Here is a 258445-nt window from a genome sequence, read left to right as displayed (position 1 = left end):
GTGAACAAAGTGGATAAGAGAAAAATCAGCTCATTTGAAATGTGGTGTTGGAGAAGAGCTTTGCGCATATCGTGGACTCTGAAAAAGACAAATAACTGGGTGTCAGAACAAATTAAACCAGAACTATCACTAGAAGCTAAAATGATGAAACAGGTTATCATACTTTGGACATTTAATGAGAAGACATGATTCACTAGAAAAGACGATAATGCTGGGGAAAACAGAAAGGAGCAGAAAAAGAGGAAGGCCAAACAAGAGATGGATTGATTCCATAAAGGAAGCCACAGACCTGACCTTACAAGATCTGAGCAGAGTGGTTCATGACAGATCCTATTGGAGATCACTGATTCATAGGGTCGCCATAAATCATAATCAACTTGAAGGCACATAACAACAATCACTGTCTGGCAATCCTGCCTTCCCACGAACCTTTTGTTTTGCATGGCTTTATACAGGGTAGCAAACTCTGCAACACCCTCTAATGCTTGTGGGGTGAAAAGCTGTTCATCCTCCAACTAGGAGAAGGGCTTTATTAGGGGTCAGATGGAATAAGAAAAAAATAGCATTTAGCTGTCTAAGGCCCGATTCAGGTGGTCAAACTTGCGCGCTTTAGCTAAGGGCATCCATGCAGGTCGCACAGAGCCAGGCTGCTGTTCTCCCTGTGCCTAGCTGAGAGGAGGAGGCTGCCCTTCACCACAGAGGCTGGTTAGCAGGGTAAGGTAGGGCAGCGCCCTCCCAGCATTTTCACTGCTGCATGGCTTATGTGTCATAGAATCATAGAGTTGGAAGGGGCCTTGTAGGCCATCGAGTCCAACCCCCTGCTCACAGCAGGAAATCCACAGCTAGAGCATCTCCCGCAGATAGCTGTCCAGCCTCTGCTTGAAGACATCCAGCGAAGGGGATCCCATCACCTCCCTAGGCAGTCGGTTCCATTGCCGAACTGCCCTTACTGTCAAGAAGTTCCTTCTAATGTCCAATCTGAATCTACGCTCCTGCAACTTAAAACCATTAGACCTAGTCCTACCCTCTGGGGCAGCAGAGAACAAATCTGTACCCTCCTCTATGTGACAGCCCTTCAGGTACTTAAAGAGTGCAATCATGTCACCCCTCAGCCTTCTCTTCACCAGACTGAACATGCCAAGTTCCTTCAACCTTTCCTCATAAGACTTGTTCTCCATACCGGCTATCATCCTCGTCGCCCTCTTCTGAACCCGCTCTAACTTGTCTATATCTTTCTTAAAATGAGGCACCCAGAACTGAATGCAGTATTCCAGATGAGGCCTGACTAATGCAGAATATAGTGGGACTATTACTTCCTTCGACCTGGAAACTATAGCTCTGTTTATGCATCCCAAAACCGCGTTTGCCTTTTTTGCCGCAGCATCACACTGCTGGGTCATGTTCAACTTGCGATCCACTACAATTCCAAGGTCCTTCTCACATGCACTACTGCTAAGCCGGGTATTTCCTATCCTGTACCCATGCATTTTGTTTTTGTGGCCTAAATGCAGAATCCTGCATTTGTCTTTATTGAATGTCATTTTATTAATTTCAGCCCAATTTTCTAGTCTATCCAGGTCCCTTTGGATTTTATTCCTGTCTTCCATTGTGTTAGCTATCCCTCCCAGTTTCGTATCATCCGCAAACTTCATAAGGCTTCCCTCCACTCCATCGTCTAAGTCATTGATAAAAATGTTGAAGAGTATCGGCCTCAGGACAGAACCCTGTGGCACTCCACTCGAGACCTCCTTCCAGTCCGAAGCAGAGCCACCGACGACCACTCTTTGAGTACGGTTTTCCAACCAGTTGTGAATCCACCTGACAGTATTTCCATGTAGTCCACATTTGACGAGTTTGCTAATCAAAAGGTCGTGGGGGACTTTCTCAAACGCTTTGCTGAAATCTAGATAGATGACATCTCCAGCATTTCCACCATCTACTAGGCTAGTGACCCGATCAAAAAAAGAGATGAGATTAGTTTGACAGGATTTTTTCTTGACAAACCCATGCTGGCTCCTACCAATCACAGCATTGTCATCTAGATAGTTGCCAATGGACTCTTTTATTATCCGTTCTAATATCTTTCCCGGTATTGAAGTCAGACTGACCGGCCTGTAATTCCCCGGATCTTCTTTTTTACCCTTTTTAAAGAGCGGGATGACGTTTGCCCGTCTCCAATCCTCCGGCACCTCTCCCGTTCTCCAGGATTTCTCAAAGATGATGGCAAGAGGTTCCGAGAGTACATCCACAAGTTCCTTCAATACTCTGGGATGCAGTTCATCAGGCCCTGGAGATTTGGACTCATTTAGGTTAACTAGGTATTTCCTGACTATCTCCTTATCGATCTCGAACTGCAGTCCCGACCCCTTACTGAGATTGCTACCGATGCAAGGTTGCACACTGTTCCCTTTTTGGGAGAAAACGGAGGCAAAATAGGCGTTGAGCAGTTCTGCCTTTTCCTCGTTATCTCTCAACATTTTGCCATCCTCATTGAGCAGCAGTCCCACTGTTTCCTTGGTCTTTCTCTTGCTTCGAACATATCTGAAAAACCCCTTTTTCTTGTTCCTCGCTTCCCTCGCCAGCCTCAGCTCATTCTGGGTTTTAGCTTTCCTTACGCTATTCCTGCAAGCCGGAGCCGCTCGTCGGTACTCTTCCTTGGCGATGCGTCCTTCCTTCCATTCTTTATACATGCTCTTTTTTACTTTTACCTCTTCCACCAGTCTTCCGTGTAGCCACATTGGCTTTTTCCGATGTCTTCCATTTTTCTTCCTCTTTGGAATTGTTTGCGATTGCGCTTTTTGTAATACGTTCTTCATGAACTCCCACGCTTCTTGGGCTCCTTTTTTCTTTAGTCTATCTAGCCACGGGATCGTACCCATCATTTCCCTGAGCTTGCTAAAATCGGCGTTCCTGAAATCCAAGGTCCATGTTTGACTATATTCTTCTTTGGCTTTCCCCAGAATCCCGGATTCCAGCATTACGTGGTCACTTTCCCCCAAGATACCGACCGCTTTAATTCCCGTGACCAATTCGTCCCTGTTAGTTAAGATCAGGTCCAGGATTGCCGATCCCCTTGATCCTTCTTCTACTTTTTGAAAGAGGAAATTATCAGCAAGGCCCATCAGGAATTTGTTGGAGGCTTTGTGCTTCGCAGAGTTTGTCTTCCAGCAGATATCCGGGTAGTTGAAGTCCCCCATCACTACTACTTCTTGCCTCCTTGAGATTTCAGAGATTTGTTTGAGAAAGGCCTCGTCTACCACCTCTTCTTGGCCAGGGGGTCTGTAGTAGACACCTACTACCATGTCGGTTTTATTTGTTTCTCCATTTATTTTTACCCAAATGGTCTCTACCGGACCCCTTTGTTCGCTCTCTTGGATTTCCATAGAGGTGTATTTGTCTTTGACGTATAACGCTACTCCCCCTCCTTTTCTGTTGCTTCTGTTCTTTCTGTAGAGTTTATATCCTTGAATGGCTATATTCCAATCATGGGAGTCATCCCACCAAGTCCCTCTGAAGTCATATTTGCCTTGATGCACTAAGACTTCAAGCTCCCCTTGCTTGTTTCCCAAGCTCCACGCGTTGGTATATAGACACCAGAAGTCTCTTTTGTCCCGATTGGATTCCTCCGTTAATATACCGTGAGCTTTGCCGTGCATCCCTTTCTCCCTCCCAGTGTCTGCTGTACCCTTTAAATCCTTGCGTTTACAACCCGCTGTCTTTGGATCAGTATTTAAGCTATCATCTCCATCCCCCAAGAGGCTTTAGTTTAAAGCCCTCTTGATGAGTTTTGCCATACTTCTGCCAAAGAGTTTCTTCCCAGTCCTCGTGAGGTGCAGCCCATCTCCTGCCAACAGTCCCCCCTCCAAGAAGCTTAGACCGTGGTCCCAGAATCCAAACCTTTCCCGTCGACACCATCTGCGTAACCAGTCGTTGACCTGCAGTATCTTCCTTTCCCTTTGTAGTCCTCTATCCTTCACGGGAAGAATTGACGAGAAGACCACCTGCGCCCCCAAATGCTTGACCTTCCTACTCGACGGTGTCTTTGCAAGGGAGGAGGATGGGGAGAAAACCAGAACAAATTGGCTCTGCCTCTGGTGACCCCCTTGGATGCCCCACCAGGGCTAGTGATTGCCAGCCGCTACTGGCCTTCACCAACCTGGTGCCCTCCATTTGTTTTGGACAACCTTCTGCCCTAGCCAGTACAGACGTAGAGTGATGGGAGCACAGCCATGCTGGCTGGGGTGGTTGGGAGTTGTAGTCCAAAACAGCTGGGTGGCACTGAACTGGCGAAGACTTGGGGTGCCCTGAGGATTTTCTTCCCTCTTCCTCAACAGGGGCAGCTGATAAGAGACAGGTGTCTGAATGCACCCTTTTTAAATTTTAAAAAAGTACATTTATATCACACCTTTCCTCAAGGACCTCAAGTGGCGTACAAACGTGTCTCTTCTGCTCCCAATTTTATCCTCACAACAACCCTGTGAGGTAGGGTAGGCTGAGAGACAGTGACTTGCCCAAGGTCACCCAGTGAGTTTCATGGCTGCGTGGGGATTTGAATCCTGGTCCCCCAGGTCCCAGTCTGACATGGTAACCACTACTGGAGTATTGCCCCACCCATGTAACAAAAGGAAAAGAAATGCTCTAGGGAGAGGAAGTAAGTGGCATCCTTAACGCCTGGGCTTGCCTTTGCCCGAGGAAGACAAACCCCCACGCTGGCGGGGGGTACAGAGTGCTTGCCAATGGTCAGTAGGGCAAGCTGGGGGCTAGGATGGCATTCATGAACTCTTAATCGTGGCTAATAATGTTGAAATTGCCGTCCTACTTTTGGCTGGTTCACTGCAGGTTAGCCGCTATTCAATCCTTTTGTGTTTGCTGCCTTGCGTTGTTTACTGTTCTTACAGTTCTTTTATTGTATTAAAAATGCTGTTCACCATTTCCGGGGGGCCTTGGATGACATAAAAAGCCCTAACAATGCTACGAAAAGGGAAACTGGCGCATAGGTAGCATTCCAACTGATACCTGGTGGTGGGCTGGGTATGTAGTTTCCTTCTCAAGTTCATGGGGACAGTCAAGTGCCCCCTTTGCTCCTGAGTCCCTGGTGGAGCAGGGTGACCTGTGAGCTCACAAGGGGCTAACGACAGCATTTGTGATGCAACGGTCACCCAAATATGGTGCTCACCACTGGTGCTCAGCAGGGTCAAAGGCCACATCTCACCCGGCAGGGTGCCTCTGGACTCCTGGCCAGCTTGTCGCAGCTGGGGTGGCTCTGCAGGCCGGCTCTGAGCGAAACAGCTGGGGATTGGGGAGGGGGGGTACGAGGTGGTGGTGGTAGCAGCGGCCCCGTTTGTTGTCCTCGCTCCAAGCGGCCATGGCGCGCCCTTTGAACATGGACACCTTGCAGCAGAACTTCTGGAAAGAAGAGTACCTCAAAGAGATCATGCTCCGCTTTGGCTGGCACCAGAAGTATGGGGTCCTCGTGAAGGCCAAGCAGGAGGCCCAACGGGAGCGGCGCAAGAAGGGCATGGACAACACCCTCCGGCTCCCTTCCGTGAAGGCTCCTCCGCTTGTCCTCCCCAGCTCTCGCCCTCCCCAGCCCCCAGCCGCTGTGGGGCCACCACGGGAGCGCGACCTGACTGGGCTCGATGCAATGATCCTGGAGGCCGAGATGAGGCCGGCGCCCCGGGAGGTGCGCTCTCTCTTGTACCAGGGCATCTCCCATGAGGACGAAGGGCGCCACCGCTACCTGAAGACCCGCCTCCTCCTGAACCCGGAGGACAAGTATACGTTTCCTGTCACCACCAACTTCAACTATGGCTGGCAGATGGGTGAGTGGCCCAAAGAGTTGCAGGCGTTGCTGAGGGCCACTTGCAGACTGGTCCCAGGGGTGTGGAAGGATGCCCTGGGCCCTGTGGAAAGAGGCCATGGCTAGTGCTGCAACATCAAGTGAGGTTGCAGCGCTCCATTCTGGTTTCTCCACCCTGATCCCCTTGTGTCTCCCCAGGGAAGCTGGCCACCGCCCACGTGGCCCCCACCCAGAAGTGCCGCATCGAGAGCTTCTTCCGCAAGAATGGAGCCTTCTCCCTGTTGAACCCACGGGATGTGGCCCTTTGAGCGAGACACAGCCCTCTTGTGGTTTCGTGGCTACAAACAAAACTCAGCCTTTGATATTGCTTGGGTCTCCCGCTCTGGTGCCTTCCCTTGCCTCCCTCCTAAGGGGGCCAGCGTGGGACTTTAAAAACACCTGGTGAAGGGGTGGAGTCAGGGGCCATTCTTGACTTGATTGGGCTGGTCAGGGGTGGGGTCTGGCAGGGTTTGGGTGAGTCAGGGGGTGGAGCCTGGTGGGTTTTAGTGGCTGTGGGGGTGGAGCCTATAAGGGGGAGCAGCCTAGTGCAGTTTGGGTGTCCTTGGATCATTCTTCACCTCACCCTGAGCTCAAAACACCAAAATGGCAGTTAGATTATCCAGCAGTTTGCAGTCCTAACACCAGAGATGCCCGTGAGATGGGTGGTTGGGGAATGGTCACAAGGCACTGGGGTTTGTTGCTAAACCCTTGATAGCACTTTGTTCTTGCTTCAGCTCCAGCTGGGGTTTGCCTTCACTCTCGGCAGCCCCAAGATGAGCCTTCAGGGTTGGAAGCTGGAACAGTGTGACAGTGATAGGAAAAGCTGCATCGGGCAGAATTTTCCTATTCACTTTTCTTTTAAGCGCTGTTGTCTTCTTGGTCTCCATCTGGGAGGCCTTCCCTTTGGAAAGCCAGGGATCCTCTCCACTTGAATGACAATAATTGCAAAGCACAATTGAATGGTGTTAGTTATTTACTGCATAGGTAGGCTTGGGTGAGGTGAGAAAAAAGCATTGCACTAAAACATAAGAAAGTAGAATCAAATTAACCCTCCAGCCCTTTTACAGCCTTAATGGTGAGCGAGCTCCAAAAAGCCTTAGAATAAGTTGAGCAACACTTCAAAAATACACTCAGGCTCAGAGTTTGGTGGGTTTCCAAGTGGGAAATGAGTTCCGTATGTGTCCAGTGAAGCTTCTGCAGTGCCAAGACCATTGAGAGTGTGTTGCTGATTAAGCTGACAGAGCAAAGGGGACGAGGGGCTCTACAATACTGGCTAGGGCCCTTGAGAGCCGGGGTGTGGAACCTGTGGCCATCCAGACGTTACCAAACGACAACTCCCATCAGCCTTGCCCATTGCCCACGCTGGCTGTGGCGCACGGGACTTGCGAATCCAGCAACAACTAAAGGGCCACAGGTCCCTTGTCCCTGTTCTAGAGGCTAGAGCAGGGTAGGGAAAAATTTCCAGGCCAACAGCCACCTTCTGTTCTGGGCAACCTCCTGTAGACCTGAGACAAAAGTGGGTGGAGCGATGGATGCAAATTTTACCTTTGTAGAGTAGGCTCGTTTCTCCGTGCACTCACCCACCCCTCGCTGTCTTCCCTCTAGGCACGCAAGAGGCATGATGGGAGGGCAAGGGCCCATTCCTGCCAGGCAAAAACATCTGAAGTGTGAAGGAGGGCCAGTGAGGGTTGTGGCCTGGGAAGAGTTCCAAGGGCCTGATAGAGAGCTCTGGAGGGCCGCATTTGGCCCCTGGCCCTGAGATAGATCAAACGCCTTGCCTGGAAGGTAATAAAGAGCCCACTTGGGTCCCATCCACACCACCCATTTAAAACACAGTTAAGGCAACGTTAAAGCACGTGGTTTTGCCCCAAAGAATCCTGGGAGCTGTAGTTTACCCTCCACAGAGCTACCATTCCCAGTACCCTTAAACTACAGTTCCCAGGAGTCTTTGGGATAAATGTGCTTTAAATGTATGCTGTGGGCATGGCCTCAGATGCTGGTGCACTGATGAAACATGAGGTGGGCAGCCGCAGCCTGCATTGGCGTAAGTTCCAAACACCCCTGGTGCCAAATAAATACTACTCATTTGTATCCCACCTCACGCTAAGAAACTCAAGGCAGTATCTGTTGGATTCACAGCCTGGGCCAAACCCAGATAGGCTTGGTTTCAACTCCCATTCCCTGGATTGTTGCTAGAAACGTAGCTAGATTCGAGTGCTGAGAGCAATCGCCTCCAAAGAGCAGGTGCGCAGTCCTGCATTTTGGGTTTTGTGTCCTGTGAGCTGCACGTTGGAGAAGATCAGGGGCTTGCCCCCCCCCCCCATCGCTGCACCTGCCACTGTTGGTCCTTCCTATCCTGCTTGGTCTTCCTCCTGCTGGGAGGAAGGGCGGGATATAAATGAAATAATAAATAAATAAAAGAGGTGCAGGCAGCTTCAGACAGGATGCTGCTTCTCTTTCTCCTCAGCCCTGCAATTCCAGGAGGATGGAGCACCTCTGTGTTCCAAAAACCCACAGAGATCAGCAGTTGCGGGAAAGAAGGACAAAAGTGAAATGGGAGAAAATGGTAGAGTTGGAAGGGGCCTTAGAGGTCATCTGGTCTACCCCCACCCTCAATGCAGGACGGAACTACAGTATCCCTGACTGGCGGCCATCCGTCCTCTGCTTAAATACCTCCAGTGTAGGAGAGCTGATCACCTCCCACGGCAGCCGGCTCCACTGTCAAACAGCATATACCGTTAGGGAGTTTCTCCTGACATCCAGCTGAGATCTGCTTCTCTGCAATATCCACCCCTTGGTTGTAGTCCTACCCGTTTGAAGAACAGAGGGCAAGGCTGCTCCGTTAGCTGAGGGGCAGCCTTTCAGGCAATGGCACCTGGTGGCTGCGTGTCAGTGGGGCAGTGGAATCTGCTCTGGGTTTCAGTCCAAACTTTCAAGGCACCTTGGACAGCTCCTTGGATGTTTGGACTAAAACCCAGAGTGGATTCCACTGCCCGACTGACATGGAGTCAGTAACCACCACTGCTTTCATGCATTTAAAGACAGGTGTCACGTCTCCCCTTAAACATATCGAGCTCTTTCAATCATTGCTCATGGGACTTTCTTTTTCACTTGCTGAATTTTGCTGCTCATAATTTTTCATTTTGTTCGATGGTGTTTTGTCTTTGCTTGACTTTAAAACTGTTGTGAACTGCCCAAAGGAGTTGGCTGGTGAGCAGTAAATACGTGCCAACAGTAAGAAATTGTTTCTGGATGGCTGAGGATGATTGCCCTCTCTAGACATGCTCTGGGTTGTCACTGTCCTGCTTAGCATCCAGAACGGGGCAGAGTCCTCCAGATGCACCCCGACCAGTGCAGGAGAGAGTAGCACTACTACTTTCTGGTGATCTAGACACTCTGCTTCCAAGCGGGGCCCTTGAGCAGCGGTCCAGGTGAAGCAGAAGGGCTCTCAAATGCAGCGGGGCAGCTGCAGAATGCATTTGGAAGTCGGGGTGCTTCCAGGCTGTTGCTATTACCAAGTGGGATTCAGCCGCATCCTGGTAGCTTCAGGCTGCTCAGTTATAGTTGACGGGGAGGTCTTGCACAAAACAACAGCTTCCCCAAAAGAGCGGACTTTTGTGATAAGGGAAGTGGTGGAAAAATGCCCTGGAAAGTCTGGGATAGCACAAAGGGTGGATGCATCTGCCAAACTCGGTTTCTCATTTCCCCCCAATCTCGAATTCAGTCCTCCGCATTGCTGCAGCAACTTGCTATTAATAAAAAAAAAAAAGCCCTCATGAAAATGCACCAGCATTTTAGTGTGAATTTATCCTAATGAACCCATTTTTGTCGGCAGTTTGGAATGATTTTTGCAAGCAGTTTTCCTAATGAAAAGCATTTTTTGTACAGGTTGTTTGGTTGGCGAAGTACATCGCCAAATTCAGAGAAGTGCAGATTTTGAAGGATGGCTGCGTTTGGATTCATGTATTGGTTTGAGAAGTGTGAATTAGAAAGTTTCTCGTTAAAATGCAAACAAAATCCAGTTTCTCCCCCTTCCCTATACAGCCCTTGCTTTGACAGAGCGCCCTCCAAACTCCCTGCAAACAAATAAGGATGAATGCTTAATAAACAGAGACCAGTCAGGGGCATCGGCTGGGAGCAGACTCCAGGCAGAGCCCAGGATGGCAGGCAGGGTGGAGGGGGTTGGATGGGGTGGTTTCTCCTTCTCCTTTCACATATCTTCTGGCTGTCCTGGCTCAGGACTCTCCTCCCCATGGGCCACCAGGGGGTTCAGCAGCTCCTTGAACCTCAGCGTGTTCCTGTGGAATGGAGAAAGAGTGGTAGGCAACGGGTCCCAGGGGCATTCAGCTTCAAAAAAGACGTGTAAGTGAGCCTGAAAGTGTCCCCAACTGGGAAGGTTCCCATGCCCCACAAGTGGTTCCTGGGTAGGCAGCAGGGGGGCACTTTGCACATCCTCAGAATCATCCATTGTTATGTCACGTTTTCAGGGTGGAGCTCTGGCTGAAGCATTTGTTTCATCGATGCTTTCCTCAACCAGGTGCCAGTGGCGACTGGTGGTTCCGACGTCAGCGGGGCAGTGAATCCGCTCCGGGTTTTTGTCTGAACTTTAAAGGAGTGTTGCCCGAGGTACTGATTATAAATTGGTGTGCATGTGTGTATAGGTTTCCACACCTTGAAAGTTCAGAGTAAAACCCAGAGTGGATTCACTGCCCCAGTGACCTTGGAGCCCCCAGTCTCTACTATCTGGTGCCCTCCAGATGGTTTGGACTACAGCTCCCAGAAGTTAGTACGCCTGTGCTGGCTGGGTCTGCTGGGAGTTGTAGTCCAAACCATCTGGAGGGCGTCAGGTTAGGCAAGGCTGCTTTGTTGCCACTGCAGGAAATTCAGTGCTGGACTCAGTGGATCCTTGGTCTGATCCAGCCGGGCTCCTCCTCTGTTCTTTGCCCGGTAGCTGCTGCTTTCTGCCCACAAGCCTACCCCCCCATCCGCCCTCTTTCTCACCTCTCCCTCTTGGACTGCATGACATACGTCCGCTCTCGCTTCACCTTCTCCAGGTGACGCTTCACCGCTGTTTTCTGCCCTGCATGGCCTTGCTGGAAGGGAAAGGGCGGAAGTTAAAACTGGCCACTTGCGTGCTGTGCAAGGGAGAGGTGGGTGTTATCTTCGGGCCCATGCAGGATGATAGCAAGACTCACTCAAGGAGCCGGGCCAATAGCCCATAAGAACTGAATAATGTCCCAGAACCTTCAGTTGGCAAGCCCAGAGCAGGGGCCCATGCAGAGATGCGACGGGCAGACTCTTCCCAGTGTGAGCAGTTCTGTTGCATGTCTGCATTGCAAATAGCTGAATAGCCCAATCACCTCTGCTGCCGAATTGGAGAAGTAGAAGCTGATTGGAAGGAGGCAAAGGCACAGCCTCTGTGTCATGCAGAGATGCAACAGGCAGCCTCCTCTGTGGGTGGGTATTTTTGGACTTGCAAGAAGCCATCCTTTGATTTCTTGCATGCAAGCAGTTCTGACACTATACAGAACTCCAGCTCCAGCAATCGGCAGAATGGTTGTCTTAAAGTTTCTCAGGAAGGCCCAGAGGACACCTGCCTTCAACCCTCCTGTTCCTGATGCAAGTTCAGAAAACGGCAATCAAGATAATTAAAGGGTTGGAGCAACTCCCCAACAGGAAAGGTTTGGGGCTTTTTAGCTCAGAGAAAAGATGAGTAAGGGGGGGGGCTGTCATGATCCGGCAGAGAAAGTGGAGAGAGAAAAGTTTTTCACCTCTCCTGTAACGCTAGAACCTGTGGACATCCAATGAAGCTGAATGTTGGAAGATTCAGGACAGTGCATAGTTCAACTGGAATTTACTCCCAACCTGGATAGTTTTAAAAGCTCAAATTCACTGAGCAGAAGGAGGCCATCAGTGGCTACTAGCCATGAGGGCTATGTTTAGGGCTGGCGCCAGGTATGCAGTGGTCCTTGGGCACCACCCTGCCCTGGGCCCTGCACACACATGCGGACGCATGCACACACACGCACCACCTACCTGTCTCTCCTGTCTTTTGTGGCTGTATGCGCAGGGCTGCCATTAACCAAGACGGTGGCCACGGTTTCCCTAAGGGGCTGACGTGCTTGGTGCTATGCACACGCATCCCTGCCATCAACCAAGATGGTGGCAGGGGCATCAGCACCTTAGGGAAACCTCGGCCGCCATCTTGGTTAATGGCAGCCCTGCACGCGCAGCCACAAAAGACAGGAAAGACAGGTAGGTGAAGCCAGCGAACGGGCGGGCAGCTTGCAAGCTCCCTCCCTGCGATCCGCAGCAGCTACCCGCGGATTGCAGAAGGGGAGCACTACTCCTTTCCCACTCTATCCAGGGGCCCCTGTGACCCGAGGGGCCCTCGGCCAGGGCCCAACCTGGCCATGCTTTGGTGCTACCCCGGCTATGTTCTACCTCTGCTATCCAGAGACAGTGTGCCTCTGAATGCCAGTTGCTCAGCAGTACAAGTTGGGGAGAGTGCCTTGCGCAAGCCTTCCACGGGCATTGAGTCGGCCACTGTGAGCACTGGCTGTGGACTAGCCGGGCCTTTAGCCTGATCCACCAGCTGGGCTCTTTGGATGTTCTTCAGGAACCTTGGCACTCCCAGGCCACCATTTGGAGCAAAGCGGGCCTTTACCTGGCCTTCACATTCTGCCGGGAACGGGCTGCCTCCCAAAAGATCGTCCTCAGCTTTGCGATGCTTGGCAATAGACAACCTCTCCTGGAACTGAAGAGCAAAAGACAGTGGAATCCGCATCACTCTGGCAACTTTTCCTGACGGAATGCCTCTCTGCTTGGGCCAGCTGCCTGCTGTAACCCTTTCCTCCCATCGCTAGTAATATAGATGAGAGTTATGGGATGACCGGCTCATGGGATCGCTATGGATTTGTTAGTGAGAGGCCTCCTCTGTATCACCACCCCCCCCATGGGGCACATGGCAAGTCAGTCAGACCCTCCCCCTCACTTTTCAACTATTTAGATAGGAACACAGGACACTGCCTTCTACCGAGTCAGACGCATGGTCCATCTAGCTCAATATTGTCTACACTGACTGGCAGCAGCTCACCAGGGTTTCAGGCAGGAGACGTTCCCTGCCCTACCTGGAGATGCTGCATGGGATTGAACTTGGGGCCTTCTGCATGCCAGGCGGATGCTCTGCTGCTGAGCTACCTGATCTGTGCAGAGTTAGGACACAGAATGGATCATGCTTTTCTTTGTCTGGATGCCACTCAGGTAAAGCAAAGTTTGTTTTACAGAAAAGTCTACTCCAAATCGTGTTAAAGCAGCCTCCCCCAACCTCCAGATGTTCTTGGGCTACAACTCCCATCAGCATGCTGGCTGGGGCTGATGGGAGTTGCAGTCCAAGAACATCTGGAAGGTGCCACGTTGGGGGAGGCTGAATTAAAGAGCGCCGCCCCCCTTCTGCACATGGCAAAGCGTGAGTGTTGTTTGTGCGGGTGTGCAGCGGGTGAGAATTTGGAGCTGTCCATGGTTTGGGGGCAAAACTACAGTGCCCCCCAGAGCTAGGATGGGGGTCACCACTCATGGGGGGAGGATATAAAGGCAACTGCCCCTGCATGAAGGGTCCAGGGTTCAGAGCCAGAGGACGTCACCGGCTGCATTCCCATGATGCTCCTGGCCCCAACAGGGCTCACCCGCAAATCCTGCCGCTCCTTGTCTTGCTGATGCCGGCGTTCTCCCTCCGCCTGCAGTTCTGCCAGCTGCCGCAGAGCCGCCTCCTTTTCCTGGCGGGAGAGCCAGATGAAGGCCTTCTCCCGGCATGGTGGGCGAGGGCGGGGAGGCTGGGAGGGGGTGCAAGGCAAGGACAGGTCAGGAAAGCCTTTGGCATGGCTGGAAAGAGCGCACAGCACCCTGGGCCCTTCTTGCCTGCCTTCCACCAAGGGATGCCTCTGTGTCAGGTGAGGGCAGCCAACATAGTGCCCTAAAGAAGTTGCTGGACTCCAGCTGCCGTCTTGCCTAACCACTGGAGTTGCTGGCTGGGACTGATGGGCGTTGTAGTCCAACCACTTCTGGAGGGCACCACGTTGGCTGCCGCTGTTTTGCTAGGTCAGCCTTCCTCAACCTGATGTTGTGGACTACAAGTCCCATCAGTCCAAGCCTGTAAGGCCTTTGAAGGCTGCTGTGGTGCAGAATCCTCACATAATGCTCTCTCCTGGCCTGATTGGTGCTCTGCTTCCAGAGCAACCTGGCGGTATAAATCTGTGCTGCTGCAATGGTCATGCTTGTATTCCCCACCCCCCACTTCCCCTAAGGAGTCTATGGCCATTACCCCATGTTATTCTCACAACAACCCTGTATGGTAGGATAGGCTATGAGAGCAACCCTTCCTTCAAGGCATCCACTCAATGTCATACTTGCGCAGGGATTTGATGACCTCCCGTTGCTCCCTCAGTAGTAACGGAAAGGCACTCTGCACATTCTCAGGAGAGCTTTTTTTCCACCTTTTAATGCTTTACATGTTCCAAGGCTAAACCCACAGCTGTGAAAGTTGCCCCAATTGCACCCTGCCTCAAACGGTGCCCTCCTCACTGTTTGCAACGGCTGTACGAACAAAAGTTTTGCAAGGCCTTTCATTATTCTAGCCACGCACACGTCAACTTTATCAGGTCTTCTTTTGTCACTCTGTGATCTAACTATGTACGTCTGCCTGCTCACATCTATTTGCAACTGGGCCACCCTCAAACTCCCCCTTGTTTCCACCCAGATGTGACCAAGGGGGTCGTTCAGTAGCGGCTAACTGGTGGCCTTCCAGATGCTGTTGGACTCCGAGCTCCAGTCAACCAGCAGGGCCACTGGTCAGGGATGACGGGAGTTTGAGTTCAGCTGCACCTGGAGTGATGCCAGTTCCTCACCTCTGTCTGGTGTAGCTTGATACATTGCCCAGTAGGACAGCACCCTCTGCTGGCCAAAACTGTGATTCCACAAAACAGCCTTTGCCAACCTGGTGCCCTCCATGGGGTTCCCTAATGGGAGTTGTGGTCCAAAACAAATGGTCCAAAGCACCAGGTTGGGGAAGGCGAACCATAAGGCCTGGGTATTGGCCATGGGTTTCTCCAGATGGACCTTACCTGCCAGCCATTGGCTTGCTCACCCTCCAGCACTGTGGGATCTGTGGGCCCTTCCCGGTCTGCTCGCATAGCCTCCTGCAGGGGGTGCTGTGGCTACAGAAGCAAATGCACAGGATGGTTTCAGCTGGAGCCAAATCACTCCGATTTGTTGGAAATGCTGGAAGCTTCTTTTTATTTCATCATAGAATAATTCAGTTTGTAGAGTGCCCATCATCACACCAATGTGCCCCCAGGATAGGTTCATTCCTTTCCCCTTTCCTCCCCCCACAGACTCCTGCAAAGATGCACAACATAGTTTAAATCAGGGAGGAGGAACTTACGGACATCAAGAGGGCCACGGGCTCCCATCCCTGGGGGAAAGAACACCATTGCCCTACTGCAGCAAGGGTCATCCTTGCACCAAAAACTGCCTTCCACATGTGATCCAACATGCAAAAATGGGCCCTGTGAGGAGATGTCAAAGACCACCAGGTGTGAAAAATGGGGGTGGGGGCCATTCTAGGCGCCCACCTGCTCCTCCCTTCCAACTGCCGATTAAACTGAGACGGAGCAAGGTGGAACCACTGACCCACATTTGGCGGTGCTTAGACAGTTGCTTTCCTGGCTCGAGATGGTTTGTGAAGTTCCATAAAAGCCTGGAACTTTGCTTGGGTGAATTTCATTCCACTCTGCATTTCACCACAACATGGATCAGGTGACACACCCATTCTCCTCTGGGTCACATCCACATCATACATTTAAAGCACATGGCTTTCCCCAAAGGATCCTGGGAAGTGTAGTTTACCCCTCCCAGGGCTACAATTCCCAGCACCCTTAACAAACCCCAGGATTTCCTGGGGAAAGCCATGTGCTTTAAATGAACGGTGAGGTTGGTAAAGCAATGGAGGCTGGTCCATTAGGGTGAATTGGGCACTGCCCCACTAGGCTCAGTCTACCTCCAGCCAGCCTCCATCTGCCTGAGGTCTTACTTACACCCTGTCGAGGTAGTGGCCCTGGCTGTCCGTTTCTTCCTCTTCTTTTAGTATCATCTACATGGTGGTTTATTGTGTGTTTGGTGCTACTCACATCTCATTTAAATTTGCATGGTTCACATGGCCGACAAACAGAAGCTATCATACAGTTTCCCTCCTGTAAATCTGTACTAACCCAATCCACTGATAATACAAAAAGGGAAGGAAACAAGTCTTCACTCTGCATCTGTAGTGCTTGCAGACTCTGCTCCAATGCTTTTAGGTGAGTGTGTCAATCGTTCCCCTCTCCACGCCCACTCCCTCCTCCTCCCTTCTCTCATTTTGTTTTCCGTGGGCTGAGAAGCAACTTCCAGCTGCTCTCTCCTGTTCTGCTGGCCTTTTTTATGTTGCTGCAAACGGTGCCGTCATTTTTCTTTCCCCCCTAACTTGTATGCAAAAGCACAACACTGCTCAAACAAAGATTTGTATTTCAGCTGTATCCTACCAGTGATTTAAAAAACTGAACCTACTGCAGCTGCTAGAACCAACTGAGCATGCTCGGTTGCCAAGCAACCAGAGGGAGTGGAAATGTTAAATGAGAGGGCGTGGTCATTAGGAAACTGTGTGATTGATTCTTCCCCCTCACTGTGAATAGAAAACACCGTGTTTGCAGCTGGCATTTAGTCCTTACTGTGGACAGTGCAAATAGAAAATGGAGGTAAAATAGCGTCTTTAGTACCAAGTAATGCTCCCGTGTGGATAAGCCTTTAGTGTTGCTCTTGCAGAACTCAGCGGGGCTGGGGAGTGGGTAGGATGGCAAAAGAACTAGAACTTGTGGGGTCCAACTTTCATTGGCTCTGGCTCTGCCTACTGTTGGGCTTCCTGCATTGCACCCGCCACCACTACTCTAAACAGTTTGCTTCCTCCTCCCCCCTCCCCTAACACAGCTGTCGCACCTCTGTGCCCTCAACCAGACTGACCCCGGCTAGCTCACATACCTCCTTACCTCAGGCAGTCCAGAGGGCGTCCCAGGTTGGGTGACACAGACGGAGGCCTCTCTGGAAGTTCCCACGCTGAGAGCTGCTGGCGCCCACATCAGCTCCTCATTGTCACTTCCAGGGCTGGGGGGAGAAAAGGCAGTCACGGCTGTGGACTTCCAGGTTTCAGTGGCCTCCAGCTCCCCTGGGGGTGATGTCACCAGCCTCCTGCTTGCTGTTCCAGGCTCGTGATCTCCCAGGTTCAACAGGCACAACCTAGGAACAGGGAGCATCCCGAGTTGAGGTTCTTCACTCGACAACGCTTCTGTCTCTCTGTGTTCTTGATCCTGAAAAGGTCGTGGTTCTTCCAGCCACTGAGGCTTAGGGGTCCCCACCTCTCCTTGAAGCTCCGGTTCCCTCCACACCTGACACAGTTTTACATCCCTTAATTCTGGGAGACGATGAGCCCTCTGCTGTCCCACCTGGAGATGCTCCACTACATGCTGGGCACTCAGTTTTCCCAGTTTCTGGGGAAGCAGGATGTTTGTGTCCTTAATTTCCCATTCAGTGGGAGTCTCCTGGTTCTCTGGGAAAGTTCTCTGAGGCTGAAGATCTTGTGGTGGACTGTGCAGTGCCTCTCGGGATGAGGGTATCTGTTGACTGCCCACTTCTCTTTCCTGGGAATGTAGGCCTTCTTCTGCCCTCCTCAGTCCCTGGGCACACTGGAGGTCTTGTGTCCTTGTCAACTCCTGAGGTTCAGGAGATGTGGACCTCCCCAACAGAGCTTCCCTCAGCTCCAAGGGATGCTGCTTATGGGGCTTTGAGGGCCCTGGTTCCAGCTGCACCACTCTCCCCTCAGCTATAAGGGTTTCTTGCCCAACCTGTGGGCCTTGTTGAAGGCAAAAGCTTTCTGGCTCCATGCGTTCCTGGACGTGGGGAACAATCACCCCTGGCACTACAGGAGATGTCTCTGGTGAGTATTCTTGCCCTTGGAGCATCTGTGGTGCCTTCAGTTGTGATGACCCCATGTGTCTATCTGGCTCCATTTCCAAAATTCCTGGGGGCTGACAAGGCCCTTGAACTCCTTGTTGGTTCTGGGGAGGCTGAAGGCTCTGTTGTTTCCCCTGCTGTGTCTCATGCGCTGTAGTGACCTTCTGAACCATTGATGGTGGCTGGTGGGATTCTGTGTCTCTCTGCTCCTGGTACTGATGGACCTGAGGGCCTACAGTTCCCTGGAGTTCAGCTGCCTCTTGCTCCTCTGGTTTACTGAAGTCTCCCTTTCCTTGTGGATCTAGGGCCTCCTCGTTCCTCAATTCTTGGGGCCTAAGAGCTTCTAGTTCATTGTGCAACCTTCCCAGTTCCTGAAGGAGGTTAATCCCAAACTGCGGGACCTTGTGAGGGGGAAGGGCCTGTGACAAGCTGACCTGTGGAGCTACAAATGGCACATCTCTTTGCTCCTGAAGGAAGTCCTGGTTCACTGGACACTTCTGGGCTTTGATAGTCTCAGCCTCCATTCTGCGATCTCTGTAAGAGTCAAGATTCCCTGGGGATCCCTGAGTCCCTTCAACAACGTCCAGCATCCCGCGATACTGAACAGCGTCCAGTTGACTTAGCCCCTGGATGTTATGTGACTCTTGCCCCACAAGTTCCTGAAGTGGCTCTTTCACCAGTTTCAAAGTAAGTTGGTCATCAGGGCTTTCTGGCCTTTGGACATCCTGGATCTGGAAACTATATCTGCTTTTCAGGTCTTTGTGTCCAAGAGTCTTGGACTTCCTCAGCAGATTTCTCAGAAGAGGAGGGCTTTGTAGATTCCTCTTTTCTTGTGGATCAAGAGACTGTGGCTCCATCAGTCCTTGAAGCTCTGGTTCTCTTTGTACACACTCTTGGATGTGGAGAGTCTCCTCACTTTGAGAAGACTTCTCAAATGGAAGCAGCCCTAATTCCTTGGAGCAGATAATCTGGGCACCCTCCAGTTCTTGGGAACAAAGGGCTCCTCCCCTGTTTCTCAGAGATTCCTGCACTTGGAGAGGCTCCAACTCCATTTGTTGAGTCCTCTGGTTGTTGCACCCATGTTCTTGCCAGAATTGGAGGCGCTCTGGATCTTTTTGGAGAAGTCCCTGAAGGCTTTCTGAATGGAGGACTGTTGAGCTCCTGACATTCAGAGGTTCTTGCCCATCTTGCAGTTTACTCTGTGAGTGACGCATCTTGGGTCTACCCATTGCCTGCAGATTAGAGGAATCTCCTAGTGCCTTTGACTGGATGGCCTGAAGCTCCCTCAGGTCAAGAGACTTTGATTTCCCCAGAACCCACCAGGGTGGGAGATCTGTTGTCTCCACAGATGCTAAGGTCGGCTGAGCTGGGGATGTCTCATTCTCCATGAGCTCAAGAGTTTCTGGCATCTTCTCCTCAAGCTGAAGACAACATGAAGGCTTTGGTTTTGGAGGCCCACAGTTCTCCAGATCCCTTTGCAAAATTTCCTGGGACTCCAGAGGAGGGTGCTCCATCTGTGGAGCTCCTGGTGGTTGAAGGACATCTTTCCCTTTCTGCCCTTGGAGATGTTGGGCCTTTACGTGGTTGTTTTTCTGAGAATCAGAGACACCTGGATCACCCTCTCCAGGTTTCTCCTGAGGCTGTGAGGTCTCTGGGTCTCTCAGCTCCTTTTGCACTGAAGATCCAGCCTTGTTCTTTCGAACGCCCATGTTCTGCTGAAGGCTCCTCACCAGCCTTGCAGTTTCCCAAGGTGGGAAGTTTTCTAGCCCTTCCAACAGTTGGTTCTCAAGGACCTCAGCATATTCCCCTGCATATCTCAGAACCTGGGGAGTTTCTAGTTTCCTCAACCCCTGGAGCTGAAAAGCATAAGATTTTGACCATTCCTGGGGCTCGAGATATTTTCTTAGGAGAGCTGCCTGAGACTGAAAGGTTTCTTGTACAATGAAAGTTTGGGAATGTCTTTGTGGAATACATTTTATCTCAGAGTGCTTGTCTTTCATCTTGAACTCATTGCTCTGTGCTTCACAGTGTTCCTCGGGGCAAAGGGTCTTGGGACTCTTGGTTGCCTGGGGTCTGAGGTTCTCAGGATCCATTTGTGGTGAGCCCTCAGGATGAACCACAATAACCTCCCTCAGCTCCTGGCTCTGCAAGGCACATGGCTCCATCAGATGAGGAGGGCTTTCTGCACCTGGCCCCCGAGGCTGAAGTAAAGTGCTCTGGGCCTGTGAGGCCTCCAGGCCACTCTTTTCCTGGGATTTAAAGGCTTGAGGATCACTCTCTTTCTGTGCTTTCATCTGGAGATCTTCCTGGACCCGAAAAGCTTTTGGCCTTTGCCCTTGTTGTCCCCGAACTTGAGGGGATTCCTGCCCCCACAGTTCCTGTGGCTTTGGGGCCTGGAGCTCCCTTAGGTCAAGAGACTTTGATTTCCCTACTAATCTTCCTGGGGGCAGGAGACCTTTTGTCCTACTGTGTCTCTCTAGAGATCCAAGAGCTGGGCAACCATCTAGCTTCGACTGCTCTAGAGTCCCAACCTTTGCCAGCATCATTTCCGCTAGGAGAGGGGCCTGTGCCTCATCTGAGGGACCGCAATCTTTTGAATCTCTCTGCAGGATCCCCTGGGCCTGGTGGGACGCAAATGGGGGATGTGTGGTGTCTGCTTCCCCCTGGGGTGCCTGGGACTGATGGACATGGGAATGACTAACTCTGGACAAATGACACATTTCAGGCACTTTTCCTTGTAACAGAGAGGTCCCCAGATCCTTAGGTACAAGGGTCTTTTGCTTCCTTGGGGACTTCTCTGTCTCCTGGGGGTCGCTTGCCATCTGTGGAGATTCCTGAATAGGAACAGGCCCTGTCTCCTTCAGCATCCGGACCTCAAGGGCCTGAGGACTTTTCTTGGGATGTTGAGACACTTCTGTCCCGTGCAGGCCCTCAGACCCCAAGCCTTGAGACTTGGAGTTTACCTCAGTAAGAGTTTCCTGAGGCTGTGGAGATGTTGGGCCCTTCCTTTCCTGGGATAAAATAAGAACATTTCTTGGCATTTCCTGGACATCTTGGAAGAGCTCCTGCAGTTGGGGAATTTCTGGTCCCTTCATTCCTTGGGGGCAAAGGATATTTTGGTCCACATGCTCCTTCAGCGTTGGGGCCTCTGCCACCATCGGCAGTCCTCCTTGTAATTGGCTTGCTGGTGGCTTCTTGGTCTCTTGTGACTGAGGAAAAACCAGCAGCTCCCTGTGGAGAATCCCTTGCTGAGCCAGCTCTAAGGCCCACCACAGGAGAGGAGGAGTTTCTGGACTACTTCGTTTCTGGTGCTGAAGAAACCCAGGGTCCATCTCGACATCCAAATCCTTCCCTCCATTTGGTTGGGAGGTGTGTGGTTCCCCTCGTTTTTGCAGGATTTGGGGACTCTGGGAGGTTATTTGGCTTCTCGGTGGACCTGTCTGCGTTCCAGGGGCTTCTGGTCCTCTTACTTCCTGAAGCTGAAGGGCTGGTAGCATCTTTGAATCTTCCAGCAGGCCATGTTGAGTCTGAGGGGTTTGTGGACCCTTCTCTTCTTGGGAACCTGAAGATCGAAAAGCCTTTGGGGCTGTGAGCATAATTCCCTGCTGGGCATAAGAAGCCTCCTTGTCTGTCAGGATCCGAGGTGCTTCCTCTTCCTTCAGCTCTGGTGAGGAAAGGACCTTTGGGCCTCCACATTCCTGTGATTCATGGGGCTCTTGTTCCATGTCTCCCTGTGGCAGGACTATTTGCAGCCTTTCCATCCCCTGGATCTGAGGAGGCTTCCGCTCCTTCTGGGACGTGCTTTGGGCCAAGAGAGATGGCTCTAGGTACCTCACAGTCTGGGTGTGAAAAGTGTGTGGCCTCCTCAGCTCAAATGATTTTGCCTTCAGCCTTAGAGCCCTCCATAGAAGAGGTGGCGTTTCTGGACTTCTGCATTCCTGGGGCTGAAGCATCTTTTCTGGTGATACCTGGGCCTGCAGGATTTCTAGACACTTGCTTTCACAAGGCTGAGGGGCCCGTGGAGCCCCCAAGCCTTGAACCACAGTCCCTGGATCCTCAGACAGTTCCAACACTTTTCGCTTTTGAGCTTCCTGCTTCTCAATAGCTTTGGCCTTCATCTGTGGGCTTCCCTGATCTTGAGGTACTTCTTGACCTAGAAGACTCTCTTTTAGAATTGGAGCATCTAACCTCTCAGGTGAAGATGTTGGAGATGGAGGGATTTCTGGACCTTCCCATTCCTGGGGTTGAGGTGTTCGGGAATCTGTCGGTTGCATTCTCTGAACAGGCAATGTTTCATTTTCTGCCTGGATCTGAGAGGCCTCCGCTTCCCTCAATTCCTGAGGAGAAAGAGTATTTGAATCCTTCCATCCCGGTGGTCTGTGAGCCTCTGGTTGCATTGGTGGTCTTCTCTGTGACTGAGTCACCTGTGACCTCCTCAGCTCCTGGCCTTCCGATTTCCTCAGCTCTAAAGACTTTGACTTCAGTCCCAGGGCTCCCCACAGAAGAGGAGGAGATTCTTCTCCACTTCTCTGCGGAGATTTCTCGATTGAAAGGATTTCCTGTTCCCTCATTTCTTGAGGCATTTCTTGTCTCTTTCCTTGAATGTCCGATTGTGCCACCAGAGTTTCCTGAGGAATTTCTGATGTTTGCTTCACCTGGTGCTGGAGATTGGCTGGCATCCATTTCTCCACTTGGAGGCCACTTTCTGCCTGGGGCTGAGGGACCTTTGGGTCCTTCGGTTTCTGAGGAAGAAGGATGTTTGGCACCCTGAGCTCCCTTGGGGCCTCTGGCTGCATTGGGGATTCTTCCTCTGGCTGAACCATGGACGATCCCTTCATCTCCCAAGGACCCTGAGGAAGACGCAGTTCCTTCCGTGGCATTCCTTGGATCAAAGCTGGTTCCAGCCCTGAGCTTGGAAATACATCTGGTTTCCCCAACTCAAACGATTTTGCTTTCTGCCACAAAACTCTCCACAGAAGAGGTGGGGATTCTGGGCCTCTGCGCTCCTGGGACTGAGGAGCCTGTGCCTGCCCTTGTGGAGTCGTTCCCTGGTCACGTAAGGTTTCTGGGTCTTTCCTTTCATAGAGTGGAAGCACTGGCAGCTCTCTCAGGTCAAGGGCCTTTGGCTTTTCCAGCTGTCCTTCCTGCATCTGGTGGATTTCTGCACCCTTTCCTTCCTCAGATGAAAAGTCCCTCGTTTCCTTCACATGTTGAGGCCCAGAAATCCTTGCTCCTTTCTGTGCCACTCGTTGCCCTTGAAACAGCTCTTGCTCTTTCAGTGGAGGTTCTTCTGGTTGACGGCTCTGTGGCTTCTGTCTTGGTTTCTTGGATGGAAAGTCCTCCAATTGCCTGCGTTCCTGGCCTGGTAGAGCTTCTGCACCCATCTGTGGGTGCAGGGACTGTGTGCAAGGAACTTGCAGCTCCCCCAGTTCCTGGGGCTGAAAAGCTGGTGGCCTCCTCAGCTCAAGAGACTTTGACTTTCTCCACAGAACTCTGTGATGAGGAAGGCTTTGAGGCGGAGAAAGCTCTGGCCCTCTCTGGTCTTCTATGTTTTCGAGACTCTTACTTTCTAGAAGATGAAGGTCTTGAGGACTCCTCATTTCTTTAAAAGCAAGAGCTTCTTGATCCCTTGGCAGAGTTTCGGAGCCACAGGGCTGAATTGCCTCTGGCCCCATCTGATCGTCTGCTTGACGGGCCCAGCGTCCCCCATAACCCTGGCGTTCAAGGGCCTCCAGCTCTCTCCCAGATGTTCTGAGATGCCTACAGGCCTGTGGGGCTTCCAGATGCTCTGCCTTCTCCAATCGCATCCCTTCAGCTTGGGTCAGTTCCAGTTCCTTCTGCAGGTGATCCTGGGGCACTTCTGGGATGCGAAGGACTGCCGGCTGCCCCATGCCCTGCAATATTGCCATCTCTTCAGACTCAAGAGACTTTGCCTTCCTCGCCAAATAAATCTCAGGTGGAAAGACCACTGCTTCCTTCTGGGTGTCTGGCCTAGTGGCTTGTACTCTTTGCAGGTTTCTCTTTAGCTTCTCCTGAGCATGAAAGGGGCCTGTGTCTGTCAGGACCTGAGAGGCCTCTGTCTTCCTCTGTGCTTGAGGACTGGACACTTGTACCTCCCTTGATGGAGCTTCTAGGGCCTGGAGAGCCTGCTTCTCTTTCATTATAGATGCTTCTGGCTCTTTTTGCAATGGTACTGGGATCTGAACAAGCATTTGCTGGCTTCCTGGGAATTTCTGGTGCTGGAGATCCACTCTCAGATCATGGCACTTCAGAACTTCCTGCTCTGCCTGTGACATTTCCTCGACTTTGGCCTTTTCCCGTTCCTGGGGCTGAGGGTCTTTGAAGTACCTACAGTCCTGGGGTCTACATATCTCCTGCAGAACCTGTGGTGACCCCCAAGGCTCACTGGGCTTTGCCTTGGATAAAAGTTGGGGCTCAAGAGATTTTGATTTCTTCAGCAGAGCCCTCTGAAGTTGGAGGGGCTCAGGAACTCTCAGCTCCTGGTGACATGGAGCTTTGGCAGATCTCCCTTCCGGAGCCTGAAGGACCAGGGACTCTTTGTGGACATCTTTGCAGGTCTGAAAGATCTCTTGTTCCATCTGTGGCTGAGCTGCCCCTGGTTCTCCACATTCTTGAGATTCAGGCATCTGTGTGCCCTGGCTGTGCAAGGCTTTTTCACTCCTCTCATCCTGAGGCAGAAAGACCTGTCTGTGTACCGGTTTCTCAGACACAAGGGATGCCTCCTTTCCTTTGAGAGGAACCCGACATTCCAGAGCTACCGTTGTCCTTATTTCCTCTGCTTGGATGGCTTCTGTTCCCCTCTGTGGACTATACTGGGGGTCACGATGGATTTGGGGATCTAGGACCCCCATCTCCCGACCCTGAACCCCTGAGAGATGGGGCGTCTCTTGTCCTCTATGTGGTATTTGCCAAGGGATTTGTGCATCCCTCGATCCTTGGGGCAGCAGAGCCTGGCATGTCACAAACTCCAAGGAACCCAAAGATTTTGACTTCCTCGGCAGCGATACCTGTGGCTGTAAATTACCTGGACTCAGTTTCTGGTGCTGGAGGCCCAGGGACTGAATCTCTTCATCCTGAGGGCGATTTGGGTCATCTTCAGAAGCTACGGAGACCTGATAGGCCTCTGAATCTCTCCCTCCTTGATGCTCGTCTTGTTTCTGGTGTTGAGAAGTCTCTAGTTTCCTCAGCGAAGGCCCCTGGGATTCAGGAGGGGCCTGTAGACCCCCAAACTCTTCCACACTGATTGCTTTGGGTTCCTTCTTCTCAGAGGACCCAGGAGCTCCTTGAGGATGGGACGACTCCTGCTCTTGGAGGTCAAGGATTTCGGCCTCTCCCTGACCCTCTCTTTGGCCCTGGGAGAACTTCATCCCAGTCTCTCCTTCCCTTTGAGATTCATGGGGTACTAGAACAGCCAGACCTCCTTGGGTAGCATCTTCCTGTGGGGTCTCCAGAGTTCCTTGTCCCTGGAGATCAAGGGTCTGAAGAGCACTCACATCTTGGGGATCAACAACTCCTTGGAATCCCTGCAGTAGACCCAGGAGTGGTTTTGGAGATCTCTGGGGCTGAAGTGATTTCTGCTCCTGTGGTTCCAGAGCCTGAGGCATGTCCGCTCTGCTCTGCCTGAGGACTTCGACACCACTGTGCATTATCTGCTGGGAATCAGGTCCCTCTGGTCCTCTCGGTGGGTGGGGTCCCAGGTCTTCCTGTTCTGGTGGCAGCTTTCCCTGGACTGGATAGGCCTCGGAGGCCACCCTGCAGAGCCTTGGGGACTCTCTCTCCCTCTGCTTGTCTTGAGCATCAGAGATCTCTTCTCTCCGAAGTACCTGCTTCACAGCAAATGCTTCTCCCTCGTATGGGGAGAGTTCCTGGGCAGGACACGCCTCCAGGTCCCTCTGCAAGGTTTCCTAGGAAACAAATGAAAGTTAAAAGCTCACTGAAGTCCCAAAGCCAGATATGAGCACCTCCTCCTACCTGAAACCAGAAACCAGGAGTTCTGGATCTGTTATCTCTATGACAGGGATAGCCTCTGTGGGGCCCTCCGGGTGTTGTTGGACTCCAACTCCCAGCAGCCCCAGCAGCTAGCATGGGGTGATGGGAGCTGTAGTCCAGCAGCATCCGGAGGGCCACAGATTTCCTCACCCTCGATCGAAGAAGTAGCACCCCCCACGGCATGCAAGAGATGGAAGAAGGCTTCTCCTGAGCGAGGGGAATGCCTGTTCTCAGGTCAGGGAGGCCCTCTGGATGTTGCTGGACTCCACCTCCCATTAGCCCCAGTGGCCAGCATGGCCACTGGTCAGGGATGGCAGGAGCTGGAGCCTGGCAGCATCTGAAGGGCTACAGACTCCCTGCCACCAGCATACAGTGAACTTCCAAATGAGCAAATAGCCGTCTTGCTCAAGTGAAACAAAGGCTAAGCACGTGGAACTGCATTTGCTCCCGGTCATCCTCTGTTGACGCTTCCTTTCCTCCCCTTCAGTGGCAGGCGGTGGCTCCATGCCAGTGGGGCAGTGGAATCCGCTCTGGATTCTGGGAGCTCCTTGAAAGTTGGATTAATACCCGGAGCAGATTCCACTGCCCCACTGACATGGAGCCACCAGGGCCACTGCTCCCCATACTGCATTCTCTCTTTCTGACCGGATGAGAAGATCCATTTCCCCCTTAGCTCAGGGACAGAGCCTTTGGGGGGCTGCATGCTGGTGGTGCGCAGGGCCCAGGCAAAAAGTGGGTTGAAAAAGAGCTCCTCTGTCCAGGCAAGCAAGAACCATTATCAGTTCTAGTCAGGCAACAGCACTTGAGGAGGGCGTGGAACAGGGCCAAGGAGGAGGTGTGATCTGGGGAGAGAGGGTGTGGCTTAGGGAGAACCTGCCCCTGGAGATTGATTGATTGATTGATTGATTGCATTTATATCCCACTTTTTCTCCAAGGAGGTCCAAGTGGCTCAAAGTACATGGTTCCTAATTTAATCCCTACAACAACCCTGTAAGGTAGGTTAGGCCGAGAGGCAGTGCCTGGCCCAAGGCCACCCTTGTCTGCTTCATGACTGAATGGGGATTTGAACCCAGCTCTCCCAGGTCCTAGTCCAACACTCTAACTGCTACACCACACTGGCTCTTCACCACCTCTGTCGCAGAGCCTCCACCTTCCTTCACCTCCTGCCATGCCCCGTCTTGTGCTCCAGTGGGCAAGGGGTGGGTGAGCGTCCAAACATACCCGTCGCTGTTGCTGCTGCTCCTGGGGAGGGACGGGGTGCAAGTGCCGGACCAGCGACGTCAGCGGCGGCTCTTGAAGCGGGGCAAGGAGCCTGTCATAGAGGGTGGGGCAGGGGTCTCCCTCCTGGGGGCAGAATGACAATCAGTGAGTCTGAGCAATGGAGCCACCTCCGAGGCCACAGCCTGCCATCATGGGCCACGCTTCTGAATACCAATAGCTGGGGGGGTCATGAGTGGGAGAGGGCGATGGCGCTCATGTCCTGATTATGGGCTTCTGTGACGCCACAGGGTTGCTATGCCTGGGCTGCGAGTCACATTTGATACTGACAAGGCAATTAAAGACATCAGACTGTGGTTCCGAAGGACTCAAGGGCCCAGTCACAGATGTCCTAGCAGTGGCCACAGGATGTAAATATCTGCTGTTTCTTAACCCTGCCTTTTAATAAATACTTTAGAATCATACAATCGTAGAGTTGGAAGGGGCCTATAAGGCCATCAGTTCTGTGCCCCCACTCAATGCAGGAATCCAGCTTAAAGCATACCTGACAGGTGGCTGTCCAGCTGCCTCTTAATCCCTCCAGTGTTGGAGAGCCCGCCTCCTCCCTAGGTCATTGGTCTCATGCCGCTGTAACAGTTGGGAAGTTTTTCCTTATGTCCAACTGAAATCAGGCTTCCTGTAATTTTAGCCCATTATTCTGTGTCCTGCACTCTGGGACGATCAAGGAGAGATCCCGGCCCTCCTCTATGTGACAACCTTTCAAGGACTTGAAGAGTGCTGTCATATCTCCCTTCAGTCTTCTCTTCCCAGGGCTAAACATGTCTAGTTCTTTCAGTCCTCAGTTTATTCACTCCTGAATGCCCTAGAATCATAGAATAGTAGAGTTGGAAGGGGCCTATGAGGCCATCCAGTCCGACCCCCTGCTCAATGCAGGAATCTAAATTAAAGCATTCCCGACAGATGGCTGTCCAGCCGCCTCTTGAATGCCTCCAGAGTTGGAGAGTTTGTTAGAACTTATCAAAACCGATGTCTCTAATTGCCTTGCCAGTATCAAATGCAGCTCGCAGCCTAGGCATAGCAAACCTGTGGAGACATACCTTCGCACTGGGGCATCTGACTGGCCACTGTGATGTAGTGGCTACAGAGTCAGAGCAGAGCCTGGGAGACCAGGATTCAAATCTCCACTAATCCAGCACCCCTGTGCTCACAGTGGCCAGCCAGATGCCCCCATGGGAAGCCCACAAGCAGGACTTGAGTGCAACAGCGTTCTCCCCGGAACTGACATTAAGGGACACATTGCCTCCGATCGTAGAGGCAGAACATAGCCCTTGTGGCTAGTAGCCATTGATAGCCATATGGTGGATAGCTTATGATAGTCACAGATACAAGAAAAGCTGGGCTTCAGAAGCCATGCTCTTCCCTTGGATGTTTGTATCTTCTGCCAATGCTGTTATCTCCCTGTCTGCCCTTTTGTCTTCCCCCAACATCTACACTGACACTGGAATCTCCTTGGGGCAGAGACCAGTCCTCTGCCTATGTTTCTTTGTAAAAAAAACATACCCCAAAACCTCATGTGCTCACTGATGGTGCTATAGAAACATCCACCTCTGCCTGGGAAATGTAAAGCGTTCCTCATGTTCCGTACCTGGTGTCGCTGGACCCAGAATGGCCCCCAGTCAAAGGTCAGAACCTCTTTGAGTACTTGCGAACCTTTGAGCAATGGCTCAGTCTGGCATTCGCAGCTAACGCTAGGAAAGTACCCTGAGCTTTCGCTAGAGTAGATGGGCTGAAGACTCGGCTCATGTTCCCACCAGGCATCCTTTATGGTGTGTGTTTTATGGTCAGGATGCTCTCGGGGCTTTGATATGCATCCCCACCTGCAAAACTGTTTGTGCCTGAAAAGGTTCTGGGGCGGACACACTGCTTTGTTCCCAATTAGCCCCTCGACTTCCTGCTGAAATTCTGTTAACTTTTTATACCACAAATGTTCCAGGGTTTATTTTTGTTCCGCTTTTGTTGCGCTATAGCACAAGCGTGCTCCTGCAGACAACAATAATGTGGTAGTGTTGGAGAAGTGTAACAGAACAACCAGCAGAGTGGAATGATGTGTGGACTTCCCAGTATAAATCCACCACAAAGGCACTCTTACTGCATCAGTGATGTGTTGCAGAATAGATCTGCAAAAAACTCACACGTCTGGTGGGACCCTTAGTATGAGGCAAATGGCTGTGCTTCCCCCGCCCCTGTTCCCCTTCTTCTCTCATGCCACCCACTCCTCACCCTGTCGCTTGTGACCCCCGCCAGGCCCTCAATGGCACGGCACAGCTCCTCTTGCTGTTCCTGCTGCAGATCCACCAGCACAGCGACGGCACAGTCCTGCCACGGCACCTCCACCTTCCTGGCCCCTTCCAGCCGCTTCTGTGCCAGCTTCAGCGCCTGGGCGATGGCGTCCCGCAAGGCAGGCGGCGTGTCCTCCCAGCTGCATCCTGTGGGGTGTGCCAGGCAAAAGGGGTCATGGCAGGGAGAGATAGCACAAGCCTGGGGCTGAAAAAGGGTCTGCAGGCTGGTGGGTGGCTCACAGCTGTCTCCTGTGATGACCTGTCCATCGTTCAAGACCTTGAGGGTGGGATTTCCAAAACTGGCATTACAGAGCCCGGAGTTGGGATCCTACTGTGTGGGCAGTGGAAGAGGGAGGCAAAGACACAGGCCTTTCTTCTTCTCCTTCCTTCTGCTGCCCCCCCATGAGGCAACAGTTGTGGTCCCTGCTGCAGGGACTAGCTCCTTGCAAGGAAAAATTAGCTCAGGGTTCCATCACCACTTGTCACCATTCAAGGTGACCAAGAGACAGAAGAGCCAAAGGGAAGCATCTAAAGGAATTCTGAGGAAGCCTCCAAACGTTTATCCCCACTCCACACATCAGGGAACATCTCACTTTATTCCTTTGTCAAAACAAGGCTGGGCTCCTGCTGGGAGGAAGGGCGGGATATAAATCAAAGAATAAATGAATTCCTGAGCCTCCTTCTCCCAGCCCCCTCTCATGACCTGCAGTTGATGAGAGCATCATCCTTGCCCTACCTACAGCAAAGAGGGCATTTCTGCTAGGAGAGCAATCCGTTGATGAAGCTCTGCATCAACATAGCATGCCCCTTCATCTTGCAAAGATATAAACCTGCGGCGTTGGGAAGTTCCTTCAAAACTCTGTTCAGTCTTGCTGGCATTTATTAACAGAGAAAATGCTACATACCTATAATATGATATATAGAGACTGCCATCAGTTGATAATGAAGAGCCAGATAGGACCATGCATCAGTATAGCTGCTGGTACCAATATACTTAGCAGGCTGGGCAGGGGTGAGAGGGAGGTTTTGTTCCTGGTTCAGCCTTGCTGGCATTTTTAACAGTCAGAAGGCCACGTAGCTATACTTTCTGGTTTGACCAGGCTAAAATTTAGACCGTGTTTCCTTCCTATGATGCTGTACCTGCTCCCAGGATTCGCTGCTTCCTGCTACGGCCTGTTTTGTGGACAGCCTCTGGCTCGGAAATAGTCAACAATATCTCGACCAGGCACGCTCTGTCTCTCTCTTGCTGGAGCAGCAGCCGGTCCAGCAGAAACTGCTGTGGGGCAAAAAGCAGAGCACACCTGACCTCAGTGACCCAGAATTCACTGCCCAAGACCAGGTGGTGAAAGTGGGACACCAGATTTCCACACAGAGGGGAAGACGCAGCAAGGTCCAAAGAGCTTGGATACATGCTGGGTTGCATTTGCAAAACAGCCATGTGTTTGAATAGCGCTTCTGACCATCGCTTGCCCTTTTCATCTACCCGTAATTATGGCAGCATTATTAACACAGGGCAACCCATCCCTTTTGAAAAACAACCTCCTTCCTTATTTGCCAAAGGGATTTGCACTTTGCACATGCCTGCCGTTGTTGTTGTTATGTGCCTTCAAGTCTATTAAAAAAATAAAAATAAAAATAAATAAATAAATAAATAAATTACGACTCATGGCGACCCTATGAATCAGCGACCTCCAAGAGCATCTGTCATGAACCACCCTGTTCAGATCTTGTAAGTTCAGGTCTGTGGCTTCCTTTATGGAATCAATCCATCTCTTGTTTGGCCTTCCTTTTTTTCTGCTCCCTTCTGTTTTTCCCAGCATTATTGTCTTTTCTAGTGAATCATCTCTTCTCATGATGTGTCCAAAGTATGATAACCTCAGTTTCATCATTTTAGCTTCTAGTGACAGTTCTGGTTTAATTTGTTCTAACAACCAATTATTTGTGCCTAGTGCGTGCCTAGCGCTTATTTTTAAATTGCTTATAATAGTAATTCCCAACTTGATTGATGGGCTGCAAATATGCTATGGCAAATACATGACTAAAAGGTTCCTGCCAACCCAGCCCACCCACCCACCCGCAGAGGAGTTTGACTGCTGTTTCTCTGAATGATATACTATTCTCCAGTTGGTCTCAGCTGGGGACAGGGTGGGCAATTCTGTTGGGTCACCACATTGGGCATGATTGGCACATTCAGCTACTCCCTGTGCAGTTTTATAGCAGAGTTACCTGCCCTGAAAGGAACGTGACCATTTTTTCCTCTGTACAAGTCACTGCTCTGAGCTTGCCTTCTTCTGGGCATACTCAGATCAGTGACTCAGGAAACAACAGAGAGCGGGCTCTCTTCCAAAGGCAGGTCATTGTCAGCCATGAGTAGGCCCTTTGTTTGCTGTTATTTGTTCTTCCTAATCTTTTCTCAGTAAGCACCAAGATCCCAATGGGTTGGTCTTCCTGGGTTTACCATCATTGATCTTCCTGGCACAGCCTTGGCGTCATGCCATGCTGACTCTCTTCCATGCCCTGCCTCAAGCCGCAGCTGAGCCAACTCCTGGTGGCAAGCCTCAGGCACAGTGGGCTGCGAGTCCCAAAACCTGCCAAAGAAAGAGTCACGCAGAGTTAGCTAGGAATGTAAGGTGCCTGCTTTAATCGGAATGCAAGTCTGACTTGCGAAGTTCATGCAGGTGAGTGTATGTTTCTCTGTGTGGCAGGGGGACAGGAGATGACCTCCCCCACTACCACTGCAAGCCATGCACATTGCACCTAAGTAGGAGGCGTCGCTCCAGGTTCCAGATCAGCCTGAGCAAAACTGTTGGGCCATGAAGGGCCCCTCCAGGCTGGTGTTCTTGAAAACATGCTGGTGCTTAGTGATGGGCTTATTCTGCTGCAGCTTATTTTGAGATGGTTCCCCAATGCCACCACATTACCGTTGTCTGGTGGGGCACTCTTGCAACAAGGGGGATGAAAAATAAATCAGAACATTTGTGGTTAAAAGTTACAGGATTCCAGCAGAATGTTACAGGATACGCGCTGGCTGGAATTGAAGCATTATGTCTGCCCTGAAACTTTTGCAGGTGCAAACGGTATTGGAAGCAGGATTGCGTGTGACCTCTCCCAATAGCATCGTGAGCACAAATAATCAAGAATGCACACTAAGGGCCCCTCCAGACGTCTGTATTATTGGACATGTTCATTGTTATACCCATTGCTGTGACTATGAAAAAAAAGCTCATCTAATCAGAGGCCAACCATCATCTCTTGCCACGATTTTCCATTAAACTCTCCTCCTAGAAACAGCTGAATCAAAATCCTTCTAGGCAGAGTATATCTGATGGCGTCTCTGGGCAACTTTATCTTTCCCCCCAACAAAGGCTAGCTTTCTTTGGCCATCTTCCACCCTCACTTGAATGCTGGATGGGAAGCCTTCTCCTCCCCCACTCCCCACCAAGGCCACCCACTCCCCATTCACAGACTCACCCCTTTCCTAGCAATAACTCTATAACCAGCAGAGCAGCCTGGAATGAGGCCTCGCGCCGGGCAAGTTCCGTTTGTGCATGCAGGCATAACAGTTGACGTGAGGTTTCTGGGTGGCTGCAGAGAGAGAAAGAGACAGAACAGAGACTCATCTAGGATTCTGCATTTAGGCCACAAAAACAAAATGCATGGATACAGGATGGAAAATACCTGGCTTAGCAGTAGTGCGTGTGAGAAGGACCTTGAAATTGTAGTGGATCGTAAGTTGAACATGACCCAGCAGTGTGATGCTGCGGCAAAAAAGGCAAACGCGGTTTTGGGCTGCATAAACAGAGCTATAGTTTCCAGGTCGAGGGAAGTAATAGTCCCACTATATTCTGCATTAGTCAGGCCTCATCTGGAATACTGCGTTCAGTTCTGGGTGCCTCATTTTAAGAAAGATATAGACAAGTTAGAGCGGGTTCAGAAGAGGGCGACGAGGATGATAGCCAGTATGGAGAACAAGTCTTATGAGGAAAGGTTGAAGGAACTTGGCATGTTCAGTCTGGTGAAGAGAAGGCTGAGGGGCGACATGATTGCACTCTTTAAGTACCTGAAGGGCTGTCACATAGAGGAGGGTACAGATTTGTTCTCTGCTGCCCCAGAGGGTAGGACTCGGTCTAATGGTTTTAAGTTGCAGGAGCGTAGATTCAGATTGGACATTAGAAGGAACTGCTTGACAGTAAGGGCAGTTCGGCAATGGAACCGACTGCCTAGGGAGGTGGTGGGATCCCCTTCGCTGGATGTCTTCAAGCAGAGGCTGGACAGCTATCTGCGGGAGATGCTCTAGCTGTGGATTTCGTGCTGTGAGCAGGGGGTTGGACTCGATGGCCTACAAGGCCCCTTCCAACTCTATGATTCTATGAGTGTTGTCTGTAGAGGGTTTCAGGCAGGGCTTCCCCCCCACCTGTACTTGGGGGTGCCGGCATTGAGCCTGGGACCTTCTGCACACAAATCAGGTGCTCAGCCACTGAACCATGACTCTTCCTAAATAGCAATACAGGAAGCTGTAGGCGGTTAGGTTGGCAGTGTGCAGCTTTGGGGGTGTTTTAACCTTTAATTTTTAATGCTCTCTGTTTATGTTTTTATATGAACTGTATTTGTGTTTTGCTGTATGTCGCCCAGAGTGGCAGACTAACCTCTGCCAGATGGGCGTCTAATCAAATCTAATAAACAAATAAGCTGCAGAATATTGAGTCAGGGCATTGGTCAGTCTAGCTCAGCACTGCCTACTCTGATGGGCAGCAGCTCACAGGGGGTTCAGACTGGGGTCTTTCTTAGCGCTACCTAGAGATGCTGGGGGACAAGCCTGAGACCTTCTACATGCAAAGCAGGTACTAGATAGCAACAGCGCCTCAGTTCAATTGTTCCTGTAAAATGAGCCCAGGGAAATATTTCCAGTTCCATGCCTTGAAGGGATGGAAAGATCCGTCTGTTTCGGTTCTCTGTTTCTCAATTTTCCAATGTTAAATTCAGTTCTTTACATTTCTACAGGAGAGCCAGTGTGGCTTAGTGGTTAAGGTGTTGGACTATGACCTGGGAGGCCAGGGTTCGAATCCTCACACAGCCATGAAGCTCACTGGGTGACCTTGGGCCAGTCACTGCCTCTCAGCCTCAGAGGGAGGCAATGGTAAACCGCCTCTGAATACCGATTACCATGAAAACCCTATTCATAGGGTCACCCATAAGTCGGGATCGACTTGAAGGCAATCCATTTCCATTTCTACAGCGATCTGTGAATTCTTTTTAAAAAAATATCCTCAAGAAAATTCTCCACCATTTCAGTGCGAATTTCTCCAAATAAACACATTTTTGTAGGCAGTTTTGACAAAGGTACACATTTTTGCAAGCCATTGCTCATCATTTCATGCCTATTCCCGTTATTTTCACTTGTGCATTCATTTTTATTTCCCCTAATATATGCATTTTTGTAAGTGTTGTTTAGTTGGCGAACTGCATCCCATTTATTCTAATAAATGCGAATTTCAAGGGATGGCTGTGTTTCGGTTCTCATATTATTTCAGAAATTGCGAATTTGATCAATTCTGCTTGAAATGCAAACTGCATCGAAATTCTCACCCATCCCTAGAAGGGAGAGACTATAGCAGAAGAGCATACACTTTGCATACTGAAGTTTGCTAGTTCAGTCCCCAGCATCCCCTAGGAGACCTTGGAAAGGCTCCTCCCCGTATAATGAAGATGGACCAACAACCTGAGAGTTTCTCTTCTGGGTGGTTTTGCATAGAGACGCATCCCTCTGTGAAGTCTCACCTGTGAACCAGCAGCTCTTGGTGGGTCAGCAGTGCGGAAGTCTCTGCCTGCCTCCTGTGCCGCAGCTGCTGGAGGGCACGAGCTGCTGTGCCCTCTGTGGCCAAGGGGTCGCGGTGTTCCACGTTGGCGTCACTTGCTTTGGGTGCTTCAGCCCCAGATCTGGTGAGCAAAAAAGTCCCACGTTTCCCACAGCTGCTAGAGGTATCAAAAATTGCTTGAAAGCAAACAAAAGAGAAAGGAGGCCTTCCCCATGAATCGCTGGTTTTCTGTGTGCAGAGATTCTTACGTTTTGCTTTGCTGTTTGCTGACCTGGGCTCCTTTGGGAGGGTGGGATAGAAATTTATGGCCCCTCCAGTCTGGTGTTTTGTCGCGGGGGTATTCTGCAACATGTTCTTGACACAATAAATGTGTACTAGTGATGGATTTAGTTCTGCTTTATTCGTAGTTCTGTGATGCTTCCCCAATGTGACCATGTTATTGCTGTCTATAGGAGCTATGGTGCAACAAAAGTGGGACAATTTCCCCCCTCCCCCCAAAAAGTGAGGTATGAAAAGTTATGGTATTTCAGCAGGAAGCTGCTGGATACGTGCTGACTGGAAATGAAGCATTATGACCGCCCCCACCATTTTTGCAGGTAGAAACAGTGTTGGAAGTGGGATCATGTCTGACCACCCCAATATCACCATGAGAAGAAATTATCATAGATGTGTCTGGAGGGGCCTTAGACAGACAGACAGACAGACGGCATGGCATGGCATGGCATAGACAGAAACAAGAAAATGGTGGGACATTATTTATTCTTTTATTATTGCATTTATATCCCACTTTTCTCCAAACCGCCTTAGGTGTCATACATGGTTCTCCCCCTTCTAATTTAATCCTCACAAACACGGCTGGTATAGCCCAGTGGGGAGGAGAGCCTGGCTGGGAGTCCGGAGTCTGTGAGTTCCAATGCCCGCTCGTGTCTCCCGGGCGTCAAGGGCCAGCTAAAGATCACCCCCACAGGGAGTGGCTCAGGGGTGACGTGCCCTGCCACCTGTGCAGCCGTGGGCAAGCTGCAGAGTCCCAAGGCGCCCACTTGCCCCCCAGGTGGCAGTTGCGGACAAGGAAGGGGCTGGCTTGTGCAGCTGTGGCAAGCTGAGCAGGCCCTAGCTGGCTGGGGAGGACTAGCCTCAGAGGGAGGCAATGGGAAACCCCCTCTGAACACCGCTTACCATGAAATCCCTATTCATAAGGTTGCCATAAGTCAGGATCGACTTGAAGGCAGTCCATCTGTCCATTAATCCCCACAACAACCCTGTGAGGTAGGTTAGGCTGAGAGGCAGTGACTGGCCCAATGTCACCCAGTGAGCTTCATGGCTGAATGAGGACTTGAACCCTGGTCTCCCAGGTCTTAGTCCAACATGTCATGAACCTGGATATGTTCATGAGTTATTAAACCTATAGGTAACATCATGGCTCAGTGCTAAGAACTCTGGGAAGCCTTCTTGTTCAAGAAACAGGCCTCTGAGTTAAGTTTCGGTTTCCAGCTGAAGATGGTTAAGGGAAGCCTAAACAGAAGCACCTGGCTATCTGTGCTGATTAGCAACAGCCTGGCACTCAAGGCCATCCTAGCCTGTGAAGTTTGAAACACCGTTGGGAGGGGGGCCTGGAAGGCGTGCAAAAGTGGAGGAACATCGAGAAAGGGGTGACATCAGAAGATTCCTGATTGGTTAATTAACTTTGGACCGTTGGGATTCTTTTCCTTAAGTATAGGGCTTGAGACCCATAGCTTTTGTTCCCTGAGGAAGGTTCTGAAAGGTTCCTTCTGACTGGTTGCCTATGGGAGGTAACCTATGCTGGGTTCCATTGCTTTGCAACTGATGCCATTCTCTCTTAGGAGAGACGCCACTTCAACCAACTACCTCCTGTGTAAGTAGCTAGGTTAGCTAGGTTGTTATTTTCTTATTGTGTGAATGAACTCTCTTATCTGTACCTAACCCCCTGTTTGGGTGGATGGTTTTGAGGAACTCTTTGCTGCTATAGTTTAATGTGCACTTATATTTTTTGAATAAAGCTACTTCTATTTAACCTGGTGTGTTCATTGAGGGTAAGGGTGGTTCTGAATCCAGCACCTTGACCATTCCGCTACAACTACCGGAGAGGGAAAAAGGAGTTAAAGCTTAATTCTGATTTGTAGGGTTTTTACCAGAGGTTTCCTGACAAGGAGTGTAACTTGGCTCTTGTCTCATAGGACCTTGGTTTACCTATTTTCTGGGCTCAGAGTTCCCCTAGCTCTGAGTGGAGCCAGTAACAAGGGTGGTGGCAGCCTACTTTCTACCTTGCAGGGTTGGTGTGTTGGCACGGTCCTGGCAAGGGTGAAAATTAGTATTTTTGGTTCCAGAACAATTGCCCTAAGGGTGGGAAGTGGGTCTGAACCTTGAACCCCGTGCCTTAACGGTGGGGATTCATGACACAACACTCTAACCACTACACCATATTACCCCCCAGCTTCAACCATGTTGTCCCAACAGCCTGGGCTGGGGGTGGGTGGGGGTGATTGCGACTCGCTCCAAAAACCATTTCCCCCACTAGCCCCTGGGATACTACTGCCCCAACCAACTGGCTTTTCTTCTCCCCCCACTCCCGGCCCCTTCCCAGCAAGGCCGTTGATGTTACCGGTGGCTAGACTTGACATGGTGCTGGGCACCCGGGAGGCTGGATAGGGACAGGATGCTCCCCTCACACAGGCTAAAGTCCACCAGCGCCTCCAGCTCGGAGAGCTTGTCCTCTTTCGTACTCCGCGGCAGGGAGGCCCAAGCCAGGTGCTCTGCAGGAAGACAAAAGAAGAGACCAGGCTGATCCTCCAGGGGTTGGGAGAGACCTCCCACTTCATCTGCATGGGGTGGCAAAGCATTATCATTATTGTTATTCGTATTAGTATTAATAGTATTCTTATTTGAATGTATATCCAACCATTCCTCCTGAAAGAGCCCAGGGCAGCAAACATGAACAAAGCAATTTAACAAGAAAAAGAAAAGCATACTAAACAATTAAAAACATTCCAAACCACAGTTTAAAATATTCTGAAACACAGCTAGAAACATTCTTTCATCTGTGATCTTCAGGTTGCGAGGAACAGTCCCCTTCAGCCATCAAATGCTTGGGTAAACAGTAACGTTTTAAAATTCCTCCTGAAAGTCAGTAGGGATGGGGACAGACACACCTCATCAAGGAGGGTATTCCCCAAATGAGGAGCCATCGTGTAAAGGCCCTGTTACCGTTAGTGCCCGGGTTAGGGCATTATTGGTGGTGGCACCATCAACAAGGCCTTGCCTGCCAATTGTAGGGTCCCCAGATGCAAGGTTACATCTAAGAGTCCTCAGGAAGTGGTGAAACATATGTTGTAAAAACATACACTGACCAGCCCCTCCCTCCCTCTTCCTCTCTCTTGGCTGAACTTACCTCACAGGGTTGTTGTGAGGATGAATGCATGCTCCCCCAAGCCACCCTTTAGATAGCTGAGTCAAGGGCAAAAGATGTCAGTCTTGGGAAGGATGGAGCCCCGGCACCGCCCTTTGCAATGATCATTTTCAAACTACACCCGTGGCCGTGCACAAGTTCAGAAACTACAAATGCACTATTTAGGATGGATCCTAAATTTATTCTAGTTTTTAGAGACTTGCACAGAAGAGAAAAGCTCTGCTGGATCAGATTGAAAGGGCCATCCCGTTTCCACCCAGTGTTACAATTCTACATAGAAGTGGGCTTCTTGCAGTGAGCAAGGGGCTAGCAGCCACAATGGCTACATTCTCTTTCCACTATTGGGGGCAGTCAGCCTCTGAGTATCAGTTGCTGGGACTTACAGGTGGGCAGAGTGCTTCCCATTCAGGCATCTGGTTGGCCACAGTGAGAACAGGATGCTGGACTAGATGGGCCCCCTTTGGCCGGATCCAGCTTCAGCGCTCTTCTTATGTCCAAGATGGTGTTTGAGGTACCTTCCAGCTCCAGCAGTCCTGCCTTCTGCTTCCTGCTAACCTAGTGCCAGAGATTGTGGTCTTTTCTCCTAAGTGGAGGAATCTAACTTTTTCAGGTCCTGATGGCCTGCCTGCCTGCTTACTCAGTCCTCGCCTGGGTCATCTCCACCTGCCCGAGTGCAACTCTTGTGCCCAACTAACCAGCTTCTCACCGTAATGAGCCTGCAACATGTCTACGCAGAGTTTCTGCTGAAGCACCCGGTACTTCCGTTCCAGCGCTGTCAGCACTCCTGAAGGCTGTTCCCTAAGCAGGGTGGTCAGGCAACCAGAGTCCCACCTGCAGCAGAGAAGGCACCTCAGTAGCTGTTCTGTAAATGTCTGTCTTACTTGACAGTTGTGGTCAGTAATGCCCTCTGGCTGGAGACTGGCAATAGCGTGAAGTTCATTATCGAAAGACATTTTGCATTGCCACATTCTCGTAAGAGGAAAGCCCCATCTGTACTATGCATTTAAAGCAGTCTTGGCTTCCCCCAAAGAATCCTGGGAAGTGTAGTTTGTGAAGGGTGCTGAGGGGAGATCCCCGTTCCCCTCACAGAGCTACAATTCCCAGAGTGGTTTAACAACCAATCCCTCTTCCCAAGGGAGGCAGGTAGACCTACCGTTCTAGAAGTTCTTCAGCCCCTCTCTTTACTCCCCACGGATGTAGGGGGGTGCTTCCCCTTGAACCTGTGCCCTTCAAGAGATCAGAGAAACTCAGTTAGCGTGGCTTAACAGAAGGAGTTGGATATCATTTTGACTTTCATACTGTGTTTATGTATATGTTTATGGATATGGATGTTGTTTATGTATTTTGCTTTGTAAATTAATTTGATTTTTTAAAATTGTACCTTGTGTATTCTATTGTAAACCGCTTTGAGATCTTTTAGATAGTAAGCGGTCTATAAATGGAAATACTACTACTACTACTACTACTACTAATAATAATAATGCTGGGGGACCTGGGTTCAAATCCTTCCTCTGTCACAGACTCATTGTGTGGCCTTACTTGCCTTCAGTTCCCTGTCTGTACCTTGCAGGGCTGTTGTTTTTGGAGCAAACCCAATCAATACCATAATGTGCTGCTCAGTTTTCATAACTGATGATGAGACACTATTCAGTTACACTTTTTCTTCATGAAGTGAGTTGTCCTTAGACAAAAGCTGCCCAGTTGTAACCCACAGGAGATCACCCTGGGGCAGCTAAGGCACCCTCCCCCAACCTGGTGTCCTCCACATGTCTTAGACTACAATATGGACATATCTGCCGCAGATCGCAGGGAGGGAGCATTCAGGCTGCCTGCCCGTTCGCTCGCTCCACCTACCTCTCTCTCCTGTCTTCTGAGCCTGTGCACGCTGTGCTCACCGGGTTGCCATCGATCAAGATGGCGGCGGGGACATCAGCCCCTTAGAGAAGCCTCCACTGCCATCTTGGTTGATGGTAGCCCTGTCAACAAGAGACAAGAGAGAGGTAAGTGGAACAGGCAGGAGCTGTGCAGGCCCCCCTCTCAATCTGTGAGGCCCATTCCTGGTTCAGACAGCTCTGAAGGACAAGGCAGGGGGAAAAAGCTTCCTTCCCACAGGAATTTTCCAAGTTGCACTGGCCCATTCCTACCTGCTCACTGGAGCAGCTCCCTCTTGGTCCAGTGGGGGGTCTTTCCACAGACAACCGGTGAGTTCTGAAGAGCCAGTCCTTGGGGCAGAGAAGCAAAGATGAGGAAACTGAATCCTGGGACTGTGGAGCTTTGGCATCCAAGCAAGTGGCTGTCAGCCTGTCAAAATCCTGACTTCTCTGCCTCCAACTAGAGTAACCAGAATTCTTACCTCCTCCAGCCGCTGACCAGCTGCAACCATATGCCCCCACAGCCCAATCTATGGGACCCTCCAGCCATGCTTTTAATTGTGCATTCATGAGGATTTGTGCTCGTCATGATATTAGGGCTATTACATGCAATGACGGCTGGTGGTGCCCACTGGGACTAGGAGGGCGGAAGGCGGAGAGGCCAGCAGTTGGTGCTAAAGCCAGTGATTGGTGCTGCCAGTTCATTCTAGTTTTCTCAGCCATCCTCTTCGCTGCTAAGTTCTACAAAACTGAGCCTAGGAGGAAGAAGCTGGTAGGCGGCGCCATCTCTAGGACTGGTTGTAAGCAAGAAGATAAGCAGGTGGGGGCTGGTTGAGGACAGAATGGCGTTGGTAGGGCAGGGCCCCCTTTGCCTAAGGGACCAGCCTCCTTTCAAGACTGTTTGCACCTGCAAAAGTTTCAGGGTGGAGATAGTGCTTTGTTTCCAATCAGTGCATGTCCTGTAACTTCATGCAGAAACTGTAACTTTTTATGCCACAAATGTCTGTTGTTGTTGTTTTGTCCCTGTAATGGGCCAGCCCAGTTATTGGCTTGAAATATGCATAAAAGAGTCCACCCACTTTTGCCTCTAGGCCCCGCCCACCACTGGCCCCCGGCCCCCGGAAGGTTGTCAGTCTGTTACCTCTATATCTCTCCAGGCTAAGCCGCGCCCACGGCTCCTGAGGAAGTCTTGCCAGGCCTCCCCCATGGCGTGTGCCCGAGGAACCTGTGCCAGGAGCAGCTCAGCATCCCGGAGAGACAGGTAGCCATCGTGGTCGGAGTCCAGAAGCTGGAAGTCCCAGTAAAGCTAGTGGGACAGCAAGAAAAAGCGCCTTCAGCCCTTTCTTCTGCTATTGGGGGTGTCGGGGTGCTATTGAGAATGGGCCACCAGCCATTCAACCCTGTCAAAGGAGAGAGATCTGGGAGCCCGAACTGAAACCTCATATGAGCAAATATGTGCAACATGCCAAGATTTCCCCCTTTCGGTTATGTGTAAAGGTTTCCATTCTTGCCATTCGAACTCGGAGTCTGGAATTTCAACTTGCCAATGGGATTGTTTGCCTTAAAGTTTGCCATCTTTGGATTGGGTTGATTTTGGCAGGAGTCCCAAGTGCAAAATCACACATACTCTTTTTAACTGTCTGATAAGTGATACTTCTGCATGAGAGCGGCCAAGGATTGTCAGGCACGACGTGCCGTTGCACGTCAGGTACAAAATAAGTAAAATATATATGAAATGCTTTTTCGTGTCATTTATCAAATACTGCCAAATATATTCAGCTAATTCAGGAATATCCAGTGAATATTAGATACCCAAATTCTCAGATGTTTTGATTTTCTCAGCATGAGAATTTGGCAACTAAACCGGCCACATCAAAGGTGCACTTCAGGGGTAGAGCAGTGCTTTGCATGCAGAAGACCCCAAGCTCAGTTGCCAGTATCTCAAGGTCGGGCTGGAAGAGGTTCCAATCTGAAACCCTGGCGAGCCGCTGCCAGTCAATGTAGACAATACTGAGCTAGATGGACCTAATGGTTTGACTCAGTATAAGGCAGGGAAGGGCTGAAGTTCAGTGTCAGAGCATCTGCTTTGCATGCAGAAGGTCCCAGGCTCAATCCCCGCTGGCATCTCCAGGTAGGGCTGGGAGAGACCCCACCCTAAAGTCCTGCAGAACTGCTGCCAGTCAGTGTAGACAATACTGAGCTAGGTGGACCAACGGTGTGACACAAGGCGGCTTCTTACGGTCCTCTTTGGGAAGGGCCATTGCGCAGTGGGAGGGCTGCTATCTGCAGCCCTGTCTGCCTGTGTAAGGCCCAAGGTTCAATCCCTGGCAGTTCTTGGCATAGCAGGAAGCAGTGTCCTATGTTCGTATGTGTCTCCATGGTCCCAGCCCCAGAAAACAAGGAGATAGTGAGCAATCGCTGGGTCCACCCCCCCCCACATTCCCTTTGGCCCCCAACTCACTTGCTGCTTCAGGTAGCACCGCTGTCCTGCGTCCAGGAGTGCCTCCAAGAGCTTGTCAGAACAGCAGCCTCCCCAGGGGTGGCGCCCGAAGACCTGTGCAACGGCAAGGACTGTGACGAGTCGTGTTGGGGGTCTCTCTCTCTTAGACCCAATTGCAAGGGAGCTGTTCTTGTTATGTTTTTGTTTTACATTTATATCCCACCTTTCCTCCAAGGAGCCCTCTCCATATTATCCCACAACAACCCTGTAAGGTAGGCTAGGCTAAGAGTTGGGACTGGCTCAAGGTCACCCCATGGGTTTCATGGCTGAGTATTTGGACCCAGGTCCTAGTCCAACACTCTGACCGCTGCATGGCCCTGAGAAGCACCATCTGGCTAAAACTGGAGAGGTGTTTGTGGCTTTCATTAAGGGCCCCATTCCCTTTCCTCTATGTGACAAACTGCTATACTCTGAACAGACCAACGCTGCCTCTTTGAGTGCCTGCAAATGTGAAGCTCCTGAAGAGCAAGCTATCAAAGGCTGTAAGCAATAACAGCGAAATATGGAGCCTCCAGGGTCAGAAGCAGTGCATCTTTGACTACAAGGTGCTGGGAAAGCACAAGGGAAGGACATCACTCTCATGCTTTGGATGGGAGTATCCAGAGGCCTCTGCCCACTATTGGAGACAGAAGACGGGGTGTTGGACTGGTCCGATTCAGCAAGTCAATTCTTGCTGTTATTACCTGTTAGTTGCAATGCTTTGATCAAACACAAAGGCATCTTGGCTTTGGTCTCTCACCTGGTGCACAGCAGTCCGCAGCTGGGCCCTGTCTGTCGGTGCCTGGAATGGGCCATGCTGGAGGCGGTACAGATCCCTCAAACGCCAGCCCTCCAGGCCAGACCCTCTTGCATCCATTAAGGGAGCCAGAAGGCAGTCAGACTGCTCCTGCCAAGGGATCAGACGATACCAACCTTAATCCCAGGCTTTGAGGTATCCTCAGAGGTGCAAGTCATGGGGAGATCTCTCAGCCTGGGGCACTGCACAAAAAGGAGCTGAGAATCCCAGCAAATCATCCCAAAGACAGACACGGCATCCAGAAACATGGAGGCAGCCTTATTGCACAGCCGGCTGTTGTCATAAACCCTCACACTCACTTCAGAGGCCTGCAATGGCCTCTGGGAAAACTGGGGTTCGAGCTTTCTGTAGTGCTCTAGAAAGCCCAGACTGGTCCTCAGGTGACAGCCACCCATGCCAAAACAAGCCAGTGCCCATTTTGGTGTGACTAGCTCTTTCTCATGGACATCTGTTGGACAGAGCGCACGGCCAAGAGATACACTGGTTTAACTCGCTTATCCCAGATGAGCCGGGGCTCAGCCAAAACCGGCATAAGTTAAGCCAGGGTAAGTCCCCAGAAATGGGCATTCCAGAAGAGTGGCAGAGTAGGACTGAAGGAGGTGGGTGGGAGTTCCACAGGATCCTGACACTGTTCAGCTCAGTCATGTGACCTGGCAACCCAGCTGAACTTACACTGGCAGAAAGGGTGATGCAAGTCAAACTCTATTTGACAGACTTCTTTTTGCCCTGGCAGGCTTGGGCCAGCTCAGCCGGCAGTAGCCTCGCTCCTGAACTGGGTTCGGATCTGGTGTACTTTAAGGCGGCTTAATTCAAGCTCTGCAGACAACTCAGAATGAAAGCTCAGTAGACAGCTGACATTGTCTAACCTCCCTGCAAACGTTGTGCAAACAAATCAAGACGAATGCGCAACAACCAGTTTGTCTGAAAGTGGCTGTAGGTTTGGTATCACTCACCATTTTAAAATCCTTTCTTTTTTTTAGTATGTGTCAACAACCCTTCAAATAAAGAAAACCGACGGAACCAGGCTCCTGCGCTGTTCAGTGCTCCCTATGCAATGATCTTTCTGTCTTCAATTTTAGCAGGGGGAGCGGCGATTTTAATTAGGTTTTTTAATTGACTTCTACCCCCTGTCTCTCACCATTACCTTTATCATCCATGCCGCTCTTTTCAGGAATAGGCCACTGCAGAGGGGATGTGGCCTGTGTGCAAACCGCAAGAAGTGTGGCATGGAGAACATGGCAAGTATCACTAGGCATCAGTACAATTTGCATTTAGAGGCAAACCTACCCAATCTGCACTTTTTGAAACAATACGGGAACCAGCCAACCTTTGAAATTTGCACTTCCCTGAAACTTGCAGCGCAATTCTCCAGTCAAGTAATATGTGAAAATGCATTTACTAGGGTAAAGGGTGCATAAAAATGCAGACATTATATGGTTGTTATTATTACCAGCACTTTACCCAAAGCTCCCAGGACAGGTTACAACAATTTTAAAACACATAATTAAAAACAGTTGTTATGTGCCTTCAAGTCGATTACGACTCATGGTGACCCTGTGAATCAACGACCTCCAAGAGCATCTGTCATGAACCACCCTGTTCACTCAGATCTTGTCAGTTCAGGTCTGTGGCTTCCTTTACGGAATCAATCCATCTCTTGTCTGGCCTTCCTCTTTTTGAGGAAGAATTGTAGCTCTGTGATTGTTGAAAGTGGAACAACAGTGGAAGACCTGTATGGTACAAAAGTGGCCTGGATCAAGGGGGGGGGGGACGGACACAGGCTGCCATTTTGATGCCAACAATGTTGTCTGGATACACTGTAGAAATAATGATTGGCATTAGGACCCCATCCTACAAACAACAGCTGTCTGGAAGCAGCCTGAGGGACCTGGCATAGTCTCCAGGTTAGGATGTAGCGCCCCCTCCCTGTTTTCCACCACCCCTTGAGTAAAGGCACCTGGAGAAGGTGGTGATTATGTAGTGCCAGGAAACGGATGCCCTAATGGCTGCGTTAGCCTTTAGGAACCGCACAGGAGCATAGAAAGCCGTCCAATACCAAGTCAGGCCGTTGGTCCCTCTAGCTCAGTATTGCCTGCACTGACTGGCAGCGGCTCTCCAGGATTTCAGAGTCAAGGACTCTCTGCCAGCCCTACCTGGAGATGCCAGCGGGGTTGAACCTGGGCCCTTCTGCATGCAAGACAGGTGGCCTACTGCAGAGCTATGGACCTTCTGCAAGACGCTTCTGCTTGTGACTACGGATACAAGAGTGTGTGTGTGTGATCTTGGCCAGGGCAACAACAGGGGAGGGGGCTTGGGGGGGTTCTTGGGAAGAGTGATGGCTCTGCCCCTCCCACCTGACAGCAGGTCCTGGGGAGTTCGGACGTCAGGGGCATTTAAAGGGGCAGTCCAGCCCAGAGAAGAACAGCCTTAACCAGAGCCCAGGTCCATACCTGTCCTGTTCTTGATGCTCCAAGCTGCCAGAAGAGAGAGAGTGTGTGTCTCAAGATCCCCACAGAGCAACCCTAGGCAGCTTTTTGCCAGCAGTGCCAGAGTGAGGCAGATCACAAGCTCTCCGTCGTCCTGCAGGCCGCCAGGGCCTCAATTATTCATGGGGTGCCCAGGTGCCCTTGTGTGTGGATATTTGAGACCCTCTGAACTCATTGCAACGTGTAGCAGCACAAGCAGCAAGTAAGGGCACATTAACCCCTCCAGTCCCAGAGCTGCCCAGGACGGTGCAAATTACTCCACGCTGGGACTGAAAATGACAGAGGAGCAACAATGATATTAGAGTGAGCAACTCCTCATCCAGAGTTTATGCCTATACCAGCATTTTTCAGCCACATTCTCTCATGAGCAACCTTTCATAGAATCATAGTTAGAAGGGGCCTATAAGGCCATCCAGTCCAACCCCCTGCTCAATGCAGGAATCCAAGTTAAAGCATCCCCGAGAGGTGGCTGCCCAGCTGCCTCTTGAAGGTCTCCAGTGTTGGAGAGGCCATCACCTCCCTAGGTAATTGGTCCCATTGTCATACTCCTCTAACAGGAAGTTTTTCCTGAGGTTCAGTCAAAATCTGGCTTCCTGCAACTTGAGCCCATTATTCCGTGTCCTGCACTCCGAGAAGAGAGCCCGGCCCTCCTCTGTGTGGCAACCTTTCATGTACTTGAAGAGTGCTATCCTATCTCCCCTCAGTCTTCTCTTGTCAAGGCTATACATTTTATTTATTTATTTGGGTTTATATGCCCCCTTTCCACAGTGACCTGTGCCCAAAGTGGCTTACAAGCAGCACTCAAAATAAAAGGACTGGGGTTGCGGAGAGAAGTGTTACGAGGCAGGGCCCTGGAGCCTGCTAAACTACAATTCCCACCCCACACCCCTTCTTACGTGACTCATCATGCAATCCAGAGGTATTGTACGAAGGAAGAACAGCTGTCGAGACACAAAAGTCACCAACTGCACAAACGTTCTCCATAAATGTCCTCTCCTCCTTTGGCAGACTTCCCTCACCCACAGTGAATCCCATTGTTCATTAGGAGCCTTAGCTTTTTTCAGGGTCAGAGATACGCACACACCTACACAAGATCACCAGATTTTCATACTCTCCTTGGCTGGAGGGGGAGAGAGGAAAAGGTCTTTTAAAACCGAGGCTTGACTCTAGGGGGAAGAAGAAGGGAGGCCCAAGGAACATCAGAGCTACACACGTGTACTATGCTCTCAAGGAACGCAGGGAGGGACTGCAGGGACAGAACTGGGGAGACTCTGGGGCTCGGTGCAAAACCTTGAGACCAAGAGATTCCTTCCTGGTTTTGGATCAGAGCTCTTCCACATAGCTTCAGCTGTATTCAACCGCCCACTCTGGGCATAGGATAGGTAATCATTCCTACCTGTCACTCTTTATAGTAATAGGGTCCTTGGATCTCTTTAGTTTAAAGTTATGAATGGGTTAGGATATCAATGATTAATGCTGCCACGCACCCAAGTAATTCTGTAGTGCTTATCTACTCTTTCTCTCAATAAAAGAAAGCTCTGCTTTATTTTGGTTTGGACCTGCATTTCTTGGGTTAAATATATATACACCATTTAGGCACATTTCAGGGCATTTAGGCACATTTCAAGCACTTGTTCTTATCCCTAGCAAAAGATCCCCTCCTCTCAAGGAGGTGTGTTTCATGGGACATGAGGGTGGCAAAGTCAGACACTCAGGTTCCCAAGAGCACTTGTTGTAACAGAAGTCAGTTTACAAAACATAGCAATACATTCAAACAAGACAAAAATAAACAATTTAGCAAACATAAAATAAATTCAATATTACAAAAGAAATAATCTAACTTAAATAAAGTACAATGCATCTCTTTGGCCCAGTTACATGCCCAGTTCTTTCAGTCTCTCCTCATGGGGCTCTGTTTCCAGTCCCAATCATCCTTGTTGCCCTCCTCTGAACCTGTTGTATTGATTGATTGATTACATTTATATCCCACCTTTCCTCCAAGGAGCTCAAGGCAATGTACATTGTTCTCCCTACTATTTTATCCTTACAACAACCCTGTGAGGTAGGTTAGGCTGGGAGACGGTAACTGGCCCAAGATCACCCAATGAGGTTCACGGCTGAGCGGGGATTTGAACCCTGGTCTCCTAGGTCCCAGTCCAGCACTCCAACCACTACACCACACTGGCTCTCAATCAGTTTAACACAGGAACAGAGGAAATTGCCTTGAACTGAGCCAGGCCATTGAAACATCTAGCTCAGTATTGTCTACACTGAGTGGGAGTGGCTCTCCCAGGTTGCAAGTGGGGAGTCTTCCCAAGCCCTACCCAAGGCACGAGGGATTGAACCCGGGACATTCTGCACACAAAGTAGATGCTCTACCACTGAGCCATAGCTCAAGCCGTTCCAGTCTGTTTGCATCCTCCTTCAAGTGTGGTGTCCAGAACTGGATGCAGTACACAAGATGAGGCCTAACCAGTGCCAAATAGAGAACCAATACTTCACGTGATTTGGAAACTATGCTTCTGTTGTTGTTGTTATGTGCCTTCAAGTCGATTACGACTTATGGCAACCCAATGAATCAGTGACCTCCAAGAGCATCTGTCATGAACCACCCTGTTCAGATCTTGTTCAGGTCTGTGGCTTCCTTTATGGAATCAATCCATCTCTTGTTTGGCCTTCCTCTTTTTCTACTCCCTTCTGTTTTTCCCAGCATCATTGTCTTTTCTAGTGAATCATGTCTTCTCATTATGTGTCCAAAGTATGATAACCTCAGTTTCATCATTTTAGCTTCTAGTGACAGTTCTGGTTTAATTTGTTCTAACACCCAATTATTGGTCTTTTTCGCAGTCCACGGTATGCGCAAAGCTCTCCTCCAGCACCACATTTCAAATGAGTTGATTTTTCTCTTATCTGCTTTTTTCACTGTCCAACTCTCACATCCATACATAGAGATCGGGAATACCATGGTCTGAATGATCCTGACTTTGGTGTTCAGTGATACCTCTTTGCATTTGAGGATCTTTTCTAGTTCTCTCACAGCTGCCCTCCCCAGCTGTTAATGCAGCCTAAAATAGCATTTGCCTTTTGGGCAGCCGCATCGCACCATTTGCTCATATTCATCTTGTGATCAACAACAATCCCAAGATCCTTCTTATGTGTAGTATTCTTCTTCTCCCAGGCATTTTAGCATGTGTTTTTTAAATTGTTTTTAAAAATGTTTTTAAATTTGTATATTTGTTTTTAATGTTTTTAATTTTTGTAAACCGCCCAGAGAGCTTCAGTTATGGGATGGTGTACAAATGAAACAAATAAATAAATAAATATTGAAGAGCACTGGGCCCAGGACTGAGCTCTTCGGTACCCAGCCCATTACCTCCCCCCAGTTTGAGAAGGAACCATTGATAAGCACTCTTTGACTATGATTCTGGATCCACCTGATAGTTGTTCCATCCATCCCACATTTAGCTAGCTTGCTAATCAGAATATCATGGGGCACTTTGTCAAAAGCTTTGCTGAAGTCGAGATTTATTATGTCCACAGCATTCCCACAGTCTACCTGCGAGGTTACTTGATCAAAAAACGAGGCAAGATTAATCTGGCAGGATTTGTTCTTGATAAATCCATGTTGGCTTCCAGTAATCACTGCATTGTTTTCAAGGTGCTTACAGATTGGCGGCTTTCAGGGGCCAGCTCCTAGTGATAGACAGGACCAGAGGCAAAAGTGATTGTGCGTGTGTTGATGTGACAGCAGGCTGTGTTCCACTCCCGATTCCTGGGGAACAAGCTGACGGAATCATTGCAATCCAGCTTCTGTGAGGGAAAGAAGGGAAAGCTGTCAGTTTGTCCCATCAGGTAGGCTGAGGGCTGGGAAGAAATCCCAGGAGGGAGGTAAGCTGAGGGACAGGGAATATACAGGCTGGAGGTGGAGAGTAGGCAACAGAAAAGGGATTGGAGAGAAGGGTTGGGGAGGAGGAGGCCTGGTCCTGGGGAAAAGGGGAGAGGAGAGAGGGAACTGAGGCACAAAGGACCTAATGGGGAGTGAGAGGGCTGCAAAGAAGCTTCATAGCACCTCAGCAGGGGCTGCATGCTATGGGGAGAGAGTTTGCAAGAGAGCCTGCTGAAGAAGCAGGTGGTGGGGGAGCAAATGGCAAATGCAATTCAATATAAACAAGTGTAAAATTATGCATATTGGAGCAAAAAATCTTAATTTCACATATACGCTCATGGGGTCTGAACTGGCGGTGACCGACCAGGAGAGAGACCTCGGGGTTGTAGTGGACAGCACGATGAAAATGTCGACCCAGTATGCGGCAGCTGTGAAAAAGGCAAATTCCATGCTAGCAATAATTAGGAAAGGTATTGAAAATAAAACAGCCGATATCATAATGCCGTTGTATAAATCTATGGTGCGGCCGCATTTGGAATACTGTGTACAGTTCTGGTCGCCTCATCTCAAAAAGGATATTATAGAGTTGGAAAAGGTTCAGAAGAGGGCAACCAGAATGATCAAGGGGATGGAGCGACTCCCTTACGAGGAAAGGTTGCAGCATTTGGGGCTTTTTAGTTTAGAGAAAAGGCGGGTCAGAGGAGACATGATAGAAGTGTATAAAATTATGCATGGCATTGAGAAAGTGGATAGAGAAAAGTTCTTCTCCCTCTCTCATAATACTAGAACTCGTGGACATTCAAAGAAGCTGAATGTTGGAAGATTCAGGACAGACAAAAGGAAGTACTTCTTTACTCAGCGCATAGTTAAACTATGGAATTTGCTCCCACAAGATGCAGTAATGGCCACCAGCTTGGATGGCTTTAAAAGAAGATTAGACAAATTCATGGAGGACAGGGCTATCAATGGCTACTAGCCGTGATGGCTGTGCTCTGCCACCCTAGTCAGAGGCAGCATGCTTCTGAAAACCAGTTGCCGGAAGCCTCAGGAGGGGAGAGTGTTCTTGCACTCGGGTCCTGCTTGCGGGCTTCCCCCAGGCACCTGGTTGGCCACTGTGAGAACAGGATGCTGGACTAGATGGGCCACTGGCCTGATCCAGCAGGCTCTTCTTATGTTCTTATGTTCTTATATGCAGTGGGGAGAGAAGAAGGCATCCTTTCCCATTCCACCCTACGTCTCCGTTGCATGCAGCACTGTTTCCGTTCCGCTGCAGTCCATCTCCCGCCAAAAACGACACTATTTGTGTTATGAATTACATTAATTATGTTGCCATTACATTACCCCCACCCCGCTCATTTCAGTGCAAGTGAAACACAACGCAAACGGGGGAAGGAAGGTAACCAATTTGTGGACTGAAAGCAACGACAGCAGCAGCAAATACCGGTTGTATTCGCGGGAATAATTTCCGTCCTGGACATGGGACAAATAAATGAACACGGGCAATTTCCACCTCCATTTCTGTTTTCTGGTGTAGTGCTTAAAGAGTGCTGGGCCATGACCTGGGAGGCCAGGGTTCAAATCCCCACTCAGCCATGAAGCTCAGCGGGTGACCTTGGCCAAATCACCAACTCTCTGCTTAACCTGCCTCACTGGGTTGTTGTGAGGATAATATGGGAGCAGGAGAACCAGGTGGGAAATAAATGGAATAATAAATAAGGAAGAAATAAAATTCCATACCATCCCTGACGACTAGCCACACTGGCTACTAAGACTCCAATAACATCTGGACCGCCACAAGTCCTCCCCCCACCCCACTTTGGAGGGCACAGAATAAGGTGTAACTGTGTGTTGTTGCTTTTAACAAACTTTTATTATAAGAAACAAATAACATTCCAAAACAACATATAGAGCTAAACAGTATAGCTGTATGTAACAATGCATAACATCAAATCCCAGGTGCAGGTAAGGGAAAGACTTTCTATATTATGTCTGGTTTCTCTGGTAGTTAGGTTACCTCGGGACTATCCTCAAAAGTAGATCTCCTGAAGGGTGTAGCTGATTCAGTACAGGTAACGTTATTGACAGGTGCCAGACTCTTGGATATTCTTCAAATCAGGCTGCCACACTTGTGTGTAAAGTAAGAATCCTGACAAAGAGGAGATCCTCTCAGCCTTGACTACTGGCTGCAGGGGCTGATGGGAACTAGACTCCGACAACACCTGAACTGCGGATGCTGATTTGAACACTATCCAGCCAGTCTTTTGTATGCAGGGTGGCATCTAGTTTATTGAACCTGAAGCAGAACGACACACGTCAGGGGCAGGGCCGGATTAAGCTGAGGAGGGCCCCTAGGCTGATTGGTGTTTGGGGGCCCCTTCTCCTCTTAGGCAATATTTTTCTCATGGCCGGCTCCAGGCATGACGGGGCCCTTGGGCACCAGCATGCCCTGGGCCCCTCCGTGATCCGCGGAAGGAGCCGCAGCAGGAGCGATCGCAGGACAGGAGCTTCTGAGCTGCCCGCCGTCCCGTCCCACCCCCCCCGCTTCACCTACCTTTCTGCTTTTTTTGCAGCTGCATGCATGTTTGCCATCAATCAAGATGGCAGCCAAGGTTTCCCTAAGGGGCTGAAGCCTCTGCTGCCATCTTGGTTGATGGCAAACCTGCACGCACGTCACGCATGTGTGCCATCAACCAAGATGGCGGCAGAGGCTTCAGCCCCTTAGGGAAACCTCAGCCGCCATCTTGATTGATGGCAAACCACAAAAAACAGCAGAGAAAAAGGTAAGTATCATTTTTTTTAGCTTATGCATGGGCCCCCAAGAGCTCTGGGCCCCTCGGCTTCAGCCTACTAAGCCTAATGGATAATCTGGCCCTGGTCAGGGGACACCAGAAGGTGTCTGAAAATGAGAACAGAGAGGTTTTACTTCAAACAAACGAATGGAAGGGAAAATAGCAGAATATCCACGTAACATTTAAATAAAGGCCAACCTTGCAACTTCTGCAGACAACTTGCTCTTTCTTGGGGAAAATCGGAAGCTTTTTTTTTAGTGGTTGTACTGGGGAAATGCAAAGAAACGTCACAGAAATCAGCCTTTCCCAGGAAAAGCTACAGGGGAAACCCCAGCAGAGAACTTCTTCCCACGCTGGTAGCAAGCAGAATCACAATGACCCATCCCCCTCCTATTATCACCTCAGCTTTTTCGGGACTGCAGAAGTCCCCGTGGTGGAAGGGGGAATCATTTATCGCTGGGCCCTGCCACTCTCATGCCATGCACCCCTTCCCCTCCTGCGACGTGGATCCTGAATTCCCATTTCTTCAAGGAAGCTGTAGATAGAGTGAACTTGGTCCATCTCAGAGTCTTGCAGGAACATCCTAGCCAGGTGCTCCAGACGTTCCACCCCATCCTTCCTCTCCAAAGCATGGCCCCCTGGGATTCTGAAGCTTGCCTGGTACATCTCCAGGGCCTGGTGCTTCAGCCCCTTCTTGTGGAGGAGGAAGTCCCCCCAGTGGAGGTAGATGGCCTGCTGGCATCGCTTGCTGGCTCCTGGCAGCCCCTCCATCAGGGTCAGGTACATCTCTTCCTCGTAAGCAGGGGCCTTTTCTCCGTAGAGTTTAGCCAACTTCAACCTGGAAAAGATTGATGAGGAATCAATTTCCAGAGACCGTTTGAAGCTCTCAATAGCAGCTGCAACTATGTTTTCTCTGTCATCTTGTGATGCCCTCTCCAACAACTTCATATAGGAGAGGCCAAGGTCATTGTGGAGGAGATGGTAGCCGCAATCCAGGACTATGGCCTGATTCAAAATGGAAATTGCTCGGGGAAGGCGTTGTGGCACATACACTTTGCTGGCTTTTCTTAGGACTTCGGGGTTGAAGCTGTTCTGGACAGCATCCTCTGCAAGGCAGGACGATCTCTCCATGTCTACCGTTTGAAGCAGTTTAGCCAAATACACTTTGGCTTCGTAATTCTGGGGCTGGTGATCAACTACCTCTTCCAGCAATCTTTGGGCTTCTTCCAGATGGTCAGGTGCCCAAGTGTGACAATAGCATGCATACACAGAGGTTGCCAGTCCTGCGTTGAATTCCTCGTTGGACTCATCTCCTTGCAGTGCCATTCGGAAGCACTCCTGGGCCTCCTCCCTGTTCCGGAAGCCAACAGCCAGGAGCGACCAGCCTTTCTGGGCATGGATTTCAGGGGTCAGAACAGAGTAAGTCTCAGAGCTGGCCAGGGACCGGCAGGTCTCCCGAATCCGGCCCAGGTAGAGCTCCACCATGTCGAAATTGGCCAAGTGGTAATAAACCCAGGCATAGTTCCCGTAAGTCACCAGGGCCTGGCGGGAGAAGTTGGCCAGATGGTCTCGTTTCAGGACTTCCTCTGCTTCTCGGAGGCTGCCCAGGGCCTCTCTGTAGTCCCCTTGCAAGTGCTGCAGGTAGGCCTTCATGGCGATGAAGGTGGCGTGGTTCCGGTGTGGCGTGTGTTCCGCCTGGAGAGCCAACGTCTTCAGGATGTGTGTCACCTGCATCCTGTCCCTGATCTCAAACTGCCAGGTGAAATGGCACTGCAAGCCCTGGAGCTTCTCTCATAGTGGTCTGCCACTGGGAAGAGAGAGACAGGAGAAGAGTAAGCGCTGCAGGCAAGGGCCTTCTGCTAGGTACCGAAAAGGTCATGGGCCCAGGCTCATCATTCTCGACACACACATTTGCCCCTGGGCAAATAACAGACCATGGGTCTCACCAGCACTAGGCTTTGCAGCCCAGCCCAGCTACCCTGGAAGCAAGGTAAAAATAAACGAGGATGAAATGTCTAGACAGAAGCCGTATGAAGTTGCCTTATACTGGATCAGAACTTTGGTCCATCTAGCCAGTATGGCATATTGCACCTTTCCCCAACCTGGTGCCCTCCAGATATCTTGGACAACAACTCCCACACAACTGTGGTGGCTGGTACAGATGGGAGTTGAGGGCCCAGACCATCTGGATAGCACCAGGTTGGCAAAGACTGGAATCTACTCCAGTGGCTCTACAAGTGGCCTTAGACAGGCGTGTGACCTGCACTCCTGTTGACAGTAGAGGGCGCTCTATCCCTGAGCGACGGCCCCACCCCAGCTGCCTCCTAGACCTCCTTCGAAGCCCCCGCAGGAGAGGTCATTTCGCAGCCGGAGTTCCCCCTGCCCTGTCCAGTGAGTGGGAAGCTGCACCTGCCCACCCCCTCTTCTCCGTAGCTCTTCAAGGCCCTTGGTGGCATCCTGAGGGCGACCGAGATGCCTCCCTTCCCCTCTCTTGTGTGTGTGTGTGGTGGTGGGGTGAGCCGCTTTGCCTGTCCCTCCCCCTCCCCTTTTCAACCCCTAGGACAAACTAGACCATTGGCTTTGCTGTTCCGGGTTCAATCCCTGGCATCTCTGGGCACGGCTGGAAAAAGACTCCTGCATGAAACCTAGGGAAACTGCTGCCAGTCAGCGTTGGCAATACTGAACTAGGTAGGCCAAGGATCTGACCTGGTATAAGGCAGCATGCAAACATGTAAAAATGGCCTGCCTTCAAGTTGATTCCAACTTCTGGTGACCCTATGAATAGGGTGTTCATGGTAAGCTTCCAACGTGGAAGGTTTAGCCCTGCAAGCAGGGGTGGGGGACAGAATGCGGCCCTCCAGGCCCCCCTGTCTGGCCCTCGAGACTCTCCCCTGCTAACATCCCACGCCAGCCAAGCTCTGCACCCTCCCTGAGTGCTTTTGCCTAGTGGGAATATGTCCTGGAACAGTGATGTTGTCTGGGTGGAGCACAGAGAGGTGGCGCCGTGTGTGTGTGTGTGTTAGGAAAAACTTACTTTTGTGTCGCTGGAATGTTCCCTATTGTAGAAAAGTGAGCAGGGGGTTGGACTTGATGGCCTTACAGGCCCCTTCCAACTCTACTATTCTGATTCCATGAAAAGTGAGAGCCACATACATTGCCCTGCCCCCTTTTACCTCTCACTCTGCCCAATCCGGACTTGCGTCCCCCAGATGTTTGCCCATGAGGAAATGCGGCCCCCAGGGCTCACAAAGGTCTCCCCACCCCTGTGTTAAAGGAAAAGGAAAGTAAGTGAAAGTTAACCATAGGCAGGTGGCAGTGGCGGCTCCATGTCTGTGGAATCCTCTCCGGGTTTCAGTTCAAACTTGGTGCTGAGCACCTTGGACAGCTCCTTGAAAGTCTGGACTAAAACCCGGAGCAGATTCCACTGCCCTACTGACATGGAGCTACCAGTCGCTACTGGCAGATAGGCAGTGAGCCCAAGATCCTCGCCAACTTTCTCTGCCTCTGTAACAGTCCAGTTCTGACTTGTTACACATTGTTCCCTTATAGGTGATGAGCGTAACATGTATTGTTGTTATACGCCTTCAAGGCGATTACAACTTATGGCGACCCTATGCATCTTTTTTGGATGTATTCATAGGGTTTTCATGGTATGAGGTGTTCAGAGGTGGTTCACCATTGCTTTCCTATTAGCCTGCGACACCCGGTATTCCCAGGCGGTCTCCCATCCAAGTCCTAACCAGGTGTGTTCAGGGTAGTATGGTTGTAGGCGACCCTATGAAGAGGGTGTTCATGGTAAGCAGTAGTCAGGGGGTTTCCCATTGCCTTCCTCTGAGGCTGAGAGGCAGTGACTGGCCCAACGTCACCCAGTGAGCTTCGTGGCTGTGTGAGGATTCGAACCCTGGTCTCCCAGGGTGTAGTCCAACACTCTAACCCAGCCTTTCCCAACCAGTGTGCCTCCAGATGTTGTTGGACCACAACTCCCATCTTCCTGACCATTGGCAATGCTGGCTGAGGCTGATGGGAGTTCTGGTGCAACAACATCTGGAGGCACACTGGTTGGGAAAGGCTGCTCTAACCACTATGCCACACCTGGTTCTGGTGTAACGTGTAACCATGCCTTAATTTCTGAGCATGTTAAGAGAACTTTCAACAGGCCCCCATTGCAGCTGCTTGAAATCCTTCCACCTGCAGACTCAGGCTAGAAACATTCTTTGTGGGCTAGGAAATGCTTTGTGTTTTTACATAACCAGATCCCAAAACATCCACTGTAAAGTGCAGAGCTGCCAACATTTCATTCTGGCAGGGCTCCTATGCTTTGTACAGCCATCTTCAGGAGGAAATATCTTGGTGGCAACACCAGAGGCGGCAGAAGCCGGCTTACAAAGAAAAGAAAAGGGAGGGGGGCTTCAGCCATCTGATGCCCTGCTCTTAACAGTTGCCACTACTGTGTAAGACACCCCCCCCGTTTTTGCACAAACTTACCAGCAATTTGGTACATGGGACAGTGTTTATTAGCTGCCGCTGTGCAGAGGTGGCACGGCTGGACCCCGCCTGCCCTGAGGGTGTGCTGCATAATTACTATGTATTGCTTACTGTTATTGCCATGACAATTTAGAAGGTTGTTAAGCAAGTGTTTCTGAGTTCAGTACTGTACATTTTGTAAGGTTTTGTTCTGAAATGAGCTTATGGGAAGCATCAGAATGGCATGGGGGTTATTTTCAATGTAACATTGTGGAATGTGAAAAATCCATGCAGGCTATACAGCCACTCTCGTGTATTACTTACCATTATGCAGTGCATTGATGCAACCATATTTATTGTCTTTTTAATGCATGGATATTATGTTATACAGTGACCTGTATTATAGATTATATTCTGAGTAGTAAACTGCCCTGAGGTATTTTAACAAAAGATGGTATTTGCTGTTGTTATGTGCCTTCAAGTCGATTATGACTTATGGCAACCCTATGAATCAGTGACCTCCAAGAGCATCTGTCATGAACCACCCTGTTCACATCTTGTAAGTTCAGGTCTGTGGCTTCCTTTATGAAATCAATCCATCTCTTGTTTGGCCTTCCTCTTTTTCTACTCCCTTCTGTTTTTCCTAGCATTATTATCTTTTGTAATGAATCATGTCTTCTCATGATGTGTCCAAAGTATGATAACCTCAGTTTCATCATTTTAGCTTCTAATGATAGTTCTGGTTTAACTTGTTCTAACACCCAATTATTTGTCTTTTTCGCAGTCCATGGTATGCGCAAAGCTCTCCTCCAACACATTTCAAAGGAGTTGATTTTTCTCTTATCCGCTTTTTTCACTGTCCAGCTTTCACATCCATACATAGAGATCGGGAATACCATGGTCTGAATGATCCTGACTTTGATGTTCAGTGATACATCTTTGCATTTGAGGACCTTTTCTAGTTCTCTCATAGCTGACCTCCCCAGTCCTAGCCTTCTTCTGATTTCTGGACTATTGTCTCCATTTTGGTTAAAAATAAAAATAAAAGAAATAAAGAGCCCAGTGGTGATGAAGAGTTGCATGGGGGAGGGGAATCAGAGAGAGGAGGAGGGCAGGGAGTCCCTCTGTCAGCCAAAGGTTCCCCCCAATACCAGCTCCAATGCCCTCTTCTCCACTCCATTTGATATAGGAGAAGCCCTGGGGTTCTCTTCCACCTGTGGCTGCCAAATTTTGGCACCCTGTACCCCAGGGATGAGTTCATCTACAGCCCCCCCCCCCGTGTTGCAGGGATACAGCTCCCACTGTCCCTGACCACTGGTCACGCTGGCTGCTTGGAGCTGGGGTCCAACAACATCCCCACCGCTGCTGTGCATGATCTAGAACTGGGAATGGATCTCCCTCCCTCCCAGCTGGCAGCAGAAGTCTGATCTGTTGGTGATGATCTCAGCGTATTTACCTCATGGTGCTTTCTTCCAGGGCCCGAGTTCTCCGCTATCCGTGGCCAGAAAGGAGGGTGAGTTTCCCAGGCAGCAAACCTCGTCCTATTTGCAGTCCAACAGCCTTTGCGCAGTTGCTTGCATCCTCCTCTTTTTAAACCTGTCTTTCAGTGAAGCCAGCTGGCTCTGGGAAAATGGAAACTGAAACTAAGAGTGTGATTTGGCTTTCTCCCCTCCCCAAGGAGCTGGAAGGAAGTTCCTCCGCAGAGGATCAGGAGAGCCTGGCTGCAGCTGGGGCAGGCCAAAGGGGACCCATCGAGTCAGGATCCTGTTCCCCCAGTGGGCAACCAGATGCCCTGTTGGGACACCCACGGGCGCCAGAGCCCTCCTCACCCTTCCAATGTCTCCACGAGCAGATCAGTTCGGAGCAGGGATCCTCACCCCCAACTCACGGGAGAGCGCGGAACCGAACGGAACAGGCCGGAATGGGCCCTTTATAAAAGAAATTTATGCCAAAAACACTGGGATGTGTTAGAGACACTTGGGAACAACATTTAGGAACAAAAACCATTCCGATAGGATTTTTTATTAACCCTTTAACAACCAAAATGCCCACCAGAATGGAATGAAAGCCCGGAATGGCGACTTCCCAGCGAGCCAGACCCAATAATCCAGTCCAACACGACTACATGGGATGCATGCAATAAGACACAAAACTTCCACGCAAACCACGTTCCGATAGCCATTCCAGGCTATAATACGCTTTTACGTAAAACAGCCCAGAACAGCGACTTCCCAGCGAGCCACACCCACCAAATTCACCAGTCCAACACGACTACATGGGATGCATGCAATAAGACACAAAACTTCCACATAAACCACGTTCCGATACCCGTTCCGGGCTATAATACACTTTTACGTAAAACAGCCTGGAATGGTGACTTCCCAGTGAGCCAGACCCACCAAATTCACCAGTCCAACATGACTACATGGGATGCATGCAATAAGACACAAAACTTCCACACAAACCACGTTCCGATACCCGTTCCGGGCTATAATACGCTTTTACGTAAAACAGCCCAGAACGGTGACTTCCCAGCGAGCCAGACCCACCAAATTCACCAGTCCAACATGACTACATGGGATGCATGCAATAAGACACAAAACATCCACATAAACCACGTTCCAATACCCGTTCCGGGCTATAATACACTTTTACGTAAAACAGCCTGGAATGGTGACTTCCCAGCGAGCCAGACCCACCAAATTCACCAGTCCAACAAGACTACATGGGATGCATGCAATAAGACACAAAACATCCACGTAAGCCACGTTCCGATACCTGTTCCAGGCTATAATACGCTTTTCCGTAAAACAGCCCGCACGTTCCGATACCCGTTCTGGGCTATAATACGCTTTTACGTAAAACAGCCCGGAACGGCGACTTCCCAGCGAACTTCTGGGGTGATCAGCAATACCTTTTCTTGCTGTTTGTAGGTCCACTAAGCAGCACTATTGGTGCTGCTATCAGGTTGCGAATGGCTGGTGAACTGGGGAGAGAGAGAAAGAGAGAGATTGGTGGGGCAAGTCGGCTGGCAGAAGGGGGAGAGAAATTGAATTTGCCTTCTGTGAAATAGATGTGCTATCACAGGAAAAAACCGGGTCCCAAGAAGTGCTCTTGTGTGCTTGGGCTCAGACTCCACCTCTGCCTTGTATTCAAGTTCTGGGCCAAACCTCACCAGTTTGCTTTCTGTGAAATGAGTTTCTGACACAACTACTTTCAAAATCAACGTTAGTAAAGTCTGGAACCTGTGGGAGGGACTCCCACTCATTGGGCAGAGCGCATGAGGTGGAGGCATAAGAAGAACTTTCCAGTCAAAAGGCTCTCAGGCAAGAAGGCTGGAGAACAGGACCTTGGACAGCCACTGCCAGTCTGAGGGCCAAACTAGATGAGGTACCAATCATGCAATAAACAATTGCACGATGAGCTTTGCAACACTAAATTGAAGGTGCAGGGCAGCTGATCCCCTAGTGGGGTCCTGACATGGGGGCTTTAGTCCCTGCACCTGCTATTTACATCGGGGAACATTATTATTATTATTATTATTATTATTATTATTGTACCACCTCCTTTGCTGAAAATGCCACACCACTGTACCAGTGTATATCAACAAAATCACAAAAGAAAGCAATCGGATGTCAGGGTTGAGGTCAGTCCCTCTGACATTATCTGGCCTACAAAGTGGTGGGGCAAGCATCCATTCCTCCACCCAGAAAAGGTTTAGCACACCTGTTCTATGTACGGCTACGATGACACAATTAAATAAATAAAACTATAAAGAGTAGTTCTGAAATACTGTAATGATTTTTCATTCTTCTAAAGATATTTTAACATATAGCATCATTAGCTATATCCTTTGGAAAAATATGAATCCAGTAAAAAATAAACACACATAGCAAGAACTAAAACAATGTATACAAATATGTGTAAATATATATATATTCTAAAACAACATTAGGATATAAATGTAATATAAATAGCAGCAACTGAACCAATATTTTTGTAAACATTTTGCAAAATAAATAGAACGCTAATGTACTCTTTTGTGCAGGTAGGCATGCAAGATCATTTCAAGTAGAGAACAGTATTTATCAGCACTGAAAATAATCATATAAGATTAGACAAGACCATGTTATAGAGGAAAACATTTTTGCCTGTGGCATGGATTCATCATTTGTCACAACACTTTGGACATTATATGCCCTGAGGAGCTTGATTTCTCTCAAGGCAGGACAGATGGTACCAGTCCTGACAGACTTCCTGGCAGAGAATCATTGTGTCCTCCTTGGGTTTCTTGCACAGATTACCCATTAAACACAATGACCAAGATGAAGTATAATACTGTTGTACTGCTGAAGATAAGAATGCAATTGTAGACAATGGTTCTTTAGGCACATTTCTTGAGACAGGAGTGTTGAAATTATTCATGACTTTCTGATTTGTTTCCTTGTTCTCTGCTGCTGTCTCTGAGTTGCACTTGGTTATGGAAGTAATGCATTCTTGCCACAACTGGCACTCAGATAAGGAACGGAGAGATGGCGAAGGCTGATTTATGCTGTAAGAAATGTGTTTACCCGATTGTGGGGCAGCAAACCTGTTTCCTTTTTTGAGGGATTTATATCTCATGGCCTGAGTTGCTCAATCTTCTTCCGTCCTCTACGTTTCAGTTTCCATTCCCACAGAATGAGCTCACACAGTTTTCTTTTCAAGAGAAACTGTGAGCATTTTGCACTCTCTTCAGGAGCTGCTAGATCCTGGGCAAGGCCAGGCTGACTTCAAGGAAAGGAATCGTCCCCTCTTGACCAAGAAGGCACTGCGAAAAGCAGGATGAAGTAAGCAGGCACCCACTTTTCTGTTTGCGGGGGTCACCTCAATTCTCTGGGGGACAATCTCGTAATTCCAGATTATTTGTTACAGGGGACTTTTTTTTAGAATGCAAAGTGCTCCTCCCCTGGACAGAGCTGTGCAGGAGGGAGGATTTCAGAAAGTGCACCCCCCCACACTCCTGCTCCAATTCCCCCCCACCCCTCGAGCCCTGCGGTTCCTCCAGTGCAAGCCTACAAGATCCGTAGCCCCTCCTCCTGTCGAATGTTTGCTTCTCCTGCATCTGTAGAAGGCACTGGAGCCCTGCCAGAAATGAAGATGTTGCCAGCCTCCTCCCCCTGCCCGCCCGCCCCTCTCAGCGTCCCTCTTGGCAGCTCTGGGAGTTTATTTCAGCCTTGGGTTTACCAACTGAGCAAGAAAGTTACTTGCTAGCTTGAATTTGGGGATGGGGAGTTTTTTAAAAGTCAAGACCCCCCCCCCCGGCAGGCTACAGTTCTCCCATCTGACCCCCTGAAAGCCCTCTCAAGGGCATGTTTTTCTTGTGGTTGTTATGTGCCTTCAAGTCGATTACGACTTATGGCGACCCTATGAATCAGCGACCTCCAACAGCATCTGTCGTGAACCACCCTGTTCAGACTTTGTACGTTCAGGTCTGTGGCTTCCTTTATGGAATCAATCCATCTCTTGTTTGGCCTTCCTCTTTCTCTACCCCCTTCTGTTTTTCCCAGCATTATTGTCTTTTTTAGTGAATCATGTCTTCATATTATGTGTCCAAAGTATGATAACCTCAGTTTCATAATTTTGGCTTCTAGTGACAGTTCTAATGAACTGACTCCCCCCTCGCCCCACATAAGAGCGCACAGGATTGCAGTCTTGGTTGTTCCCCCCGCCCCAGTCCATCCAAAGCTGGCACCATTTATTTTAGAGGAAAGGATCCCAGATCCCTAGCAGATGATCTGCAGGACCCCCCCCCTTAATTTAGGGCATTTCTATCTTGCAAATCCGTTTGGGATCCAATAGCACCACAAAGACTAGAGGGCACTCTTCCGTTAGAGTGGGAGCCTGTGGCCCTCCAGATGTTGCTGGACTCCACCTCCCATCCTCCCTCACCATTGGCTGCGCTGGCTGGGGACGATGGGAGTTGGAGTCCAGCAACATCTGGAGGGCACCACCTTGGGGAAGGCTGCTTGGACTTTTATATATAGTTTCATCTAGGGGCATCCTCCTCCGAGATCAGCTGTCAGTTCCGGGTGCAACTCCAGCTGGGGCCACTGTTCTTTCCTTTGCTGCAGAGACGTTATCAGGGTCTTTGGGGCTACCTTCAGGCCAAATTTCAGCTTCCTAAAGGGTGTGGCAAGTGCAGCACTGTATATTTATTTATTAATTTTATTATTTGATTTATATCCCGCCCTTCCTCCCAGCAGACTTTAAAATACATTAAAACAAAGCATGTTTAAAAACATTTTTTTAAAAAGCTTTGAAGACATCTTGGACATATATTTGCACAACAGAGTATTTTTATGGGACGTACAAGGCCAAACAAGAGATGAATTGATTCCATAAAGGAAGCCATAGACCTGAACTTACAAGATCTGAACAGGGTGGTCCACAACAGATGCTCTTGGAGGTCGCTGATTCATAGGGTCGCCATAAGTCGTAGTCGACTTGGAGGCACATAACAGCAACAAACATCAGCAGGTCCCCATTACTGATGGGATCTCTTGTCCATGTTTTACTTTTCCCCCTGAAGAACAGCTTTGGCCTCCCGCACTGGGCCACGGCCATCAGTTTCCTAGCATCAGCTAAGATTCTCTCCTTCTTCCCTTGCAAAAAAGGCTATCTTAGGTTTATTCACTTATATGTATACAGGCCACTTTTATAACATCCACACACTGGTTCAAAATGAAGGCAGCAGCTCCTCTCTGCTTGGAAATGAAATTCAGAGCTGGATGTCATTCACATGACCCATAAAACATTCATCCCTGCGTTGGACTCAATGGCCTTATAGGCCCCTTCCAACTCTGTGATTCTATGATTCCCAAACCTTTGAATGATCAAATTGATGATAAACAACATCAGTGACAACAACGAGCTGTGTCCAGCCCATAAACCAGTTCCCACAGGGCCAAACTCAAATCCCAATGCGTCATCCATCCCCTCATGGTTCCTGCAATGATTCATAGGTCCATTATGGGGAAGAGACAGTAGTCACATGAGGGAGCATCAAAATGGCCTTTCAACGATTTTATCGATGTATTATGTTGATTTATCTCGCTGTTCCTCCAGGGAGCATGGGATAATATTTGTGGTTTCCACTACATTTTATTTCACAACAGCCCTGTCAGGTAGGCTGGGTTAGTAACTGGCTTAAGATCATCCAGTGAGCTTTGTGGATGGTTGCAGATATGTATCTCTGAGTCTAAGCCTGACACTCCCTTCACTACACCCCAACAGAACTGAAACTCTTTTGTTACAGTACATCTGTTTGTGCTTCCATGTGAGGTTTTTACACTGGGATTGTCAGTCTTTGTGGATCTGCTTTTTACCTGCCTCTCTCTTCCCTTTGCAGACCCTTATGGGAGAAGCTCCAGAGCCTGCAATGCCATTTCACCTGGCAGTTTGAGAAAGAGGGCCAGGTGAATGCAGCACACATCCTGAAGATGTTGGCTCTCCAGGCGGAACACACGCCACACCGGAACCACGCCACCTTCATCGCCATGAAGGCCTACCTGCAGCACTTGCAAGGGGACTACAGAGAGGCCCTGGGCAGCCTCCGAGAAGCAGAGGAAGTCCTGAAACGAGACCATCTGGCCAACTTCTCCCGCCAGGCCCTGGTGACTTACGGGAACTATGCCTGGGTTTATTACCACTTGGCCAATTTCGACATGGTGGAGCTCTACCTGGGCCGGATTCGGGAGACCTGCCGGTCCCTGGCCAGCTCTGAGACTTACTCTGTTCTGACCCCTGAAATCCATGCCCAGAAAGGCTGGTCCCTCCTGGCTGTTGGCTTCCGGAACAGGGAGGAGGCCCAGGAGTGCTTCCGAATGGCACTGCAAGGAGATGAGTCCAACGAGGAATTCAACGCAGGACTGGCAACCTCTGTGTATGCATGCTGGACTCACTCTTTCAGATATGATCTTTGTAAGGAGGCCCAAAGATTGCTGGAAGAGGTTGTCCTTAGCCAGCCCCAAAATTATGAAGCCAAAGCATATTTGGTCAATGTGCTCCTGACAACAAGTACAGGCTGGAGAGCAAACAGCCTGATGGAAGACGTTGTCCAGAACAGCCTCAACCCTGAAGTCCTCAGAAATGTTGCCAGGCTGAAAAAGCCAAACTCATTCCCCAAGCAAATCCCCCGAGCAATTTCCATCTTGAAGCAGGCCGTAGCCCTGGATCCTGGCTACCATCTCCTCCACTACGACCTTGGGCAATGTTACAAGAACGAGATGGAAAGAGCCTCACCAGAAAAAAGAGAAGAAATGCTGGCAGCTGCTACCGAGAGCTTCCAACAGGCTGTGGAAACGGATCCTCCGTTTATATTCCCCAGGTTGGAACTGGCTAAACTCTACAGAGAAAAGTCCCCTGCTTACGAGGAAGAGATGTACCTGACCCTGATGGAGGGGCTGCCAGGAGTCAGCAAGCGATGCCAGCAGGCCATCTACCTCCACTGGGGAGACTTCCTCCTCCACAAGAAGGGGCTGAAGCACCAGGCCCTGGAGATGTACCAGGCGGGCTTCGGAATTGTAGATGGCCACATTAATGAGAAGCGGCAGCTGAAGGCCCGGCTGGTGGACCTGGCAAAGATGTTTCAGGAAGACTCTGAAATGCACCAGGCTGAGTCTATCTACCACATTGTTGGCTTCCCTTACGCACAAAGGTCTGGCTGTAAATTTAGCAAGTAAATTAAATTCTGCAAGGGAAGGGAAGTCAGGAGCTGAAGATGCGGATACTTTTCTATGCATTTGAAACAAGCCTTCCTGTTCAGCAGATGTTTGCTGCCCAAAGATCTTCTGACTTCCGCTAACCTTAGTAGAAAGTTTGCTCTTGTTTGGCTTTTTCTGCGACATTCCTCTCTGCCGTTCCGTGGCACGCTTAAGCGGGCTCCTTCTGCTTCCTGAATCCCTCTTGGCTCTCTTGAGGCAACGAGACGCAATGCTTCATTTTGTTGCAAATGGAGGAATGGAAAGCACCTGGCCCTTGCCATTTTGGGGACCTGCCATCCCTCCTCTCTGGTGATCAATGCTCACAGGACTTCACAACATCTACCTAGATCAAACAGAGCTTGGAAAAGTTACTTTTTTGAACTACAACTCCCATCAGCCCAATCCAGTGGCCATGTGGGCTGGGGATGATGGGAGTTGTAGCTTAAAAAAGTAACTTTTCCAAGCTCTGAGATCAAATGTAGATAAACTGTGCATAATAGTATCACGAGTGTCCATTTCTTATGGACTGGGGAGTGTCAGTGCCCTCCTGAATCTTGAAAACAAAGAGTCAGGAGAAAGTTCCACAAAGCAGCAAGCATGTGAACTGGAAATGCTTTCATTCCACCTCAGGGACATTGAAGGGGTTCTATATTTTTCTGCATGTAGCAGATTAATACTTGATGCAATAACTGGTTCTGTTTCTCTGTTTGTTTGCATTTCTACCAGCTTGATGTTCTAGCCACAATAAAAGATGTTGTAGAGTTTCCTGTGCTGTGTTTTGTTTGGGCAGTGCCTTTGCCCATGCAGGGAAGGCCACAAGTTGCAGCGGCTTGAAAGGGGGACTAGACAAGATCATGGAGGAGATGGCTAACAACGGCCGTGAATCGGGTGGGCTACATAAACACCTCCAGTCTCAGGGGCACCATGCCTCTCAGTTAGGGTGGCCAGGACCGGCCTCCAAGAGGTCTTCTGTATCTTTAAAAGTTGTGCAGGGTGAAGGGAGAATTCCACCTTGTGTTTTTTCCCATTACAGGGTTGCAAGAACACCTGCACTTGGCTGACTTTCTCTTCTCCTAAAGATACAGGATCAGTCTCAGGCCAGGAACCTGGCAACCCTACTCTCAATACCGTTTGCTGGGGCCAACCGTGGAAAAGGGTTATTGCACTCATGTCATATTTGCAGGCTTCCCATATAGGCATTTGGTTGGCTGCTGTGGACATAGGATCCCGGGCTCTTCTTATGCTCTTACTGTTTTTTTAATCCAATGATGCCTCCATGATTAGAGGCAGTGTACCTCTCAGTGCTGGGGTCAAACAAGAGGGCATTGCTGCTACATCATGCTTTGCTTTCTGCTCTCATGGCATCTGACTGAGCACTTCTGGTCTGGCTCGGCAATGGAATTCTTACGTCCTTATGCCTATTACCCTGACAGGCCGGCAGAACCTCTATGTGCACAGGCAAGTATACCTTGGAAGATGCTGGGAGGGGAAACAGCGCGAGCCAGAAATAAGATTTAGCACTCGGAAGGAGGGGGAGCCATCTGCCGGCATCATTGGAGTCATTTCAGCACCAGGTCAAACTCTGTGGACTTTCTTCCCAAGGGATAGTGTAGGGGCAGAGTTTTACCAGGGGCAGGACCCAGAAGTAGGGTCTATTTGAGGACAATTGCAAGATCTGGCAGTGCCCGAATACACTGGTCCTTCTGTGCACAGGAGTGGGCTGCATACGTAGATCTACGTGCTTGCTTGAGAAAATAGTGCTGCCAATAGTTTGGAGGACTCAGAAGGGAGGGTACATTTAGAAGTGGGCTGGAGTTCAAAAAGATGTGTGAAACACTGTGAGCCGCCTTCAACAGAATATTGGAATCTGCCTTACACTGAGTGAGGTTGCTGGTCCATCTAGTTCAATATGGCCTATGCTGACTGGCTCTCCAGGATTACAGACAGGAAACTTTCTTAGTCCTACCTGAAGATGTTGGGGATTTAATTTTTTACTTATTTTGTTTATTTGTTATTTGATTTATATCCCACCTTTCCTCCCAGCAGGAGCCCAGGGTGGCAAACAAAAGCACTAATACTTTAAAACATCATAAAAACAGACTTTAGATTACATTAGAACAAGGCATCTTTAGAAATATTCTGTAAAAAAGCTTTCAAAACATCTTAAAAAAAGAGGTTAAAAACATTTAAAAAAAGATTTAAAAATATTATGAAGCAATTCCAACACAGATGCAGACTGGGATAAGGTCTTTACTTAAAAGGCTTGTTGAAAGAGGAAGGTCTTCAATAGGCACAGAAGAGATAACAGAGATGGCGCCTGCCTAATATTTCAGGGGAGGGAACTTGGGACCTTCTGCATGCAAACCAGATGCTCTCTCTTCCCAACCTGGTGCCTTCCAGAGGTTTTGGACTACATCTCCCATGAGCCCCAGCAAGCATGGCCATACTTTAGTGCTAGAGCACTGAGTTGTGCATGCAGAAGGTACCAAGTTCAATCCCTGGAATCTCCAAGGAGGGCTGGGGAAGGTCTTTGGCTGAGTGCTTGGAGAGCCAATGCCAGTCTGTGCCATACATACTGGGTTAGGGTCTAACAAAGTGGTGGTTTTTTTAGGAAGGACCACAGTTCCCTGACAGAGCAGATGCTTGGCATGCCAATGGTTTAGTCCTTGGCATCTCCAGGCAGGGCTGGGGAAAAGCCCATAATGGAAAGCTGGAGAGCAGCTGCCAGCCAGAGTAGGCAGTACTAGGTTAGATGGACCAGTGGTCTGACTTTGCATAAGGCAGCTTCATATGTTCATAGAACTTCTCTGCCAAAACGCCAGGATGTGGTTGACTATGAAGTGGTGCTGCTGTGGAGGCATGCCGTGTCAAAAGCGTATTTATTCAGGCTTCCAAATTACAGTGAAGGAGAATGCAGGATAGCAGAGTGTGTTTTGTTGTTGTTATATGCCTTCAAGTCGATTACGACTTAAGGCAACACTATGAATCAGTGACCTCCAAGAGCATCTGTCATGGACCACCCTGTTCAGATCTTGGAAGTTCAGGTCTGTGGCTTCCTTTATGGAATCAATCCATCTCTTGTTTGGCCTTCCTCTTTTTCTACTCCCTTCTGCTTTTCCCAGCATTGTTGTCTTTTCTAGTGAATCATGTCTTCTCATGATGTGTCCAAACCTCAGTTTCATCATTTTAGCTTCCAGTGATAGTTCTGCCTTCCAGGAGCTTCAATTTCCAGAAGAGTAGCCCCCTCCCCAAAGTAAAATCAACATAATTGACAGTCTTTCTGAACTTGAGATGGTTTGGACTATAGTTCCCATCTGCTTCAGCCAGCACAGCTATATGATGCTGGGACTGATGGGGGTTGTAGTCCAAAACGCCCGGAAGGCACCAGGTTGGTAAAGGGTGATACAGAGCGATGCTTTTCAAGTGGGAAGGAATGCTCTCTGTCTCTCCCTGGGACTCGGCGTAGGAGATGAAAAAGAAGCAGCTGTTAAAAAAAAGATGTATGTGTGCGATGCCTCCTCTGTCCAAAACATCTCTCTAGGTACAACTGTCAAAACATGCTAATCATGGACCAAGATCCCATAGCAGAAAATGCTAAATATACTCTGTGTTACTGGCTATAACCAAATGCTGCCTTCAAACCTAATTTCATCATGGGGTGGGAATCCTGTTGGTGCCAGAGAAGGTCTCTGTGGGCACATGTGCACTGTGGGTACCACATTGGCGAGCCCTGTTCTAAGTGAATGTCTTTCCTTTTGGGGAGGGGGGTTGCCTAAGAACATAAGAACATCAGAAGAGCCTGCTGGATCAGGCCAGTGGCCCATCTAGTCCAGCATCCTGTTCTCACAGTGGCCAACCAGGTGCCTGGGGGAAGCCCGCAAGCAGGACCCGAGTGCAAGAACACTCTCCCCTCCTGAGGCTTCCGGCAACTGGTTTTCAGAAGCATGCTGCCTCTGACTAGGGTGGCAGAGCACAGCCATCACTGCTAGTAGCCATTGATAGCCCTGTCCTCCATGAATTGGTCTAATCTTCTTTTAAAGCCATCCAAGCTGGTGGCCATTACTGCATCTTGTGGGAGCAAATTCCATAGTTTAACTATGCGCTGAGTAAAGAAGTACTTCCTTTTGTCTGTCCTGAATCTTCCAACATTCAGCTTCTTTGAATGTCCACGAGTTCTAGTATTATGAGAGAGGGAGAAGAACTTTTCTCTATCCACTTTCTCAATGCCATGCATAATTTTATACACTTCTATCATGTCTCCTCTGACCCGCCTTTTCTCTAAACTAAAAAGCCCCAAATGCTGCAACCTTTCCTCGTAAGGGAGTCGCTCCATCCCCTTGATCATTCTGGTTGCCCTCTTGTGAACCTTTTCCAACTCTATAATATCTTTTTTGAGATGAGGCGACCAGAACTGTACACAGTATTCCAAATGCAGCCGCACCATAGATTTATACAACGGCATTATGATATCGGCTGTTTTATTTTCAATACCTTTCCTAATTATCACTAGCATGGAATTTGCCTTGTGGAGTGTTTTGTGTATTTAATAGTAAGGGAGGCAGGGTGGAGGGCTTCCAGTAGCAGGAATGTGTATCTATACTTGCAAAATAAAAAAATGACTTGCATTTCCCACGAAATTAACAATGCACTAGCCGTATCTCAAATTGGTAAAAATGCAAAGCACAACTAGTTATTACATCAACTACTTAACTGCTGCAGAAAAATATAGAATGCCTTGAATATCCCTCAGATAGAATGAAGGTGCTGGGAATTGTAGTTCTATGAGGGGTACACAACAGTCCCCAGGATTCTTGAGGGAGGGGATGTGCTTTAAATGTACTTTGAATGTATGGTGTGTTCACAGCCTTAGGAGGGCACTGACACTCCCCAGTCCATGAGAAATGGACACTCGTGATACTATTATGCACAGATTATCTACATTTGATCTAGGTAGATGTTGTGAAGTCCTGTGAGCATTGATCACCAGAGAGGAGGGATGGCAGGTCCCCAAAATGGCAAGGGCCAGGTGCTTTCCATTCCTCCATTTGCAACAAAATGAAGCATTGCGTCTCGTTGCCTCAAGAGAGCCAAGAGGGATTCAGGAAGCAGAAGGAGCCCGCTTAAGCGTGCCACGGAACGGCAGAGAGGAATGTCGCAGAAAAAGCCAAACAAGAGCAAACTTTCTACTAAGGTTAGCGGAAGTCAGAAGATCTTTGGGCAGCAAACATCTGCTGAACAGGAAGGCTTGTTTCAAATGCATAGAAAAGTATCCGCATCTTCAGCTCCTGACTTCCCTTCCCTTGCAGAATTTAATTTACTTGCTAAATTTACAGCCAGACCTTTGTGCGTAAGGGAAGCCAACAATGTGGTAGATAGACTCAGCCTGGTGCATTTCAGAGTCTTCCTGAAACATCTTTGCCAGGTCCACCAGCCGGGCCTTCAGCTGCCGCTTCTCATTAATGTGGCCATCTACAATTCCGAAGCCCGCCTGGTACATCTCCAGGGCCTGGTGCTTCAGCCCCTTCTTGTGGAGGAGGAAGTCTCCCCAGTGGAGGTAGATGGCCTGCTGGCATCGCTTGCTGACTCCTGGCAGCCCCTCCATCAGGGTCAGGTACATCTCTTCCTCGTAAGCAGGGGACTTTTCTCTGTAGAGTTTAGCCAGTTCCAACCTGGGGAATATAAACGGAGGATCCGTTTCCACAGCCTGTTGGAAGCTCTCGGTAGCAGCTGCCAGCATTTCTTCTCTTTTTTCTGGTGAGGCTCTTTCCATCTCGTTCTTGTAACAGTGCCCAAGGTCGTAGTGGAGGAGATGGTAGCCAGGATCCAGGGCTACGGCCTGCTTCAAGATGGAAATTGCTCGGGGGATTTGCTTGGGGAATGAGTTTGGCTTTTTCAGCCTGGCAACATTTCTGAGGACTTCAGGGTTGAGGCTGTTCTGGACAACGTCTTCCATCAGGCTGTTTGCTCTCCAGCCTGTACTTGTTGTCAGGAGCACATTGACCAAATATGCTTTGGCTTCATAATTTTGGGGCTGGCTAAGGACAACCTCTTCCAGCAATCTTTGGGCCTCCTTACAAAGATCATAACTGAAAGAGTGAGTCCAGCATGCATACACAGAGGTTGCCAGTCCTGCTTTGAATTCCTCGTTGGACTCATCTCCTTGCAGTGCCATTCGGAAGCACTCCTGGGCCTCCTCCCCGTTCCGGAAGCCAACAGCCAGGAGCGACCAGCCTTTCTGGGCATGGATTTCAGGGGTCAGAACAGAGTAAGTCTCAGAGCTGGCCAGGGACCGGCAGGTCTCCCGAATCCGGCCCAGGTAGAGCTCCACCATGTCGAAATTGGCCAAGTGGTAATAAACCCAGGCATAGTTCCCGTAAGTCACCAGGGCCTGGCGGGAGAAGTTGGCCAGATGGTCTCGTTTCAGGACTTCCTCTGCTTCTCGGAGGCTGCCCAGGGCCTCTCTGTAGTCCCCTTGCAAGTGCTGCAGGTAGGCCTTCATGGCGATGAAGGTGGCGTGGTTCCGGTGTGGCGTGTGTTCCGCCTGGAGAGCCAACATCTTCAGGATGTGTGCTGCATTCACCTGGCCCTCTTTCTCAAACTGCCAGGTGAAATGGCATTGCAGGCTCTGGAGCTTCTCCCATAAGGGTCTGCAAAGGGAAGAGAGAGGCAGGTAAAAAGCAGATCCACAAAGACTGACAATCTCAGTGTAAAAACCTCACATGGAAGCACAAACAGATGTACTGTAACAAAAGAGTTTCAGTTCTGTTGGGGTGTAGTGAAGGGAGTGTCAGGCTTAGACTCAGAGATACATATCTGCAACCATCCACAAAACTCACTGGATGATTTTAAGCCAGTTACTAACCCAGCCTACCTGACATCTCTAAAGTTACACATGGGGGTCAACAAAAATGGGGAACAGAAATATGGACAGCCCAAAGGATAATAGATTGGGTTGGCCCTGCAACTTCGGAGTCCAATGTTGGTGGCAGAACTGCCCATTATTTGACCAATCGTGTTATTCGACTGCAAGCAGTAGTGGAAATAGTTGCCAACGAAACTGTGGTGGCTTTCCGACTGCTGGCTGAGGACATTAAAGCCCTGAAGCAAAGTATTCTCCAAATTAAACTTGGAATGGATTTCTTATTGGCATCCCAGGGTGGCCTCTGCGGATATTTGAATGTCTCTGATTGTTGTGTATTTGCAGATGAAAATGGGGAATTATTGGAGAAACATCTTAGGAGGATTGAGGAAGTGGCATATGTAGAACCCCAAAAATGGGATGGTTGGAATTGGAATTGGCTAACCAATTGGCTTCCTAATTTTAGTTGGCTTAGAAGTGGATTTATGATATTGTGTGTAATCTTGCTGATTTTATTAATTTTGCCTTGCTTTATTCCATGTATTCGTTTGATCATACGCATGGTTGAAAGTGTAACGCATAAACAAATGCTTATGATGTATCATGGCCTTCCACGTGAGGAAGATAATAGAGTTTCAATCCCCTAAATAGCTTTTTGAGGGGGGAATTGTAGTGCAACCAGATATAGTATGGGAATTGTAGTGCATGAAGTGTTAATTTGATACAGTATAGAATGCGTTAACCTGATATAACATAGAACCATAAAAACAAAATTCCTAAGGTGCCTGTGGTTGCTAAATGTTCATTTCATGCTTGATGCTTAAATGTCAGCTTTCCCATGTAACGGGATATTATTCAAGTAGATAGTGGTTGGAATGCATTGCGCCAACTGGAGAAAGCAGAGACAGAACGGATGAGCGAAAAACACTGATAACCAAAGCCAGGGCGTTGCTTCCCCACCTCATCAAGCTTCCGTTCCTTTTATTATAAGTTTGAACTCATTCTTTGGAAAAGAAACTGAAAACTCAGCAGTCACCTCCTCTGTCTAGCAGACTTTTTAGAGTCCATTCTCTGAGCTACTTCAGCTGCTTTTCCTGCAGGGGTTTGGGACTCGATGGCCTTTTGGGCCCTGTCCAACTCTGCTATTCTATGCTGTTTTGAAGCTTTTGCCCTGGATGGAGTAGCTGTTTCTGTGGCAGCCTTTTTTTCTCTTTTGGATGCCCATGTTATAAGTATACTAAGGTTTTAGTTAACATATTGCTGTGTGCCTCCCCAATCTCTGAGCGGTGAGATTTCCAGGGTCCCTGCGCTCATCCAGGGTTTGGTTTCCTTTGGGAAGAAGGTCAGCAGAGACTGCGGTATCTTTATGAAATATGGTTTATTTATTTACACACATTCCAACCTGAGCTTAAGATAGAGGGGTTCAAGGCATCAGCAGTACAATATCCAGCTTTTTCATCTGGGTTGCAGGAGGCATCCTAAAGCCATGGTGCAGAGGGTTAGCCTCTCTGCCTGCCTGCAGCCCCAGCCATTCTCTAGACAATCCCCTACACACATTCCAAGCACAAACTTCTGCTAGCTGCCATGAGGGGAGGGGAGGGGAGGCTGTCCTGAAGAGTTTCAATGACAAAAGGATCTTCCTGGCCCATTTCACCAGTTGCTGGGCAACTGATAGACCCATTATCCTACCTGGCCACTCTATTTGTTTAACAAAATTAATTCATCTGGCCGGCAGAGCCAGCCCCAAGGCACAGGATTCCAAATCAGAGGCTGGAAAGGGGACCCACAGGAATCATCCATTCCAACCCCCATGCTTATAACAATATGTACAGGCTGAGGATAAGATGGGGTTCACTGCATTATAATTCCAACAGATATTGCTCCCCATTAGATTTCTAGGGGAACCCCCCAGTGCCATACCATTAGATTGCCATGCTTTGGATTTCTATGGCAGTTGTGATCCCTACTTGTGATTCCCAGCAACCGGCATTCAGGTGAACACGGCCTCCAACAGTGGAGGTAGGAGATAACTATCATGGCTAGTATCCATTTAATAGCCTTTGTTGTTGTTATGTGGCTTCAAGTTGGTTACAACTTATGGCGACCCAATGAATCAGTGACCTCCAATAGCATCTGTCATGAACCACCCTGTTCAGATCTTGTAATTGATAGCCTTCTCCTCCATGAATTTGCCTAATCCTCTTTTAAAGCCATCCAAGCTGGCGGCCTCTTGTGGGAGCGAATCCCACAGTTTAAGTATGTGCTGCGTGAAGAAGTAATTTCTCTTGTCTGTCCTGAATCTTCCAACGTTCAGCTTCATTGGATGTCCACAAGTTCTTGTGTTATGAGAAAAACTTTTATCTACTTTTTCTATGCCATGCATAATTTTATACACTTCTATCATGTTCCCTCTGACTCGCCTTTCCTGTAAACTAAAAAGCCCCAAATGCTGCAACGTTTCCTCGTAGGGGAGTCACTCCATCCCCTTGATCATCTTGATTGCCCTTTTCTGAACCTTTTCCAGCTCCACTATACCCTTTTTGAGGTGAGGCAACCAGAACTGTACACAGTGTTCCAAAGGTGGCCGCACCATAGATTTATATAATGGCATTATAATATCAGCAGTTTTATTTTCAATAACAAATTAAACCAGAACTATCACTAGAAGCTAAAATGATGAGACTGAGGTTATCATACTTTGTACACATCATGAGAAGACATGATTCATTAGAAAAGACAATAATGCTGGGAAAAACAGCAGGGAGTAGAGAAAGAGGAAGGCCAAACTAGAGAGGAATTGATTCCATAAAGGAAGCCACAGACCTGAACTTACAAGATCTGAACAGGGTGGTTCATGAGAGATGCTCTTGGAGGTTGCTGATTCATAGGGTTGCCATAAGTCGTAATCGACTTGAAGGTACATAACTAGAAGAACTAGAGAATTTAAGAATGCCTGGTGGATAAAGAAAGCTCAAGAAATCCAGCATTTTGCAGATGCTCACGATGCAAGGGGCTTTTTTAATGCCACAAAGGCCATCTACGGACCAACAAATTATGGTACAAATCCCTTACGTTCAATAGATGGTACCAAACTTCTAAAGGACAAAGAGTCTATTGCACTGCACTGGAAAGAACATTACCACGACCTCCTTAATCATAACTCTTATGTGGCTGGTGAGGTCTTCTCGCAAATCTCACAACAACAAATGAGAGATGAGCTTGCAGTATCCCCTAATTTGGATGAAGTCAGTAAAGCCATTAATCAAATGAAGAATAACAAAGCTAGTGGACCTGATGGGATTCCTGCTGAAGTCTTTAAAGAAGGTGGGCTTGAATTTACACAACGAGTTCATAAACTCATCGAAAAAATCTGGATGAGAGAGGAGATCCCGGAAGACTTTAGGGATGCCATAATTATCACTCTTTTCAAGAAGGGTGATAGAACAGATTGTGGGAACTACCGAGGCATCTCTCTTCTTGCTACCACAGGTAAAATCCTTGCAAGGATCCTCACAAATCGCCTCCTACCTATCTCAGAAGACATCCTCCCTGAATCCCAAAATGGTTTCCGCCCTTCCAGGGGGACAGTGGACATGATCTTCACCGCAAGACAGCTTCAAGAAAAATGCAGGGAGCAAAATTGACCTCTGTATATGGCGTTTATTGATCTGACTAAGGCCTTTGATACTGTAAATCAAACTGCTCTCTGGACCATCCTTCTGAAAACTGGATTCCCTGGTAAATTTGTGAATGTTTTGCGACTCCTCCATGACAGCAACAATTTTGGATAACAATGGCTCTCAAAGTGATCCATTCAAAGTGGGAGCAGGCATCAAACAGGGATGTGTCATTGCTCCGACCTTATTTGCTATTTTTATCGCCACGATTCTACACCTTGTTGAGGGGAAACTTCACACTGGCGTGGAAATCACATATTGAACAGATGGAAAGCTTTTTAATCTCAGTAGGCTGAAAGCAAAAAGTAAGGTAATTACAACCTCTGTCATAGAACAATATGCCGATGATAATGTAGTCAGAGGAAGATCTTCCAACTATCCTAAATGTCTTTGCAAAAGCATATGAAAAGCTTGGCCTCTCGCTTAACATCAAAAAAACCAAAGTGCTTCATCAGCAAGTGCGAACCAATCCCTCTGTAGCACCATCAATCAAGCTTAATGGTGCGATGCTGGAGAATGTCGATCACTTTTCTTATCTTGGCAGCCATGTCTCTGTAAAAGCTGACATCGACGCTGAAATTCAGCATTGTCTGAGCTCTGCGAGTGCCGCATTCTCCCGAATGAAGAGTAGAGCGTTCGAGGATCGGGATATTCGCAGGGAGACCAAAATGCTTATTTACAAAGCCATTGTACTACCGACCTTACCGTACGCCTGTGAAACATGGACAATCTATAAACGCCACTCCCAACTTCTTGAAAGATTCCACCAACGCTGCCTCTGGAACATTCTGCAAATTACTTGGGAAGATAGGATGACTAATGTTAGTGTATTGGAAGAAGCAAAGACCACCAGTGTTGAAAAAATGATCCTCCAACATCAACTTCGCTTGACCGGTCATGTTGTTTGAATGCCTGATCACCGTCTTCCAAAGCAGCTACTTTACTCCCAACTTAAGGATGGAAAACGGAATATCGGTGGACAGTAAAAGAGGTTTAAAGATGTTCTCAAAGCTAATCTAAAAATATGTAACATGAGCATCAAGAACTGGGAAGCCTTGGCCCATAAGCGTCCCAATTGGAGGTCGGCCATTATCAAAGGTGTTATGGACTTTGAAGAAGCACAGGTACAGGGCAAAAGGGACAAACAAGCTAAGCAGAAGGCACGTCAAGCAAATCCTCATTGTGACCATCTTCCATCTGGAAACCTATGTCCTCGCTGTGGGAGGCTGTGTGGATCTCGAATTGGCCTCCACAGTCACTTTTGGGCCCACCGTTAAAGACCTTATCTTGGAAGACAATCTTACTCAGCCACGAGTGATCGCCGGTGATGACATAACAACAACAACAACCTTTCCTAATGATCCCTAGCATGGAATTTGCCCTTTTCACCACTGCTGCACACTGTGTCGACATCTTATGAACCTGAGTCAGCAATATAGCATTGCGTTCAAAGGAGGGGACAAAAGGGGCCAGCTCCCATTTCCCCTGCACATGCGGAAGGGTCCCACAGGTCTAAAATGGAATGTAAGATGGCACGTGCGTCTCCAGTCGTATGGCTCCACAGTCACTTCAGGAACCTGTGCAGATTAGGGACGGGGGAAGAATTAGATTCAGTTCGCATTTGAAGCCGAATTGATCCAATTTGCACTTTCCAAAACAATATGAGAGCCAGAACACAGCCATCCTTCAAAGTTCACACTTATCTGAATTTTGTGATGTTGTTCTCCAACCGAGCAATGTTTACAAAAATGCATATATTAGGGAAAGGGTGCACAAAATGAATATTCTGATGAAAACCATATACAAAGATGCATTCCATTAGGATAAATTGCTTACAAAAATGTATACATTTGTCAAAACGGCCCACAAAAATCTATTTATTAGGAGGTCACGCTTGAAGACTTTTCATGAGGATTTAAAAAATAAATAAATTGCAAATTGCTGCAGAAATGTGGAGAACCAAATTTAAGATTAGAAAAATGAGAAACGGAGAGAGCCAAAATCAGCAGATCTTTCCATCCCTCTTGTAGATACATAGGACAGTTGAGAGCGTTTTCAGCCATGGTGAAAGCCAACCACTAAAGCATCTTTCATTTGGTGGGTGTTGCTTCTGGCTCATAGAATCATAGAATAGTAGAGTTGGAAGGGCCCTATAAGGCCATCTAGTCCAACCACCTGCGCAATGCAGGAATCCAAATCACAGGGCTTGTTGTTTCCTAGCTGTTTCTGGGCAGGACTGCAGCGAACCAAGGCACTGATTTCATCTGTTGTCCTGCGGAGGTTTGGCTGCCTGTCGCACAGTTGTTTTCCCACTTTGTGAAGAAAAGTCACTGCCATGGGCTAGCCCTGCTGGGATGAAGCTGATAGAAATGCAACTAACTCAATTCAAAAGCAGACTGCATGAGTTGCAGTTCAGGATCAACTTTCAAAAGCCTGGATTTCACAACTGAGAAATGAAACAGTGGCGTTTGGTATTTCAGCAGGGAGTACCTAGGATGTGTGTATAGGAGGGAGGGAGGGAGGGAGGGAGAGAGAGAGAGAGAGAGAGAGAGAGAGAAAAGCAACCTTAGCAGCAGCAACCAGAAATGAAAGTAAGTGTATTATCCTCAGCAGAGCACCAGAAATGTGGAAGGGTGAATTTCTGAGTGACATTGTTTAATATTTCTTCAGCACTTGAAGAAGGAACAGAAGTTAATACCTGGTTTCTGGCAAAACCGAAACTTAAATCCAAAAGTGACTGCTATTTTTGTACATGTGCAATTTTAATTAACATGTTTTTTGGAATGTTTTGGAGCTTTGCTTTAATACAGAGTTGCTGAAGCTGCAATGTGAGATTTAAGCACCAAAACCATCTCCCTTCCTTCGGGACCAAGTCCAGAGGACTTGAACTAGGTCATGTCAGCTTCAGCAAGCAACCAGGGCTGCATGGCGGTGACACTAGGAAGCTGGACCCTGAAACTAGCCAGCATGAGCTTTCAGGGTGATGGACTGCAGAGGTTACAGGCAGTGAAAGTGTAACTATAATAAACTATGGATTCAAGGCTGCTTCGCAGCTATGACTATAGGACAAAAGAGCAGCCTGGCTGCTCGATCAGACAAGGACCCCATCCAGTCTCACAGGGGCCAACCAGATGCCCATGGGAAGTCTGCAAGCACATTAGCACTCCCAGCAACCAATATTCAGAAGCACACCACCTCTGCTCTGATACTAGCCATCATTCCTAGTAGCCACTGAGAGTCTCTTCCTCCAGACACTTGTCTAATAACCTTTTCAAGCCATCCAAGTTGGTGGCTGTCACTGCCTCTTGTGGGAACGAATGCCAGTTTTAACTATGTGCTGTGTGAAGACGTCCTTCTGTTTCTCTGTCCTGAATCTTCCCATGTCCAAGCAATGACCCTTTTCTCCACCCCATGCATAATTTTATACACCTCTATGTCACCTAGAGCCAGTGTGGTGTAGTGGTTAGAGTGCCGGATTATGGCCTGGGAGACCAGGGTTCGAATGCCCACACAGCCATGAAGCTCACTGGGTGACCTTGGGCCAGTCACTGCCTCTCAGCCTCAGAGGGAGGCAATGGGAAACCCCCTCTGAATACCGCTTACCATGAAAACCCTATTCGTAGGGTTGCCCATAAGACAGAATCGACTCGAACATAGTCCATTTCATACATAATGTCGCCTCTTGCTCTTTGCTCTAAACTAAAAGGTCCCAGAAGTTGCAACCTTTCCTCCTAGGGGAGTTGCTCCATCCCCCTTGGTCATTTTGGATGCTCTTTCCCAGCTCTATATCCTTCTTGTGAGGTGACCGGAACAATAGACAGAATTCCAAGTGTGGTCATGCCTTGGCTCTGTACAAGAGGACCAGAGCACAACAGTACTCTCCTCGCTTGGGATTCCTGTGTGATTTAAGGAGTGCTGCACCAAGGGGTTATGCAGAAGGAATAAACAATATTTCATCAAGATCAGAGTACAGGAGAGGGCTGGTCTTGCTGCTAGTCCACTAGAGTGTGACGTGGCCATGGTAGCAATTGGAGCGCTGGATATAAATGCAATTGAACACCCACCTTAACTCTAGGGAGCTCAAGGCACCAACCTTTAGATCACCTAAGAAGGAGCCATGGATTAATCAGACAGCCATTCTGTTTTGTTTTGAAACCACTGTGGAGTCAAGGCTGTTCTTTTTTTCTAAGGTCGGCATGTGCTGTTTGTATGATTTCCACCATCAATATCTAATGAAGGTTAACTATTTAATTTTTGCAAATTGTATTGTTTTGATTGTTTCATTGATGTATTATTGACGTTTCATTGACGTATCTCTATATTTGTGTTCTTTTGTAAGCCGCCTTGAGAGCCTTTTGGCTGAAAGGCGGAGTAGAAATATTAAAATCAAATCAAATCAAAATCAATAGAGGGGGGTTGCAGGAGCATTGCAGGTACTGACCACACACCAACTTGTTTAGCTTCACCCTTCAAACCAGCCTTCCCCAAGCTACAGGGGATGATGAGAGTTGTAGTCCAAAACATCTGGAGGGCACCAGCTTGGGGAAGGATGTTTCTGATCCTGCTCTTGCATTTATTCTTCCGTTCATGAAGCTCGTCGGGGAACAGCTGATTCTGGGGTTACACTCCTTCCCCCTATTCTTGAACCCAACAAACTGCTCTCAGCCCCTTTCTGCAGGCTAATACTTTTGACCTGAGTTGCCAAACTTTGCTATCTCTCTCCATTGCACCTGGGCACAAGCAGAAAATACCCGTTCTAGGTATAATCTTTTAAAAATTAATCTGATAGAGCAATGCCAGATACCTGAGAGCAATGCCAGATACCTGCCCCCCCCAATAAATACAAATTGGGCCCCCTATGGGAAGAGTTGGTTCCAGCATTGAGATCTCCTCCAAAGCCCATTGGCCAATGGCAACGTCAGTCAGAAACAGGATGTAGAAATGTGTGATGAGAAAGGGGAACTATGCATGGCTTGTGCGGGTCAGTGCACAAGGACACCACTAGGGGGTGCCACTGCTTAGGGCAGAGTGGATCCTTCCAGATGTTCCCTGCCACAGTCTGATTTGGTCAAATCTGGGGCTTAGATCAAAACAGATTCTTAAGAGCAAGGGACATTTTTTGTCCACTCAATGGGAGGAGGTTTGGAGGAGATTCCAGGGATTAAGGGGTTGCTGAACCCTGATATCCTAGGAGGGAGGAGGCTTGGGAAGATCACCATTCTGCGACCAGGTAGAATACATTACGCAACTTAGACATTTTCTTGCCTTTGCATAATTTATTCTGGTTTCACAATTCAAGCTTTCAGTTAGGTTTGGGAACACCTTTTTGTGGGGTGGGGGGAGAGGCACAGAAGGAAGTCATTCCCAGCCTTTTCCTCCTCAATCACGAGGGCTAGAGTCACATGTTTAAAATGAAAGCCGACATTCTCGTGGCAGAGAGAAGATTTTGCCCTGGCTCAGCACACTGTCCGAAGGGCTACTGATGTCCTCTGAAGGGTACAGAAGTTCACTCTGGCTGCCAAAAGTTCTTCCTCCACAACAGCTGGGAAGCACCCCCCACTCCTCCAAAGTTCCCTAGAGATGACCCAGTTCACCCTGGCTCAGAGAGTTCCATAGATGATGCGAGGACAGGCCTCGGGCAGGATGCAGTGCGCCTCGTGTTCCACCAGCCCTGCGGGGCACTGGCACCCTGGCACGCATGGCTTAAAGCAGTGGGATTCCAGGACGCCCAGCGGCATGGCGTGGTTGAAGCAAGTCTTGGGGCAGGGGGGCCCACACTCATCAAAGACGTAGCCTCGGTCCTGGGGGCAGCCCACGGCTGTAGGGAGACAAGGGAGTCATCAAGGGAGGAGGGGTGGATCCGGCCCATGGGGACTGAGGCCTCTGCTGGGAGGCACTGCTTCAGACCGCCATCGGCGGCTCACCTGATTGTCTGTGCTCTTTCATACAAAAATAAAAATCCCTCCACTTAGATAGGAGCACTGACATAGCCTTTGCCAACCTGGTGCCCTCCATGTTTTGGACCACAACACCTATCAGCTGATGGAGTTGTAGTCCAAAACGTCTGGAGGGCACCAGATTGGCAAAGTCAGCACCGTGTCAGGGAAAAGCATTCCAGCCCAGCATTCACCTTGAAACCCTAGTCTTCTACATGCAGAGCCCTTTTCTTCTGTACAAAGAAGCCCTTTTCTCTGAGAAATTCAGCTTCTTCTGGAGAGTTGTAGGCAGGCTCTTTTCAGAAAGGATTTTGCTCAAACTCTTTTAGTTTAGTGCTGTGCATCTATTTTTTCTGTATAGCTGATGATACTAAAGACAGGTGGCTGGGTGGGGTTCCCAAACCTTTTGGGCCCAGGAAACACATTTGGGAATCTCAGAAACTCTTGTGGGCACCCCAAAGTTACCCATTTCACTGAAGACAAAACTGGTGATCAGGGCTGGCGCCAGGCATAACTAGGCCCTTGGACCCCAGCCTGCCCCGGGCCCGCAGCACCATAGCCCAACACCTCCCCTGATACAGGCGATGCAGGGCTAATAAGCCCACCCGCACGCCTCACCTACCTCTCATGCCGTGTGAGTGATGCACACACGTAGCGCGCATGCCTCCCATCAACCAAGATGGCTGTGGGGGTGTCAGCCCCTTAAGGAAGCCCCTGCCACCATGTTGGGTGATGGCAGGCATGTTCACACTGATGGGAGAGGTAGGTGGGGCATATGGTGGTATTACTGAAGTCTGTGCTGTCTGTATTGGGGGGGTGCATGGGAGCTCCCTCTCTGCGATCTGTAGCAAGGTCAGATTGTAGGACCCAATGCTGCCGCAGATCGTGGAACAGGAGTGCCACCTTCCCACCCTAAGGAGGGGCCCTTGGCCAGGGCCCAACCTGCCCACCCTCTGGAGCCAGCCCTGCTGGTGATGCTCCTCACCCATCTCCCAAGACAGGCAAAACACCTCCGTCAAAACAAATGAAACACAGACGCCCCCCCAAAAGCAGGCAATCCCTGTTCAGTTAAACAACAAAAGCCCCAAAAATGCATTTAAAAATTGGGAGGGGCAGGTGGCCTTGATAGGGCTTGAGGGGGTGCCCGAGAGTGCTGTGGTGTCACAGGCCTCGTGTTCGCAACCCCATCATCATCATTTGTTACCTGCCCTAAGGTCCTAGGGCAGGTTGCAACTATTTAAAACACAACATTAAAAACCGTTTAAAACAAATTAGAATCATAAAAGTAGGCTGGGTCCAGAAGCTGCAGCTTGTACAAAATGCGGCGGCCAGACTGATAACAGGGACTAGGCGTTCCGATCATATAACACCGATTCTGGCCCGCCTGCACTGGCTGCCTGGCTGCCTATATGTTTCCGGGCCAGGTTCAAAGTGCTGGTTTTAACCTATAAAGCCTTACACGGCACGGGTCCACAATACCTGGTGGAACGCCTCCCCCGATATGAACCTACCCGTACACTACGCTCTACATCGAAGACCCTCCTCCAGGTACCTACCTATAGGGAAGCTTGGAGGGTGGCAACAAGAAAAAGGGCCTTCTCAGTGGTGGCCACTGAACTATGGAACAATCTCCCTGATGAGGTACGCCTGGCGCCAACATTGCTATCTTTTCGGTGCCAGGTTAAAACTTTCCTCTTCTCCCAGGCATTTTAACATTTAACATTTTTAACATTTACTATGTGTTGATAATTGTCTTGATTTTGATAATTTTAAAGTTTAATGTAAGTTTAAAGAAAGTTTTACATTGTTTATATGTAGCTTTGTATTTGATGTTTGATTGTTGTGCACCGCCCAGAGAGCTTCGGCTATGGGGCGGTATAGAAATTTAATAAATAAATAAATAAATAAATAAATAAATAAATAAATTATACATTTCAGATGCAGCATGTACGACTATCTGCCTGTTGGACAGAAGTCGTGGGTATGCTCTCAGTGCAATGAGCTCCTGGCTCTCCGGGAACGACTTCATTTCCTTGAGGCCAAGGTGGCGGACCTGGAAAAGCTGAGAGAGGCAGAGAGGTGTGTGGAGGAGGCCTTCAGGGACGTTATAGCTGTGTCCCACTCCAACGACGATTGCTCTCCTGCTATCATGGACAACGATAGTCTCGGGGAAGGAGAGCATCCAGCTGAGGAAGAGGGAAACGATCCCTTAGAAGGGACCCATTCCTTGGGGGATGAGCAGCTATCCTCTCGTGCCGAGGATATATCTCCAGGGGCTGGAGGGATCCTTGTAGTGGGTGATTCGATCATTAGGAACATAGACAGTGGGGTGTGTGATGGGCGTGTAGACCGCAAGGTGTTTTGCCTGCCTGGTGCGAAGGTTGCGGATATCGCCCGTCGTTTAGATAGTTTGGTAGACAGTGCTGGGAAGGAGTCAGTGGTCGTGGTGCACGTTGGCACCAACGACAAGGGGAAATGCAGCCGTGAGGTCCTGGAAGCAAAATTTAGGTTGCTAGGTAGGATGCTGAAAGCCAGGACCTCCAAGGTGGCTTTCTCTGAAATGCTACCGGTTCCACGCGCAGGACCAGCCAGACAGGCCCAGCTTCGCAGTGGATGAGACGATGGTGTCGGGTGGAAGGGTTTGGATTTGTTAGGCACTGGGGAACATTTTGGGACAAGCCGGGCCTGTACAAAAGGGACGGGCTCCACTTGAACCAGAATGGAACCAGACTGCTGGCACTTAAAATTAAAAAGGTGGCAGAGCAGCTTTTAAACTGACTGAGGGGGGAAACCCGACAGGAGCTGAGAAAGGTCCGGTTCGGAATAAACCTCCCCCCCTGGGATAAAAACCAAAGAAATGATGAAATTTTAAAAGGGGTAGGCCTAGAAGTAGGCATTGTGAGAGCAGGGGCACAGGATATAAATTCAGAAGAGCAAAATTACCACAGGCCTAACCACAAGTGCCAAAGACACTTGAAGAGAGACACTGCTTACAAGTGCCTGTACGCTAATGCTAGGAGCCTGCGAACCAAGATGGGAGAACTGGAGTGCTTGGTCTTAGAGGAGAGCATTGATATAGTGAGCATAACGGAGACCTGGTGGAATGGAAAAACCAGTGGGATATGGTTATCCCTGGATATAAACTATATCGGAAGGACAGGGAAGGACGTATTGGTGGCGGAGTCGCTCTATACGTGAAAGAAGGCATTGAATCCAGCAAGCTCGAAACCCCAAAAGAGGCAGACTCCTCCACAGAATCGTTGTGGGTGGTGATACCGTGCCCCAGGAGGGACTTAATACTGGGAACGATCTATCGTCCCCCTGATCAAAATGCTCAGGGAGACCTGGAGATGAGATATGAAATTGAGGAAGCATCCAAACTAGGAAATGGGGTAGTAATGGGTGACTTCAACTACCCGGACATAGACTGGCTGCATATGTGTTCCAGTCATGACAAAGAAGCAAAGTTTCTAGATATTCTAAATGACTATTCCCTAGACCAGTTGGTCATGGAACCGACCAGAGGGACGGCAACCCTGGGCTTAATCCTCAGTGGGGACCGGGACCTGGTGCAAGATGTAAGTGTTGTTGAACCGATTGGGAGCAGTGACCACAGTGCTATTAAATTAAACATACATGTAACTGGCCAATTGCCAAGAAAATCCAACACGGTCACATTTGACTTCAAAAGAGGAAACTTCACAAAAATGAGGGGATTGGTAAAAAGAAAGCTGAAAAACAAAGTCCAGAGGGTCACATCACTCGAAAATGCTTGGAAGTTGTTTAAAAACACTATATTAGAAGCTCAACTGGAGTGCATACCGCAGATCAGAAAAGGTACCGCCAGGGCCAAGAAGATGCCAGCATGGTTAACGAGCAAAGTCAAGGAAGCTCTTAGAGGCAAAAAGTCTTCCTTCAAAAAATGGAAGTCTTGTCCAAATGAAGAAAATAAAAAAGAACACAAACTCTGGCAAAAGAAATGCAAGAAGACAATAAGGGATGCTAAAAAAGAATTTGAGGAGCACATTGCTAAGAACATAAAAACCAACAACAAAAAATTCTATAAATACATTCAAAGCAGGAGACCATCTACGGAGACAATTGGACCCTTGGATGATAAAGGAGTCAAAGGTGTACTAAAGAACGATAAGGAGATTGCAGAGAAGCTAAATGAATTCTTTGCATCTGTCTTCACAGTGGAAGATATAGGGCAGATCCCTGAACCTGAACTAACATTTGCAGGAAGGGATTCTGAGGAACTGAGACAAATAGTGGTAATGAGAGAGGAAGTTCTATGCTTAATGGACAATATAAAAACTGACAAATCACCGGGCCCGGATGGCATCCACCCGAGAGTTCTCAAAGAACTCAAAGGTGAAATTGCTGATCTGCTAACTAAAATATGTAACTTGTCCCTTGGGTCCTCCTCCGTGCCTGAGGACTGGAAAGTGGCAAATGTAATGCCAATCTTCAAAAAGGGATCCAGGGGGGATCCCGGAAATTACAGGCCAGTTAGCTTAACTTCTGTCCCTGGAAAACTGGTAGAAAGTATGATTAAAGCTAGATTAACTAAGCACATAGAAGAACAAGCCTTGCTGAAGCAGAGCCAGCATGGCTTCTGCAAGGGAAAGTCCTGTCTCAGTAACCTATTAGAATTCTTTGAGAGTGTCAACAAGCATATAGATAGAGGTGATCCAGTGGACATAGTGTACTTAGACTTTGAAAAAGCGTTTGACAAGGTACCTCACCAAAGGCTTCTGAGGAAGCTTAGCAGTCATGGAATAAGAGGAGAGGTCCTCTTGTGGATAAGGAATTGGTTAAGAAGCAGAAAGCAGAGAGTAGGAATAAACGGACAGTTCTCCCAATAGAGGGCTGTAGAAAGTGGAGTCCCTCAAGGATCGGTATTGGGACCTGTACTTTTCAACTTGTTCATTAATGACCTAGAATTAGGAGTGAGCAGTGAAGTGGCCAAGTTTGCTGACGACACTAAATTGTTCAGGGTTGTTAAAACAAAAAGGGATTGTGAAGAGCTCCAAAAAGACCTCTCCAAACTGAGTGAATGGGCAGAAAAATGGCAAATGCAATTCAATATAAACAAGTGTAAAATTATGCATATTGGAGCAAAAAGTCTTAATTTCACATATACGCTCATGGGGTCTGAACCGGCGGTGACCGACCAGGAGAGAGACCTCGGGGCTGTAGTGGACAGCACGATGAAAATGTCGACCCAGTGTGCGGCAGCTGTGAAAAAGGCAAATTCCATGCTAGCAATAATTAGGAAAGGTATTGAAAATAAAACAGCCGATATCATAATGCCGTTGTATAAATCTATGGTGCGGCCGCATTTGGAATACTGTGTACAGTTCTGGTCGCCTCATCTCAAAAAGGATATTCTAGAGTTGGAAAAGGTTCAGAAGAGGGCAACCAGAATGATCAAGGGGATGGAGCGACTCCCTTACAAGGAAAGGTTGCAGCATTTGGGGCTTTTTAGTTTAGAGAAAAGGCGGGTCAGAGGAGACATGATAGAAGTGTATAAAATTATGCATGGCATTGAGAAAGTGGATAGAGAAAAGTTCTTCTCCCTCTCTCATAATACTAGAACTCGTGGACATTCAAAGAAGCTGAATGTTGGAAGATTCAGGACAGACAAAAGGAAGTACTTCTTTACTCAGCGCATAGTTAAACTATGGAATTTGCTCCCACAAGACGCAGTAATGGCCACCAGCTTGGATGGCTTTAAAAGAAGATTAGACAAATTCATGGAGGACAGGGCTATCAATGGCTACTAGCCGTGATGGCTGTGCTGTGCCACCCTAGTCAGAGGCAGCATGCTTCTGAAAACCAGTTGCCGGAAGCCTCAGGAGGGGAGAGTGTTCTTGCACTCGGGTCCTGCTTGCGGGCTTCCCCCAGGCACCTGGTTGGCCACTGTGAGAACAGGATGCTGGACTAGATGGGCCACTGGCCTGATCCAGCAGGCTCTTCTGATGTTCTGAAGGCCTAAATGAACAGGTGCATCTTCAGTATTCGCTGAAAACTGTACAGTGAAGGTGCCAGACACACCTCTGTGGGGAGGGAGTTCCACAACTTAGGGGCTGCCACAGAGAAGGCCCCTCCTGGGCTGCCAAGCTCTGTGTTTCTCAGGGTGGTGGAACGACCAAGAAGGCCAATATCTGTTATATTTTCGGTGCCTACTGAAGACCTTCCTCTTTCAACAAGCCTTTTAAGTTGAGACCTTATCCCAGTCTGCGTCTGTGTTGGAATTGCTTTTTAAGATTTTTTTTAACCTTTAAAAAAACAACAGTATGTTTTTAACTTTTTTCTTTTTTCAGATTCTTCAAAGCTTTAAAAAATTTTTTCTTTTAAAGAAGTTTTGTTTTAATGTTTTGCAAAGTCTGTTTTTATGATGTTTTAAAGTGTTTTTTTAGTGCTTTTGTTTGCTCCCCTGGGCTCCTGCTGGAAGGGATATAAATCAAATAATCAATCAATCAATAAGGCCCCAATGCCCATCTTAACATTTGAGAAGGTCTGTAGGGAAGGAGACACTCTCTCAGATATCTGGGGCCTGTGCATATAATTAATTACCTGCCCTTCACTCAGAGGTCCCAGGGCAGGTTACAACCATTTTAAAACACATCATAAAAAGAGTTAAGAACAACTGAAGCAACATCACAGAAGATAGGGTGGGTCCTACAGATACACATCTCAGGTGCGGAAGGCCAGGATAAAGAGGTGCATCTTCAGCACTCGCCGAAAGTTGTACAACGAAGTTGCCACACGCACCTCTGTGGGGAGGGAGTTCCACAGCTTAGGGGCTGCCATGGGGAATGCCTTCTCCTGGGACGCCACCCCCCGAACGCCTGAGGGTGGTGGGACTACCAAAAGGGCCCCCTCTGCTGTTCTCACCACCCGGGAGGCTCTGTGGGGAAGGGGGCGGTCTTTCAGATATTTGGGGCCTAAGTCGTTTAGGGCTTTCAACACTAACGTGAGCACCTTGAACTGGGCCTGGAAACGAACCGGCAACCAATGTGGCTGTTGTTCAATGGGGGTTATATGAGTTGTAAAGGGATCCCCCGCCAGGAATCTGGCTGCTGCGTTTTGGAGCAGTTGAAGTTTCTGAGTCATCTTCAAGGGCAGCCCCACATAAAGCACATTGCAATAATCCAGTCTAGAAGTTACAGCTGGTACAAAATGTGGCAGTGAGACTGCTCACTGGGGCAGGGTATTGCCAACATATCATCCCACTGCTGAAAGAATTGCATTGGCTGCCTATTTGCTACCAGGCCAAGTTCAAGGTTCTAGTTCTGGTGTACAAAGCCCTATACAGCTCGGGACCAGGATACCTGAAAGACCGTCTTTCCCCTTATACGCCCAGCTGATCACTGCGCTCTGCAGGTGAGGGCCTCCTGCAGGTACCAACTGGTCAGGAGCTCCATTCTTCACAACATAGAAAGCGGACCTTTAGTGTGGTGGCACCGACCCTGTGGAATTCCCTCCCTTTGAATATCAGACAGGCACCCATCTCTGCTATCTTTTTGGTGCCTATTGAAGACCTTCCTCTTTCAACAAAGCTTTTAAGTTGAGACCTTATCCCAGTCTGCGTCAGTGTTGGAATTGCTTCTTAATATGTTTTTAAAATGTTTCTTTCTTTTTTTAAAAAATATGGTTTTAAAGCTTTTTTAAAAACAATGTTTTTAAAGATGTTTTGTTTTAATATCTGTTAAAGTCTGTTTTTATGATGCTTTAAAGTGTTTTTAGTGCTTTGGTTGCTGCCCTGGGCTCCTGCTGGGAGGAAGGGTGGGATATAAATCTAATAATCAATCAATAAATAAGAAATAAGTTACCAGAGCATGGAGTACCGTGGTCAAGTCTTCTCTGTCCAAAAGGGGCTGAAACTGGTGAACCAGGCAGAGCTAGAAAAAGGCACCCCCTAGCCACTGCGGCCACCTGAACCTCCGGTGACAGTGCTGGATCAAGGAGTATCCACAGGCTGTGGACCTGCTCTTGCAAGGAGCTCTAAAGGCTAAAGTGAGCCCCTTGCTTTTGGCCTGGAGACAAAATTGTCAGCCAGTATCGTCGTAGCTGAGAGCAGCCACGCAGGGAGCGGGAAACGATTTTGCAGGGAAGGATTGGCATCGCTTCTCACTCCATCTTCCTCCAAACAAAATCCAAGGGTACCTCCAGTCACGGTCAGCATTTTGCAGGAGGGATTCAAGCACTGACTAGGAAATTTAGGTTTGGGCGATCCAAGGGACAACAAACCCACTTTTAAAAAGCATCAGATGGAGAAAAACACTGAAAACTGTGGGATGAACAAATGACTAATGCTCATTGTTGTACAACTTTTTTTAAAAAAAATATGCCAGCAGGCACTTTAACTGAATTCTGATTTTACAGTTTTAACTCATTTTTTTCATTGCATCGAGTTTCATGAACACTGCTTAGAGACTATGGTTATCTACCACTTAATTACCAATTATTAAGTGTTGAAATAAATAAATTAACCTGGGGGGCCCAAGCAGCCTTCTCTCCCCTCGGTCTCTCCCTCCCCCCTCACCTCAGCCCCATTGCAACTCCCCATCTCCCCACTGAATCCCCCCCTTGCCCTCAGCTGGTTCAAACTCCTTCCTTGGGCCTGGGAACTGAAAGGAGACCCTAAAATTGGTGTGGGGAGGATGGTGTACCTGTGAGCCCCCTCTCCCTCCCTCCCCCCAACCCACCGTCACCAGGACTGCCCACATCCTCACCGCAGAGCGTAGGTGAGCGCCACTGGAGCACCAGCCCGGCCCGGTGGCACTGGGCTGCGTAGGCCTCTAAGGCCTCACAGAGGCAGTCGTCGCTCCCAGCAGCCCCACAGGCACAGAGGTCGTAGACGCAGGAGGCAAAGAAGGGCTCTGGGGGGACGGCGGCGTGGCAGCGGTCAAAGGGGGGCGACTTGAGCACTTTGCAGCGAGCGTTGGCCTCTTTGCGGGAACGATAGCCCGACTCCTTGCAGGGGTCCACGTCCGTCCCATCGGCACAGCGGCCTTGTCCTGTGGCGTTGGCATCGACCACCTGGAACAAAGTATCGCAAGTCCTGCTCACACACAGACCCGTGGGAACCGCCTAGCGGACTGGGGAAGCACAGCCATTGCCACTCAGTGTGGACGGTGCTGAGCTGGGCAAAGCAACGCTCTGACTCTGTCCAAGGGCGCTCCCTGGGTCCCTATTTGGGAAGGGCCGCAGCTCAGTGGCAGAGCGTCTGCGGTCCGTGCAGATGGCCCCAGGCTCAACCTGCCGTTACCTTCCAGCTGTTGCCAAAAGCGGCCTCTGATAAAGTCAGGTGCCCCAACCGAAGCCGCAGGTCGTCCTGGGGGTAGTTGTTGAAGTTGCCGCACAGCCCACAAGTGTGGCCTTTGTAGGTGCCGGGCACGCTGACCTCCAAGTGGGAGCGGCCGTTCCAGAGCACCTGGTGTGGGGGGGAGGACAGGGGAGAGAGAAGGACTGAAGGGTGCGAGAAGATCCCGGCTGGGGGATCAGGGAAGCCTGCAAGCAGGACCTGAGGGCCACAGCCCGCTCCCCCCATCCCCTTGCAGTTCTCAGCCACTGTTGTACAGAGGCATACTGGACAGAGGACAGAGAGGAGTCCCCAACGCCCAGCTGCTTTGCTCTCCCCCAAGAGGCCCTCCTCCAGATGTGATCTGATCAAGGCAAGGCAGGTGGCACCGGCAGTGACATCTGGCTGGGAGACGCACAGAGGGGCACAATCCGTTCCACTGGGACAGGAGCACCCCTTCTTCTTCTTCTTGAGTGGCTAGCACGGGAGACCTTCTGAATGGATCGTGCTCCATATGGATTCGCACGTAGGGTGCCATCCAAATGATGTATCAGAGCCACAAAAAATCATCTCGAGGTAGCTTGGCACTTTCCACTTTGCCACAAAGCAGAAGGACACGGGGCCTGGCCGGCTTTCCCTTCTGGGTGCTGCGAAAGCTCTGTGGACAGCCCTGCTCTTCCGCAACACAACCCGTTCATTGCAGCGGGGCTCCCACGGCAGGACTCTCCCATGGATCGTGCCTGCTGTTGGCTCCCATGGTTTCCCTTGGGAGATGTCGCCTCCCCAAAAGCCCAGAGAAGTGGCATCTTCTCCTCTTCCCTGAGATGCCCCCTGCCACCCTGCCCCGCACCTTGACGCCGATGTTGGTGTTCAGCAGGAGGGTGCTGGCCTTGAGCTCGATGTAGAGGTGTGGCTCTTTCAGGAAGGGGAGGGTCACAGTCTGGGAGTCCACCTGGTAGAGAGGAGGGAGATTTGCTCAGGCCACAGACGTCACTGATGGGTGAGGGCGCTTGGAGTGGTGCAGGGCAGCATAATGGAAAGGGGCTTCCCAGGGGCAGCAGCGAAGACCTTCTGTGCGCTGGGACTGCATCCCAAGCTCCAGTGAATGGGGAGGAGGTTTCCCAGGGGGAGGCACAGGCAATCACAGCCCTCTTGCTCTGGCGCGCTCTTTCCCTCTCCTTACCATGACGACCCGCTCCTGGAGCAGCTGCACGGTGCTGTCGCCAATCAACACGGTCACTTCCTTGGTCCAGGAGACACCCGTCCGCCCCCGGTCCTCGTTGGTCACGTGAATGCTACGGGGGAGGGGCAGGGGGAGAGTACACAAGGCCATCAGAAGAGGCCCCAACTAGTCCAGTGTCCTGTTCTCATCAGTAGCCGACCAGATGCCTGCCGTGGAGAGCTCACAAGCAGGGCCTGAGCGTAACTCTCCCCCTTTGTGATTCAGAGGCACAGTGGTATTATTCGGAGGCACTCCCTCTGACTGCAGATGGAGAACATAACCTTGTGGCTAGCAGCCACTGATAACAGTTCCATTGGCTGCCTATATTTCCGAGCTCAATGCAAGGTGCTGGTTTTAACCTATAAAGCCTTGCACGGCTTGGGACCACAATATCTGATGGAACGCCTCTCCTGACACTAACCCACCCATACACTACGTTCAAGATCAAAGGCCCTCCTCCGGGTGCCTATTCCGAAGGAAGCTCGGAGGACGGCAACAAGGGAGAGGGCCTTCTCAGTGGTGGCCCCCAAATTATGGAATGATTTTCCTGACGAGGTGTGCCAGGCGCCAGTACTGCTATCTTTTTGGTGCCAGGTGAAGACTTTCCTCTTCTCCCAGGCATTTTAGCATGTGTTTTTAAATTTTTTTTAAAATGTGTTTTTAAATTTGTATACTTGTTTTTAATGTTTTAATTGTTGTAAACTGCCCAGAGAGCTTTGGCTATGGGGCGGTATACAAATGTAACAAAGAAAGGAAGAATGAAAGAAAGAAAGAAAGAAACCCAAGGAATCCTGGCCCTCAGTCTCATCATTCTGACCCACTAAACTCCAACACCCCCAAATTTTCTGTTTAACATACCACCCCGCACCCCCACAAATTCAGGCCCTCTCCGATTCCTCCTTGGGTAGACAGGAGCGGTCTCACCTGAAGTCTCCCCTGTCACAGTCCTGGGCTAGGATGTAGGTGCAGCTGCCCTGGAAGTGGACCATCTTGCCGTCAAAAGTGCGGTAGTGTGGGTCGCCAAAGGCCACGCAGGTGGCAGGACGCGGGACACAGTGTGGGCAGCACATGCCAGGGATCAAGGCGGGGGTCTCATCCTGCCAGGCACCGGAAGGGGGAAGGGGAGCCTCAGGGCGGCATCAACACACACACACACACAACCTGCTACAAACCTATCCTCCCCTATCACCACCCAGGAGCATCTGAACCTGGCTTGCAGTGTGCCAGATGATGCGTCTATCCAGCGAGGTCATGTACCTTCCAACTGCACTGGATCTTTCCCAGTCCCGCTACATGACAAGAAGGAGGCCCTTCTCAGCCTGGAGCCTCAGGGGTAAGGATGTGCTAGAATATCACCCACGGCGGAATATCTTCCGCGGCTGCTTTCGAAAACAGATGTTTTAATTTAAAAAATTCGCTTCTAAAATATTAATATTAAGAACAACTTTACTGACATTCCCTTTAAGATTATCTGTATTAATTATATCGGTAAAAGCAGTGGCTAGTGGACATAAAACAAACCCAAATCGATACCAGCCTGTTAGGTTGGTGCAATGCTGTCAAACCAGCACTGGCCAATGGAGCCCATCCCTCCTTGGGGAAGCTGCTGCCAGTTAGGACAGACAGGCAGCAGTTACCTCTGGAACTGAGCAGACCCTCTACCCCTGACAGCGTGGAAGCTGGGAGGGGTAGGACCTTCTCCTTATTGTGCATTTTGGGAATGCACATCTTATTTTTAACGGATTGTATCAGTCTGCATTTTATCTTGTTAAGTCGGTGGAGACTCCTGCGTATAAAGTGGTGATCCTCAGATAGAGGGTACTAAAGGCAATACGCCCACCCACAAGGCCTTTCAGTGGCTAGACAGAGCTGAGCCCTCCCTTCCCAGCCCCCCTCCCCTTCAACTCACAGCAGCGCAGGCAGTGGGGGGACAGCGCTCATTCCGGCAGTGCACCTCTCCAGACACGCAGGTGCAGGTCGTGCATTCGTCCACCTGCCAGTGCTCATTGGACTGGAACGTCTGGTCTTGGTGGGAGCAGGTCTTGCCCGGGTCTGGGGAAACAGACGGGACGGGTGCTTGGCTCGTTGCTGCTCGAGAACGCTCCTTTTTCTTAAAGCACAGACGGGCTCTTTCACCACAGTACTTACCTTCTCCACAGTGCTTTCATGCATTCACAGCACATCACATTTCTTATTTATTTAAAATATTTCCATCCTGCCCTTCTACCCTACAATAGGGTACTCAGGGTGGCTATAATAAAATTGCGCACATATATAATAAAATTCACAATGAAAACACAAACATTACAATAAATTAAAATGCATAAAATACAATTAAAATACATAAAACGCATTATGCGTACACATACACACACATACAAACACGCATATATGTACATATACATATGAGGGAGTGAGAATAAAAGAACTTAAAAGATAACAATACAAGATAAAAAACTTAAAACAGTGTCAGGCTTGACCCGTCAGTCCCAACCAAAGACTCTGGAACAAAATAGTTTCTACAAGTTTCCAGAAGACCATCAGGGAGGGAGCAAAGAGGGTTTCTTCGGGCAGGGAATTCCAAAGTCTGGGAGCCACAACTGAAAAGGCTCTCTCGCGCGTGCCTGTCAGTCTAACTTCTTTCATTCCAGGCATGCAGAGGAGACCAGGGGCAGATGACCAGGGGCAGCACTTCTCCAGTCTTACAGCCAGTGGCAGCCGGCGGCTCCACGTCAGTGGGGCAGTGGAACCTGCTCTGGGTTTTAGTCCAAACTTTCGAGGTGCTGGCCAAGGTGCTAAAAGCCCTCTGCAAGTGATCTAGCAATCTGTACCTCCCCCCCCCCCAAAAAAACCCACTGCTGGGTCCCCACAAGAAAGAGAGAAAAGGGGGTGAAAGAAAAAGAGACAAGGAAGTGGCCACCCCCCCTTTTGTTTCTGGTCCTGCCCAGCAATGGCCCACATGCAGCCCTTGACAGAAAATGCTGTCCACCTCTGCCTTGCAGGAGTTGCCGTTTTATAGGCAGTCGACCTGTGTACCAATTGCTGGCCATGAAGCACCCAATGCCTTTAAGCAATACATCCCTAACATTTAAGTAAAAACCAGCCTTTGCCAAGCTGGTACCCTCTGGCTGTTTTGGCCTACAACTCCCATCAGCCCCAGCAGAGAAATCAGGAGAAGCAACAGGACAGACAAAAGGAAGTACTTCTTTACTCAGCGCATAGTTAAACTATGGAATTTGCTCCCACAAGATGCAGTAATGGCCACCAGCTTGGACGGCTTTAAAAGAAGATTAGACAAATTCATGGAGGACAGGGCTATCAATGGCTACTAGCCATGATGGCTGTGCTGTGCCACCCTAGTCAGAGGCAGCATGCTTCTGAAAACCAGTTGCTGGAAGCCTCAGGAGGGGAGAGTGTTCTTGCACTCGGGTCCTGCTTGCGGGCTTCCCCCAGGCACCTGGTTGGCCACTGTGAGAACAGGATGCTGGACTAGATGGGCCACTGGCCTGATCCAGCAGGCTCTTCTTATGTTCTTACGTTCTTAACATAAGCAAAGAGAGATAAGAGAGGAACAATTGCATTAAGAGAGATCAAGCGTGATGGCACGAGTGTGTCAGAACAAAACGTATTTGTCACTCATCAGAAAAATATTATAGGTTGGAGAAAACCTACATCTATGGGGCCACAGCAGAGAAGTCTCTGCCTCTTGCCGTATGGATTTCATTACAATGACACACTGACCAGCTCAGCTGCTGGGCTTCCCATCCCTACCTTGGCACTCAGCGCAGCAGTGTCTGGGCAGTTGCACCTTCATCAGCCCATCTTGGCACACCACGGGCATGCATTCCTGGATGTGGCACTCAACGTGGCCCAGCTGAACATTGAACGAAGAGACAAATGTTTGAACTGGGCTACACATCAGAGAAAGGGAGGGCTGAGCTGAACCAGAAGCTACTCCTTCCCTCTCGAAGGGCATCTGAAATTCTGGGCAGCTGCTGCCAGCCAGTGTAGACCAGGGGTAGCCAACACGTCGCCCTCCACATGTTCTTGAACTACAACTCCCACCACCTCTGACCATTGGCTGTGTTTGCTGGGTCAAAGGGAACTGAAGTCCAACAACATCTTAGTGTCGCGGCACCTACCCTGTGGAATCCCCTCCCCTTAAATATTAGGCAGGCGCCATCTCTGTTATCTTTTCGGCGCCTGCTGAACACCTTCCTCTTTCAACAAGCCTTTTAAGTAGAGACCTTATCCCAGTCTGTGTCTGTGTTAGAATTGCTTGTTAATGTTTTTTTAATAATGTTTTTAACCCTTTTTAAAAAGATGTTTTTAAAGCTTTTTAAAAAAAATGTTTTTAATGTGGTTTTGTTTTAATGTATTTAAGGTCTGTTTTTATGACATTTTAAAGTATTTGTAGCATTTTTGTTTGCCGCCCTGGGCTCCTGCTGGAAGGGCAGGATAGAAATCCAAGAATAAATAAATAAATAAACATCTGGAGGGCCCCAGAGCAGACAATCCGGAGCTAAGAGCTCCCCATGTTCCCGCTGGGAGGGGCCGCAGCTCGGGGCGGAGCATCTGCCTTGCATGCAGAAGGTCCCAGGTTCAATCTCCGGCATTTCCAGGTGGAGCTGGGAATGCCTGAAACCCCTGAGGGCCGCTGCCAGTCCGTGTAGACAAGAGTGGGCTGGATGGGGCAAGGGTCTGACTCGGCCTGAAGCAGGCTATCCCTCAACCAGCACACAGTCAAGCAAGGGCGACGTTCCCTCTCCCGCGCTGGCAGCAAGAATCTTCGGTGCAACCTACGGGCACGGATTTCATCATTACACGGAGCGACATGTTTTACGCCAGCGGGCTTTTCTAATCTGAGAGCCGCGAATCACAGCGACGGTCCTCTCCTCTCCCAGCATCTTAGCATGTGTTTTTAAATTGCTTTTTAAAATGTCTTTTTAAATTTGTATATTTGTTTTTAATGTTTTCAATTGTTGTAAACTGCTCAGAGAGCTTCGGCTATGGGGCTGTATATAAATGCAATAAATAATAATAATAATGATAATGATGATGATAATAATAATAATAATAATAATGATAATAATAATGATAATAATTTTGCTGTCTTCCCACCTGCACAGCTGTGGGTCGCCTCAACAATGAAGAGCAGATTTGCAAAGATGACAGCTTTTAAAGTTCTGCAACTATGCGAGGCTACATCAATGGGGAACCTCAGGCCTGAGGGCCAAATGCGGCCCTTCACACCTCTTTATCAGGCCCTCAGGACTCTTCCAGACTACTCCCAGCACCAGCTCTGCTCTGCGCCCTCCTAGAGTGCCTTTTTCTGACAAAAACGTGTCCTTCAACTGTGATAACCCTTCTTTGCCTGGATGTAGAGAGATGTGTAGGGCATGTGTGTGCAGAAACTGTTGCATTTTGCCCAGCTGGAGCTCAGCTGCACAAATATTGCTGTGCCCAGTTTTGCCTCTTGCCCGCTGGCATGTGGCCCCCTGGAAAGTCTCCCAGGAGGGTCTGTGGCCCTCAGGGTCAAAAAGGTTCTCCACCCCTGCAACGGCCACTGGATCTGGTTCTTCATCTTTGCAATGCCATGGCAGAAAAGTGCTGCAACTTACCACCTCTTGGGCTCAGCCTCCCCTTCTGTGAAATGGGGGCAGTAAGAATGTACCAACCATCTTTCATGCTTCAAATATGGGCCAGAACCCTCCTGAACACAGAGCTCCTGCTAAGCAGTGGAGACTGGTGGCTCCAAAGTCAGTAGGGTGGCAGAATCCACTCCAAGTTTTAGTTCGAACTTTCAAGGAGCACCTTGGACAGCTTCTTGCAAGTTTGGACTAAAACCTGGAGCGGATTCACTGCACCACTGACACTGGGCCACCAGTTTCCACTGACACTAACGCCCTTAGCTATGCTATTTGTCGCCTTCTCCCAACTGCCTAACAAGTAGTAAGGCACCACCTGCCCCAGTACGGGTTGGGGTGGTGGGTCCTGACACATATCCCCACCAGGCCTCACGTTGCATGAGCAGGTAACGCAACTGTCAGTGCTGTCCCTCCAGGTCTCCCCATCAGACACGCGCCGCCCTTCTGCTTCAATCACACACTCTGCAAAAGGGAGGGCGGAAAGAGCGGGTGTTACAGAAGGGACACGCTTAAGACCCCCCTGTGTTCAAGCCAGGAGGCCACGCCTGAGGAATGGTGGGGGGGGGGCTTGTAAAAGAAAGAGGGGAGGGGGAAGGGAGGTACCTCACCATCACAGACTGGGCAGCAGGCCCCGTGAGGACTGAAGCGCTCCGCCGGGGGGCAACTCAGCAGTGGACATCCTTGGTGCACACAAACCCAGGTCAGGTCCTGCATGGAAACGGACAACAGTGGGGCTGAAATATCAACGGCAGGCTTCAGAGGGGGTTCTGGCCGCAGGTAGGGCTCAGTCAGGAGGGTAGACAAGAAGCATAGGTCACATCCACACCATACATTTTCAGCAGATTTAAAGTACACAGCATTCCCAAAGAATCCTGGGAAGTGTAGTTTGTTAAAGGTGCTAGGGACTATAGCTCTGTGAGGGGTAAACTACAGTTCCTAGGATTCTTTGGCGGGAGGGATGTGCTTTAAATGCTCCTTAAAGGTATGGTGTCAACTCTCTCCAACAAAAACAAAACTGGCACAGGAAGCTACCCAGATACAACTAAGCCCAGCGTCACCTAGTGACTAAATTATATAATTGCACTATCCATAAAACAGGCACTGCCTCCAAGCCCCCAGTCTCCACCTCTCGAGTGCTGGGTCTGAACTTCAAGAGTCCTGGCAACCCTAACTGCAGATCAATGGGATTTCCACAGTTGCATTTATTCTGAATACTTCAATATGCACCATTAATTTTTAACTGAAAATTTATTATTGCTCATTATTATTATTGTTATTATTAGGCAATTTTATCCTGCTCGTCATCTGAAAAAGTCTCTCAAAACAGCTTACAAGTATCAGACAGTCCTTGCCTTCAGTCTCACAATCTAAGAGACACGACACAAAGGGAAAAGGGACTTGGAGGGAGGAGGAAAAAAGCAAGCTCAGGTACTAATTCTTATAAGAGATCTTGTAGCGAGCAGCAGGAATGGAACAAAACCAGAGCGGAGCCAAAAGTTGCTTGTCTTCCAGCAAAGCAAATTTAGAAGGGAAGGGAAGAGGAAATTAGAATTCAAAATACTTTTGAAGTTGCATAGTGGCAAGCGGGTTGGATCATGGGGGTGACAGGTACAAACTCGGCCTGTAAACCTTGGCGCCACTTTGCCAAGGGAGTTTGCCATGTTTTCAAGCATCTCCATAGCCAGCTCAAGACAATTTGGCTGCCATGGTCAGCTCCGAATACCCTTGGTATCCTTAGCAGGGTCTCAGGAGATGCACCTCTTAGACTGATTGATTGTTCCCCTTCCAAGCAATCATGTGGCTGGTTCGACCTTTGCACCCACGAGGGACGGAAACAAAATGTTGCCCCAGATGCTAATTCTACAATTGGCCCTCAGAACTCTCCCAGGGCCATGCCCCTCACTTGCCCTACTATGTGTGAGTGGGTGTTAAAACTAGCCTACTGCACAAAGGTTAAGGGACACATCCACTACTCTGCCCACTTTCATGTGGCCCCCAGAAGGTTGCTCAGAAGAAAATGCGGCCCTTGGGCTGGAAACGTTGCCTCACCCCTACTGCATGTATCTTCCTATGTGTGATGGACACTTCGGAAAGGGCTTCACTCTCTTTTTTCAGGGCCGACAGGAGGAGGCAGAAATGAGCCATGAGCCACCCCCTGCACAGACAGCCCCTTGCAATTGCTTGGTACAGATTACCTGGCGGCCTCACCTTGCACTGGCAGGTATAGCAGGGCTCGTCAGTGGCATGGACCTCATTGCCCACCAGGCCGGACGTGCAGTTACTGAGAGCTTCTGGAAAAGCAAGAGCGCAATCGGCAGAAATGAACGAGCAAACCTGCAACAGGCATTTAGGAAAGCATTTTGCCCAAATGCTCAGAGCACTTTACATATGTGACCCCTCAGTGATCCTCCTAACAACCCCATAACTTGGCAAGCTGCTGTTATCATCCTCAACCTGTAGGGTGGGGGTCCCCAAACTGTGGCCCACAGACCACCAGCGGCCCCTGGCCTTTGTTCAGGTGGTCTGCAATGTGTCTGCGAACAACAGCAAGAGCATCAGCTGTGAGCAGCCGGCACATTGAATAGCCATCTTGATTTTTAATCATATTTTTCTTGCTTCTTTTCTATCTCATATTGTATTTTGTTCTTTATTACAGGGTTTTGTATAGCATTCTTTGGCATTCAAATGGTAATACAATAAAATACTGTATATGAGATAAAAGCAGGGCTAAAAATAAAAAGCAAGCATCATCTGGCATCTGGCACAGCGCTTTACAACGGCTACAACAGGCAGAAAAATCACCAAGTGGCCCACCAAGACTCTCAGCTATTTCCAAGTGCATTGTGGGAAATGTGTTTTTGGGAAACGCTGGCCTAAAGCAGCCTTCGTCAACTTGGGCCCCTCCAGACGCTTTGGACTGTAACTCCCGCCAGCTCCAGCCAACACAGTTGTTGCAGTCCAACACATCTGGAACGGCCCAGGTTGACGAAGGCTGCTTTTATGCACTCATGTAACAAAACCAAGATGGCAAAACACAGATGGAAAACTCTTTGGCATTCTTCTGTGGATAAAGTTTGTTCACTGCAGCAAAAGGTGAGCAAGTCCTGACAGGGCTCCTCTGAACCCCCCCTCCCCTGGCCTTTGCTCAGGATTGGAGGGGTGGGTGGGACTCACGCGCACAGGTTGGGCAGCAGTGCTGGGGGCCAGGAGGCTGGATCTGTTCCCGGGGGCAGTCCAAGAGGCTCGGGCACTGTTTGCGGTAGCAGTGTAGATGTCGCTCGCCATCGGACATCAGCTGGGAAAGAAAGCAGAAGGTGATTGTCTCAAGGTCTCTTCCGGGATGCCTCCAAAATGCAGGCCTCGAGTCCGCACCTGGAGGTGGGGGGATGCACTCTTAAGCCATTCAGTCGGGTGGCACGGGGCAGCAGGAGGGGCCCTTTGGATGGATCACAGCCTGCAATCCCCAATAAGCTAGAATAAGATGAGTCTGGCTGCAGGATCAAGCCACAGGGAGCCCATCTAAGGCCACATCCACACCAGACATGGCTTTCCCGAAAAAATCCTGGGAAGTGTAGTTTGTGAAGGGTGATGAAAGCTGTCAGAAGACTCCTGTTCCCCTCACAGAGCTACAATTCTCAGTGTTTTCTGGGAAGAGGAAATGACTGTTAAACCACTCTGACAAGCTGTAACTCTATGAGGGGAATAAGGATCTCCTAACAACTCTCAGCACCCTTCACAAACTACCCTTCCCATGATTCCCTGGGGGAAGCTATGACTATTTAAAATGGAATAGAAGTGGAATAAATGTCTGGTGTGAATGTGGCCTAAGTCTAGCATCCTGTTCTCCTTACAGTGGCCAACCAGATGCCCCATCAGGGAACCCACAAGCAGGACCTGCGCGCAACAGCAACTTTTCCCAGCATACTGCCTCCGACAGTGAAGGGAGACAGTAGCCGCCATGGCTAGTAGCCACAGATAGCCTCCTTCTCCTCCTCTATAAATCTGTCCAATGCTCTTTTAAAGCCATCCCAGTTGGGGTCCATCACTGCTTCCTGTGGGAGGGAATTCCATAGTGTAACTCTGTGCTGCGGTGTGAAAAAATCCTTCCTTTTGTCTGTCCTGAGCCTCTCAACATCCAACTTTGTCGGCTGGCTCCGAATTCTAGCATTATTATGATCATTACTGCATGAGGACAGCCAGTGTGGCATAGTGGTTAAGGTGCTGGACTACGCCCTGGGAGACCAGGGTTCGAATCTTCACACAGCCATGAAGCTCACTGGGTGACCGTGGGCCAGTCACTGCCTCTCAGCCTCGTGAACACCCTATTCAGAGGGTTGCCCATAAGTCAGGATCGACTTGAAGGCAGTACACTACCCTCTCACCTTTCTCCACATCACATGTTATGTGCACAGCCTCCAGGAATGACAAGTTAAACACTGGCCTCTAATGGCCAAAGCCAATAATGACAGCATCTGTCCCAAATTTATGCTACTTCCCAAATCACCAAGAGACATCAGTGGATGAACAGATTGATCAGTCAGCACTAATCACAATGACCTTTGTGGGCATGACTTTATCTTTTTTTGGGGGGGTAGGAAATGGCAGGGGTGAGGAGGTATGGAAATGGGGTGAGAGTCTAGCCCTCTAGGGCTGGTTGTGGATATAAATATTCCAGGGTAATAGGGGTCGGATAAGATGACCTTGAGGTATGTCCAGCTCTGCAATTCTTTGGGACTCCTTGCCCATTGACATTTGGTGGCCACCTTTGCTGTACTATTTTTGCCACCTGCTGAAAACTTTGTTTTTTTGCTTAGGCAAACCTACCCAGATAAAGGTGACATGTATTTTAATACATAGTTTTATTTTATGATGTATATATATATATATACATATTTTAAAATGTTTTTAATGCTGTTTTGTTTTAATGTATTTTAAGATCTGTTTTCATGATTTTAAAGTGTTTTGGTGCTTTGTTTGCCACCCTGGGCTCCTGCTGGGAGGAAGGGAGGGGTACAACTTAAATAAATAAATAATAAATAAATTTTTAAATGCTGATTTTACTTCTATTTTGAATTTTTTTCAGGCCAACATCTGACTTTTATAGATACTTTTAATGTATATTTTATATTTGTTGTAAACTGCTTAGAGGTTTTCATGATTAAGCGGAATACAGATTCTGTTAAATAAGTAGATAAACACATTCCTCAAGAAACCGGGTCCTCACCTCACAGGTGCAGATTTCACAGGGGTCCTGTCCTGGCTGGAAACTCTCACCCGGTCCATACACACGGCCCTCGTAACTGCAGTCTGAGAAGACCAGAGAGGCCATGATTAGGGCTTGGGAAGGGGAACCCTGTAACGTGGAGCTCCAGTTAGTTCCAGCAGTACCCCTGCTACGAGGGAGAGGGAAGAAAGCAGAGAAGCTGAGGCAGAATGAGGTAAAGAGATGTTAGGGATTGGGGTGGGAAATTCTACCATCTGTCAGGAATGCTTTGATTTGGATTCCTGCATTGAGCAGGGGGCTGGACTTGATGGCCTTATAGGCCCCTTCCAACTCTACTATTCTATGATTCTACTCTATTCGCATTTAAAGTCGAATGTATCAAAATTGCACTCTCTGAAACGATGAGAACCAAAACACAGTCATCCTTTGAAGTTTGCACTTTTCCGAATTTTCTGTGTTTACAAAAATGCATACATTAGTGAACATCACACACACAAAAAGCATTATTATATCAGGAGCAACTGTATGCAAAAATGTGCACATTAGTTAAACTGCATACAAAAATATGTTTATTAGGAGACACACAAATGCTGGAGAATTTCCATGAGGATTCTTAAAAAATGAACTGCAAATGATTGCAGAAATGCAGAGACCTGAATTTAAGAAAAATGAGATGCGGGGAGAACTGAAATGGACAGACCCTTCTGCTCCTAAGAGGTGCAAGGAAGAAGGAACAGGAGGAGGAAGGAAGGGGGAGAGCTGTGGGTTCCCCTTCCGCCCCGGCCCCCGGCCCTTCCCATCTAAAACAGTCAGTGCAATCAAAGATGCCCGATTTCCAGAAACTCAAGGGCGGTGGGCAGGTTCCTCCTGTTGTGTGAATCAGAAATGCTGTGAGGGGAAAATTCAAAATCTCTAGGCTAGAGACAGACAACAGTTGGAAGCAATCAGAAAGAGGAGTCGCTTCCCATGGCTCACACACGTCTGTCTTTGGCCCCACTGTTGCTTCTGGTCAAAGGGGTTTTGCAGGTTTTCAAAACACAAACCTGCAGAAGCCGTTGACCGAAGGCAACAGTAGGATCAGCTCTTCAAGCCATCTTCAAGTCTCTGAAAAAGCAGTTGCGCCTTGACCATCAGTTACCAAACACAGGTGCATCTTTCTGGGCAAGAATGGATATAAAAAACAAACTTTCCCTGACATTCTCACGTCCACAGAAGGGAAAGTGGCGTTTGTTGGGAGAGAAACACATGCAAGTCTTTACTCAGAGCTCACTGGAGGAAGAAGTGTTCTGGCCAGACTGCACCAAAAAAAACAGATCCCCCTAAATACCCTGATCCTAAACTCTTGTGTCATCGCATCAGGCCTGCAGAATGAGCAGAACTAAGCCTGGGGATCCCCCATATGGGGTCCTCAGTCACCCCCTTGGTGTTTGCCAAGGCCCTGGCCATTGCAAATTGTTTTATTTTTTATTTTTAATGTAAAATTAAGGACTTTGGGAAGCTTTTTCGTTGCTGTCGCTTGGCTGGCGGAATTGAGAGGGGCACTTTTTAGTCTGTGTTTTCTCGCTTTGGGTATGCAGGCTTTGTTGCCTGTTGTTTGGGGAGGGAGGTTCTGGACATCTCCCATTTTTCTTCTATGAAATGAGGATTCAGCGGTGCCCATGACAGTCCCTTAGATTTCCAAACATGCCCTTGAGCACTATGCCAAATGCATCCCGACAGCTATGCCCATCGGGCTTGTCGGGCGCTCAAACTCTTCATCTGGCTGCTGGCCTCTGCCCTCAAACCTGGGGATTAATGAAGCCAACCTACTGGGCTCAGTGGTCTGCAGTCAGTTTGGTGGGTCATAAACTATGCAGTCCTTCAGCAGATGGAACTCAGGAATTCTGGCCCCCGATCCTCTCGCCTCTTTGTATGCCACCTTGGAAGGGCAGTTAAGAGTTATTTTAAATCTGGGATGAGGAACCTCCAGCCCGGGGCCCAAATGTGCCTCTCTGGGCTTGTCTACCTGGCCTTTGGGATTCTCCCCTCTTTCCAGGCCATCCCTCCCTGCCACCGGCCTTGCTTCGCGTCCTTCTTGAAAGTTTTCATCTGTGAACTCTGAGAGCTTGCCTAGATGGAGGATAGCAAGGGGTGTCTGTAGAAAGTGCCTAACTGTACAAAGGTAAAATTCACTCGTTCCTCCGCCCATTTTGTCTCTGGCCCCGCCCACATCTGGTCCCCAAAAGGTTGCCCAGGAGCAGGGATGGGGGCAAAAACTGATTCAGGTTGCATTTAAAGGTGAACCTACTGAATTTGCACTTTCCGAAACAATACACGAACCAAAGTGCAGCCATCTTTAAAAATTCACATTGATCTGAATTTTGCAATGCATTTCTCCAGTCAAGTAATGTGTACACAAATGCATACACTGGAGTAAGGTGTGTACAGTATTGTGTATATTAGTGAGAATAACATACAGAAATGCATTACGTTAGGGAAAATTGCACTCCAAAAATGTGAGTATTAGGGGAAATTATATATAAAAATGTATATACAGTAGGAGAATTGCATGCAAAATCGCTGATGAGAACTTCGTAAGAACTCTTCTGGTAAAAACGTATTGGCAAAATGAAGTCGAAATTTGTAGAAATGAATTTAAGATTGGAAAAATGAGAATCTGAAGCTGACAGATGCGCCCTTCCCTAACCAGAAGGGAATGCAGCCCCTGAGCTAATAGAGGTTCACCACTAGGCCCCACACCCTCCCTTTTCACCCTCTCCCCCAAGTCCTCCTGCACCCCTCCCTGCCACGCCATACCTGCACAGAGCGGACAGCACTCCCCAGGTACTTCAATCTGATTGACACAGGAACTAACGCAGGCGATCTCCGCGCAGGTGGCAACGCCCTCCACACACATGCACGCCATGCAGGGCACGGAGGGGGAGAGCCAGCTGGTGCCATCAGCATGCTCCCGGCCCTCATGTACGCAGCCTGTGGGACAGGAAGGGGACAGACATCAGGCCATCGTCACCCCTTCCCACTTCCCAGCCACCACTTTTGCCTCCTTTTCTACAGACCCTCCTGGGTGTTAAGAGTGGCAGAGGGGGCCCTCTTGATTGTTTCAAGAGGTGAAAAGCAGTGCCCTTGGGGGATGGAGGGCTGGCACTGGAGGTTTCCTGGGGAGGGGCATTCTCTGCAGCAGCCCCTAAGAGGCAGAATCCCCCTTTGCACAGAGGTGGGCCTGGCGGCTTCATTGCACAGCTCTCATTTTATGCTGAAGATACACCTCCTTATCCCAGCCTTTAACACTTGATATATATGTGTGTTGTGTGTGTGTAAGGTTGGGTAATACTAGATTTATGTAACTTTAAAGTTGACAAGGAGGACATTGAACTTGTCAAGGATTATCAATACCTCGGCACAGTCATTAACCAAAATGGAGACAATAGTCAAGAAATCAGAAGAAGGCTAGGGCTGGGGAGGGCAGCTGTGAGAGAACTAGAAAAGGTCCTCAGATGCAAAGATGTATCACTGAACACCAAAGTCAGGATCATTCAGACCATGATATTCCCGATCTCTATGTATGGATGTGAAAGTTGGACAGTGAAAAAAGCAGATAAGAGAAAAATCAACTCATTTGAAATGTGGTGTTGGAGGAGAGCTTTGCACTTTGCGAAAAAGACAAATAATTGGATGTCAGAACAAATTCAACCAGAACTATCACTAGAAGCTAAAATGATGAAACTGAGGTTATCATACTTTGGACACATCACGAGAAGACAGGATTCACTAGAAAAGACAATCATGCTGGGAAAAACAGAAGGGAGTAGACAAATGGGAAGGCCAAACAAGAGATGGATTGATTCCATAAAGGAAGCCACAGACCTGAACTTACAAGACCTGAACAGGGTGGTTCATGAGAGATGCTCTTGGAGGTCGCTGATTCATAGAGTTGCCATAAGTCGTAATTGACTTGAAGGCACAGAACAACAATTTACATGCCCATAGTCCTTGCTCTTCTGCAGCCTAGCTTAGGACAGCCTTCGCCAACCTGTTGCCCTCCAGAAGTTTTGGACTACAACTCCCATCAGCCCCAGCCGGCATGGGAGTTGTAGTCTAAATCATCTGGGGGGTACCAGGTTGGCTTAAGAACACTAGATCCAGTTTATTTATTTTTTTAGACTTTACTAGAGTCTTTCTAGGCTGAATGCTTGCTGCTGTCCGACAGAGTATGAACCACTCTGGGCACAGTTTACCAACAGCTGTCTCTCCTTGCTCTCCCGGGTGCCAATTTAGAAGCCTCCCACGGTTGTGGGGCGGAAGCACCCTATCAGCCCCCCCCCCAGCTTCCCTAGCGTCTTCCTGGGCCAGTTTCAGGCAGAGGGCTGGGTTGGGAACAGTGTCTTCCTTGAGCATGCACAAAGTCCCTCTGAGGTGAAGCCCACAGTCACCTTTGCAGCGGGGACAACAGACCCCAGGCTCTGTCACCGGGTGGGAGCAGGTTGTTGGGGGGCATGGGATCATCTCACAGCGGACATTCCCCTCCTGCAAAAGGGGAAAGGCAAGAAAGTCAGCCCAGCCCCTTGGCCCCTAGCAGACACTTCTGCCCCCTCCACGCTGCCCCACCCAATGCAGGCCCCACGTACAACTGTGCAGGTCTTTTGCACTGCAATGGCTGGGCTACAGCTGACCATCCAAATGCAAGGGGGCGGCCTTCTCACTTGAGCAGGATGGAGCCCTCTGGCAAATGTTAGCAATGCGGGGGGTGGGTTGAGTGGCCCCCTCTCCTCGACCCTGTTGATCTTCCAGATGAGTTAGATGGAACAGAATGGGGAACACTCCTGCTCTTGCAAGTGGGCAGGGCTGGCCTCCAGGGGTCAGCATGGTTGGGCACTTCCTGACGGCCACAGCCCAGCAGGGGCCCAGCTCGCTTTGGACCTGCTCCTCCCCTTTATCATTGCACCCTGCTTGTTCACCCGCCTATCGCTCTGGGATCCCCAGAGGGGATGAGCGAGCAACCAACAGTGGTGGTGAGGAAGAGGAGTTGGTGCCACTGCCTGAGTCTCCTACATAGAAACATATATACTTCATATCAGATCAGACCATTACTCCACTTAGCTCAGTACAGTAGGGCCCCACTCACATGGCAGGTTACGTTCCAGATCCCCGCCGAAAAGCAAAAATTGCTGAAAAGTGGAACACCGACAATAAAATGGCGCCCGACGCCCTTCTCAGAGCACATCATTCCAAAAAACGCTGAAAAAGCGGAACAAGCGCCGTATGAGTGGGGCCCTACTGTAATTGAAAACCACCATATTAGCGGAACGCCAAAAGGCAGGGCCCTACTGTACTGCCTGAAATGACTGGCCAGCTCATTGGAGATGCTGAGGACCGAACCTAGAGCCTTCCGCATTCGAGGCAGATGCTCTGCCATGGAGCTATGTGGCCCTTCTCCAAGGCCCCCCCTCCCTTGGGTGGCGATGAGGACCCCGTCCCATTGTGCCTGCCTCCTGTCCTGTCACTGGGGACAGTCCAGGGACAGGCTTGCCTTCTTGGAGTTGGGAGATGACAGATTAGGCAGACCTGGGTCCCCGCTCTCTTGCATGCCACACAACTAGAGGTCACGCCATCCCCACCAGGGGGAGCTTCCGCTGGACAGGTTGAAGGTCAGAGGAAGATCACCTGCTCTGCATGCAGAACTTGCTCCTGCAAGTTCAATCCCCACGGGCATCTCCTGGCAGGGCTGGGAGAGACTCCCTGTCTGAAATGATGGATGGCCGCTGCCAGTCAGTGCAGACAATATTGAGCTAGATGAATCAATGATCCAATATTCTTAGGACATCACCTGCAGGAGGCGAGAAGGAGGGGAGGCTGAAACTCACCTGGCAGGTGCACTGGAGACAAGACTCTGGCTTAAAGGCATCCCCGTGGGCGTAGCGCACCCCTTCAAAGAGGCAGTCACGGCAGAGAGGGCAACACTGCCCGGGTCCCAGAGCCGGGTGGGAGCAAAGGGTGTCTTCGCAGGGCACCGACGTGCACGAGGCTTCCCCGTGCTGCAAAGAGATGAGGAAGGTATGATGGTCCACTGTGTGGGCAGAGGAGCCGGCCAGCGGGCACAGTGGACCTAGGGTGTTTTGCCGAGCTCTGTCCTGAGGAGCTCCGGCTGCTGCGCCATCCACCTTCTTTACAAGCAGGGAGAGTGGCCAGACGCGCGAGGGGAGCGGGGACCCCCTGCCTTCAAGTGGTGTGAAGGAAAGGGAGCATTTTCAGAAATGTTTCGCATCCTGCGTGGGACGCTGTGCCTTCTGTGCCGCCAGGAAAGGTCCAGGAGGCCTGCTGGTCTTTATTTATTTAAAACATTTCTATCCCGCCCTTCTACCCTATAATAGGGCACTCAGGGCAGCTTACAAAAATAAAACCAAACATGTACATAATAAAATTGTAAGCAGTAAAATCACAGAAACATTAAAATAAATAAAATACAGTATATACACACACACACACATATACACATCTATATAGGGATTGGTACTAAAGGCGTCTTCTTGGCATCTCTCGTCATGCTACGGCCTGGGGTGGGGCGAGGGTCATCGATGGATCCGCTTAGTCCTGCCTGGGAAGCCCCCGTGATGCTTTCCTGTATGTGTACAATCTGGCGTAGAAAGGAACTGCCCCTGGGATGGGACCCCAAGGCCTGCCTTCCACCCAGGAGCAGATAGCTTATCCCACTCCTGTTCAGGCCAGTTAGATTGCTAGCCACTTGCTACCTTGCTCCAGCCACTTCCTGCTCTGTGGCCCATCTTCCCTCTTCAGGAATCATCCGATTGCTGCCTTCCGCCCCCCACACCGGGGTCTCAGTGAAAACCTCCCCCTTCCATGCCAAGCGCTGGAGGGTCGAGACAGAAGGAAAGAACCGCACGGCAGAGCAGAGGATGGGAGGACGTGTCCCCTGCAAGGAAAGTGGCTGGCCCAGGGCAAGGATGGGGAACTTGAGGCCCCTGGGGGCCAAATGCAGCTCCTCAGGCCTCTATTTGGCCCCGGAGACTCTCCCCAGGCCACATCTCTCACCGGCCCTGCTTTGGACCCCAAACTTTTTTGCCTGGCTGGCATGTGTCTGTGAATGCCAACGATGCCTCTCGCTTGCCGGGATGGAAGCTGGAGAGAGGCGTGCGAGATTGTGCACAAACGAGCCTGCGGTGCAACAGGTAAAGTTCACGTCTGTTGCTCTCCCGCTTTCCCCCTCTGGCCCCGCCCACCACTGGCATGTGGCCCCCAGAAGGGAGTGTGGCTCTTGGGCTGAAAAAGGCTGCCATACAGAGGACGGAGGGTCTTACCACACAGGAGCACTGCTGACAAGGGTCCAAAGGGGAGAGCCACTGTGAGCCTTCAGGGTACTCACGGCCTCCGTGCTGGCACACTTTTGGGGAGAGAGAGAGAAAGAGAGAGAGGGAGGGAGGGAGGGATTAGGGCACCCCCAAGCACCATTCCCCCACCCTAACCTTGACCTTGACCCCATGCCTTCAGACCCCAGTGCCTGGTGGACAGAAGCCACTTACTGCAGACTACAGTCCTGCCACAAGATGCTGGGCAAGCAGAAAAGGCATAGAAATGATGGAAAAGTTATGTAAATAGTGCTTGAGTTTGGTTTTTTCCTCCTCCCTGCCAAACCATTTTCCTTGTGAGTTGTGCCTTTTAGACTGAGGGCAGGGACTATGTCATTACCAACATTTGCAAGCCATTCTGGGAGTCTTTTTTTAAAAAAAACAACAGCTGAAGAGTGGGGATAGATATGTTTAAACTAAAACCCACCCTGCAGGAAGAGCCATGGTAGATCAGTCCACGTGCTCCAATGCATGCTTACTCAGAGGTTTTCATGGTAAGCGGTATTCAGAGGGGGTTTCCCATTGCCTCCCTCTGAGGCTAGTCCTCCCCAGCTGGCCAGGGCCTGCTCAGCTTGCCACAGCCGCACAAGCCAGCCCCTTCCTTGTCCACAAGTGCCAGCTGGGGGGCAACTGGGCTCCTTGGGACTCTGCGGCTTGCCCACGGCTGCACAGGTGGCAGGGCACGTAACCCCTGAGCCACTCACTGTGGAGTGATCTTTAGCTGGCCCTTGACACCCAGGAGACACGAGCGGGGTTTTGAACTCACAGACTCTGGACTCCCAGCCAGGCTCTCCTCCCCACTGTGCTTCCACTTAATTCAGGGGGACTCCCTTGCCAGCGTGGCCCCTGCAATCCCAGCTTGCAGCTTACCTGGGCACTGTGGGCAGCACTGGCCAGGCCTGTGGACGGGGCTGGGGCAGGACGCCTGGGGACAAAGAACCGGGGTGCAGGCCACGTTGCCATGGAGGCAGCTGCAGTGCTGGCAGGGGTCGGAGGGCGGGGTGAAGGCCTCCTGGTTGGCAAGCTTCTGGCCCTCATAGAGGCAGCCGTCACAGGTCGGGCAGCAGGCGGGAGCGGTTGGGGGCAGAGGGTGGCTGCATTGGGCTTGGCAAGGCTTTGGCTGGCAAGTCACCACTTCATTCTGTGGAAGGAGGGAGAATGCTCAGTCGACAGAGCACCCGCCTTGCATGCGGAAGGTCCCGGGTTCAACCCCAGCAGCCTCTCCAGTTAGAGCTGGAAATGGTCCCTGCCTGAAATCCTGGACAGCCCCTGCCAGTCAGTGTAGGCTGAACTGAGCTAGATGGGCCACTGGTCTGACTCTCTACAAGGCAGCTCTCAATGTTCCTGTTTGGGAAAGGGCATCGCTCATTGGTACCACATCTTCTCTACACACGGGTGGTCCCAAGTTCAATTCCCAGCCCCTCCAGGTGTGAAATCCTGGAGAGCTTCTGCCAGTCAGTGTGGACAACACTGAGCATCAGAATGCATCAGCGTCAGTCAGCTTCCTGTCTTTCTGCGCTTGGATCCAGCTGGAGATCCACCTGTTCTCCAGGCGGCGTTTGCACCTGCCCAGCCCTGACATTCCTGGGGCATGGAGGACAGGAGCCAAAGCTGCATCTGGCACACCGAGGGAAGCTGGGAGCACCAAGATGCCAAATGTACGACTGCCCCTCCAGCTGCCAGCCCCTCTTCCCTCACTCACCAGGCAAGCACAGGTGTGGCAAGCGTCCTGTGGCGAACCGAAGGCCTCTCCGCTCCTGTAGAGCCGACCATGGTAGCGGCAGGCGCCCGTACACTTTGGGCAGCATTGCCCAGGCAGGATGACGGGGTTCTGGCAGGAGGTGGCGGGGCACGTAGTGGGCACGCATGTCACAGTGCCACCCTGTGGGGCAGGGAGGGACAAGGGGCCTGTTAGTTACTCACTGAGCATTTATGGAGCACATTTCCGGGATCTTCAGAGCCCTCCACACATACTGTCTGCAGGAATCATTTAAGTAAATAAGTCGAGAATTATCAATACCTCGGCACAGACATTAACCAAAATGGAGACAATAGTCCAGAAATCAGAAGAAGGCTAGGACTGGGGAGGGCAGCTGTGAGAGAACTAGAAAAGGTCCTCAAATGTAAAGATGAATCACTGAACACCAAAGTCAGGATCATTCAGACCATGGTATTCCCCATCGCTATGTATTCCCCATCGCTATGTATGGATGTGAAAGTTGGACAGTGAAAAAGGCGGATAAGAGAAAAATCAACGCATTTGAAATGTGGTGTTGGAGAAGAGCTTTGCGGATACCATGGACTGCGAAAAAGACCAATCATTGGGAGTTAGAACAAATTAAAGCAGAACTGTCACTAGAAGCTAAAATGATGAAACTGCGGTTATCATACTTTGGACACATCATGAGAAGACATGATTCATTAGAAAAGATAATAATGCTTGGAAAAACAGAAGGGAGTAGAAAAAGAGGAAGGCCAAACAAGAGATGGATTGACTCCATAAAGGAAACCACAGACCTGAACTTACAAGATCTGAACAGGGTAGTTCACGACAGATGCTCTTGGAGGTCGCTGATTCATAGGGTCGCCATAAGTCGTGGTCGACTTGGAGGCACGTAACAAGAACAAAACGGAACCACTTATGCCCGCCGTCTGCACAGGAGGTGGCCGCCTCCTATAAATCCAGTACTCTGCCCGCTATGGGCACTTCCAGACACCATGTTCACTAAGCATTCATCCTGACTTGTTCGCAGGGAGCTTGGATGACATCGAGTCAAAGGAAGTGTTGCCCCACACTTTCTAGTGCATTTTCCCTGTCACTTTGCAGAGTGCAAAAAGTCCTGAACTTTTGGGGGAGCACATTTGTTACGCAAAACCTCCAGAGCAGCTTTAATTGTGCAACCCGGATTTGCCTGTATGTGACTGAATCCTACCGGAAAACAGCAACAGTCCTGATGCGTTCCTGTGCCATACTGCCTTTCAGTTCAAGAGATAGGATGGTACCAGTTAAAGCCTAGCGTGTGGAAGTGGGGGAATGCTCACTGTTGTAATAGTAATAGTAATAATAATGTTAATACTATACTTTCAAGGTGCACAAAGCTTTAAGTAAAGACAGGTCTCTGCTGCAAGGAGCTCACAATCTACATTTTGACAGGGGGCACAAGAGAGTGAGCAGAGGGAGGGAGCAGAAGCAAGGGATGCTTGCAAGCAAATGTAGGTACATCCATTAAGGGTCTGTTGCCAGGGAGGAGTGGTTGCTAGGGAGGTTGTGGCGATTACGGCCACCTTCACCAGCCCTGGTGCTCTGCAGCTGTTCTGGACTACAACTCCCATCAGTCCGTGCTGGCTGGGGGCTGATGGGAGATGTAGTCCAGAACAGATGGAGGACGATGGGGCTGGTGAAGACCAGGCTTAAGGTGTCAGGGAAAGTTAGGCTTTGAGGAGGAATCTGAAGAGCCCCAAGGCCCTGCGCCTGTGGACAGAGGAGGGGGCAGGAGGAGGCCCCGGCAGAGTAGGGCGGAAGAGACTTTTGTTGCAGGGAGGGCTGGCAATGCGGTGACAACCGTCCCCCCCACCTCTTCCTCCCTCCCCTCACCCGGCACTCAATCCTTACCAGACACTTGCACTGGTTGCAGTCGTCCCCGGGATCAGGAAAGCACTCGCCATCCTGACAGTCTCGCCCCTGGAAGCTGCAGGCGTCACATGTGGGGCAGCCGCATGGGTCATGGGACGGGTGAGAGCAGTGGGGTGCGGGGCACTGGCGGGGTCCGCAGGAGACGTCCCCTCTCTGGGAAGAAAAGGGAGAGGGCCACATGTGGGTGTGTGTGTATGTGCGTAAGGAATGTTACTATGGCAACTGTCCGTTTGGTGGTGGCTGAGGGCCCTTCATGCACTGGGGGCTGGTCCCTCACACCTTCTGCTTCCCCCTACCAGTTTATTATTATTATTATTATTATTATTTGATGATTACATTTATATCCCACCTTTCCTCCAAGGAGGTTTTTCTCACAACAACCCTGTGAGGTGGGCCAGGCTGAGAGCTGGTGGCTGGCCCAAGGTCACCCAATGAGCTTTACAACTGAATGGGGATTTGAACCCTGGTCTCCCAGGGCCTAGTCTGACGCTCCGACCACTACGCCACCCTGGCTGCCTCATCTCCTGATCAGACTGGGTGGAACTGAAGGCCTGTTGCTTCTCCAGGCAGGCACCCAAACGGCCCATGAAGGAGATGGCCCATGGCTCTCTGTGGCATGCAGAAGGCCCTGAATTCAGTCCTGGGCATCTCCGAGTAGGGCTGGGAAAGACTCCTGCCTGCATCCCTGGAGAGAAGCTGCCCGTCAGCTAGATGGACCATAGTTCAACATGGCATAAGTAAACTTCACAGGTGTGTCCATTGTCCACCTTTTGTGTCCTCAGGAGATCTCAAGAGATCTCAGTGTAAGGGTGGCTTCCCCTAGAGGAGCCTTCCTCTACAGGATGGACGCCACCTCCCATCAACCCAGATCACTGGCCAAACTGGCTCCTGCCGGGGCTGATGGGAGATGCGGTCCAGAAACTCTCACCCGGTGCCCTCCCAGTGATGTTGCTGGACCGCAGCTCCCAGCAACCCGCATGGCCAACAGTCGGGATCGTGGGTTCGGAGTCCGACAAGATCTGGAGCGCCACAGGTTAGCCACCCCCTGGCCTTTTGTTTCAGGACTCAAAGGCAGGACTGGGAGGGAGGAGGAGATGGCGATGGTGGCCCTGGGCCAGCGTTTGGCCTCACAGCCTCAGGTGTGGGTCCTTGTCCCTTCCAGTGGGGCTGGCCACCGCTCCAATAAACACCTCCCAATCCCAGCCCTGCCCAATACACAGATCCCAGCCCCACACACAGGATGCCCAGCAAAACCCTCCTCTGCCCCAAAGCCTACCAGGCAGCGGCACTCCTCACAAGGCTTGCTGGGGGCAGGGAAGGTCTCTCCATCCCCGTATCCGCGTCCCTGGAAACTGCAGCCTGGAGAGGAGGAAAGAGGCCTCTCAGAGCCAAAGGGAAGGAACCCTCTGCCCCATACACTGAGGCGCCTGAGTGACGGCCTCCTTGTCACCCATCCCTTTGTCCTCTCTTACAGCCCAAGAAAAGGTTCAGCAACAGCACATGGAACAGCTCTGCACGGACTGTACCATTTCAGTGTGCGGGTGGAAGATGGTGCACATTAATATTCTCCCAACCCATCCCCACAAAAAACCCTGCAAATGGAAAGTTAGTACGTCCAGGATTTTAGCAGGGTCAGCTCCAGTTGTGAGAGGGCCCTGGGTTGGCTTCTGCCCCCTTCCTCTTTCAGGACTCCTGCCCAGCAAGCCTGGCCATGCTGGGAGCACCCCAAGCAGCCTTCAGCAACTGGGGCGAGCCCCCTTTTTCATTTCCCAGAGTCAATCACAGGCAGAGCCAACTAATTCTAGTTTTGTTTCTTTCTTTATAAAGGGACTCTCACAAAACATCAGGGTGGTGTACAGCAACAGAAAAACTATTAAAAAGAGTCCAGAACAATAATTTAAATGACTGGCTACTCAAGAACATTTTAGACAACTGCATAGGCTTGTCGACATAAAAAGATCTGCAAGAGACGCCTGAAAGTCAAAAAGTGAGGGTGCCTGTCGAATCTCTGCCGGAAGAGCGTTCCACAGCAAGGGACCAAATGTCCGACTTCTAATTTATTTTTTATTATTTGATTAATATCCCGCCCTTCCTCCCAGCAGGAGCCCACGACGGTAGTTGAGGCCAGTTAGGACTGTGTAACATGGGGAACAACTGCTTAGTTGTGCTTCTTTGGATGATCTCGGTGATCAGGCTAGGACATAAGGACTCAGGTGGAATTGAGGTATCCTGGACCCAAGTGGTTTGGGGATTCTGTCCCCAACCTCCCCATTGCTGAGTTCTACAAGGGCAATATTGAGACTGAGGAAGAGGAGGGAGCTGAAATGCAGCGTCACCCCCTGGACTGGTTGTAAGTAAGAAGGCAGGTGGGTGGGGGCTGGCTGGACGCAGGCTGAGGCTGGTGCCGCAGAGCCCCTCTGGCCCCAATGGGCCAGTCTCCACTAGCCCAGAGCAATGCTCTGTCAGGGCAATGTAAAAAGTGGGTAGATTCAGCTGCCGGGTGCCGCTCAAAGTGCCAGGACAGAAGACAATATTACAAGGCATTAGATTAAAATATTAATATAAAAATGTTAAGAGGCAGGGGAGGCATTAGCAGTTGCACCTGACTAAGGATGCCAGGCGATGATGCAGTCTCTGGCTTTTAGCCTACTCCTCTCCCTGAACTGCTAACTTTCCACATGCAGGGAGGCTGCTGTTCATTTTAAACCAGGGTGTGTGTTTCTGGCATTCGAAGGTGGGATCCTCACCTGCATACTGAAGGGCTACAGCCCAGGACACTCTGTGAGGCACAATATTCCTGCTCTTAGAGCTGACCCTCTCGCCTACTCTGCCCTGCAGGGAACCCCTTTTTCCTCGGAGGCTCCCCAAAGCCTTGTTTGAGAGCATCAGAAGACCCTCCCCTCCTTGGCTTAGGACTTGGAGGCCACGGTGAAACTTTGGGACGGTGGCTTCAGCGAACCTCGTATATCTTTTGAGTACTTTAGGTTTTGATGTTTCAATCTGTCCTAAGCCCTAGCAGAGCCTTCACCAACCTGGTGCCCTCAGGTCTTTTGGACTACAACTCCCATCAGCCCCAGCCAGGTTGGCGAAAGCTATCTGAGAAATGCAATTGGTTATTTGATACCCCCTTATCACCATCGCTGAGACCCCCATATATAATTCGTTCTTCTCTTTTGTCCACCACCCAGAAAGCTCTCATCATCTTCTTAGGTCAGAGAGGAGCCAGGTCAAGGCCGCCCTTGTGATGAGCCCGGCACTCCATTCTGCTCTTCCCCAGTGAGTAGGGCACCATTCCCCAAGGCCCACTCACCTTGGCACAGTGGGCAAGCGCATGGACCAGGCACAGGATAGGCACAGGGGGCTGGAGCACAGAGCTTCTTCAGGCACTGAACCGAACCAGCCTGCGGTAAGCGGAGGGAATGTTTTGCTTTGGCTACAAGACCCTGCAGAGAGTTCCACTCATGCAAGTCTCAGGGCCCTTGTTCCCATGCCCTGCCATAGGGGTGGTTATCCTTTAGCCCTCCAGATGTTACTGGCCTCCAACTCCCAACAGTCCACATGGCCACTAGTCGGGGTTGATGGGAGACAGTGTCCAGCAACATTTGGAGGGCTGTAGGTTTCCCACTGTTGTATTCAAAGAAGACAGAGTTGCAATGGACAGTAAAGGCAACTGATGGTCTAGTTCAAGGATGGGGAACTTGCAGCCCTCTAGATGTTACTGGCCTCCAGCTCCCAACAGTCCACATGGCCACTGGTCAGGGGTGATGGGAGACAGAGTCCAGCAACATCTGGAAGGCTGCAGGTTCCCCACTGTTGTATTCAAAGAAGACAGAGTTGCGATGGACAGTAAAGGCAACTGACGGTCTAGTTCAAGGATCAAGAACTTGCAACCCTCCAGATGTTGCTGGACTCCAACTCTCAGCCGCCCCAGTGCCCTGCATGGCCAGTGATTAGGGATGATGGGAGACAGTGTCCAGCAACATCTGGAGGGCTGCAGGTTCCCCACTGTTGTATTCAAAGAAGACAGAGCTGCAATGGACAGTAAAGGCAACCGACGGTCTAGTTCAAGGATGGGGAACTTGCAGCCCTCTAGATGTTGCTGGACTCCAACTCTCAGCAGCCCCGGCGGCCAGTATGGCCAATGGTCAGGTACTATGGGAGCTGGAGCTCAGCAACATCTGGAGGGCCGCAGGTGCCTCAGCCCCGCCCTCCTGTAGCTCAGCCTGTTACTAAACCAAGCACATGTTGTGGAAAAGGCCTGAGAGATGTTGTACAGAAAGGAGCTGCCACTCCACAATATTTCCGCTGCAGAGGAAGGACCAGACTGCCCCCCTGAATGGACTGAATGTGCCCTCCCTCCGTTTCCGGCCCCCCTATTCTGAGCCTTCCCCAACCAACCCACGGCCTGCTGCACTCACCCGGCAGGTGCACTGGGAGCAGAGAGAGTCCCCGGGGTCGGCGAAGCTCTGTCCATTGCCAACGGTGATGCCGTTATAGGAGCACCCTGTTTCACGGCAGGAGGAGAAGGCGAGAGGTTACTGCAGGCCCTGCTGTTGCTGTGGCAAGAGAGTCCTCCACTGTCAGTGGGGATCCTGGTATAATACAGCTATGGCTTTTTCCTCTCTGGATCACCCAGGGAACATAGGATCATATACTGAGTCAGGCTATTGGTTCACCTAGTTCAGTATTGCCTGCACTGACTGGCAGTAACTCTTCCGGATTTGGGGCAGGAGTCTCTCTCTGGCCTACCCAGAGATGCAGCTTGGGATTGAAGTTGGCACCTTTCGCACGCAAGGCAGATGCTCCCCCACTGTGCTCCGGTGCTTCCCTCATGGGAAGCGGCCCTTGGGCTATGGCAGGGCCAGCTGAAGACATTTTGCAGCTTGAGGCAAAAGACAAGATGGCGCCCTCCCATTCCACATACGGGGTCCGACTAGACTGGCAGAGGGGATAGCGGTACACAGGCGAGCATAGGGGGAGAAAGGGCAAGGCGTGTCTTGCACAAGCCTGTCCTTCAGCACCTCACCGCCACTCCCTGCAAGCATTTGCCACCTGAGGTGGCTGCCTCACTCTGCCTAATAGTAGGGCCAGCCAAAAACGACATGGGGAAGAATGAAGAAGCTAGAAACTCTCTGGGTCTTTTCAGATGGAATTCACAGATTATGTATCTGTATAGGGAGCTGGGGGTTGTGCAGATATCACCTGGGCTACACAGCTACAATTCCCAGAGTGGTTTAACAATTCATCCCTTTTCCCAGGAAACTCTGGGAATTGTATCTCTGTGAGGGGAATAAGGGACTCCTAAGAATTCTCAGCACCCTTAATAAACCACAGTTCCCACAATTCTTAGGGAGAAACCATGGCCGTTTCACATGATATGACACTGGTTTAAATGTATTAAATGGAATGCATCAAGTGCCGGCACTCAAAACATCCACATCCGCCTATAAAAGAGGCATTCTGCACATGCTCAAGAGATATTCTGCACATGCACACTGTCTTCTTTATAAGCCCATCTTGAGTCAAAATATATAAAGAAAACAATGTTCTTGGACATGTTCAGAAAGCCTTTTAGAGGCAGATGTGAATGTTTATTTTCCTCGTTCCTGATTTCTGCCCATGTTATATGCAGCCCGCTCTCCTCTCCCCACCCCAAATCTCGCAAGCCCAGTGCCCCAGCATTCTGAGCCCACCATGGCAGAGGGGGCAGCACTGCCCAGGCGCCTGGACAGGATGGCTGCAGCTCGCTTGGTAACAAGGCTTTTTGGCGCAGGTGACAAATCCGTCAAGGCAGGTGCAGAGGCCACAGGGGTCCTGGGGGTCCTGGAATTCTTGGCCATTCAGGTAGTGCTCGGAGAGATAGCTGCAACCTGGGGACGGAGGGAGAGACATGACTGCAGGGGAGAATGTCATATACACATGAGCTGCAAGAATCCACCTTTATTCACCCAGACTGTGTGAACCCAAAAGACTGGTTCAAGGAGTATTCACTGGCAAGTACACTGCATTTTATGTATTTTAATAGTATTTTATGCATTTTAATCTACTGTAATGTTTTGTGTTTTTATTGTGTATTTTATTATGTATGTATTTTATTGTAGCCGCCCTGAGTGCCCTATTGTAGGGTAGAAGGGCGGGATAGAAATATTTTAAACAAAATAATAAATATTTCACATTTAGTGTTCTTGCATACCTGCCTTTGGCTCGAGAAATATAGTTTTTTTAAAAAATAGTTAGGAGTTAAATGTCTCTTTATTCATTTTCCTTTTCTATAAGAATCAACTGTATTCAATTGTTATCTTTGTTTTGGGTGATGATGTCGGCAGAGAAGAGGTGGGTGACCTCTGGCCTGTGGGCCTAATCAGGCCTGGCAGGGGTCCTAATTTGGTCCATGAGGCTGTTATCCCAAGCTGTGCTGCAAGGGGAAAAAAGGGCCCATCAGGAGGCCGAGAGGTGGGATTGTTCAGGATCCAGTCCCCCAGGCTGCAGAGGATCCCCACCCCTGCAACAAGAACAACGATGGGCTCTGCTCCACCTCCAGCAACAGAGGCATCAGTTGCTGGAAGATCACAAGTGGCAGAGGCCAACTGCGCTCCTGTCCTGCTTGCAAACCTCCCAGAGGTATCTGGTTAGATATGCTGGGCTAGATCCGGAGCTTGGAAAAGTTACTTTTTTGAACTACAACTCCCATCTGCCCCAGCCAGCATGGCCACTGGATTGGGCTGATGGGAGTTGTAGTTCAAAAAAAGTAACTTTTCCAAGCTCTGGCTAGATCAAGGCCTTTGCTTTGACCAGCAGCCATGCTCTTCTTACACTCTAGTAAGAAGACCATTTGGGAAAGGGTTTGCTGCTAAAACAAGTTTTCCTATTGCTTCAAAAGCCAAGACTCCTTCTTGGCTAATAACCTGTTTCTATTTAATACTGGCCAGGAAAAGGTAGCAGCCCTCCCTCAGCACCTGAGGTTTGGAGGTATACTGCCTCTGGACTTGGAAGTTCTATACAAGTACACTGGCAAATAGCTATCAGCTGAGGCGAGCCTAGCCTAGCCGCCTGGCCTGGTGAGAGATGAAAGGCATCTGAGCCACGTGGATTGGAAGTACTGGGAAAATGGCTTGGCCATGGCTAAAGTGGCAAGATGGAGCAGAAACAGGAGATGTGCAGGAGCCACATGAAGGTCCTGTGCACTGGATGGACCATTTGCCCTGTTGTTGCTCCAGCACCAGACGGATCCGAGCAAATAATGGCTAAATAATTTTTTCTCCAGAGTGTTCTGGGGCCCCACGGGACAACCTTCCTGCCTCTTGGATCTTTCTCCCATTGTGTTGCTGGACATACTGGGGGGACGGGATTATGTACAGCCCTGATGTTGACCCCAGTTTTGTCAGGATCTTGCAGAAGGGATTCAAGCGCATCCTGCAAAATTTAGGTTTGCACAATTCACGTGGTCTACAGCGCTTGTTTGCCCTGATGCAACAAACCCACTTTAAAACAACAGCAACAATTGACTTGTAGTTGGGAAAGTGTTGGTGAAATGCATTGAAAAGTGTGGAATGAACGGACTTCCCAGGAGGATCCCTACGCCTGTGCAGCCTCTGAGACGGGCTCCCGTCTTGGATGAAACTTTTCCAGTTTAAATTCAGTCAGAAGGCTCTTTTCTGACTGGGAATAATTTCTTCCGGTTAAAGAAGAAACGTGAGATTTCCTACATAGCTTTGTTTTGATTGTTGGAGTCTGGAATTCGTCAGAATTGTCTGTCTTCCAGCAGCTCAGACAGAGCGAGGATTTTTATGCTAGCTCAGCTGGATAAGTGACCCATTTTTTTTTATACGGATTAACAGGCAAACATCCTCCTGTCTACATTCATCATTTTCTTATCTATACAGCTAAAGAGATTTGTCAAAGTAACAGCAATTGAGATATTATCGGTTCAAAAAAATTCTTGGACTGGAAGGATCTGATGGAACTTGAAATGGAGAAAGTTAACAGAATTAATCCCTGTCTTGTGTCAATGGAAAAACCTTCAAGAGATGTACTAGTGTATCACGTGGAAAAGAGGAACAGAGATGCGGCTTTGCAACAATACTTCAGTGATACGTTTGGATTTGATGGCAAGAAAATATCTGTGATGGAGGAAATTCCTATCAGACTTTTATTATATGACTATGACAGCAAGATTTTTGGGTGCGTAAAGATGGAAGATGGACCCAATATGGATAATGACAGAAGAGTGATTTAAAATCACTGGACTTAGTAGATTTGATGAGTTGGATTAATTGGCATGTTTATTTAGAAAAAAAAATGATTGACATATATCTCAAGGATTGGAAACTTCTCTTTGACTTTTTGTGGAAAATTAAAATGATATGATGTTAATGAGATTTGAAACCAACTAAGATAACTGTTGGAGGAAGGTGATTTTATAATCTATTAAGAGATAGGTCTGTTACATATTATAGATTTATAGTTGAATTATAGTGTTTTGAAATTACTGGATTTAGTAGATTTGATGAGTTGGATTAATTGGCATGTTTATTTAGAAAAAAAATTGATTGATATATATCTCAAGGATTGGAAACTTCTCTTTGACTTTTTGTGGAAGATTAAAATGATATGATGTTAATGAGATTTGAAACCAACTAAGATAACCGTTGGAGGAAGGTGATTTTATAATCTATTAAGAGATAGGTTTGTTATATATTATAGATTTATAGCTGAACTATGACAAATCGGAAGTCAATATTTTTATATATATGTATTTTTTTTTGTATTGTATTAGTTATTGATTTGTGTTGTTTTCTTTTTGTATTATTTTGGTTTTGAAAATTAGAATAAAAATTAATTGAAAAAAAAAAGAAAAGAAAAGTGTGGAATGAACAAATGATTACTGGGAAAGCGCATAAACTCCCCACAAGCAATCCAGGATGAATGGAACGGCTGTAGCTCACTGGCAAAGCACGCAGAAGGACTCAAGTTCAGTCCCTGCTGACATCTCCAAGCAGCGCTGGGAGAAACAAATCAGGATGAATGCTCAATAAAAAAAGCCAGGCGGTGGAGAAAATCATTCCTTTCAGACGTGTTTTACTTACACACACCCTACACTCACCTTCACAGACCTTGCAGCAAGGTCGAGAGACAGGAAAGGGGCAGTCCAGTGGGGGGCAGGCCTTTGGCTTACAGGTGACGGTCCCCTCCCAGCAGGAACAGACACTGCAGGGGTCCTTGGGATCTGCAAACTGCTCTCCGTTGGGGAGCTCCCTTGCATGGTAAAGGCAACCTGGTGGCAGCAGGGGGAGAGCACAGAGAAGGGCTAGTCAGCATAAAAAGAGGGCCTTGGGGCTCTGAAAGGGAAGTCAGTGAGGTGGGTGAAGAGAGCTAATAGGTTAGGACACAGGGGTGTACATGAGTCTGGCAGAACATGGGACGTCCACAGGGTTAAGTGATGACCTGGGCACTGGCCAATAGGTACCTGCAGCTGCTGATCATGCAATTATTGTAACAGCCAGATCACAGCCTCAGCCCCCCCAAATTGTAACATGGGAATATTATTGGCCACCCTCACTTGGCTGCTGTGAACATGGGCAACCGCTGAGAGCCTGGCATGCCTGTATTTAATTGCTACCCAAACGAGGAGGCTCGGCTGGTGGGCAACATGTGGAGCACCCGAGACAGAGGCACAACCAACTGGCTGAAGGCCAACAAGGTTAGTGCAGAGCTTGGAAAAGTTACTGTTTTGAACTACAACTCCCATCAGCCCAATCCAGTGGCCATGCTGGCTGGGGCTGATGGGAGCTGTAGTTCAAAAAAAAGTAACTTTTCCAAGCTCTGGAAATGGGGCAAGAGCAATTCCTGTTTGTGTTCCAGAAGGAAGATACAGTTCAGGTCCTCCAGCTGGCTAGGCTTGTCTACCTTTACCTGTGCAGTGCTCTGACTAACTTCCTTCCTTGTAAACTGATATGCTCAGGGAAGCTGACCTGCCCCTCCTCCTTCTGCCCTTTTCTTCTTCTCTTCATAGAATCATAGAAGAGTTGGAAGGGGCCTATAAGGCCATCAAGTCCAACCCCCTGCAAATGCAAGAATCCAAATCAAAGCATTCCTCAACTGTCTCGAGGAGAGAGGAGACATCTTTGTCTTTGCTCTCTCCTGAGCCATGAGGGCAATTCCCAAATCTGGGCATTGTGTCTCCAACTCAGAACTAGGTATGCCTTTCCTATCTACTACGTATTTCTATAAATATAGTAGCTTTTCTTATTTTACTAAGTCTTGAGTTTCAGTGATCTAAATGCAAGGTTCAAGCCTGCTCCTTAAGTAAATACACACACTGGCACACACGCAGCTCAGACCGCTGAGTTACTCTGCATACGCATCACAAGTGCAGGGATGGAGAACCGCAGGCCCGGGGCTCAAATGCAGTCTCTGGGCCTGTCTATGTGGCCCCTGGGACGCTCCCCAGCCCCCCCCTCACTGGCCCTGCTTCACACCCTGCACAAGTGATTTTGCTTGGTTGGGATGTGCCCTTCAACTCTGATAATGCTGGGTTAAGGGAGTGCGTGGGAGTTGTGGGTAGAAACGAACCTTCAGTACAAAGGTAAAAAAATCACATCTGTTGCTCTGCCCCCTTTTGCTCCTGGCCCAGCCCACCACTGGCTTGTGGCCCTCAGGAGGTTGTCCAGAAGGGAATGTGGTCCTTGGGTTCCCCATTCCAGGTTCCGCAACAGCCAAGACGGGCGAAACTCATGGGTTTAAACCACAGCCCTGAGGTTTGAGCATCAGGCTGGGAGCCAGGACACCCAGGTTCTAGTCACAACCCTGGGAGCTTGCAAGAGGAGGCGCTGCCTGTTACCGTCGCACGAGCGGCAGCAATCTTGTTGCAGCGGGTGGGAGCACTGGACCGGTGCGCAGGGCTGGCGTTGGCAGGTGATGGTCCCGTTGCTGCAGATGCAGTCCCGGCACTTGTCTGACGGGTCGTAGAACCGCTCCATGTGCTGATAGGAGATGCCCAGATAAAAACAACCAGCTGGGGGGGCTGCAGAAGGGAGGGGGGAGGGCTGTTAGATGCTGGGGTGGGGGGATGGGGAGCTGGGACAGAATGGGCTCACTCCCATCTGGGAGACCAATTTCCACCTGTTAGATTTTCCCCACACTGCCAGGCTGCTTCTCCTTCTTTGGCCCCCTCCAGCTCCCTCTCCCCAAGGGCGCTCGGGTGCAGGAACGGATTAGATGAACAAAGTAATTGGCGGCTGATAACTCCATGTCAGTGGGGCTATGCAATCCACTCCGGGCTTTCCTTTGAACTTTCAAGGAGCCACCAGAGGCGCTTTCAGCAGATTCCATTGCCCCGCTGACATGGAGGCACGAGCCGCCACTGGAACAAAGCGAGACTCAGTCCAGACAAGGGGGACATACTGTTGGCGTGTGGCTTGCCCACATGGGTCAGTGGCGTTCAAGCCGCTCCGGAAGGCATTGCACTCCCGGTAATGCAGCGATGGCGAACCTGCCAGGCTGTTTCAGTCAAGCCACGCCCACCTGCCCAACACCTGACGTTATTTATGGCATGAGGTCCGGGGCAGGTAAAGGCGCGACTCCCTGCTGAAAGCAGGCTTTGCAGGCACCGCCAATCTCCTGCAAAGCCCCTGCGCCTTTGCAAGCGGCAGTTCTCATAAAGCGATTTCAAACCCTGCAGGCAAAGGAAAATGCCTCACCTGACATCACAGTGACATGACCCGGGGACCGACAGGGCTGGCCTTGCCAACCTATCAAAATGGCCCATGGGGGGTTAGGGGACTGAAGCATCTCACCTGGAAATGGACCAGTCCAGGAACGCTTTGTGATCCAACCCTGTCATTAGAGGCTCCAGAGGCCTCAACGCATCTTTAGGAAGCTTAAGCTGATACGGCCACACCTGGATAGAGATAGCCTGGCTATAGTTAGCTATGCTACGGCAACCTCTTGTGTAGCCTTGTGTGTGTGGGCCTGCCTTTAAAATTGCAGTGAGTCCAAAACAGGGCCTCAAGATTGCTAGCTGGGACTGGACGTTTTGATCATATTACCGCTTGTCCTTTATCAGCTGAACTGGTCCCCAGTCTGTTTCTGGAGCCAATTTAAAGTGCTAGCCTTAACCTTTAGGCCACGGAACCTGTGACCCTCCAGATGTGGTTGGATGCCAGCAGCCCTCAGCCCCAGCCAGCATCTCCAACAGTTAGAGGAGTTGGACTCTAGCAATCTTTAGAGGCCAACTGGTCACCCATCCCTGCTGGAAGCCATGACTGCCTTGGGACCAGGTTACCTGAAAGACTGCCCTTCTCCCTTGTATAGCCACCTCAGCCCTAAGAGCCTGCTCTGTGTGCCTCTCTTAGGTGAGGCGAGTCGGGTGGCTAGGGTCCTTCTCGGTGGTAGCACCCCAGCTGTGGGATTGCCTTGAGAGGCTCTTGTGGAACATCCTTTATGGTCTTTTTGACGCCAGGTGAGCCAAAACATGCCTGAGGGCTTTGAAGCAACTTGCATGTTTTATGTTGCATTTTACGGTTTTGGTTGCATTTTCATGATTGTATTTGAATGTCTGTCCTGCGAGACACTGTTGATGTCAGTAACAACCCATTCAGGCATCAGACCCCATGATGGGGAAACAAGCAGGCCTAAGAGGACTCTGTCCTCCCTGCTTCAAAGAACAGCACACCTGGGGACAGATCCAAAGAGTGCAGTTCCGTACCTGGACACCGGGGGCAGCATTCTCCGGGCATCAAGAATGGCTCAGAGCAAAGCAGGGGTGGGCAGCGGCGAGAGAGGCACTGCACATTGCCATTCTGCAACGGGAGGAGACAGAGAAGCCGGCTGAGCGTGGCCAGGGAACAGGCATCCCCCCCTTACAGGCTGGGAAGTGGTGGCTTGGTTTGTTAAAATAATCAGGATAAGAGGGTCCCCACTCAGCCGCAAGGGCCATTTCGTCTAAGCCTAGCTCAGTGGCACAGCAGCTGTTTGACATGCAAAAGGTGCCAGGTACAGTCCTTAGAATCTCCGGGCAGGGCTGGGAATGCCCTCAACACTGCGCAAGTCAGACCAATGATCTGAATCGGTATAAGAGAGGCAGTGTGGCAAAATGGTTAGTATTCGACTAGGACCCAGGGAGCCATGGTTCAAATCCCCACTCGGCCATGAAGCTCACGGAGTGACCTTGGGCCAGCCGCTGCCTCTCGGCCTAACCTACCTCACAGGGTTGTTGTGAGGATAAAATGGAGAGTGGGGGAGGGGAGGAAAGAAATATGTACACCACCTTGAGCTCATTGGAGGAAAAGCAAGATGTAAATGCAATAATAGATAAATAAATCGATTGCAGCTTCCTCTGTTCCCATTTAACCCTTTCCTTCCCCGCCCCAACAGAAGCCTGTCCACCCCTTCCTGGAAGCCCCCGGGCGGGGAAGACTGCACAGCCTTTCCCGGGAGATTCTTCCACCGCTGCTCCGGCACTCACGATGCAATGGCACTGGCGGCATTTGTCTGTGGGGTGGGAGAACTCGGCTCCATTGGGATACTCCTTCCCAGCGTAGTTGCAGCCTGCGCAGAAAGGGAAGGGTTAATCTTCTTGGCCGTGTCGGTCTGCATGGGGAAAGTGGAAAAGGGGAGGAGAGCTGACTGGGAACACGACTGGGAGGTGCGGATGCTCTGCACCCGGCCTGCTCCCCTCACTGGGCTCACGGACACGTGGACATCCATACTCTTGAGGACTCCCAGGTGTGGCCTACGCAGGCAGCAGAATGAGGGGGGGGCAGGACACACTGTGCCGCCATTGGGACTGGCAGGGCAGAAAGCAGGGAGGCTGACAGTAGGCGGAGCCAGAGCCAATCACAGGCAGAGCCAGAGCCATTGAAAGGTGGAGCCAGAGCCAATGACAGGCGGAGCTGGAGCCACAGCCAATGATAGGCGGAGCCAGAACCAACGACAGGCACAGCCAGAGCCAATGACCAGGCAGAGCCAGAGCCAATGATAGGTGGAGTCAGAGCCAATGACAGGTGGAGCCAGAGCCAATGATAGGTGGAGCCAGAGTCAATGATAGGCAGAACCAGAGGCAATGACAGGCGGAGCCAGAGCCTATGATGCGTGGAGCCAGAGGCAATGATAGGCTGAGCCAGAGGCAATGATGGGTGGAGCCAGAGGCAATGATGGGCAAAGCCAGAGGCAATGATGGGTGGAGCCAGAGCCCATGACTAGGCGGAGCCAGAGGCAATGACAGGCGGAGCCAATGACTAGGCTCCAGCACCAGCTAATTCTGGCTTTGTTCTTGTCTCCTCCCTGCTGAGTTCCACAAGGGCAACCCCGAGACTGAGGAGAGGAAAGCTGACAGCCAGGGCCACCCCCTGGACTGGCTGTAAGTAACGAGTGAGGTAGGTGGGGGATGGCTGATGAGGACAGACTGAGTGCCCTGTTGGCCCAAATGGATCACCCTCCAATGACTATATAATTTCAGGCTTGCAGGGGAAGGATGGCAAGTTTAAATGCTCCTCACACATAACCCCCCCACCAAAAACCTCCCTGCAAGTAAAAAATGAGCACATATCAGGGAAGAACATTCTAAGCTAGCCCTGTTACGCTTGTTTTCTACTTGCGGGGATTTATTTTAGTTTTTACATAGGGGAGCATTACAAACCAGAATCCTGAAGTGGTGCAGTCTGTCCTCATGACTCTATCACCTCATTCTGCTGCAGGTATAGAGTAGGCCTCAGCTGAATGTGTAAACCGTCCTCAGCAAAAGGCATTGTGTTTGAGCTGACATGGGAGGGGGGGAGACAGGTGTTCTGCCTGAGATGGACTCATCTATGATGCGCTGTGCACACACGAGAGGCACCCCTGGATTCTGCTGAATAACTAACCTACGTTGAGCGAACTGCCCTGTGGCAGGAAAACAGCATTCTGCATTTTTGAAAACTCAGTGGGTTAAAAGTTCAAGCTTTGTTTTCCTAAATTTAAAGATAACGGGGGTTGAAAGGGGGTGTGCGTGTGTACATGCACATACTTCTAAGGAGAGGTACAATAATTCTAACCAAGGAATGGTCTAAGTTGGAAAACTTGCGAGAAAGATTGATAAATGTTGCAAGCATCAGTCCTATGTGACGGGGGGGGGGGGCAGGGTCATTCTGACCGGGCCTGGAAGCATCTTACCATTGCAGTTGTTCTGGCAGCAGGAGCCAGGTAAGGGGTAGGCACAGAGGGCCCCTGGGCACTGCCGGTCAGTGCAGCGCAGCTCCCCAGCAGTGCACACGCAAGCTTGGCAGGGATTCAGCGAGTTGGACCATTCCTCTCCATCTGGGACAATGCGGTTCTCGTGAATGCAGTCTCAACCAGGTGGGGAGGTAAACATGCCGGTTAATATCAGCAATACTTTCTCTCACACACAGATAAACACCCCCCCACATCCAGCGGTTTTCTGGAGACTGAGTAAACAAAAGATGCAAATGGAACTCGATACACTTGGAGGGGAACTCCACTTCCCATTTCTTCCCCATAGTTCCTGGCCCCTTTCCCCCTACCCCAGCTTTTGCCCAATTATTCCAGAAATCAAGCCCATAGTCAGAAATCAGGGTCTTTTCCAGCTTCCAGATGGGTGTTCTATTGTGGGATGGGTACTTCACGTGCACGCACGGTTTTTGCAGCATCCACACCATGCTGTCTGGCATCAACTTCAGATGAAGCAGATTATTTCGAACTAGCTCAATCTGGCTTCAGGCATGGCTTTGGGTCAGAGACTGTGTTGGTCGCCCTGAGAGATGACTACATCAGGAACTCAACAGGGGGAAACTCATCATCCTGGTTAGCTGTGCTGGACCTCTCAGTGGTTTTTGATACCACAGGAACATCCGAAGGTGTCTTATACCAAGTTAGACCTTTGGTCCCTGTAGCTTACTGTTGTCTACACGGACTGACAGTGGTTCTCCAGGGTCTCAGACAGGGAGACTTTTCCAGCCCTACCTGGAGATGACAGGGCTGACCCAGAGGCCTCCTGCATGCAAGGCAGGCGCTCTGCCCCTGAGTCAAGGCTCTTCCCTGAAGGCATCCTCCTGGGTCACCTGACAGAGATGGATCCAGGGGAGTTGTTTTATGATGGTCCCAGTCCAGGTGTGATTAAGGGGACTTCCCCTGACACCTTGGCCTTTGGCCTCCTTTTGGACTTCCAAAAAGACATCTGATTGGCCACTACGGAAACAGGATGCTGGACTAGAGAGGCAGGCAGGCTCTTCTGATATAGCCTTAAGCTGACTCTGATTCTTAAATATCTGCTGCGCTATTTCTGCACTTCTTAAAAAAGCTTTTAATGGTTTTAATTGTTGATATCTTTTTAAAAAAAATAAAGTTAGCCACCTTGAATGGAAAGGTAGTATCTAAATTATTCAAATAAATAAAGATGAATGCATGAACTGTCTTGTTGCACTTTTACATCTTTTTCTATGTAGAAACTGGAACTTTAAAGGAAAAGAGATGGCTGGGGCCTCACCAATTCAGTGACTCACCGGGACACTTTGGACAGCAGAATCCAGGCTGCCTCTCTGGACGGGGGCAAGTCAGTGGTGGGCAGACAGCAGGGGAGCAGTGCACCGTGCCATCCTGCGGGGAGGAAATGCAAGCGGTTCTGCACATAAACTGGTGCCTGTGCAGACACACATTCCATGCCTCAGCTATAATTCCCCAGCCTTGTAAGTCTCAGACACAGTGCCCCCCCCAAGACATCCTTTTTATTGAGCATTCATGATTATTTGTGCTCATGGTGGTGTCGGGGTGGTTAAACGTGATCCTACTTTCAATACTGTCTGTATACTGCAAAAGGTCCGGTGCGGACAGACTGTTTCATTTCCAATCATCACATGCCCTGTAACTTCCTGTAACTTTTTATACCACAAACATTCCAGGGTTTATTTTTTGTTCTGCTCTTGTTGCGCTATGGCCCAAGAGTGCCCCTCTAGACAGCAATAATGCAGTAACAATGGGGAAGAAGTAAGAACCACTAATAAAACAGAAAGATGTGTGGACAGTCCAGGATAAATCAACCACGAATGCACTACTAACGTGTCAATGGTATGTTGCAGAATACAACTGCCAACCCCCCCCCCCCCACCACCAGTGTGGACGGGGCCCATACTGCTTTGTTTCCATTTACTGCATGCCCCACAATTTCTCGCTGAACTTTTGTAACTCTGTATTCCACAAATGTTCTGGGTTATTTGTCCTGTTTTTGTTGCGCTATGGCCCAAGAGTGCCCCTGCAGACAGCAATAATGTGGTAACTTTGGGGAAGCATTCAGAAAAACTAATAAAACAGAATGATATGTGGATGGCCCAGTATAAATCCACCACTAAGGGCCCCTCCAGACTAGCGTTTTTGTGAGGGTATATTTGCAACAACTCATATAACTTGGGGCTGTAGTCCCCTGCCGGGCAATTGCATTCCTCTGATGGGGCATTGTTAAGACTTCAGTTTGCCCCAGAGGTAAGCCTGGCATCAGCTAGCAACTGGGCCTTTAAAGTTGCAGCTCCATCTCTCCAGAGTCACCCCTTGATCAAACTTAAGACAATTGCCTGGCATTCTTGCTTTTAAGCTGCTGCTGAAAACTCATATTTTTAAACATAGCATCTCCTGAAATGTGACTCGGCCATTTTATATTATATACTATGCAGAATTTTGTGTAATTTGATGCTTTTAAGATCTTTTTCTTATTGTTATGCATATATCTATTTTAGCTGTATATGCTGGCTTTTTATATTTCTGTTGTACACTGATTTGGAAACATTTGTTGGGGAGTGGTTTATAAATCTGTTAATAAACAAAGCTAGCTGTACCAGAGCGCAGCTTGCAAGGCCCAGAGCAAACGCTGTGTAGGAAACTCAGTTTCTTAAAATGATTAAACCTAATTACAGCAAGCCTTGTACAACATCAGCAGTTGGGAGACCAAATCAAAGACCGGTTTAAAAATAACCTTTGCTAAACTTGAGCAGCCCTGAAACGTCACTAGACCTTAGCAACTGAACTGACTTGGTAAGAACTTGCAACGTTTGATTAATGATTTGACTTGTGAAGCAGCTACTGTTGGCATGTAAAGGGTTCCTGACTGTATTTTTCATAGAAGAGCAACAAGGCCAAGCAGCTCACATGTCTGGAGAGTCCGTGCAGTTTTCAAGGACGCGTTTCCAAGACAACCAGCTGGCCTTATCTATAAGACTGGGCTGGTGCAGGCAGTCGAGTGTGGGGGAAAATAGTTTGTCGGCAGAGAGAGCTTGAAATCGTGTTCTGAAACTTTCTTGTCAGTAAAGTGACTCTTAAAACTTAATGCTTATCTGGCTGATTGCTTTCAACGGGATCTAGCCTGTCACTATTCTATTCTGCATACTGGGTCATCAACTGCGCACGATCCAAACATCCAACAGCTACTAGTTTGGCAAAACAACTTCTGGGCAAAGCAGGGCAAAGCACAGGCAACAGAAGTTCAGGGCTCATTCACACGGGAGCTGAAAGACGAAGTAAAGATGCAGCTTTTGCCATCGCAATAGATTTGCAAGGTTCACACTTCCTACCTTCAAATCAGCTGTTTTCCATTCACACTAGTCAGTGTTTCTCTGTTAAGGATTGGTGTCGCTGTTTTGTGCCCTTGCCCCCAAATTTACATGTTTACTCCCTCCAGTGTATCGCTATTGCTAATGGAGAAGGGGAAGGTTGTTTTTTTATCAGTGTTTCTTGTCAATTGCACGCCTCTCCCAGCTGAGGCCCCACAGCTTTGGGGTGCAATTGAAAGAATACTGATTGAGGGGGAATGGTTTTCTTTCATTGCTTCTTCTTGTCAATTGCATGCCTCTCAGGGTACAATTGACATATACTGATTGGGGGGGAGATGGTTTTATTTGTCAGTTTCATTGCTTCTTCTTGTCAATTGCATGCATCTCCCACTGAAGCCCAGAGCATAGGGGTGCAATTGACTGGATACTGATTGGGGAGAGGGGAAGGAAGGCTATAGTAAACTCGAATGCAGGAGAGGGAAGCGGAAGTGGCTGGTTAAGCCACGGGAAATAAAATGGAATTCATGGAGAGTTTAGTGGGCGGAGAAAGGGGAGTATCTGAAAGAAAGGATCCACCCGCCCAGCAAAAGACATTGAAGCAAAGCACCTACATGCAGGAACGCTGAGAAGCGGAGACTGATTTTCCTTCACTGTTCGCATTATCCCTGGATTGGTTTAATGCAGATTTAAAAGGAAAAACTGTGTCCTATCTTCTCTTTGCCTGCAACATCATGTGAACCATGTGAATTAAATGGAGATGCAAGTAGCATCAATCTCACAGTAAGTCGCCATATGAACGGGCCCTCAGTCCCTGCTGGCTCTCACCATGCACTGGCAACTCTGGCAGGGATTGCCTGGGTCAACAAACTCTTGCCCGTTACTGTAGAGCCGCTGGTTGTAGGAGCAGCTCTGGCACGCCGGGCAACAGGACCCTGGGGAGAAGGCAGAGGGCTAAAGTCACAACTGCACACATTACCAGAACTTCACACTAGCAGCAGCACGCAAGACCTTCCTCTCTCTCTCTCTGTTTCCACAACTTCTCTCTCACTGGCTGGCAGTGATGCAGGTGGGAAATTTTAGACCCTGGGCTTGATGGTCTTACAGCTCCACTCCCTGCACCACAACCTTAGAATGGCTAAGGGGAAAACTTCAGTTGTGCAGCACACAATTAACATTTCACTTCTCTCTCCTCCCACAATTCCATGCTTTACAACTGCTTCCACGTTCCTGATGAGTTAGGACAGGGGTGGAGAACCTCCAGCCAATGGGCGAACCCTGGCCTGCCTGGTGGTCCAAGTTGGCCTGTGAGGCATTTTCCCGAAACCACGCCCATCTGCCCATCAGCTGGCACCACTCATGATGTCATCTGACGGGGAGAAGAGAGAGGGGTTAAACTGTGCATTGGCTGTGCACATTGTCAGCAGGGATTACAAGGGGTGCACAGCCAAATCAGCAGAGCTTGGAAAAGTTACTTTTTTGAACTACAACTCCCATCAGCCCCAGCCAGCATGGCCACTGGATTGGGCTGATGGGAGCTGTAGTTCAAAAAAGTAACTTTTCCAAGCTCTGCAAAGCAGCAGGATTTAACCCCTTGCACATTAGCTGATGAATCCGGGGTTAAATCCTGCTCATTTTGGCAGGATTCCATGCAAAGCCCTTCCTAGTTCAGGAAACCCCTGCTGAAATTAATTTTCCCACCACCACCCCTCTGTTTTAGCAGGGCTTTTTGAGACAAACCCTGTTAAAATGCGTCTTCGCCATAGGGGAGAGTCCACGCTGTTGAGCCCTGGTGATAGTACCTTGGAGGCTGGTGGGTCAGAGTTCCTACCTTGCAGCTGTGCTGGATGCTGGCAGGGAAGTGGGGGGCACTGAGTGGCACTGCACACCGGCTCCCCCTGGAGGCAGATGCAGGTGCTGCAGGGGTCCCTTTCCATTTCCCATTCAGTGCCATCTTCAAACTCCACGCTGTCAAGGACACACACTGATGGGGAGGGAGAGAGAGAGGGTGGGGGAGAGGGCAAAGTGAAAGGCCAGCCACAGATCAAATTAAGCCCTGCATTTGACTCTCTGCTGGGAGGGCATCTTGGCTCCAGGCAAAGGGACTGTCATTCCTGTCCCCCCCCCCAACTGAAATCTCTCCCCACTTCTCTCTTGGACAGGAGGGATTAGAACCACCACCATTGCACACTGGAGTGTTTGCATGTGTGTGCATTTCAGTGACTGCAGATGAGGCTTCAATTGAGCTATTATTTATTTATTTATTTATTTGATTCATATCCCGCCCTTCCTCCCAGCAGGAGCCCAGGGCGGCAAACAACAGCACTAAAAACACTTTGTTGTTGTTGTTGTGTGCCTTCAAGTCGATTACGACTTATGGCGACCCTATGAATCAGTGACCTCCAAGAGCATCTGTCATGAACCACCCTGTTCAGATAAAAATACTTTAATACATCATAACATTAAAACAAAGCAACTTTAAAAACATTTTTTAAAAAAGCTTTGAAGAGATCTTAAAAAAAGGTTAAAAAACGTTGTTGTTTTTTAAAAGGTTTAAAAACATATTAAAAAGCAATTCCAACACAGACTTCTGTGTCACATCCAAAGTGTTTATACTATCGAAACAAAAGATTTAGAGTCGCAGGAGCCAGAATGGCTACACACATCGGAAGTCACACAGTCCAGGGAGAGACAATCCCTTTTATTCGGTATTGTCTACACGGACTGATAGCGGCTCTCCAGGGCTTCAGTCTTTACCAGGCCCTGTACCAATGGGGACTGAACCTAGGTCTTTCTGCATGTGAAGCAGAATGCTTTACCACTGAGCTAACATCTGCAACATCATCTGGTCCAATAAAGGTCACAACGATTGCCAACACCACTCGGGTCCACACTGCAATACAATTCATTATTATTTTTCATTTAATTAGAAGATTTTAACCCCTTCACCTGAAGATCTCAGGGCAGTTTACAATAATTAAAAGAGTAAAATAATTCAAATAGTGCTCACAATTAGAAACCGAAACAGGGGTAGAAACAGCTGTTCTGGACTACAGCTCCCATCAGCCCATGGGGCCAATGGGGGAGCAGCCATGCTGGCTGGGGGCGATGGGAATCGTGGTCCAATGCACATAGAAGGTACCAGGTTGGCGAAGGCTGAATTAGTGTCTCACTTCAAAGTTAATCCATAAAGCTAGAACAATATTTAGCTCCTCCTAACTGAAGTACCCAAATGTTAGCTCTCCCCCACACAAAAAACCAGAACAAACAAACTTAAGGCATCACAACTGTTGGGAGGTTGAGGACAAAGTGAATTTCCTCTTATGAGGATCTAGTCAGTTTGTGACTCAGAGGGTGGCCCTCTTTGCGGTTGAAGTGGACAATTTAAGGGGGAAAGTCTGGTTAATGACCCATGTATTGGCATTTAAGCCATGAGGGGTTTTAATGGGTTCAGAAAAGTTTAATTTTAGATACTTTAATTTTAGATTTTAGCCATATGTTTTAAGATTCATGCGCTCACCATCTGTTTTTAAATATGTGTGTGTGTTATTGTATTTTATATGGTCTGAAGGCCTACAGGAAGTAATACAATTTGATTGAACTACCCTGCCTCTCCAACAATGGCTGATGCCCACAAGTGAGACCTTTTTCGGTGCTACAGAACAATCCCTCAAGATGACTCAGGCAAGTGAGCCAAGGTGAATGCTGCTGAGGAAACAGGAGAATCCCCCATTGGGGAGTCACTGGCCAATCTGACCTGGTGGAGGTTGCACCCAAGTTGGATCCAGCTCTTCACCTGCGAGCAGAGAAGGGCGACAGGCTTGGCCATTGCTAAGAACAAACCAGGCTCTGCCTGCCCCAAGAATGGCCCCGGGTTCAAGACTCACCTTTGCAGAGTGGGCAGCAGTGCTCTGGGTCTCGAACAGGCTGGGAGCATGGCATGGGCGGGCACACCTCCTCCTGGCACCGGACATGCCCATCCTGCAGGAGGCGCAAAGAAGACAGAAAACAAAGATCCCTTTAGCATTGCACATGGAGAGTACCATAGTGCCTTGTTGATGTTTATGGATGTTTTTAACAGTTGTCCTGAGCATTAAATGTTCTGAATGAGTAAGAAAATAAGAAGACCCTAATGTGGCATTATTGTGGCGTGTTTGATTTAAACTGGTTTTAATATTGTAATTTTAAACAGCTGTACCCAGCCCTGGGACCTTATGGTGAAGGGCGTGTAAGAAATTGAAATATTATTACTCCAACTGCTGGCTTTTAATCATAATTGTTCTGAGCATTCAGGAAACCAGAATATTTAGTGCTATTTCATAACACTGTAAGAAAAGTCCTGCTGGATAAGACCAAAAGCCCATCTATAACTATATTGGTTTTATTGACTTTATTTTTGTTTTTAATGATGATGGCTTAAAGATATCTATATACAGGGGTAGTGAACCTTTGGCACTCCAGATGTTGCTGAACCACAACTCCCATCATCCTTGCCCATGAGCCATGCTTGCTGGGGATGATGGGAATTGTAGTTCAGTAACATCTGGAGTGCCAAAGGTTCGCTACCCCTGTACTAGGGGTTTCGTCCCTGCACGCTTTGCACACCCCCATATATATACAGTATATATTGTTTGTTGTGTGCCTTCAAGCCGATTTCGACTTATGGCGACCCTATGAATCAGGGACCTCCAACAGCATCTGTCGTGAACCACCCGGTTCAGATTTTATTTGTTTATTACATTTGTATACTGCCCCATAGCCGAAGCTCTCTGGGCGGTTTACAATAATTAAAACTTGTAAGTTCAGGTCTGTGGCTTCCTTTATGGAATCAATCCATCTCTTGTTTGGCCTTCCTCTTTTTCTACTCCCTTCTGTTTTTCCCAGCATTATTGTCTTTTCTAGCGAATCGTGTCTTCTCATTATGTGTCCAAAGTATGATAACCTCAGTTTCATCATTTTAGCTTCTAGTGATGGTGCTGGTTTAATTTGTTCTAACACCCAATTATGTATACATACATGCACAGACACATTTATTTATTTATTTACACACACACAGGCTCCCAAACAGGCCTCCCCCGCCCATGGACTCCCAAGCAGGTTGCCAGGCTTCCTCTTCCCCTCCACTGTAGACCTTCTGTGAGGAGGAAGGAAGGGGTCGGCTGAGGCAAGCAACACAGGGACAATGGGGAGCCTCTGGCGCAGCACCTCAGCAGCCTTCCTGGTCTCCTGCCACTTCCCTCCTCTGTGCCGTCTGCCACTGAAGCCATCGGGAGGTGGGAGGTCAGCAACAGCAGAGCAGGACAGCTGATGAGAAGCTGCTTCAGGCTGTCCTGACGGTGCCTCTGTGGCTCACCCAGGCCACCTCACTCTCCCACCTTGGTTGCCCGGCCGCCCTCCTAGCTTGCCTCATGCCCTCGCCACACTTGCCTCACCCCCGGCGCAACCCCCATGGAATGCTGCTATCATACTGTGTGACAGCTTACAAAAATATTGTATGTGTAGACGTATGTGTGTCTTTGTGTATTTGTTTTTAATGAGTTTATGGATTTTAGCTGTCTTTCATCTATAATCTTTTATTATTATTAAGCAGTTTATACATTTTCTAAATCAATGAATCAAGTCTAGTCTCCTGTTTCCCACAGGGGCCAACCAAATGCCCCCTGTGCCATACGGATGCCCACAAGGAGGGTATGAGCTCAGCAGGACTCTCTGAGTGGGTAAGTCCCGGCAACTAGTATTCAGAGGTGTACACAGTTAACTTATGGAACTCACTGCCATTTTGCGTGCAGCTCAGGTGCTTTTAAAAAAGGATCAAACAAAGTTATGGAATATAGGCTTCTATTAATAGCCACCAGGCACAAGAGCTAAGAGGTGCCTCCAGGTTCAGGAGCAGTATACCTCAGAGTGCCACAGGGGATGACTGCTGTCTCCTCATCCTGTCTGTGAGCTACCTGGAGGCATGAAGCCGGAAATTGACAAGCTGAACTAGATGGGCCCTTGGTCTGGTCCAACAGGGCTATTTGTACATTCTTAAAGCATAAGTAGTTTATTCCAGGAAATGGAACACTTATGGAACACTGCAGAAATATTGCCATCATGAGCATTAATACTGTAAAACTGAAGTGTGTGTGTCTGTGTGTGACTGACGTGAGGCGCTTCCAGACTATCACTATATTCAGGGTGGGATTCAATCACATACCAGCAAGTTCAGGTTGCACAATTCAAGTTGGTTTCAGGTAGTGGTTAGAGTGCTGGACTAGGGCCTGGACGACCAGGGTTCAAATCCCCACTCGGCCATGAAACTCACTGGGTGACCTAGGGGCAGTCACACTCTCTCAGCCTAACCTACCACACAGGGTTGTTGTGAGGATAAAATTGGAGGAGGGGAGAGATCTGTGTATACCACCTTGAACTCCTTGGAGGAAAAATAAACCTGCTTCCCCCCCCCCCCCAAGAAATAGGGTTTCTTGATCCACTAGAAAAGACAATGGTTCACTAGAACGGACAATAATGCTGGGAAAAACAGAAGGGAGTAGAAAAAGAGGAAGGCCAAACAAGAGATGGATTGATTCCATCAAGGAAGCCACAGACCTGAACTTATAAGAGCTGAACGGGGTGGTTCACGACAGATGCTCTTGGAGGTCACTGATTCATAGGGTCGCCATAAGTCGTAATCGACTTGAAGGCACATAACAACCCCCCCCCCAAGAAATAGGGTTTTTTTTGCAATAAGGAAAGTGGTTTGGAAATGCTCTGGTAAATGTAGAACAACATTTGCTTGACGCCAGCATATCATCTGACCTCCCTGCAAACAAATCAAGGTGAATGCTCAAGAAACTTCTTGTCCAGAGCCCTGATGGAGAGAAATGCATGGTGAAGGGCCCCCCAATCCATCTCCCCCACTGGCCTTTGAGTGGCACACACTCCCGATCTCTGAGTACAGCCCCCCCCACTTGCCACCCCTGCCACACTCACTGAGCATGTGCACGCCAGGCAGGGGCTGCCCCCAGCAGGTCTAAAGGACTCTCCGTTCTGGTAAAGGTGCCCTTCAAATTCACACGCTGGCAAGCAGGATTGGAGAAAGGGAAGACAGGAACAGGAAGTCATCAGTGTGTCGAATGAGTCGTCGGACAAGGATTCTGCCCAGTCCTGCCCTCCTCCCCTTTAAGCCCCCTCCCTGAGCCCCACAAGCCAATTTATGCTCTTGCAAGGGAAGGGAAGATAGGAAAACAGGAAGCTGTAAGAACGCTGGTCCCTCAAGCTCAATGTTGTCTACACTGACTGGCAGCAGCTCCCCAGGGTTTCAGGCAGGAGACATTCCCAGCCCTACCTGGAGATGCTGCCAGGGACTGAACTTGGGACCTTCTGCATGCACGGTGGATGCTCTGCTATTGAGCTAGGGCCCTTCCCCTTGGGATGTGGGGGCTGAGATGTGTGCGGGAGGGCTTGTGCGACATCCATGCACATCAGGCGATTCTGGGAGCCGTGCATAAGCGCACATGCCCTTCACTCCTCTCTGTCCTTCCCACAGACTGACACGGCCCCTCTTTTCAGCACTGAAGTGGTTGTGGCAGCAGCGACTGCTGGGTGGCCCAGTCAAGGTGTACCCCGGGAAGAACGGACTGGAGACCTCCCTAAGGGATTTCTTGCACCGTATAAGCCAGCCTTCTCCAACCTGGTGCCCTCCAGATGTTTTGGACCACAGCTCCCATTAACTCCAGCATCCTATGGCTGTACTGCAGGCTGGGGTTGATGGGAGTTGCAATCCAAAACATCTGGAGGGCACCAGGTTGGGGAAGGCTAGGTTATGAGTGAAAGTTGTCCCACCCTTGGAGAATCAGTGGACTCAAGGTAACTCCTGGAACCAAAACCGCTCCCCCCCTCACACTGACACACAGAAGGTTCCCCCTTCTGAATTGAGCAGGGGGTTGGACTTGATGGCCTTATAGGCCCCTTCCAACTCTACTATTCTATGATTCTATGAATGTTGTGGGTCTCTCTCCTAGAGCGCTGCCCTCTTTCTCACGCCTATATTTGCAAGAAGCTTGTTGTGTTTGGACACCAGCTTGAGGAACCTGCGAGGAGCTGGGAGGGAGCGTGGGGGACAACTCACCGTCACAGGATGGGCAGCACTGCCCCAGGAGTTTGCCTGGGTGGCTGCAGGGGGCTGCAGGGCATTTTGCTCGTTCACATGTCACCTCCCCAGCCTGTCCGAGCAAGCAGAACAACAGTCACAGTTGTTCCCATGCAATTCCCCACCACGCCAGCCTCCCTAAGGAGTTTCTGTAACCCAAACTGGAGTGGCGTGGGACAGCAGTCCAGCTGCTCCGCCGGTCCTGAAATGCAGGGAATAGACTCAGCTCCCGCTGATGCGAGACTCACCGTGCAGGTGCAGCGCTTGCAGGGGTCCCCGCTTGGCACCGTATCTCCGCTGTGGTACTCTCGCCCTTCCGACAGGCAACCTGGAGGCACCAGGACAAGAGGGGCTTGTCAGAGAAGTCCCTGCTACAGACGGTTCGGAAGGCACCCTTCACAGGCGCCAGCCCTGAGTCGCTGCATCTTTATATCAAACACGTTCCCCGACATGCTCCTTTGCTGCAAGCCATCTCACTGGGCCCACCAAGCCCAGGACAGTCCTGCTTTGAGGAGCAGTGACAATGCACAGCCTCAGCCAGAGAGGAGAGCTTCCCTTCAATTCCTGCCCCAGCCTTCCCCAACCTGGTGCCCTCCAGATGTTTCAGACTACAATGCCCATTAGCTCCGACCAGCACAGATTGAGCGCACCAGGTTGAGGAAGGCTGGCCTATCTGATCTTTTTAGGGACATTTCACATGGAAAGGAAGCAGTTGACTGCTGCGCACGACAGAGAAACGAAATGTTGGAGATGGTGGGTTTTTTTTGGATGGGTGGGGGAAGGAAAGGTAAAGCATCTCTCTTGCTGTCACCCCAAAAGGAGACCAGCAGGGTCAGATCCACACCATACATTCAAAGCAGTATCATACCACTGTAAGCAGTCATGGCTTCCCCCAAAGAATTCTGGGAAGTGTAGTTTGCGAAGCGTGCTGAGAGGAGAGATCTTGTTCTCCTTCCAGAGCTACAGTGAGACTTCATGGGCATTTGCTTGGGTGGTGGGGTGGGGAAGAACTTGCTCCCACAAGAGGCAGGGTTGGCCACCAACTTGGATGGCTTTGAAAGAGGTTTAGACCAATTCATAGAGGAGAAGGCTACTGATAGCTACTTGCCTCTGATGGCTATGCTGCGCTCTGCACACCGTCAGAGGCAGTATGTCCCTAAAAACTCATGGCTGCTCTCCACGCCCCCCGCCCCCTCTCATTTTTCATGGGACTCACCATCACAGACAGGGCAGCAGGTGCCCGGGCGAGGCCGGGCTGGGTGGCGGCAGAGGCTGGCACACTGCCTCCTTTTGCAGAGGGCGCTGCCTTCCTAGGGGGAAGGAAGAGGAGACGAAGGGAGGGGGCCCATGAAATTGGCACCTTCCAAGAGAAAGGGAATGCCTTGCAGCTCCTGGCTCACAGACTGTCCCCCCAGCCAACAAAAGCCCCTCCCTCCTATTTTCACTTCATCCTGCCCACCTGGCCCCTGCCACAACCCCTTCTAGCAAGCTGGCTTGTGACCTTGTTTTAGCAACAGCAAAACACAAGCAATATCGACTCCATCGGCTGGTAGTACTGACTATAGGATGGGGGGGGGAGCCTGTGGCCCTCCCAAAATTGTTAGGACTACAACTCCCAAGTGGGTTCTCGGACACTGGAGGCCTTCAAGAGGCAGCTGGACAGCCATCTGTCGGGAATGCTTTGATTTGGATGCCTGCATTGAGCAGGGGGTTGGACTTGATGGCCTTATAGGCCCCTTCCAACTCTACTATTCTATGACTCCCATCATCCCTAAGCATTGGCCGTGCTTGGCTGGCACTAATGGGACTTGCAATCCAGCAACATCTGACCAGCATCTGGTGGGCGGGTGGGATGCGTCTTGGGAATGTGCGGGGCAATGCACATTTTACAAGGTGTAGATGTGGCCGGTGTCAAGAATAGCTAACTTTGGTCAAGCTGAAATGGGTCAACCAGAGAGAATTCAGGGACTCTGTGGATCCCTGAGACGCCCTACTGGGGGAGATCCGCAGCTGCATCAGACAGACAATTTGCCACTTTGCAAGAAGATGCAACTGATCCTTAGCTGTTACCCCTTATCGGCTTCCTGAGATCAAAAGTCAGGAAGAGGGGATGTTGTAGATCAGGACCTCTGGATGCGGCTGTCTAGCCCCCTTATCTTCAAAGGCTTCAAAGGAGTGGATCACGGCAAGGGCGGAATATGGCTATTTGCCTCCCTCCTCCCTGTTGACTGGTATAATCCATAAAAATGGAAGATATCCCTTCAGTTATTGTTCCCTAGTTCCATCTACCTCAACTCGCCTGAAGTTTGGAACCGAGCTATTCTACTGTAAGTATAGGACCTTAGCTTAGATAGATCTTTGTTATATTCTTTGGTCTGTATTGAACCTCTCACCTTTGTTATGCCAATGTACCCCGTGTAGCCCGGCTGAGGGTGATTGGCTTTAAGGAAACAATTGCTGCTCTCTTTTGTATATACCATTCTATTTCTTTTAAATAAACTACTCAGGGAGGATCCAGGAGGGGTAGAAGCCACCAAAAGGAGGTGTGTGTCTAGGTGGGAGTACTCCCAACGGCTCCTCCATCAGTCCCAAGCCATAGGGCTGCCTCGCACATCCATCCAGGCACTTGAGGACTGCTGGCTGACAGTAGTGCCGTCAGGGAGGATTTCGGGGCAGATGTCCAGGGTTCCACTCAGCAGAACGTGCAGGAGGGGCCCAAAATCACAGCAGGGCTGGCTTGCCACTTTTTGAAAGTACACCAAGTCATATCCCTTACCATCTAAAGAGGGGAGGGGGTGCTCTGAGTCTAAAATGATCTCCCTGCACCACTGGTGGCTGAAGTGGATTGCCCCAGTAAGGTGCAACGGCAATCGGATTTTTTTTTACAAATACAGGTAAAAAAAACATTTTGCATCTACGCATAGTGACAGAGTTGTGTGTCCCTTCTGAGGCAAAACAAGAACCTCTGCTTAACTCCCCAAAGGAGCTCCAGAGCTGGAGCCTGCACACCTGTCACACCTTCTAGCCTGAAACCATTCTATGGTATGGGAGAGGCACTCTGCACATGCTCAGAGGCCGCACTTTCCTTAGTGTTTCGTAAGACATGTCAGGCCTCACTCTTAGGCAAAGCCCTGGGAACCTCTGATCTTATTAAGCGCTGAAAGAAATCCCATTGGTGTGTGAGAAAAGGAGTATCTCGTGGGTTGGTGAAAGGAGGCGGGGATGGGAAACCACCAAACCACTTCCAGCCTTACCAGACATTTGCACTTCAGGCATGGGTCCGAGAGAGGCGTCCACTCCTCACTGTGCTCATGTCGGGTGGTTCCGTCAATGCAGCCTGTCGTGCCCAAGGAATACAGAAACATATGAAACCATTGGTTCATCTTGCTCAGTAGTGACTGCACAGAATGGAAGTGCTGCTCCAGGACTTTGCATGCAGAAAACCCCAAGATCAATTACTGGTCTTTCACAGCCCTACCTAGAGATGTCAGGAATTGACCCTGGGACCTTGGCTGTGGCCAGCCTCGTCGCTTCAAAAGCAGCCAGAATGTTTTGAAGCGACTCTGCCCTTGGCTGGCCACACCTCCCTTCCCCACGACTGACTTCAGACCTTTAAGGACCGCCCGCAGCAAAGCATTGGGCCAATCACTGTCTCTGCCTGAGCCTGCAGCAAGCACTCCCGTTGGCCACACTTGGAGGTGCAATGGGTTGATCTACCAATCAGCTGCAAAATCTGCCGGTGTATCTAGAATAACTGAGGGCCACAGCGGACGAATGGCTGGAAGGTCATTTTAGGGGCAACCTCTTTCCACCTCGTAAGAAGCACCTCCCTCTTCCATCGGTAAACTTGAAACATCTTGCCAACTCCCACAGCTTGCTGTTTTTTTTTTTACAAAATATTTATTGAAAAGGCAAAATCCAGTGAGAAATATTCTTGCACAGCTCCCGTTCTGTTTAGAGCCAAAACAAATATCCAAAATAGGCTGTGTTTTCCAGTTGTATTGCTCTAAATTGGAACCAAGTTTGCATTTTGAATGTGAAATCGCATCTCAAGATTAAAAAAATCTGAGACCTTTTGATTCACTAACATCTCTGCAGTTTTGCAGCAGGCAGCAAATGTGAAATATTACATGTTGTCATGTGTCAAATACTAATACCATTGCATGTCAGCTATCGCCTGCACCTGGACTGCCTTCAAGTCGATCTGGACTTATGGCGACCCTATGAATAGGGTTTTCATGGGGGTTTCCCATTGCCTTCCTCGGAGGCTGAGAGGCAGTGACTGGCCCAAGGCACCCAGTGAGCTTCATGGCTGTGTGAGGATTTGAACCCTGGCCTCCCAGGGCGTAGTCCAGCACCTTAACCACTACACCACACTGCCTCTCGTCAGCTATCAAGTGACGTCAAATACTAACACCACTGCATGCCAGCTATCAAATATGGTCAAATGCTAAGTGCCATCACATGCCAACTACAAATATTAAATATTCAGCAAATATGGAGACTACTTGACATCTGAACTGACGGATAGGGGTGGGCAACACCATATAGTTTAGGTCTAATCCATATGGGAAATCCCACTACCGTAATCTGACAGCAGATAACGCTATGATGGGGTTGGAGCCTGTGCTGTTGGACTATGTCCTGGAAGACGCAGGTTCAAATCCCCACATGGCCACTGAAGCTCACTGAGAGATCTTGGCTAGTTATTGTTTCTCAGCCTAAGCTACTTCACAGGGTTGTTGTAAGGATAAAATGGAGAGGGAGGAGAACCCCACAGACCACCTGGAGCTCCTCGGTGGAAAGGTGGGATCTAAATGTAAGAAACACATATCAGAAAGGAGGAAACCCTTCTCACCCTGGCAGCGGGGGCAACACTGTCCGGGGATTTCCTCTGTTGTGGCGCAGTCCAGCTTCAGGCAGGTGATTTGAGAGCACAGAATGTTCCCATCCTGAAGAGGTAAAAGGAAACACAGAACAGATCAGAGACCCATCGCTCACATCTCAAATCAGTTTGTTGGGTTTTTTGCCACCACCCCATCTACACCCTCCCGCATATTCTCCCAAGGTTGCCTACAGAGCAAATTACTCCAGATGTCTTGAGAAACTGAGCCAAATATTTTGCAGGAAAGGATGACTCCTCCTTTCCCAGGTTAGGCAATCTGACCGTTTCAATATTCTTTCTTGACCAGAGGTGTAGTCGAGGGAGGTCATAGACCCCTTACTTTTATGGGAGCAGGGTCCCAGTCAGGTCCCTATGTATGAGCCAATCAGCATGAAAGGGGAGCATGCTGGCCACTGAGAAGAGTCTTCTAACATGCCTCCTTGTCCTTTCCTGCTGATTGGAGCCGATCAGAGTGAAAGGAGGTGAGCCAGCCAGTGAGAAGACTCGGGTGAGTGTCGAAACCAGCCTATGGTACAAAGGTAAAATTTGCATGCATTGCTCCACTCACTTTGCCTCTGTCCCCATCACTACCTGCATGTGGCCCTTGGAAGGTTGTCCAGATAGGAATGTGGCCCTCGGGCTAAAAATGGTTCTCCACTCCTGCGGGAGTCAGTCAGACTTTTGGCACAAACCAAATTCCATCTCTGATTCTTCTGTGTTCACTCCCCTTTGACAGCGAAACCGAGGTGTCCCAGCCCCCATTCCTGAAACCACCCACCTTACAGGCACAGCGTTCACAAATGTCGTTGCCTGTGATCTCTCCGCTGTTGGGAATCAGCTGCCCGTGGAAAAGGCAGTGGGTGCAATCTGGACAGCAGGAGCCAGCCGCAGGCGGCAGTCCGTGGGTACAAGATGTGGGGCACAGCTGGGCAGGGATGCAGACCAGCTCCCCTTCCTAGAGAAAGAGACTCAGTCACAGAACGGGCGTCCTCTCCTCTTCGCTCTGACAATGTGGCGGGGAGGACTGTTTCCTGACAAACTAAATCACATTAAGTGGACAAACCATCACGTCACTGGGAGAGGCAACGCATTCCCCTAAGCCAGCCGGGCGTCCTCCAGATGTTTAAACTACAGCTCCCATCAGCCCCAGCCAAGGGATGCTGGAAAGGATGAGAGCACGACCATGCAAGCTGGGAATTGCAGTCCAAAATATCTGGAGGGCACCAGTTGGGGAAGGCTAACTTAAGAGTTTTTAACACGCTCTAGGGAAAGGGCTGTGGCTCAGGGCAGCCCCTGGCCTCCTCAGTGAAAGCAGAGACAGCTGGACTCTGTCTCCCACCAGCTCCACACAACATGGCCCATGGCCAACAATGAGCTGGAGCGGGAGTCCAGCAACAGCTGCAGGGCCTGCAGGTTCCCCATGATAGGATCATGGGCAGTTGCTTTACATTGGCATTCCATAAAGGAAGCCACAGACCTGAACTTACAAGACCTGAACAGGGTGGTTCATGACAGATGGAGGTCCCTGATTCATAGGGTCGCCATAAGTCGTAATCGACTTGAAGGCACGTAACAACAAGGATTTCTACTTGAGCAGCAGAACTTCCTTGCCCCTCTTCTCCACTTGTGGCCTGCACCCCTGATCTACTACAGAGGGTTGTGGGAAACCCCCCAAAAGATTTAGGGGGCAGATTAGGGGGGAGGAGAAAGAGGGAAAGTCCTGTTGCCCAAGTGGAAATCCTTGCATGGGTGTAAAGTGTTGGACATCGCCCACCAAGCCTGGCCACTGCTCTATCCAGTTCAGTATTGTTCAAACAGGGCTTCATTCAAGTGGTCCGCGGCGTGTCTGCATTAAATATTCATACTGATTGTAATGGTGTTTTTATTGCAGAGCTTGGAAAAGTTATTTTTTGAACTACAACTCCCATCAGCCCAATCCAGTGGCCACGCTTGCTGGGGCTGATGGGAGTTGTAGTTCAAAAAAGTAACTTTTCCAAGCTCTGTTTTATTGCTACTTTTATTTCTTACATTGCATTTACAGTTTGAATTCTATGGAATTCAAATTGTAATGCAGTAACAATACAATGGAAGAAATGAAAGAAGCAATTAAAAATGCAACTAAAAAAACCATACAGCATCTAGCACAGTGCATTGCGATTGCTAAAACAGGCAGAAAAATCATGACGTGGTCGGCCAAGGCCACCAGCAATTTTGGCAGAAAAGGTCTGGGAACCACAGGGCCCCTGCCCAGAGATGCCTGCAGGGACTGAACCTGGGACCTTCTGCGTGCCAGGCAGATGCTCTGCCACTGAGTGACTGCCCTTCCCCTCGAGTTAAGGCAGCTCAACGCCAACCCAGAGGCGACGTGTTGCCGTGTGATTTGGTCTTAGGAGATGCATTTAAAGCAAATAGCCAGCATGGAGGAGAGTGCCAAATTGGATTGGGACTATGCAGAGCTTAACCTTTTGCCGCAGATCCATTCAAAATTGCCCCCCCGCCCACGGTGTCTTGGGAGCACTGCAAATAGCAGAAAAGGGATCTTTGGGTTTATTTATTTATTATTTTATTTATACCCTGTCCTTCCTTCCAGCAGGAGCCCAGGGTGGCAAACACCAAAAGCACTCTAAAACATCATAAAAATACCTGGTGTAGCTGATAGATCAACCAAAAAATCTGCTCACTGTGGAGCCAAACAAAGATCAAATCCCCCTTCCAGGAATACATGGATCTCCTGATCAGTGGCAGCTAGAAGCACGTATGTGCACAGAGGACCATTCTGGTTGCTGCCCCCCACTGGTCTGTGGGAGAAATTGCGCCACACCCTGCTCGCCTGCCCCTCCATGACTCACAGAACAGGAGCAGTTGCGACACCCATCAGCGGAGGTGGCCTTCTTCCCAGGATCAAGAAGGTGCCCATCCAGCTCACACGCTGAGGAGAGAGACAGGATTAGAGACAGCAAGGCCAGACTGCATGAGCTGAATGCCTCAAGGAGCAACCCAAGGAGCAACTGGCCCCAGGGACTAGCCTCTCTAGCGCCACCTTCTGGCAGGGGCAAGGCATTGCTGGGGTGGCAGTTGCTGCCTCTGGGCTGCCACCTCGTGCCTTTTGCATCATGCCTCTGGTCTAACGGGCCTTGCAGGTTTTTGAAGGGCTTCAAAACCCTGCAAAACTGATTTGACCAGAGACGATCATGGGACGAACTTGGACCCTGCAGGCTACAACGGCTCTATCAGACCACCGCCAGTTCTCATAAGAAAACAACAAGTGCCCCTTCTCTCTTTGGCCTTGTAGCCTCTGCCTGTGCAGTACATGCACACTGAACTTTAGACGACTTAGCAATTGTCATGGCTTCCCTTGCATGAATCCTGGGAAATTTAATTTGGGAAGTTGCTGAGAAGTCTTCATTAGACATTGCACCCATGCCTTGCCCTAGCCTGGGCTCCCTGGGAGGAAGGGATGGCTGTTAAACCAGCTTTCAATATGCTGTGTGTGGACGTATTTGGTAAAGGTTGAGCCACAGTGATAAGCAGAGCCAACATGCCCTTTGTGCCATCTGAGCCTGCGTTTTTTGGGAGGGAAGGACTTGCGAGGGGGTGTTGTTATGTCGTAGGAGACAAATAATTTATTGCACCACATGCAGGGGTGCAGTCGTCCAGGGTCTTAGACCCCTTACTTTTTCAGGGGCAGGGTCCCAGCATGGTCCCTTTGTCTCCAGGTCCTACAAGCCAGTCAGCATGAAAAGAACCTTCCAACATGCTTCCTTGTTCTTTCCTGTTGACTGGAGCCAATCAGAGTGACAGGAGGCGAGTCTGGCACTGAGAAGACTCTTCTCAGTAGCCAACACACTCCCCTTTCACGCTGATCAGCTCCTACGGATGTTGTGGTAAAAAGCATGCATGGAAAGGACTGAGGAGATGATGACGGAGAGCCAGCAAGCGAGTGGGAGGGGGGTGGCTATAAGGGGCGTGGCATGACTATCATGAAGGGACCCTGCATTTCTGGGTTTGCCACTACGCTCCTGCACGGCACACAAGATGCACCTGCAGGACTCTCTTCTGCTGCTCCTGGGGCTGAGGGATACCCATCGCTGACAACAGCTTCTTGGCTCAAATCACTCCCATCCCCCTTGACTCTTTGCAGGCTCCGGGATAAAAAGCTCGAGTCCGAACATTTCGTGACGAGTGACTCACCTGGGCAGACGGAGCAACACTGGCCAGGCTGGGGGATGGGCGTGGCACAGCGGCTTGGTGGGCACTGGATGGGGTGGCAACGGACCAGGCTTCTCTGGAGGGGGAAACGGGACAGAGTGGATAGGGGGTGCTCCTCCCTTCTCCCTCCCAGCGGGGCTTATTCTTGGCTCCCTGAGTGGCACCCTTCAATGCCACGTCATTACCAATTTATTCCATACCCGTTTGATCTGGAAGCCCTGCTCTGACAGGTATGCGAGAGCCAGTTGCAGCTATCAAATAACGAAGAAAGACTCTGCACATGCTCAGATGAGTCCTCACCTTTATAATCTCACACAAAGCATCATTTGCTGAAGTAATTTCACTGCAATGGCCATGACCTTCAGCAGCTTATATTAAAAAGACAGTTCATGGAGGGCAGGGGGATGTGCCAACGGCCATCAAGTATGATGACTAAGTTGAACCTCCAAGTCCAGAGGCAGTATACCACTGAATATCAGATGTTGGGAGGTCAACAATGTGGGATGGACCTCACCCTTCCGCTTTATTTAGGGGCTTCCCAGAGACATCTGGCTGGCTGCTTTCAGAAAGCAGATGGGCCTCTGGTCACATTTTCCAGGGCTCAGTTTTGCAATGAAAACAGGTCCTGGGGCTTTCTTCTATGCCCCTGGATTCCCCCTTGCAGCCAGCCCAGCTCTACTAATCCTCGGCCTTGCATGAATGCTGGACCCTTTGCCAAAACCAGGGTCTCTCTCCTCTCTACATTCACTCACCAGGCACGAGCAATTCAGGCAGGGGTTAGATGAGGCCACGAAAACATCCCCTTCGTGGTATCGCTGTCCTTCGTACTCACAACCTGTTAAAACCAGGGGGTGGGGGTCATCCTGGGCACCACAAGCAGCAGTGTCGCCTCCCCCCTAAGCCACTTTCCGTCGTCATTTTAAACTGAGCACGACTACTGATTGCACCCTCAATGCTCCTGCCTCTTTGCAGAGTAACATCAACAAAGGGCAAGGTCCCTGGTGCAAGGAGATTACGATCTAAAATTTGATGGCAAGGAAGGAAACAGGGTGGCAACGAAGAGAAGAACATGCATAAATAGCTAGGGATGCAGGGCTGGATTAAGCTGAGGAGGGCCCCAGGCTGATTCTGAGCCGCCCACTGTCCCATCCCATCCCCCCCACTTCACCTACCTTTCCGCTTTTTTTGCGGCTGCATGCACAGGTGTGCCATCAGTCAAGATGGCAGCCAAGGTTTCCCTAAGGGGCTGAAGCCTCTGCTGCCATCTTGGTTGATGGCAGCAATGAGCGCATGTACCATGCATGCATGCCATCAACCAAGATGGCGGCAGAGGCTTCAGCCCCTTAGGGAAACCTCGGTTGCCATCTTGATTGATGGCAAACCGCAAAAAACAGCGGGAAAAAGATAAATGAAGCGGGGGGATGGCAGGCAGTTTGGAACCTCTTGTCCTGCGATCCACGGCTCCTGTCCTGCTTCCGCGGATTGCGGGCCCCCAAGAGCTCCGGGCCCCTAGGCTTCAGCCTACTAAGCCTAATGGATAATCCGGCCCTGTAGCGATGTGATTCCTCCCCTCTTCTCCCCTCTCCTCACGCCCCAGTCCCCGTGTTCATTGCACTATCCCAGAGTCAAGAAGTTTAGGGTCACAATTAGCACAATATCACCACACTGGGCAGGGATTCAGTTACTACTGCTGTTTGCTTGGGAGGCTCTGATGAAGCTAGAATCCCCTCCACTCTGTCACTATTTTGCAGGAGGGACTCAATCACATGCCGGAAAATTTAGGTTTAGAATCACAGAATAGTAGAGTTGGAAGGGGCCTATCAGGCCATCCAGTCCAACCTCCTGCTCAATGCAGGAGTCCAAATCAAAGCATTCCCAACAGATGGCTGTCCAGCTGCCTCTTGAATGCCTCCAGTGTTGGAGAGCCCATGACCTCAGTCTAGGGAATTGGTTCCATTGTCATATGGCTTTAACAGTTAGGAAGTTTTTCCTCATGTTCAGTCGAAATCTGGCTTCCTGCAACTTGAGCCCATTATTCCGTGTCCTGCACGCTGGGACGATTGAGAAGAGATCCCGGCCCTCCTCTATGTGACAACCTTTCATGTACAGGTGGGCCCCGCTTGTAAGGCAGGTTCCATTCCGGACTCCTGCCGTAAAGCGGAAATTGCCGTAAAGCGGAACCCCATTGACTATAATGGGGTGCGTCACGCAAAAATGACACCAAAATGCCGCAAAAGCGGCAAAATTGGCTTTAAAAAGGGGAATGAAAGCCGCCACATTAGCGGAACGCCAGGAAGCGAAGCGCCAGGGAGCGGGGCCCTACTGTACTTGAAGAGTGCTATCCTATCTCCCCTCAGTCTCCTCTTCTCCAGGCTAAACAGGCCCAGTTCTTTCAGTCTCTCCTCACAGGGCTTTGTTGCCAGTCCCCTGATCATCTTTGTTGCCCTCCTCTGAACCCGTTCCAGTTTGTCTGCATCCTTCTTCAAGTGCGGAGACCAGAACTGGACACAGTACTCAAGAGGAGGCCCAACAAGTGCTGAATAGAGGGGAACTAGTACATGCTAATGTTTTTGTGATTTTTATTGTGTACAATTTTATTATGTACGTGCTCGATTTTATTGTAAGCCACCCTGAATACCCTATTATAGGGTGGAAGGGCGAGATAGAAATATTTTAAATAAATAAATAGTAGAGTTGGAAGGGGCCTATAAGGCCATCGAGTCCAACCCCCTGCGCAATGCAGGAATCCAAATCAAAGCATAACCAACAGATGGCTGTCCAACTGCCTCTTGAATGCCTCCATTGTCAGTGTCCAGCCCACTACCTCTCTGGGTAATTGGTTCCATTGTCGTATGGCTCTAACAGTTAGGAAGTTTTTCCTGGAGTCCAGTTGAAATCTGGCTTCCTGCAGCTTGAGCCCATTATTCCGTGTCCTGCACTCTGGGACGATTGAGAAGAGATCCCGGCCCTCCTCTGTGTGACAACCTTTCATTGTATTTGAAGAGTGCTATCCTATCTCCCCTCAGTCTTCTCTTCTCCAGGCTAAACATGCCCAGTTCTTTCAGTCTCTCCTCATAGGGCTTTGTTTCCAGTCCCCTGATCATCCTTGTTGCCCTTCTCTGAACCCGTTCCAGTTTGTCTGCATCCTTTTTAAATTGTGGGGTCCAGAACAGTTTCTGTCCAGTCCAGAATTGCAGTTTGTGCAATTAAAGTGCGCAAAAGTGCTCTTGTGCAACAAACCCACATTTTTTTTAAAAAAAAGCAAGACGTTTTGCAATAAGTGACATAAAATGCACCAGAAAACATGGGATAACAACTGACTGATGGGAAGTAGAATAACTTCCATGCAACCAAATCAGGATGAAGGCTCAAGAAAGAGCAGGAATTGTATAACCTCCATGCAAACAAATCAGGTTCAGCCCATCTAGAGGTGTCCTAGATGTTTACGGCTTTGGCTCTTACCTGGACGGCAAACAGGACAGCACTCCCCGGGTGGTGTGTAACGCTCCTGGCATGACAGCTCTGGGCAGTCAGCCACTTGGCATCGCACGGTGCCCGCCTAGGATAGTTATGGAGAAGGGAGAAAATTGTCTGACGGTGCTAAAATGGTCACGAAATGCTGCAAAATGGTGCGAGCACGGCAGGAAGAGTGTGTGCATTGTTCAGCATTAATGATCAGGTCACAGGCGCTGTCCAATAGGGGCCAGCTGCAGATCTGTGCTTTAGACATCATTGGCACTGACAATGAACATTGTCAGCTGTCTGAGTGAAGAAGCTGCCGTCTCCTCCTTGATACTGTCATCAGCTCAACCCCTGGATCTGATCCAGAGGAAGTGCAAGGCAGCCTGAACCGCTATCTTTATTATTGATTGATTGATTGATATCCTGCTCTTCCTCCCAGCAGGAGCCCAGGGTGGCAAAGAAAAGCACTAAAAACTTTAAAACATCATAAAAACAAACTTTAAAACACATTAAAACAAAACATATTTAAAAAAGTTTCTTAAAAAAAGCTTTAAAAACATCATCTAAGATTAAAAACATTTTTAAAAAAAGAAACTTTAAGAACATATTAAAAAGCACATTAATATTATTATTATTATTATTATTATTAGTAGTAGTAGTAGTAGTAGTAAACTGTCCATGGTCGAATGTGATCTCGTAAGCCCACTCTTTCCAGTGGGCATCGCTTGCCATTGATCCATCAGCACCCACCCTCCTCCCATGCTTTCCTTTCCGCCAGGCTCCCCGCGCAGACACACTCAGTGCAGGGCTCTGCCCATCGTTCAGGAGGTGAGCCTCGTAGAAGCAGCCACCACACTCCGGACTACATCCCTCCCGAGGGATGACAGGGTGCTGGCATGGAGGTGGGGAGCAGTCCTCCATCTTGCAGAACACCTTGCCATCCTACGCAGAGAAGGGACACATTCACTGGGCAGAAAGGGAAAGGATGTCATGAAAGCCAAGTTGTTTCCTATTTCCTAGGGCCCCTCCAGGCTGGTGGTGTTTTGAGGGTGTTTTTCCACGGGTGTATTCTTCAACATGTCACTGACGCGATAACAGGGCATCAGTGGTGGATTTATACTGGGCCATCCGCACATTATTCTGCTTTATTCATTGTTCTGCGATGCTTTCTTAAAGCTATTGGATTGTTGCCCTCTGGAGAGGCACTCTTGTGTTATAGCACAACAAAAGCAGAGAAAAAATGAACCCTGGAACATTTGTGGCATAAAAAATTACAGAACTTCAGTAAAAGTTACAAGGCGTGCACTGATGAGAAATGAACCAATCGGTCTGCCCCAAAACATTTGCAGGCACGGTGTTACTATTTTTTAAAATTAAATTTATGTCCTGGGTGGCAAGCAAAAATACTAAAAACACTATAAAACATCATAAAAACAGACATTAAAATATATTAAAACAAAACATCTATAAAAACATCTTTTTTAAAAAAGAAGCTTTAAAAACATCTTAAAAAGCAACTCCAGCACAGATGCAGACTGGGATAAGGTCTCAACTTAAAAGGCTTGTTGAAAGAGGAAGGTCTTCAGTAGGTGCCGAAAAGATAACAGAGATGGTGCCTGCCTAATATTCAAGGGGAGGGAATTCCACACGGTAGGTGCTGCCACACTAAAGGTCCATTTCCTATATTGTGCTGAACGGACCTCCTGATAAGATGGTATCTGCAGGAGGCCCTCACCTGCAGAGCGCAGTGATCGACTGGGGATATAAGGGATAAGACATCCAGGGGAAGTCTCTTTATATTGGGGAGTGTTCCCAACTATTCACCTTTTCTGGAAATGCAAGTTTTACTTTGGGTCATCATTGCTTTTGGCAGCAAGGATATTTTGTTTTATCCTGCTGTACACTGATTCCAATAAGCATTGCCTAATTCTACCATCATTCAAATGGATTTCCTGCTTTTTCCAGTCACCCCCAATATTATATTTTTGTTATTATAAGCAATGTACATAGCAATTTACAGAGTAACGAGGGGGGGGAAGAGGGAGGGGGGTCTCTGTCCCAGGGAGCTTATTATTTATTTATTTATATCCCGCCCTTCCTCCCAGCAGGAGCCCAGTGCAGGAAACAAAAGCATTAAAAACACTTTAAAACATCATAAAACAGACCTTAAAATACATTAAAACAAAACATCTATAAAAACATTTTTTTAAAAAAAGGTTTAGAAACATACTAAAAAGCAATTCCAACACAGACACAGACTGGGATAAGGTCAACTTAAAAGGCTTGTTGAAAGAGGAAGGTCTTCAGTAGGTGCCGAAAAGATAACAGAGATGGCGCATGTCTAATATTCAAAGGGAGGGAATTCCTAAGGATTGGTGCCACCACACCAAAGGTCCGTTCCCTATGTTGTGCAGAACAAACCTCCTGATAAGATGGTATCTGCAGGAGGACCTCGCCTGCAGAGCGCAGTGATCGACTGGGTATGTAAGGGATAAGACAGTTTTTCAGGTATCCTGGTCCCAAGCTGTTCAGGACTTTGTAGACCAAAACCAGAATCTTGAACTTGGCCCGGTGCTGAAAACAGGGTCACATATAACCTCCCCGATACCATCAAGTGCACAAGGCATCATGATCCACACACAAAACAGGGCAACTCTGGAGGGGCCCCAAGGGGTTTTTCAGGGGAGGGTTCTGGTCCCTTGTGTGGGTGTATTATTAGGTCAAAAGAATCAAGGGGTGCTGCCTCCAACAGGCACCCAGGACCAGACCCACATGCGGTGGTGCAGCCTGGCAAGGCCCCCCCCCCTCACCTCGCATCGACAAGTCTGACACAGCTCAGGATTCCAGCTCTCCCCTTCCTTTCTCCCATCGGCACAGCCTACAAGGAAGAAGGACAAAAGGTTAGTGCTGGAGGTAAACTGCACCTGTTGGATTTTCCCTGTGGCAAAGCTGTTGCTATTACCGCTACTCATTTATTTCATTTGTTTGTCATGCCTAAGCAAAACAAAGACGTCGAGAAGAGACTTATGAGCAGTAAAAGACATACTAGTAGCAGACACAGGCACGGCATTTAAAGCAACACGATGGGCAGGAACAGAGTTCATGCACAGTGATCAGACTGAAAACAAAACTCCCTTCCCAACAAAGCAGCAGGATGAAAACTGAAAGGGGCAAAGAAACACACAACACTAAATGCCTGGGAGGACAGATGAAAACGTTGTCACCAAGAAAGTTGTGGTTTAGGGGTCTAGTGACCTGGTCTTCTGGACTGAACATATGGATTTGGGGGTGGTGTGGGGCACACAAATGGAGTGCTTCTTCCCCCCCCCCGACTTCCCTGTGTCACCAGGAAGATGGTGGAGATACTTCCCAGATGGTCCTGTGGGACTTATCATAGAAACATCGGAAGGTGCCCTCAACTGAGTCAGGCTGTTGGTCCATCTAGCTTGGTATTGTCTACATGCTGGCTGGCAGCAGCTGTCCAGGGCTTCAGGCAGGGGGCATGCTACCTGGAGATGCCATTGGGGACCAAACCTGGGGCATTCTGCATGCAAAGCAGACGCTCTAACACTGGGCACAGCCCTTCCCACGGTCAGCCTGCACTTCACGGCTTGTTCCAGTTACCTGCAAGTACAAACCGGCTGCAGGAGAGGAGAGCACTGCTGTTGCACTCAGGTCCTGCTTGTGGCTTGTTTTCCTAAACATTCTCCGTCATGGAGAAGTTTTGCCCTGCATGCAAAAATTAAAGAGTGGCTGCCTCCACTCCCAGCCCACTCCCCCTTGGGCCCAATCCACCTTCTCTTGCATGAGACCTAGAGGAATGAACACGAAACAATGAAGAAAGCTACTGCGGATTGTACCCCTTGTGCTTACTCACCCAGGCAGCGTGGCCAGTCATGTTGCAATGAACACTCCGCTTTGCCTTGGACACACGTGCAGGTAGTACACAGGTCTTTCCCCCAGGAGGCACCATCCTCATAGCGCCGCCCTTCCCAAAAGCATGTCAGTCGCCGGCACTCACAGTCCTCCAGGGACTTCACCCGGCCCAGCAGGTCAGAATTCTGGGGAGGGAGGGGGCACTGTGGGTGAGTGGGGGTTACTTGAGAAGCTGACAAGCCCTGCCTATTTCCTGCATTTGATATTTAGTGCAGGAAACTGTATTATGGGAATGCAGCTTTTTAACACAAAACAAGTTTCTAGTCCTTACTGTCGAAAATTAAAAAAGTTGCCTGCACCTAGTAAAATTTCAAGAAGCCAAAGAGGAACTGAGGGAGGCTTCTAGTAGCCAAGCACTTGATTTCAGAGAACATGGCTACTAAGCTGAGGCACCTCTCCCTACACATTATTTCTTCTCCCACAGTTCCTAACTATATTTCACTCTATTCCTCCAGACTTAGCCAAGCCTGGCTGCATTACTGCTTTGTTCTATCTGATGCTTAATAAACGTTTAAGAAATAGGAGCAGCAGCAAGGGGAGCAAGCCCCCAATTCTACTCCCACCCACACACCACACAAATGAGAAAAAATAAATAAGACGAAGACACTGTGGACAGTGAAAAAAGCAGATATGGAAAAAAATCAATTCATTTGATATGCAGTGTTGGAGAAGAGCTTGCAGATACCATGGAAGGCAAAAAGACAAATAATTGGGTGTTGGAACAAATTAAACCAGAACTGTCACTAGAAGCTAACATGATGAAACTGAGATTATCATACTTTGGAAACGTAATGAGAAGACATGATTCACTAGAAAAGTAATGCTGGGAAAAACAGCAGGGAGTAGAAAAAGAGGAAGGCCAAACAAGAGATGGACTGATTCCATAAAGGAAGCCACAGACCTGAACTTACAAGATCTGAACAGGGTGGTTCATGACAGACGCTGTTGGAGATCGTTGATTCATGGGGTTGCCATAAGTCGAAATCGACTTGAAGGCACATAACAACAAGACGACTCTAAACGCAATGCTACAAGAAGTTAAAAATGTGCTCCTGTGGGGAGTGACTGATGAAATCTGGGGTTGGGGAGGGCTATGGATCTTTACAGGCACTGCTGCTGAAATTCCGAGTTGCCGCTATTCAGATAGACTGCACCTGCTCAGAATCTGTTGTGCCCAAACAGGCAGACATCCAAACCCGGCTGGCCCTCCAGTCTCGCGTTTCTTGCATTTTCTCCTCCCTCATCAGAAATATTCAATGCTTGAATGTGCTTTACTGTCTTAGGCATGCAGGCACACGGCCAGCAGAGAAATGTTGGACTGCCTCGTTGCCTGCCTGGCCTGCTGCTCTCACTGAGCCTCAGAGCAACACGGTACCTTGCTTTTCATCCACTCTCATCCACATTACATTAATAATGGACAACATATATCGTGATCTTTGATGCACATTTTGTGTTGCTATCCACGCTGTGCCCAAGGGAGGAATCCTTGGTCTTCAACCGCATGGCCAGATGGGGTGCTGGGACAGGGTCTCAGGCCAGGACCCCTGTTCTCTGGAACAGCATTTCTGTAGAGGAACAGCAGGTGCCCACTATCTGTGTGTGGTGTAATGGTTAGTGTGGTGCAGTAGGACCCGGGAGATCCGGGTTCCACCCTCCAGTCAGCATGAAACTCACTGGGTGACCTAGAGCCAGTCACACTGTCTCTCAGCCCAACCTACCTCACAAGGTTGTTGTGAGGAGAATATGGAGAGACAGACAGTCATGCGTGCTCCTTGGAGGAAAGGTGGGATATAAATGTAAGAAATAAATAAGAAACAAATTAAGGAATCAATAAAACATCTGCACTTTTTTGAAACAATTGAAGACATTTTTGCTTCAACACGCTTTCCCAGCTGGATGAATGGATCTCTGCCATGCGTATCCATTTTGCACGTGGAAGGTTGTTTATTATTATTATTTCTCCTCCCAGAACAGGGGGAGTGGGCCAACAGAGCTGGGGACCGGGGCCTAGCAACCAGGCCACCTGTGGTGGAAACCATCCAGAGCTAGATAATTGATCCATTGCAAAAAAGACAAATATTTGGGTGTTAAAACAAATTAAACCAGAACTATCACTAGAAGTTAAAATGATGAAACTGAGGTTATCATACTTTGGACACATCATGAGAAGACAATAATGCTGCGAAAAACAGAAGGGAATAGAAAAAGAGGAAGGCCAAACAAGAGATGGATTGATTCCATAAAGGAAGCCACAGACCTGAATTTACAAGATCTGAACAGGGTGGTTCACGACAGATGCTCTTGGTGGTCGCTCATTCATAGGGTCGCCGTAAGTTGAAATCAGCATGAAGGCACATAACACACACAGGGCTGGTAAAGAGTCCTGTGCTCCTATTTGGGAAGGACCATAGCTCATTTGTAGGGCATATGCTTTGCATGGAGAAGGTCCCAGACTCAGTCCTCAGCATCTCCAGGAAGGCCTATGAGAGTCACTTCTAGTGAGTGTGGACAATACTAACCTAGGTGGACCAAAGGTCTGACTAAACATAAGGTAGATTTCGGTGTTCTCTAGAGGTATTCAAGCAGGGAACGGACTGCTGCAATTGCACAATTCCGGCATTGAGCAGGTAATCCCCAAGATCCCTTCGAATTCTATTATTATAACCAGCGTGGTTTTGGGGGGCAGGATCTGAGCTTCTGGAGACGACCCTCACCTGCTCTTTCACCATGTCCAACATGGTGCCAAGTCCATCCACCAGCTCCTCCAGTCGCCGTATCCTCTCTTCTGTGCTGGCCACGCTGGACCGCGCTCTTCCCGGCGGTGGGAAATCAGACTCGCTGGGCTCTCGCTGGTAGTGGCGGATGTCAGTCAGGGCCGGTGGCTCCGGGGGATGCTCCTCCGGTAGGTCTACATAGCGCTCCTCGGACATGGCGTAGGGCAACGGTAGCAGTTCCGGCTCTGTGGGTCAATGAGACAGTGAGATTCTCAGGATCTTTTAGGTTGGGGGTGGAAGAGCATCCCTCCCCTCCCTGGAAATTGAGAGGTAGGTCCTTGAGTGGGCCAACGAGAGCTGTTCAAGATTGGAGCAGACTGACTCAGGAGATGGCGGGGGGGGGGTCTCCTTCACTGGAGGTATTTAAGAAGAGGCTGAGTGGCCACTTGTTAGGGATGCTGTCATTGCATCATGCATGGTGACCCCCAAGGCCCTTCCAACTCTATGCTTCTATGGTTTACTGGGGGAAGTTTTGATCCAAGCGCTGAGGACTCATCCCCACAGAGGTCACCACCCATCTGCTATATATTTTGGAAAGTTGCTGATCACCATGCATTTTGTATGATGGTTCCTGAAATCAAGCAGCAGGATTATCGTCTATGTTTTGATACAGCTGAATCAAGATGGCGGATTTAACCTTTCAAAATTGCACTGATTTTAATCAGATTTTGCGTGATAGCTCGTGAGAGCAAGGAGCAGGTTTTCATCTGTGTCGTTAAATAGCCAACATTGTTTAACTTCCCTGGAAACAAAGCAGGATGAATGCTCGATAAAAGAGATAGTCTGGAAGCGCCCTAAAGTAAAAAGCGTATTTCTAGTCCTCATGGTTGCAAAGGCAGTCTTTGGAATGTTGCGACTGGGAGTGTGGAAGCCAGATGAGGGGCAGGCTGAGGCTAAGCTGGACTTCCAGGTGCCAGGGGCTGCCGTGCCCCACTCTTCCCAACTCTGTGCCCCCTCTTCCCCTGCTACTTACTCATGCATAAATTATGTAAAGCCCGACAAAAATAACCACTCTTTGTGCAAATGGGATTAAACACACATGAGTGATTCCCGGGTGTTTTGTTTTGTTGAAATTCAGAGTGAAGAGAGCTGTGGATCCTATCCAGGGGTGATGCCAAGGGTTAGTGAGAGATACGTAACCACGCTGGTTGACTGCCTTCTCCAGATGCGGGCAGCTGAGCAGAGCAGCAGAGCTCTGCCTGGCTCCTGAAGCTGCTTGCTTGGCCTGACTGCTCCACCTCCAGAAGGAACTGCCCCCTGCAGCCTGACCACCATCTGGTGCCAGGATCACCTGACCCACCAGCCGCTCCTTGGAGCAGGGGGCACCGGCCTGGGTTGGGGCCTCGACCCCTGTTTGGGGCCCAGCAGGTTGCATGTGGGTCTGTGTGACTGGCGGGCCTGATGTTGAGCAATTCTGCCAGCGCTGACCGCTCCAGGAGGACTCCAGACAAGACGCACCTAATTAGCCAAGGGGGAAACCTGGGGGCAGCACAGCAGAGTCCCTCATTCACAGCAGGAAGGGCTCAGGACAGACCTTGCCTTGGTGGGGGGAGAGAGGAAAAGGGGGCCCCTGTGGGGCAGGAATTGTGGTAAGCAGAGGAAAACGAGAGAGGGAGGAAGGGGTCAGGCCGGTGACATGGGCAACGTGTAGGGCAGGAATTGCCAGAGTGGAGCCCTCTAGATGCTGTGGACAGCTTAATAACAGATGATATAATTAGATTATTCACCGAATACCTACCTGGAAAATTAGAAGACTGAGATCTGACAGATAACTTCCTCCCTGGGGAACAGCCAGGCTTCAGATCAGGCTTTTCCAACTACAGATATTTACTCTGACACAGTTGGTTAATAAATACTCCAGGAGATGAAGAGGCTATTTGTGTACTGTTTGTTTGTTTTTTAATCTCAAGGCGCCCTTCAATTCGACAGGCAAGAAGTTATGGGAAAAATTACAAAATGCAAACGTTGGTCGACAACTGCTGTTTTAGGCTAAAACTCTATATACACATGTCTTGGGATATCCCTGCCACAAAGACGGGGTGGGGGCTATTTGCTTTAAACTGTTCTAATGCTGTGTTTTAAATTGTTGTGACCTGGCCTGGGACCTTAGGGTGAAGGGCAAATTAATAATCATAATCATAATCATCATCATAATGATGATGATGATGATGATTAATAACAATAGTAATAATAATAATGATTAATAATAATGATAATAATGGTAGCAGTAGTAATAAAAATAGGTACACACTTTCCCCCCTCCAATTTTACATTACAATGGCATTTCGAGATAACTCTTGGAAACAGATGACACGCGATTTTGTCTCACGTGCAAACAGGTTTGCAGCATCTCTTTTACAAACCTCATCAACTCTGAATCAGTTATGGCTCTAGAAAGGTCAAAGGCTACCAATGGCTACCAACCAGCTTCGGAGGCAGTATGCCAATTGCTGAGAATCTCAGTGGGGAGAGCGCTCTTGCACTCAGGCCCCACTTGCAGGCTCCTCAAGGTTGCCCACTTTGAGAACAGGATGCTGGACCAGTTGGGTCCTGCTTTGGCCTGATCCAGCGGCCAGGCTCTTCTTAGGTTCTGATGCTCGCTTGAAGCAAAGTTGAAGCAAAGTTCAAGGGAAAGGAGGCATGCGGAGTAGACTATGGATAGCTAAGAATTGCAGGGGGTGGGGAGAGAGAAAGCATGCACTGAGGAGACTGAATCCTGGCCAGGATCCGGTGATTAAAAAAGCCTGATGGACCTGCCAAAGCAACCCTTGCAAGGGAAAGCACTCTGCACAATGCACTTACTGGAGAATGAAATTGACTACGAAGATTAGGAAGTGGGAGGGTCGAGCAGGACATGAGCCTCACTGGGCCACATGAAGCCAGGGCGCCGTCTTCCCTGCAACATTAGTGCTACTCTAAGGGAGCACAACAGGAAGTGGCTAGCATGTGAAACCGGGGGAATAGGAGGAAGGAAAATAAGTATTTATTTGTAATCCAAGCCCATTTTACAAAATAAATACTTATTTTTCTAGCCTTATGCTTTTCTTTCCTCCTACTCTAAGGGACAACGGCTTTATCCTTTGCAACAGCCGTAACATTTGGTGTGCAATAAAAGGATAATCTGGGAAACCCCAGAGAGAAGCCTCTCCAAGACGCTGTTTGGCTCAGAATCAGACAGAAACGTCAAGGGCTCCGTGGCACCTCCCCTCAGAAAGCTCTCCCCCACCCCTCCTGCTCCTTTCCTGGTGCTCTCTGCTCGGCCCCAGATGCCAGCTGGCGCCTCCCCCTTCCGCCATCCAGCCGGATCCCATCCAAGGCCCACGGATCTTACCGCTCACGACAGGGAGCATCTGCCTCAGCCACGTTTGCCCTTCACATGGATGCCAAAGACTTGACAAGGTGAAGAGGTTCCCAAAGTCTGGGGACTGCTTTGATGTCTATTATTTGTTTGTTTGTTTATGGCCCTTCCCACCAACTCCATTCTGAGTAGATAAGCCTGCTCTCCTTCTCATGGACCTAAGTCTAAGGGTCGAACATGGTCTTCGGGTCATCTTAGTCCAGCTTCCACCAAGATGGCACCTTCCAGATGTTCTGAACTACAACTCCCATCAGCCCCAGCATCGTTTAGCCATGCTGGTTGGGGCCAATGGGAACTGTAATCCAAAACATTTGGAGGGCTCCAGGTTGGGGGATGCACACATCTTCCAAAAGATGTTGCCACCACCCCCCCCACTTCCCTAATTCTTACCCGGCAGGTTCTCACAGTGCCAGGGGCGGTGTGGGAAACCATTGGGTGAGATCTCTGCTGTCTGCCAGTAGCCCTACAAAAAATAAAACAAAGGAAAATCAGATAGTCACCCTAAAAATGAGTTGGGGGAGGGATATGAACTGAGAAAGGTGAGAGGTTGATAACATCAAGCACTGGAGTAGATATGAAGTCCTAAATGTTGGAAGTGCAGCAGATCATCCAGTTTGTAACATAAGGGTTAATTCTATTAGCATTAAAGGCAACTATGCAAGAGGGGGTGGAGGCGTTGCTTAGCAACCAGGCAGAGTGGTATGATCTTCACTGAAGAAGCACACGCTCTGAACTGGCTGGGTAGTTCGGAGGGAGTTCTTGGTATGTTTTTGGTTGAATGACTCCATGCCCCATGCAAAGCCTGAATTTAAAAAAGACAAGACCTCTCTGTTCCTTTCTCCTCAAATCATGCACTGTTTTTGCTCAGTTTGCTCAGCAAAGTGTTATCAGTGCTTTTCTCTCTGGACCCCATCTGGGTTATTTAAGTGACTCTGCTAACATTAAATGGTGAGGGCCCAAAACCAGGTCTCAGGCAGTGAATCTTCCCACCATCTAACCTTTGACCCTTTAAACTGGAGAGGTCACCGTCTAAACCTGGGACATTCTGCATGCAAAGCATGCGCTTTACCATTGAGCTATGGTTTCTCCCTGCCCCCAAACCTTCCACAGAAAATGAAATAAAAGCATAGTTTGCAGCAAGGATGGGGAACCTGGTTCCTTCCAGGCAGGGCCGGCTCCAGGCATGCAGGGGCCCTTGGGCACCAGCCTGCCCCAGGCCCCTCTGCTCCCCTTCCACGATCCGTGGCAGGAGCCATGGGTCGCAGGACAGGAGCTTCCAAGCCACCAGTGAGCCGCCCACCATCTCCCCGCTATACCCCCGTTTCACCTACCTTTCTCTGCTGTTTTTTGCAGCTGCACAAACTGCACACGCAGGGTTGCCATCAATAAAGATGGTGGCCAAGGTTTCTGTAAGGGGCTGAAGCCTCTGTCGCCATCTTGGTTGATGGCACGCATGAGCGCATTGCTGCCATCAACCAAGATGGTGGCAGAGGCTTCAGCCCCTTACAGAAACCTCGGCCACCATCTTTATTGATGGCAACCCTGCGTGCACTGCAAAAAACAGCAGCGAGAAAGGTAGGTGAAGCGGGGAGATGGGGGGCCACTCAGAAGCTTCTCCTGTCCTGCAATCCGCAGCTCCTGCCACGGATCGCGGAAGGGGAGCGGTGGGTCCCCCAGGGGCCACTGTAGCTCCAGGGGCCCTTGGGCCAGTGCCCCACCTGGCCACCCTTTGGAACCGGCCCTGCTTCCAGGGATCACTGGACTACAGCTCCTGTTATCCCTGACCATCAGCTGGAGTGGCTAGGGGTCATGGGAGTTGGGAGTCTAACAGCATCTGGAAGGACACAGGCTCCACATCCCTGGTTTATGGAGAGATGTGGGCCTTGTCAGAATAGGCTGATGATGGTGCACGATCGCTGGAAGATGCGGGTGTGCGCAGGAGTCGGGAAACCTCTCTGTCCCTGGGGTTTGTATGGAATGGAGTTCTGGATGCCTAGGGAAGGAAACGAGCCCTAAAACCAGGTAGATTCCTTAATAAGCTATTCTCATAAAGATTGGGAAGGAGGTTTTTTGTCACTCTTAGGCCGGAATGTCATTGCTGCTGGAAAAAAACCCAAAACACCAGAACTAGTATGGCCACAGAACGCATTTCCCCAAAAGGGCAAGTGTGTCTCCAAAAAGAGAGGGCAAAATAGATTTGCACAAAAATTTGCACATTCCAATTTATATGTATACATGCAAATATAGATGTAATTAATTCCATATAATTTAAACAGAAATTCAAAACATCTCAGCACAGCAGGGAAAGGCTGTGGCCGGCTGAGTTTTGTGCTTTTTCTCGGCAGTAAGGGCTGATAGGCAACGTCATGGCCCCTGCAAGTCTTCCTGCTGCCTGGACTTGGACCGGACAGTCCTTCAGAGAGAGATGGTCTTTTGTAAAGGAAGACAGAGGGACACCCAAAACAGCACTTGGTGGCCAACACCATCCAGTGTGGCTAGTCATCAGCTGGAGCATCTGACCAGCCAGCAGCCAAACACTCACAGGCTGGAGCTGGGCCACGTGGGGTGTGGCCGGAGAGGCCTCCCTCCCACAAGTATTGCTCAGCCACATTTTGTGAGACTTCACGGATGCCTCATCCACACTATGCATTTAAAGCATTATTATACTACTTTAAACAGTCATGGCTTCCCCCAAAGAAACCTGGGAACTATTGTGTGTGAACACCGAGAGTTCTTTTGTTGTTGTTACGCGTCTTCAAGTCGATTACGACTTATGGCGACCCTATGAATCAGCGACCTCCAACAGCATCTGTCATGAGCCACCCTGTTCATAGCTTGTAAGTTCAGCTCTGTCGCTTCCTTTGTGGAATCAACCCATCTCTTGTTTGGCCTTCCTCTTTTTCTGCTCCCTTCTGTTTTTCCCAGCATTATGGTCTTTTCAGTGAATCATGTCTTCTCATGATGTGTCCGAAGTATGACAACCTCAGTTTCATCAAAAGAGTTCTTAGGAGAACTGTATTCCCCTCACAGAGCTAGTTTCCAGAGTTCCCCTGGGAATGAGGGATTGGTTGTTAAACCACCCTGGGAACTGCAGTTCACTAAGAAGAATACAGGTCTCCTCTCAGCACCCTTAACAAACTATGCTTCCCAGGATTCTTCGGAGGAAGCCACAGCTCAGGCGGCCAGACATATGCTAAGTGTTAAGGAACAGGGTGCCTCTGGGAAGGGGCGCAGCTCAGTGGAACAGCATCTGCTTTCCACAGAGAAGGTCCCAGGTTCAATCCCAGCATCTCCGGGGATGGCTGGGAAATGCCCCCTTTCTGATACCCTGGAAAGCCACTGCCAGCCAGTGCAGACAGTATTGAGCTAGATGGCCTAGCTCCGTAAAAGACAGCTTCCCACTGTAGGGCCCTGTGTCCTGGTTATAGACACCCCAGAGGTGTTGGCCACTGTGGGAAAGAGGGTGCCGGCGCAGGGCTCCTCTTAGATGCAAATAAACCGTCAAAGCCGCCGGCAGGCCTCTTCCCATCTTGGGGGCTGGGAATCCCTTTCCAGCCTGCAGCCAAGGGGCCGCCTCTGCTCTGGAGTGTGTTTGCGTCTCACCAGGAATTTGCTGGTCTTCTCTCCGGGTAAACTGGCAAAGGTGATTTGCAGGTCTAGGGGAAGGCTGAGGGTCAAGATCTCCTCCCCGCTGCCATTCTCAGAGACGACGGGCTCCTGGCAGTCCACAAAGAGGGAGATGCGCTGGGGCTCCAGGTTGAGTGCCAGCCGTACCCAGTGGCCGTGGGCAAAGGGGTTGCTTCCAGGAAAGACCAAGGAGGCCGGCTCCAAGTTGTGCACTGCCCGGTACTCCAGTCGCAGCCGGCCCGCCTGGGTGCTGGACACCAGCCGCAAGAGCGGCCGCCCGTCCCGCTTGGTGGCCGCTGGCGACACCAGGGAGATGAAAGTCGCTTCCGAGGCTGGGCTCTGGCGGGCTACAAAGTGGAAGCCAAGGGCGCCCTGCACCGTGGACAGCAAGTAGACAGAGTAATCCCAGGGGAGGGTCAGGTGGGGCACCCGCTGGCGGAACTTCCAGGCTGGCACTCCAGGATTGGGGCCCTTGGCCTTGGTGACCCCCATGACTGAGCGGGTGATGTTGAGCGCCTCCAACAGGTCAATGACTACAAAGGAAGAGGAGAGGGCGTTAGCAACAGCAGAAGTGCATCTCACAGAACATTCCAGAACAGTGGTGGAAGAGGATGCACTTGATGGGCAGGGGACCCGGTGAGATCCCCTCAGGCTCAGCAGGCTGCGCATATGAAGCGCAAATGTTGTAGGCAAGATTGTGGTCCCTTCCATCTCCCTCCCGGTTTTGGTAATGAAACTGCTGAGGAATCATGTGGCTTGCAAACAGCCTTACAGTGCAACGGGGGAAAGAGGTGCTGAAGTGTTGGCCAAGGGCGGGTGTGTGTGTGGCTCCTGTCTTTTTCAATCCGCCCAAACACAACTCCAGGCCGAGAGCTGACCACATCTTCCACAGGCCACTCAAACAGAAGAGTTGTACAGTACACCCTAGCCCTCCCCCCACATTCCACCTCTCACCCCCCCAGCCGCCCATCCTGTTGGAGCAGCACCAGCTGGACTTAATTAAACTGGAATCGGGAGGGACTTTCCGGGAAAGCTGCCCAGACAGCCCTTGAACAGCCACTGAACTCCGGCTAAGCTTTCCTAGGTCAAAGGGAGCGTCACATCTGCATACGGACGTACGTTGCAGGGACAGATTCATGGTGACAGCCCAGCCTGTTGGAGTTGCGGATTTATGAATCAAAACAGAGCCGGACCTATGAATATTCACGGCTGTGCAGCAAAAACAGCCAGCTGTTGGGAGTCCGTTTCGCTTTGGCACACGGGGCGACTCCATCACACTGTACATGGCCAGCACGTTTGCCACATGTATGCGGCTGTGGCACCACATGCAACACAGAGGAAGCGTGTGAGACATGCATGCACCTCAGATCACCCTTGCACAGGAGCCTGGGGCCTCGGGTCTGAGGTGTGCAAGTGGGATTTAAAAGGTGCATGTGTCTGCCCTATTAAGAGTGGAGTGACCCTGTGCAGTCCCAGTTCTTCATCTGCAACACTGACAGAAACTCCCCAGATGTTGTAGAGGTAAATTTGGAAGTGCAGGAGCTCACTGGGACAGGCTCCATTGCCATTGCCCCCAGGAGAGTCCAAAATGCAGGCAAATATACGCTCATATATTATCTATAGATATAGATCAGGGGTGGAGAACCTTAGGCCCAAGGACCAAATGCAGCCCCCACCCCACCCCCTGCATTTGTCTGGCCCATGGGACTCTCCAGGCCACCCCCCCTTCCTAGCCTTGCTTTTTTCTCCCCTGCCTGGCTAGAATATGTCTTTGAACCCTGATCATGCCTCTTGCATGTCTGGATGGAGGCTAGAAAGGGGTGAGCGAGCGTGTGTAGAAAGCAGCCGAGAGCACAAAGGTAAAATTCGCCTCTGGCCCTGCGAACCACTGGTATATGGCTCCCGGGAGGTTGTCCAAGCTGAGAAAGGTTCCCTACCCTGATATATACACACACACTCTGGGATAGTGAGGTGTGCGCGCGCGTGTGTGTTATAGGTTTTGTGCATGCCTGAGAAGACCTCAAGGGCACCATTACACACACACACACACACCAGCAGCACCATAATACCCAATTTATTAGCATCCGCACGGCTGCAATCCTTCGCAGTCCTATCCTGGGAGTAAACTTCATTGAACTTAAGTGTTGCTTCTTCCTGACCATCAGCCAGCTGAAATGCAACCTGTGCCTTTTAAGTGCAAATGTAAGCAATCTTCCCAAGAAGTGTTACCATTTAGACTGCAGGGTGAAATAGGAACTCCACCAAAGAAAAGGAAAGATGTCCCCAGCCTCTGCTTGAATCTTTTCCTCATTCTCTAACTTTCTCCACGCTAATGTCACATGCAAACTTGAAAGTCTTATTATCACTTCATTCACTTGCCAGTGCAAGGAGAGTCAATCAGTTATCCTGGCGCTCCTGCAAATGATGCTCTGAAAAACATCCTGGAGCTGTGCTCTCCCCCACCCCACATTCCCCCTCCCCCAGACTGCTGCCGTAGTCCTTACCCTAACCTGGAAGAGTGTTTCTTCATATGGTCTCAGCACACAGGCAGGGGGATGTGGGTCCAAACCTTCCTTCAGATTCCCAGGTCCTTCCCCAAAAACGTGGGGTTTTAATGGAAAGCGGCAACCCTTTGGATTGTGCACTGAAGCCAGTGACACTCTTCAAGCGCCATCATATTGGCCCAAGCATTAAACTGGGGACCCACCATGGGCGCTGCTGTTCCAGTGGCCGGCGGTGGTGCAGGTTGCTTGCTCCTCCTGAGCCCACCCAAAGGACCAAATTAACCCCAGGGTAGCTAGGTTGTGTGCGAGTGGGTCTGGGTTCGCTCCAAACATTTTCCTGCCTGATGGTGCGCATTCCATGTACAAAAGACTACGAAGCTGCCAACTGAATCTTACACGGCTTGGGACCACAATACCTGATGGAACACCTCTCCTGACACAAACCCACCTGTACACCACGTTCAACATCCAAGGCCCTCCTCCGGGTGCTTCCTCCGAGGGAAGCTGGGAGTCTGGCAACAAGGGAGAGGGCCTTCTCAGTGGTGGCCCCCAAATTATAGAATGATCTAATTGATGAGGTGTGCCTGGCGCCAACACTTATCTTTCTGGGGGCAGGTCAAGACTTTCCTCTTCTCCCAGGCATTTTAGCATGTTTTTAAATTGTTTTACATTTTTAAATTGTTTTTAAAAGATGTGTTTTAAATTTGTATATTTGTTTTAATGTTTTTAGTTACTGTAAACCGCCCAGAGAGCTTTGGCTACGGGGCAGTATATAAATACAATAAATAAATAAATAAATAAATAAATATTTTGATACTGACAATGGGGCAGCCACCTCCTCTGCACCTGAGGACACCAGGCTAACTTAGGGGACACAGGGAAGGCCACGTGGCACAGGCGACACCTCCCAGCCCCAAAGCTCAGCATCTCCTGTAGCTCAGTGACCAGGCATCGACGAAGCTCAGTGGCAGAGCCTCTGCTGAGATGGCAGAAGCTCTCAGGTTAAATCTCCGGCACCTGCAGGTAGGGTTGTTGAAAGACTCCTGGCTGAAAGCCCTGAAGAGCCTCTGCCGGTCAGTGCAGACGTTACTGAGCTAGATGGACCAAGCTTCTGCTTCAGCATACGACAGCTTGCTATGGCTCAACGTTCCTGGTGCCTGCGGCAGCGGCCTCTCTCCGCCTCATGGTGGGGCCGGTCCACGGATGGGAGATAAAACGTGTGCAGTATGATGACTGCCCAAATGTCTTTGTGGTTTACTCTGGGGCAAACTCCCCCCCCCCCGAACAACGCAGTTAAAAAGAATGCACAGGGCAGGAATCGGAGGGTGTCACGTTTGGGGACTGTTATCGAGGGAGCGGGATTAGAGCGTCTTCCATATGAGGAAAGGCAAAAGCATTTCGCGCTTTTTGGCCACAAAATTACACATGCGGTGTGTAGATGGGATGTTTCCGCCCCCCCAATACTCAACCCCCCCCCCCATGAAATTCTTTGGCAGTAGAGTCAGGACCGGCTGCAGAAAGGACTTCTTCACCAAACATAAAATGAACACATGGAACTCATGGCCACAAGGAGTTACCTTTTCCATGGAAAATCCGGTAAGTGTAAAAACACCTCCAGAAACGTTGCTAACCACCCGTTTGCAGTATCTGAACAACCCATTTACACACCCCTGTCTGGAATCACCGCTCCCCCCCATCTTGGCACATGTATCCTCCCAACCATATAAATGCAGAAATTGGGGGAAATCAAGGTGTGGGTGTGTGTGTGAGTGGGGGGGGGGAGAAAGTTGGATGGTGCTCTTTCCCCAGGGAGGGAGCACAGACTGTGGAAGGGGGTTCGAAAGAGAACACAACCACAGTCCCCTTTGCTTGCAGGAGGTTCACCCCCCAACGGCACCTCCAGGTCCGGCTGGGAATGTCCGCCACTGGAAACGTGTGTGTGGGGGGGGCTGCTTCCAGTCAGTGTAGACAACACTGGAAAAGATAGACCAATGGTCTGGCTCGGCTTACTGCAGCGTACCCTGCTCAAAAGGGGCACATTTTGGCCCCAATAAAATTGAGTGCCATAAAGGAAACCGGTCAATTTCCCTCTGTAGGTCTACCTTTCAGTTCCCAGGAGGCTGCCTTATTCCGAATCAGGCCAACTGGGCCACCGTCTGCACGGACTGGCAGCGGCTGTGGCTCTCCTGGGTTTCAACCCCTCCCCCCATCCCAAGTTTGCTGTGAAACTTTTCTCCCCCGGGGGATTTGGCACCCGTTGGCAACATTTACGGACTGTGACCCACATCACTCCCAGCAGCAGCACCGGATCGGGTCCAGCCCAGCTCTGCTCGGAGCAGACCCACGGGCGTCAATGGCTCCCAGGCGGCCGCCAGGGTGAAGAATTCCAGCCGGTCTCCTCCGAGGAAAACGCGCCGGCCGCTCCCCGACCCGCAGGGGGAGGCTTCGCCTCGAGGCCTCCTCGGAGGAGGAGCCCCGCGAAGGGCCGCCCCCCGAGCAGCGAAAGGGAAGCCCAGGCGCACTCACCGTTCTCCCCGTAGGCGCGGGCCGGCGGCTCGGGGCGGGCGGCCCGCGGGGGGTTCTGCCAAGCGCCCTGGAGGGCCAGCGCCGCCCACTGGACCACGTAGAGCTGCCAGCACCCCGGCATGGCTCCTGCGCCCCAGATGCATGGGGGGGCAAGGCGCCGGGCCGTCGGGCGTCGAGCAGCCGGAGGGGGGGCCGGACGCGGCAGAAGCAGCCACGGGCGGGCGGGAGCAGAGCCCAGCCAGGCGGCGGTGGGCTGCGTGGGAAGGGTCTGCCTGGCGCGTTGCTGGGGAATGGGCGCCGTCCGCCTAGGCGAGCCCGCCTGCTCCTCCTGCACACCCCCCCGCCGCCGCCCCGCTCTTTTGAGGCAGCCCTGAGCCCACCCCTGCATGCACACGCCCACTCCTGAGGGCTGGGGGGGGAGTGAGGCTCGGGCCGGACCCCCTTTGGGAGGGGTCGGCGCGAAAACCCGAGGCGGAGCCCGGCTTGGGATGCGATGCTGCAGCCAAGCGGCCGAGAATAGGCAGGAGAGGCATTTGGGATCTGGAGGGGAGCGGGCAAGATAGCGCCCGGTGCCAAGAGGCGGGAGGGGGCTGGACCGGGGGAAAGCACGGGGGGAAGGAATTACCCTCCTCTCCTGCTTGCGAGCTCCCCAGAAGCTTCCATCGGACCACTCTCGGAGACAGGATCTACCTGCAGGGTCCTTTTTATGCTCTCCTGCAAGCGCCAAGGGCAGCCTCGCTCCTCTGTCTCGCGGGTGTTCTATGGGCTCTTTTTTTCCCTCCTAGATTTTGCCCCCAAATCTCCTTCCAAAAATCAATTTCCTCCTCCCAAATTATTGTCCCTTAAAAACGGGATAGGGAACCTGTGGCCTTCCAGATGTTGCTGGATTCCAACTCTTATCAAACCTCTGGAGGGCCACAGCCCCCCACCGTCTCGGTTTTAAAAGGTTTGCCTCCCAATTCCCACACATTATTTTCTGTCTGTCCCCTCTCCCCCAGCAGGGGAATGGGAATCCCTCTGGTAAGAGGAGGACCCAAGTAACCTCAGTACATATCGGGCCAAATTCTAGGCCATGCACTAGCGCTCACTGAATCAAGGTTCAGATTTGCTCCGCGAAAGTTCAGGGAAAAGCAATAAAGCCTAACCCGAAAAACCTGGACTTGAGATGGTGACTGGTGCAAACCAATCATTTCAGTGCTGCCGCAAAAAAATGGTGGGCTTGCACCATCTCTGCAAGCCTCAAAATGTGTGTGTGTGTGTTTTAACATTTATTTATTTATGTCCTGTGCACGCGTGGGAATGAAACTGGAGTTATTTGCTTAGGTTGATTTGTACCAAACCTTTTGCCATTGATACAAAAGATGCTGGTGCAAAGCTGAATGCAAAGCTACTGGTGCCTAAAACATATGGCTACCCCAAGTGGCTACTGGAGGGCTAACAGCAGCATCACACACAGGGCCGAACCCCAAAACACACTTTGCAGCGCATATATCAATCCTAGGTGAAAGGTGCTTGGAGTGGTGCTGCCCTCTAGTGTACAGATGAGGCACTGGCCAGATGTGTTTGGTGTGTTTATATTTAGCTACTTTCCCAACTTTTAGGAACAAATCTTTAACACTGGGTATATCACTCCCCCCCCCATTAGGGCAGGAAGCCCTCCTTGGAGCTGACAGGAGTTGCAGTCCAAAACATTCTGGAGGGCTCTTCACCTCTGCCTCCTCCTTTTTAAAAATAGCATTTCAAGTCCCATTTATTCCAGTTAGACTAATTTAAATGAATGCTGAGTAACTGAAGGGCTGCTCCAGATGACCTGATTTTGGAGCATTCATCCTGATTTGCTAGCACAAAGCTTATGTGGCAGTTACTTTATTGAGTATTTTTTCTAATTTCTTTGCAGGGAGGTTGTACGACAATGAGCATTCGTCCTGTACTCATTCTGATTTGCCTGTGGGGTGTTTACATGGGTTCCCGTTAATCATTTGTTCATCCTACATTTTTCAATGCGTTTCTCCATCCCTTTTCTAACTGCAAAAAGTCGGGGGGGGGGTTGTGTGTGGATTTATTGTGCTAAAGCGACAGATTGCTTTAATCCACTTCAAATATGCAAATCTAAAGTGTTCACTTGCATTCCTCCTGCAAAATACTGACAGTCCGGAGCCACCTGTAGCCTTACAAAAAGATGGCCTGCCTACAAGTCGATCCCGACTTATGGCTACCCTATGAATTCCATAGGGATTTCATGGTAAGCGGTATTCAGAGGGGGTTTGCCATTGCCGAGGCAAAGCAGAGGGGCCTCTTTGCAAGAACAGCTCTCTTGCATTTGGCTTCAGGGCCTGTTTGTTCCTCACACAAACTCTCCCCCAACCACAACCCCGCAGACCCCAGGAACAGCTGGTCTCATTTAAAGCCCCCTGGGCTCACCCGGCCCCCAGCTTAACTGAAATCAGCTGCTGCTGGAGTATTAGTCTAACAATGTTCTCAGGCAGAAGCGGAACCTCATCTCTTGCTTTGCCGTCTGGTTGGCCAAGGGTGGGCGGATGTCGTGCTTCTCTCATCTCCTTTGCTCTTTGTTTGTTTTTTACTGTAGGATCTATCGACCAGAGCCGGGTGCAAAAGCCATACAGTTAGAATTCAAGAACTCGTTGCCTCTGAGTGTATTCTCAGCCTCTGAATTCTTTTTTTTCAGTACCAGAACTGAACGGAGTTGATTGTCCTATTACACGGAAAGTCAATTCCTGGTGAACGTTCTTCATTTCAGCTAAATTCAGGTGGGGAAAAAGTTGTTTTGTTGTTCAACCATTTGGGAGTCAGAAACCCTTGCTGAACTACTGCAAATGCCCCAGAGATGTACCAGTAGATCCCAATCTAGTTTTTGCCCACCCCGATTTAGGACATCATTGCACTATCCTCAGAACTATAACCATCTGAGGCCACACTTTGTAGTAGTAGTAGTGAAAATAATAACAATAATTTTATATCTTATTGTTCCTCCAAGGAGCTTAAGGTGGAGTAAGCTATTTGCCACCTCTCCATTTCATCTTCACAGCAACCCGGTCAGGTAGGTCAGGCTGAGGCCCTCTGACTAGCCCAAGGTCACTCCAATGAGATTTGGGATTTGAACTCTGGTCCTCCAGGCCCTAGTCTGACACTCTAACCACTCCACCACCCTGGCTCTCACGCAAACCATGTATTTGAACCTCCCCAGGGGAGGCCTCTTTGTAAGGAAAAACAGCTTTGCCGATCTTCCACACAGAAGGAGCCAAGGGGAGACGGGTGCTTAAACTCCCCCCTCCTACTGCTATTGGACCACTCCAGACATCCTTCTTCCTGTGCATTCATCATGACTTGTGCTCATGAGGCTATCAAGGCAGTTATACGCAATCCTGACTGTAATACCGCTTGTGTTGGCAAAGGTTTTGGTGCCGAAAAGAAAAGGCAAGTCAGAGCTGGCAGGACAGAAGTGCATAAAATGGTGCATGGCGTGGTGAGAGTGAGGAAAGTTTTTTTCCCCTTTCTCATAACACCAGAGCTCAGGGACATCCATTGCAGCTGAATGTTGGAAGATTCAAGACAAAGGAAAGTCCTTCACGCAGCTCATCGTTAAACGAGAGGCAGTGATATCCACAACGTGGATGGTTTACAAGAGGATAAGACAAGGTCATGGAGGAGCACTCAGTGGCTATATTGGGTACTAGCCACAATGGCTATGTTCTGCCTCCGCTGTCAGAGGTGTTGCGCTTCTATGTATCAGTTGCTGCAAATCACAAGTAGGGAGAGTTGCTCTTGTGCACAGGCCCTCCCCTCGCTGGATCGTTGCCTTGCAGTGGTGAGTGGGCTAGCGTGTTCCAATGAACCCTGTGAGCGATGCCATCGGGAGTCATGTACTCCCAGCAGGGTCACCCATGGTGGTAAGGTCAAGGGATAGGAACCAGACAAAGAACGATCCAAGAATGTCCTCAACGGCAGAACAGGCGGAGGATAACAATGTGTACGTTACAACGGCTGTGAAGGCGGATGAAGGCTGCAGCAGATAAAAGACTTCCAATCGTCGTCGTACCCATGCCGTTGGATCAAAGCTTTTTTCTGTCAAGATTGTGTGTTGATCGTCGTGCGCTGATCTCCCCACATAAAACAAATTCACGCACAGGCGTCTTCCAAGCAAAGACCTTAACTTGGAAGACAGTTTTACTCGGCCACGAGTGATTGCCAGTGATGACGACAGGTCCTGCTTGCAGGCTTCTCACTGGGGCATTTGGCCACTGTGAAAACAGGGTGCTGGACTAGCTGGGCCTTCTTTGGCCTGATCCAGTAGCCAGGCTCTTCTTAGGTTCTTACAGATGACAGAGAAAAATGGGTACACTTCTTTTATGCTATAGGAACAAGGAATTCTTAGGATCAGTGAGGAAGACAACTCCATGAGGTCTAGCATCATGCCCAAATAAATGTTGAATCATTAGCTTCTAAATTGATGACTCGGCAGCACAAAAAGACTATCTCCACATTAGACCCATATCTGACACTTCTGTAGTTAGATTTTCCTCTGGGAATGATCCAGGTCCAGCGGGGGGGGGGAGCTGATCAGAATGTTACAGGCCCAGACAGAATTGTATCCTTTGAGACAGAAGGATGCAAAATGTGAACCCTGCCCCCCTGTTTTCAGTTCTTTTGAGACCCTTCTTCCAGGTACCACCCTTCTTGACCTTCAGGTAGTAGGTGGGTGTGGAATGGTGCAGTGGCCTTTTCTGTTGACCCATTTATGAAATAACATTCCTAGAAATATTTGAGCGGCTTGGACTTACTTAATACTCCACCAAGTGCCAAATTAAAATGTGCACTATGGGCTGGATAATTTTTCCTGCTGTTGCTTTCCCAATTATTTCTGTTTTATAAACTGGATTTTATATTACCTTTCCATCCTGTTAATGTGGATTTTATTAATTATTTTCCATTGCAAAACCTGTTCTCTCTCAGGTTGAACCTGAGGAGAAACTTCTGGATAGTAAGAGGTGCTCAACAGCAGAGCCAGGTACCCACATTTCCAGAGACTGTTGCTGTTCTGTTGGTGGGATTGAATCACATACCCTGACAAATTTGGGTTGCACAAATAAAGTGGATTTGGTGCTCTTGTGCAACAACCACCCCCTAAAACAGGATTTTTTGAGGTAAAGAAAGGTCTAGTAAAATGTACTGGAAAGCGTGGGATAACAATTGCTTGATGTGATGTCATACAACCTCCCTGCAAGCTGTGCAAACGAATCAGGATGGATGCTCAAGAAACAGGCCTATCAGGAGTGAGGGGGAGGGGTGGGGTGAGGTCTCCCTCTCTGCCGGAGGTCTACAAGCAGAGGTTGGACAGCCCCTTGTTGGCAATGCTGTAGCTCTCTGGATTTCCTGCTTTGAGCAGGGGGTGGACTAGAGAGCCTCCAAGGCTCCTACCTCCTCTGTGATTCTATGACTTGAGGGCTGATAGTTCGGGGCCATAACTCATTGGCAGAGCAACTTCTTTGCATGCAGAAGGTCCCAGGTTCAGTCTCCATTAGCATGTCCCGGTAGGGGCAGCAGGAATGACCTATTGCAACCCCTGGAGAGCTGCTGCCAGTCAGTGTAGACAATAATGGGGTAGAGGGACCAATGGTTGGACTCAGGAGAAGGCAGTTTCCTGTTTGAGAAGGGCTGTAGCTCACTGGCAGAACATCTGCGCTGTGTTGACCCAGGCTCAACCCACAGTATCTCCAGGTAGGTCTGAGAATGTCCCCCATCTCAAATCCTGGAGAGCTGCTGCCAGTCAGTGTAGACATTACTGAGCTAGATGGACCAATTAGTCTGACTCGGTATAAGGCAGCTTCCTATGTACAAATATTGAAAAAGAAATCAACAAAACCAGAGGAGGGTCCCAGTCACGCAGTTCTGCTGTTTGTGTGTCTGCGTGTGAGCCGCCATTGTGCCCATCGAAAGGTACCAGATCTCAGATTCCTCTAGACAATCTATTGACAAGGGGTGGGGGCATTAGAACATCAGAAGACCCCTGCTGGATAAGGCAGGGGGGCACCTATCCAGCATCCTGCTGTCACAGTGGCCAACCAGATGCCTTTTATGGGAAGCCCACAAGCGGGGCCTGAGTGCAACAGCAGTCTCCCCTCCTGTGGTTTCCGGCAACTGGTATTCAGAAGCACACTGACTCTGACTAGGGTGGCAGAGCACAGCTGTGGTGGCTAGTAGCCATTGATGGCCTTATCCTCCACGAATTTGTCTTCATTAATTTGTCTTCACACACTCAGAAGCACTTTTGCTCGCAATTGTGTGTTTTTAGGAAAAAACACATTTCATTCCTGCTAGTGGGGAAAAGCATCTCTCCACGCAATGGTCCACGGCACTCAGCCCAAGAAGTCAGGATCCAGAGGATAAACATTTGCAAGTAAGCTCCAGACCTGGATAGACCGGGAGTCCACTGGAGCGACCTGTGCACATCTGAGAAACCTGAAGTTGGGGGCAGTTGGGAGGGGGCTGCACGGTTATACCAGGCACAGTTTCTTTCCCACATCTGGGGTCCAGCCCCCAAGACTGTCCTTGTCCACACCCAAACTCCCTCACTGGGAGGCCACGGCCTGGTTGCGGCTCTCCCAGCGAAGACCGCTGGGTGCCACTAGTGGCTGCCTTGCTTGGCCAGCCTGCTGGCCTAATGCAGGTCAGTCCTCCATATGCAGCCCAGCTGAATCCAATCACCAGGCTGGCGGGAGGGCATTAGCTTGACGCCCACCTGACCAGGCCCTACAGGGTAACACTGAACCTCTTCCTCCTCGGCCACAGCTGTTGCTGGCTTGCTCCAGGATGCCTGCAGAGTGACACCGCCAGGTCTGCCTGCAGCCCCCTTTTTTGCGGTGGTGCTCCAGGTTGGCAGGCAGGTGAAGATGGTGCCTCACCACAGGAGTCAGGGAGGGTCATCTTGAGGCCCTGCGTTTGGGGAGAGGAGTGGGCTGCCTGCAAGGGGAGACTCTGGACTGGTGGCAACGCGTGGGGGTCACCCAGACGCCACCCTGGTAAGACATTTGCAGAGCAGAGCCCAGGAATCCTGGGGCGGTAAGACCTGGTTTTTCTCCCCTTCTTGTGACACAGGTGCCCAGACTCCCTTTTTCTCGTTTTACACTTTGAATTCTGGATTCTCTCTGAGTCTTTATGTATCACAATGAAAACTTAGAGGATTGTTAAGCAAGCATTTCTGAGTTAAGGACTGTTACGTTTTGAAAGATTTTGTTTTGAAATGAGCTTATAAGAAGCAGCAGAATGATAGTACATGGCCACTCTCATGGCTGTATGATGAAACAGCATTTTTATTTTTACCTCACTAACTACTGCTGTGAGCCAGCGTGGTGTAGTGGTTCAGGTGCTGGACTGTGACCTGGGAGACCCGGGTTCGGATCCCCACATAGCCATGAAGCTCACTGGGTGACCTTGGGCCAGCCACTGCCTCTCAGCCTCATGAAAATCCATAGGGTCACCGTAAGTCGGAATTGACTCAAAGGCAGTACATTTACATGTTTAACTACTGCTGTTGGCAATCTGTCCCCTATGTGACAGGATATATATATTTAAAAAAATCTTTCTTGAAAAAAGGAAATTTTAAAGGTGGCTAGCATGAAAACCCTTGGGGCTATTCACCTACATTTTGGCAGCATTAATCCCCTACATATCAGCTACAATGTTTGCAAATTTCATGTTCCTAGGTAAAAAAACAAGAAGGTTATGGCTGTTTTGGCTTTGCAATGTAAATCAATGGGATTTCCAGAGATTTGTAATATCCAGATGGTGATCCGGATTTGGATCGGGTTGGAATCTGTCTAAACCAGTTTGGACCTCATCTGTATTTACAAATCAGATGGGGGGTGTCCATGCACCATCCTATTTAATATGGACTAAGTCCTATGCAAGTTGAATTGCTTTTGGGGAAAGCAGAGCTGCACTTAACACAAAAGTTTTATTTTAGAACATCTCTTGTCTTTGTTCACACTCTGAAGATTTGAACAGTTTTGAGTTCAGATTCCACAGTCCCCCTTACATACCTGTAACACGTGAAAAGAGGTTAAGCTGTAAAGAACCCCAAAAAACAACCAGGGTTGGCATGGAACGCGTGTTCTGGTCCAGACTGCCTGTTGCTCCACAACAGATCTGGGAAGGATGTGCGTGTGTGTCTCCGGGGGAGCCTTTCTCCTTCCCTTGCTACAAAAAGCGTTGGCAACTCTCTGCCTGGCCTTGTTGGCCCCCCAAGCCTCCAGCAATGTGAAGTGCTCCAGAAGGGACTGGGTAGGAGATGGGCAAGGGAGCAGAATTGCCCCACAAATCCCACCCTGGGTTAAAAAATGCAACATACACAGATAAACTCTCCGGCAGCCAGATTCTACAGGGGGAAATCCCCTCTCCCAATTGATGAGGCTCAGGTTGCTTCCAGGCTCTGGAATACGAGGAGTATATTAGCAGCCTGAGTAAGAGAGACTGACGTTGACATGCCCTTGTAGCCCTAAATAACCTCATGCCCTGCGTCTCTATGACTGGGAGGCTGTCCCCTTCAGGGTACACCAGCCTTTCCTGTAGCCGCCAGTCCCTGTCAGGCCTCTCCACTTGGCCAGTGTGGCTGTTTTGGCCAAGCCAACTCCACCTGTGCGTACACCTGTCATCATATATGCCATGGGGGTCAGGCTGGTAGAGAGGCAGCTGGGGCAAAAAGGGTTTGCAGAACCCTGTGTACAGCACTTTGCAAGTGCCGGCAATCAGCTGATTGTGTAGTCCAAAGGGTGGATTTTTGCATAACACAATTTATAGTCTGATGTCCCCAAGCCACGGTTATGGGGACTTATGAAACAGCATATCCCAAAGCTCATTTTGGGGTGCAGAGGGATATATAAATGTCACTTCCTTGCTCAAGCTGCTTATAGAACTCTGTGTTCAATAAAGAACTGGAGACCAACTTGATCCTTCTGAAATGGACCCTGTTTCAGGAGATTCCAGATGTATCAAGCAACAACGGCTCCTCTAGAACAGGAAGGGGGAGCCTGTGGCCCTCCAGATGTTGCCAGACCCCAACTCCTTGGCTATGCTGGATGAGGCAGAGGGTGACATCCGGAGGGCCACACAAGTTCCCCATCCCTATTCTAGAAGAAGACGGGAATTGCTTCTGCAAATCAATCCTCCTGGAAGAACCTTCTAGAAGCACTTGTACATGCTAGTATCAAACTCTGTGCTGCCACCTTCAGGCCGTGCTGTGCAGTGCAATGTGAGCACGCTTGCCTGGCCTGTTTCTGTTTGAAACACAATGTATCAACCCCCACCCACGTATACAAACCCCTCTCTCAATGACACTTTCCCAATCGTAACCGCAGCACACCCTGCGCATACATGTGCAGATAACACGAGAACTCCCTGGGCTTGATATATGCGTGGGGATGACGCAATGTGTCCTCGTAGTAGTGGCCAGGGATAAGCTTGTTGGCCAGGTCATGCAGGAAGGGCCAGAATCCGTAGAGGGTGATGCGCTGGCAGAGCTCCAGAGCCACACTGAGAAACATGAAGTTGGACGAGAGGCAGTCAGGCAGCAAGCCCTCGTTCTTCCAGTAGTTATCCAGGGCACTCCGGTATTGTGGGTTCAGGAAGAAAGCCTGCTGCAACAAGGCAAAGTCCTCCATGGCGTACAGAGTGCGGTACCCAACGCTGCGGTGGGATGCAGAGGCAAAAAAGGGGATGAGGAACAGGGTGCCCCTATAGGGGCGCAGAGCATCTGCAAAAGGCTTCCGCCGGGCCAGCAAACCCTTGAATCTGCAGGATAGAAAGGAAAAAGCTGTATTCAGAAACTAGGTAACAAGGTGGGCTTCCTATTTCGATCAGAGGGGAGGTGGGCAGACTTTAAGAACATAGGAAAAACCCTGCTGGATCAGACCAATAGAGGACCATCTGGTCCAGCACCCTGCTCCCACATTGGCCATCCGGATGCCTCTTGGAAACACACAAACAGGATCACTCTCCCCACGTGTGATTCCCGGCAACCGGTAAAACCACCTCCAACCACGGAAGCCACGCCAAGCCATCATGAGTGACTCTTAGGCCATTGATAGCCTTTAACCTCCATGAATCTGTCCAATTCCTCTTCTAAAGCATCCCAAGTGGCCATCACTGCCTCCTGTGGGAATGAGTTCCATTTTTTAACTGTGCACTACGTGAAGGACTTTCTTTTGTCTGTCCCAACATTCAGCTTCATTGGATGTCTACAAGTTTTAGCGTTAGGAGAGAGGGAGGAAAACTTTGGGCTCACAGGTTCTATTTTGATTTTTACTAAAACCCTCAGGGCTGCTAAAGAGAGCCGAGGGCCAAATGGTGGCTTGGAGGGCAGAGCCACATTCAAAACAGGAGTGTGGGGGCAGAGCCAATGACCTGCTCTACACCATGAGCCGTAAAATGGGGTGAATTCCAGATACACAAGCACAGAGCAGCATCTGAATCACTCTGCATCAAGGATTCTATCAGCCTAACTGAGGAGGGAAAAGCCTTTTGCCCCTGCTAAGGGGACTTACAGATGTGCTGTTTCTATTCTCAACAGTTGGTTGTTATCTCACACTTTCTAGGGCCCCTCCAGTCTGGCTCTCTTTTGAGGATGTATTGCGCAACGTGTCACGGATGCGATAATAGTGCATTCATGGTGGGTTTATACTGCAGCATCCACACATCATTCTGCTTTATTAGTTGTTCTGTGATGCTTCTCCAACATTATTAAATGATTGCCATCTGTACTATAACACAACAAAAGCAGGACAACCCCCCCCACAAATATTTGTGGTATAAAAAGTTATATACCCGCCAATCACTGCACTCTGCAGGCGAGGGCCTCCTGCCAATACCATCTCATCAGGAGGTCCGTTCTATTCCACATAGAATGCAGACCTTTAGTGTAGTGGCACCTACCCTGTGGAATTCCCTCTCCTTAAATATTGGACAGGTGCCATCCCTGTTATCTTTTTGGTGCCTACTGAAGACCTTCCTCTTTCAACAAACCTTTTAAACAGAGGCCTTATCCCAGTCTGCATCTGTGCTGGAACTGCCTTTGAAGATGTTTTTAAAGTTTTTTTTAAAAAAGATGCTTTTAAGATGTGTTATTTTAAAGATGTTTTGCTTTTCAAGATGTTTTTAGTGTTTTCTCCTTTGTTTGCTGCCCTGGGTTAATCCGATAGCAAATCTGATTATTGCAGAAACAGAGCCCATTGCTACATGGGTAGAGCAACAAAAGAAGCTGCTGCCTGGGGTTGTGCTGCTGCATTATGCGAAGGTGGCCCTTCCCAGAGGGATTATGTCAACGGGTAGCCTGGCAGTCAACAGGCTGATCAATGTTTTGTGCATTATGATGAGTTTGGGCTGAACAGCATCGTTTACAGAACCCTTTGTTTTGCTTTTCTTATATGCAATTGTCCCCCTTTAGGATGCACACCTTAACGTGGTGAGGGGGTTTGAGAGTGTTGAAGAAGCTGAGAGCACCAAGAGGCTAGACTCCTAGCAGGGGCACCCAAGGCGGAATGGTCAAAGCTGAGACACCAGACTACGTTGCATCCAAACTCAGAGGAAGGCAATGGTAAACCACCTCTGAATACCTCTTACCACCAAAACCCTTTGAACAAATCTATCCAAATTTTGACAATAAGTTGTCAAGAAATATGGAAAACCAAACAATGGTCCACAGACTAGAAGCGTTCAATATACATCCCAATTCCAAAGAAAGGGGATCCCAGGGAATGCAGTAATTATCAAACTATTGCCTTAATATCCCATACAAATAAAGTAATGCTCAAGATTTTACAACAAAGGCTCTTACCGTATATGGAGCGAGAAATGCCAGACATCCAAGCTGGATTTAGAAAAAGAGGCACCAGAGATCATATTGCAAACATATGTTGGATAATGGAACGGACCAAGGAATTTCAGAAGAAAATCACCCTGTGCTTTATAGATTACAGCAAAGCCTTTGACTAGATCATGAAAAACTATGGAATGCTTTAAAAGAAATGGGGGTGCCACAGCATCTGATTGTCCTGATGCGCAACCTATACTCTGCACAAGAGGCTACTGTAAGGACAGAATATGGATAAAAAGATTGGTTCCCCATCGGAAAGGGTGTGAGACAGGGGTGTATTTTATCACCCTATTTGTTTAATCTATATGCAGAACATATACGGAAAGCAGGATTGGACCAAGAAGGAGGTGTGAAAATTGGAGGGAGAAACATCAATAATTTAAGATATGCAGATGATACCATACTCTTAGCAGAATCCAGTAATGATCTGAAACGAATGCTGATGAAAGTTAAAGAGGAAAGCACAAAACCAGGACTACAGCTGAATGTCAAAAAGACTAAAGTAATGACAACAGAAGATTTATGTAACTTTAAAGTTGACAATGAGGACATTGAACTTGTCAAGGATTATCAATACCTTGGCACAGTCATTAACCAAAATGGAGACAATAGTCAAGAAATCAGAAGAAGGCTAGGACTGGGGAGGGCAGCAGTGAGAGAACTAGAAAAGGTCCTCAAATGCAATGATGAATCACTGAACACTAAAGTCAGGATCATTCAGACCATGGTATTTCCGATCTCTATGTATGTATGTGAAAGTTGGACAGGGAAAAAAGCTGATAAGAGAAAAATCAACGCATTTGAAATGTGGTGCTGGAGGAGAGCTTTGCGCACACCATGGACTGCAAAAAAGACAAATAATTGGGTGTTAGAACAAATTAAACCAGAACTATCACTAGAAGCTAAAATGATGAAACTGAGGTTAGCATACTTTGGACACATCATGAGAAGACATGATTCACTAGAAAAGACAATAATGCTGGGAAAAACAGAAGGGAGTAGAAAAAGAGGAAGGCCAAACAAGAGATGGATTGATTCCACAAAGGAAGCGACAGAGCTGAACTTACAAGATCTGAACAGGGTGGTCCATGACAGATGCTCTTGGAGGTCGCTGATTCATAGGGTCGCCATAAGTCGTAATCGACTTGAAGGCACATAACAGTATGCAATTGTGTTTTTGATACCATCGATGAAAAAGATGTTCGCTAATTTTTAATGCTCTGATATTATTCTAAGCTGTATTGACCTCAACGTTGTTGTTGTTGCAAAAGCCACATACAAATATTAAAGCAGATCAAATTATTATCACACAGACCTAAATCAGCCAATTCTGCGAGGTGCCGGCTGAACGGCATGGCTACTGCCATCTGCTACCTAAAGGGACAGAGCTGGTACATTTCCGCATGTCCTCTCCCCCTTACTTTGAATCCAGGACGTTGAGGTTCAGGGTCACCAGGCTCGTCTTGGTTCCCACATCTTCAGAGAAATTCATGGGAGGCAGATTGAACCTGGATTGTGGGGAGGGGGTGGGATGGAAACAGAGGCATCCAAGTCAGTCTCACCTCTCATATACATGGTCTTTTGAATCCTCTCAATAGAAACAAGCAAACATCGAAAAGGAGGCAGATCTGCAACTGTGTTGTCACAGCTTTTCCAAACGACTTCATTCACTTGCAGTTTTCATGGAGACCCCCAGCATCACTTCTCCTAACCCATTCCAGGCCTTTTTGTGTTTCCCATCCATCTTTTCCAGGTTTGTGATGGTACCTCTTCTTCTTTTCTTTCTTTTTACTTATAACACAACAGCAATGCCAGCCTCTTCAATGTGGACTCACAAATGAGCATTACTGAGGTTTTCAGAACTGCTGTCTCTTTAACAAATAGCTTCCTCCTTGCCTCGTTCTTTGAGTGTGGATTCTACGCCTGTATTTCATTGCTTCCTGTTCACTTGCATGGCTGGAGCATTCCTAAACCAGCTTTTCAGCAGGGAGTTCTTATTCTGCTAGGTGACTGGGCTTGTCTTGTGGGTATTGATCACTGATTTCCTCTTTGCAGCCAGAACAATTTCTCATTAATTAATTGGGATCTTTAGAAATTAACATATTAAAGTGACAAAGTGCTCTGGCTGCAAATAAAAAGAGCTATTAAAACCCCACCCTCTGCCCTCCAGTTCTGGGGGAAGTGGGTTTGTTGCACGAGGCTGCCAAATTAAGTTCCACTGCACAACCTGAATTTGCTGATACATGATTGAATCCCACTAAAAAGTAGCAACAGTCTGGAAGCATCCCAAGAGTGAACAGGAACAAAAGGATGAAACAGGCCCTCAGCCTAACCGCCGATATTTAGGATCTTGCTTGTGGAGATGGTCCTTGTAAAAAGTTCAGCAATGCACGGCCCCACAGGCAAGACCTTAATACATTTACTCAGAAGCAAGTCCCATTTTGCAAAGGTGCCTTGTGGAAGCACCATTTTAATTGTTTCCAGCTACCTGCGGAAAAGGAATGCCTCAGTAGTGCTGTAGGGCCAAAGTGTCCCAGCCTGGCCAATATATCCCAGCTTTCCCCAACGTGGTGCCCTCCAGATGTTTTGGACTACAACTCATATAAAGCCTAGGCAGCAAGCTGCTATTCCAGCTTGCCTGGACTAGAGTAAGTTCAGTGAGACTTATTTCCAAGTAGATGTGCAGAATGTGGTGTTAGTACACAGATGTTCCCGTCCCCTCCAATTTTAGCTTTAGGGCAGACTTATCGCTCAGTGTTTGTATGCAGAACATGCCAGATTCAGTCACCAGCATCTCCTGGTGAGGTCTGTAAAGACTTCTGTCTGAAACGCTGGAGAGTTTCTGCCACTCTGGAGAGTCTCTGGAGAAAGCCACTGCCAGCCAGTGTAGATAGATGGATGGTCTGACTTGTATATGGCAGCATCCGATTTTTCCTATGAGTGAGCACGGAAGGTCCCAAGCTCAATTCCTCGCGTCTCCAATCAAAGCAGGACTGAGAACAACCTTTCTCTGCCCGAAGCCTTGGAGAACTGCTGTCAGTAGGAATACAGCAGGGGTACCCAACATGGTGCCCTGCAGATGTTGTTGACCACCGCTCCCATCAGCCCCACCCACTGTGGCCAGTGGTCAGGAATTGACTACCTTTGGCGCAGATAACATTTGTTCTCTTGGAAGACCAGTGGACTAGCTTACAAAAAGCAGGTTCATATGAGAGAGAGAGAGATGCTACCTGAAGGGCTGCCAATCACTCTCACAGAAAGAAATAGTTACCTGACTATTAGATCTGCCCGGTCAATCTCCTGCCCACAGCGGCTCTTCTGTAGGATGCCACTATTACCCACCACTGCGCAGTGCTGATGGTGAGAGTCTGAGATGGTTGATCTCTGGAGGTTTTAAGGGGAAATAATAATAATAATAATAATAATAATAATAATAATAATAGGATGTATTAGTTGCTTGTTTCCCAAAGGTCTCCAAGTGATTTATAACAGTGTTAAAAAAAGTTTAAAAAATTATGTTTCTAACTATTAACAAACAAAAGAAATACTGTATTTTTATACCTAAGAGAGTTCAGATCAGCCTCTGCCAACCTGGTGCTCTCCAGATGTTTTGGACTACAACTCCCATCAGCCTTGGCATCTGGAGGGCACCAGGTTGGTGAAGGCTAACTTGGTTTATAAATTTAAGTGCATGTAGTTGAATATTACCCTGGAATGTACAATTCCAACAAGCCGCAAACAGAGCCCGTCTTTATATGATTTTGTTGTGTGTTGCAATCTAAAAGCACATTAAAACACATCCCCCCCCCCCCCGAAGCCTGGGAACTATAGTTTGCCAACGGTAGCGAGCTGGCAACTGTAGAACTGTGAGGGATAAACTACACTCGATTATTGGAGTGGGTAGAGTGAAGTGTACTTTAAATGTCTAGTGGGCACACAGGCTTAGTTCTGACACAAATTGCCATGTGTCAGATTTTATGAAACTATTCCAACCCAACTGGAGCAACAGATTTTTTTCCAGTTAAGAAATAAGAGGAATCTTATATTTATTTAATTAATTAATATCCCACCCTACCTCGTGAAGGAGCCCAGGGCGGCAAACATAAACAAAACAATTTAACAAGAAAACATACCAAAAACAGTTAAAAATATACCCGAAAACAATCACAATTAAAAACATTCTAAAACATAGTTCAAAATTTTGTAAAATATAATTAAAATATTCTAAAATATAGATTAAAAACATTCTTTCATCAGTGATCTTCAGGCTGCCACCAACAGTCCTCTTCAGCCATCAAATGCCTGGATAAACGGAAACATTTTCAAATTCCTCCTGAAAGTGACTAGTGATGGAGATTGACACACCTCATTAGGGAGGGCGTTCCACAAATGGGGAGCCACCACTGAAAAGACCCTGTCACAGGTTATTGCCAACTAGGCGGCACTCTGTGGCAGCACCACCAAGGCCTTCCGGTCAATCGCAGGGTCCAAAATGGTTGATACTGGGGAAGGTGCTCTTTTAGATACTTGGGTCCCAAGCCATTTTGGGCTTTATATGCTACTACTAACATCCTGAATTGGGCTCAGTAGCTCACTTTCAGGCCCAATGACACATGCTGAGGCTGCTCTCATGGGAGCCCCTCGGGATTTCATTGAAACCATGACTTCTTGGGAACTGCACCTGAGTAATATAGGGCCAACCCATGTAGCCGGTCATGCTATCGACCTTGTGTTTACATCTGGAGGGGAAGGGAGTGCTCTGAAAATAGGGAATATCAATTCTGTACCCGTGTCATGGTCAGATCACTATCTGGTAAATATAGACATCCTAATGCCGCACACCCTCTGCAGGGTTCAAGGACCCATTAGGATGGTCCGCCCCAGACGCCTGATGGAATCTGAGGGATTCCTAAATGCGCTAGGGGATTTGGAGCTGACTGAAGGTCACCCGGTCGAGACCCTGGTGATGGAGTGGAATAGGGAGATCTCCAGGGCAATAGACTGGGTGGCTCCGAAACTTCCTCTCCCCCTGAACAGAACTCAGACAGCACCCTGGTACACTCCACGGTTGCGGGGTCTGAGACAGGAGGTGAGACGACTAGAGCGCCGGTGGCGGAAATCTCGCACTGAAGACGATCGGACACTGGTTAGAGCAGCAATAGCTGCCTACCAGGTGGCAACAAAGGCAACAAAGAGAGAATTCTTTGCTGCCTCTATTGCGTCCGCAGAGTGTTGTCCCAGGAGGTTGTTCCAAGTGGTCCGAAGCCTGGTCGGTCCAGTTGCTCAGGAACCCATGGAATACTCTAAAGCTTCCTGTGACACATTTATTAAACATTTTGTCGATAAAATCGAACGCCTGAAGAGCAGGATTCCGTGCGCTGTGGAAACAGAAAATAGGCCAGAGGCGGCCAGCTGCATTCCGGTCCGATGGGATCGATTTCAGCCTCTCCTCGCTGAGGAAGTGGACAAGGTGCTCTCTACTGTAAAGCCAACCACCTGTCTGCTTGATCCTTGCCCTTCGCAGCTAATTATGAGCTGCAAAGAGAAACTGGGTGAAGGGATCAAGGCGGTGGTAAATGCATCCTTGAAAGAGGGTGCAATGCCATTAGCCCTGAAGGAGGCAGTGAGAAAGCCCATCTTAAAAAAGCCCTCCTTGGATCCCCAAGAGTTGAACAACTTTCGTCCAGTTTCGAATCTACCATTCTTGGGCAAGGTGATAGAGCGAGTGGTGGCCAAACAGTTAATAATAACAATAATAACTTTAATTTATAAGCCGCCTATCTGGCCAATGGCCACTCTAGGCGGCGAACAATAAAACATGATAAAATACAATAATAAATATAGTCAGTACAGTACAAAACAAAGTTTACAGTATAATAGATTTATCAACATTTTAGTTCAAGGCTGATTCACCTTAGAGGTCTCAAAGGTTGCAAAGGCCTGATTAAACAGCCAAGTCTTCAGGCCCCGGCGAAATATATCCAGGGAAGGGGCATGACGAAGATCTATTGGGAGGGAGTTCCAGAGCGAGGGGGCCGCCACAGAGAAAGCTCTCTCTCGAGTCCTCACCAACCTAGCCACTTTAGTTGGTGGGACTGAGAGAAGGCCCTGCGTGGCAGATCTTGTAGGGCGGCTCAATTTGTGACGGTGGAGGCGCTCCATCAGATATACTGGGCCGACACCGTACAGGGCTTTAAAGGTTAATACCAACACCTTGAATTGAGCCCGGAAAGCAACTGGAAGCCAGTGTAGATTGTAGAGCACTGGAGTAATATGATCATAACAGCGGCTATTCGTAAGTAAACGAGCCGCCGTATTTTGTACCAGCTGTAATTTCCGGACTGTTTTCAAGGGTAACCCCACGTAGAGCGCATTGCAGTAATCTAAACGAGAGGTGACCAGAGCGTGTACTACGAGTGGGAGCTGATGTACAGGAAGGTAGGGTTGCAGCCTTCGTATGAGACGCAATTGACCCCAAGCTGCTCGGCACACCGATGAAACCTGGGCCTCCATAGTCAGCCCGGAGTCAAGGATTACCCCAAGACTGCGGACCTGGTCTTTCAGGGGCAATCTTACCCCATTAAGTATCAGGTCGATGTTTCCCAACCTTCCCTTGTCTCCCACGAGCAGTACTTCAGTTTTATCAGGATTCAGCTTTAGCCTGTTTCTTCCCATCCATCCATGTATGTTTCATACAGACATACTTGGATGAAGCGGATTATTTGGATCCATTCCAATCGGGCTTCAGGACTGGTCATGGAACTGAAACAGCCTTGGTCGCTCTGGTGGATGATATGAGGGGGGCGTTGGATAGGGGAGAATATACCTTCCTCGTCCTCCTAGATCTCTCAGCGGCTTTTGATACCGTTGACCACGGTATCCTGTTAAATCGCCTAGAGGGATTGGGAATCGGGGGCACTGTTTTACAGTGGTTCCGTTCCTATCTCTCAGGTAGACACCAGCGGGTGGCATTGGGGGATGAGGTTTCAGACCCTTGGCCTCTTAATTGTGGAGTTCCACAGGGTTCTATCCTCTCACCCATGCTATTTAACATCTATGTGAAGCCGCTGGGAGCGATCATCAGGAGTTTTGGGCTGCAGTGTCATCAATATGCCGATGACACTCAGCTCTACCTCTCCTTTAAGTCCTCGCCAGAATTGGCTGTGGATACCATGTCCAAGTGCCTGGAGTCCGTAAGTGGATGGATGGGCGAGAACAGGCTGAGGCTGAATCCCGATAAGACCGAGGTGCTACTTGTGGGAGACAGGAGAAGGTTGGGAAACATCGACTTGGTCCTGAATGGGGTAAGATTGCCCCTGAAGGACCAGGTCCACAGCCTAGGAGTCATTCTTGACTCCCAGATGTCCATGGAGGCGCAGGTTTCAGCAGTGAGCCGGGCAGCTTGGTATCAATTACATCTGATACAGAGGCTACGACCCTACCTTCCTGTACATCTGCTCCCACAGGTGGTACATGCTCTGGTCTCCTCTCGCTTGGACTACTGTAATGCGCTCTACGTGGGGTTACCCTTGAAAACAGTCTGGAAACTGCAGCTGGTACAAAACGCGGTGGCACGCTTAATTAAGCATACCCGTCACCGGGATCATATCACCCCAGTGTTAGTAGACCTACACTGGTTACCAGTGGTTTACCAGGCTCAATTCAAGGTGTTGGTGTTGACCTTTAAAACCCTAAACAGTTTCGGCCCAGTTTATCTGAAGGACCGCCTCCAGTATCATCAATCAGGCCGCCTCACAAGATCAGCCTCACAGGACCTTCTCTCGGTCCCTCCAGCCAAAACAGCTAGGCTGGTGCGGACCAGGGAGAGGGCGTTCTCGGTGGTGGCCCCCACCCTCTGGAACTCTCTCCCGTATGATCTCCGGCATGCTTCCTCTCTGACAGGTTTCCGTAGAGCTTTAAAGACCTGGCTCTTCAGGCAGGCCTATAATCTTGGGGTGGATTAGCTTTCTGTTGTATATATGAGATGTGGTGTTATCAGAGATGTTATATATTGTAATTAATATTTGGATATATTGTTTGTTGTATTTTAATTGTGTTGTAAGTCGCCTAGAGTGTCTGTATAGTCAGACAGATAGGCGTCTAACAAATAAAATTTATTATTACTATTATAGTTCCATCAGGCTGCCCTGACCCTCTTAGCAGCCTATCATCCACATTCTGCATTAGCTGCATCTCCGGAGCATCTTCAAGAGCAGCCCCACATTCAGTGCATTACAGTAGTCCAGACGGGAAATCACCAGAGCGTGGACAACTGAGGCCAGGCTACCCTGCGAATCCGCCTCAGTTGTGCATAAGCACTCCTAGCCACAGAAGCCACTTGGGACTCTGGTGACAAGTTGGAATCCAGGAGTACTCCCAGACCATGAAACTGTTCCTTCAGGGGGAGTAGAACCCCTCCCAAAACGCCAGACATGGGAGCCACCCATGCACAGCACTTCTGTCTGCATTAACAAGGTGGAGACCATTTTCTTATCATTCAGTTTCAAACCCCTCGTAGAAAGTTCCGCATTCCTCAGGTCCCTCCCGCAAAGGAATTTATTTATTTATTTATTTATAATATTTCTATCCTATAATAAGGCACTCAGGGCAGCTTACAAAAATAAAATCAAAGACGTACATAATAAAATTGTAAACAGTAAAATCACAAAAACATTAAAATAAATTAAAATACATAAAATAGCAAAGTAGCAATCTCAGTAAGGGGTCGGGACTGCAGTTCGAGATTGATAAGGAGATAGTCAGGAAATACCTAGTTAACCTAAATGAGTCCAAATCTCCAGGGCCTGATGAACTGCATCCCAGAGTATTGAAGGAACTTGTGGATGTACTCTCGGAACCTCTTGCCATCATCTTTGAGAAATCCTGGAGAACGGGAGAGGTGCCGGAGGATTGGAGACGGGCAAACGTCATCCCGCTCTTTAAAAAGGGTAAAAAAGAAGATCCGGGGAATTACAGGCCGGTCAGTCTGACTTCAATACCGGGAAAGATATTAGAACGGATAATAAAAGAGTCCATTGGCAACTATCTAGATGACAATGCTGTGATTGGTAGGAGCCAGCATGGGTTTGTCAAGAAAAAATCCTGTCAAACTAATCTCATCTCTTTTTTTGATCGGGTCACTAGCCTAGTAGATGGTGGAAATGCTGGAGATGTCATCTATCTAGATTTCAGCAAAGCGTTTGAGAAAGTCCCCCACAACCTTTTGATTAGCAAACTCGTCAAACGCGGACTAGATGGAAATACTGTCAGGTGGATTCACAACTGGTTGGAAAACCGTACTCAAAGAGTGGTCGTCGGTGGCTCTGCTTCGGACTGGAAGGAGGTCTCGAGTGGAGTGCCACAGGGTTCTGTCCTGGGGCCGACACTCTTCAACATTTTTATCAATTACTTAGATGACGGGGTGGAGGGAAGCCTTATGAAGTTTGCGGATGATACGAAACTGGGAGGGATAGCTAACACAATGGAAGACAGGAATAAAATCCAAAGGGACCTGGATAGACTAGAAAATTGGGCTGAAATGAATAAAATGACATTCTATAAAGACAAATGCAGGATTCTGCATTTAGGCCACAAAAACAAAATGCATGGGTACAGGATGGGAAATACCCGGCTTAGCAGTAGTGCGTGTGAGAAGGACCTTGGAATTGTAGTGGATCGCAAGTTGAACATGACCCAGCAGTGTGATGCTGTGGCAAAAAAGGCAAACGCAGTTTTGGGATGCATAAACAGAGCTCTAGTTTCCAGGTCGAGGGAAGTAATAGTCCCACTATATTCTGCATTAGTCAGGCCTCATCTGGAATACTGCATTCAGTTCTGGGCGCCTCATTTTAAGAAAGATATAGACAAGTTAGAGCGGGTTCAGAAGAGGGCGATGAGGATGATAGCCGGTATGGAGAACAAGTCTTATGAGGAAAGGTTGAAGGAACTTGGCATGTTCAGTCTGGCGAAGGGATGCTAAAAAACAATTTGAGGAGCACATTGCTAAGCACATAAAAACCAACAACAAAAAATTCTATAAATACATTCAAAGCAGGAGACCATCTAGGGAGACAATTGGACCCTTGGATGATAAGGGAGTCAAAGGTGTACTAAAGAACGATAAGGAGATTGCAGAGAAGCTAAATGAATTCTTTGCATCTGTCTTCACAGTGGAAGATACAGGGCAGATCCCTGAACCTGAACTAACATTTGCAGGAAGGGATTCTGAGGAACTAAGACAAATAGTGGTAACGAGAGAGGAAGTTCTAAGCTTAATGGACAATATAAAAACTGACAAATCACCGGGCCCGGATGGCATCCACCCGAGAGTTCTCAAAGAACTCAAAGGTGAAATTGCTGATCTGCTAACTAAAATATGTAACTTGTCCCTCGGGTCCTCCTCTGTGCCTGAGGACTGGAAAGTGGCAAATGTAACGCCAATCTTCAAAAAGGGATCCAGAGGGGATCCCGGAAATTACAGGCCAGTTAGCTTAACTTCTGTCCCTGGAAAACTGGTAGAAAGTATGATTAAAGCTAGATTAACTAAGCACATAGAAGAACAAGCCTTGCTGAAGCAGAGCCAGCATGGCTTCTGCAAGGGAAAGTCCTGTCTCAGTAACCTATTAGAATTCTTTGAGAGTGTCAACAAGCATATAGATAGAGGTGATCCAGTGGACATAGTGTACTTAGACTTTCAAAAAGCGTTTGACAAGGTACCTCACCAAAGGCTTCTGAGGAAGCTTAGCAGTCATGGAATAAGAGGAGAGGTCCTCTTGTGGATAAGGAATTGGTTAAGAAGCAGAAAGCAGAGAGTAGGAATAAACGGACAGTTCTCCCAATGGAGGGCTGTAGAAAGTGGAGTCCCTCAAGGATCGGTATTGGGACCTGTACTTTTCAACTTGTTCATTAATGACCTAGAATTAGGAGTGAGCAGTGAAGTGGCCAAGTTTGCTGACGACACTAAATTGTTCAGGGTTGTTAAAACAAAAAGGGATTGCGAAGAGCTCCAAAAAGACCTCTCCAAACTGAGTGAATGGGCGGAAAAATGGCAAATGCAATTCAATATAAACAAGTGTAAAATTATGCATATTGGAGCAAAAAATCTTAATTTCACATATACGCTCATGGGGTCTGAACTGGCGGTGACCGACGAGGAGAGAGGCCTCGGGGTTGTAGTGGACAGCACGATGAAAATGTCGACCCAGTGTGCGGCAGCTGTGAAAAAGGCAAATTCCACGCTAGCGATAATTAGGAAAGGTATTGAAAATAAAACAGCCGATATCATAATGCCGTTGTATAAATCTATGGTGCGGCCGCATTTGGAATACTGTGTACAGTTCTGGTCGCCTCATCTCAAAAAGGATATTATAGAGTTGGAAAAGGTTCAGAAGAGGGCAACCAGAATGATCAAGGGGATGGAGCGACTCCCTTACGAGGAAAGGTTGCAGCATTTGGGGCTTTTTAGTTTAGAGAAAAGGCGGGTCAGAGGAGACATGATAGAAGTGTATAAAATTATGCATGGCATTGAGAAAGTGGATAGAGAAAAGTTCTTCTCCCTCTCTCATAATACTAGAACTCGTGGACATTCAAAGAAGCTGAATGTTGGAAGATTCAGGACAGACAAAAGGAAGTACTTCTTTACTCAGCGCATAGTTAAACTATGGAATTTGCTCCCACAAGATGCAGTAATGGCCACCAGCTTGGATGGCTTTAAAAGAAGATTAGACAAATTCATGGAGGACAGGGCTATCAATGGCTACTAGCCGTGATGGCTGTGCTCTGCCACCCTAGTCAGAGGCAGCATGCTTCTGAAAACCAGTTGCCGGAAGCCTCAGGAGGGGAGAGTGTTCTTGCACTCGGGTCCTGCTTGCGGGCTTCCCCCAGGCACCTGGTTGGCCACTGTGAGAACAGGATGCTGGACTAGATGGGCCACTGGCCTGATCCAGCAGGCTCTTCTTATGTTCTTATGAAGGCTGAGGGGTGACATGATTGCACTCTTTAAGTACCTGAAGGGCTGTCACATAGAGGAGGGTACAGATTTGTTCTCTGCTGCCCCAGAGGGTAGGACTAGGTCTAATGGTTTTAAGTTGCAGGAGCGTAGATTCAGATTGGACATTAGAAGGAACTTCTTGACAGTAAGGGCAGTTCGGCAATGGAACCGACTGCCTAGGGAGGTGGTGGGATCCCCTTCGCTGGATGTCTTCAAGCAGAGGCTGGACAGCTATCTGCGGGAGATGCTCTAGCTGTGGATTTCCTGCTGTGAGCAGGGGGTTGGACTCGATGGCCTACAAGGCCCCTTCCAACTCTATGATTCTATGAAATACAATATATATATACACACACACACATATATACATATATATAGGGGGTGGTACTAAAGGGACTACAAAGGTAAAATTTAACAAAGAAGGCATAAAATCAGTGTCAGGCTCTACCTTCAGTCCCTCCCAAAGGCTCTTTGGAACAAGATCGTTTTCAGAAGTCTCCGGAAAACCAACAGGGAGGGAGCAGAGCGGACTTCTTGGAGTAGGGTATTCCGAAGCTTGGGGGCCACAGCTGAAAAAGCTCTCTCCCGCGTGCCTGTCAATCTAACATCTTTCACTCCAGGCGCGCAGAGGAGACCCAAGGCAGAAGATCTTAAATCCTGGGCAGGTACATATGGGCGTAAGCGTCAGAACCAGCACTTTGAATTGGGCCCGGAAACAAATTGGGAGCCAGTGTAGTTGATAAAACACAGGGTGATATGCTCCCTGCGCCGTGCTCCAGTTAACATTCTGGCTGCTGCATTTTGAACCAACTGTAATTTCCGAACGGTTTTCAAAGGCAGCCCCACACAGAGTGAGTTACAGTAATCAAGCCTCAATGTCACCAATGCATGTGTCACTGTGGCCAATTCAACTGCCTCCAGGAAAGGACGCAGCTGGTAGACCAGTTTGAGTTGGCCAAAAGCACTCCTGGCTACTGCAGCTACCTGATATTCCAGCAGCAGAGCAGGATGCAGGAGGACTCCCAGACTGCAGACCTGCTCCTTGAAAGGGAGTGCAATCCCATCCAGAACAGGTTGCAACCCAGTCCCTGATGCAGTTTTTCCCTTAGTCAGCCACACTTCCATCTTATCTGGATTAAGTTTCAGTTTGTTCACCCACATCCAGACCTTCACAACCTCCAGGCACTGGTTTAGGATGAGCACTCCCACCCTGCCATCATATGGAAGGGAGAGAGAGAGTTGAGTGTCATCAGCATATTGATGACATTGCGCTACAAATCTCTGGATGACCTCTCGCAGCGGTTTCATATGGATGTTGAAGAGCATGGGCAACAGAATGGAACCCTGTGGGACCCTGTAGGTCAATGGCCAGGAGGATGAGCAGTAGTCTGCCAGCACCACTTTCTGGGTCCTGTCCATCAGGTAGGATCGGAACCACAACAAAACAGCCTCCAGGCACCGGTTTAGGATGAGCACTCCCTCCCTGCAATCAGGTGGTAGGGAGAGATAGAGCTGAGTGTCATCAGCATAGGAATGTAGGAAGCTACCTTTTACTGAGTCAGACCAGTGGTCCATGTTGCTCAATATTGTCTACACTGACTGGCAGCAGCTCTCCAGAATTTCAGGCAGGAAGTTTTTTTTCAGCCCTGCCAGGGGATGCCAGCTGGGATTGAACCTGGGACCTTCTGCATGCAAGGCAGATGTTCTGCCACTGAGCCATGATGGCCCTTCCCCTAAGCGGAAAGGCTAAAGTGTTCGGGGCCTTTTAGTTTAGTGAAGTGACAACTAAGGTGGTAAACAGATTACAAAACAACCTTTGCTCATTTGTAAATGAAAAGTAAAATGAAAAGAATTCATCAGTTTTAATTTGTGCAGAATTTAACCTGTGGCCCATCTTGTCTTGACAGACACCCTAGAGGTCTGTTATGCAAGCCTGGTAGGGCCCCCATTGTGGGACTGATTCAAGAAATCGACCAGGAAGTGGTCAATAGGCACATGCGCACACGAAGCTTTTTGCACATACGTGTGCGCATACCGGTTGGGAACAGGCGCAAGCAGCCAACACAGGATTTAACCCCACCCTTCTGCCCCTCAGATGATGTCACAAAAAAATGGCCTCGCTTGCCAACTCAGGTGCCCTGGCAGGCCAACTTTGGCCCATGGGCTGGAGGTTCCCCACTCCAGATCTAAGTTAATGTTAGGGGCTGCCTTTGAAGATTGTTCAGAAACTGCAGCTTGTGCAAAATGCAGCGGCCAGATTGGTAACAGGGACTAGACAGTCTGAACATATAAAACCGATTCTGGCCCGCTTGCATTGGCTGTCTGTATGTTTCCGAGCTCGATTCAAGATGCTGGTTTTAACCTACAAAGCCTTACATGGCTTGGGACCACAATACCTGATGGAACACCTCTCCCGATACGAACCCACCCATACACTATGCTCAACATCTAAGGCCCTCCTCTGGGTGCCTACTCTGAAGGAAGTTGGGAGTCTGGCAACAAGGGAGAGGGCCTTCTCAGTGGTGGCCCCCAAATTATGGAATGATTTTGTTGATGAGGTGCGCCTGGCACCAACACTGTTATCTTTTGGGCGCCAGGTTAAGACTTTCCTCTTCTTCCAGGCATTTTAGCATGTGTTTTTAAATTGTTTTAAATTTTTAAATTGTGTTTTAAATTGTTTTAAAAAGATGTGTTTTTACATTTGTATATTTGCTTTAATGTTTTTAGTTACTGTAAACCGCCCAGTTTTTAGTTACTGTAAACCGCCCAGAGAGCTTCGGCTATGGGGCGGTATATAAATACAATAAATAAATAAATAAATAATGTTGCCTACTCTGACTGGCAGCAGCTTTCCAGGATCTCCAGCGGAGAGAGCCCCCCCACCCCCGCCCCGTTACACAATCTCCTTTTCCTGGAAAATGTAAGAGTTGAATTTGGGACCTTCTGCACGGAAGGCTTATGTTCCACCACTGAGCCATGGCCTGTGCCCCATCACGGGCTCCTTTCCCTGCCAGCAAAAGTGAAAATGTAAAAAGCCCCCGCCCTCATATACCCACCTCTGGGAGCAGGTCCAGCAGCTCAGCATTCACAGGCAGCTTCTTTCCCTCTTCCTCAAAAACAATGCTTGACCCCAGGGGTGTGTTTTCCTTGGTTAGGACCAGCAAGGAAGAAGCCTTGCAACATTGCCTCAGTTCTGCCCTGCAAGGGGAAGGGGAGTTAGGATGATCCGGGAAAGATGGATTGTTCTCATGTAACCGTGGGGGGGGGGGAGGCCAAAATTAACACCAGAAGAGCATGAGGGACCTGCCCAGCCCTTTAGGATCTTACTGTACTACAGGAGGGCCCCACTCATACAGAGGGTTATCTTCCAGACCCCCGCTGTAAAGCAAAACCCGCTGTAAAGCGGAACCCATTGAATAGAATGGCGCGCGACGCCCGAAAACCGCCGTAAAGTGGAACAAGCACCGTATGAGTGGGGCTTTAGTCTAATTGCGTCTAATTGAGACCTCTGTATTAGCGAAGCGCCATAAAGCGGGGCCCTACTGTACTGTTAGGGTAGAGACACACTTCTGCTGCTTCCAGTGTATCTCCACCTCTGTCTTCTGAAAATGGAGGCACACCGTGTTAATCAAACCCTGTCCCTTTTTACTGTAAAACCTCACGGGATCAGCTCGAGTGTTCTGTGTTTTTTTTTAAATCCAGCTTCAAACAGATTTCGCAACTGATTGGCAGATCAACCTGTTGCCCCTCCAGGTATGGCCAATGGAAACGCTTTGCTGTAGGTGACTAGTGCGCTCTGTATGACGTTCCAAATGGCCTAGGAGCAGGTTACCTGAAGGACCACCTTGTCCCTTATACACCGGCCAGACCCCTGCACTTAGCCGGAGAATGCCTCCCAAGAGCTCCTCCCGATGACCTGTTTATTCAGCATCCTCCTTGAGTTGTCTGCAGAAAGCTTACGCGGAGATAAGACTATGTCACACCACAATGGCGATGCTGTTCTTCCATGGTCAGAAGTGGCATGCTTCTGAATGCCAGTTACTGAAAACCGCAGGAAGGAAGAGTGCTCTTGTGCTCAGGTCCTGCTTGTGGGCTTCCCATAATGGGCACCTGGTTGGGCACTGGGAGAACAGGATGCTGGACTAGATGGGCCACTAGCCTAATCCAGCAGGCTCTTCTTGTGTTCAGTCCTTATCGTGCATTTGTTCGGATCTGTTTGCAGGGAGGTTATGTGACAATGAACATTCATCCTGATTTGCTTGTGAAGTGTTTGCATGTCTTCCTGTTAATCATTCGTTCATCCTACACTTTCCAATGCATTTCTGTATCACCTTCCTAACTGCAAAACGTATTTTTTAAAAGTGACAGTCTGGAGGCCCTGTGCATGTAGTGTAGCAGTTAAGGTGCTGGACTATGACCTGGGAGACCCGGGTTCAAATCCCCACACAGCCATGCAGCTCACTGGGTGACCTTGGGCCAGTCACTGCCTCTCAGCCTCAGAGGGAGGCAATGGGAAACCACCTCTGAATACCGATTACCATGAACACCCTATTCGGAAGGTCGCCATAAGTCAGAATCGACTTGAAGGCAGTCCATTTCATTTTTCCAGAATATCACTGTTTTGTAGGAGGGGTTCAGTTGCATACCAGGACTTTAGGTCTGCACAATTAAAGTGGATTAAACGCTCTGTTGCTCTAGTACAAGAAATCCACCATAAAAAAAAGGATTTTCCCAGTTAGGAAAGGGTTGGGAAAATGCATTGAAAAATGTGGAATGAAAGTTGTTTCATAATAATTATGAAAAATTATGGACAGAGATTAAGAAAGACTTGCTAAAATGGGATAAACTACAACTGTCATTAATGGGTAGAATATCTGTGATAAAAATGAATGTATTACCGAGAATGATGTTTTTGTTTCAAACAATACCTGTAATATCCTCTGATTTACCTTTTAAACAATGGCAAAAAGATATCTCTAAATTTGTATGGCAAGGAAAAAAACCAAGAGTCAAATTTAAATTACTACAAGATGCCAAAGAAAGAGGAGGACTGGGATTACCAAATCTGAGACTTTATTTTGCTGCCTGCTGTCTAGTCTGGATAAAGGAATGGATCTTATTGAGGAATAAAAGACTATTGGATTTGGAGGGCCATAATTTGAAGTGGGGATGGCATGGATACCTATGGTATGACAAAGTAAAAGTAAATGTAGACTTTAACAATCATTTTATAAGACGTCCTCTGTTGAAAATATGGAATAGATATAAACCAAGGTTTTATTCGAAAATACCATTATGTGTCTCAAGTCAAGAAGCGTTTTATAGAAGAGAAATGGCTGGAAAAGAGAAATGGTTAACTTATCAAGAACTATTAGAAAATGTACATGGAGAATATACAATGAAAGAGAGAGAACAACTGACAAAGGAAGGATATAGTTTTCAATGGTTTGCCTATTTACAATTGTTAGAAAGATATAAAATGGACAAGAAAATGTATGGGTTTGAAATAAGTAAATCTGATTTTGAAATAGGACTGTGTACAAATGATGAAAATATAATTGCGAAAATGTATAAACTCTTATTGAAAATGGATATGGAGGAAGAACAAGTAAAAGAGTGTATGGTAAAGTGGGCAAAAAATTTTGGTTATAATATACAAATGGATCAATGGGAAAATATGTGGAAAAAAGGTTTGAAATTTACACTATGCTATAATCTTAAAGAAAATTTTTATAAAATGATGTACTGTTGGTACATGACTCCAGAAAAGTTGTCAAAAATGTATAGTAATGTTTCTAATGTTTGTTGGAAATGTAAACAACAAGAAGGATCATTTTATCATATGTGGTGGTTATGTAAAAAGGCAAAATCATTTTGGGCACAGATAGGTAGGAAGATGCAAAAAATTCTAAAGATAAATATTCAGTCAAAACCAGAATTTTTTTTATTGGGTTTTATGGATAAACAAATAGAAAAGAAATATGGAAGAATAATATTATATATGATTACGGCAGCAAGATTATTATATGCACAAAAGTGGAAAATGGAATCAACACCAACAATGGAAGAATGGCTATTGAAATTAATGGACTTAGTAGAAATGGATAAATTGACATGTTTACTTAGAGAAAAATCGACGGATACATTTCTTAAGGAATGGAAGCCTCTCTTGGACTTTTTGTTGAAAGATCAAAATAAAATGATGATACTGGGATTTGACGATCAATTAAGACAGCCTATGGAGAAAAGGGATTCTGTATGTATATATTAAGGGACAGGTTTGATGTATATTATATACTTATAGCTGATCTGTGACAAATCGGAAGTCAACTATTTTATTTTCATTTTTTGTTGTTGTATTGTTATGTGTTTTTTTTTTACTTTGTTTTGTTTGTTTTTGGAAAAATTTGAATAAAAATTATAAAAAAAGAAAAAAGAAAAATGTGGAATGAACAGGGATGTGCTAGAATCCTACCCAATTTGGATTTGGTACAGAATTTTCCATTAATTAGCTTATTGTATTGTTGCAGATCAGATTTTTATGTAGCTATTTTCCACAGCAATTTTCAAAAATGGATTTTAAAAAGATCCTGCCTCTAAAATATCAATACTAAGAATGATAGTTTTATTCATATTTCCTTTCAGAATACCAATATTTCCGTTAAAGTTATCAATATGTCCTTTAAAGCTATCAATATTAATATCAATATTTTTGGTGAAGGAAAAAAACACCAGATGGGTAAAAGCTGCAGCTAGCAGACAAAGAATGAACTCGAATGGATACTGGCCTATTGCGTTGATGGGATGCTTTCCAGGTTGTCCTGCCCGAACTCTAGGACACCGCTGTAGTTTTTTCTTTTATTGAAGTAAAATAAAGTTTCAGTCCAGTGCGCTTCATGAATCTACCTATGGCTTACTCAGAACTCAGCATCCCTCTCTAACTAACTAGGCACAACTTGGCAGCATAAAGACGTTGATTCAGCACTAACCCTCTCGCTTCACCCAGCTTAAGTAGGGCTGGGCAGTGTCCCCACCTGTGTGTACCCTGAGGCACGGTTGGAGGCGGGCGCGTAAGCATGAACTCTTCCTGAGCTGGGTTTGTTGAATCTCCTGCCGCCTCCACCTCCTGGACTGGGGCGAAGGCGGGGCCTTGGCTTCAGTCCCATTCTCTCCCTCTGTGGATGGGAGCACTGTCTGGCACTGGTGGGGAGTGGCATCACATCAGGAGAAGGAGTGGGTGGCCGGTCCGGGGGGTCTGTCCTGGATAGCTGGTGGTGACCCATCAGTATCCAAGGTGGGACTGCTTCAACGTCTCCCCTTCGTTGGGTCCTTCCCCAGCCGGGACGTCCCAGTCCCAGTCTTCCTCCCCCCACTCCTGTGCATCGGTCCACCTCCGGCTAGCAAGGCTCACGACACTGTCCACCCCAACCTTTTCAAAGAGCAGCTCTTATACTCCCCATAACACATTCAAGTATTCAACTGCATACTATGCAGGTCATGCTATCCACTTTGGAAGGGACAAAACTGCTACTCTGTGCAGAGAAACAGACTGGCTATTTCACGTTCCCATGCCTTGGATAAGGCAGGAGGCTGCCTTTGAAAAGAGCAATATACACCCGGATTCACCCCCGAAGGAGGACACTGTGTAATTCATGGCCTCCAGATGTTGCTGAACTATAACTCCCATCAGCCCCAGTAAATTTTCGGATCTCCATCCTTGCTGCTCCCATTCTTTATGTTTCTGTTTGATATGCATTTAGTTTACAGCAGTTTATTTTTTATAAAAATGTTTGACTGCAATAAGTTAATCTTTTCCAGACAGTGAACATCTTTTCTTAACTTTGGGGGTGGGTGGGAATTGATTTATTCAGGTCATTTCCCTGCTTTAGACTCTCTCTGTCTCTCTGTTTCTGTCTCTGTCTCTCTCTCTGCATTAGTTTATTTTATTGTTTCTGTGCTGCCTTTAACATTAGGCCTTTGCACATGAAAGGTTTGTTCAGCAACCAACTTTCTCTTTGTCTGAATGGTTATGCAGTTATGCAGACCTTTTGTATGTACACGTACACAAGTTGAATCACAAGCATTTTATCCTGGTATCTTTGTTTCTGCCAAAGAAATTGGCTCTTATTTGACATCAACTTGGAGAATTGCCAGTTTAACATACAAGTTTTTAAATCCACCTGTTTGAATGAAGAATTTTAAAAGCTTCACATATAAAATTGGCAGTAAATACCCAACTGGTAGAGGTGAAAACATTAGCAATTTCTCAGTGGGTGGTACAGCAAACATACAGCCACAAGGATGGCTGTATACTATTGCTAGTGTGGATTTTTCAATGTTAAATTGAAAATACCCCTCAATGTTAAATTTTTAGCATGTGTTTTAAATTGTTTTAAATTGTGTTTTAAAAGATGTATTTTAAATTGTATTTGTTTTTAGTTACTGTAAACCGCCCAGAGAGCTTCGGCTATGGGGCGGTATACAAGCATAATGAATAAATAAATAAATAAACATGGCCAATAGCCAAGGATGATGGGAGATGTAGTTCTGCAACGTCTGAAGAGCCATGCCTCCCCATATAATGAATCCCTCCTTCAGCTTTGGGTAGCGTGGCTCACGACACAACCAGCACTGGCCAATAAATCCCATCCCTAGGAATGAGTGAATGATTAATGGGTAGTTGTATAAACACCCCACAACCAAATCAGGATGAAAGCAGGATGAATGCTCGTTGTATAAACAAATAATGAAGGTCATTAAACAGGTCATCTGGAGATTCATTATACAGCCACAAGAGTGGCTGTATAAAATAGTCAGCATGGATTTTTTTGCATTCTGCAATGTTAAATCGAAAATATCCCCATGCCATTTTGATGCTTCCCATAAGCTCAGTTCAAAGCAAAAACTTACAAAACTGATAGTCCTGAACTCAGAAACGCTTGCTTTACAACCCTCTGAATTTTCATGGCGATACACAAAACAGTCAGAGAGAATCGAGAGTTCAAAGTGTAAAGAGAGAGAAAACAGCAGACCGCTGTTGAAAAGTGTTCCTGTTTTGCTATTCCTGTTATGAAGTTTTAATGATGACCATGGTTTTAATCAATGAGTTGGCAGTTTATAGTTTTTATAAATAAAGAAGTTAAATGGCCCCTGAGCTGAGGGCATCTTGGAAAGTTATAATTTTGTGGCTTGCTCCCTGGAGAGCAATGACTGCTGTGATGGGAACATCCCCAGGGTCTCCAAAGGTACCTCACTGAGCAGGTGTGCAGTGATGGTGTTACCTGTATCGGGCGACTGCGGCCACATCTGGATCCCAAGGGCATTCCTGCATGAGCAACGCATGGTCTAATATCTTCTTATCCTCCAGCCAGAGATTCCACTTTCTGACTGCGCGAAACCTCCTCTCATCTCTGGCTGTCTTGTGGTACTGAAATCTGCCACCAACGAAGAGAGAGGGAGAGACTGGAGGCAAAGAGCCACCAAGTGTTTGTTCATCCAGCCAGTGGGACTTAGATTTCTAAATAGGGTTGTGTGGAATAGCACATGGGATCTAACGTCTCAAACCAGAACCTGGAATCCCAACTGTCTGTGTTTTTAGCAGGGATGGGGAGCTTTTTTCAGACCGAGGGCCACATTCCCTTCTGGGGAACCTTCCATGGGCCGCATTCCAGTAGCTGGTGGGACAGAGGCACAAATGGGTTGAGCAATGGATGTGACTCTTATCCCTTATGCAACAGGCTACATACCAGCCACTCATCCATCAGAGGTTTCTACACACACGCGCGCACACACACACACCCTTTCCATCCTCTGACAGCTCCTTCAAAGTTTGGACTAAAACCCGGAGCAGATTCCACTGCCCCACTGGTATGGAGCCCCCAGCCACCGCTGGAATGATAACTCGGACGAGAAACGTTTTAGAAAGCATCTTCAAAAGGCAAAAAATGGGGAGATAAAGCAGGCTGGGTGATTTTCCAGGTACAGGCCCCAGGAAATAGGGATTGTCCCTGATAAACAGAGAGAGATCATGTTTGGTTTTATCAGTCTGCAATCAATTATTGTGCCTCCTTGATACATTTTGAGTGCATTATTAAATACAATTATTAAAGATCCTCCTTGAAACAGATCTACTTATAAAAGATTGGCAATCTTTTCCTCTCTTTGGGTTATGAGCTACTCTGTAATGATATGGGAAGCTCATAAACATTCCAGCTGCTCCACATAAAGGCACTGTTGACAGACCATTAACAATGTAGGGTAACTTTCACGTTAGTTGGGCCAAGATGGGCCAATAAAGGAAAAACCTCTTACAGAACCTTGAGACGGGCGATGATGTATGCTGTTGGGGAGAGAGAAGGTGAAGAAACAATGGAGTTTTAGAGGCCAGGATGGTACAGGAATCCAAAGTGGTGGCAAAGCCAGGTACTTAATAGCATGTGTGTGGGGGCTGGGGGAGTGAACTTCATGCTGAAACAAACCACCAAGTCTTTGGGCTTGAGGTCCCGGGTATTCCAGAGAGAGGCCAACCATGGCTGAACTCTTTCACTAACCAGTAATACTCACTTTCTGAAGAAGAGATTCTTTGATTCGAGTATCCAGGTTAGTTCCTGGCATCTCTTTATTTCTTGTAGTTGAACCCACTCGCTGGAAAAGAGAAGTCACAGATAGGACTGGGGGTTAATTCCAGACCTCACAGGCTCCTTGAATATGCTGCTGCTTAAGTAGCATCTAAATTTTTTAAAGCAGATCCTCAGTGCTGGGTGTTGGTTAAGAAGCAGAAAGCAGAGAGTAGGAATAAACGGACAGTTCTCCCAATGGAGGGCTGTAGAAAGTGGAGTCCCTCAAGGATCGGTATTGGGACCTGTACTTTTCAACTTGTTCATTAGACAAATTCATGGAGGACAGGGCTATCAATGGCTACTAGCCATGATGGCTGTGCTCTGCCACCCTAGTCAGAGGCAGCATGCTTCTGAAAACCAGTTGCCGGAAGCCTCAGGAGGGGAGAGTGTTCTTGCACTCGGGTCCTGCTTGCGGGCTTCCCCCAGGCACCTGGTTGGCCACTGTGAGAACAGGATGCTGGACTAGATGGGCCACTGGCCTGATCCAGCAGGCTCTTCTTCTGTTCTTATGTTCTAAAGATGTCAATTTCAATTCTCACAATTTCTCACTTTTCTAATGTTAAACTCAGTTCTCTACATTTCTGCAGCAATCTGATTTTTTTTAAAAAAATCCTCATGAAAATTCTCCCCCATTTTAGAGCAAATTTCTTCAAATAAACACATTATTGTAGGCAGTTTTGACAAAGTTTTGCATGTTATTTTCACTCATGCATCCATTTTATGCACACTTTCCCCTAATATATGTATTTTTGTAAATATTGTGTGGTTAGTGAACTGCATCCCCAAATTCTAATAAATGCGAATTTCAAAGGACGGCTGTGTTTCAGTTCTCATGTTGTTTCGGAAATTGCGAATTTGATAAATTCTGCTTGAAATGCAAACTGAATCGAAATTCTCACCCATCCCTGGGGTTTTCTCATACAAGGATAAAACAATCAAATAAAACATAGAGATGCTTGCAGAACCAACCTCTATTGGATTCTGCCCGATTTTGGGGATCTGCTTCACTGAGTATGTTTACCAGAGGAACTCAAAATGTCACAAAATGCACTCGGGTCCTGCTTGCGGGCTTCCTATCATGGGCACCTGGTTGGCCACTGTGGGAACAGGATGCTGGACTAGATGGGCCACTGGCCTGATCCAGCAGGCTCTTCTTATGTTCTTATGAATTGCAAGTGGGGAGAGTTGCTCTTGTGTTCAGGTTCTGCTTGCTTTGGGGCTTCCCGTTGGGGCATCTGGTTGGCCACTGTGAGAACAGGATGCTGGACTAGATGGGCCCCCTTTGGCCTGATCCAGTAAAGTTCTTCTGATGTTCTTAAATTATTATTAGTATTATTGTTTTGTTTTTCTTTGAGCAAATGTGAAAGTTCACAATTTCAAAAAACAAAAGTACCGAGACTCTGAGAATGTCTTGTTTTACATGCTTTCGTTTTATATATTTCCCTCCCCAAATTTGTTGTTTGCAAAAGGCAAGAAAGGGTGTGTGATTTCTGTTACAGACATTCCCGCAGAAATGCAGAATTCCTGCCAGAATCTAAAGGAGTTATCAGAGTGACAGAACAGACAGCAGAACAAAACTGCTCATGGACAGCCACCTGCCGGGAATGCTTTGATTCGGATTCCTGCATTGAGCAGGGGGTTGGACTGGATGGCCTTATAGGCCCCTTCCAACTCTACTATTCTATGATTCTATACAGTCAACATCTCCACTCCCCTTCAGGATCTACCAGCTTTGCTATAGGAAGTCCCAGCCTGGATCCTTGCTTGCTGAACTTACAGTCATCACCAGGATCGCCCTTAGGTACATATGAGGCTGTCTTACACCAGGCCAAACTCCTTGGTCAGTCACAGGACCAATACAATAGACAAATTCAGCCTTCACTAACCAGCACAGCTCGCTGGGGCTGATGGGAGTTGTAGTCCAAAACATTTGCTGAGCACCAGGTTAGCGAAGGGTGGTCTAATTCTCCAGGTAGATGATCTCCATAGCTCAGGGACATGGGTCACAGGGAAGGCCCTCTCTACGCGAGAACCGCTGCTGGGCCATGCAGCAGAGGCTGGTATGACTCACTATTGCCAGGCAGATTTATGCATTACTATTCAGGCAAGGGATCTCCCTCAGCTGAAATGGTGTCTGAAAGCCTGATGTTGGAATGTAGACTCTGCCATTAATTTTGGCCTCTGCCTCCTGCATCGGCAGTTTCGGGATAATGATATTGGACTACCTTCCGGGGTCGTCGTAAGGGTTATCATGAGATAATTCGATCTGCTTAGGAAGCTGCTTTATATGAATTAAGGACCAATTAACCATTGCTCCATCTTACTCAGAGGCTCTCCAGGGATTCAGGCAGGGGACCTTCCGAGCCCTGCCTGGAGATGCTGGGGACTGAATGTGGGACCTTCTGCATGCAAAGCGGATGCTCAGCTGCTGAGAAACGGCTCTTCTGTCTTGAGTTACGGCTTGTTGGGATGGGAGGCTGCTCATTTGCAGATGAGATTTTCACCACAGAAAGATGTGTGGGCCAAATCAAGAGTGTCCCAACAGGTCAAGTCTCAGTGGGTGAGGGTGAGAGGGCACAGCCGTCTGAGATGTCAGCAAGGCCTAGGCCAGGATAATGCTCCAGGCCTGCTTAGGTCAGCCTCAGAACTCCCTTCAACTCCATCCTCTGGGCCACAGACCTCGTCCAGGAGGAAATGTTTAGCCACTATGGTTATAAGTGGCCTCTATTTTCAGAGGACGGATGTCACGGAATACTAGTAATCGCTTTTATGCGCAGAACACAATGCTGGGCTAGGTGGACCTTGGTTCTGACCCAGCCGGGCATTTCTTGTGGAAAGCATGTACCTTGTGGTAGGATACCCAGATCTACATCTAGATTTGGCCTTGGATGAGGAATTTGAGCCAGAACTTGATAAAGTTTAACTCTGGTTTGCCAAACCTTTTGTGCCTGTGGGCATATCTGGAATTTTGGGAAAGGGACATGGATGCTAGTCACAAAATGGATGCCAGTGAGCTGTGGCAGGACACAAAATGGCTGCCAAGAAGTCCTCATGGTATCACACAAAATGGCTGCCACGTCCAAAAGAACAGAAAAAGAGACAGGACCACAAAAATGGGATACCCTCGTAAACTCACCTCCTTGTTTTCTGTAACACCAGAAGAGTGAGGCCCAGAAAAAGGAGCATACCGAGGCCCAGCGCCAGGTTCCGTTTCTGAAGCAGTAAGGTGAACATGGTGGTGCAGATCAGTGGTGGCAAGAGTGACAGCCCTGCTCTTGCCGCTCTGCCTCTTCTGGCGCTCTTGGGGCTTGCCGCTTTGATAAGCTGAGACAAGGGAAGAGGGAGGTGATAAGACGGCATGCCTTTGAGACGTCTTAGAGCAGTCTTTGCCAACCTGGTGCCCTCCAGGTATTTTGGACTACGACTCCCATCTCTACGCTCGCTGGGCTGATTGTGGTTGTATTCTGAAACATCTGGAAGGAACCAGGTTGGCGGAGGCCCCTTTAAAATTTGGAAACATTACAGGCTATGTCATTAGAAAAATGTTGGCGATTATCAACGGACACTTGCTGTTTGACCTGACTGAGGGTGCTTTAGATGATGGTTTATTCTGGGATGGGCACTCCTCATGTTTGTGCAGTGTCCACATACTGTTGGCATCAGAATACCAGCCATATCCCACTCCCTCCCCCCCCCCAATTTTTTAAATTCTGCTTTCCCTTTTCTGGGGAAAATCCAGTAAGTTTTTTTTTTTAATCCTCTTGTAATACCACAAAGACTCATTTGAAGATTAAGCCCCGCCTGGACTGGGAAGCACTTTGGGGAAACTTTTCAGGCTGCAGTCCTGTGCTAACTGAGGCTATGAGCACACTAGTGGCCTACAGCAAAGCGTTGCCATTGGCCACACCTGGAGGGGGAACAGTTTGATCTGCTGATCAGTTGCAAATCTGAAGCTGATTTAAAAAACACACACTCGAGCTGCTCCCACCAGGTTTTACAGTAAGAAGGGGTGGGGTTTGACTAGCGTTGTGGTGCGCCCTTGTTTTCAGAAAAGAGAAGTGGAGCCATGCTGGATCCAACAGAACAAGAAGTGTGTCTCTACCATGAATTAGGCTAATGAATCAATAAACATTACTTTGCTGCACGATGGAACTTTGCTTTGACCTATCAGTCAGTGGAATCTCATGATGAATCAATCAATTTTTGTTCCTTTTTGAACTTTTTCCTGATTTTTTGGAACTTTCAGTGAGGAATCAAATCAACATAAATTAGCATACCATTACAAGAAACAAGTAGATTTTGTTTTTTAATAGATCTTTCATGTTGAAGCTATCACATTTGTTTGTTTCTCACTGATTGAGTGGACTTTGCTCAGATGAACTGATTATTTAAACTGAGATTCTGTGTTTGGTTTGCAATTGGTTCCTACTGTTATTGGTCATGTAACCTGACGGTGAAGGGAAGGCTATTTATTTATTTATTAAAACCATACCGCACTTTTTGAGAAAGTTCCTCCCCAAGACAGCTTACAATCTGCCACAAAAATGAACTCCACCTGAGAATAAAATATAAAAATACAAAACACAGTAGAGCTAAATAATAATAAACCAGCACAAAAGGTGGCATACAGAAACAGAATTTAAAATGTACTAGTTATGGATCATAACAATAGCATTAAGACATAAGCAACAAGAATTAAAAACTGCAGAGACAAAATAGGCTAGTCTGGAAAAGCAAGATGAGAGAAAAGCGGGATATCAATCCTAGCAAATAAATAAACAAACCCATCCCAATAAATAAATAAATTTGTTTGATGAATTAAGCCAGCCGTTGCCAACTTGGTGCCCTCCTGACTGTAGTCCAAAACATCTGGAGGGCACCACGTAGGCAAAGGCTGAATTAAGCAAACAAGAACATTCCTTGCACTTCCATTTTGGTCTGGGGGAACAGCTGGATCAAGCTAATAATTTATTTATATATATATTTAAAGATAAACCAGGTCAACAGGATCAAATTGGGCAGGGTGTGTAATATGCACCCCAATGTGGGAAAAGATGAAAAGGACCCCAGCTGGCCCACCCTGCTCCTGCCTGCCTCTACTTGCCAGCAGGCCAAGCAGCAGTGGGGTAGGGGCCACTCTTGGCCTCAGTGGCTCCTCCCCTTGTGGAATTGACCAGGCTAGCCAAGGCTCTTCCAGAGCAGGGCTAATTGTCACCCATGGAGAAACACAGTTTCGCAGAGCACAAACACGCAAAACAGCGAAATAAAAGAATGCCCCGCTCAGCCTAGACCATGGGTTTTTATGGAATCTGTCGACCAATCAGGCATCCTGAAGGGCAGCGGGGCCCTTCTCACTGGCCAATGAGCTGCTAGTGTGCTGCTGGTGCAAGGGGAGTGGGCGTGGTCTGGGCCTGGCCTCGGCTAAGTGGGCTGCTGCAATTGTTGCTCGCCTGGGAGTTTGTAGCCTTTTGTTTTGTTTCCTTTGCAAGGCATTGCTGCTCTTTCTTGCTTGGCAAGAGGCCTCCTTTGGCCACAGCTACGCCCTACTGAGAGGGTGGGCTTTGTTTCTCTGCTCTGTGGAGTTGGGTGCGTTTCTTTGGCTGTTCCCTGGACCTGTGTACCTGGCTGCATACACACCGTGCCTTCAAAGCAAACCCAAAGCACATCTCACCCCTCCCCTGAGACTTGTAGGTTGTTCAGGGTGCTGGGAATTGTAGCTCTGTGAGGGGAAATGACAGTTTCCAGGTTTCTATGCATGTGACTTAAATGTACTTCAAATGGTATGGTGTGTATGCAGCCTGAATATGGGTGTCTTAGGGGTTAGATCAGCCAGTGCATCATTCACTTGCACAATTGCATAATATGGTGAACCCAGGGTATGAAAGCATAATCTGTCAGACAGTCAGTATTGACACAGGACACCTCCTTAATTTGGGGTGCACTCCCTCCCAGTTCTTTATGTAGAACTGAGGATGTTCTCTACCAGGAGGGGAACCACATTTTTCTAGGCACAAAATCTTACAGCTTGAGTTGCAGGTGAAATGCCACCCCCGTATCCCACCCCCCTTTGCAAGAGAAGGGCAACCTCTGGTGGAAAAGTGCAGATGGAGCACAATAAATCAGCCACCTGTGCAATAAACTGATTGCCTGGAAGCGCTCTGAAACTTAGAATAATAGAATAGTAGAGTTGGAAGGGGCCTATAAGGCCATCCAGTCCAACCCCCTGCTCAATGCAGGAATCCAAATCAAAACATTCCTGACATGTGCCTGTCCAGCTGCCTCTTGAAGGCCTCCAGCGTCAGAGAGCCCACTACCTCTCTAGGGAATTGGTTCCATTGTCGCATGGCTCTAACAGTTAGGAAGTTTTAAAATAACAATAATAATTTAATTTTTAGGCCGCCTATCTGGCCGAAGCCACTCTAGGCGGCGTACATATTAAATTCAGTAAAATACAATAATACAGTAAATACAGTAAATACAATAAATACAAATAATCAACAGTGACAAAATAGCAGCAAATGTAGTACATAGCAACGGGCATTGAGTATATAATTAGCCCATCCTGATAGTCCCAAAGGCCTGACCAAACAGCCAAGTTTTTAAGGCTCGGCGGAAGGTATCCAGGGAAGGGGCATGTCGAAGATCGAACGGGAGGGAATTCCAGAGAGTGGGGGCCGCCACCGAAAAAGCCCTCTCTCTAGTCCCCACCAACCTAGCTACTGTTGTTGGTGGGATTGAGAGAAGGCCCTGATGTCCAGTCGAAATCTGGCTTCCTGCAACTCGAGCCCATTATTCCTGCACTCTGGGACGATCGAGAAGAGATCCCGGCCCTCCTCTGTGTGACAACCTTTCATGTACTTGGGTCAGAGGGGTAAGGGAGGGCTGCACGGTTCTTGGACCCTTCAGTGGTTGTGAGGAGTGAAGGGTGGGATTTTAGCAAGAACAGAGTTGGCTGTGGCTGCTCTGAACGCAGGAAGCTGCTTTATACAAAGTCAAACCATTGATCCAGTCTGCAAAGCTTAGCATTGTCCGCCCCAGCTTTCCCCAGCTTGGTGCATTCCAGATGTTTTGCTGCTGCTGGGAGTTGCTGGCTGGGGCTGATGGGAGTGGTAGTCCAAAGCATCTAAAAGGCAACAGGTTGGCCAAGGCTGCTCTACTCTGATTGGCAGCAGCTCTCCAGGGATTCAGGCAGGGATCTCTCGCTGCTCTACCTGGAGATGCCGTTTGGGATTGAATTTACAGCTTTCTGCACTGAGCCACGGCCCTTTCCTGGTCATTTTGTTCATTCCCCCCACTCATGTTTTGCTTTTATTAGTTTTATTGTATTCTGTCTCTGACTGAGGCTGTCTGTGGAGGGAACGGCAGATTGGCACTGCTGTGTCTGCAGGGATAAGAGGAATTTTGGGGCAAGGGGAAGGAGAGGGAGGTGCAGGATCCCACGTCCCTTCCGTGAGTTCAACTGATAACTAATAAGAAAGAAAAAGGATTTTGTATTCTGGTTCACCAGGTTTTCCTACACAACGTTTTAAACTGGCAGTTAACTTGAGGCAGACTTTCCAAGAAGTGACCTTGCTAGAGGAAAGTCCTTTGCAACATAGCTCACGTACAAATTAAAGATTGCAAAACTTCTGCTGCTAAGTCAAAGAAGAGTTCTTTGCAAGACCTCTGCTCCTGTGAGGGCAAGCCACTTTGCTAAACCTGAATTGCTAAGTAGCTCATATCTCAGTTTTAGAAATTAATCCTATAACATGCTCACTGGATCTTTTGGGCTACAGAACTCCCATCAGCCAACAAATTAAGCAGGAATTGCTTAAGCCCACAGGAATTTTTGGTTGGCCACTGAGAACAGGATGCAGGACTAGATGGGCTTTTTTATATTCTGTTCTCTCAACCCAGCTGGAAAATGAGTGCAATATCACTGACTTCATTGCAGGCATCTTGTAAATGGGAAGTCACCTCACCTTCAACCAGGCTCGCAGCATACAATTTTCCAAGTGAACCACACTGCAGGGCTATTGTAAGACTGGAGACAGAAAACTCATTGAACTCTTCGCTTTGCTGCTGCCGGGTAGGCATGCTAGTGCCCAATCACATCTATGGTGCACACACATGCATGAATGAGAGGGAGAGAGACAGAAATACATACCAGTCTGTATCATTCTACATTGGATTTGAAATTGTTTTTAATTATATAGAATCACAAAATCGTAGAGTTGGAAGGGGCCTATAAAGCCATCCAGTCTACACCCCTGCTCAATGCAGGAGTCCAGCTTAAAGTATCTCCAACAGATGGCGTCCAGCTGCCTCTTGAATGCCTCCAGCACCACCCACCCACCACCTCCTTAGGCCATTGGTTCCATTGTGGTATCATTCTAATAGTTAGGACATTTTTCCTGATGTTCATCTGAAATCTGGCTTCCTGCAACTTGAGCCTGTTATTCCATGTCCTGCACTGGGACAACTGAGAAGAGATCCTGGCCCTCCTCTGTGTGACAACCGTTCAAGTACTTGAAGAGTGCTATCCTATCTCCCCTCAGTCTCCTCTTCTCCAGGCTAAACATGCCCAGTTCTTTCAGTCTCTCCTCACAGGGCTCTCTTTCTACTCCCCTGATCACCTTATAGCCCTCTTCTGAACTTGTTCCAGTTTGTCTGAATCCTTCTTAAAGTACGGTGTCCATAGCTGTATGCAGTACTCAAGATGAGGCCCAACCAGTGCCGAATAGTGGAGTACTAGTACTTCATGCGATTTGGAAACTATGCTTCTGTTAATGCAGCCTAAAATAACATGTGCCTTTTTTGCAGTCACATTGCACTGTTGGCTCATATTCAGCGTGTAATCAACAACAGTTTCAAGATCCTTCCTGCATGTAATATTGCTGAGCCAAGTGTCCCCCATCTTATAACTGTACGCTTCGTTTCTTTTTCCTAGGTTTAGACTTTGCACTTATCCTTGTTAAGTTTCATTCTGTTGTTTTCAGCCCAATGCTCCAGCCTATCAATATCACTTTGAATTTTGTTTCTGTCCTCCAGGGTATTAGCTATCCCAGTTTTGACAACCATTCCCTGTACCTCCTAATCCAAGTCACTAATAAAAATGTTGAAGAGCACTGGGCCCAAGACCAAGCCCTGAGGTACCCCGCTCGTTACCTCCCCCAGTCTGAGAAGGAGCCATTGATAAGCACTCTTTGAGTACGATTCTGTAGCCAACTGTGGGTCCACCAGATAGTTGTTCCATCCAGCCCACATTTAGCTAGCTTGCTAATCAGAACATCATGAGGCACTTTGTCAAAAGCTTTGCTGAAGTCTACAGCATTCCCACAGTTTACCAGGGAGGTTACCCAATCAAAAAATGAGATAAGATTAGTCTGGCAGGATTTGTTCTTGGCAAATCCATGTTGGTTTCCAATAGACACTGTATTGTTTTCAAGGTGTTTACAGACTGACATGCAGATACTGATCAATAGAGAACTGTTTTTAATTGTGTGTCTCTATCGAATTGTTTTATATATGGAATAGTTTTTAATTGTTTTTACATATGGAATTGTTTTGATTATTGATGTTTTTCCTGCGAAATTGCTTTGAGATTCTATGGGAAATTATTAAAAAATGGAATCAAATAAATAAGTGAAATATAGGACGTTTTAATTTCTAAAGACAAGAAAGAGTCTTGTGGCACTTTAAAGGCTAACAAATTTAGTATGGCATAACCTTTCATAGATTACAATCCACTTCATCAGATGCATAAAGTGTTATTGTGAGTTATAGATATATACATGCATGGTTATAAACAGTGAGATTAGATGGAAATGAAACACTGTGATAATTACATAATGAGCAGTTGCAATTCACATACCAGTTGTTGGTAGCAGAAACCTTGGCATTGGTAGGCCAATTATTTTATTTATTTATTTAATTCGATTTCTATACCGCCCGTAGCAAGCTACCGCAAATGATGTGCTAAAAATCTATTATCCCAGTTCATTCCGCAAGCGATAGGTTTGAACCTCCTGGTGGATTGTAATTCAGCAGTTTTCTGCAGGACTCCTCCCCCCTCAAGGTCCTTTTTCTCCAATATGGCCACTTTTAAAGTTAGTTATAGGCTGTCCAGAGAGGATGAAATGTTCTCTCACTGGCTTTTGAATATTGCTGTTTCCGGTCAGTATCAGATCTATGTCCATTTATGCTGTGTGTGTAGATACGGGACTGCTTGAGAATTTATCAGCAAGATGTAGACTTTTAACAAACATCCTTAAGATCAAAAGCTGATCTTCAAAAATTTAAGTAATTGAAAACTTTGACATTCAAAGCACACCTTGATTGTGGAACTCCCTCCCGCAGGAGACCCAGATGCCAATGTCTGCCCTCGTGTCTGCTCTGACAACACTCGTTTAGGACCTCAAAGTGCCAAACACAACACAAACCCACTTTTGCTTTTGCTTGAACTTGACTCCACTTGCACACAGCAATAATTCAGATGTTATTTGGACTAGATTTATGACTGTTTCAGCAAATTAGGCTTTACAACCTTTTTTTTAAAAGCGAAAACTCACACTGAATGCCATGGCTGTCTGTAGTCTTCTTTGCTAACAGTCTGTATGTTTGAATTTATGGAGGATAGCTGGCACGCCTATAATTTGATTGTGGTCAAATATTCCATGCAGTCAAAACTACTGTTGTGTCGGTAACAACTTACTGACACACATATTTAACAGTTTAGGAGTAACCAGAAAGAAAGGGTTTTTTTTAATTGGTAAAAATAAATGTGGGAGGAGTGTCTAGGTTGGCTTCAGCCTTCAAGAAACGTCCTTTCAGCCATAGTGTATCCACCTTGCATGCAAATGCTGGGGACTTATCTTTGCTGAGCAGGCTAAGCTCTCGCTGGTGGGTCGACAGATTATGTCCCCTCCCCTTCCTCTTTCAACAAGCCTTTTAAGTAGAGACCTTATCCCAGTCTCTGTGTTGGAATTGGTTTTGTTTTAAAGGATGTTTTGTTGTAGTATATTGTAATATTTTGTTCTAATTCTGATGAATGGCTGAATATATGTGTGTCTGTTGTAGATGACAAGAGTGAAAGTGCCAAACATCCTGTTGGTAACAATGTGATTTCCTCAGACATGGACTACAGAGCTGGCTCTTCCTTTGAGTTTTCTCCATCTGTTAGCTCCGATGGAACCTACATGTGGGATGAAGAAGGGCTGGAGCCCATTGGAAGTGTCCTTCCATGTGGAAGTTATTTATTTATTATTTATTATTTCAATTTATATACCGCCCTTAGCAGAATAGCTCTCAGGGCGGTGAACAAACAAGTTATGATTCTTCAGAAATGAATAGTCTAACTAACATGGGTACTCCTTCAGAAATTCTGTTTGACTTCAGAGGCCATCCCTGACCTAAAACAAAACAAAAAAGGACATGGAGAGGAAGTCAATATTGAACCAGCAAACAGCTTCGCTGTAATAAATGCCTGTCGCTCTTCTGCCTCTCGAGAACTGTCGCCCCTGCTAACACCTCCTCCTCTTTCTTGCCTGTGTCGATAATGATAATATTGTTTCTATTTAATTTAATTTTTGTATATTGTATTGTTTATATTGTATATTACTGTATTTTTATACCTGTGTTTATTTTTCTTGTAAGCCACCTTGAGGGCATTTGGCCGAAAGGCGGGGTATAAATAAATAAATAAATAATAATAAATTGTATATATATATATATATATATATATATATATATATATATATATATATATATATATATAGTCCGTTTTTATGATGTTTTAGAGTGTTTTTAGTGCTTTTGTTTGCTGCCCTGGGCTCCTGTTGGAAAGAAGGGCAGGATAGAAATCTAATAAGTAAATAATAAAGGGAGTGCCTCCCAGCACCATCATCACATGCACAATTGATGACTTCACACCTTTGGTGGAAGGCTATAGCAGGAGACTTCTCATAGTGGAGCCACCTAGTCTGGAATGCACAGGTGAGATTGTTGAATCATGAGGGCAAGATGCCCCAAGAGAGATCAATGACAGAGTATACAAGGGAGATGAAGATGTGGCATAACACATATTTATTTTTACATTTATTTACTTTTTACTCCCTATATTTTCAGATCACTTTTCATCCATCAGGATCACAGAATGGTTTACAATATTCATATTAAAACAACAGTAAAAACAGTCATAAACTAATAATTAAACCAATTCATGCCAGCCAAACAGTTAAAACAACAATTATATGTCAGTGGCAAACAGGGTATTTCAGTTTTGGCTGGTCTCGTCAAACAGCGCAATTCCACCCTCTCCCCCAGCACCACCTCAAAAGGCCTAGGTGAAAAGATAAGTCTTAAGGCACTGACAGAACTCCATTAACAAAGGTGCCATACATAAGCTGATGACTCAAGCTGTTGTGAAGAGTAAGTGGCTATGGGAGACATCCTGAGCATGAAAGGAATACAAGAACATTATGCACATACCTTGCATCTTCACAGAGTAAGAAATACTTTATTACTTGCATTTACCAGAGATATGTTCACTGACGTTTCCATGAGGTCAAAGAGCCGGGACTACTGTTTCCCAGGGAAGAGGAAGAGTGTCTAGATTTGGGGCATCTTTGGGTGTTGCCTAGTTCATTCAGCTGGTCTCTTGCACAGACATTGGTTTTTATTGGTGCAGTCCTCAATGAGTGCATCACCTTGGCTAAATAAAAAGCACATGTCCTGAGTGGAAGAAATACGTTGTCCTGCTCCAGACCTGCCAAGGAGAGAAGAGATTTTTCTACTTTTAAAAATGCAACATTGGAATTGGAAAGGTTCCTGTTACCTGCTCTGGATGGTTGCATTAACAAATGGGAAGCACTTGCTGCAAGTAGAGATAAAAATAATGTGGGTGGGAGTTAGAGTGAGGAATCTTAAAGATTCTCTTAACTGCAATTTGCCAGCAAAGACAAAACAAAACAGATTCTAGATTACTGCATTCTATGATTATTGTTTTTCAACTTCTTTTGATTTTTAGGGCATTGTTGGATTTCAAGGGTTAAGGCATACAAATAGAAACTGGCAAGTCAATATTTGCTTCACTGTGCAATCCTCTACATGTTTACTCAGACGTTCAATGGGACATACTCCCAGGTGAGTAAGTATAGAATTGCATCATGTTTTTTTTCATTTTTGTTTTCTTGAACTAAAGCAGGTCTCAGAAAGCTAGATATTGAGGTTAAAATGTCAAAATGTGGACCTGTAGATTATAATTGCAGGCCAGATGTGTCAAATTTTGCTTCAGCTCTGTACCAGCACAACGTTACCACACCAAAATCTGCATAAGGTTGATTTGTATGTTGGACACAAAGTTAATGAGCACAGCAGGGGATGATGCCACCATGGTGTCTCTGGGCACAGTTCCCCCTTGGGCATGAGATGGTGAGGGTAGTTATTTTCTCCCTTGAAAAGTAGATAGAGCTGAAAGAGGAAGCTGGAATAGTGATGCTCTTTCCCACTTCCTTTTCCAGCTCTTATGTGCTTTTCAAGGCTAATTAATTCTACTGGACCTGACTTTTACCCAGATCCCTTGGAAAAGTGAATTGTCTGTGCATGCACACTTTATTGTGCATGGACACTTTCAGTGGGTGGGTGGGTGAGGTTGATCTGGGGAAGAGAAATCACCAGAGAGAGAGAGTGGCACCTACGGCACTTCCTCAAAATCCAGATGTGCCTGTGGGCCTCAAAAGGTCACTGTGTACAGAAATCCAATCAATGCTACTTCTTTCCTTCCCATGACAAGTTCAATCCTCTGGGAGTGTGGGCATAACCCTTCCCCATAGCAATTCTTCTGTACTGGAAAATTCTTCATATAACTTCCCATTGCTCTATTTTATCACAGAAATGATTCTGTTTTAAAAAAATAACTAATAACACAATGAATCGATATACTACCAGTCAAACTGGGCAAGTTTAAAGTTATAATTCACTTTTTAAGGAATACCTAGGAAATATTTATGAAGCACAGCTCTTGGGGTGAGCTAGAATTAGCCTGCAAACTGTTTTCAGAGCCTTCATATAGTATTCTTAAAATTCACATGATGTGAAGGGAGTGCATGTTATTGAATTGTCATGTCTTTAAAAACATTTACAAGTATTCCAAGGCCTCTCTCTCTCTCTCTCTCTCTCTCTCTCTCTCAACTATTTCAGTTCAAAAACATTTGAGTGTTGGAAATCTCCAGCAGCTTTTCAGATATTTCTTTATTAAATTTGTATAACATCCTGTAGTAATCGTGCGGAATCGCCCTCTTTAGACGATCGATTTTATCTGCAAAGTGCTTTGCAAACTCATCACAGGAGGTCTTAGAATGTCCCATTGGTTCCAAAGCAACTGGACTGACCAGGCTTTGGACCACTTGGAACAGCCTCCTGGGACAGCACTCTGCGGATGCAATAGAGGCCCTTATCGCCACATGGTAGGCTGCTGCAGCCACTCTAACCCGTGTCCGATCATCCTCAGAGCGAGATTTCCGCCACCGGTGTTCTAGCCGTCTCACCTCCCGCCTCAGAGTTCGCAACCGTGGAGTATACCACGGTGCCGTCTGAGTCCTATTCAGGGGGAGAGGGCGTTTCGAAGCCACCCAGTCCAATGCCCCGGTGATCGCCTCATTCCATTCCTTCACCAGGGATTCGGCCGAGTGCCCATCTGCAGGCTCCATAAAATCCCCAAGCGCATTCAGGAATCCATCTGGATCCATCAAACGCCTGGGGCGGACCATCCTAATGGGTCCTTTGCCCCCACGGAGGGCGTGTGGCATCGAAAGGTCTACTCTCACCAGATAGTGATCTGACCATAACAAGGGGGTAAGGGATGTAGCCCCCATTTTCAGATCACTTCCCTCCTCTCCCGAGGCAAATACAGGTCAAGTGCATGACCAGCTACATGGGTGGGCCCCATGGAAACAAGGCACAGCTCCCAGGAAGCCATGGTTTCCATGAAATCCAGAGGTGCCCCTGTGAGGGAGGTCCCAGAATGTACGTTGAAATCCCCCAGCACCAGCAAATTTGGGGATTCTGCCCGCACATCCGAGACCACCTCCAGCACCTCAGCCAGGGAGTCCGTCGTGCAGCCCACAAGTTCTTGTGCCGTGATAGAGGCAGAAAAATGCTTCTCTGTCCAATTTCTCCATACCATGCATAATTTTATACATCTGTATCACATTCCCCCATACTCACCTTTTCTCTAAATTAAAAATGTTGTAACTTTTCCTCATGGGGAATGTTCTTTCTAAACAAAAGGGCAGATGGAAACTAAAGGGAAGTGGAAGTCTCGCCTGGAATCTGCTGCCTTCTCGAGAGAGACAGAAAAGAGAGGAGAGACTCACAGCTTGAGGTGCAGATTGGCTCCATCCGCCCAGTGCCAGCTTCCCTCCGTCACGTTGTATATCAGGCCAATCCAGTATCTTCCGGGTAGGAGCCATTTATTGTTTATGGAGAACCATGCCTCGGTCTGCAATAGCAGGTATTCCTGGGGGAGACAAAGGACCCAAAGGAATCTTTGGGATACTAAACAAGCTTCATTTTCGTGCTCAGGAGCTTTCCAGTGGACTCCCCCCTCCCCGCCTTCTAGTCTTATTCTCTCCTTCTTCTCCCCCCCCCCACTTTCTGACACTGAAGAAGTACCCTCACTGCTATTACGCTGAACCCCAGCCTTGCAGGAATAAGGAAAGGTCTCAATGCCCTCTTCCTTCCTTCCTTCCTTCCTTCCTTCCTTCCTTCCTTCCTCTCTCTCTGGCAAGCTCATCAGCTCTCCTTCCGACTTCTTTCATGTCTGGCTGGGTCCTTCCTTCCTTCTGCTTTTTTTCTCTCTTGCTGTTCTTCTTCCTTGTGTATTTCACTCTCAAATTTCATCCTCATGATTATTCACACAGCCACAAGCTGCAGCTCTGTTGCAGAAACTGAGCTTAGATTCTCAGCCCATCCTTTAGCTGCTGCACCCCACAGTCTTCCACTTGCTTTCTTCTGATTCTTGCCCTAAAATCTCCCCAATGAAATCACTAGCACCCCACAACTCCTCCTCCTCGCTCTGGCAACCTCCCCTTCTCTTTGTAAAGCAAGTGGCTCTAGTCAGCAGCTGACATTTTCCTTCTGATGTCTGCTCCACTCCACCTCTTTAGCCAAATCCCCCCTTTCTCCTGTGTTCAGTCAATGCCTCTTTCCCCCACTCTCTTCCCTTGACAACTTTTACTGCATCCTAGCTTTACAAATGCATTTTCATGCTTTTAGCACTTGTAGCTAGAAGGGCTAGCTTTAATAATACCCTAAAACTTGACTATTGTTTTAGTGTGCTGCTGTTACTAAAGTTCGTATCAACTAAGTATGTTTAACATATTTTTTAACAAATATGCTAATTCCCTTTTATTACAATAAAGTGCTTGAATGATAATTGATGGTATCCTTTGACTAGGGCTTATCTACACGGGAACATTACTTGGTACTAAAGACTCTGTTTTTACCTCTGTTTTCTATTTGCACCGTCCACAGTAAGGGCTCAATGCCAGCTGCAAACATATGGTGTTTTCTATTCACATTGAGAGGAAGGATAAATCATGCAGTTTCCCAAGGACCACGCCCTCTCATTTAACATTTCCACTCCCTCTGGTTGCTAAGGTGACCAAGCATGCTCAGTCTATTCTACAGCTGCAATGGGTTCCTTTTAAAAAAAACCTGGAGGTGTGAATATCTGTGTTTTCCCTGGTAGGATACAGTTGAAATACAAATCTTTGAGCAGTATCATGCTTTTGTGCACAGGTTAGGGGGGAAAGAAAATAAAGGCACCATTTGCAGCAACATAAAAATGCTAGCAGAACGGGGGACAACAGCAGGAAGTTGCTTCTCAGCCCGCAGGAAACGAAATGAAAGAAGGGAGGAGGAGGGAGTGGGCGTGAAGAGGGGAATGACTGAAAAGCATTGGAGCAAAGCGTCTGCAAGCACTAGAGATACAGAGTGAAAGATGTTTTTTTCCTTCCCTTTTCTTATTATCAGAGGATTGGGTTAGTACGGATTTACAGGGGGAAAACTGTGTAATAGCTTCTATTTGCTGGTAACGTCATGTGAACCATGCAAATTAAAAGGACATGTGAGTAAACCACTGTGTAGATGAGCCATAAATAAAGTGCCAGTTTCAGGAAATGCTCAGGTCTCAATTTCAAACGAAGCCAAAATGAGTGTCAGGGCGAGGTTGCATCATATGAGAACTGCACACTTCACAGCATATCCTGCAGAGATGAGTCTGGCACCTTCGCTATACGGTTTTTGGCAAATGCTAAAGACATACCCTTGCCCCGGCCTTTGGCTCCTGAGGTGTATGTTTTCAAGAACCCACCCTATTATTTATTTATTTATTTATTATTTGATTTATATCCCGCCCTTCCTCCCAGCAGGAGCCTAGGGCAGCATTCTTGTGATTGAAATGTGTTTCAATTCTTTTTAATGTTGTATTTTAGATTTTGTAATCCACCCCGGGATGAACTGGTGAAGGGCAGGCAATTAATTATTATCATCATCATCATCATCATCATCATCCTGAAATTGGGGTGAAATGAAATGTTTCAGTTCTAGGCACGCCTCACCCTGTGTGCCAAAGAGGAAACCCTCCCCCCACAAAAAAAGCTTTCACCATTTCTCCTTCTGTGTTCCCAGTTAGGAGGCTGGCTTTGAACAGCTTGCAGTGCATCACACATTCTTTCCAGGACATCATTATGGTGGTGTGCAGGTAGCAGCCATCTGCCCATTGAATCCAATTGCCCTTGCAGGATTTACAACTCAAGGCTGGGGAGAGAAAGCATGGGGGGGGGAATAGAAGAGGGTGAAGCTCATTGCTCTGCTCTGGTCCTGCCCCCATCCCCACTGAGCAGTGGTTCAGAGCACACCCATTCCCACCCTAACAGCCAGGACTGGCGCCAGAGGGTGGCCAGGTTGGGCCCTAGATGAGGGCCTCTGTGGCCCAGAGGGCCCCCTGAAGGACCCCTCCTTAGGGTGAGAGGGTGGCTGTCTTGTTCCATGATCTGGGGCAGCATCGGGTCCTGCAACCTGACTCTGCTGTGGATTGTGGGGACAGCAGGGGGTTCAATAAGCCCATCAGTGTGAATGCCAGATGCGCTGCGTGCGCATGCCTGCCACCGGCCCTGCTAACAGCAGTGCACCATGGCAATTCCTCTGGTTTAGATATTTTAGAGGCTTTCCAGCATATTCTTTCTGTCACCCCAACTCTCTGAGCAGTGAAGAATTCCAGGGGTACATCATGTTTCCCTCTTATGTTTCTTTTGGACCAAGTCACTAGAAGCTTCTGGCGTTTGTGTGATATATGGATTAATTTACTCATATGAACAGGCTGAGCATAGATGAGACACAGCTTATTTTATTTTATTTGTTTATTATTTGATTTATATCCCACCCTTCCTCCCAGTAGGAGCTTAGCTTGCTAACAAATGCTCCAGAGTTCTCTGCTTCCCCATCAGATGTCTCATGGGACACAGAGAGCCCCTCACCCCAAATGTGGCTAGTTGCCAGAGTCTAAAATTCCACCTCTCTCGGACAGTCTGTTCCTGAGCCACTCGCCGGGATGGCTTTGTTCCACCTACACTGCTGGAGGCAGTATGTCTCTGAATTGCAATTACTGGGAACTACAAGTGGATGGACTACACAGGGCCCTTTGGCCTGATCCAGCAGGGCACTCTCGCTCTCTCTGTCTCACACACACACACACACGCTTCAGTGACATCACTTCTAGCCGTGTGTGTGTGTTGTGTGTGTGTGTGAGGCTATTTCTTCACACAGAGGATGTTAAACTGTGGAATTCACTCCCACAAGATATAGCGATGACCACCAACTCGGATGGTTTTAAAAGGGATGTATACAAATTCATGGAAGAGGTTAAGACTATCTGTGTTCTACATCATCTGTGGGAGGTTGCTGGGAATCGCAAGCGAGGGGAGTGGTGCTGTTGCCCTCAGGTCTTGCTTGGCCACTTCCCCTTGGGGTATGTGGTTGGCCACTGTGAGAACAGGATGCTGGACTAGATGGGCCACTGGCCTGATCCTGCGGCCAGGTTCATCTTATGGTGGTACGGCATTGCCTTCCGTTGCTACAGAAGCAGTTTCCATGCACCTCCACTCCCTGAGCCAGTACCAGATGCTCTAAAACCTCTCTGCAGACTGGTTTCATTATCACCGAAGTGTCATTGAGAGGCTGCTAGGAACCGCTGCAGCAATTCCCAATTCCTTTAGGAAGAAGTAGCGAAAGTGAAACCAGTTTAGGCCTCCCTTGCAGACTTGCCCTGAGGTCCTCCTGTGATAAGACAGCTTCATTTGCCAGCTTGGAAGCCTGTCTGTGGGGAGGGGGCAGAGGGTAGGGACTCAGGCTACACACTCCTTTGGACACTCACTTCTGCCTGCTGCCTCCTGTCTCACAGCCTCCTTCAGCCTGTTCTCCCAGCGCTCCAGACGTAGAACCATGGCGTCCATGTCATTTGCCCCCTTGACGTCTGAAATTAACAAGGGATGCCTTTGCAGATTAAAGAGCACAAAGCAGGGCAGGAGGGAGGCCAAGGGGCGTTCTCAGGAGTCGCCAGTGTGATGCCTGTGGGCGCCAGTGTGCCTGCTAGGACCTCCTGCGGCATCTGGTATGCACACAGGAACACAGGAAGCTGCCTTAGAGCAAGCCAGAACATTCCAGCTCAGTGTTGTCTACTCTGATTGGCAGCAGCTCTCCAAGATTTCAGGCAGGGCTCTCTCCCCGCCCTACCTGGAGAGGCCATTGGGGACTGAACCCGGGACCTTCTGCATGCAAGGCAGGGGCTCAGCCACTGAGCTGTGACCCTTCCCCAATGTATCCTGTTAAAAATCCACAATGCGCAAGAGGCTGTGTGCTCTCCCTGCTCAGTTCCTATTTGCACTGGCTCAGCCTCTGCTGCCTTGAACAAGCCCCATTAAACATGCCCACATTTCACTGGATGCCAGGATCGCTCCTTCTGCTTTGGGCAGAGGAGTGGTGCAAAGAGCTTCTCTCTGAGACCTGATGTAGGTGCCTTTCCCCCACTGATGGGGTGGGGAAGAGCATGCCCACATTGTTTGTGTTCCTGCCTTTCCTTCTGCCTTTTTTGGGGTGTGGCAGCCATTTTGTGTTATGCCACGCCTCCACAGCAGCCATTTCATGACCTGACATCCATAACACTTTTCAAGAATTCCAAATGTGCCCACTGGCCCCAAAAGGTTGGCAACCCCTGACTTACATGAACGGGACAGAACGCTCTCACTACCCTATGTCCCAATCCCAGAAGGGCAGGCTGCAGCCGCAAGGTAGAATTTACCCCCTGTATCATCTAAGTGGATAATTTCAGTCATCTGTGGCCCTCCAGGTGTTGCTGGACTCCAACTCCCATCAGCCCCAGCTAGCACAGCTGATGGTCAGGGATGATGGGAGTTGTAGTATAGTAATATCTGGAGGGCCACAGGTTCCCAATCCCGATCTAAAAATAAATGATGCAAAAGGAAAACAAAGTGGATAGGCAAACTCATGTAATAACCTGCTGGGATCAAGAAGTTGAAGGCAAGTCAGAGGTAGCTGGCTTCTCTCCTGGGTCCTGCTGCATCCTGTCTTCTTCCCCTTTTGCTACAGCCTGATGGAATGTACAGTAGTACAGCCACCAAATTGCAGCATGAGGAAAACCAGTATTGCCATTCTGCACCTGAACACAACTGAGCAGAGCAGCAGTGATTGCCTAGTGGCACCAACATACCCATCCTCTCTTCTCTTTTCCCAGTAATGAAAGAAACTGTAGATGGCCAGTGGGTGGTGCTAACAGCTCAGCAGAGTCAGGTGACAGAAAGGGCCAATAGGGTTCTGCTTGGCTGTATAAAGCTGCTGACTCTGGCTTGGCTCCTTGGTCATGCCTCAGGACACAATGAACTGTGACCAAGCTAACTATTTGCCCGCTACCTTGCTTTGGCTCAACTATTTGGTCGATGCTTGCTTTTGTTTACCACTGACATTTTATTATTTAATAATAACAACAATAATCAATGATAAGCCTTTGCAAACTGCTTAGAGGATTTTGTTTACCATCAAGCAATATATAAATTTTGTTAAATAAATAAATATAGACTTGGAAAACAGATCGTTAATCCACAATTATTATTGTAGTACCTTACCCTCTTGAAAGTGAAAACAAATCAGGATAAATTTCTATAAATATCTTCTTCCAACCACAGCTGTTTTTTTCTTTTAAACAGACACACAATTCTGACACTTGCTTACTTGCTTAGGCTGGGTACCAGGAATGAGTGAGAAATTCGATTCAGTTCGCATTTGAAGCTGAATCTCTCAAATTTGCAATTTCCGAAGCAATATGAGAACAAAAAGCAGCCATCCTTCAAAATTTGCACTTATTCAAATTTTGCAATGCAGTTCGCCAACCAACCAAATGTTTACAAAAATGTGCATGAATATATGAGTGAGAATAACATAGGTTAAGAGCATTATATCAGGAGAAATTGCTTGCAGAAATGTGTACATTGGTCAAAACTGCCTTTAAAAATGTGTTTATTAGAAGTTCACACAAAAATGCTGGAGAATTTTCATGAGGATTTTTTTATATATAAAAAATTCGCAAATTGCTGCAGAAATGTGGAGAACTGAATTCAAGATTGGAAAAATGAGCAAAGCAGAGAACCAAAACTGACAGCCCCTTCCATCCCTACTGGGTTCACACCATACATTTAAAGCACCCTCTCCCAAAGAACCCTGAGAACTGTGATTTACCCTTCACAGAGCTACAATTCCCAGCACCCTTAACAAGCTACAGTTCCCAGGATTCTTGGGGAGAAATGTGCCCTAAATGTACTTAATTACATTCTGGCTCAACTCTTTTTCTGATTGACACTTGCCTCTAGGTGGCTAGCCCTGACAAATGCTTGCCAAATGGAGGGGTGTTGAGAGAGCCAGACATTAGCCCTTGAAGTCGTCTACAGCCCTGGGGGTGGTCCAGTGTGACCCTGCCACACAATGATTCTTTCCGCCCCAAAGAGGACAATGGATGTCCTCCCTAGGAAATGAGCTAGGGACCAGAGAAGGAGAGACCAGGTGTATCTGTTAGAGACCATGTCTTTGTGTGCGTTGCAAGGATCTTTCCATAAACCACCTTGCTCCACACCACCAATACTTACAGGCAGCAAGTAAAGTCAGCAGAAAGGTGAACAAGGCCAGGGCTGCAGCCACCAAGAGAAGTGCCGAAATCTGCCACCAAGTGACAAGGCCAAGGAACTCTGGCAAAGAAAATAAATATATTTATTTGAAGTACTCCTGTTCTGCTTTCCTGTCTGACATGCTGAAGCCTCTGAAGAGGTTGGGAATAAGAATATAAATACATAAATTTAATACTTTTCTTTTTTTTAGGTAGTGGTGTCTTAAGGAAGGGTGGGGGACAATAATCTAAAATTTCCACCAACTGGCTCTTAAGACATTATTTTGCTACGCTTGCTTTCGTGTTACTGATCATTATTGTTGTAAGACTTTATAAAATCTTTCAAATGCATAAATAAAGAGGCTGGGTAGAAATACAATCCACAGGGCAGGCCGCATATAATGTAGAATCACGTAACATAATGTCGAGTCTGCATCTGTGTCAGAATTGTTTAATATATGCTTTTTAATAATGTTTTTAACCCTTTTCAAAGGTTTTTTAATTGTTTTTAATGCTGTTTTGTATTAATGTTTTAAGATCTGTGTTTACGAAGTTTTAAAGTTTTTCAGTGCTTTTGTTTGCCGCCCTGGGCTCCTGCTGGGAGGAAGGGCGGGATACAAATCAATCAATTAATTAAATAAATAAATCACATGGCAAAGATAACAATGTTAGTCCTCATGCTTTAAATAAATAAATGTCCTAGTCCACAAGCTTCTCAGAGAGAGGCTGGGAAACAGAGCAGGAAGAAAGTGATGCGTGTGCGTTACACTGGGCTGTGAAATCTTCAAGGGCTGCAGAGTTCAGACACAGGCCACAGGGATGCCAGGGTTGCTTTTGTGGGCCGCAGGTCAACTCCCCACCCTGCACAATTCTCAGCCCTGTGCAAGAGCCTTGCCTACTTACTTGGGGGAGCGGGGACCTTGGCTTGTATGCCCCACTGAGGCTGGCTTTGGAGCCTGGGCAGTTCCCTCCGCAGCTTGGGCGAAGTGGTGCTCCAGAAGGCCGGCCCTTTCCTGGTTTCTTTTACCTCCTGGGGGCTTTGCATGAGAAACTTCATTTTGAGAGAGGACGTGGGCTGGATTTTCAACCCTGCCCTGGAGGGCTCCAGGGGCTTGAGCTCTACCGGCATGTTTTGGTCTCCGTTCGGCAAGCTCCGAGGGGCAAGAACGGAAAGCAGCGAGGCGCTGGCCTTGGCCAAGGGAGGCCTCAGTGGCGGAGCCCACAAAGGGTCCCTCTCGTCCAGGTCCCTCGGAGAAAGTTTGGGAAGCTGAGGCCTCTGGGGCAGGCACCCCCTAAGCCACGGGGATGGTGGGTCCGCCCTGGCCTAGGCGCAACCAAAGCAAGGCCTTGGCATCAGCAGCAGGCAACATGCTAAGCCCCAAATTGGGGTGACAGTTGGATGGATTTCTCTCCTGGTTTTTAATCTGAGGGCTTTTTGGAGGGATTTCTGAAACGTTTGGTTGCCTGGTATGTTTTTGTGGGGGGGTGGGAGCATTCCCAGTTTTTATTCTGTGGAATGGATATTTTGCGCCCACAAAGCCTGCCCACAGCAGTGTCTTAGATTTTTGAATATGCAGAACCATTCCAATTTCTTGTCATGACACATATAATTCCACCCCACCCCCCAAATAAATAACACACATTACCCTTTGGGAAAACATTTTTGTCAATGGACTCCCCCCTCCCCAAGGGTGAATTGAAAAGCGTAATGAACTGGTAACAACAATTCCATCTCTTGGCAACACTCTGCAACAACATGAAAGACGGGTCAGCAATCTTTTGGGGGCCGGTGGGCACATTTGGAAATTTTGAGAAAACGCTGTGGGCACCAGACAAAAATGGCTGACTTGGGGGGGGTGTGACCTAACACAAAATGGCTGCTGTAGGACCATGGCATAACGGCTTCAGTATAGGAGAGAGTGAGCCAGTGCAAACAGGAACTGGCAGGAGGAGCAAACAGTCTTGCGTATTGTGTATTTTTGAGGGGATATTTATTGAGACCTTCTCTCTGCATCTGGGTTTTTTGGGTGGGGTGGTTGTGGCGGAGGAAGCTTGGAAAAGTTACATTTTTTGAACTACAACTCCCATCAGCCCAATCCAGTGGCCATGCTGGCTGGGGCTGATGGGAGTTGTAGTTCAAAAAAGTAACCTTTCCAAGCTCTGGAGGAAACATGATGCCACCAGATCACTACCAAAATAAAGTCTTGGATTTCTGCATTGCCTCCTGTGAGCAGCTTTGTTCACTCCTCTTTGAGTTCTGGGGTGTGAATGAGTAGCGATGTTTATGTCACCACAAGCGCAGAGCCCTGCGGCACCTTAAAGACGAAATTGTTTCTCCCCATTTTTAAGGGACTCTCTTTTGCACATGTTCAGAGCCAAGAGTCAAAAATAACCAGGAAATCTGGTCACCAGACAAAAGGCCTAGTCTGCATTATGCACTGTCTTGCCTCACACAATTAAACTGAAGGTGGCAAATTTTGCTTTGACCACAATGAAAATCCGAGCCCAGCATATAAGAGATGCCACAGTGCCCTGTGCTCTCAAGTCTCTGCTTTGACATTTAACATTTCGCAGGCATATCTGGGTTTAAAAACAATTCATTATAAGTCTGGGGAAGGGTTATTCGGCTTAATTTGCTTGGGAGGTGTTGAGGTTGTCATGTGATAATTTTTGTTCTATATGAGCACTCTTTTCTTTAACCTTTGGGTTAATGTGGTGGGGCCTTTGACTATAAAGTTTGCAGTGCCTCCTATGGCAATGGGGCTGCAGAGGTGCACTGTGGGAAATGTAGTTCCTCCTGTCAGAACCAAGGCCTGGGGGGGGGGTTGCCGTCGGGGAACTACAGCACCCATCCTGCAACTCTACTCAAGCCTGGCTGAGGCTGCCAAAGTGCAGATCTCTTCTGAAACCTTACATGAGCCACAGCCCTATTCTGAGAAGATCCCGCTTGAGCGAGGTCTCCCCTCCCCAGCCTCTCTTTTCTAATAGATCCCTTTGAATCCCTTTTCTGGAGAGCAGCAATCTCCTTTTTTATTTTTTGCTGCTCGAAGGAGGGCATTTTAGGCCATCATTCAGGGCTGCCCTTCCAGCCTCACGGGACAGTGGAGGCTGTCTGTCTAAAATTTGGGGTGTGGATCGTGTGGTCTAAAGAGACCTTTGTTGTTGTTGCCATCGGGAGAGGTCTTGTGTCGTCACTGGTGCCAGCTCCTAAAGAGGCCGCACTAGAGTTGATTACAATGCCAAACCAAGCAAAAGTCGGTCCTGCTCCGGTGGCCAAGGCTGCCACAGAGCGGGCATCCTCTGTGCCTGGTGGCTCCTCAGACCGGGCATTCTCCCTGCACAGTGGCCGCTCAGATCGGATGCAGCCACAGAGCACTACTCCCTCCAATCGGAGGCTCTCAGAATTCCATAATGCCTCAGATCGCATGGCCTCCCTATGCAGAGACCCCACAAACCGGGCACAGTCGCTGAAAATTACTCCCGCAGATTGGAGGCCCTTGAAACTCCATGGTGCCTCAGATCAGATATCCATGCTGAGCACTGTGCGCTCAGATTATATGTCCATATGCTCAGAGCAGAAACAAGCGCCTCCTTCTCCTGAAAAGTTGCCAGTATCCACTATCAGGAGTAAGAACTTGAAGAATGGTTACGGTGAGGAGCTAATGGCTGTTTCCAGGCTGTAACTTAAGCCTTGATGGAACTTCTTTGTGAGAGAAATGTTTCCTGATGCAGAGCTCCCAATCCTCAGGAAGCCCTTAGCATGGCTCATAATTAGCTATGCAGATTATACTAGATTCAGTTTTTGGCACTTCAGTGAAAAAGGAACTCGGCAAGTTGAACTGGGAGAGATCCTTGCCTGGAGAGGAGCTGCTAGTCACAGGACTAAGCAAGAAGGGCCAGTGGCCTGGCTCAGTCTGTGGCACCCTCACATGTTCACATGAAAGGACTTCATCATGCAACATACTGAATTTACTGTCACAAGAAGTGAGGATGGCCATTTAGGAACCCAGGAAGCCGCCTTATACCAAGTCAGACAGATTGGTCCATCTAGCTCAGTACTGTTTACACTGACTGGCAGTGGCTCTCCAGGGTTTCAAGACAAGTCTTTCCCAGCCCTACCTGGAGATGCTGGGGATTGAAACCGGACCTTCCGTGAGCAAAGCAGGTGTTCTTCCTCTGAGCTCCAGGCTTTACCCTGCTTGCTTAAACAGTTTTAAAAAGGGGTTAGATAAATTATTGGGGAGAAATCCATAAATGGCTATTAGCCATGAGAACGAATTGGAACCTCTATGTCCAGTGTGCCGATACCAGTCTGGGGGCAGGTGGGATAGTGGGCTAGAGCTGTCAGCTCCATGCTTCCCACGTGAGCTAGAGGCATCCAACTGGCCACATTTCAGAAAAGGATGCTGGACTAGAAGGACACCTGGGCTGATCCATCAGGGCTCAAATATGTGTTCTTGGCACTGGAAGCAAAGTGAGTGTTCATAGGTTAGAATGGAGGGAAGATGGAGGACCTGGGAGTCAGGAAACCAAAGTGACATGCTATCCAGCTCTGTAAGTTTAGGATGGGGAAAGCGACAATTCCTCAGGGAAACAGGAAGCTGCTTTCTGTGAGACCAGACTCCTCTCTCATCTAGCCCAGGGTGGCCTACTCTGACTTGCAACAGCAATCTCCTGCGTCTCAGACAGAGAGAGTAGTTCCTATCATAAGCTACCTGATTCTGGTTAGTTGCAGCTGTCAGGACTGAACCTGAGATGGCTTGCACTTGACCATTGCACTCTCCTCTCTCCCTCACCATATCTCAGTCATGTTCATTATTAACGTACTGTATTAATTTAATATCGGGGTATCCCTGGCAATCTAGGACCCTTGGGAGTATGATGTGCTCCTCTCATACTTGTCCCCTTCCTTCCCATTTCCAAGACAAGAACGACTGGTGCTGTGCAACCTTTGGCATCCTGTCTATCTGTGCAGTTCTGGTGTCTCTGGTGATCCTCATGGACATCCAAGGTAAGTGAGAGTTAAAAAAGGGGCTGTTCATGCCATCTCACCTTTATGGTGTCATGCATCCTGACAGTTATTCAGCTGAGGATAAGACCAAGCTATCACTTTATTCAAAAAGTATTCATTTTTTAAAAAACAGGATGGGTGTGGAAATTGCCAATGTTTGCTTATTTGTCTCACTTCCTGAATGGAAATCAATCCAGTGAATATGATTGGTATTCGCTGATGTTTATTTATTCATTATTTATTAGATTTATATCCCCCCTTCCTCCCAGTAGGAGCCCAGGGCAGCAATGTTGCTTTTGGTTTGCGATCAATATGTAATTGATTACGTTGCCCCCCCCATTTACATTGTATTTCCTTTGCATTGAAATGAATGGGATGGTATTACATAATGGCAGAGTAATTACTTACATAAATTAAGTAATTTGCCACAGCAGACAGCAAGATAAATAATGTAGTTTTTGGCAGAAGATGGAATGCAGTGGAATGGAAACAGTGCTGCATACTATGAATACAGGGTGGAATGGGAAATGATGTCTTCTTACATCCCTACTAGGTCATGCCTTCTTTCCTTCAGTGATGTATTTGATCCAGCTTGTATTAGTGCACACCAGAAATAACACATTATTAAAGCAGTGAAGCAGAGCATATCTACCGTATGTACCATAAACTCAAGATATCTAATAGTCCTGGGAATCCTGGGAAGTTCTGTGAGGGAGGACAAAGCATCCCTTGGAGAGAATTCCTGGCACCTTCATCAGAACTTCCATTCCCAGAACTCTTTGGGGGAGGCCATGACATGTAAAGTGTCCACTGCATTTAGGTGAATATAATTTATAGTGTAGATATTTGCCATCAAAATCACAGATGCAACTAATATCACAGGGCCACAGACCCAAATTCCGTGGATCAATTTTGATTTTTATTAAGGAAAACGGATGGTTTCTTAGAAGCACATACAAAAAATAATTAAATGGAGTCAGAATCAGAGCACCTTGAGCTTGGATAAGGAATTTAGAGTGCAGTAACTTAAAACTGCCCAGCTAGATTTAGCCCATTAGTCTGTCAGTGTGTGTTAGCTGTCAAAAAGGTAAACTCCACACTAGGGATCATAAGGAAAGGTATTGAAAATAAAACTGCCAATATCATAATGTTGTTATACAAATCTAACTGTGTACAATTCTGGTCATCCTACCTCAAAAAGGATATTGTAGAGTTGGAAAAGGTTCAGAAAATGGCAACCAAAATGATCAAGGGGACGGAGCGACTCCCTTATGAGGAAAGGTTGCAGCATTTGGGTACTTTTTATTTTATAGAAAAGGTGAGTAAGAGGTGACATGAGAGAAGTTTATAAAATGATGCATGGCATGGAGAAAATCAACAGAGAAAAGCTTTTCTCCCTCTCTCATAACACTAGAACTCATAGACAGCTAATGAAGCTGAATGTTGGAAGGTTCAGGACAGACAAGAGAAAGGACATCTTCACACAGTGCATAGTTGAACTATGGAACTTACTCTCACAAGAGGCAGTGATGGCCATTAACATGGATGGCTTTAAAAGAGGATTAGCCCACTTCATGGAGGAAAAGGCAATAAATGGCTACTAGCCACAATGGCTATGCCACGTTCGGAAGCAGTATACTTCCAAAACCCATTTGCTGAAAACTGCAGGAAGGAAGAGCGCTCTTGTGCTCAGGTCCTCCTCGTGTGCTTCCCATTGGGGTATCTGGTTGGCCACTGTGAGAACAGGATGCTGGACTAGTTGGGCCATTGGCCTGATCCAGCAGGCTCTTCTTCTGTTCTTATGTATCCATTTGTAAGAGTGTGTCACTCCAGGAACGCATGAGAACATGTCTACATTACAAAATTTCAACTGTTTTAAAATCAGTTTAACTTTTAGTTTGCTGCATAAAGCTTTGGGGCACTCTTGTCCTCTGATGAGGTTTGGTATCATTAACAGAGGCTTACCTACAAACCTATAGCCCCCAGGGTTTCTTAGAGGGTTTCAAATGAAACCCAACTGCTCCATATAATGCCATCACTGGACATTTCTGCTGCAAACAGTGATGATTTGGGGACAGGAAAACACAGTGTCATTATGTGCTGGTGGTGAAGCTTCTGGCACTAATTAGTTATGCTAATGTGTTATCATGGAAGTATCACAGACACTGTATTTGGTGAATGAAGCAGCCCACAACAGAATATTTTCCCCTTCATAAAAATGAGATAACAAACGTGAATGTCAACACTTTAAAGATTTAGAGAGACCTTTTCCAACAACCAAAATGACAACTAGATGTTCTTGATTTGTTTGAATCAATCAATGTAAAGTTATAACTTGCTCCCATCTTCCTCCCCACCCCTCCCACCCAATCTAAGGAGTCCACCATTGGAAACGGAAGCAACTAGGAGAATATTAATTGGAAACATTTTTAAGAGAGTAGAATTTACTTGAGCAAGCCCTCCCGGCCCCGTTTCATCTCTTGTTTGCTCAGGCACACCCACAAGACCTGGACCACCTCTGCCTAGAGGCAGCACGTCCTCACAGCTGTGAATGGTATGGATGGTCCTTGATCTTCAGACAACTCAATCAGTTGTGTCTGTGTTGTTCTTTTGTTTAAAGTGGTCAAGGTGTCAGATATGTTAGAGGAACAGAAGGATGTGATGGAGTTACAGATCCTCGTCCTGACCGAAATTCTAAAACAGCTACAAATTGGCAAAGGTAAATGTGGGCATTGTTGAAAACTGTGGAGGTTTTCTGATCTCCTTGTAGGTAGTGTAACCTCCACCTATTACAATAAGCACGTCCCCCTTCCCCCACCTTATGTCCCCCTGTTGCTCAGTGTTTATTTAATATAGATTGTGGGGGGGGGGCATGCAGCCTGGAGCATGCATCTCCCCTACTTATTTATTTAAGTAGTGACAAAGTTGTCTTCCCCACACCCTCTGTAGTATGGGCATCCTTCCAGCAGCAACACTATCCACTATCCATCATCACAATGCTCATGGTTGCCCACTAGTTTGGGTGCCTTTGAACGATCATAGAACCGTAGAGTTGGAAGGGGCCTATAAGGCCATGGAGTCCAACCCCCTGCTCAGTGCAGGAATCCAACTTAAAGTATACCCGACAGTTGGCTTACCAAAGTAAAACATAAAGATGAAGTGAATTTATGCAACTTTCACGAATAATCTGATTTATTTCAGGAGCAAGCTAGAAAGACACCCTTCATCCAATTAGCAACTGCATGAATGGCTTTAAAAAAGTAAATAGTAGACGTGTTTGCTTTGCTTTTATTTACACTACTTTTCTCAACTTAGAAATGTAAATGATTAAGTGATATATGAATGTTTTAAATAAAATAATAAATAAATAAACAATGGAGGCCCAATTCAGTCAAGGTCTTGGCTTTAACCCTTTGCCTTCTGCTCTGAGTTCCATCCAAATACACAGACACTCACGGAGGCTACTGCATTGAGAACAAAGCCCCCATTGCATTAATATCTAGTTTGGCTCACCAAATTTAGTGTTTTCTTCTTTTCAGAGCAGAATTGCAGCCTTTTGAGGGGCAGGGAAAGGGAACAAACAATCCTTTTATACACAGATGTGAGCTATTTGGTACTCAATGGTTTCCCGCCCTCGCCCTCTCTGTAGTTCACAGCTGCAGTGTGTGCAAGATCCGGTGGGTGCAGCGAATAAACTACTGCTACCTCTTCCGAGACAGGGAAATGGGCTGGCATTCGAGCATGGGCTTCTGCAGAGATGAGCTTGCCTCTCTGGCCATCATCGTCAACGACACAGAACAGATGGTACTGCTTGGGCATGTCTGGCTTGCTGCATGGATGGAGGTGGGAAGAGCTGATAGTGTGAAGGTTCCCCACCACACCCATAAGATGTAGTGGTAGTTCCGCAATGGTGCCACCACCACAATATATATATATATATATTATATATTTTAAACAACCCGCTTGAACATTGGACTGTGCTCTCAGGGTGCTGCCAAAGGAAGGGTGAGCAGTGTTGATTTTTTTTACAAAAGAGAGTGAATGGGTCTCACAGTCTTGGCATCTCCATGGGAAGTCTTCAGTTGGTGAGCAGTGAGAGAGAGTAACTTTGGGTGTGTGTGTGCAACCTTTTGTCAATTGAGGGCCACATTCCGTCTGGGATGATCTGTTAGGGCCGCATGTCAACGGTGGATGGGTCTGACGCCAGAGATAGGAATGGCCAGAGTCCAAAGTGGCTGGACCACCCGATTTCCCTTATTGTTTTTTCTGCCAGCCCCTTGCTCCTCTCTTTCCACTTCTCCTCCCCCCCCCCATCTTCCTCCCTGCTCAGCGGGTTGTGAGGGGAGAGCCAGATTTCTCTTGCCAGAGGTCTGAACTAATATCTCGCAGAGGGCTTTTGAAATCAGGCTGAGGGCAGGAGGTTGCCCACTCTTGCTGCTCCTGGTCAGAAATGCTTCAGTTCTATGATGTTGCTGCGTATAATTGTTTCTTCAGAAAGAAAGCATGGACTCAGAGGTAGGAGGGGCAAGTCCTAAAAGGGCGTGGTGAAAGGAAATGGGTGTGGGGACTACAAAGCCAAAGTCAACAATGCCCACAAGACATATTTCTTCTTATTTGTACCACTTTAGAATTGCTTTTAAAAAGGCAGGCCCACTAGGTAGGGAAATAGGTCAGTTCATAGGTGCCAGTTTTGTTTGGAGCCTAGGGATTATGGGACTTCTCTTTGCATCTTGGATGCTGTCCTGTAACCCTTTAGGGTTGCCCCAAATCCCCCCATAATGCCCCTCTACCTGATACAGGCCACACCTAGAGGTGGTATGTTGGAGGAGGAGGAAGAAGCGCTCTGTGAAATGGAAGGCTAGGAGTCAGGCAGCCTGGTCTCTGATGGTGCTTTCTTGGGGCCAGAGTGGATAATGTGCTGGTGAGCCATTGTTTGGAAGTCTCCATTTCTCATCTATTGACATGATTCTTGCCATGACATGATATTGGCCACAGGGAAAGGCAAACTGATACTGTCTCCCTCTCTCCTACCTGTGCCAGTGGGTACTATTGTTTATAAATCTCTTCCCATGCTAATATAACTCTAAAGTGATTTTTAAAAAATCCCCAAAGAGCTGAAGGCAGCTTGAAGGAGAAATGGCTATTTGTGATGTACGCACTCATTATACTGTTTGCATTTTGAGGATTTTTTTTCAAAAAGCCTGTTTAACCAAAGGTGGTGATAGAATTAAAGAAAGTTATGTTGATACCATAAGCGCTTCTCTCAAACCTTTTTCTTTCCTCTTAAAAATGATTTTGTGAAGCTGGGACATTTTTTATTGTTATCTTTTTGGCGTGAGCTATGTCACAGAATATAAGTGCAAAAGAGGTGTCCTACATTTTTCACATTGGAAAAATTCCTAAATCACAGAGGGGTCCTTATGTTTATTGTGTCTGAATGCGACAGAGTACACAGTACAGTGGGGAATGAATCCAGCCAACCTCGAACCTTAATAATAAGCTTATTGGTTTGGGGTGGGAGGGATGGACTCTCTTTCCTCTGAAGCCAGGGAATGCCAAACATCTGTCACTTTAAATCGCAGAACTTCCTGAGGTATGAATCAAGAAAATATTTCGACCTGCACCACAACCAGCGCCAACATTACAAATTCTGGATGGGCCTAACATATGACATTGACACGGAGAAGTGGAAGTGGGCAGATGGAACTCTGTATGACTCCCTTCTGTAAGTACTGACCTCTCACTAGGGATGGGCGAAAAAGTCGATACACTTCGCATTTCAACATCAAATCCACACTTTCCGAAACAATTTGAGAACCAAAAAGCAGCCATTGTCTGAAGCTCACTTGTTTGAATTTTGCAATGCAGTTTGCCAATCAAACAATGTTTACAGAAATATATATGTTAGGGGAAAGTGTGCATAAAAATGAATATATGAGTGAAAATAACATACAGAAATGCTTAATATGACGAGAAACTGCTTGCAAAAATTTGTGCACTAGTCAAAACTGACTACAAAAATGTGTTTATGAGGAGAAGCCCACACTAAAATGCTGGAGAATTTTCATGAAGAGTTAAAAAAGAAATCACGCAAATTGCTGCAGAAATGTGGAGACCTGAATTTAAAACTGGAAAAATGAAAAACGAAGAGAACCAAAATGACAGATCTTTCCATTCCTCCCCCTCACACAATCCTTACCTCATTTGTCATAGATGGGTAGTAATTATTTAGCTATCCTTCTTTTCATCATAAACCCTTTGACCTTCATATTAGAAATGATCTAAAGGGGTTCCTAGGACACTTGTACCCCCTCAGCATCCCACATATGGAAAAATATCATGTGTCTACTTTAGCATGACTAATCGCCTGCTCCAAGCAGGGCGGGGCCCAGGCATGCCGGGCCCTGGTGTGTGTGCTTGTGCGTGCATGCACGCATGTACGTGCGCCCCCCAGACCTCCCCACCTACCTGTCGCCTGTCTTTTAGCATTGCCATTAACCAAGATGGGGGCCATGGTTTCCCTAAGGGAATGAAGCATCCGCTGCCATATTGGTTGATGGCCGCGTGCGTGCTATGCGTGTGCATCTCTGCCATCAACCAAGATGGCGGCAGGGGTTTCAGCGCCTTAGGGAAACCTCGGCCACCATCTTCATTAAGGGCAATGCTAAAAGGCAGGAGACAAGTAGATGGGGTGAGGGAAATGGCGAGCAGGCAGAAGTTCCTGCTCTTTGATCCGCGGCTGCTGCCGTGGATCGCGGAAGGTGAGCGGAGGGGACCCTGTAGCTCCAGGGGCCCTCGGGCCAGTGCCCCACCTGGCCGCCCTTTAGAACCAGCCCTGGTTCCAAGGGAAGGAGATGGTTCTCTGAGTTTCACCATGATCCACCGTTATGGGGTTGCAGCTATATACCAAAGTTCTAGCAACAGCCAGGTGTGAATTTTGGCTGGCTGGTCTGCTGGGTTTAGTTGATAAAAAAATTCTTGCTTCTTATCAGGTGAGGGAATACTGATTATATATTGTATAAATTACGGGTGGACCTTGCTGGTTGGAAGTGCGCATTTGATCTTCTCACCAGAGCTAATTAATGATTTAAAAAAGAGGCAAATGAGTACATTAGATGTGGCCAATAGTTCAGTTGAATAACTGGGCATTTTTTTTAGCATACATCTGGAGCCTGTGCTTGGCCCAGCAAAACACCAAAACCAAACCTCTTCTCTTCTGGGTTGCAGGCATGGAGAGCTGGATCCCAAGGGCTGTGGCTACCTCCAAAATGGAAGACTTTACTCCCAGGAATGCCAAGAATTAGCTTACATCATTTGCCAGACAGAGGTCCAGTTTGGCTGGAGTTGAGCAGCTGTAGTAGACCAGGAGAAGAGTCCAGCACAGCTAGATGGTTGTGATCCCAGCACCACATTGGAGCAGGAACTCCCCCCCGCCTCCTGTCTTGCTGCAGTGTCATGAGCAGTTTCTAGTCAGAACTGACTTGCTTGTTAAGTAAATAAACTTACATTTCTCAGAACCCATCAATGTTGAGAGTATTGCTTGGAGCTGCCAGCTCCTGGAATCAAGAGAGGAACTTTTACAGCCTCTCAGCTAGACGTAATAAGAACACTTAGGAGTTACCGGTATATAGCACTTACATGGAGTTCCAAGGGCTTTGCATACATTCCAGTTGTTCTTACAATACTAGCCGTGTGATTTCTCAAAGGAATGCCTTTTCCATGTGAGCCTCCTTGTCTGCTGAGATCCTAGTAAGGGGCCTTTTCCTGGGCTCCTTCAGAGGTGAGCTGGGTGGCAATTGGCAAACAGGCTTTTTGGGTTTATTTATTTATTCATTCATTCAATTTGTATCCTGCCCTTCCTCCCAGCAGGAGTCCAGGGCGGCAAACAAAGCACTAAAACACTCTAAAACATCATAAAAACAGGTCTTAAAATACATTAAAACAAAACAGCATTAAAAACTTTTTTTTAAAAAAAAAACAACTTAAAAAAAGTGTTAAAAACATTATTAAAAAACATATTAAGCAATTCTGACACAGACGCAGACTGGGATAGGTCTCGACTTAAAAGGCTTGTTGAAAGAGGAAAGTCTTCATAAGGAGCTGAAAATATAGCAGAGATGGCGCCTGCCTAATATTCAAAGGGAGGGAGTTCCACAGGGTTGTGGCACCTGACTTTCAAACACCCTCCCTAGGAAGGCTCACCTGAGTAGACCCTGCCCAAATTCATCCCCTACTGGTTTTATATTATTGTTTGTTGCATTAACTAAAATACGTGATTGCTACCCCCATATTTCAGGAGGGGGCTGTGTTTGGAAGCTGAGGTGGAAGACGATAGTGGCTTACCTAAGAGCACCTCTCTGCCCATTACACACTGTTGTATGTCTTCAAAATGTCTTTATACAGGAAAAGCTTCCTGATTAGATATCAGTCTGTCTTTGCTTTTCAATGAAAACACGTATGTTTGATAGCACAACGGTTGTGTACGCACAGCTGCACAAAGACAGCCCATCGCCGGGTATATTAAAGCGCCAACACGGTTGGCATCTGCCATCACACCAGATGAGCCAGACACAGACAGGACAGGTGAGTAGTACCACCTGCACGAATGGACCTCTTTGGCTATGGCAAACTTTGGGCACTCAATAGCAGCCAAATTCCTGTAATTAAAGTTTGCTTCCCAGACGTTGTACCGCAGAAATTAATTACCCTGAGCTTGGTGTGCCCCTTGAGTAGCCTGATGGTACTCATGATCATCTTAGAGAGAGCTTCAATTGAAACCAGAAGACCAAATGAAAGCACAGGGTTATTGCAATCGAGTACAACCAATAGGAAATGTGTACCAGGAAGTGTTGACACATAATGACTTATTGTTAAGATTTTGTTTAAAAAATGAAATGAAATTTGAATTTTAGCTATATATTGTATGTGTTTCTGTGCTGATATGATACTTTTTCTTCTGAAATCAATATGACTTACAGTGCAGTCCTATACATGTCTACTCAAAAAGAAAGCCCCACTGAGTTCAATAGGATCACAGCCAGGAGTGTAATCCAGGGTCTCAGAGGGTCTTAGACCCCTTACGTTTTGGGAGCAGCATCCTATGAGCCAATCAGCATGAAAGGGGAGTGTGTTAGCCACAGAGAAGAGTCTTTTAACATGCTTCCTTGTCCTTTCCTGCTGATTGGAGGCACTCAGTGAAAGGAGGTGAGTCAACCACTGAGAAGACTCCTTCCAGTAGCTAAAATCCTCTCCTTTCATGCTTATTGGAGCCTAGGGACGTCTGTTGTGGGAGAAAGCATTAACCCAGCAGCAAATAAGGGAGGGAGGTACATGGCTGTGTCTATCAGGAAGGGACCCTACACTTCTGATTTTGCCACCCTGCTACTGATCACAAATGGGGCTTTTTAGTTTAGAGAAAAGGCGGGTCAGAGGAGACATGATGGAAGTGTATAAAATTATGCATGGCATGGAGAAAGTGGATAGAGAAAAGTTCTTCTCCCTCTCTCATAATACTAGAACTCGTGGACATTCAAAGAAGCTGAATGTTGGAAGATTCAGGACAGACAAAAGGAAGTACTTCTTTACTCAGCGCAGAGTTAAACTATGGAATTTGCTCCCACAAGATGCAGTAATGGCCACCAGCTTGGATAGCTTTAAAAGAAGATTAGACCAATTCATGGAGGACAGGGCTATCAATGGCTACTAGCCATGATGGCTGTGCTCTGCCACCCTAGTCAGAGGCAGCATGCTTCTGAAAACCAGTTGCCGGAAGCCTCAGGAGGGGAGTGTTCTTGCACTCGGGTCCTGCTTGCGGGCTTCCCCCAGGCACCTGGTTGGCCACTGTGAGAACAGGATGCTGGACTAGATGGGCCACTGGCCTGATCCAGCAGGCTCTTCTTATGTTCTTATGTTCTTATGAGAACATTATCATGAACTACATTTTCAATGTAATATATTGACAAACACAAATTGTATATAATCTGAAGCTAGGGGGATGAGGGGAAACTTTTTAAAAGGTCAGATCAGGTGGGTCTTGTCAAAGATTGTCCCCCTGGGATCCCTTGACCTCAGCACCCCAAGGGGGTTCTTTGCTTCTGAGAACAGCCCCAGTTCCCTTGGGCCACTGCTTCCCAGGCAAACTCTCCCTCTTCCAGGATTAGTTTTATGGTAGAACTGCCACCACCTCTCTTTTTAGCTCCTTGCTCTGAGGAAGGGGACCTCAGAGTGCTAACTGAGATCCTAGAGCAGACCTATTGTTACTCCTGCTGTAGAACCAGGGCTGGTTCTAAAGGGCGGCCAGGTTGGGCACTGGCCCAAGGGCCCCTAGAGCTACAGAAGGCCCTCTGCTTTCCTTCCGTGATCCATGGAAGCAGGACAGGAGCTGCAGATCGCGGAACAAGAGCTTCCGAACCGCCCGCCATCCCCCCGCTTCACTTACCTTTTTCTCTGCTGTTTTTTGTGGTTTGCCATCAATCAAGATGGCGGCCGAGGTTTCCCTAAGGAAACCAGACACACACAGAAATTTGTATTGGGCATATTGCCTTGAAACTTGGAGGTTCTATTTAGTTATTTATTTAAATCATTTCTATACCTTTATATATATATATATATATATATATATGGGTGGGTGGGGCAGACCTCAAAGCAGTTTACAGACTAAATTAAATACAGATCAGGCCCACTCCGGTCCAGACAGATTCGGATCTGATCTGACCCAGGCTGGCCATAACATTCTTGTTATTTGACCTAGGGACATGAAATTTGGAGACATGGTAGCTGCCGTATGGGTGATCAAACCTGTGAAGTTGCAGTTCAATAGCTCCAGGGGTTTTCATGCTAGCCAACTTTAATGTTTAAAGGGTGGGATATAGATTTAATAAATAAATAAATAATAAAATAAATAAAATGTTTTAAACTTAAAACAGACATAACATTTTTGTTTTTCCACTCAGGTGCATGAAATTTGGCAACATGGTAGCCTCTACAGAGGGAATCAACCCTGCCAAATTTCAGGTGGGTAGCCCCAGAGGTTTTCATGCTAGCCACCTTAAAATTTGTTTTTTCCAATTTTTAAAAAAAAAGACTGGGATTGCTTAGCTGTGCCAGTTTGCATGCTCCTGTGTTTCTCCGATCTTTCCTTCAAGATTTGGGGGAGAAAATGAATGTGTGAAAGGAAAACAGCGGATTAGAAGCTGCCATTGAGCAAGAAGTATGGACCTTGAAAAGCTGTTGCGATGGTAAAGCAGCTTCTTCAGCGCGAAGTGAGGCCCCCGTGTGGACAAGCCCTGTGTGTGCCAGTGTGGAATAGTGGTTAGAATGTTAGACTAAGGTGGCAGCAGGTGGATGGGTGGGAGGAATGGACTGAAATCTCCACTGGGCCAATCGTACTCTCTCAGCCTGGCCTACTTCACAGGGTTGTAGTGAAGTTAAAAGCGGGGAGACACACAGTATGCTGTCTTGAACTCCTTAGGGAAAAGGTGGGGGATATAAATGTAATAAAATAATAAATAACTAAATAATTATCTGCGGGATCATTTAGAATTTACATTTCTGTGCTGGTTAATTCTTTTAATACTTCCAGCAGATTTTTAAAACCCAGAAAGGAAAAGGCCGGCTGTCCCACATAGATCAGAAGAAGCCATTATTGTTAGTGTGAACATTAATTACTAGGCTCAGTTTTTCAGTTGTTTAAGGGATAATAATGAATTATTTCACATAGCAGCCGTATGGCTTGCTGACATGTTTGGAATGACATAAATGCTACGGAAATGAATTGTTTTTGTTTTTATTCTTCATTTCCATGACTTTTCATCCAACATTTTCATTTTAAAAGCACCCAAAGCAGCTAACAGTACTTACAGAACTAAAACACAATATGGGACGACATCACGGCGATAAAAAAAACCAACACCTAACAGAAAGTAATATGTAACTTTTATTACATGTTAGGATTGAGAACCACCTTTAGTGGACTTCAGTTCAAAATGCTTTGCCACTTTGGCATCTTCAAATGAATAATCTGGAAACATTCCATCGACCAACTTCAGAGGTAACGCTAAGCCAAAGCACGGCTTAGCGCAGACAGACGTGGGGGCTCCAGGGGAAGAGACGGTGGCCGCGTTGCTCCTTCTCCAGTTGTCCTACTGCTGGGCTGCTATGAGCCAAGCCATGGTTTGGCTTACCTTTACATCTGAACCCAGGCACCTGCTTCCGCCAAAGAAACCGTGAGGCGTAAGATGCAGAGCAGACCTACAGCTTATGGCTTGTCTGGAGTATGATAAAAAACCTGAGCTCAGGGTCAGGCATAATGTTAGTCTCCATGCTGGAAGACCAGAGAGCCAGGACACCATATTGGGAGAGGTATAACTAAACCCAACCCCCCCCCCCATTTGCAGCCTCTTGCCCAACAGCACCTCATGGCCCTTGTGATGATACTACAGTGAACACCACAAGACCCTGTTTCTTCTTGTCTTCCAGGATATCTGAAGTGGAATGGCCAGAACTGCAAAGACGGAAGTGCAGACCTCTGCAAGGTCAAAGCTTAATGCAAGTGGCTGCTTCCCTCACCGTCCAGTGGCCACTCAGCTTCAAAGGAGGGATCCATCCAGTGGAGCCCTTCGGACAAGGGAGGCCGCCTAGAGAAAATGACCTTTCTTGCCAAGAACCCAGACCTAGGCTCCCTATATGTTAACATATCCTCCATGTAGATTGGCTGTGGGTTAGTTTATTATCTCCTGGCTGTTTATTACTATAAAACTAATACACTCTCTGAGAGCCAGTGTGGCATAGTGGTTAAGGTGCTGGACTATGCCCTGGGAGACCCGGGTTCGAATCACCACACAGCCATGAAGTGCACTGGGTGACCTTGGGCCAGTCACTGCCTCTCAGCCTCAGAGGGAGGCAATGGGAAACCCCCTCTGAATACCGCTTACCATGAAATCCCTATTCGTAGGGTCGCCCATAAGTCGGGATCGACATGAAGGCAGTCGATACCATAATAAACTCTGTTCTTATATCTCTGCTCATTAGAGTCTTTAAGGGTACCTACAGACTGTCACTATTTTATGGGAGGGTTACAAGTACTTATTCCTTTTGTTGTTATGTGCCTCCAAGTTGACTGCAACTTATGGCAACCCTATGAATCAGCGACCTCCAAGAACATCTGTCATGTGCTTCTTATTGTGCATTCATGATGATTTGTTCTCATGTTAGTGTTGGGGTGGTTATTAGGGCTGCCAGATCCATGGCCTGAGACTGATCCTGTATCTTTAGGAGAAGAGAAAGTCAGCCAAGTGCAGGTGTTCTTGCAGCATTGTAATGGGGAAAACCACAAGGTGGAATTCCCCCTCCCCCCTGCACAACTTTTAAAGATATAGAAGACCTCTTGGAGGCCGGGCCTGTCCTGTATCTCAGGCCATGAACCTGGCAACCCCAGACCACAGGATGTAGGAGAGGCACAAGACATGTTTGCTTGGGATGCCTCTGTGTTCAAGGAATAAGCCCTTTAGGAACTTGCATGACTGTGGGGAGGGAATTTGGCTCAAATATTCTACAGAGACCTTTTCCCACTGTCACCATGCCTCTGCTCTGTCAGTGGGCAGGCTGCTTTCTGTCCAGCAGAGGTGCATACATAGGAGCCGCGTTTGCGTAACTGGGTCAAAGTCTGGATAGTGGAATGCCCTTGTAAGGTACTCAGGGGAGCAACAGAGACAAGACCAGAAATGGAGCTTTGTGGTGAACGTAACCAAAATGGCAACTTTGCAGCACACTTTGAAGGCTGTCCCAGACAGGGGAAGGGGGGTGATGTTGTGAGGCATGGAGACTGCACAGAGGGGTGTTTCGGTTTCTGAGAATGGGGGGGGGAGCAGGGGTGATTGCAGTGGAGATTGACAAGCAGGCAAATTTTCCTTTCTTGCCCTCTGTCCTAAAACATCACAGGGGAGGACATAATGGGGGTGGGGGTGGAATCCTTCGGGTCACAGTGAAAAAAAAAGCAAAAAGAAGGGACTTTCCTTGGCTGTGGCAAAGCTGGAATCACCTGGAAGTTTAGGAGATAAAGAGGGGTAAGAATGGCCTCCCAGCCAGGTGGACCAAAACCTCCAGCAAAGTGTCTGCCAGGAGCCCTCGGGGAGACTCATGGAAGGTGAACCAGGAGACTTAAGGAGTTCAGGCAGTTAGAGGCACTTCAGGCAGGGTGGGATAGCTCAAGCCAGGGGGCAAAATGCAGCCTCTCTTATCTGGCTCTCAGAGCTCTCTCCAGATCATGCCCTTCACTGGGCTTGCTTCACATGCTCCTTGAGTGTTCTTGCCTGGGTGGAAGGTGCTCTTGAACTAATGACACTCGCTGGCCTGGATGGAGGATAGAGAAGGGTGTGTGTGTGTGTAGAGACTAGCCTGCTGGACAAAGGTAACTTTTACATTCATTGCTCCACCCTCTTTTGCCTCTGGCCTCACCCACCACTAGCACATGGGACCCCGGAAGATTGCCCAGAAGCAAGTGTGGTCTTCATGCTCAAAAAGGTTCCCAGCCCTTGAGTGATGGCCTTTGTACCCTCTGTAATCGGTCACAAACAGAGATGCTGTTTCCAGGGTGGTTTCCAGGTGCACAAAAAGATGATTGCCTTCAAACGGACGGCTTGGCTTTAGGTAGAGCTTAAAGGACTTCTTGTAAAGGCTCAGGAATCTCCATAGCCAATCAGTATTGCTTCATTCCCATCAGAAACGGAGTGGGATAGTGCATTAACCATGCCAGGCAGTCCCAAGGCATGGTGGACAGGAGAGGCTGGTGCTGCCGATGTCAGTAGGACAGTGAATCCGCTGAAAGCAACTTGGGGAGCTCCATGAAGGTTCAGACTAAAACCTGGAGCGGATTCCATGCCCCACTGAAGTTGCAGCTACTTGTCTCCACTGGTGGTGGTTACAATCCTTGATTGTTACACCAGAGAGTTTTGGTGAGGAACTTTAAAGTGTGATTTGTCCTAGTTTCCTTCTAACTGACCTTTCCAGAGAAAATGGAACCTTTTTAGTCAAGGTGCTTGTGAGGGAATGCTCGTAAAGCCGGAAAATTGTGGAAAGAGAATGTGCCAAGACAGATGATGTCTGTTGTGAGCTTTATTTTGTGTGTCTAGCTACATTTCTGAAGGATTCAAAATAAGGTTTCCCAGTTTAAGGAAGCAGTACTGAGAAGGTGTGGAAGCCAGAGAGCGGAGCAAGTTCATGCCCCATTTCTCTGCCGTGTAGCAAGCTGATTATATTGTCCTTTGGCTTTTGCAGTGAAATGGGGCTCCATCCATTTTTCCTTTTGCACAGAGATCAGGGAGGCAACAAGGAAGGATCTGGATCCATCTTACAAAGGGCACTTCTTGTTTGATCACAATCAGTATCATCCCAGCACATTCCTGGTGAATCACAGTCTTTGAGAACTTCAACACACTCTTCCTGTATCGGCCCAAGGTTGCTTTCGATTCCTGGCTTCCAGAAACTGAAAGGAAGAGGCAATTTTATTTACTTAATGGCTTACCTACTTACTGCCCTCTCACAAAACACCAGGACAGCATACGGCAACATATAAATGCTTAAAAGCAATACAATCATTAAAATGACTGGCTACCTGAGTGAAAAGTGAGAGTGCCTCCCAAATGCTGCTATCCCACAGCATGGAAGTGGTGACACTAAAGGTTTTAAATATTTTTTGTTTTTAAGATGTTTCCTGCCTTGGGATCCTTTTGGGAGAAAGGGCAGGATGTAAGTTTTAATAATAATAATAATAATAATGCCCAACTTCTAGTTGATGCTTCTGTTACATGGGGGAGAACTATCAGCGCTCTCCTGGGTGATTTCAGTGATCAGCCTAGGATATAAGGGCTCAGGCAACCCTTAAGGTATCTTGGACCCAAGTTCTTCAGGACTTTGTATATCAACCCAACAGCCTTGAATCTGTTCCAATAGGATATGGGCAGCCAGTGAAAATGTTTTAGCAGAGGACTCGCAGGCTGTTGGTTGTCTGCTCTCATCAGCAGAGCAAGCTATGGTCTGAAGGCACGTAAGGCCAGCTCCCTGCTAAAGCTAAGCAGGGTCAGGTCTGGTCAGTGCCTGGGTGGGAGACCGCCTGGGAACCATATGGAAGCCACCTTGAGTTTCTATCGTGAAAAAGAAAGGCGGGGCATACATGTAATAAATAAAATAAATAATCAGCAGTCCAGCCACTGCATTCTGCATCAGCTGAAGTTTATTTATCATTATTATTTATTCGATTTATTAGTTGCTCATCTGGCTGGTTACCCAGCCACTCTGAGTGATGTACAAAGCAAAAACATATAAAACATCAAGAACATCAAAAAACTAAGCCAAAGAGCTAAAAAGCGTTTCTGGTCAAGGCCCCATATAGTGTGCGTTGAAGTAATCCAGTCTCATGGTTACCAGTGCATGGACTACAGTGGCCAAATTATCCCAATATAGATAGGGACATAGCTGGCATATCAGACAAAGCTGGTGAAAGGCACTCCTAGCCATTGAGGTCACTTTGGCCTCTAATGACAAAGATGTAACCAGGAGTACCCCAAAACTTTGTACCGGCTTCTTCAGAGTAAGTGCAACCCCATCCAGAACAGGCAGTTGGTCTGTCTTCTGGACCCAGGAGCCATTTCCCAACAGAGCCTCCATCTTCCCAGGTTTATTGGCCCTCATTCAGTCCACCTCTGGATTAAGACCCTGGTCCAGAGCTTTCACAGCCTCTCCCGATTCAGACGGAGAAGCAGAGCTGTGTGTCATCAGCACACTGATGGCATCATGCACCAAAACTCCGAATGACCACCCCAATGGCTTCATATAGAGGGAAAACAGCAGTGGAGACAACACAGTGCCCTGTGGAACACTTGCTGCAGCCTGAGTATGCAGACAAGGTGCTTGGAGCAGTTTTAACTAACTGCCTGTTCGCTCAATTCATGCCTAATTATTTCCCAATGAGAGAGAAATAGACAGGGCTGGGCTGCATCGCCTCCAGGGCTGGCATAGTTTAATCTCTGGTTTGGAGACATGTTGGGGGATTGGGAACCAAGAAGGGAGGCGAAAGGGGAACAGAACCAAAGAGGAAGAGGGATGAAATAGGACTCTGTGAAGGAAGCGCAGCTGTGGGAAAGGGGAAGGGACAGAGATGTGAAGGAGATGTAGGATGGAGGGGACTGGAGGGAGAGGGATGGGCCGTCCTGTTGATTTGCATTTCTCTCAGTTTCTCATTTTTCTGACCTTAAATTCAGATCTCTACATTTCCACAGCAGCTAACGATTAAAAAAAAAAATGAAAATTTTAGCTCATTAAGCACCAGCATTTCAGTGCAATGTTCTCATACAAGACACATTTTTGTATGCAGTTTTAATATACACCCCCCTTATTTAATGCATTTTTGTATGTTATTTTCACTACCGTTATTCACACTTTCCATGAATACATGAATTTTTGTAAAAAACTTTGGTTGGAGAATTGTATGGCAAAATTCAGAGAAGTGTGAATTTTGGAGCAGAATTGTGCTTCGGTTTGTGTATTGGTCCGAGATGTGAATTAGGTTGTTTCTCATTGAAATGCAAAGAGCATCTACTTCTTCCCCCTCTTGAGGGAGTGTCCCATTGTAGATTCCCAGATAGGCAAGGAAGCTGCCCTGCCACTCACTAATCCAAGAGAGTGTTCTCGCACTCGGGTCCTGCTTGCGGGCTTCCCCCAGGCACCTGGTTGGCCACTGTGAGAACAGGATGCTGGACTAGATGGGCTACTGGCCTGATCCAGCAGGCTCTTCTTATGTTCTTATGTTCTTAAGAGCAAGATCTGGAGCCACAAAGCTATGTGAGGGGCTACCTCATGGAGCTCTGGTACCAGCCAGGGACTGATGGTTCTTAGAAAGACCCTGATGGATCTGCATCTTCCTGAAACTGCTCAGGGACAGGATCTGGAGCACATACGGCAGTTACCTTCTCCCCCTGAGTAGACTGGATGGAACCCCTCAATCATCTGGGGCACCCTTTTTTGCATATTTTCCAAATCTACCTCTTATAGGTGGGGTGGATGAGGACTGAATTAGTGGCAAACCAAAATCTGTCCTCTAATTCCTTGAAACTTTTCTTCCTCTGCAACTACTCATGCTTCCTCACCTGAACAAGCCCCATGGGAGGAGTTACCTTAGGATGTCTTCCCGGAGCTTTAACAGAAACAGCGAGCTGGGGAGGCTGTCTACCAAGTGCTGGAGATTGGTGCACTCATTGATGTTATTTTTTAGGGAGGTCCTTCATTTTACCTTAAAAAAAAAATCTTTCCACAGTGACTTCTTCAAAAGTAAAAAGACCTCACTTAAAAGCAACAAGAGTCAACAGCTATCGTACCAATCTATTATTAAGGCTAATTTAGACACTTGGTAGTAACAGGTAATACCAGGTACTCTTTTTCTGAGACCACCTTTATTAGGTTTCTGATAGCGGTTTTCATTTGTTGTTCTTGGACTCTATTTCCCCAAACTTCAAGATTTTTCTTTGGCACTCTGTTAATCTTTTATAATAAATGTCAACAGCATCATCTCCCTTTGCTGCAGTTTGCTTTGCCACCGACAGGTGCTGCTGCAAACGACAGTATTAAGAGATGTGCTGGACCGTCTCTTTATCCTAACTCTGTGTGGCAGTGGCAGAACCAGCGGATCCCCAAGCCAGGCTTTTGGCAAACTCTAACAAAGGAAGTGGGCGAGAAAGCAAGCAAGGGCAGCATACAAATGAAAGCGCAGATTGTTGGAAAACCAAATCCCAGGCAAGATTCTACGTCCAGTGCATGCAAACAATATCGGCATCTTTTAGTAACTTTCTAAGACAGTTTTTACAGTAAAGACCATAGAGAAGTTTTGTTCACAGACTTGCCTTGTGGCGTTGGAGTATGGAGTCTTGCCATCAACCCATTCCCACTTTTTGCGATACTTCAGGAGCCCAATCCACACACCCTTTCTTGAGGATTTGGATACTGATTCTGCAAATGCCTGCAAAAGAGGCAAAAAGAATGTCTTTACTAAGGAACCCTCCAGACGGCTAGTTTATTGAACATTCATCCTGATTTGCTTGCACAAAGGTTACATGAAGGTTAGATTACATCTGGTCTGTACTGAGCATTGTTCTAATTTGGTTATACAACAAGGAACATTCATTCTGATTTGATTGCGGAGTGTTTATATGTCTTCCCTTTAGTCATGTGTTCATCCCACACTTTTCAGGCCATTTCCCTGTCACTTTCCAAGTCAGGAAAAAAACAATTCTTTCTAAGAGTGGATTTGTTGCACTAGGCTGCATCTGTGTTGGAATTGCTTTTTAATATGTTCTTAAACTTTCTTTTTTTAAAATGTTTTTAATCTTAGAAGATGTTTTGATAGCTTTTTTAAAAATAACGTTTTTGAAGATGTTTTGTTTTAATGTGTTCTAAAGTTTGTTTTTATGATGTTTTAATGTTTTTAGTGCATTTGTTTGCCGCTTTGGGCTCCTGCTGGGAGGAAGGGCGGGATATAAATCAAATAATAATAATAATAATAATAATAATAGGGCAACAGAGTCCTTTAATCCATTGTAAACCTAAAGTTCCAGTATGCACTTAAATCCCTCCCACAAGATACTAACAGCCCAGAGGCACCCTGAGAGGCCGGATTCTCCTCTCAAAGCTTTTCCAGACAATGATGTGCAATGTGATGTACAATGCTTCACTGGGTGCATTTTAAGCTAAGAAACCCGTTGTATATCATCATGTGATGCAGGTAGAATAGCATTATATCATCACAGCTTTATTTTTAAGTGTGCCTATATATAGGGTTGCCATATTGCCCGGTTAGCTGGGTTTTACCCGGATTCTTTGCATGCCACCTGGCGCCCGTTTAGCCCCTTAGGTGGCCCGGATTCTCAGCTTTAATTTTTTAAAAAAGAAGTTTCTAGGTGATCCAGTTCTCGAGATATACATAAAAACGTCAGCCATCCCCTGACAAATATTTTTTTTAAACTACTGTATAGCACTTCGTAGCTTTAACCCCGCCCGTTCAGGATTGCAGCCAATCAGTGAAGTGTTTGGTTGACCTGTGGCAGTGTCTAGAAAACCTCATTGCAATGCCAGAAAATGGTGGTTCCCCCCCCCGTTTATCTGAAAATCTCATAAATTGGGTAAGTATATACATTTCAGTTTTTTCCCCTCTTGTGTGCAGGAGTCAGATCCTGGGCAGTGTTTTGAAAACCTTCCCAATACTTGTTTTTGTGGGGGTAAAAACATTGCTAATCCCATATGTCCAGAGCAGAGCTTGGAAAAGTTACTTTTTTTAAACTACAACTCCCATCAGCCCTGGCCAGCATGGCCACTGGATTGGGCTGATGGGAGTTGTAGTTCAAAAAAGTAACTTTTCCAAGCTCTGGTCCAGAGTAAGTCCCATTGACTTCAATAGGACTTACTTTTGAGTAGACATGATTATGAATGTGCTGGAAATCAATGGGACTTTGGAGTGAATGTAAAAAAGAATTGTGTTTGTGTTCTCTTTCTGTCTCCCCTCCAGTCTTCCTATTTTAAAGCAAGTAGGCAGGGCTTACTTAGGTATTACAGTTTTTATTCTGCAGGAAACTAATACTGATTTTTTAAAAATTAATACTGATTTTTCTGCAATGACCACCTGGTTTGAACTATTATATGGGCTGTATGTATTTATACATCTGCAGTGTGTGTGTGTGTGTGTGTGTGTGTGTAGTCTTTCCAACAACCCTGTGAGGTAGGGTTGGAAACCAAGGCAGCTCACAACAAGAAATAAAGCCATTTAAAATCCAATAACCATAAAAACAAGTATAAACAGTTGCAAAACAGCGTAAAGTGGCATGATTCAGAATTATGGGTTGTGTGAATGAAGTTGCTTATCACTTGAAGTTGCATTTCTGTCCCTGTTTGAGTAAGCCCCACTGAATACACTGGGACTTGCTTCTGAATAAATAAACCTAGGATTGCACTATAAATATCTTTACAGTTTGTGTAAATAATAAATATATTTGATAGTCATCCTTATATAGATATTTCTTCATTTATCCTATTTTTGGTTTTTGGTTAGGAATCCAGACTGGTTGTGAGATGCTTAGTTTTCTGCCTTACTCATAGGAATCTTGTTGTGGTTGGTATGGTATTGCATTTAAGAAATCATGGTACGAAATGGCCTGAATCAGTATAAGGTAGATTCCTTGGTTCCTAAAAGTGGGAAGAGACTCAAGGGCCACAGTGACTCCAACATTTATGTATGTATTTTTATTTACAACATTCATATACCGCTTTATTGTAAAAAATCTCAAAGCGGTTTACAGAAAGAATTAAAACAATAAAATTATTGGCAAAAACATTAAGGACAGATACTTAAAAACATTCAAAATAATAAAACCAACAATGAGTTAAAACAGATTTAAAAACACAATAGCTTCCACATGCCTGGAGAGGCTTGCCTCAAGAAAACTGATTTTAGCAGGTGCTGAAAAGAGGCATCTGCCTAATGTCAGTAGTCAAGGAGTTCCAAAGCATAGGTGCCGCCACTTTACAGGACTGATTTCTTACAAGAGCAGAACAAGTACTATGTGGCACCCATAACATGGAAATTTATTTATTTATTTATTTATTTATTTAGGCTCTCTGGGCGGTGTACAAAAAGATAAAACAAGCACAATATATAAATACAATAAATACAATAAATAATAAAAAACAAACAAACAAACAATAATGAACCAAACAACATCCAAAATACGGAAATGCTGTTTAAAATACACTTTAAAATGCCTGGGAGTATAAAAAGGTTTTCACCTGGCGCCGAAAAGATAGTAGCATCGGCGCCAGGCGCACCTCATCGGGGAGACTGTTCCACAGTTCGGGGGCCACCACTGAAAAGGCCCTGGTTCTAGTCATCACCCTCCGAGCCTCTCGATGGGATGGTACTCGGAGGAGGGCCTTAGATGTTGAGCGTAGTGTATGGGTAGGTTCATATTGGGAGAGGCGTTCCACCAGGTATTGCGGTCCCATGCCGTGTAGGGCTTTATAGGTCAAAACCAGCACTTTGAATCTAGCCTGGAAACAAATAGGAAGCCAGTGCAGACGGGCCAGAACAGGTGTTATATGAGCAGACCTTCTGGTCCGCGTCAGCAATCTGGCCGCTGCATTCTGGACTAGCTGTAGTTTCCGAACAGTCTTCAAGGGCAGCCCCACGTAGAGCGCGTTGCAGTAGTCCAATCTAGAAGTTATCAATGCATGAACAACTGAAGCGAGGTCGTCACTGTCCAGATAGGGACGTAGCTGGGCTACCAATCGAAGATGGTAAAAAGCATTCCGTGCCACCGAGGCCACCTGGGCCTCAAGAGACAGGGAAGGATCGAAAAGAACTCCCAAGCTATGAACCTGTTCCTTCAAGGGGAGTGTAACCCCATCAAGAACAGGATGAACATCCACCATCTGAGCAGAGAAGGCACTCACCAACAGCGTCTCAGTCTTGTCTGGATTGAGCTTCAGTCTGTTAGCTCCCATCCAGTCCATTATCGCGGTCAGGCAACGGTTTAGCACGTTAACAGCCTCACCTGAGGAGGATGAAAAGGAGAAATAGAGCTGCGTGTCATCACCGTACTGATGACAACGCAGCCCAAAACTCCTGATGACCGCACCCAGTGGCTTCATGTAGATGTTGAAAAGCATGGGGGACAGTACCGATCCCTGCGGGACTCCACAATGGAGAGTCCAGGGTATCGAGCAATGTTCCCCAAGCACTACCTTCTGGTGGCGACCCACCAAGTAGGAGCGGAGCCACTGCCAAGCAGTACCCCCAACTCCCAACTCCGTGAGTCTTCCCAGAAGGATACCATGGTCGATGGTATCAAAAGCAGCTGAGAGATCAAGGAGAATCAACAGAGTCACACTCCCCCTGTCCCTCTCCCGACAAAGGTCATCGTACAGGGCAACCAAGGCTGTTTCGGTGCCAAAACCGGGCCTAAAACCGGATTGAAATGGATCAAGATAATCAGTGTCATCCAAGAGTCCCTGGAGCTCGCCGGCAACCACCCATTCCAGTACCTTGCCCAAGAACGGAACATTCGCCACAGGTCTATAGTTGTTCAGGTTATCTGGGTCCAAAGAGGATTTCTTCAGGAGTGGTCTCACTACCGCCTCTTTTAGGCAGTCAGGGACCACTCCCTCTCTCAAAGAGGCGTTTATTATCTCCTTGGCCCAGCCGGCGGTTCCAGTCCTGCCAGCTTTCACCAGCCAAGAGGGGCAAAGGTCCAGAACAGATGTGGTCGCCCGCACCAGTCCAAGGATCTCGTCAACATCCTCAAGCTGTACAGACTGAAACTCATCCAATAAATAAGGACAAGACCGCGTTCTGGATGCTTCGTTGGAACTCACTGTCATAACATTGGAGTCTAAGTCCCGGCGAATGCATGCGATCTTATCCTGGAAGTGCCTCGTGAACTCATCACAGCGGGCTACAGATGAATCCATAATATCCCGAGGGCCAGAATGTAAAAGCCCTCGTACAATTTTAAAGAGCTCCGCTGGGCAGGAGACAGATGCCTTAATTGTGGCAGCAAAATATCTCTTTTTTGCTGCCCTCACCGCAGCTGTATATCGCTTAGAACAGGCACTTACCAAGGCATAATTGCATTCGTCAGGAGTCCGCCTCCATCTGCACTCAAGCCTC

At 48.2% G+C, this 258445-nt stretch overlaps 8 protein-coding genes and 1 long non-coding RNA gene across 11 annotated transcripts; 4 read left to right on the top strand and 5 right to left on the bottom strand.

Moving 5' to 3' along the window:
- Nucleotides 1-5365: 5365 nt before the first annotated feature.
- SPMIP1 (sperm microtubule inner protein 1) lies at nt 5366-6108 on the top strand. Its single transcript, XM_061637777.1, has 2 exons — nt 5366-5872; nt 6037-6108. The coding sequence occupies exons 1-2, from the start codon at nt 5366-5368 to the stop codon at nt 6106-6108; spliced, it is 579 nt and encodes a 192-aa protein (XP_061493761.1).
- Nucleotides 6109-53006: 46898 nt separating this feature from the next.
- On the bottom strand, nt 53007-59075 carry LOC133363257 (interferon-induced protein with tetratricopeptide repeats 5-like). The gene is made up of 2 exons (XM_061582646.1): nt 58931-59075; nt 53007-54817 (listed from the first exon to the last, which is right to left on the bottom strand). Exon 2 carries the CDS (start codon nt 54742-54744, stop codon nt 53461-53463), a length of 1284 nt encoding a protein of 427 aa, XP_061438630.1. The 5' UTR covers nt 54745-54817; nt 58931-59075; the 3' UTR covers nt 53007-53460.
- Nucleotides 59076-62186: 3111 nt separating this feature from the next.
- Nucleotides 62187-66973, top strand: LOC133363256 (interferon-induced protein with tetratricopeptide repeats 5-like). The gene is made up of 2 exons (XM_061582645.1): nt 62187-62303; nt 64865-66973. Exons 1-2 carry the CDS (start codon nt 62299-62301, stop codon nt 66195-66197), a joined length of 1338 nt encoding a protein of 445 aa, XP_061438629.1. The 5' UTR covers nt 62187-62298; the 3' UTR covers nt 66198-66973.
- Nucleotides 66974-71167: 4194 nt separating this feature from the next.
- Nucleotides 71168-72859, bottom strand: LOC133363255 (interferon-induced protein with tetratricopeptide repeats 5-like). The gene has a single exon (XM_061582644.1). It carries the CDS (start codon nt 72772-72774, stop codon nt 71533-71535), a length of 1242 nt encoding a protein of 413 aa, XP_061438628.1. The 5' UTR covers nt 72775-72859; the 3' UTR covers nt 71168-71532.
- A 9163-nt stretch (nt 72860-82022) lies between these two features.
- Nucleotides 82023-173358, bottom strand: KCP (kielin cysteine rich BMP regulator). Of its 3 annotated transcripts, XM_061638002.1 has the most exons (50): nt 173035-173358; nt 167981-168537; nt 164768-164840; nt 160960-161204; nt 158187-158370; nt 157120-157187; nt 154310-154406; nt 151600-151682; nt 150830-150923; nt 149488-149567; nt 147417-147593; nt 146612-146705; nt 145008-145090; nt 142970-143063; nt 142002-142081; nt 141733-141826; nt 140595-140680; nt 137507-137600; nt 135451-135603; nt 134448-134554; nt 131589-131682; nt 130243-130416; nt 128558-128640; nt 127799-127892; nt 125933-126115; nt 124196-124366; nt 120786-120962; nt 119511-119596; nt 118403-118493; nt 116369-116451; nt 115072-115245; nt 113161-113340; nt 112329-112599; nt 111411-111493; nt 109959-110129; nt 108528-108621; nt 106894-107067; nt 104098-104180; nt 102048-102168; nt 101082-101164; nt 99482-99581; nt 99247-99335; nt 96997-97099; nt 95135-95277; nt 94150-94322; nt 93187-93298; nt 92854-92955; nt 91971-92135; nt 91435-91741; nt 82023-82572 (listed from the first exon to the last, which is right to left on the bottom strand). In XM_061638002.1, exons 1-50 carry the CDS (start codon nt 173153-173155, stop codon nt 82355-82357), a joined length of 6846 nt encoding a protein of 2281 aa, XP_061493986.1. In that variant the 5' UTR covers nt 173156-173358; the 3' UTR covers nt 82023-82354. The 3 variants fall into 3 exon arrangements, with proteins under 3 accessions (XP_061493986.1, XP_061493987.1, XP_061493988.1); XM_061638003.1 differs by lacking the exons at nt 96997-97099; nt 99247-99335; XM_061638004.1 differs by lacking the exons at nt 82023-82572; nt 91435-91741; nt 91971-92135; ... (1 more) ...; nt 93187-93298; nt 94150-94322 and adding an exon at nt 94484-94604.
- On the top strand, nt 129386-137358 carry LOC133390094 (uncharacterized). Its single transcript, XR_009764302.1, has 3 exons — nt 129386-129451; nt 131532-131771; nt 137191-137358. It is a non-coding gene; the product is annotated as an uncharacterized LOC133390094 (long non-coding RNA).
- A 7670-nt stretch (nt 173359-181028) lies between the features above and the next one.
- Nucleotides 181029-215599, bottom strand: LOC133390869 (alpha-N-acetylneuraminide alpha-2,8-sialyltransferase-like). Its single transcript, XM_061640311.1, has 7 exons — nt 215485-215599; nt 210712-210847; nt 206186-206338; nt 199961-200102; nt 188190-188302; nt 186340-186426; nt 181029-182838 (listed from the first exon to the last, which is right to left on the bottom strand). Exons 1-7 carry the CDS (start codon nt 215597-215599, stop codon nt 182376-182378), a joined length of 1209 nt encoding a protein of 402 aa, XP_061496295.1. The 3' UTR covers nt 181029-182375.
- A 7273-nt stretch (nt 215600-222872) lies between these two features.
- Nucleotides 222873-230862, bottom strand: LOC133390866 (killer cell lectin-like receptor subfamily B member 1B allele B). The gene is made up of 5 exons (XM_061640304.1): nt 230637-230862; nt 229717-229815; nt 226938-227036; nt 225171-225322; nt 222873-223019 (listed from the first exon to the last, which is right to left on the bottom strand). The coding sequence occupies exons 1-5, from the start codon at nt 230860-230862 to the stop codon at nt 222873-222875; spliced, it is 723 nt and encodes a 240-aa protein (XP_061496288.1).
- Nucleotides 230863-232969: 2107 nt separating this feature from the next.
- LOC133390861 (C-type lectin domain family 9 member A-like) lies at nt 232970-242092 on the top strand. Its single transcript, XM_061640285.1, has 6 exons — nt 232970-233384; nt 234658-234744; nt 237365-237463; nt 238394-238548; nt 240327-240469; nt 241972-242092. The coding sequence occupies exons 1-6, from the start codon at nt 232970-232972 to the stop codon at nt 242090-242092; spliced, it is 1020 nt and encodes a 339-aa protein (XP_061496269.1).
- Nucleotides 242093-258445: the final 16353 nt, after the last annotated feature.

The sequence above is a fragment of the Rhineura floridana genome, chromosome 8, assembly GCF_030035675.1.
Source record: "Rhineura floridana isolate rRhiFlo1 chromosome 8, rRhiFlo1.hap2, whole genome shotgun sequence".
Taxonomy (NCBI): domain Eukaryota; kingdom Metazoa; phylum Chordata; class Lepidosauria; order Squamata; family Rhineuridae; genus Rhineura; species Rhineura floridana.
The sequence above is the reverse complement of the archived record's forward strand: the minus strand, read 5'-3'. Positions and strand labels throughout refer to the sequence as shown.

Bases quoted from the DNA above. Each gene is read 5' to 3' on its own strand.
- LOC133363257 (XM_061582646.1), bottom strand. From the start codon at position 54,744: ATGCAGGTGACACACATCCTGAAGACGTTGGCTCTCCAGGCGGAACAC.
- LOC133390861 (XM_061640285.1), top strand. From the start codon at position 232,970: ATGCCAAACCAAGCAAAAGTCGGTCCTGCTCCGGTGGCCAAGGCTGCC. The intron at 233,385-234,657 runs GTGAGGAGCTAA...CCCATTTCCAAG, and splicing joins GAACTTGAAGAATGGTTACG to ACAAGAACGACTGGTGCTGT. The intron at 238,549-240,326 runs GTACTGCTTGGG...TTTAAATCGCAG, and splicing joins TCAACGACACAGAACAGATG to AACTTCCTGAGGTATGAATC.
- LOC133390869 (XM_061640311.1), bottom strand. From the start codon at position 215,599: ATGCCTACCCGGCAGCAGCAAAGCGAAGAGTTCAATGAGTTTTCTGTC. The intron at 186,427-188,189 runs GTAACTATTTCT...CCCACAATCCAG, and splicing joins CGGGCAGATCTAATAGTCAG to GTTCAATCTGCCTCCCATGA. The intron at 182,839-186,339 runs GTAAGGGGGAGA...TCTATCCTGCAG, and splicing joins CTCAACGTCCTGGATTCAAA to ATTCAAGGGTTTGCTGGCCC.
- LOC133390866 (XM_061640304.1), bottom strand. From the start codon at position 230,862: ATGCCGGTAGAGCTCAAGCCCCTGGAGCCCTCCAGGGCAGGGTTGAAA. The intron at 225,323-226,937 runs GTGAGTGTCCAA...TTCTCTCCCCAG, and splicing joins ACAGGAGGCAGCAGGCAGAA to CCTTGAGTTGTAAATCCTGC. The intron at 223,020-225,170 runs GTGAAAGCTTTT...TGTCTCCCCCAG, and splicing joins GGAACACAGAAGGAGAAATG to GAATACCTGCTATTGCAGAC.
- KCP (XM_061638002.1), bottom strand. From the start codon at position 173,155: ATGCCGGGGTGCTGGCAGCTCTACGTGGTCCAGTGGGCGGCGCTGGCC. The intron at 151,683-154,309 runs GTAAGAGCCAAA...TGGTTTTAACAG, and splicing joins CTGTCCTGTTTGCCGTCCAG to GTTGTGAGTACGAAGGACAG. The intron at 116,452-118,402 runs GTGAGTGGGCCT...CCTCCTCTCCAG, and splicing joins CGCTTGCCCACTGTGCCAAG to GCTGCAGTTTCCAGGGACGC.
- SPMIP1 (XM_061637777.1), top strand. From the start codon at position 5,366: ATGGCGCGCCCTTTGAACATGGACACCTTGCAGCAGAACTTCTGGAAA. The intron at 5,873-6,036 runs GTCCCAGGGGTG...CCCACCCAGAAG, and splicing joins TGAGGGCCACTTGCAGACTG to TGCCGCATCGAGAGCTTCTT.
- LOC133363255 (XM_061582644.1), bottom strand. From the start codon at position 72,774: ATGTTGGCTCTCCAGGCGGAACACACGCCACACCGGAACCACGCCACC.